This window comes from Chlorocebus sabaeus, chromosome 25 (assembly GCF_047675955.1).
Source record: "Chlorocebus sabaeus isolate Y175 chromosome 25, mChlSab1.0.hap1, whole genome shotgun sequence".
NCBI classification, from domain to species: domain Eukaryota; kingdom Metazoa; phylum Chordata; class Mammalia; order Primates; family Cercopithecidae; genus Chlorocebus; species Chlorocebus sabaeus.
In genome coordinates, this window is record NC_132928.1 from 25,718,739 (window position 1) to 26,004,182 (window position 285,444).

Genomic DNA, 285,444 nt, shown 5'->3' on the forward strand with positions numbered 1-285,444 from the left:
CCTGTCTCTACCAAAAATACAAAAAAGTTAGCTGGGGGTGGTGGTGCATGCCTGTAATCCCAGCTACTGGGGAGTCTGAGGCAGGAAAATAGCTTGAACCTGGGTGGCAGAGGTTGCAGTGAGCAGAGATCACACCACTGCACTCCAGCCTGGGCGACAGAGCAAGACTCCGTCTAAAAAAAAAAAAAAAAAATCAAAAAACAAAACAAAACAAAAAAAGTGTTGATGACTATAGTTAATAAAAATGTGTCATATTCTTGAAAATTGCTGAGAAATTTTAAGTATTCTCACCACAAAAGAAAATTGTGAAGTAATGTGTATCTTAATTAGTTTAATGTAGCTATTGTACAATGTATACATATTTCAAAACAACAGGCTATCATGATAAATATATACAATTTTGATTTGCCAATTAGAAATAAATAAAAATAAATGAAGAAATAGTTTTGGAGGGATGCTTCAGGCTTCTGATTTTTGTGAATTCATTGCTCATCAATACTCATGTCTATCTGCAAGTGACATGTGTTTGCCATGGTAATAACATTTATTTTCCCAGACAACTGCAATTTTATTTTATTTTTCGAGACAGAGTTTTGCTTTTGTTGCCCAGGCTGGAGTGCAATGGCATGATGTCGGCTCATTGCAACCTCTTTCCCAGGTTCAAGCAATTCTCCTGCATCAGCCTCCCGAGTAGCTGGGACTATAGGAGCGCGCTACCACCCCTGGCTAATTTTTGTATTTTTAGTAGGGACAAGGTTTCACCATGTTGGCCAGGCTGGTCTTGAACTCCTGACCTCAGGTGATCCGCCCCAGCCGCCCCCGGCCTCCCAATGCGCTGGGGTTACAGGAGTGAGCCACCGCACCTGGTCAGCTACCAATGTTTTTAAAGTTTCAACTGTGGGTGGATTTTTAATTTTGTTTGTATGAGATTGAAAGTAGTAGCAGTAATTTATACCCACGATTAGTCCTGTAAGATTTTACATCCTAAAGACTTATCTGTATTATATTTATCACTCCATTTTTTATTCATGACAAGTTTTTGGATCTCAAAACACATCCTTGGAAAACTCAGCCTTTTGTTTCTGTCATGGTGACACCTAGGAAAGACTGACAATAGGGTTCAGGGCCTCTGAGAGGTGAGAAATCCAACCAGTCTAAGCAACTAGCTTTAAGGACCAGTGTTACTACAGTTTTTCCTCTACCAAATATCTTCTTTCTTTCCTCAATACCTTCCTTTCCCCCTAGCACCCCTGAGCAAATGCCTCCAAGCCTAGAGTTTGGTAGTCTTAGTAGACCTGAGCCTGGGTGTTGAGAGGAGAGAGCACTGCTGTGTAAGAAGCTCCTAAGTGTGGACTAGGACCTTCTGCCTAAATCAGGGCAGGGTGGAGCTCACCACCCTGAGTCACTCACCTGTCCAGGCTGCGGGGAGTCACATGCAGAGTGCTGGACTCCAAGGTCCTCCCTCTGATTGTCGAAAGGGTTGGAGTGACACCATCCATTGTATCAGGAACCTTTGAGATGCTCTCTGGTTTCAGCTTCTAAGTTTCTCTTAATCATAATCAGTTAGCCAGCATGTCTGCCACTTCTCCCCACCCCCGCAACAAACTGCCTATCTTGTGTCTACCTCTGAAATGTCAGGCCAAGTTGACCCAACATACAAAAGCAACAGGTTTGGTTCTACCTGGACGTGGCTAATGCCCGCTGCAGGAGGTGCAATCTCATCTGGACGTGGTGCTTCCAAGTGAGGTGGCTCAGGGAGAATCTATGGCCTCTGCCTTCTGGTGGAAACGTGAGGGGCACAGAGGGCGAAACTGCCAAGAGGCTCAGGAGAGGCTCCGTGAGAAGCTCATCTTCCTGCAACACCCAAAGCAGAGTGAAAAGAGCAAACCACTTTGCCAGAATGGAAACACAGAGTCAGTCACCGGAAACGACACCACCAATGTGCTAATGAAGCACAGGGCACAGGAAACGCTGCTCAGCTCTTAATCTGCTAGAAGAAAACATATCTTCAACCCACCGTTCCCTGGGTTTGCCAGGTGCTCTGTGGTCTGTGATGAGTGTGATTAAAAATGGGGCAGGGTAGTAGAGAACTTGTGATTCTTCACCCTGGGTTTCTGAGACACTTAGAGTTTTACAAGTCTTCAGTTTTACAATGTTTTCTAAGCAAGTTAAGGAGCACTGGAGGTTGCCTTTTAGAGTCAAATGCAGATCTCCGGGATCCTCTTCTGATTCAGTGGGTGGAGGGTGCAGAGGGGGCAGGCTTTGGATGTCAATGCTTTGCAGGTGAATTTCATGGAGCTTTCAGGTGATTTTGATGGAGCTGGTCTGTTTCATGTTTTGGGAACCTCTGCTCTGGGCACTACCTTAAGAATACAGGTTATGCTGGGTTAGCAGGACCCCTGCTCCCCAAAGGTGACCTTTCACAGCTCCTGGCTGCTGGTGATCTCCTGTTCTCAGGGCTCTTCTGAAGATCAGTCACAGTCTTACTTGTCACACATCTGTCTCAGAAGCTGAACAAGTTCATCCCTAAGAGCTACCCAAAGTGTTCCAAACTTTGAAGATCATTCAAAATTTGTTGCTAACTCCCCTCCCTTCTTGAGCCTACTAATCTCCAGAAAACACTCTCTGCATCTTGGGAGAGTCCAAAGAGAAGGGGCCACTAAGACTGTTGTGAGGATGTGAAGAAGAACTTCTCTGATTGCACTTTCCACGGTGAAATGAATTCCCAGATGAATGGAAGGGCAGACCAGCAGTACCCTCCTAGAACCATACCTCCCTCCCATCTCTTCCCAGTGGACATTGAGGTCCTCAGCTTTCCTGAGGTGACAGCCCCTGGCTTGTCTGCGTCCAGACTCTCACAGAGTCCCCAGGGGCTGCAGACTGGCCGTGGCTGGCTTTCCACAGAGTTTCATCATCCAGGTCCTGGACCCCTTCCCTCCCAGGAGCTTCACCTGGTAGGAAGCAGAAATAACTCAGAGGCAACTGGTGCTGGAGCTGGAACCTGGGTCTCTGCCCACTTCTCCTTTGGATCAGGTCTGAGTAGGAACTAGGACTACTCACAAGATCCATCATGCTGGTGGCAGGGACTGGGGTCCTGGGCCACTGGAACCAATAAGGGACTGTGTGTGAATCAGGACCTTGGAAGGCAGTACAAGGAAAGGGCACATGGAACCAAACCTCAGAACCATGAATGCTACTCAAAAAAAAAAAAAAAAAAAAAAAAAAAATTCTTTTTCTTTTGAAAGAACTTTTCCATTGCATGTGATCATTTCAGGGCCTCACTTATCTTATCTACCCAATCTGCTGCAGTTAGACCAATCTTCCCTCTGATTGTCCGCTTCTCTCCTGCCCCCACATCTGAGGGGAATCACCATCTCAGAGGCAGCTGCACGCGTTACCTGCCCCAGGCTGCAGGTGAGTGCCAGGTTTCCAGGCCCCGGCTGTGCCCCTCATCCTGCTCTCCTTTCCTTCCCCATGGGGCAAAATCCAATAAAACTGACAAACTAAAACAAAAAGTAGGTAGCTGAAATGATTCATCATAATAGTGGGGAAAAAACAAAACACTGGGAAATGGGGTGTTGTTTTTTTTTTTTTTTTCTTTTTTGAGGTGGAGTTTTGCTCTTGTTGCCCAGGCTGGAGTGCAATGGCTTGATCTTGACTCACTGCAACCTCTGCCTCCCTGGTTCAAGCGATTCTCCTGTCTCAGCCTCTAGAGTAGCTGGGATTACAGGCATGCACCACTACACCCAGCTAATTTTGTATTTTTAGTAGAGATGGGGTTTCTCCATGCTGGTCAGGCTGGTCTTGAACTCCTGGCCTCGGGTGATCTGCCTGACTCGGCCTCCCAAAGTGCTGGGATTACAGGCATGAACCACCGCTCCCGGCCAAGCAGTGTATGTTTTAAATCCGATTGCTCTAGTGGTGTTGATGTTGTTGTTTTTTTCTGAGACAGGGTTTCACTCCTGTTGCCCAGGCCGGAGTGCAGGGGCATGCTCTTGCTCACTACAACCTCCACCTCCCAGGCTCAAGCCATTCTCCTGCCTCAGCCTCCCAAGTAGCTGGGACTACAGGCACATGCCACCATACATGGTTAATTTTTGTATTTTTAGTAGAAATGAGGTTTCAACATGTTAGCCAGGCTGGTCCGAACTCCTGGGCTCAAGTGATCTGCCTCCCAAAATTCTGGGATTACAGGTGTGAGCCACTGCACCCAGCCTGCTCTAGTGTTTTAACCACTTTTCATGATTTTCTGGGGTCGGATGTTACGTATGATTGTTACCAGACCCCAACGCTTACCCAAAGTTAGCCTTTGGGTTGCGGGTTTCTGCATTATAGTCCCTTCAGTGGTTGCCAGAAAGGTGTTACAGGAAAGGGGTCCTGATGCAGACCCCAAGAGAGGGTTCTTGGATCTTGCCCAAGGAAGTATTCAGGGTGAGTCCATAGAGTAAAGTGAAAGCAACTTTATTAGGAAAGTAAAGGAATAAAAGAATGTCTACTCCATAGACAGAGCAGCCTCAAGGGCTACGGGTTGCTCATTTTTATGGTTATTTCTTGATGATATGCTAAACAAGGGCTGGATTATTCATGCCTCCCCTTTTTAGACCATATAGGGTAACTTCCTGTTGTAGCCATGGCATTTGTAAACTGTCATGGTGCTGGTGGGAGTGTGGCAGTGAGGATGACCAGAGGTCACTCTCATGGCCATGTTGGTTTTGGTGGGTTTCAGCTGGCTTCTTTACTGCAACCTGTTTTATCAGCAAAGTCTTTATGTCCTATATCTTGTGCCAACCTCCTATCTCATTCTGTGACTTAGAATGCCTTAGCTGTGTGGGAATGCAGCCCAGTATGTCTCAGCCTCATTTTACCCAGCCCCTATTCAAGATGGAGTTGCTCTGGTTCACATGCCTCTGACAGGATTCTAACGTGTTAAGACTGGTTTTTGGCCAGGCACTGTGGCTCACACCTGTAATCCCTGCAAGTTGGGAGGCTGAGGCGGGTGAATCACCTGAGGTCAGGAGTTTGAGACCAGCCTGACCAACATGGAGAAACCCCGTCTCTACTAAAAATACAAAAAATTAGTTGGCCGTGGTGGCACATGACTGTAATCCCAGCTACTCAGGAGGCTGAAGTAGGAGAATTGCTTGAACCTGGGAGGCGGAGGTTGCGGTGAGCTGAGGTCATGCCATTGCACTCCAGCCTGGGCAACAAGAACAAAACTCCGCTCAAAAAAAAAAAAAAAATATATATATATATATATCATATATGATATATATATTTTTGAGGGGAGTTATATATATATATAATATATATATATAATATATATTATATATATATATTTTTTCTTTTTTTTGAGAAGGTGTCTCGCTCTCTCGCCCAAGCTAGAGTGCAGTGGCTTGATCTAGGCTCACTGTAACCTCTGCCTCCCAGGTTCAAGTGATTCTTCGTCTCAGCCTCCCGAGTAGCTGGGACTACGGGCATGCACCAACATATTCGGCTAATTTTTGTATTTTTTTTTGGTAGAGATGGGGTTTTACCATATTGACTAGGCTGGTCTCCAACTCCTGACCTTGTGATACACCTGCCTTGGCCTCCCAAAGTGTTGGGATTACAGGTGTGAGCTACTGCGTCTGGCCTATTTATTTACTTTTTGAGACAGAGTCTTGCTCTTGTCGCCCAGGCCAGAGTGCAATGGCACGATCTTGGCTCACTGCAACCTCCATCTCCCAGGTTCGAGTGATTCTCCTGCCTCAACCTCCCGAGTAGCTGGGATTACAAGCACTTACTACCACGCCTGGCTAAATTTTTTATTTTTAGTAGAGACGGGGTTTTGCCATGTTGGCCATGCTGGTCTCAAACTCCTGACCTTGTGATCCACCTGCCTTGGCCTCCCAGCTTGCTGGGATTATAGGCGTGAGCCACCATGCCTGGCCTAGACTGTTATTTTTGTGTGTGTGTGTGTGTGTGTGTTTTTTTTTTTTTTTTTGCGACGGAGTCTTGCTCTGTCAATCAGGCTGGAGTGCAAAGGTGCGATCTCAGTTCACTGCAACCTCCGCCTCCCAGATTCAAGTGATTCTCCTGCCTCAGCCTCCTGAGTAGCTGGGATTACAGTCAAGTGCCACCACACTCAGCTAATTTTGTATTTTTAGTAGAGATGGAGTTTCACCATGTTTGCCAGACTGGTCTCAAACTCCCAACCTCAGGTGACCCGCCTGCTTCAGCCTCCCAAAGTGCTGGGATTACAGGTGTGAGCCCCAGCCCTAAACTGGTTTTATTTATTTATTTGTTTGAGACAGAGTCTCGTTGTGTCGCCCAGGCTGGAATGCAGTGGCATGATCTAGACTCCCTGCAAACTCCACTTTCTGGATTCCAGCGATTCTCCTTCTTCAGTCTCCTAAGTAGCTGGGATTACAGGCCATGCCACCGTGCCTGGCTAATTTTTGTATTTTTTGTAGAGACAGGGTTTCGCCTTGTTGGCTAGGCTAGTCTTCAACTCCTGAGCTCAAGTGATCCAGCTGCCTAGGCCTCCCAAAGTGCTGGGATTACAGGCATGAGCCACAGTACTTGGCTTAAGATTGGTTTTAAATAGAAATAATTTATGTATCTAAGTCCACAAAGTCCCTTGGTGGGGATAGGGGAACTACATGTTATTTTCATGATGTTGCTAACACCAGAAACTTTGCGGAAGTTCTCTTTGTGAAGGCAGAAAGCACAGGTTAAAAGCATCAACCTGAGTTCAAGTTCTAAATTACTTCCTGGCTGATCTTAGCAGTTCATTTCATCTTTTTGGGTGTTTCCTTGGATGTAAAATGACAATAATACTACTACTTATGTCATGCTGTTGTGAGAATTAATTGGGCCAACAACGAAAAATGCTTGGTGTAGGACTAGGCGTATTTAAGAGCTCATTCAATGGGGCTACTATTATGACACTAGCTCATTTCTTTATTCTTAATGGATCCCTTTGGCCTTTCTCTTTTTTTTTCTTGATGTTTACTTGCCTGCCTTTCAGGTGTTACTTTATGCTTTAAATACATATTGATGGGACATCTCCCACAGCATTGCACTAGGCATTGGATTTATACGTAAAACAGACAGTCCTTACTGCAAAGTGGCCAGTCTGGCATACTGCCGTCTTGCAGCTGCACACTGCATTCCAAGCAGACCCAGTTCATTGTCACTTTTGTATTCTGGGCCTTTACATGAGTTCCTTCTGTTTTATTCCTTTCTTTCCTTTTCTTTTCTTTCCTTTCCTTTCCTTTCCTTTCCTTTCCTTTCCTTTCCTTTCCTTTCCTTTCCTTTCCTTTCCTTTCCTTCCCTTCCCTTCCCTTTCCTTCTCTTCTCTTCTCTTTCTCTTCTCTTTCTCTTTCTCTCTCCCTTTCTCCCTTTCTCCCTTCCTTCCCCCTTCCTTCCTTCCCTCCTTCCTTCCTTCCTTTCTTTTCTTTCCTTTCTTTCCTTTCTTCCCTTCCTTCCCTCCCTTCCCTCCCTTCCCTCCCTTCCCTCCCTTCCCTCCCTTCCCTCCCTTCCCTCCCTTCCCTCCCTTCCTCCCTTCCTCCCTTCCTCCCTTCCTCCCTTTCTTTCTTTCTTTCTTTCTTTCTTTCTTTCTTTCTTTCTTTCTTTCTTTCTTTCTTTCTTTCTTTCTTTCTTTCTTTCTTTCTTTCCTGGGCTCAAGCAATCTACCCACTTTGTTATTGGAAAGGAGTCCTGATCCAGACCCCAAGAGAGGGTTCTTGGATCTCGCACAACAAAGTATTCAGGACAGGCCTGGCGCAGTGGCTCATGCCTATAATCCCAGCCCTTTGGGAGGCTGAGGCAGGCGGATCATTTGAGGTCAGGAGTTCCAGACCACCATGGCCAACATGGTGAAACCCCATCCTACCAAAAATACAAAGCTGGGTATAATGGCGTGTGCCTGTAATTCCCGCTACTTGGGAGGCTGAGGCAGGAGAATCACTTGAACCCAGGAGATGGAGACTGCGGTGAGCCTAGATTGCACCACTGCACTCCAGCCTGGGTAACAAGAGCAAAACTCTGTCTCAAGAAAAAAAAAAAAGGAAAGAAAAAAAGTATTCAGGGAGAGTCCATAGAGTAAAGTGAAAGTAAAGGAATAAAGAACGGCTACTCAATAGACAGAGCAGCCCTGAGGGCTACTGGTTGCCCATTTTTATAGTCATTTCTTGATTATATGCTAAACAAGGGGTGGATTATTCATGCCTCCCCTTTTAGACCATACAGGGTGACTTCCTGACATTGCCATGACATTGGTAAACTGTCATGGCACTGGTGGGAGTATAGCAGTGAAGACAACCAGAGGTCACTCTTGTCACCATCTTGTTTTGGTGGGTTTTGGCCGGCTTCTTTACTGCAGCCTCTTTTATCAGCAAGATCTTTATGACGTGTGTCTGTTGCTGACCTCCTATCTCATCCTGTGACTTAGTGTCTTAACTGACTCGGAATGCAGCCCAATAGTTCTCAGCCTCATTTTACCCAGCTCCTATTCAAGATGGAGTTGCCCTGGTTCAAACGCTTCAGCCTCCCAAAGTGCTGGGGTTACAGGTGTGAGCCACCACGCCCCACTGAGTTCCTTAATTTAATTTAGTTAATTTTTTTTTTTTTTTTTGAGATGGGGTTTCACTCTTGTTGCCCAGGCTGGAGTGCAATGGCATTGTCTCAGCTCACCACAATCTCTGCCTACCAGGTTCAAGTGATTCTCCTGCCTCAGCCTCCCAGGTAGCTGGGATTACAGGCATGTGCCACCACACCTGACTAATTTTTGTATTTTTAGTAGAGACGGGGTTTCTCCATGTTAGTCAGGCTGGTCTCAAACTCCTGGCCACAGGTGTTCCACCCGCCTCGGTCTTCCAAAGTGCTGGGATTATAGGCGTGAGCCACCCCACCTGGCCCGTTAATTTTTTTTTTTTTTTTGAGACAGAGTCTCACTCTGTCACACAGGCTGGAATGCAGTGGCATGATCTAGGTTCAGTGCAACCTCTGCCTCTAGGGTTAAAGCAATTCTCATGCCTGAGCCTACCAAGTAGCTGGGATTGCAGGTGTGTGCCACCATACCCGGCTATATTTTTTGTGTATTTTAGTAGAGACGGGGTTTCGCTATCTTGGCCAGGCTGGTCTCGAACTCCTAAATTAAAGTGATCTGCTCGCCTTGGCCTTCCAAAGTGTTGAGATTACAGGTGTGAGCCACTGTGCTGGGCCTGAGTTCCTTCATTTTAACAGCAGCTTCTTTTTCTCATGTAAAATTCCAGTAAAGTCACACTTTAAAACTTTATACTGGCTGTTTCTCAGTTATGTGGCTGAGGTGTTTTGTTACTTTCTTCTTTGGACTCTTACTGCTTGAATTTTTACAAAGTTTTTTTTTTTTTTTTTTGAGACGGAGTTTCCCTCTTGCTGCCCAAGCTGGAATGCAGTGGCATAATTTCGGCTCACCGCAGCCTCCACCTCCTGGGTTAAAGTGATTCTCTTTCCTCAGTCTCCCGTGTAGCCAAGATTACAGGCATGTGCCACCATGCCCAGCTAATTTTGTCTTTTTAGTAGAGACAGGGTTTCTCCATGTTGGCCAGCCTGGTCTCAAACTCCTGACCTCAGGTGATTCGCCCACCTCCGCCTCCCAAAGTGCTGGGATTACAGGTGTGAGCCACTGCACCCAGCCGAGTGTCATTTTTATAGACAAAAACTATTGCACCTAGACAACATGGTAAGACCCTTGCCCTAAAAAAAATTTTTTTTTCTTTTTTTTTGAGATGGAGTCTTGCTCTGTCCCCCAGGCTGGAGTGCAGTGGCACAACCTCGGATCACTGCAACTTCTGCCTCCTGGGTTCAAGCGATTCTCCTGCCTCAGCCTCCTGAGTAGCTGGGATTACAGGTGCACACCACCACGCCCAGCTAACTTTATTTATTTATTTTTTGTATTTTTAGTAGAGATGGGGTTTCACCATGTTGACCAGGCTGGTCTTGAACTCCTGACCTTGTGATCCACCCGCCTTGGCCTCCCAAAGTGCTGGGATTACAGGCGTGAGCCACCGTGCTTGGCCTAAAAAAATTTTTTTTTTAAATTTAGCCAGGCATGGTGGCAAACACCTATAGTCTCAGCCACTGGGGAGGCTAAGGCAAGAGGTTTGTTCAAATCCAGGAGTTTGAGGCTGTAGTGAGCTATGATTGCACCACTGCACTCCAGCCTGGGTGACAGAGCAAGACTCTGTCTCTGAAACAACAACAAAAATAAACCAAAATTATTATTTAAAAAAAAATGTCCCCAAGTGCCACCAGCTCTGCGAGCCTTTCCCTTCTGAGACCTGGGTTTCCTCTTCTGTGCCCCCACTGCACTATGCATGAATCTTTGTGAAAGCATCTCTCAAGCCGCTGGGGTTATTTGTTGAAATGTTTGTCTCCCCAAGTAGACTTTGAGAACCTGAGGGCAGGGGCTATGTTTTATTTATTGCATCTCTGGCATTTAGCACAGTGCCTGACCACAGGAGTTGACTGGGCCATCTGAAAAGGTCTCTTAGGTGCTTCTTGCTGCTGTGAATTTGGGACATAAGTGTGTGATGGTGTCAGAGGTGTCAGAACCACAGCCACTCCATCTTGAATAGGGGAGGGGTAAAATAAGGCTGAGACCTACTGGGCTACATTTTTAGGAGGTTAAGGCATTCTTAGTCACAGGATGAGATAGGAGGTCGGCACAAGATAGAGGTCACAAAGACCTTGCTGATAAAACAGCATGTAGCTGGGCGCGGCGGTTCACACCTGTAATCCCAGCACTTTGGGAGGCTGAGATGGGCAGATCATGAGGTCAGGAGATTGAGATCATCCTGGCTAACACGGTGAAACCCCGTCTATACTAAAAATACAAAAAAATTAGCTGGGTGTGGTGGCGCGTGCCTGTAGTCCCAGCTACTCAAGAGGCTGAGGCAAGAGAATCGCTTGAACCTGGGAGGCGGAGGTCACAGTGAGCTGAGATCATGCCACTGCACTCCAGGCTGGCAACAGAGTGAGGCTCCGTCTCAAAAAAGAAAACAAACAAATAAACAAAAAAACAACAACAACCAACAACAACAAAAAACACAAACAGCGTGTGATAAAGAAGCCAGCCAAATCCCACCAAAACCAAGGTGGCAATGTCTGGTCATCCTCACTGTTTATTATACACTAATTATAATTCATAACCATGCTAAAAGACTCTCCTACAAGTGCCATGACAGTTTACAAATGCCATGGCAACATCAGACCCTATTTGGTTTAAAAAGGAGAGGAACCCTCAGTACTGGGGATTGGCCACCCCTTTCCCAGAAAACTCATGAATAATCCACACCTTGTTTAGCACATAATCAAGAAATAATCATTAAAAAAATAGCCAACCAGCAGCCCTCGGAGGCTGTTCTGCCTATGGAGTAGCCATTCTTTATTCCTTTACTTTCTTAATAAACTTACTTTCACTTTATGGACTCACCCCAAATTTTTTCTTGTGCGAGATCCAAGAACCCTCTTCTTGGGTCTGGATTGGGACCCCTTTCCAGTAACAATAGGGTGGGCCATGGAGGAAAAAATCAGCAGCTAGTGTTTTTTCCTGCTGTGCGCTCGTTAGCCAAAGAAAAAAGACTGTTCTCTCTATTCTCATAGGAAGGGTAACCTGTGCCCTGTGTTGGGTCTCCTTTGCCCTACCAAAGTGTTAACAGTAAGTAGCTTTTGAGGCCGGGCATGGTGGTCCATGCCTGTAATCCCAGCAATTTGGGAGGTCGAGGTGGGAGGATCACTTTGAGCCTGAGTTCAAGACCAGCCTGGGCAACATAGCAAGACCCTGCTTCAAAAAACAAAAAAAACCCTAGTAGCTTTTGTATTTCTGTGCTTCCTTTTTTTTTTTTTTTTTTGAGACTGAGTTTCGCTCTTGTTGCCCGAGCTGGAGTGCAATGGCATGATCTCAGCTCACTGCAGCCTTCTGCTTACTGGGTTCAAGTGATTCTCCTGCCTCAGCCTCCTGAGTAGCTGGGATTACCGGCATGAGCCACCACGCCTGGCTAATTTTTGCCTTTTTAGTAGAGACGGGGTTTCACCATGTTATCCAGGATGGTGTCCATCTCCTGACCTCGTGATCCGCCTGCCTGGGCCTCCCAAAGTGCTGGGATTACAGGCATGAGCCACCACGCCTGGCATTTCTGTGCTTCCAAATGCCAAAATTGGGCCGGGCGTGGTAGCTCACGCCTGTAATCCCAGCACTGTGGGAAGCCGAGGCAGGTGGATCACAAGGTCAAGAGTTGGCGACTAGCCTGGCCAACATGGTGAAACCCTGTCTCTACCAAAAATACAAAAATTAGCCGGGCGTGGTGGTGCGTGCCTGTAGTCCCAGCTACTTGGGAGGCTGAGGCAGGAGAACTGCTTGAACCTGGGAGGCAGAGGTTGCAGTGAGCTGAGATCACGCCATTGCACTCCAGCCTGGGCAACAGAGCAAGACTCTGTCTTGAAAAAGAAAGAAAAAAAAAAGAACAAATACCAAAATTGTCCTGTATGAAAGACAATCCCAATTAGGCTTTGTTTTTGGTTTGAGGGCTGGGACAACCATGGTACGAAGACACAGGAAGCCTTAATGGTGGCAACCCCCGCCCACCCTTCCTCATGTATTTGCATATATCCTGGAGGCCTCTCCAGTCCAGACAAGTTTGAAACAGAAAACACAGGCAGCAAATGCCTCCTTTTGAAGTTAAAGTTGTGAGAGACTGGGGTTAGGAAAGAAAGATTTAGAAAAGTACAGAAACATGTTTCTGCTCCCTGTCTCCACTCTACCTGAGACCCTTGAGAAGAGTGAGGAGTATGTATTTGCAAGCAGCGTGTGTGAGCAGACTCGGGGAAGTTTCTGTTCCCCTGCTTAGGCCAAACTCTAATGGAAGATGTGGGTTGGTACTGCTAATGGGTAAGAGAACCCTTTTCCTTTTCTTTTTCATTTTTTTTTTTGAGATGGAGTCTCACTTTTTTGCCCAGGCTGGAGTGCAGCGATGCAATCTCAGCTCACTGCAACCTCCACCTCCCAGATTCCAGCGATTCTCCTGCCTCAGCCTCCCAAGGAGATGGGACAGGCACGTACCACCATGTCCGGCTAATTTTTGTACTTTAGGTAGAGACAGGGTTTCACCATGTTGGCCAGGCTGGTCTTGAAGTCCTGACCTCAGGTGATCCGCCTGTTTCAGCCTCCCAAAGTGCTGAGATTACAGACATGAGCCACCGCGCCTGGCCTGAGAACCCTTTTTTTTTGAGATGGAGTTTCGCTATTGTTGCCCAGGGTGGAGTGCAATGGCGCGATCTCGGCTCACCGCAACCTCTGCCTCCTGGGTTCAGGTGATTCTCCTGCCTCAGCCTCCCATATAGCTGGGATTACAGGCCCCTGCCACCAAGCCCGGCTAACTTTTGTATTTTTAGTAGAGATGGGGTTTCACCATCTTGGCCAGGCTGGCCTCGAACTCCCAATCTCAGGTGATCTGCCCTCCTCGGCCTCCCAAAGTGCTGGGATTACAGGTGTGAGCCACTGCACTCAGCCTAGAACCCTTTTCTTAAGTATGGTGCCCTGAGAGCAAAGCAGGCCTCTGCCTCCTTGTTCCTTCTGGGGTTCTCTATTTGGCAGCCTCCCCAGTGTCTCTTGAGACCTACCAGCTGCACAGCCACAAAGCAGAGGTAGCTGTGAGGTGGGTAGGGATGAGCAAATACCTGCAAACAGCCTCACACCATCCCTTAGCCCAGAGGAAGTGAGTGCAAACAGCCCATTGTGAGTGAGCTGGCCTCTCTCTTTCAAGCGCACACACAGAAAGATTCTGACCCAGAGCTATGCAGAAAGGGGGCACTCCTCAGCAGAGGGGGCAGGGTCATTAGTCACATCAGGAATTAGATGAGGGCACAGCGTGTCTCCGTGGAGGTGAGGAGGGTGGAGGGCCTGCCTGGGGACCAGGCAGTGAATGTGACAACAGGAGTGGGGAACCAGAACAGGGAAGGCACAGGTGAAGGCGTTCTTTTTGGTGCCCGTCTTGAGTGAGTAGAACCCGTCTTGAGTGAGTAGAACATTTCACTTACTAACCAGGGTGTTATTTATTTATTTATTTTTTTGAGATGGAGTCTCGCTCTGTTGCCCAGACTTGAGTGCAGTTGCATGATCTCGGCTCACTGCAACTCCACCTCCTGGGTTTAAGTGATTCTCCCACCTCAGCCTCCCGAGTAGCTGGGATTACAGGCACCTGCCACCATTCCCGGCTAATTTTTGTATTTTTAGTAGAGATGGGGTTTCACCATGTTGGCCAGGTGGGTCTCGAACTCCTGACCTCAGGTGATCCACCCACCTTGGCCTCCCAAAGTGCTGGGATTACAGGCATGAGCCACCGCGCCCGGCCTGCTCCCTGGTTCTTATCACCACTTGATATGCTATATATTTACTTGTTTCTTTAAATTTTAAAATTTAGTTTATTTTAATTTTTTAGCAATAGGGTCTCATTCTGTCACTCAGGCTGGAGTGCAGTGATGTGATCATAGCTCACTGCAGCCTCAAACTCCTGGGCTCAAGTGATCTTCCTGCCTCAGCCTCCTGAGTAGCTGGGACAGCAGGTATGCACCACCATGCCTGGCTTACTTGTTTGTTTCTCCTCCACAAGACTACATTCTAAGAGGTAAGAGACTTTATTTTGTTTATCTGCAGTGCCTGGCACCATCAATACTTGTTAAATGAGTGAGTGAGTAGATCAATATCCAAGGGAGAGGAGACAAGATGACAAAAAATGACTAAAGAGAGACCCCTCACTGATCTTGGTGACTGCAGGATAGTTCAGTGCTAGATTTGATTTAGAAAAAAATAAGGAGGCTCGGTGTGGTGGCTCACACCTGTAATCCCAGCACTTTGGGAGGCTGAGGTGGGTAGATCACCTGAGGTCAGGAGTTCAAGACCAGCCTGACCAACATGGTGAAACTCGTCTCTACTAAAAATACAAAAAAAAAAAAAAAAAAAGAAAAAAATTAGCTGGGCTTGGTAGCCCACACCTGTAATCCCAGCTACTCGGGAGGCTGAGACAGGAGAATTGCTTGAACCTGGGAGGTGGAGGTTGCAGTGAGCCAAGATGGCGCCATTGCACTCCAGCCTGGGCGACAAGAGTGAAACACCATCTCAAAAAAAAAAAAGGGGGCCGGGCACTGTGGCTCATGTTTGTAATTCCAGCACATTGGGAGGCCAGGGTGGGTGGACCACCTGAGGTCAGAAGTTCAAGACCAGCCTGACCAACATGGAGAAATTCCATCTCTGCTAAAAGTACAAAAATTAGCTGGGTGTGGTGGTACATGCCTGTAACGCCAGTTACTCAGGAGGCTGAAGCAGGAGAATCATGTGAACCCGGGAGGCAGAGGTTGCAGTGAGCCGAGACTGAGCTATTGCACTCCAGCCTGAGCAACAAGAGCGAACCTCCCCTCCCTAGGGAAAAAAAAAAAAGAAACATAGAAAAAGAAACATATTCGCACTTTAGGGGTGTGGATAAGTTTGTCTTTATTGCAGTTACAAGTGACTGAGCCTGATGTGAAGCCTGCCTGCACATGCCCGGTATGCAGTACGCGTTCAATACACACATACAATAATGCTACATTCCAGGGAGATAAAGCAATGAAAGAGAAATTCCATGCAGACATTCTCCAGCGGTTATTAATGGCAATTAGATGTGAGAGTAAGAATGGAAAGAGTGTCAGAGTTGGAAAGACCCTTAGGTTCCCGAGCAAACGAGGTTCAGGGTCAGCATTACAACACAGGCCTTCTAGTTCCCAAACCAAGTTATTTCCACCACACCTTGGATGAGACATCTCACTTCTCTCTAATTTTATGCCATTCCACTGCGTTAGATCTCTGCATTCCCAAAAAACTGCTCTTTCCATCATAAATTTCAAAGCAGAAGGTTATCATTCCACTGCAGAATCAGCTAGATAATAGTCTCAGTAGGCTAGACTACAGTCATTAAGATTTGCTGAATTTTACTTGTGCATGCATTGATAATTGTAATGGGAGATAATTTGAGACAGGATCCAAGTTAGGCTTGCTTGTTTGTTTAAACACAGTTTGTTACATTACTACCCAACTTTGGACTATTTGTTTTGTTAATTAATATCATAGCATTTCAGAGTTGGCAGGGACCTTAAGGATGAACTAGGTCAGTATTTTTTGTTTTAGTTTTTTTGAAATGGGATCTTGTTCTGTTACCCTGGCTGGAGTGGCATCATCACAGCTCACTGCTGCCTCAACCTTCTGGGTTCAAGTGATCCTCCCACCTCAGCCTTCTGAGTAGCTGCAACTATAGGTGTGCACCACCATGCTTGGCTAATTTTTTTTAATTTATTAATTTTTCTTGAGATGGAGTCTCACTTTGTCGCCCAGGCTGGAGTTCAGTGGCATGATCTCAGCTCACTACAACCTCCACCTTTCAAGTTCAAGCAATTCTCCTGCTCAGCCTCCTGAGTAGCTGGGATTATAGGCATCCACCACCATGCCCAGCTAATTTTTGTATTTTTAGTAGAGACGGGGTTTCGCCATGTTGGCCAGGCTGGTCTTGAACTCCTGACCTCAGGTGATCTGCCCACCTTGGCCTCCCAAAGTGCTGAGATTACAGGCGTGAGCCACAATGCCTGGCCAAAATTTTTAATAGAGATGAGATTTCACTATGTTGCCTAGGCTAGTCTCGAACTTCTGGCCTAAAGCCATGTTCCTGCTTTGACCTCTCAAAGTGCTGGGATGATAGGCCTGAGCCATTGCACCCAGCTGGTCAGTGTTTTAAAGTCATCTTTTAAAAGCTACAGCTGACCTGGAAGCCAATAACTTTTTTTTTTTTTTTTTTTTTTTTTTTTTTTTTTTTTTTTTGAGATGGAGTCTCATTCTGTCTCCCAGGCTGGGGTGCAGTGATGCAATCTCAGCTTACTACAACCTCTGCCTCCTGGGTTCAAGCAGTCCTCCAGCCTCAGCCTTCCAAGTAGCTGGGATTTCAGGCATGTGCTACCACGTCTGGCTAATTTTTTGTATTTTTAGTAGAGACAGGGTTTCTCCATGTTGGCCAGGCTGGTCTCGAACTCCTGACCTCAAGTGATCCACCTGCCTCGGTCTCCCAAAGAGCTGGGATTGTAGGTGTAAGCCACCGTGCTTGGCCCAAAAACATTTTAAAAACGTGCTATTTTTGTTGAACGCCTGTTGACCCTAAATTATCTCTCAGGAGTTCCTTTCTGATCTTCAAAATGTAATTTGGAAATCACTGATGTACTTTGATGATCTTCTTGTACAGATGGGAAACCAAGCCAGTCAAGAAGCAGAGTTGAGGTCAGGGCATGTGTCTCCTGCCTTCCAATCAGCTGCACATCAGAATCTTACTCTTAATTTTGCCATTTTAGCTCCTCCATCAAAGAGTAAGCAGAAAAACATTCAAACCCCATTCCCTTTCCTACTTGGTCAGCAGCAGCAGCTCAATTCAAACGGTTTGATAGAAAGACGTAGGAATTTTTTTTTTTTTTAGAGACAGAGTCTTGCTGTGTCACACAGGCTGGAGTGCGGTGGCACCATCTCAGCTCACTGCAACCTCCATCTCCCGCATTCAAGTGATTCTGCTGCCTCAGCCTCCTGAGTAGCTGGGATTACAGGCGCCCGTCACCAAGACTGGCTAATTTTTTGGATTTTTAGTAGATACGGGGTTTCTCCATGTTGCCTAGGCTGGTTTCGACCTTCTGAGCTCAGGCGATCTGCCTCCAAAATTGCTGTGATTACAGGCATGAGCCACTGCACCCAGCAGGAATTCTTTTCTTTTCTTTTTTTTTTTTTTTTTTGAGACAGGATCTATCTCTGTAACCCAGGCTGGAGTGCAGTTGTGCAATCTCAGCTCGCTGCAACCTCCGCCTCCTGGGTTCAAGTGATCCTGTCACCTCAGCCTTCAGAGAAGTTGGGATTACAGGCATGAGCCATCATGCCCAGCTGATTTTTGTATTTTTAGTAGAGATGAGGTTTCACCATGTTGGCCAGACTGGTTAGATGCAGAAATTCTTTACTCAAACGGTTTTGGATGGTCATGGATGTATTTGTTCTTCCTCTTAAGCATGGTTGAAGGCAATCTCTAGGTACCAGTTCGGCTCTTCCCAGCCGTACTCCCTCTTTCAAATGAGTTGTCATATATACTTGCTTTAAATAGGCCAAGACATGAAGATCTGGAGTTATAAAACACAAATCAGTCTTTCAATGCAGTGTTCCTGGGTCTAGCATAGCAAGAAAGCTTAAATCAATTGTGCTGTGTTTGGAAAAAGAATGTGCTAAAAGGAGATGGTCTATATGTCCTCTGTGATAGGAGACACCAGAGGAACCAAGTGATGCTTAAGCTTGAACACAGGGTCCAGTTCTATTCTAAGGTAGAGACAGGCCAGGCATGGTGGCTCATGCCTGTAATTTCAACATTTGGGAGGCTGAGGTGGGAGGATAGTTTGGGCCAGATGTTTGACACCAGCTTGGGCAACACAGTGAGACACAATGTCTTAAAAAATTACAGGCATGGTGGTACATGCCTGTAGTCTCAGTTACTTGCGAGGCTGAGATGGAAGGATAACTTGAGCCAAGTCTAAGGCTGCAGTGAGCCTTGGTCATGCCACTGCTCTCCAGCCTGGGTGACAGAGCAAGACCCTGTCTCAAAACCAAAAAAAAAAGAGTAGGGACAGATATATACCCTGTGAGTGTAACAGCACTAGCCACTCAGACAGTTCTATTATTTTCCCTTGCTTGGAGTTCATGAGCAGAAGTTAAATTTCTGACTGTAATCTGGCTTTCCAAATATGTAGATCATTTCAATTCTTCTTCTTCTTCTTTCTTTCTTTCTTTTTTTTTTTTTTTTTTGAGATGGAGTCTTGCTCTGTCACCTATGCTGGAAGACTGGAGTGCAGGATCTTGGCTCAACTTCCGCCTCCCAGGTTCAAGGGATTCTCCTGCCTCAGCCTCCCAAGTAGCTAGGACTACAGGTGCACACCACCACACCCAGCTAATTTTCGTATTTTTAGTAGAGACAGGGTTTCACCACGTTGGCCAGGCTGGTCTTGAATTTCTGACCTCAGGTGATCTGCCCACCTCGGCCTCCCAAAGCGCTGGGATTACATGCATGAGCCACTGCCTTTTGAGCTGGCATTCTTGTTTTGACACCAACCTTTTAGAAGGCAGCAGGAGGCCATTCTAAAGAGACTGCTCTCTGTTATGCTCATGTCTTCTGAGGACAGGGAGATGATGCTGGGCCAGGAAAGCATTGTTTGAAAAGAGTTTCAGAAAAGTAAAGACTTGTTTATGATTGGTTCTACATCAGGACACAGGCAAGCCCAGAACCCAGAAGCTGCTACCTTTCAAGCTGAAAGTCTTGTGTCTATGAATCTAACAGGTCAGTACCTCTCATGACTTAGGTTCATGGTGGAGGTAACTGGATGTTAATGATCCTGCATAGAAATGGTAACATGTTTACATGTTTTATTTACAACAGAGCTTCAAAATTATTTGTTGGTGAAGGACATGCCATCCTCATTCTCCTTCCTGCTTTTGGTGACAAGAAGGTCACGCCTTAACAAACCCAGGTCAGGGGTTGGTAACTATCTCACTGGAACCCAAGGAGTCATCTTCTCTGGATTCACCACAGAGTAGGTCAGGGAGTTGCCTGGTCATGTGTATACTTTGGGGGAACCAGGTGGGCTTGGTAGAGAGCTTCAAACTGATGATCACAGGGAGATGATATGGTAGTGGAGAAAGGGGAGACTCACAAACCATTACTAAAGATGGAGGGCAGGCTGGCTGCGGTGGCTCACGCCTGTAATCCCAGCACTTTGCGGGGCTGAGGCGGGCGGATCACTGAGGTCAGGAGCTCGAGACCAGCCTGGCTAACATGGTGAAACCCCGTTTCTTCTAAAAATACAAAAAATTAGCCAGGCATAGTGGCGCATGCCTGTAATCCCAGCTACTCGTGAGGCTGAGGCAGGAGAACCACTTGAACCTGGGAGACAGAGGTTGCAGTGAGCTGAGATTGCACCATTGTACTCCAGCTTGGGCAACAAGAGCAAAACTCCGTCTCAAAAAAAAAAAAAAAAAAAAAAAAAGATGGAGGGCAAAGCTATTATTGTTTTCTAGAACTGGGGTAAGGGAAAAGAAAGGAAGAACAGAGCATGCTCTTTTCCATACAGTGACCTAGGTCCAAGGAGCTGAGCGGGCCTTTACATTCTCTTGAGCCAACGCCTTAGGATATAGTGGTCTCTGCCAGAATGATACATAGGAGGTTCATTCTTCACCATTCCTTACCATATCCTGGGGTTGCGAGATGCGGATCCTTAAGATCCTTTGTTTGGCATGGCAGAGAGGCACAGATCTACGGTCCAACAAAGACCAAGTGGAGGTGAGAGAAGAAATAGAGGGCCAAGCTTTAGAAAGGACTGTATAGAGGTTCATATGTGTTACATCCTTTTCAGCAAGAGTATTTAGGAGGGAAACTACAATGGAAAAAGCAGATATTCTTTTCTCTTCTTTGTTTTTTTGAGACGGAGTCTTGCTGTTGCCAGGCTGGAGTGCAGTGGCGTGATCTTGGCTCACTGCAACCTCCACCTCCCAGGTTCAAGCGCTTCTCCTGCCTCAGCCTCCCGAGTAGCTGGGACTACAGGTGCCTGGCACCACGCTCAGCTAATTTTTCTATTTTTAGTAGAGACAGGGTTTCACCATGTTGGCCACTCAAGGTCTCAATCTCTTGAGTTTGTGATCCACCCACCTCAGCTTCCAAAAATGCTGGATTACAGATGTGAGTCACCACACCCAGCCTATTTTCATTTTTGTTTGTTATTATTTATTCTCCATCCCCTATTTTAAAGAAACTAAGTGGGCAATGTGTTCATGCCTGTGGAGAGCAACCTAGGACAGAAAAGAAAAGTGGGGATAAGATCTCAGATCATGTAAGTAGTTTCCTTTTCTTGAAATGGAGTTTCGCTCTTGTTGCCCAGGCTGGAGTGCAATGATGCTACTTTGGTTCACCGCAACCTCCTCCTCCCAGGTTCAAGTGATTCTCCTGCTTCAGCCTCCTGAGTAGTTGGAATTACAGGCATTCACCACCACGCCCGGCTAATTTTTGTATTTTTTTGTTTGTTTGCTTGTTTTGTTTTTTGAGATGGAGTCTTGCTGTGTCCTCCAGGCTGGAGTGCGGTGGCGCAGTCTCGGCTCACTGCAAGCTCCACCTCCTGGGTTCATGCCATTCTCCTGCCTCAACCTCCCAAGTAGCTGGGACTACAGGCGCCTGCCAGCATGCCCGGCTAATTTTTTGTATTTTTTAGTGGAGACGGGGTTTCACCGTGTTAGCCAGGATGGTCTCGATCTCCTGACCTCGTGATCTGCCCACCTTGGCCTCCCAAAGTGCTGGGATTACAGGCGTGAGCCACCGTGCTTGGCCCAAAAACATTTTAAAAACATGCTATATTTTTTTAGTAGAGACAGGGTTTCTTCATGTTGGTCAGGGTGGTCTCAAACTCCTGACCTCAGGTGATCTGCCTGCCTCAGCCTCCCGAAGTGCTGGGATTATAGGCATGAGCCACCGTGCCCGGACTTTTTTTTTTTTTTTTGAAATGGAGTTTCGCTTTTGTTGCCCAGGCTGAAGCGCAATGGCGCGATCTTAGCTCACCGCAACCTCTGCCTACCAGGTTCAAGTGATTCTCCTGCCTCAGCCTCCGAGTAGCTGGGATTACAGGCATGCACAACCACGTCTGGCTAATTTTTGTATTTTTAGTAGAGATGGGGTTTACCCATGTTGGTCAGGCTGGTCTTGAACTCCCGACCTCAGGTGATCTGCCCGCCTTGGCCTCCCAAACTGTTGGGATTATAGGCATGAGCCACTGCACCCAGCCATAAGTCTTTTTCAACTAGGGCTAGCTCCTCCTTAAGAAGCAGCCTATTAGAATAGCCAGGAGAGTTTGGGATGTTCTTCAATGTGTGTGACAGTTTTCCTAAAGGAATTTGGGGAGTGGACAAGGTTCTTTCTTCCCTACGATGTGTATTTTGTGTGTGTGTATTTTGTGTGTGTGTGTGTTTGGAGATGGTGTCTTGCTATGTTGCCCAGGCTGGACTTGAACTCTTGGGCTCAAGCGATCTTCCCGCCTCAGCCCCTTCACCTCCCCAGTAGGTGGGACAACAGGTGTGCACCACTGTGCCTAGCTCCACCCTGTGATATTTTAAAAGAGGGTTGGGGAACTTCGTTATGCACCTGGATGAGAGCTGCAGGCAGGAGTTGACTCAGATATGAAAGCTCAGAATGTAAATGACCTGCCAGGAAGCTGTTTTGACCTGAAACTGGGCTTAATATGAGTCTCTAGCAAGACTGAATTAATGGAAGACATTTTTTTTAACTATAGGGAAGGGAGGGGGAGGGTGGAAAACCCGGGGGAAAGGCAGCTAATATAAGGGAAACTACTTCTCCTAAAAGACATTTCATATAAAACAAATCAAAAACAAAACCCAAAAAAAAAAAAAAAAAAAAAAGGAAAGAAAAAAAGCAAGGACTGCCAAGACTGCCTCTTATTCTTCCAAAAGCTCCAGCTCCTGAATTGTGGATTCTAACCAAGGTGGGTGGAGCAAAGCTTGTACTACAAGGGAATGAAGCCAATGCAAGGGCCCAGAGGTAAGGGAAGCGTTGTCAGAATCTAGTGGTAAGCTGAATTCTGTGCCTGTTTAAATGGGGTTGTCCTTGTGGTTGTGGCATTTCCCTTCTCAACTTCAACAGACAATCAGCAGCATTACTCAAAAGTGGAGACGCATGGAGGACAGCACAGTTACAAGTGGGCATGAGTTTTTATTCTCAGTGCACAGCAGTATTGGTTTCTGTTCATCAGCAAAAAGCTTTATTGGTTCCAAAAAATTATCCCTTTTAAAACTCCCCTTCTTCTTCTGGTCTCAGTGGAACAACACATTTGAATTTTAGATTTGACAGTTTATAGCATTTTTTTCCCCCTAAGAACCATATAAATACATGCAAAACTTTGTACATAGAGCTTAAATCATATCAAAATGCAAATATAGATTGGGTGCGCTGTTAAGCTGAATTGCAAATTATGGCAACACACACTGGGGTATACATTGCTTTGATATCACCATTTGTTTGTTTATGTCATGCAGACCACAATAGTCAATCTTGTTTTGTTTTTCTTTTTTGTACAAAAATACCAGTGCTTGTTATACTAGTTACTAAAAGAAGAAGAAACTCAAAATTCCTATCTGCGTGCTAATTTGAAAAGAACAACATAGATAGATTTGTTGGCACATATATATGGCATATTCACATATGGCATATACACATATGGGGAGAAAACATGAACCAAAGGCCAATTCAGTTATGGGAGCTCATCTCCTTCCATCTCTCCTAATCAAGAGCAAAGGGAACAGCAGGCCTAACAGCAGGGTTGGGAAGGCAAAAGGACTGGCACTGAACTAAGTGAAAGGGCATCTGGTCTATTCAGAGGAAGAGGTTGGAATGGCTTAACAATAGCAGGCATTTATAAGTGCCCACCCTCACCAATGCAGTGGGGGTGGTCCCTAGATAAGAAAGGTGAGGAAGTCTCTGCATATTGTGATGGTACCACAGGCTGCTTCAATCGTAAGGCAAGGAAGCAGGAAAGAAAGGAAGGGATGCATTTAGAGGCTTTTTTGCACAAGCGAGTGTGCCATGTCCCTCTGGGTTTTCAGCAGTGAGGTAACCATTCAGATTTAACCGTGCCAATTCTCCTCTCTGAAGCTCAAGGGGAAGAAGAAACTCAAACCCTGAAGAACCCACAAGTGTCCAGTGGGATTTCTAGGCGATCTCTCTCTTAACCCCTTTAGGGATAGGGGAGTCATTCCAGAGGACAGATGATACTATGGGAAGGACCTAGCTTTAAGACTGTCATTCAGAGCTAGAACCAGCCATTGTTTTATCATTTAGAATTCTGTCCCCATTTAATATATTGCACAAAATCTTTCTAGGGGAGGGAAGCCATCATAAATAAGATCCTTGCACAAAAACTCACTAATGGAAAACCCCAGGGGGAACCGGAAATGAAAACTATGAAAAATGCAAACCCCAAATCAGAGTATCCTTACAGAGCAGGAGAGATTCGTGTCTTTGGTACCACTCTGCCAGCTATTCTTCAAGAAACACAAATCCAGCGGAGGCCCCTAATCCTCATGACAAGTCAGGAAAGAGTCTGTCTATCCGTCTGCGTGGGGAGGGGGGCGCGGTGGGGAGGATTCCTTTCCTAACAGCTGTGTCCCTTGCTGGGTGTTTTCCTGACTATCCACGGTTTACTACCCGTTTTTCTAGGTTTATTAAGAGAGGAAGCTAGGATGATACGTTCTCCTTCTCCCCATCAGACCCTTTTCAAATCCGAAGCACCATTTTGGGGAAAAGTGTTATTAACTTATGCCATATTTACCCACTGCCAGTTGGATCAGTGAAACTGAATAGAAAAAAACTTATATAAAAAACATATGCACATAGACACTTAAACTTACTTAATTCCATTATCAACAAAATTTATATTAAAAAAGTCTAGAACCCAACAATTTTTTTTCCCTAAGTATAAAGATGGCTGTTTGCAGAAAGAATGTATGGTGTATTGGTTTTAAAACCAATTACAAATATACTAAGTCACCTGTCATGCCAAACAGCTGGTTATGTGCTCCCTTCCACAGTGACGGCACTTTATTTTAAATCCTTTAAACAAAATACATATGGCTGACTCAAAAATATCAGTTTCTGATCTAAAGAAAACTATATATTTTTGCATATATTTCTATATTTTCTCTCCTATTATGGAAACTAGAACACAAGAAAAAAACCATTGACTTTTAAAAAGTAGACACAAGCCCTCAAGAGTAACCTGTCAGGCACCATGAGAGTCTTGCAAACAGGAATGGTAAAATAGCCTTCAAACCTCGTTATTGGCTTGCTATTTAAAATGATCTGAGGTAATACAAGACTTGATAGAATTAAATCTTCTAAAGTAGTTGATGAATATATATGTGAACACCTAACACCTTGGGTGAGCTGTTTTTTTCCCTATGAGTATTTAAGACACAAAGAAGAATTATTGAAGCATGTACATTTTACAAAACCAGAATCAAATTTGCTTTCCTATTTCCTGCGATGATGGATTATGTAGTCATGGGGATATGCAGGGGGTATTGTTTCTCTATGTTTCCTACTGTGGACAGCTCAGGTGAAAGGGGTGAGGGAGGACAGATCCGGAAGAAAAGGCTAGGTGGATCAGGTCATCTTCCTCTCACATGGGAATTTGGCTGTTCATATGTCCCCTCTTCTTGACTCTCATCACGCTAGAAAGAGGCAGGTGGGCTTAATTTATCTAACGAGAGGTGAGAGTCAGGAACATGAACTGGCCCCTGCACAGAAGTCAACACCAGCAGGGATACACATGGAGCTCCTGCAAATGTGGCTCCACCTTGTCCCAGTAAGGAACACTTAAAAAATCTCCTAGCAAAGTCCCCAACTCCTGAGAGGCAGAGGGGAAGGGGATGCTTTGGGCAGTATTCAGGGAAAAAAAGGCACAGGGCTTTACTGGGCAGCAGCTGCAGCATGTGGTTGAAGAGGGGCTGGAGGAAGGGGGAGTGTGCTGGGGGGGTCTTTTGCTCCTTTAAGTCGGCAAAATGTCACAGGGACCTCCCACTTTGGATATATATTTTCAAAATCAGAATATTTGAGAAAGGCTGGGACCTTCTCAGATACTGGGAAAATTGTGACACGTGCAAAAACTAGAATTAGAAACTGGAGAGAATGTTGAAGCTGGTCCCCAGGCACCTAAGCTCAAGGTTTCCGGCCCCTGCAGGAAGGTTTTCTCAGATCATACTAGAATGGCTCTTTGGCCTCTCCCAAGGCTTCTGAACACTCACTCCCCACCTGTCAGGTCCTGCCCTGGAGAGCCTTGGCAGATGGCTTTGAAAGCAGTGGTCACCCCAAAGAGGAGCCCACAAAAGTCTGCTTTGATGGTCTGTCTTGTCCTCGATTTGGCAGCGGCTGGTCCTCAATATCCAAGCCCAGTAAGGAGGCGGGGTCGTACCCAGTTCATTCGTTTGCCACCACTTTAGGAAAAGACAAAGCTCAGGTGTATGGTGAAAACTATATACCACACATATGCAACCTCCATGGGCAAGGCTGATCTCCCTGGCACTTAAGAACCACATATACCTGACAAGATGGCAGTTTAAAAGCAGAAGGTAACCTGGCAACAACTGAGAAATATTCTTACCAGCACTTAATTGCTTCCAAGGGACCCTTTTAACAAAGAAACTGGTTGGATTCTAGAACTAAATCAAGGGTTCTTTTGGGCCAAAAGGGAGAAGGATCAAAGTTTATGCAATTCACCCATATCCTTTCCATTTTCTTAATCATCGTTAAAAAAAAAAAAAAAAAGGAAAGGAAGGGAAGACAAAGACAAAAAAGAACCTTGGAGAGGTTTGACTGGAAGGGCAGAGAGTCAGAGGCCTACAGGCCTTTAGGTGTAAGTTTTCCAAGTGGGAGAATTGAAAAACAATCACACTACTGGCGGATTTTAGACATTCCATCTCTACCTCAACATATTTCACTTGGGGATATTTGTCTCCCTCTGAACCCTCAACTTAGCTTATAAATGGCACAGACTTATAGGACAAAATCCAGAATTCAGGAGATGAACATCGGGGAGAATGTGGGGTGGGGTGATGCCAAGAGGATTGTCATCATTTCTTTCAAAATGACAAGTGACTATCAAGGAGTAAATTCTACCATGACCTGCCTGGGGTTTGACTGGGCCCTGCTGCAAACCCCAAGTCAAACTTAAGTTGAAATCCTTGTAAGTCTGTGCTCTTGCCTCTTCGTGGTCAGGTAGGGGTTCACACACACTGCTGTTTACACAGCAGTTGATATGACGATGAAAAGTCCCATCATCACCTCATAGATGCGACAGGTGAAAATGGAAATAGGGAAAATAGGGATGAGAGTCACAGAAAGAAAATTCAAACCGACGTCTCTAGGCTCTGTAGAGAGCTGTCCGACTGTGGGAGCTGCGCTTGGTTGCAATCCACCGCATTGTTGTTTGTGTTGGCGTATGGAGTGACCTCACCATCCAACAGGAGCACCCCAGTCCCAAACTTAGAAGCCTTGTCAGGATTTTCCTCCTCTTCCTCATCCAGGAGTGGTGTTCGCGGCAACTCCTCGTCTATGGCGAATTCAGGGTGGGTCATGAAGTTGTGGATGGAGTTTTGGTTGTAGGGTTTCTGAATGGTTTCGTGGAGGGAACTATGGAACGCTTTGACCACTTTGATCTATACCAGGGGAAGGAAAAGGAGGATGAGAAAATAGGGAGGTGAGAATTGGCTGGCAGAACAAGGAGATGGTGGTTTTAGGAGAGAAACAAAACCCAAACTATAGAACATGACTGCTCAGCAACCAAAACCAAACACACATCAGAGGAGATCGTGGGGCACTAGAAACATCACACGGCTCAACTTTCAAGCAGTGGGGTGGGCTGGGGTGAGTGATGGCAAACAACTAGGACGTTTTGAAAGCTGCATTTAAAAAAGTAGAAAACCCAAAGCAACGTTAGCATTCCCAAATAATCTACTTTTAAAATGAAACAGAAAACAAGAAGTTTCATTAGTTCTTTTAGATGGAGGGCAAGGGCATGGGAACTAGATGCAAATTGATAGCCAAACTTAAAAAGATGATTCAGACATGTGGATTTCTGTGCTGAGGCCAAACATTTTGTGAATGTGGAATGAAAAAATTATGCATTGAGGTTTAGTTATCTGTTTAAGGACCTCAAAGAGCCAGCATACACCAATCTGCACATAATACACGTTGGGTGACGAGTGACCACGAATACTGTGCAGCCAGGCAGACAAACCAATCTTCATTTGTGTCAGCAGCATGCAGGAACTTAAAACTCTCCAATAATAATTTGCCCTTTCAGCCAGGAAACATGCATATTTTACATCCCACGACCACCACTGTGTCCCCTCCCAGCAAATAACAGAACTTCACTCCTTCAGCCCTTTCCCTAGAAGAAGTGGATAAAATACAGGTGTCAAAAGATGCTTTCCTCCTGCCTATTGAGAAAAGACCTGGCTCTCATGATTCAAATGCACGTTCATGTCTCTGATACACAGCAACTGTGCCCAATCATGCTGCTTTCTCCAGCTGTTTCCAAATTGTGAAGAGGAGCATAGTTTTATGTGGAGAAGGGAATGAAAGGGACCAGTGAGAGAAACCTAATTCAGGAGGCGGTGCTACAAACAAGTGGCCTTTCTGATGGGGTGGATGAAGAGGATGAAGGAAAAGAAACCATGTGCAGTTTGCGCGGTTTTACTGGGCAAAAGGAGATGCATTGCTCAGTGTCATAGTCTCTGTCCTACTGTGCAAAAAGGAAGGGATTTGGTCAGTTCAGAGTCATGAAGAAAAAACTGACAATAATTGATTCCTGTGAACAGCTTTTGCTTGTCCACAGGCACCAGCAATTTTGGCAGCTCTGCTTTTCTGAACTGTAGGTCTCTCTGAGGCGTGGCTTAGAATCAGGGTTGGTAGAATTGGGGTAGAGGGAGAGGGTGGAGCTCCAAGAAGTTAGAGAGAGGGACCAGGGGAAAGGTAAATGGTTATAGGACAGTTTTAGTTGTTGGAAGGTGGCTGATCCTAGTCTTGTCCCAAAAATCTTCACTCAGAAAAGACATGGGAGTAATGTGGGGGAAATTGTGGAGGTTGGGGGGGTAGGAGTGATGAAGGTGGGAGTAAGGTACCTCTTTCATTCCTCTGCTGTTTAAGCAAAAAGTATATCCCAGGAGAATAGGCAAGAATTTGGAGACAGCAGAGGATACAAAGAGTCAGCCAAATAAACTGTTTGGATCACCTGTTTCAGTGCTTCCTACCACCATACAGAACTTTCATAAATGCCACTCAAAGGCGGCTCACTATCAATACTGTTGGTCTGTTTTCTCTGGAGGAGAATGTGTCTCTGCTGGCTAAGGCTTTCTTTATCTTGCCCCACTCTACTACAGCCTGCAGACCCACCCGGGACTGAGGGTGCTCAAAGCTCAGAAGGCAAAGGACTCCTTGCCACTCAATAGCATCAGCTCAATACCTCAGCTAAGAAGAATCAGGGAGCATAGGCACACACTCACCATGCTGAACAGAAAGTGAGGACCACATTTTTATTATCTGATTCCTATTTGACCATCTGATGGGGGAATTTTACCTGTCATGTTGCCTTTGCTCCAGATCTAGGTGAGATTAGATGGAATGGAGGCTCCATCTGGTCTTCAAGAAGTCTCAAGTTTTCATTGATCTACATAAAATCTCAGAGCAAGGCAATTTGGATTAAGTGAGTCCAAACCCAATGCCTTCTCCTTTGGCCCTGGCACAGATACACTGGCCAAGAGATGGGTCCAAAGCCATCCCACCCCATCAAAGCTGTCACTGTCAGGAGTGATGACATAGCTCACATTTTGCATATGCTTTCAAGATCTCAAAATTTCTACTGGCTATCACAGGAGGGCAGGTGCCTTTATCCACCAGTACATCATCTTCAGTATCACTGAGTTTCAACTTCCTGCTTCCATTCAATTGAATACTTTATTGAAAAAATTACATGTGAAGTCCACTATAGAAAATAAATTTGTAACAATTGGGGTTGGAGTGAGGGTCTGGAGCCCTGTTTGTTGGCTTTTCCTCTCACCTGTTGCGGTGACCAATAATACTGTTACAGGTAAACAATGAGGGAGATAAAAGTGAATTGGGGATGGGTAGATAGAAAAAATACGGGAAACGTCTTTTGGGGAGCAAGAAACAGTCATCCAGCTAGACTGTAGGACTTCTGGAATCTAAAGGGAAACCAGCCACCTGTAAGGAAGCTCATGTGAAGAGGGGTCAGAGCTGGGGGTGACCAGCTGGCTTGCTGGGTGGAGAGAAGGGGGAGGGAGGAGAGGGCATGGGACTGTGCCAGGATGCCCCAACTCCAGCACTGGCCTCAGAGAACACCTGCTGATGAACAACCATACACCATATCACCACCAATCCACCCAGGGCTGGCATCTCCCTTTCCTGGAGCATGAGCAGTGTATGGGGACAAGACAGGGCTAGTGAAGTAGGTGCAGGGAAAGCTTTGAGCACTCTCCACACAGCCAGTCAACCCTTCCCTCCCTGGTCATTATTTCTCAAAACCTTGGGGAAATGTCTCTTCTAGGGCCCCGGCCTACAGGTGGAAGTGGCTGGTTGAAGGGCAACTCTTTTCGTGACTCAGGAGACTGGGTATGAGTGCTGAGGGCTACTCTTTGCAGCTCAACAAGTGGGTAGGTGAAGACTCCATTTCCTCAGCCAGAATATTCCATAGTTTTCTGCTCTTGTTTTTTTTTGAGATGGAGTTTTGCTCTTGTTGCCCAAGCCGGAGTGCAATGGCGTGATCTCAGCTCACTGCAACCTCCGCCTCCCGAGTTTTCTCAAGCGATTCTCCTGCCTCAGCCTCCAGAGTAGCTGGGATTACAGGCGCCTGCCACCATGCCCAGCTATATTTTTTGTATTTTTAGTAGAAACGGGGTTTCACCATGTCATGTTGGCCAGGCTGGTCTCGAACTCCTGACCTCAAGTGATCCACCTGCCTCGGCCTCCCAAAGTGCTGGAATTACAGGCGTGAGCCACCACACCGGGCAGTTTTCTGCTCTTATCAGAAACCAGGAGAAAAGAATTAGGGCCTCCCTATGCAGGGAAATCTTAGAGATCTATCTAAAGAAGGTTGGACAAACAGTTGGTTTCATTTGGAGATCTGGAATGGGAAAGAGGGTTTTAAAATGTATGGCTATAACTTCTAGGAGCTCCAACTAAAAAAGGACAGCTGGAGAAAGAGCAGGTGTGGCCTGTCTCTCCTCTGATCTTCTGGTCTTTGAGGGTTTGGAGCACACCCTCTACCAGCTCCTCTACAAGATCCCAGTAGGCTCAGTCTTCTGCTTAGTCTCCTTCCACCATCAAACCATCAGGATATCTGACACTAACTCTTCCTACCAGAAAGGGATGATTAAAACAGAACAGAAGCTAGTTAGAAGGGGATGGCAGAACTAGAAGGAAAAAAGGAATTAAGAGAGGAATATGAAAGAACGGGTGCGAGAGATTCCTGGATATTTGCAGGGCAAGACTTTGTTAGTTCTTTCTTGCCTGTTTTTTTGACCTAAAGAAATTGTATGTATCTCTATCAAGTCCCACCCCCATCAGAACACTTTGGCTAAAGAGACAAAACAAATCTAAGTCTGGTCAACCCGCACAGTCCGTGATCATGTGAACCACAGACAAGGCGACTGTTCTTTCTTCAGCCCCTTCCCAGAGGTGGGAGTGGGTGAGGTTGGGAATGGGGGAGGAAGGAACAGACTGACCACTCAGATATTTGAAACCCACATTATATTTAATACAGATAAACTCCTTCCCACATTATCAGCAAAGAGCTGGCTACCTTCTCTCTCCTCTCTGAGTCCCATTTGGGGAAGGGAAAATGACCAAGAATAGGAGGGCATAAGCATTAGCAAGAATCCAAGAATCTACCAATGGGAACACCAGCTCTTAGGTTGTGAGTTGATAACATTCCAATGGAAAGTTGGGCTGAGAAAGGGGTTCCTGAAACTTTATGTGCAAAAAAAAGTGCCGGCTATTGGTGAAACAATCAAACTAGAGAAAAGGAGAAGCAAAATAAAAGGGACTCCTCTTCAGAAACTCCTAAAAGTTTAGTAAATGAAGAAAAAACGTTATTTTGACTCTTTTATATATTTCTCCTACCTTGATATGAATTAATTGATTTTTTTTCTTGAGACAGAGTCTTGCTCTGTCACCCAGGCTGGAGTGCAGTAGTGCAATCTTGACTCACTGCAACCTCCACCTCCTGGGTTCCAGCGATTCTCCTGCCTCAGTCTCCTGAGTAGCTGGGACTACAGGTGCATGCCGCCATGCCCGGCTAATATTTGTATTTTTTTTAGTAGAGACAGGGTTTCACCGTATTGGCCAGGCTGGTCTTGAACTCCTGACCTCATGTGATCCACCCACTTTGGCCTCCCAGAGTGCTGGGATTACAGGCGTGAACCACCGTGCCTGGCCTTTTTTTTTTGAGATGGGAGTCTCACTCTGTCGCCCAGGTTGGAGTGCAATGGTATGATCTCGGCTCATTGCAACCTCTGCCTCCCAGGTTCAAGTGATTCTCCCGCCTCAGCCTCCCAAGTAGCTGGGATTACAGGCACACACCATATTGCCCGGCTAATTTTTGCATTTTTGTAGAGACAGGGTTTTGCCATGTTGGCCAGGTTGGTCTTGAACTCCTGACCTCAGGTGATCTGCCCACCTCGGCCTCCCAAAGTGCTGGGATTACAGGCAGGAGCCACTGCACCCAGCCAAGATTAACTGATTTTTAAACCGGAGTCCCTGAAAAGTAAAAAAATGGGGATATTCAACCATATACATTTTGAACTGACCTACCTTCTTTTCTTCACCTATAGCTACAATTTTTTTTTTTTTTTTTTTTTTTTTTTTTGAGACAGAGTCTTGCTCTGTTGCCCAGGTTGGAGTGCAGTGGCACAATCTAGGCTCACTGCAACCTCTGCCTCCTGAGTTCAAGTTGATTCTCCTGTCTCAGCCTCCTGAGTAGTTGGGACTACCGGCACCTGCCACCACGCCTGGCTAATTTTTTGTATTTTTAGTAGAGATGGGGTTTCACCATGTTAACCAGGATGGTCTTGATTTCCTGACCTCATGATCCACTTTGGCCTCCCAAAGTGCTGGGATTACAGGCGTGAGCTACCATGCCCGGCCAGCTACAACTTTTATGCTAAAATTGCCAGTTGGCAATACAGTGGTAGCCAAATGGACTATTATTATTGACCAAGTTTAATATTGGCTCAATTATGACAGGTCCACTAGTCAAAACACACCCATGGGCACATTAGCTCCCTTCCTTCCTTTCCTCAAAAGATCCCAAACCTTGACCCCATGTAAAGAAAGTTCCTGGGTTTTCTTTTTTTTTTTTTTTTTTTTTTTTTTTGAGACGGAGTCTAGCTCTGTCGCCCAGGCTGGAGTGCAGTGGCCGGATCTCAGCTCACTGCAAGCTCCGCCTCCCGGGTTTACGCCATTCTCCTGCCTCAGCCTCCCGAGTAGCTGGGACTACAGGCGCCACCACCACGCCCGGCTAGTTTTTTTTTTGTATTTTTTAGTAGAGACGGGGTTTCACCGTGTTAGCCAGGATGGTCTCGATCTCCTGACCTCGTGATCCGCCCGTCTCGGCCTCCCAAAGTGCTGGGATTACAGGCTTGAGCCACCGTGCCCGGCCAAAAGTTCCTGGGTTTTCATTTGGCCTAATCTCACATCTAAGCTTAGGAGGTAGAGTTCAGACTCAAAGGAGCAGGAGGAGAGGAGAGAAACAACATATCCCAGCAAAGCGACAAACAAACAGACAAACAAAAAAGGCAACACAAAACAAAACTTAAGAAAAGGAAGAAATGAGCAATGCAGGGGAACAATCAGAAAACAGAATTATTGTCTTTAAAACAGTTAAGGTTTAATAGCTTTTCTACATTACAAAAATAAAATACAACGGCACACAGGCTGGTTTTAGAGTGGGATTTTTGTCTTTTCTTCCCTTAAATCAAAATATCAAAGGGAAAAACCGAAAGAAAAGATAACCATGGTGGTTAAAGTGGATGCCACGTGCTGTCTTGTGGTCATTTTAGCAAATCATGCATCATAATAGACTATCACTCACTGCCCATAGGAGGAGATGAAACAGCAGGAACAGAAGTGGTGGGGGAAGATTTGACTGGTGCAACTGCTACATAGGATGAACTAGGAACAAGTTTTACATCAAGGTGTTGACCCATGTTCTGTCGCCTTAGGACTCCCTTAAAAGAGGCTCCCGTCTGGAATGTGTTAATTACGTCGATCTGCAAAGAATCAGAGAGTGAGACAGCTTTGCTCCACAGTCGGAGAGGTGAAGAAATAGGAAGGGAGGGTCATGAAAGGTTTGGGAAGTGGGGATGGAAGTAGATGGGAAAAGGGGACAGGAGACAGCTAGAGAGAGCTTCCCTCCCACACAAAGCAATGGTGAGGAGAAGGGGAAAAATGTTAATTGCATATCATACTTCATTTAGGGAACAATTTGCCAGGGAGTCCCAAACGCCCAGCCAGAATCTAGTTTTCTCTTCCCTTTGAATCCATGGTGGGCATTTGAGGTGTAGAGGGGGCCAAGAGTATTTAAAATTTGAAGGGACTTTTCCCCACTCCATCACTCCTAACAGCTAGACAGATGGTTCATTGTTTTTACCTGTACTCTTTTTTTTTTTTTTTTTTTTTTGAGATGGAGTCTCACTCTGTTGCCCAGGCTGGAGTGCAGTGGTGTGCTCTCGGCTCACTGCAACCTCCACCTATAGGCCCATTTTTACCTGTACTCTTAAAAATAAGGTAAACAATTTAAGATTCTGAAGGCAAATTATGTATTACTGAATTTCAAGGCTCAGGAACCTCTTAATCAATTCAATCGACTACCTATTTTTGCAGATTTTCCAGGAAAATAACTCATGCATTTAAAGAAAAAACAGGGGCCGTGTAGTAGCCAATATACAAGTGGCCATGACGGAAAGGCCCCTGGGCCATGAGTTGCTGGGGGCTCACCCTCCTCTGGGTATCTTGTCTGAGTTATCCCTTCCCTGTGCTGAAGTAGGCAGGGTCCCTGAAAATGGAGCTCAAGAACCCAGTGGCCAAGCCCACTATAGAGAATGCTACTAAGTGTATTAATGCATTAGAGATTCTGAAATGTCTGACAGAAATGCTGACAGTAACTCGGCAATTAGACTGAGGGAGGGGGAGGAATAGGTTTTGGTTAGCGGTTGTTGAAATAGCTATAGTTCGAGACTTACACAAGTAGTCTCTGGTTTTCAGTGCGCTGTTCCTCAGAGACAGAGGCAATTACATTTTCTTACTTTCTTTTTTTTTTCAGACAGAGTCTTGCTCTGTCACCCAGGCTGGAGTGCAATGGCACGATCTTGGCTCACTGCAACCTCCGACTGCTGGGTTCAAGCCATTCTCCCGCCTCAGCCTCCTGAGTAGCTGGGACTACAGGTGCGCACCACCATGCCCAGCTAATTTTTTTATTTTTAGTAGAGATGGAGTTTCACCATGCCGGCCAGGCTGGTCTTGAACTCCTGACCTTGTGATCCACCCTCCTTGGCCTCCCAAAGTGCTGGAATTACAGGTGTGAGCCACCACGCCCAGCCATGCCATTCATTTTCTGACAATGGTCCTGATCTAGGGCCTCAATCAACTCTACCATCCTTATCCCTGACCCCTAAGTAACAAGGATGAAATCAAAAGGAATTTCCTTTAGCCTTCATGAAACTTGTAGAATAATCTTAGAAATATCTATCTGCTTAATGCCAAGGGTTAATCTACCAGGAATGTAGGAAAGGTGCTGATTCCATTAACTGGACTTCATTTTCCCAGGAGGGAAGATGAGAAAGCAGGCAGAATGTGAGTGAGATAGTGCTTTTATAAAGCTTCCTGAGAAGCCATGAGCTGTTTAGGGCTAGTTTCTGCATCCAGATTACAGTTTGAGCTGAAACACCACTGCTTCCTCACATTATTCAGGTTTAGTTCCCTGGGACTGAGGAGCTTGAACCTGCAGGAGGAGAGGGTTTACACTTGGGGTTGGGGGGTGGGTGGGTGGCGGTTCCAGCTCCATAGAAGAAGGGACTGTAGAGATACCTTCTTCAGTGCTTGTTGGAGTTACAAGGTCCCAACCCTCACAATTCTAGTCTCTAAGTTTCCTAACACCTCCCATAGCAAAGCACTGTGATGAGAATGACAACAAAGATCAACGTGGAGATGACAGGGGGTTTTGTTAGAACCCAGCTGAGGTTGAAGGGCTGATGTTGGGAGCGGACCTCAGGGATCCAGGTACACGTTAGCATCATTAGCCTCATCAACTTCCGGAGTCAGGTGCATCCTGGGATGGTGTGAATTTGGTCACGGTGGCATCTTGAACATGCCTCACTTTAGGCTTTAATGCCATTGTGGCCCAACTGCCTCATGCCCCAACAATGGGGAAAGGTAGTATACCTAAAGCTATGTGGGCAGTGAAACCAAAAAGACCTTATAGAGAGGTGCATAGTCAAGGAAATAGAAATTGGTAGTGGAGGGCAAGGAAGACCCATAAATCTCAGCCTCCCAGGACAGAAGACTGGAAAGGAGCAAGGAGGCACTGGACTGAGGGAATCATGGCTAGGAGAAAAGAAATCATGTAGTAGAAGAAGCGCTTGATCCTGGAGAAAAGAAAAGCAAAGACAGGTTATTTTGGAAAGAGCAGACCCACAGGAAAGCACTGGGGGCTTTAGAGATGGGAGCCAAAGGTGCCAGGTTCTATGGGTACTTGGACTCAGCAGCCTGGACGGTGGGGTGGGGTAGGGAGTGGGCATGGGGACTCTGGATGCCACGAGGCACTTTGTGCAGGTCCCGCTGGAATTTTTCTTTCTGGGAGGAGGAACTCGAGAGAGGGAAAAGGAACCCTAGTGTTTCCCTACCTAGCCCTTTTCCACTTTTCTTTTTCTTTTCTTTTTTTTTTTTTTTTTAAATTCAGCTCTTTATATAATGTCCCTTGTAAAAATGAAAGAATAAAAACAAACTAAAAAAGAGAGGCAGGGTAAATTTTTTCTTTTTTTTTTTAAAAGGAAAGGAAAGGGAGGAAAAGGAAATAAAATAAGACAATTTATTGCTTCTCCTCAGAATCCTCCTTGGTCTCCTCCTTCACTGAGAGAGCTTCTAGCTTTTCCGCCACTTTTCCGGCATGATTGTTTTTGCCTGATCCTGGCCAAGTCGCCTCCTGGAGTCTGTCTTCTTGAAACTCAATGACCAAAGGAAACCAAGTGGATGCATTCAAGCACCGCCTAGACCATGGTCAGGCTGCTCAGTGACATCTGGTCACTTGCCACCACAGCTGCAGTCCAGTCTCACGGCAGAGGTGACCAAGCCCTCTGAGAGACAAACCGAGGACCACTGTGTAAAGCACCTTCTGGTGAGCTCCAGGCAGTGCCCGGACTCCAATGCCTGCCCAGTTGGATGTGAGGCCAGCAACACGGAGAAGTGCTCAGGGCTCCCCAGGAAGCACCTGTGTCCCCAGGGAGCTGCATCGCCCTGGATAGGTGAGGCAGCCACAGCACCCTGGAATGTTTATCTGGCAGACAGAAAAAGCACCCGCCTGGAAGTATAGTCAGGTGCAGAGTGAGTCTGCAATCCATTTTTCTTTTTCTTTCTTTTTTTTTTTTGAGACAGAGTCTTGCCTTGCTGCCCAGGCTGGTGTGTAATGGCACAATCTTGGCTCACCGCAACCTCAGCCTCCTGGGTTCAAGTGATTCTCCTGCCTCAGCCTCCCGAATAGCTGGGATTACAGGCACCCACCACCACGCCCAGCTGATTTTTGTATTTTTAGTAGAGCCGAGGTTTCACTATGTTGGCCAGGCTGGTCTCGAACTCCTGACCTCATGATCTGCCTGCCTCGGCCTCCCAAAGTGCTGGGATTACAGGCGTGAGCCACCACACCCAGCCTCTTTTCCACTTTTCTATCTGTTGTCTTGCCTATACGAGGTAAGTTCCTACCAGGTGTGTAGTTTAGAATATTCACTTAATCTATCTCTCCTATACACTAAGGAGGTGGGGTTGACTGGGGAACTTTCTTTCTTTTTTTTTTTTGAGACGAGTCTCACTCTGACACCCAGGCTGGAGTGCAATGGCGTGGTCTCAGGTCACTACAACCTCTGCCTCCCGGGTTCAAGTGATTTTCCTGCCTCAGTCTCCCAAGTGGCTGGTACTACAGGCATGTGCCACCACGCCTGGCTTGTATTTTTAGTAGAGACAGGGTTTCACCATGTTGGCCAAACTGGTCTCGAATTCCCGACCTCAGGTGATCCACCTGCCTCAGCCTCCCAAAGTGCTGGATTGCAGGTGTGAGCCACTGCACCTGGCCTTTTGTTTTTTTGAGACAGAGTTTAGCTCTCGTTGGCCAGGCTGGAGTACAATGGCACGATCTTGGTTCACTACAACCTCTGCCTCCCGGGTTCAAGCAATTCTCTTGCCTCAGCCTCCTGAGTAGCTGGGATTACAGGTATGTGCCACTACGCCCAGCTAATTTTGTATTTTTAGTAGAGACGCGGTTTCTCCATGTTGGTCAGGCTGGTTTCGAACTCCTGACCTCAGGTGATCCACTCACCTCGGCCTCCCAAAGTGCTGGGATTATAGGCGTGAGCTACCACGCCCGGCTGACTGGGGAACTTTCTAAAACATTTGCAAGGCCAGTTTTAGACAGTGAAACTTATTAACTTATTTAGAAGATCTCCAGCCAATCAGCAGAGAGAAATACGCCTGTTCTCTGGAGACCAGCCTTGAGATCTTGGAATTTACAGTGTTTTTCAGATGGAAAATCTCAGGATTAAAACAATAAAGCTATGTGGGGTGAGAGCAAGGGAAGACAGAATTATCAATGCCTAGACCAGCCCACTCACCCAGGAGAAAATAGTTACAATTGATGCATGGAAAGTGGAAAAAAAAAAAAGGTTATTGTGGGGCTATAGGCAGGGGATATAAGAGCAGCAGGGGTGGCTTCTATCCCATTTGAGAAATTGCAAGAAGGGAAGAGACTTGAAGAAATTATTGCTTCCTCCTTGTCAGGAAGCAAGTTTGAATCCTGCAAAAGATGCTCAGACATCAACAGACTATTGTCATTTTTACACATGAAACCATCAGATCCCCCACCATGGCCTTACACTTTGAATGGGGGAGATATAACAAGGTGAGTTTCTTTTACAAAGACCCTTCCAGATAGCATCTATTCCTATAATGGCAGTGTGTGGAAGCTAGATTAAGTGAATGCTGGGTATGTTGGCATACTGCTATTGTCTAACTCCTTCCTTCTGAAGGGAGGGAAAAACTGAACTTAAGAGACTTGAGACCTTCAGCATAAGACACCTTATGCTGAAGCTTGCCCATTTGACAGAGGATAGCAGGGTGGGCTTTAGGGTCAACCCAGAGCTAAAGGACTATGCTAATGGCCTCCCATGGTCTAGGCCATTTGACTCCTCTCCTTTTAGAGGACCCCACACAGATCCCTTTGCCCATCTGTCCTGAAGCTGAGGATCTAGGGCTGCCCATCAGTAGTGAGCCTTTGGAAGGGAAGAGATGCTGGCCAACAAGAACTGCTGCCCTCCCAACACCTTCCAATATGGGAAGCTTCTTCTCCCAAGGGAAGGACAGACCACTATCAGAGTACCTGAGTCTGGATACGGTTCAGGCCCCGGAACCAGAGGATCTGGCCTCGGCGCAGCTCCATCTCAGCATGGTCAATCTCATCCAGCCCCTCAGCATCCTTGGTGATCTCCTCTTTGGTGGTGCCATGCCCAGCCTCCTTCAGGAACTTCAGGGATCGGGTAGGTATTGCGGAGATGAACTGAAAACAAGTGCAGTGAAGAGGGAGACATCAGAATCAGTGTGAGAAGAGCTGTCAGTCAACTTACATGAGCCAGGCCCTTGGGCAGGTTACTCTTTGTCCTACCACGCTTCCCACTGGAAGAGCAGTGGACAGAAGTACCAATCCATGCAGGCAAGCATTCTCCAAGTGCCCACCAGTGATCAGGCTCTTAGGAAGGTTTTCTGTATTTATGAACACACACAAAAGAGAGCTTATATTCTAGTAATCAACCAGCCATCTGCCTGGTCATATACTTCATTTTTCTCTTTCTGTCTCATTTCTTCTGTTCCATTTTGCAATCTGTCTTTTAAGGTTAACAGAACTATACTGCATGGTAGGCAGTAGGAAGGGACAGAGACCAGGACCTGGGGGAAAACAGTCTGGGGAGAAGATGGTGATATCGTATATGTATGGGCAAGGGGTTGAGAAGGGTATTGCAAATGAATGACCCCTTTCTTAGTTGCCACATGCAAAGTAGTTTCTGTATTACAAACTCTCGTGAAAGGATACCGAAAGTTTTCTTGGGCTTGAGGTGAGGAAGTGGATGGGATAGTCCATGGAAGAAGGGACACATGAGTATTATCAGAAGACAAGGAGCAGTACATTGGGCTTGAAATTCAAAATAAATTTCCCGGTGAGCTCAGCACCTGTCAGTCATTTCTTTCCAGACAAGATGAGGAGTAGCCAGGGCTCACGTGGGGAAGAGGGACTGTATGGACAATCTGATATGAAGTCAAGTGTTTTGAAATGGGAAGAATTTCCAGAGCTCTGCTTCTGAATGTGGAAAGAGCTGTTGTGATACAGAAGGAAGGCTGCTGTCTGGCATCAAGGCCCCATGGCCACATGTGAGGCAAGAGCCAGAACAGAGTTTCAAACAACAGGTGAAACAACCAAGCTTTACCAAAGCATAAAACTGCTTTAGGAACTCACTGATTTAAAAAATATATATATTCACCAAAAAGAACAGGGTGGAGGGAATTGGGTCAGACATTAATTAGGGAGGGCTGGGTGCAGTGGTTCATGCCTGTAATCCCAGCACTTTGGGAGGCTGAGGCAGGAGGATTCCTTGAGCCCAGGAGTTCGAGATCACCCTGGGCAACACAGTGAGACCCTCATCTCTTTATTTTTTGTTTTTTGAGATAGAGTCTCACTCTTGTCACCCAGGCTGGAGTGGAGTGTCATGATTTCGGCTCATTGCACTCTGCCTCCTGGGTTCAAGCAATTCTGCCTCAGCCTTCCAAGTAGCTGGGATTACAGGCACGTGCCGCCGTACTTGGCTAATTTTTTTTGTACTTTTAGTAGAGACGGGGTTTCACCATATTGGCCAAGCTGGTCTCAAACTCCTGACCTCAGGTGATCTGCTCGCCTTGGCCTCCGAAAGTGTTGGGATTACAGGAGTGAGTCATTGTGCCTGGCCTGAGACCCCCATCTCTCAAAAAAAAAAAAAAAGAAAAGAAAAGAAAAAGAAATTAATCAGGGAGGCATCTAGATGTAAAATAAATAACTAGCAGGTTTAGGGGGGAAGGCCTGAAGCTCCAGAAAGAGCTCTTCGAGGCCAGTTAGGGCAAAGTGTCTATTACCTGGATGGCTGGGCACTAAGGGATTGTTCGCAGAGACCTGGGGTCTGTAAAGAGAGGCATAGCCCAGGCCAGAGTGGAGGATGAGGGAGGTTTGTAAAGTGGTATTAAGGAAGAAGTGCAACTATTAGACTTGATGATACTATTATAATCTTAATAGCTTAAAATTTGAATGAGTATTTATAAGGTATTAGACATTAATCTAAGTCTTTTCTGTATAATAACTGATTCACTAATTAACAATGACCTTGTTTTCCTAAGTTGAAGACACTGAGACGCAGATTGGTTATGTAACTTGCCCAAGATGATTCAGCTTATAAAAAGGAAAGCTGAGGCTGGGCACAATGGCTCAGGCCTGTAATCTCAGCACTTTGGGAGGCCACGGCAGGTGGATCGCCTGAGGTCAAGAGTCTGAGACCCGCCTGGCCAACATAGTGAAACCCTGTTTCTAATAAAATACAAAAAATTAGCTGGGCGTAGTGGCAGGCACCTGCAATCCCAGCTACTTGGGAGGTTGAGGCAGGAGAATGGCGTGGACCCGGGAGGGGGAGGTTGCAGTGAGCCGATATCCCGCCATTGCACTTAAGCATGGGCAATAAGAATGAAACTCTGTCTCAAAAAAAAAAAAAGGAGAACTGGGCTGGGTGCGGTGGTTCACGCCTGTAATCCCAGCACTTTGGGAGGCCAAGGCAGGCAGATCATGAGGTCAGGAGTTTGAGACTAGCCTGGCCAACAAGGTGAAACTCTGTATCTACTGAAAATATAAAAATTAGCCAGGTGCAGTGGTGGGTGCCTGTAGTCCCAGCTACTTGGGAGGCTGAGGCAAGAGAATTGCTTGAACCCAGGAGGCAGAGTTTGCAATGAGCCAAGATCACACCACTGCACTCCAGCCTGGGTGACAGAGCAAGACTCTGTCTCAGGAAAAAAAGAAAAAAGAGAGCTGGATTCAAACCCAGACAGTCATTCCCAGAGTCTAACCACAGGCCACACTGCTACTCTAGAGATCTTGTAAATCTGAATTTATCTCAGGTAACAGTTAAGCATTCCACCCAGATAAAGCCACGGCAAGAAACAGAAGAGGCTGGGAGCCCTGAATTATGTCAGCCTGGCAGCCCACAGCCAGGTTGCTGCCTCATGAGAATAAAGATACATGTCTTGTAAACTCTTCTATTTCTAAGACCCTTATTATATTTATTTTTTTTGTAGCAAAATTCCGTTGAAAAGTTTAGTTTCTGTCTCAGAGAAGCTAAGGGATTTTTCTACCTCCAGGCATGGTTAGAGAAGAATTCTGAAACCTCTGAAGTGATCACTCCACCTTGAGATCCTATGAGATGGCAAGAACTTGAAAACTTGAGTGGGGGTGGGGAGGAAAGAAGAGAAGATGAAGAGGAGGAGCTGGGGGGTCTCCACGGTTGCCTGATCCATCTCCTGTAGAAGAGGAGAGGCCTGCAGGCTGTGAGAATGCACCAGGAGGGCGTGCCGGTACTCACCTGGCCCCACAGAAGTTCTCCAATCCCAATGAAGAGACACCACAACCACTGGGACAGGCTGAGGCTTGTACAACTGAAGGGTTTACCCCCAAATTCCACGATGAAAATCTAGAACAGAGAAAGGGGCAGCCCACCATCAAGGAATTGACTAACAGGCAGCTGGCCCTCCAGCCAAGGCCCCCAAAGCCACATCATCCCACTGCCTCAGGATCCTTGGGTGCAAGTCCTGATTTGCTCGCAGGGGAAGGGAAAAGAAGAAATCTCAAAGGGGAGACAGACAAAAACAGCCTTTACAGAGCACTGTGACGGGGAGACAGACATAGTTACTGTGACTATGATTCACAGACGATCTGGAGGAGTTAGGGGAGCTGGAGGCTTCCTGTGACTAAAAGCCAGTTAGTGACAAGGAGAAGGTACAGTGGTGGAGTGAGGAACTGAGGATGAGGTGGGAGGATTGTCTGAACCTGGGAGACTGAGGCTGCACTCCAGCCTGGGTGACAGAGAGACAGAGAGATCCTGTCTCAAACAAACAAACAAACAAACAAAAAAAAAAAAAAAGAAAAGAAAAAGAAAAAGAAAAAGAAAAAAAGGCCAGGCACAGTAACACTTTGGGAGGCAGGAGGATTGCTTGAGGCTAGGAGTTTGAGACCAGCCTGGGCAACAGAGTGAGATCCCATCTCTATTTTTAAAATTAAATTTAAAAAAAGTAATTGAGGATGGGGACAAATAAAGGGAGGTACCCTGCTGAGGGATGGGACAGGAGCTCTTCTGTTACATAGTCAGCTCATAGTCTCGTATCGGAGGAGTACAAGCTGGGCTGACTATGTAATATATGTGTACAATCCCATTACTTCTCTTTCTCTGAGTTGCACAACACTTTTTATCATAAGCCCTTCAGAACAAAGAGGCAGGGACAGGGAGAGTCTATACTAGATGTGCATACACATTTCATATAGGCTGACAGGAGCCACAGAAAGGGACTAGAAGAGAACGACACTTCTTCTGGTCACTCTGTGAAACTTCTGTGTATTTAGAAAGATCATGAAAGGGGTTTAGAAGTATTATTTTATTTCCAGTCAACATGCTGCCCTGCACTGGAGCTCTTGACACACTGGGCTCCAATTCTAGAGCAATATGCAAAAGAAAGCAAATTGGGAATCCCAAAGTCCCCTAGTTCCCTCATTCCTTTTCTTAGGTATGTAGGGAGCCCTGTCCCAGTCCCCATAATTCCCTCATTCCTTTTCTTAGGTATGTAGGCAACCCTGGCTCCCAGCTTCTGCCCTTTATCATCCCAGATCTCCTGCCCCAACTGCAGACAGAATCTCACCTGACAGATGAATGTGCCCAAGACTACAGAGCAGAAGATGATGTTGCGGTAGATGCCTGAAAAGACGTTCTTCTCTCCATGGATCTTTCGGGAGTTGATTTCATTGAAGAGCTGCATCAGCACGAAGGTGTTAAAAACAATGGTATAGTGCTGGGTGGGTGGTGAATGTAGAGGTGCCTTCCTTCCACTATCAATATCAAAGAATTTCTCACCTAGTGGGGAGAGGAGAAGCACTGGAGGTTAAGTGTGGTCTGAACTAAGAGTCAGAATGTGTTGGTATAGCTATACTGCTTGCTTATGGCTGGTGTCCATTCTAATTGATCAATATCTGAGCTGTACTAGTTATTTACTTTTTTGACACAGGATCTCACTCTGTCGCCCAGGCTGGAGTGCAGTGGCATGATCACGGTTCACTGCAGCCTGGACCTTCCTGCTCAAGTGATTCTTCCACCTGAGCCTCCCAAATAGCTGGGACTACAGGCGTGCACCACCATGCCTGGCTAATTTTTTGTTGTACTAGTTATTACATATTTCAAATGTTAGTTCTGGTCTTGACTTATTTTACCTTCCCTCTCAGTTTGCTGCATTGATACCTGCTCTCATGTAGTGCAGCATGGTAGTAAGACTATGTGCGCTGGAGTCAGGCAATCACAGGTTTGAATTTTAGTGCAACTATGTACTCATTATGGGATCTGAGCTTAATTTTTTGCATCTATAAGAAAGAAATAGGCCGGGTGTGGTGGCGCATGCCTGTAATCCCAGCACTTTGGGAGGCCGAGGTGGGCAGATCACAAGGTCAGGAGATCAAGACCATCCTGGCCAACATGGTGAAACCCTGTCTTTACTAAAAATACAAAAATTAGCCGGGTGTGGTGGCGCATGACTGTAATCCTAGCTACTCGGGAGGCTGAGGCAGGAAAATTGCTTGAACCTGGGAGGCGGAGGTTGCAGTGACCCGAGTTAGCGCCACTGCACTCCAGCCTGGGTAACAGAGCGAGACTCCATCTCCAAAAAAAAAAAAAAAAAAAAAAAGAATAAAGCCTCCCTTGTGAAATTATTATTGAGTACATACAGTACACACGGTACACACGGTACTGTCTGTACTCAAGAGTACTGTATGAGTACATAGAGTAGCATAATGCACCATGTAGCAGAGCACAGGAAGCACTGGGAGGTGAAGCTGCACTTATTCCTGGTCCATGTGCTTGCTCTCACGCTACCTTCTTTCTCTGCCTCCACCTCTACCCAGCACCCCAGCTGCTAGCCCACCCCCAAAGTGGCTCACCCGCAAAGACAAGGATAAAGATGACAAGGAGCTGATAGAATGCATGGCCCAAGATGTTCTTCATCATAGTGCGTGAGATCAGAGGCTTATTTCGGCCATAGGGGCGCCGCTTCAACAGAGATTCCGTAGGGGGCTCTGTGGCCAGGGCCAATGAAGCAAAAGTGTCCATGATTAGATTAACCCACAACATCTGCACAGCTTTCAGTGGGGAATCCTGGTGGGAAGAAGAACCAGTCCTTTTAGCTTTTCTCAGAAACCAGCCCACCTTTGCCCTTTCGATGGCCCAGCTCCCACGACCCACCTAGACTTGGAATCTGGCCACTTCCTAGCTGAGTGACTGTGAGAAACTTACTTAACTTCCTTGAGCCTCAAGTTCCTCACCCGTAAAATGGGGATAATAATACCTACTTCACAAGGTCATTTTTGAAGAATACAGATAGTGCATATACATGCTTATTACAGTGGCAGGCACATAAGTGCCAAGCGAAGGCCTGTAAGTTACCATCATTCCACATAAGCAGATGAAGACAGCGGACTTCGAAGAGCTAACTCCTGTCCCAACGTCACGGGGAAACCCTGTCTTTACTCTTCAGTAAACACACCGTACCCTCCACCCCATATTCCTTAGCCCCTGACTCATCCCTCCCGTCTCAGCCCACCCACACCCCCTTCACCTGAGTGATACAGGCTCCAGTAAAGGCTACAATCACGGCCACCACGTTGACAGTGAGTTGGAACTGCAGGAACTTGGAGATGCTGTCATAGACGTTTCGTCCCCACATCACTGCCTTCACAATGCTGGTGAAGTTGTCATCTGTTAGGATGATGTCTGAAGCCTCCTTTGCTACATCTGTGCCTGCGATGCCCTGAGGTAAGATGGGAGGGAAAATAGTGAGGGAGTGGATGAAGCCCAGGCTCCATTTCCTGACCTCCAGGAAGCTTCAGACTTTGGTGTAAATACTACAGGGCACACTAGCCACACAAAAGAAAACAAAGAGCAAACGTGTCACTGTCACTCTATAGAAAGGATGGCTGGGGCCTGATGTCACCAACCTTACTGTTGAGCCCAGACTGGGAATTACAGTCATCTGTGATATCCCTTGCACCCTCCCCTCCTACTCCCTCAACCTTAGAAACTGATTAAAAGGTAGAGAGCAAATCCTGTCTATTCTACCTCCAAATTCTTACATTTCTGTTGCCACTGCCAGTATCTCATTGAAGCTCATGTCATTCTGACACTGTTGAGAAACTCTGCGTTTGTTCTAGGAGCAGCAGTATGGCAGCACAGTTCCGAAGTTTCATCTTTGTTCAAAATTTTCTTTTTAAATTAAATTAAAAAAAAATTCGAGACAGGGTCTTGCTTTGTCGTCCAGGCTGGAGTGCAGTGGCACTCAGCTCAATGCAAGCTCTGCATCTGGGGCTCCAGTGACCCTCCCACTTTGGTCTCCTGAGTAATGGGACTACAGGCATTTGCTCATCCTGCTTGGTTAATTTTTAAATTTTTTGTAGACATGGGGGTCTCTCTATATCGCCCAGCTTTATAATTACTATTATGAAATAATCTCCAAGTTAATGTTGTTAAGTGGAGAAAGGTAGAAAAAAGAGTTTATGGTATGGTATCACTTATCTAAGGGGGTAGGCCATAAATATATTATATTTATTTATTTATTTATATTTTTTGAGACAGAGTCTTGCTCTGTTGCCCAGGCTGGAGTGCAGTGGTGTGATCTCGGCTCACTGCTACCTCAGACTCCTGGGTTCAAGTGAGTCTCCTCTCCTGCCTCAGCCCAGTGAGTGGCTGGGATTATAGGCATGCACCACCATGCTGGGCTAATTTTGTATTTTTAGTAGAGACAGGGGTTTCATCATGTTGGCCAGGCTGGTCTTGATCTCCTTACCTGAGGTGATCCACCCGCCTTGGCCTCCCAAAGTGCTGGGATTATAGGCATGTGCCACCATGCCGGGCCCGCATTTGATTATATTTTAAAGGAGCAAACCGAAGAATAAACCAAGAATGATAGAAAAAAATTACCTATTGAATTAAGAGGTAAGCAACAAGGCAAAGGCAACGAGGGTAGAAGCCGGATTTCTATGAATATACCTTGTTTTGCACATTTGACTTTAGAATCATGTATTTTATTTCTCTCGCTCTTTTTTTTTTTTTTTTTTTTAAGACAGGGTCTTGCTCTGTTGTCCAGGCTGGAGTGCAGAGGTGTGATCTTGGCTCACTGCAGCCTTGAACTCCTGGGCTCAAGCAATCCTCCCACCTCAGCCTCCCGAGTAGCTGGGACTACAGGTATGTGCCAGCACGCTTGGCTAATTTTTAATTTTTTTTAGAGATGGGAGTCTCACTATATTGCCTGCCTCGAAATCCTGGCTTCCAGTGCTCCTTCCGCCTTGGCCCCCCACAGTGCTGGGATTGATTACAGGTATGAGCCACCACACTGGCCTAAAAAGCAATCTCTAAAATGGAAAGTAACATGATATAAATGATCTGGTCGCCACTTGGTGGCACAAGCGCACACAAAAAAATGTTACAAATGCCTTAAAAACAATAATTTGATGGCACATTCCTGGTAGCATATACCTATGGATAAAAGGAACTATAAGAAAAATATTGAATTATTTTTGGCAGAGTAATTGTATTATTAATACTATTGATATTTTGTAACCACTTGAAATATTTTAGAATAAAACAAAAAATAATCATGTTAATGCCACTAGGAATCAAAATTTTCAGCTTAAGGGATACAAACATAAAATCAGGGAAGTTAAATACAATTAGAAGCTGGGTGTGGTGGCTCATGCCTGTAATCCCAGCATTTTGGGAGGCCAAGGTGGGCAGATCACTTGAGGGCAGGAGTTCGAGACACCCCCTGGCCAAAATGGCGAAACCCCATCTCTACTAAAAAATACAAAAATTAGCAGGGTGTGGTGGTGCATGCCTGTAATCCCAGCGACTCAGGACGCTGAAGCAGGAGAATTGCTTGAACCCGGGAGGCAGAGGTTGCAGTGACCCAAGATCATGCCACTGCACTCCAGCCTGGGCGACAGAGTGAGACTCTGTCTCAAAATAAATAAATAAATATATAAATAAATAAAATAAAATTCGAAAGTTATAAATTAGGAAGTTAGACATCTATAATTCTTTTAAAAATTATTATTTATTATTATTTCTTCTAAAAGTGGAATAAAAAGAAATATATAATTCTAAAGTTAAATGAAAAACAGAAATACGGAGCCTTGGAACATGTGATTTTAAATGAACTTTCCAAGTCATTCCGATGCTCTTGGCCTCAGAAGTGAAAAGCAGAGTACCCAGTGGTGCCAGCCACACAGTGCGCTTCCCATAGGAAACATGAATCTTCTAGAGTTTGCCTAGTCGACAACATCACATGTTTATGGGCAAGTTTATGTTGGTCTGGCTTTCCTGCATATGATCCTTCATGACTTCCCTCCCTCTGATCTACTCTTCATACTCGATGGGTCCCCAATTACATATATAATGATTGACCAGGTAGATAGGAGAGATGGAGTTGGACAAAAAAGCACCCCGTGGGCTATGCCGGTGTAGCAAGCAGCAGGCAACCACAAGCCGGACCTGGCTTTCTGATGGAGAAGGCAGCTTGCAATCAGAGAGACACTGTGCTGAGCTTACCATGGCAAAACCAACATCCGCTTTCTTCAGAGCAGGTCCGTCATTTGTGCCATCACCAGTGACAGCCACGACCTGCCGCTGTTCCCCAACAGTGCTGTCAATGATGCCTGGGAGAAACAGACACACCACAGTGAGGTTTTCTGGTCTCCCTCACCCCTCAGTTCCTACCACCCGCCACTCCTTCTACTTTCCTCTTTCCTTCCCTTTTCCCTTTCCTAGAGGTTCTACAGGAACCACCCAAGGGCAGTAAGTTGTTTCATGGGTAGCACTGAACTACGTTTGTCCTCATCTGGTACCCTAAGGCAGCTATGAATAACACATTGGATGGATTTCAAGGCAGAGACCTAGGGGTCAAACTGCACCATGTCCACCTACCAGCTGGGCAATTTGGGTAAGTTACTTGTCTTCTCAGCCTCAAACTTCCTCATTTGTAAAATGGGAATGCCTGCCCTGCCTAGTTCACAGTACTATTGGTAAATAAGACATGATCATGTTTTTAAGAATCCAACAATTTGCCAGGTGCAGTGGCTCACGCCTGTAATCCCAGCACTTTGGGAGGCTGAGGTGGGCGGATCACCTGAGGTCAGGAGTTCGAGACCAGCCTGGCCAACATGGTGAAACCCTGTCTCTACTAAGAATACAAAAATTAGCCAGGCGTGGTGGCGGGCGCCTGTAGTCCCAGCTACTCAGGAGGCTGAGGCAGGAGAATCACTTGAACTCAGGAGGCGGAGGTTGCAGTGAGCCGAGATTGCACCACTGCACTCCAGCCTGGGTGACAGAGCAAGACTCTGTCTCCAAAAATAAAAACAAAAAATAAAAAAATAAAAACCCAACAACTTTATTGTGTGTCATACTCACCAAGGGCTCGGATGTTTGCTAACTGTATGTTCTCCCCAAATAGCCTGGGAGATCTCCTAGGACCTCCCTATTTGGACAGGAGAGTGACTTTGGCTGGTGGTTCTTATCTGTCTTCACCCTGGCCTGCCTTCAGCTGTTGCAGGCACCTATTTGGAAGCCAACCTCACCTTTCACCAGGGTGTGCTTGTCAGTGGGAGAAGATCGCGCCAGGACCCGAAGCTTAGGCCAGATCTTGTCCAGCTTTTCTTGCTCTACCTGCCAACACCAGACCACACCTGGATCAGTCAAACTCAGAAAAGCTATCCAGGAAAGTCTTACTTCTCCATATACTTGGAGCCACTGGGAGATTGGGTACGCCACAGTCCCACATGATAGTGTTATTCTGGCTTCAGCAGAGATTAAACAGCCAACCAGTCTCCAAGGGTAGGTTCATGGATGATGACCATTCAGGCCCTGCTTTTTTTCTTTTTCCTCCCAAGTCCTTACCTGGGAGCCAATCCCCCATTTCCCAGACCTTTAATGGGAGGTGGGCCAGGGTTGGCTGTTGGCTCGGGTGGGTAAAGTGGTGCTTCTGAGGTCTTAGGTATGATTTCTATGTAGCTCAGGAAGCTTGGATCTGTGCCACTGCCAGACCACATTCTCCTTTAGCCACTGTTAGCCAAAGGGCAGGGACACAGGAGGGGTGGGCTAGGGGGAAGTCAGTAAAAAAAAACTGAAAAAGCAGAAAGACATGAAAAATTAGTGACACTGTCTCAAAAGATAGCTAGTGAGCTCACTAGCTTCATTCACAAGCAACTCCCATTTTTTTGTTTTTGAGACGGAGTTTCGCTCTGTTGCCCAGGCTGGAGTACGGTGGTGTGATCTCGGCTCACTGCACCCTCCGCCTCCCAGGTTCAAGCGATTCTCTTGTCTCAGCCTCCCCAGTAGCTAGGACTACAGGTGCACACCACCATGCCGAGCTAATTTTTGTATTTTTAGTAGAGACAGAGTTTCACCATGTTGGCCAGGATGGTCTTGATCTCTTGACCTTGTGATCCGCCCGCCTCGGCCTCCCAAAGTGCTGGGATTACAGGCATAAGCCACCGTGCCCGGCCAGCAACTCCCAATGTTACCATATGAGCAGCTTTGGTACAAGGAGATGTTTCACTATGAATAGCTTTCACTTTAGAAAACACCCACTTTCCTGCACATGACCCAGATGTCTTATGCTGGAACCCGCCTTTTCCTCGTCAGGGGAGGTCCTGGATCCCCCCACCCAGGACCCACCTCGCCTTTCTCGTTGCGGATGAGCCGGTTGAATTCTTTGCCTTCTAAGCACAGGAAGTCATCCCCAGGTGTCAGAATGCCACATTTGGTGGCAATGGCCCGGGCTGTGTTGATGTTGTCACCTGTCACCATTCTGACAGTAATGCCAGCTTGTTTGCATTTGGCAATAGCATCTGGCACCTTCAGAGAGTGAAGAAAGGGGAAAGGTGCAGATGAGGGTGGTGACCCTGGTAAGCTGTCCCTGTACGTCTGTCCCTTTGTGGCAGACAGGAGAGAGGCACCCTAGAAGCGGTGCCATGTGGCATGGGCTAGGTCTGGTCATGTGGATATTGTTAGGTGCCACCTCACTTCTGTCCTACCTACAGCAGTCACATTTGAATTTGCCCTATTGCACCACGAGTTGAAGGGGAAATTTGCTTTGGGAGCCAGGTGTAAAAACTTGCTCTCCACTTACAATCGAGACTCCTTGGCAGGGCATGGATGGCGTTTTGCGATTTGGCCACTGCTTTCTTTTCTAGCAGAAGCTTCTGCCACTCCCCACCCACCTGGCCCATGCTCCAACCATATCAGCTCTTTGTAATCTCCCACATGCATGACACCCTCTCATGCCTCTGGGCCTTGACAACTAATAGTCCATCTGTCTACGCTTCTTAGAAGCAGAGATTTTCAGTCCCCTAGTGTCTAGAATAGTTATCAGCACACAGCAGTTACTCAAAAAGAATGTGTTGATTGAAAGGAGGGAGCTAAAGACAAAGTTGGTGTCCTGATTAAATCAATCTCCTGACAATACTTAAGTGTCAAATAATGAGCCCAATAAGCCCTTTGCTTCTGAACACTCAGACAGCATTAACCCTAGGAATGCCACATTCTATCAAACTGGTACTCCACAGCAGTCCTGTGAAGCAGGAAGCACAGAAACACCTATCCCTGTAAGTGAGAAGCAGTTAGGTTACCTGCCTGGGGTCCCAACTAGAAAGGGAACTAGTACTCCACTTCCTGAGACTCCTGGGTGGCTTCCCACCCTCTCACCTCTGGGCGCACAGGGTCCTCAATGCCCACCACTGCGATACAGGTCAGTTCAGTGAGGATCTCATTCTCATTGTCCCAAGAGGGCTCTGCGTCATTGAAATCCCGGTAAGCTATGCAGATAGTCCGGAGTCCATCACAGGCCATGGGCTCGATGACAGTGCGTATCATATCATCTCTGTCTTTATTCCTGAATGGCACTGCTTCCCCTTTCCGGTCCAGGATTCGATTACACCTGGGGAGGCACACAGTAAGAACGCGGTGTCTCCCTTCCCACTCAATACGTTTCTACAATCATTGACAGACATTTTGGCCACTCTGTATTATTCCTAAAGACATTGCTCCAAGCGTGGCCAAACATTTCCTTCATCCATCACCCAGCTGAGTCCCTCTTTCCAAGGTGGGTGGGCTGTGGATGGAGTAAGGTCTAGGTAGGTAGACAGTAGGATTCTCCCATGTCATCTATTCTTACCCATATGTGAATGCAATGCGAGTCATTTGTGAATCACCTGCTCTTTTGAACTTCTTGAAGGTAGAGAGACTTTTTCATTCCGAGTATTCAGAATAGTGCTCACTGTGTGGTGGTGGTTTAGGGGGAGGTTTCCTCTACAAGAATGTGCTGATTAAAAGAAGGTGGCTAAAGCCAAGTTGGGGCACTGGTTAATTCAGCCCTACTGGCCCTATACCTAAGTAGGGTCAACTTTTGATGATCTGTGGGTAATCTATTAATAGTCACTTTTTTTTGGTGAGACAGAGTCTCACTCTGTCACCCAGGCTGGAGTGCAGTGGTGCGATCTTGGCTCACTGCACCCTCTGCCTTCTGGGTTCAAGCGATTCTCCTGCCTCAGCCTCCTGAGTAGCTGGGATTACAGTGCGCACCACTATGCCCGGCTAATTTTTGTATTTTTTTTTTTAATAGAGACAGGGTTTCACCATGTTGGTCGGGCTGGTTTCGAACTCCTGACCTCATGATCCGCCTGCCTCGGCCTCCCAAAGTGCTGGGATTACAGGCGTGAGCCACTGCGCCTGGCCGAATAGTCACTTTTAAAGTTACGTAAATTCTCTGTAATCAGAAATGGGAATGGGAAGGAAAGAGAAGGAAAAGAGAACACAGAACAAACATTTCTAGTACTTGTTATGTACAAGGCATTTCACATACATTGAATCATTTAGTTACAGTGAGGCAGTAGTACTTTTAGGAGCTGAGTACTGCTCTCTCTGTTTTCAGATTAGGAAATGGAAACTGAGGATCGTCCAGGTCTGAATCTTGACTGTGCCACTGTTAGCTGTATCACCTTGAGTGAGATACTTAACTTCCTTATATCTCTGTTTTCTCATCTGTAAAACTGGAATCATCACAGTACCCACCTTCCTGAGTTGTGAGGATTAAATACAACAAGCCACCGTAAGCACTTAAATAACATGCATGGCCTGAGTACACGCTTGGATATTAGTTATTATGGCACCACCTGGCTGGAGGGCTCCCTCATCCGCATGGGTTCAGTGTGGGGTGTGCACCCATGCCTTCCTGAGGAGAGGCTCTTGAAGGGAAGCAGAGCTGTCAGGGGTGCTCACTTGCGCAAGATGATCTCAGAGGCGCCCTTGCTGTACATACGGAAGCCACCGCTGGGATTCCTGATGACGGTGCTCATTGACTTGCGCACTGAGTTGAAGGTGTACACCTTGTAGAGCTTCTCCTCGGGCACTTCATTACGCACAGCCTGGTAATCCTGCTTCAGATCTGTGACAAAGCCTAGCAGGGCACACTCGGTCTTGTTTCCCACCTGCCGAGGCAGGCCTCCCTCCTTCTCTGGAGGCTGGGAGAAGAAATATACACAGCGCTAGTGAGTAAGATGCCTTGACAAGGCAGAGAACTTAGGGAGGAATGAACTCATTTACAAAGCCTTCACATTATATACCTGGAGCTCATGGGGGAAATAACATTTGTTTTTTGTTTTTTTTTCTTTTCTTTTTTGGAGATGGAGTCTCACTCTGTTGCCCAGCCTGGAGTACAGTGGCACGATCTCGGCTCACTGCAACCTCCACCTCCCGGGTTCAAGTGATTCTCCTGCCTCAGCCTCCCAAGTAGCTGGGTCTACAGGTACCTGCCACCATGCCCAGCTAATTTTTGTATTTTTAGTAGAGATGGGGTTTCACCATGTTGGTCAGGCTGGTCTCAAACTCCTGACCTCAGGGGATCTGCCCACCTTGACTTCCCAAAGTGTTGGGATTACAGGCGTGAGCCACCGCACCTGGCATCTTTTTTGTTTTTCTTTTTGACATAGCATCTTGCTCTGCTGCCCAGGCTTGACTGCAGTGGTGTGATCTCAGCTCACTGCAGCCTTGACCTCTTAGGCTCAAGTGATCCTCCCACCTCAGCTTCCCGAGTAGCTGGGACTACAGGTGCGCAATCATGCCTGGCTAATTTTGTTTATTTTTGTAGAGATGAGGTCTCACAATATTGCTCAGGCTGGTCTCAAACTCCTGGGCTCAAGCGATCCTCCCACTTTGGCTTCCCAAAGTGCTGGGATTACAGACGTGAGCCACTATGCCCAGCCTATTTTTTTTCAAGGATAGGCAGAGAGTGGTCAGTGGTAACTGTGATCCTTGTGTCATTCAGGGCTTAGGGATTTTGTAGTTTGCTCTAGTGGTAGTGCTGGTGGGTCTTATCCTTGTGTGGGTCTTATTCTAATACTCTGTGCTTGTTTCTAGAAAGTGAGTAATTTACTTCTGATAAGCCCAATTCTACTCTGGGACACGTTCTACTTGCCCTCCTTAGAGACATTGCCTTTACATGCTAATTGGGAGGGTATTTCCTGGCCATAGATTCGTACAGGCCCTTGCCCTGAACCCTCCATTGACTCCCAGGTACTTTTCCATAGTCTCACCCAAACATGTTCACTCCAGAGTGAGAAATGGTGCTCACTCTCACCTGGGATGAGAATTTAGGGATGGCAATTTAGGCAGTGTAAACAATAAGCGGGTTCATTTCAGAGAAAATGGATGTTCCCTTCCAACCAACCACCCATTCTGAGTGTCTAGGCAAAGGAGATGCTTACCAGAATCTTGGAGGTATAAGCGCTGTTGATAGAAATGCCATTGACAATGAGGTCCAGGACTTTGGGCAGGAAGACATCAGGGCTTGGGATTTGACGGTAATGGATGCCCCCAATATAAGCTTGTACCACAGTCATGCGGTTCATAGTCAACGTGCCTGTCTTATCAGAGCAGATGGCGGTGGCATTGCCCATGGTCTCACAAGCATCCAAGTGCCGCACCAGGTTATTGTCTTTCATCATTTTCTACAAAGGAGAAAAGACTTGAGGGGGGACTAACTGGACTCTCCTAAATATAGGTCAAAGCCATTTCCTAGCCAACATCTCTCCATATTTCATCTTCCAGTCCCACACAAAAATCCAAGATACTGGCTGGGTGCGGTGATTCATGCCTGTAATCTCAGCACTTCCGGAGGCTGAGGTGGGCAGATCACCTGAGGTCAGGAGTTCAAGACCAGACTGGCCAACATGGTGAAACCCTATCTCTACAAAAGATACAAAAAGTAGCTGGGCGTGGTGGTGTACACCTGTAATCCCAGCTACTTGGGAGGCTGAGGCACGAGAATCACTTGAACCTGGGAGGCCGAGGTTGCACCATTGCACTCCAGCCTGGGTGACAGAGTGAGACTCTGTCTTAAAAAAAAAAAAAATCCAAGATACCATTTTTGTCATTCTCTGAAGGTTCTACAGGGTCATTTCAACATTGATGCATCTGACAGAGATGGTCCTTCCATTAACACCAGGGACTTCTGCTCTTGTGAGGCACCAGCCAAAGTTTACAGAAGATAGAATGGCTTATCTTTTCACTAAGGGTTACATGGTACCCTTCCCTCCCATCTCTATCCTAAAGGAAGACATAGGATTGTTCCAGTCTCACCTTCACAGAGTAGGCCAGTGAGATGGTGACAGCCAGGGGCAGCCCCTCTGGCACAGCCACCACCAGTACAGTGACGCCGATGATGAAGAACTTGACAAAGTACTGGATGTAGATGGGAGTACACTCAGGGAGCCATGGTCTGCGATTTATCACAAAGTTGTCAATCACGAAGTATAGAATCAGGATGAAAACTGTGAGAGCAGACATGAGCAGACCTGTCCAGAGAAACAAGTCACATGAACCCAGGCCTGAGGGCATTCCTAGGGCCCTAGCCAGACATAGAATGGCATCAGTTGTAGCCTTTGTTGCCAATTGTTAAAACCACCATCTCCAGGAAGACTTACTAAAATCCCCGCCCAGTCTCTGTTGCTTATACATTATAGCATAAGGAACAAACACTGGTTTTGTATTTCAAAGACACAGGTTCTATTCTTAGCACTGCACTAACTTGACTTGTGGCTTTGGACAAGTCATTGACCCTCTCTGGGCCTGTTTCCTAGATCAAATTCCTCATTCATAAATCAGGGGGTTGATCTGTTTCCTGAAACAGCATTCTATGATCCTATTCCACACCCACCCTCTCCCTACGATTCATAATGTCATGACTGTATTTGTCCATTTCCTAGTAGTTTATCAATTTTGACTTCTCCCCTACTAACCTCCGAATGCTGGACAATTCACACCTTGTTTACAGCAATGCCTCTGTGGTGCTAGCATATCACCTGCATGGCTAACTCTTAGAACAGTGCTTCCCAACCTTTCTCTTGTCATGGCACACATAGAAGATGCCAATAACAGTAAATATTTATGTGGGCACCTACTGTGGGCCAGGCAAGCACTTCACAACAACCCTGTGAAATAGGTTACTATTATCACTCCCTTTTTAAAGATGATGAAATGAAAGTACTGAGAGGTCTTTGGTATGGCCCATTGGTAGAGTGACCAAACCATCCTGAGACTACTGAACAGTTTCCAGGGATGTGGGGTTTTGCTAAAATTGAGAAAATCCCAAGCAAACTGGGACGGTTGGTGACCCTACACATTACAGTACATGAAAGAATCTGCTGAAGGTCAAAACCGACTGGCCTAGGGATTCTGATTGCCATGGGTGCTGCCTGAATGCTTTGAGGGCTGATGGAATCAGTATCTGGGGACAACTGTCCCTAACTGTGGCACAATATTTGGGAAAAGCTCTGCTTTAAATCATTGTCTGGTTTTGGTTTTTGCTTTTCCCAAGGGCCAGATGATTCGGGGGCCTCCAAGCAAGGCTAGAGATGATATCAGTGAAAGCAAATTCTTCTGTACTTTACTTGATTAGGGCCAGGACTCAGGTGAAGAAGCAAGCCACTGAGGGTGCAAAATTAAGAAGGAACTCACTCTCCAGGTGGTGGAAGGCATCTGACTTGCCTCACCCTATTCCTGGACTGGCCTAACATATAAAATAAAGCAACAAAGGAGACTAGTGGCCAGCCATCAGGCAGCTTGTACTCTCTAAGAAGAACAAGGCAGGGGCCAGGTGCAGTGGCTCACGCCTGTAATCCCAGCACTTTGGGAGGCTGAGGCCGGCAGATCACTTGAGGCCATGGGATCACTTGAGGCCAGGGGCAGATCACTCGAGGACAGGAGTTCAAGACTAGCCTGCCCAACATGGCGAAACCCTGTCTTTACTAAAAATTAGCCAGGCATGGTGGTGCATGCCTGTAATCCCAGCTACTCGGGAGACTCACTTGAACCCCTGAGGTGGAGGTTGCAGTGAGCCAAGATTGCATCACTGCATTCCAGCTTGGATGACAGAGTGAGGCTTTCTCACAAACAAACAAATAAGCAAAAACAACAATAAAAAAACAAGGTAAGGATTAGGAGAATAGTACAAGGGTTAGGTGGGGTATATTTAATGTTTCAGACCTGTGTGTTTGATTCTGCCCCTGCAATTCATCTCATCCATGTATAGTTTATATGCAAGAGATTTCACAGCAGTTAAAATTAGCTGGGCACTAGAACGGACACAAAGAGGTTAGGCCAACTCAGTCCAGTAGATCTTTCTGTGAAATGTAAGAAGTTCTCTATCTGTGCTGTCCAATATGACAGCCACTGCTAGCACATGTGGCTCGTGACCAACTAACATGTGCCCCAGCAACTGGATTTTTAACTTTATTTGCTTGTAATTAATTTAAATTGCAGCAGTCACGTGTGGTGAGCGGCTGCTATGGGGGGCAGCATGGATCCCACCATCCAGTGTGTGCACATTGAATCAGCGGTGTTGGCATCCTGTGGGGGTTTGTTAGGAATGCAGAATCTCAGGCTCCACACCAGACCCCCTGAACTGAATCTACACCTTAACAAGACCCCCGGGTAAGTTGTACACAGCTGTATAAAGTGCAGAAATGTGCTGATTATGATTGTGGTAAACAGAAAGGTGGAATCACAGAATAAACAGTGGTAAAAGACTATTCTCTGGCAGGGCACGGTGGCTCATGCCTGTAATCCCAGCACTTTGGGAGGCCGAGGTGGGCGGATCACTTGAGGCCAGGAGTTCGAGACCAGCCTGGCCAACATGGTGAAACCCCATCTCTACTAAAAATACAAGAATTAGATGGGCGTGGTGGTGTGTACCTGTAGTCCCCACTACTTGGGTGGCTGAGGCAGGAGAATCGCTTGAACCCAGGAGGTGGAATCTGCAGTGAGTTGAGATGGTGCCACTGCACTCCAGCCTGGGCAACAGAGAAAGACTCCATCACAAAAAAAAAAAAAAACCCAAAAAACAAAAAACAAAAAAACTATTCCTTGAGGGATATGTCCACTGAAGTAGCAGTCTTCTATTTCTTCTTCCCACTCCCCATTCTCCCGCTCCATTGAAAGAAGGTGGTAAGACAGGAAAATGCAGAGGCAAGTGATGGAGAAGCCACTTTCTCATATGCAGAGTGCATTTAGAGAGGGCCTGTCTAACCACAGCCTTCCTTCTTCCTCCAGTCCTTACTTGGTATTTATTGCTTTGTGCTTGGCCAGATCCTACTACTATGCTAGGGAATTGCCTCTAGCAAGCTGCAGCCTTCTCTATCTTTAAGGAATTTACAACTCAAAACAAGAGACAGGTAAGTAGTTATTAAAATCTTCCTTCTTGCTAATGTAAATCTCCCCTACTGTAATATATGCTCTTTACTTCTCATTCATTTGGATTAAGAGATCTCACGGCCATTAACCCTTACACACAGGAAAACATTTATCTCTGAAAAAGCCTAGGGAGAAACCAAACAGTGGCGGAGTTAGGGACACAGCTGCCTAGCCCCAAGTAGCCATTCTGAAGTTTCACCTTCTTTCTGCCAGTCTCAGTTGGTGCAGAAAGAAGGGGATAAAAGTGATGAGGATGCAGGATAACACTGATAACCACAATGAGGCTGTACCCTACTCACCAGCTTTCCCAATCTGAACAGCCAGGCGAGTCAGCTTGCCCTGCAGCACTGACTTCTCCTTTTTAGGCACCTTGACTGCCTTCTTGTCTTTTTCCTCATTGTCGATTCCCTCCTGGCTATTGAGTGGCTGGATTTCCAGGGCCACTCCGTCTTGGGTCTTTGCTAGAGTGTACACACAAATAGGACAGGTGAGCAGGCAAGGTGGTAGCACTGAGTGGCAGGCAGGTGGAAACCAAAAAACCTTCCTGTCTCTTTCCCAGAATATTCCTTGGACCCTGACATCAGTCCCGACCACTCGCAACCCATGCTAAACATGGAACTTGCCTTCAACACTCTATTAGGGCCTTTGGAATAATATTCTAATGACTTCAGATGAAACTGGGGTGCTTTTAGGGTATGGATTTCTTCTTCAGTGGCAGCTTCCTGGCACTACCTGAGTCCCAAGCCAGATTTATTCCAGCAAGGGGATTAATCATGTCACTAAGCGCTATTAAAACAACCATCCTTCCTGGAACTCAGTGCTTAAAACAGTGAATCTTTACTGCAGAAAGGGGCTGAAGGAGAGGGTTGGTAGATGTTTCTAGAGCACAAGATTGCTCTGTTAAATGGTTTATCTCTCTCTCTCTCTCTCGATTGTCAGGGAAGAAACACATACCCCCAGACCCAGGGTATTTTCCAGCTCCTTCTAGCAGTTGAAGGATAGGAAAAGAAAATTCCCTTTCTTCCCTGCCTAACAAAGGTAGAGAGATACAGAGTGGGACCTAGGGTTAAGTCTTTTGGGGAAGAGGGAAGAAGCTGGTGTGAGGGACCTCCTGTAATAAGAGAAAGCAGGGATAAAGAGAGACATATAAATCCATTTTGCTTTTAAAAGAAGAGTTAAAGAACTAAAATTAAAGAATTATTTCTGTTTAGCTCTGGTTTTCTAATGTGATGACTTTATTTCTAAAGACTGCTGTGATGCGGGTTACAAAGTAAAAACAAATCTCTAGGAGTGTCACAAGAGAGCAGTTCTTGCTGGCTCCCAGCACCACTCCATTTTCACCCCTGCAGGGCTCAGCCCCTTGCTTAGGATACCCTTCCTGAGTAGTCCCTGCTGTCAGACTCACAAACAAGAAGACAGAGATGGAATGTGAACACAGCCACCAAAAGAGAAACACACATCAGATCAGGAGGAAGAAAACAGACTGTGGCGAGAACAAAGAAGAGAGGTGGGGAGAGAGGTACAGAGAAAGGGCTCTCTCCAAGCACCCCTGAGAAGACCAGCAGAGAAGGGATCCAGACCAGAAGAGGACACCGATGAGGAAGCTATCAAGAGGAGGGTGCAGGGACTGCCCACCCCACCTCCCTCCGCCATGAGGACCCTGAAGTCTTCCAACCCAGGAACTGATGACTGTTGGTGTTTAAATCAGGCTGAGGGCAATGAAGCAGAGTTCAACTCCCTGGGAAGAGCAGATCAATCCTACACACTCCCCAAGAGAAACCTTGACATGACATTCTGTGAGCCAACAGCAGAGGGTGCTGTTGTCCCATCTTAGATTGGGATCAGGACCTTGAGACCACCCCAAAAATCTCTGCACCTTCCTCAGGATGAGGCATCTGAGCCACAGCAGGAGATAACAGATTTATGGAGAGGAAAAGGGAGAAGGCAGATGGCCTGGAAAGGTCTGGTTTGAGCGTGGGCAGGTAGAGATGGTAAATGAGTGGTTGGAGAGGTTACCTTTGTTGCGATTTTCAGGGACTCCTTGCTTTTTACCTGTTTGAACAAGAAAGAAAGAAGTGGGGTCGAAACCCAAAGTGACTATTAAGAGATCCAATTTGTTGGTCCTGCTCAGAGCCCAGAAGGGCGACAGTTAAGTGGTCGGGTTGCAGGGAAGGGACATAAATGTAAAGGAAGCTCACATCTCTGCTTTCATTCATTCTTGCTAGAGGCTCTCATGAATCCTCGGGATAGCCACCAAAACGCTCACGTAGGTGAGTGCATACTCACACCTGAGGTGCTTTCTCTTGCTCCTGGCCTGAATCACATTGCTTGGAAAACTAGGGTGGGGATTAGGAAGTGAGAGGTTTGAACTATTTCTGCCTGATGGCAAAGACTCTGAAAGGTGTCTCCGTGTTACTTCAATAGCACCAGGCAAGCTTCCTCCTTATTCATCTGCAGGCAGCTGCAGAAATGAATTGTTTAGTTCCTGAGAGAATGTGTTTTGTTTCCTTTTCATAAACTGTCCTCCACTAAACAGCCCAAGATGATTCTCCAGCCATGTGGTAGAAACCTTCTCTCCCCTAAGGGAAGAAGGAATGCTTAGGGAAACGGGTAGACTTGGTTTTAGTATCTTTTCCTCTTTCTCCCTCTTATTCTTTCCTTCAGGAATAACTAAGGGGCAAAGACTGAACTAACTGTTCCTACTCTTCTAGCTGTGTGTCTCTTCCACTGAGAGCCCAGTTTCGGCAGAAATCTATTTTATTCTTCTGGCCAATTTTCTCTTAGTCTTGATGGTTCATTTAACCCCCCATCTTTGAGGAAGAAATTTGGGGGAGGAGGAGTACATGGAAGGCGTTTGGGGCTACGGCACCTAGCCAGTTTATTTAGGGCAGGCTTTATAACTTACCCCTTTACAAGCCACCAATAGACACAAAAATCAAGGCTCAAATTCAACCTGACTTGGGACCCTAGAGCCAGGATCTGGTTTTCATCAGAGCCCCCTGGAGCCAAGGATTTACATCTTTATCTCAGCAAGGAATTTGGATATCTGCTTTCTTCATCGCAGTAGATTCTTCTAACCATGCTTTCTATCCAGATCTGCTCCCTTGCTTCCTTGTTTGTCCATGGGGATGAGAGGAAAGAGAATCTCAGTCCAGATGCCCCTTACCTTTCTTCTTCTTCTCCCCTTCGTCATCCTCATTGACCCCCAAGAGAGTAAGGATGATTCCAGTCTGAGAGTTGACACCAACAGCCGTCACCACTATCCGGCCAGAACCTTCCATGACATGGGTCCCTACATGGGAAAGGAGAAGATGGGAAGGAATGTTTTTTTTTTAATACCTAGACATGATTTGATATGAAACACAAATTTGGAAGAAAAAAATAGTCCTCCCTACCCCATGGATAATGATGTATTTAGCACAGTAGGAAAAGGTCAAGAGCTGGGCACATTTAAAACAGACCAGACAAACTGGGAGTAAGGAGGAAAACGAGTCTGACCGCTTTAGGGTAAGCCCTCCCTCCTGCCCCCACTCCCACCCCTGCAACCAGCAGAGCCCCTTCAAGGGCCTTATTACTCTTGTTTCACGGAAAACTTCATTTAGGCTGCCTGATATCCTTGTATTCCACCTACCAAAATGCTGCTGCCCCAGTTGAATCCCAGGGAAGGAGATGGGACACAGTCAGAAGAGAGAACAGGGTCTGGATCCTATGGCCTGGGTGTTTGCAGGGAGGTAAATGGGAACTTGGGTAGCCAGGGCCTATACCTGAGAGCAACATGGGGTCTTTGTCCAGGGACTTCTTGACATGGTCGGATTCCCCTGTCAGAGAGCTCTCATCAATCTTCAGATCATTCCCTTGGATCAGGATCCCATCTGCAGGCAGCAGATCACCTAGAGCACAAAGGGGAAGAAGGGACAGTGAAGGAGATAGTAAGAGATTGGCTGAGGGTAGGGACCTCCAACTCCTTCAACCCCATCTCACGGCTGCCTCCGTGGGCCCTATCTGGAGGGCAATGGTCGTGAGTACATGGAGGGTCTTTACAAGACTTCAGCTCTGTACAACCTGGGAGAAGGTTGCTTTCCAGGCATTATAAATTCAAACTCTTATTCATCCCCACACCTTTCCATGGCCTGAATATTACACACTTTTAACCCTAAGACACACAGAGTACAAGTCTGACAATCTCGTGGCAGAGCTTCAGCTACTCCTTTCTGAAATTCCTTCCCACAACCTCTTTAAACTCTAACCTAGAAGTGAATACAGTTTTGGATCTTATCTTTTTGGGTTTTCAGCAATTCCCAGCCCCCTCATGCCAAAGGACCTATCCCTTAAATGGGGGTGGTGGTGGGGTAAGCAAAAGAGACACGGAGCTCTCACCGTATTTGACTTGGGCAATATCACCGACCACAATCTCAGCCACAGGGAGCTGGATGAGTTGACCATTTCGGATGATGGAGAACTTTTGCTCCTGTTCAATGCGGTTCTGCAGCCCCCGGAATTGCTTCTCTTTGCTCCAATCATTAAAGGCAGTCACTAACACCACGATGATCACTGAGAAAAGGATGGCTGCCCCCTCAATCCAGCCAGCTTGTGCCTCACTTTCATCTTCTGGGGTACTTGCAACTTGACCACACACTATCCCAGGAAGGGAGAGAAATAGTCACTGAAGGGCTTTTGTTGACAATAAGAAATGGGAGTGGTGCTTCCACAATCCCAAGATAGAAAGTCAGGAAGAGTGAATAATAGCAAACACAACTGTTGGCTGGAAGAGGATATCAGAGGATAGTAGGATTGAGTATTATCTTATCACGAGTGTAACTATTTATGTTAATCCAAAAGAGGTAAATGACTAAATAGTACAAACTATCAAATTTAGGCAAGTCACATGTAAGGTCACACTTATGGTTCCCAACATGGTCAGGCTTTTGCTACTGTTTCCCATAATGTGAGACAATTGGTGGCGGGGGGCACTTTGAGATGCAGGGTTTTGTTGGTTGGATAAGGGTAGAGAATTCCTGGCTGGGGATGTTGGTTCACACCTGTAATCCCAGCACTCTGGGAGGCCAAGGCAGGCAGATCGCTTGACCCCAGAGGTTTGAGATCAACCTGGGCAACATAGTGAGACCTTGTCTCTATGTTATAAAAATTATTAAATAGGCCGGGCAAGTGGGTCACACCTGTAATCCCAGCACTTGAGGAGGCCGAGGCAGGTGGATCACCTGAGGTCAGGAGTTTGATACCAGTCTGGCCAACATGGTAAGGCCCTGTCTCTACTAAAAATACAAAAATTAGCCAGGCGTGATGGCACACACCTGTAATCCCAGCTACTCAGGAGGCTGAGGCATGAGAATCGCTTGAACCCAGGAGTTTGCAGTGAGCCCAGATCAAGCTGCTGTACCCAGCCTGGGTGACAGAGCAAGAATCCATTAAAAAAATAATAAATAAATAAATAAATAAATAAATAAAATGTCTTAAAAGGGTAGAGGATTCCTGACATTCTGAAAAAAGATTTAATGGAAGAAAGAGGGTGGGGGTGGGGTGGGGAGGAACCCTTGGAATAAGGATGAGTTGGAAGAATAGCGTAGTACTACTGCTGGTTTCCTTTGGAAAGCCCACTCTGGATAATGGGGGGAATGTTTTAAGCTATAACCTGTCAGCCACCAATACTAAGTGCTTTTTGGTGGTGGTGGAAAGCACCCAGATAAGAGTCACGCTGACTTGTTTAGGATACTCACGTTCATTTTCTTCACCAGCAGGGCGATAAAAGGACAGGACCAGGGAGATGATGGCTGCAATCTCCAGGATGATGAGTGTGACATCTTGAAGGGCTTCCCACACTAATTCTAAGAAGGTTTTGGGCTTTTTGGGGGGGATCACATTGTGTCCGAACACCTGCCTACGTTTCTCCAGATCTGCAGGGTTCCCAGATAGACCTGAAAAGGAGATAGGAGTGGATGAATGAATGCAAAAAAAAAAAAAAAAGAAAATGATAAAAGGCAGTTTTGAAGTGGCGATGAGTCATGATCATGCCATTACACTTTAGCCTGGGCAACAGAGAGAGACACTGTCTCAAAAATAAATAAAATAAAGAGCCAGGCATGGTGGCTCACGCCTGTAATGCCAGCACTTTGGGAGGCCAAGATGGGTGGATTGCTTACATTTAGGAGTTCAAGACCAGCCTGGGCAACTTTGTGAAACCCTGTCTCCACAATAAAGACAAATATTAGCCAGGCATGGTGTGGTGCACCTGCAGTCACAGCTACTCAGGAGGCCGAGGTGGGAGGACTGTTCTGACCTCGGGAGTTTGAGGCTGCAGTGAGCAGCAGTGATCATGCCACTGCACTCCAGCCTGGGCAACAAAGTGAGACCTTGTCTCTAAAATAAAATAAATAAAAAAGATCCCCTGCTTCCTGATTTGCTCAAGTATGAGATCCAGTTAGAGACAACCATCCTAATCTACTCAGGACTCAGAGAGGGTGGAACTTTCAGGCTAAAAATGGGCAAAATGAAACTGGTCAGCCACGGGACCACTCACTTATCTTAGTGACAAGTATAATCTGGATAAATTCCTAACCAGACATAACATCTTATCTGCTACTGATTGAGTATGCCCCAGGGTCCAGCTCTGAGAATATAAATATTAAAGTGGTTCTTGGGATTCACATAGAACTTTTATGTCATATGAACAGGTAAATGCTGTGGTGATTTAAATGCAGAGTGAGCTGCCATCCATTGGCTCACACACAAAGGCCAGGAAGAACAAGCTCCTTGCTCAAGGTCATGCAGGATGGAGGCAGAGCCCACACACGTGTCCTGATTCTAAGATACAGGAGCTTTAGGGGAGCATCAGAGCAGAGTCTTTGAGACTATAACTTGTGGGCATTCCCTTTAAGCACATGTGCCCCTCCTTTTCTGTCACACACATATACACACCTGTGTGCCTATGTGTGTGCATGCACACACACTCACAGAGGCACAAACACACACCACTGAGAGGTACTACCATTCTACTAAAGACTAAGTAGGTACTAAGGGAAGTACTACTACTCAGATTGAATAAAAAGCGAACAAGAAAGGTGAGGCCACAAAGTTTCAGATACTACACAGTACTTGATCACCAGCATCCTCCCCACCAACATATGTTTGCTTACATACCTCTGTGTACACACACCACATACCACACATACCATACAGACACATACACACCACAAACCACATACACCACTCACATCACACACCATATGCACAATATACAGACACATACACACCAAACACAAACCACATACACAGTACATACCACACAGATATACGACACACACACACACACAGACCACGTACCACATACATACCATACCTACTCTCTAGACACCTTCTCAGAAGGACAAGAGATAGGCAGAATTATTCTCAGTGCTTTCCTTATAGTTGGGTCCTTTCACAGGTCCCCAGGTAGGGCTACTCTTGAAGGGAAGAGGGGAAATCCTACCGTGGCGATGAATGCCAGTTGGTATTCATCAAGTTGTTTACATGCTGAAGCAAAGTATTACTGGTTTTGACACTGGAAGCTGTTGGCTGCTGATTTGAAGGGTTTCCCACAGGCAGGGTGGGGTGGCTTTTGTCTTGAAAAAAGGTTAGCAGCTGAGGAGGGTCAGAATCAGAGGAAGGGAACTTCAACTAAGCTTCACAGAGAGAACAAGACAAAGTGGATGATGGGGGCTGCAGGGACAAAACAGGCAAAGGACTTGGATGCCAGAGGCCTTCCTCACACTTTAGTCAATAGGAAGGGCTATTCTGTTGCTGAGGAAGGAATGCAGATGTGATATAAGGGCAAATGTCTACTCTTCACTGAAAATCTTCACTGAATAGAACCCAAGAGTGGGCCAGGCATGGTGGCTCATGTCTGTAATCCTCAGCACTCTGGGAGGCCTAGATGGGCGTATCACTTGAGATCAGGAGTTTGAAACCAGCCTGGCCAACATGGTGAAACCTTGTCTCTATTAAAAATAAAAAAAAATTAGCCGGGCATGGTGGCGCATGTCTGTAATCCCAGCTACTAGGGAGGCTGAGGCAGGAGAATTGTTTAAATCTGGGAGGCAGAGGTTGCAGTGAGCCGAGATCACGCAACTGCACTCCAGCCTGGGCGAGAGAGAGACTCTGTCTCAAAAAACAAACAAACAACAACAACAACAACAACAAAAAACCAAACAAACCCAGGAGTGTTACCTTAAGTGTCAAGACGAGAGATTTGCGTTAGGACCTGAGGAAGACATCTGAACAGATAAAGATTTTGAAAATGGGAAAATAGGTACCCAAGGGAGTATTATTTGCAGAGCTTGGGATGGCCTCCTTTCCCTATGCTATAAAACAAAAAGCACCAGGAGACATACTCAAGATACTCGTCTGTCTGGGAAGGTACATGTGGGGGGTGGAAGATGAAAGTGAGGGGCAGGGGATGAACTGGCATCCACACCTGTGCAGTCAGGGGTGTGAGGGCCCTCTTTTGAGACCACATTCACTTGCTAGTGTTTAGGAGAGAGACACAGGAGCTGGTTAGGGAAGTGGTGCCTGATGTCTTACCCACGGTCTCCTGATTCCCAGTGCCCAAGCACATCACCCTGGCCTCCAGCGCAGTGGCACAGCTGAGCCCCGCAGAGCTGTGAGGTTTGGCCAAACCTCCAGAAGCAAACTGAGTTGCTCCCCAGAGGCTCCCTGCCCCCACCAGCCTGAGAAGTCAGGTTCCTAGTCCCTAGTTCCTAGGGACAGCCAGGGCCTGGGAAAGGAGTGTTCTGGGTAGGGCATCTTTAGCCCCAGACAGGCAGAGGCAGACTTGCCAGGGGGCAGGGCCTTGCTGGTCCTTTCTCCCCAGGGACCAGAGATGGCAAGGCTGTGCCAAGTTGGACCTGCTGTGCTGGAGAGCCAGGCTTGCTGAAGGGAAGCAGGAGTGCTGTTAATTTGTTAACCTACCTGGGATGCTTCTCAAAGAAGCAGGATTCACAATGTAAAGGGAGGAGATGCCCTTTCCTCCTTACCATGGTTTAGTAGATGATTATGAGGGCAAACCAAGATATCAGATATTAAAGATCATAAGGTGCACCCCAACAGCCTAATGAAACCCTCCCTCCCAAAAGAGGGACATACGAGGGGTGGAGAACACGGCTACCGTCCCTCTCCGCTCTCATGCTAATACCCCGTAATCATCCGTGATGCCCAGCCCCCCATCTCTTATATCATGTAGTCGAGAAATCCTACCAGCTTCAAAATATATCTAGTCCGATCACTTTCCATTTTCACTGTTATCATCCTGGTCTAAACCATCCTCTCTCATCTGGATTATAGCAATCGTCTTCCAACTGGTCTCCTTGCCTCCACCCTCGCTCTCCTGTTCTCAGTCTCTTCTCAATGTATCAGCCAGAATGATCTTTTTTAAGATCTAAGGCAGTACATGCGATTCATCTGCTCAAAACCCTCTGGCTTTTACTTACAGTAAAACTAGGCACCAAGGACTTGATGGGCTTCCAGGCCCCTAATGACTCCCCCAGTCCCCCAGTCCTTATCTCCTACTAGTTTCTCCATGTTCACTGAGATCTGGCCCAGCCAGACTGCCTACTGTTCTCTGAACGCACTAGACATGCGTCTACATCAGGGCCTCTGCACAAGCTGTTCCTTCTGCCCAGATTCCTACTCGCTGGAGAGGGCTCACTTCCTCACCTCCTTCAGGTCTTTGTACAAATGTCTTCTTTTTAGTGAGGCCTACCCTGACCACTGTATTTACCCGGCACTCTTGATCCCCCTCATCCTGCTCACTCATTTCCCTCCACAGGTCTTCTTACCTAGCATATAATAGGATGCATTCATTTATTGTTTGTTCACCTCCTCCACAAGGGCAGGATTTTTGTCATCGTTCCTCAGGCCTACAGCATTGCCCGGCACATCGTACACATGCAAATGTGTAGAATGAACTGAGTGATAACTAAGATTGCTAACATTTAAGCGATTACTATGTGCCAGATGCCTCACCAGGCACAATCATGCCTTCTCATTCAAGCATCACAAACCCCTACATGGTAGCTACTATTAACCCGATTTGATGTAGAAGCAAACTAAGGCCTGGCAGGGGTATAACTACTTGAGCTTAGTAAGTGGCAGAGTCTATGCCACCCCACAGCGGGCCACTGGATGCCAACCTAGACACAGAGGACACTGGGGCATGGAGGCAGCTGCACTCAGCTGAGGCTTCAATCTAGTGTGACTAACTTGTTCCGGTTTGCCCAGGACTTGCCAGGTTTTAGCACTGAAGTTCCTGCCTCCTGGGAACCCCGCTCAGTCCCAGGCAATCAGCGAGGGCTGGCCACCCTACTTCCTTCACCACAGGGCAGGGTTGCATGCTGCTTTCCTCTGTACCTCTAAGCAAGCCAGCGCTGTTCCCATTGTCTACAATTGGGGTGGATTAGTCCTGTCTTCTTCCTTCCTGGCCTCAGGGATGGTAACATCGCCATCAGGTTCATCAGAGTCCAAACCTATGAATTTTGTACTCAATAAAACGTTTCTTATGGCCTTTTTTGGACCCAAGCAAATGAAATGACCTAACTGCCCTCAAAGTCACTTGCTTGCTTCTTTTTTTCACCATTTTCTACTCATCTGTGTGTTCCACCTTAAGTCACCCTGAGCCCGTACAATAGCAACCTTAAGAAGTCAAGTGGCTGTCTCAGTTCCCAGTATGCCCTGCAGCAGGGCGGGGCAGGTCAAGGATCTTAGCTGTAGTAGCCTTGGGAATCCTCTCTGACATGTGGTAAGGCATGGGAAAGCCATGTGGGACTGGGAGATCGGCCAATCCCCAGTTTTGGGCTTTCCATTCCAATTCTTTCTGCCCTAGAGAGCCTTTCAGGCCCTGATCTCAGCAGCTGTAATTTCACACAAATACTTGTCCAGCCCGGGAAAAGGCTCTAAAAGGCCCTGATCTCTGCAGTGGTTTCTCAGACACTCACACAACCTCCTGGAGACGGGAAGGAAAAATTGGCAGGGAGAGAATGCCGGAAACACAGGAAAAGGGTTTCCCCCAGAAATTCCTCAGGAAACTGAGGGGAAATCTTGTCCTCAAGAACATGAAAGAGAAAGCCCCACCTAGAGTGGGAGTACTTCTGGCCCTATGAACCAGACTGAACACATGAGCTAGGAGAGGCAAACAGAATGTTCAGCTGTGAGGTCATCACCCCCACCCCATGCTGGGGAGTTGCACGGCCCCTGCCCAGGCTGGGTGGGAACATGGAATAAACAGCAGTGGAACATTTGTGTCTGCCATGAGTGTGCAGGACCTAGGGCCTGGGAGGAGAAATGCAGCCCAGCCCTCCGTGGCTTAGCTCCAGCAGGGAAGGGCCAACGACATCGGCAGAGGCACCACTTATCAGAACCAGCTCAGCCCCAGAAAGGGTGGGGCTAGGGTAGACATCAGGAGGGACTTCCCAGCTGTCTGAGTTATGATACCTTGCCAAAGGAGGCAGCAGAATCTTCTCCCACACATATAGTACCAGGGAGAATTTTCTCTGGGTTGATTTGAAGGCAGTCCTCTTTTGGTACTTGAGAAGAACAGCAGCAATAAACCTTTCAAGTCTTTCCTTAAAAACCCTGGATTTGGGCTTCGTTTGGCAGCTCATGCCTGTAATCCCAGAACTTTGGGGGGCCCAGGTGGGAGGAGAGCTTGGGCTCAGGAGTTCAAGACCAGCCTGGGCAACACAGAAAGATTCTGTCTCTACAAATAATAAAAAAAAAATAGCTGGACATGATGGCGTGTGCCTGTGGTCCCATCTACTCAGGAGGCTGAGGCAGGAGGATTGCCTGAGTCCAGGAGGTTGAGGCTACAGTAAACCGTGATTTTGCCACTGCATTCCAGCCTGGGCAACAGAGCAAGACCCTGTCTCAAAAAAAGAAAAAAAAAAGTTAAAATTAATTAAAAAAAAAACCAACAACCCTGGATTTGGGGACTGAGGGGGAGGAGTAGCTTAAAATCAAAATAGGGCCATGCAAGATCTAGCCATCTCTGGCTAATAACCAAATGCCACTCTTCCAAGTATACCGCAGTTTCCCTGCTTCAGCATCTCCAGTTTAACACACCCACGGCTTGGAGATTTGCTCCCTATCTGCTAGACTTCTTTAAAGCCATCGATTCAAGGTCACAGCCAGAGGATGATGAACCTGGAGTACAATGCTGCTTTCCTCACTGTGGCCAGCAAAACCCTTCCCAAGGTGGGCCACTTCCTCAGGGCATGCTTCCCTTTATCCCGCCCCCTACTCTTCGCCTTTTTTTGAAAACAGCAGCTGTGGCCCAGGGAAAAAAGGCTCCCTAGATAGCTCTCTGCTTAGCTTTCTGCTCTGCCACTCTGCCATCTTCTGTACTTCATGAATGTGCTTCCGTCCGGTGTCATATTCCCACCTTGGAGCTAAATAGTAAGAATGAAAGCCCCACTTTCGGTAGATGCAGTATCTGCTTCACCCAACGAGGGAATGCTATTTTTCTTCCCACCAACAGCTAATGGTTCAATGCAAGGCAAGGTGAAAAACCAAACCAGACCCCTCAAAAACTTGCAAGTCTTGCTGCTGAATTGTCAAAAGAATGGAGCATAAAAGGCTCCAGGAGAGAAAGCAGGAAGGGGAAGCTTCCTGCTTCCAGGTTGGGGAAGCCTTACCCACTCTCCTCGTGAAGATCTCTCTGACCCCAGCTGGGCAGCATTAAGCCAGTGAACCAAGAAGCCTAGCTCCAGGCAAGGAGGGCTAAGTAGAAAAGAACTGGCAGAGCCTGGGTTGGGCTAGGAAGAGAGAGCCCACAGCCTTCAAGAGGCCTAATTCAGCCCTAGGCATGAAACTCAAACTAGACAGGGAATTCCCAGGATGCAAAGTGGAGTTCCCTGCGGTGGGGGATGGGGAGGGACAGAGGAGGACATTTTGGCTTGAGTCTCTTTCACATCTTGAACTAGTTAGTGATAATCCATCTGCCCAAAGTTTGGTAGGCAGAGTGGACCACAGAATGTTAATCTCTAAGGCCATGCCCAGATCACTGTTATTAGGGTCACTTATTTGCCATCCTTAGCAGAGTTGGGGCAAGAGATGATGGCTGCAGGGCAGAGGGCACAAAGAAGGAGGAAAAATAGCGGTTATGCTTCTAACCTCAAATGGAAGAGCTCCTAAAAATTGATATTCCTGAACAGACTATAAGCTCTAAAGATAGGGAAGAAAATCTCAAAGAAGCCAGTTGCCCATCTTCCTGTCACATCTGTTCCATCCCATCTTCACTCGCCTAGTCCTCCGCATCCCCCTAACACCATCGTGCTTTAGAGCGGCGGTCTCTAAGTCGGGGGCATGCATCCATCTGTTAGAGTGTGAGGAAAATATCAGACCATTTTGTATCACCTCATCCATTTCTATGTTTGCCTATCTTATTATGTAAATAAAAGTGTTAGATGTATTAATAGTAAGGCAGTAGTTTTGTAGGTGAACATTTACTTGGAATATGTACTCAATTTTTTCCAGATTGACAATACTACCAGAAATTTCAATCTGCCACACTGAGAAAGAGCCCAGTCCCAGTATATCTCAGCTTGTGGCAAAATGGACAATTCTTGGTAAAACATGCCACTGCCCTCAGAAGGCAGAGTGACAGGAACACAGTTAAGCCCCAGAGATCTTAAGGTGATAGGAGATGTTCATCTAAATCCTCAAGCTAATAAAACAAAATTGTAATTTGGGCTGGCCGTCTTAAAACACATTTTTTTCCCCTCCTGCCATTTACTCCCCAAGGAATCTCAGCTCCCTAAACCTAGTAACCACCCAGTAATTAAGGAAGGCAAAAATGCTTGCATCTTATGCCAGGAATATTCAGCAGGTGGTAGCAATTGTCACAGAGCGTGGCCATGCTAGAGCTTCCCTGGGTGATCCCTAGATGATACAGGTGTACCATCTCCAGCTTCTAAGCCCCCCTCCCATCCCCTGCAATGCCTTCAGCTTAAGTCCCCATACTGTGTTCCCATAGACCCTGCTCTTCCTCATCAAAGCCCTATGGCCAGATTCCTGAAATTGTCTTCATTCATATGCATCTTCTTTTAGCCTATAAGCTCTGTGGAAGGAGGGACTGCACCTGTCTTGTTCACCCTTGTGTCCCTAGCACCTAGCAGTTATTAAGTATTAGATGAATGTTGTTGAAAAAGAATTGGAGGACCTCAATATCTCACTGTCACACCTTCAACTCTGCAGAGGAGAAAAGAAGTAGAAGGGTACAGAAGGAACATAAAACAAAGTTCCACCAACAATCTTTTAGATCCAAATTCAACCAAAATAGTCTTCAGCCTTTTGAAAGAAGGCCTACAGTTAATAATTTACTGTTTATTCAAGGCTCCCCTTCTCTCTCATTCTGGTCTGAGCCCAGACCTTGCCTCCAAGGAATGGCCTAACTCTTCCTCAGAAAACACCATTCTTCCTCCTAAAAAGGATAGCATAGCTAAGGACCAATGTGCAAAATTCTATAGGGAAAACAGAATACGTATAACCTCTACCTAGGTCAAAGAATCTCTCACCTAGGACCATCCGTTTTTCCTACACACAAAAGGGGATTGAGACTAAGGAAAATACCTCTTCTTTCTTCCCCTTAAGCCACAGGTAATTTTTATCCCAGATTCACCAAAGGCTTCTTATACTCACGAGGCCATGAGATTCCACAGGAAAGCACTCAGAAGGTGAAAGGCTATCTTCCAGCCTATACCAACGAAACTGCTCTGTTCTTTGGGGATTGGAAATGGGATAGTGGGAATGGGATAGGGAAAGAAGAAGAGAAAATAAAAGGGGGGGAAAAAAACTGGAACGGGGAACAAAGCAAGCAAATGAAAAGGATTCCATTGTGCAAAATGCTCACATTGTCCCTCCTGATAAACCCAAGGCAACACAGCTCGCCCAGGAGCTCCAGCCTCACCCCCACATCTTTGCTTTTGTTTATATACAGCCATAAAGACTGAAATCTTTAGTTACCTCGATGTAAACATGTATTCTCCTTTGTGTCTCCCGCCACCCTTTCTTGTTGCCCTAAATTTTCTCCTCTTTTTGGCTCCTGCTGTCAGCCTTATTTCTGGCTGTTGATGAAGGCCATGTAGCTAAACATCTCCAAGCTTTCTTAAGTCTAACCAACTCTTGGCCACGGGGGCAACTCCTCTTACTCTAACTAGCTAATGTATACTCGAGCAACACAAGTATCTAAACATTGGGCTGAGGCAGGGCGCGAGGGCTCATGCCTGTAATCCTAGCACTTTGGGGGGGCCAAGGTGGGCAGATCACTTGAGCCCAGGAGTTCAAGACCACCCTAGGCAACATGGAGAGACCCTGTCTCTACAAAAAATACAAAAATTAGCTGGGTGTGGTGGTGGACACCTGTAGTCCCAGCTAACCAGGAGGCTCAGGTGGGAGGACTGCTTTGGCCTATTAGGTGGAGGTTGCAGTGAGCCTAATTTCACCACTGCACTCCAGCCTCAGTGACAGAGCAAGACCCTGTTTCAAAAAATAAAAATAAAATTGAAAACAACAACAAAAAAAACATTGGGTTGGTGGCGGATCATGCCTGTAATCCCAGCACTTTGGGAGGCTGACACAGAGGTGGCAAAACCCCATCTCTACCAAAAAACACAAAAATTAACCGGGCATGGTGGTGCGCATCTGTGGTCCCAGCTACTTGGGAGGCTGAGGCGGGAGGATCAGTTGAGCCCAGGAGGCGGAGGTTGCAGTGAGCTGAGATTGTGCCACTGCACTCCAGCCTGGGTGACAGAGTGAGAATCCGTCCCAAAATAATAATCTCTTTCTCTCTCCCTCTCTCCAGGCTAAAGGGTTTAAATGACCTGTCTAAGGTCTTACTACCAGGTAGAATGGGATGGAATATTTCATGCCTTCTGACTTACACTCCATTAATGCTCTGCTGCTTCTTATGCTAGAGCAGTCACACAGAGAATCTTAGAAGCACAGATAGTGCTGGGACTACAGGCATGAGCTACTGCGGCCAGCCAAAAGAGATAATGAAGTCCCACCTGCCTTTAGAATTGTGTAAATCTATGATAATAAAACCACGTTAGTGTCAGAAATGTAATAAACCCCAAGTTCCATAAGTCCCCTTAAAAGCTATAGTTTAAAAAAAAATTCTGTCAGTCTATACTAAAGATGCTATCAGTCCATAGAAAATAAAGGAAAAGGGTTACATTCTAGGAATCAATCTCTCTGACCTTCACTTTCACCTTGGTTTCCAACTAGCAGAATTCAAGCACCAGGTAAATTTCTTTATTCTTCTTATTGGTCCACTGGGACCTCCCACAGTGACAAAATTACATTAGGCTGTCAGGCTGTGTGGCCTTCCATGAACAGGCTAGCTTTTTATAGCATCAGTGTATTGGGGATCTTTTTTCTGCCTACCCTAACTAAACAGGTGAGCGTTACCCTTGCCTGGGTAGATACTCCTATGTCTTAGCTGTTCTATATCTCCTTTTCTTTCTTTTTTTTTTCTTACTTTTCTTTTTATCTCTTTATTCCTGTCACACACTAGGAGGTCACTGTTGGTATTGAGGACTAAAAATTACTAATGGAAAGGTTGTTTTCCAATACCCTGTCTCCCCAGTTCCAGAGCAAGCCCTATGGTAACTCCTACATTAATACAAACTGATGAGGCAGAAGAACTGCTTCAGTCTAGGAGTTTGAGACCAGCCTGGGCAACATAGCAAGACCCCCATCTCTTATAAAGAAAAAAAAAAAAGGCCAGATGCGGTGGCTCATGCCTATAATCCCAGCACTTTGGGAGGCTGAGGTGAGTGGATCACCTGAGGTCAGGAGTTCGAGACCAGCCTGGCCAACATGGTGAAACCCCATCTCTACTAAAAATACAAAAAACTAGCCGGGAGTAGTGGCATGCACTTGTAATCCCAGCTACTTGGGAGTCTGAAGCAGGAGAATCGTTTGAACCTGGGAGGCGGAGGTTGCAGTGAGTGAGCCAAGATTGCGCCACTGCACTCCAGCTTGGGCAACAAGAGCAAAACTCCTTCTCAAAAAAAAAAAAAAAAAAAAGGAAAGAAAAGAAAGAAAGAAAAACACCAGGATGCATATTTGTGATCTAAGGAAGCAGTACAAGGCAGTAGACAACTGTGCCAGTGGTAGGAGTCCTAGGCTATAGCATCGCCAGGGGCTGTAATGAGGGAAACACTTGCCATTGGAAGGGGCTGAAACCAGGACTGGGAAAGGATCCAAGAGCATTCGCTATGTCTGTAACATTTGATATTCAATGTTGACAGAAAGTAGAATATATGTTGGCCTTTGGGAATGGAAGCTCTCTGGGAATCAGAAAGTAAACAGTGGCAGCTCTGGGAAGGGATCTGGAAAATTGGAGGAAAGCCGGAATCCTGTTGTCAGGAGCTCTCTAGGTTCCAGCTTCTTTGGACTCCTGAGTGCCTGTTTGTGAGAGAGACAGCTGACCAAAGGGATCAAAAACAGCATAGGAAGGGAAAAAGAAAGATCCTGTTTAAATTCTGACGGGTGTTTGTAAAGTATTGCATGATCTCAGTGAAGATATAATTAAGAACAGACCCTCAGCAGTCAATACGGCTGTAAAAGTGACCAAATAAAGAAATCCAGCTGGCAAGAAGGAGACAGAGCCCAAAGGGCTATGATTAAGGGCTACCATTAGAAGGCAGAGACTGAGCCACATGAAAGCAATTAGATATTGCCACCTTACCCAGGCGTTTTTTTTTTTTTTTTGTGATTAAGAAGTGAGCAAATGAAATGGACGGTGGTTGCAGTTACACATACAGTAACCTCTCCAGATATGACAAAACATTGCACTCCATGTTTTGGCACCCATATTCTGGCAAGTATCTACAGACACATGGACTCTGTTTTAATCTGAGAAAACTTATCTATTGAACACCTAATTATAAGTATGAGCACTGCACATATATTATTTAATCTCAGTAACTCTATGGGCTAGGTGTTATCAACTCTATTTTCAAAGAAGAAACAGATTCAGGGAGGATGAGTAAACTATGGAGGGCTACTTAGCTAGTAAATGGTGGAACTAGTGTTTGAACTCAAAGCCTGTGAGATAGGAAACCAAATTCTAGAAGTAAAGAAAATAGGTAGGGAAGCTTCCTTAGGTTGTAAAGAAAATAAGACATAAACTAGGTATAGATATCTATGTAAAAATTTCTCTCTTTTTTCATCCTAAAGAGTCTAGGCTCCAAGTAACTAACTTATAATACAGCACTGGCAAAGGATAACAGCTTCTTAGAACTGGTGAGAAATATGCTGTGGCCTCTGAGGAAGATTCAGAAATAGGAGACCACATGAGGCTGAAAGCCCCTAATGGAAAAGATCTTTGCTCCATCTCACACTACTCAACCATGAACTGCCAGGCGTACAGGGCCAAATAAGTATCTGCTACAGAGATGCTAAAACCAGGCAAAAGTGAAAAAGCAAGTTTCCTTTTGTTCTTTCTACATTTTGATGAGGCAAAATTTCATCACACCATGGCACACTGGGCAACTGGGCTGGGCCAGGAAAGCCCGAAGCTGGATTTTTCATTATCTTTGAACTTTTTTATATTTTTTAAGAAGAGATTAAGACCGGGCGCAGTGGCTCATACCTGTAATCCCAGCACTTTGGGAAGCTGAGGTGAGCGGATCACCTGAGGTCAGGAGTTTGAGACCAGCCTGCCCAAGATGGTGAAACTCTATCTCTACTAAAAAGACAAAATTAGCCAGGTGTGGTGGCACATGCCTATAATCCCAGCTACTCGGGAGGCTGAGGCAGGATAATTGCTTGAATCCAGGAGGCGGAGGTTGCAGTGAGCCAGGAATGAACCATTGCACTCCAGCCTGCCTGGGCAACAAGAGTGAGACTCCATCTAAAAAAAAAAACCCAAAAAACCAAAAAAAACAAACAAACAACAACAACAAAAAGATTAAGAAGAACTACAGTAAAAGTGTATCCAGCAGAGTTGAAAAAATCACTTATAATTCCCTGACACAAAACAGTGAGTAATCCAAAGATATGATGGGTACAATTATATACCTTGTGATTTAGCATTCCATTTCCTTCTTTTTCCTTTTTATTTAAAATAAATAGAGGCTGGGCGTGGTGGCTTATGCCTGTAAGCCTCCTCATCCCAAAACTTTGGGAGGCCAAGGCAGGCAGATCACCTGAGGTCAGGAGTTTGAGACCAGGCTGACCAACATGGTGAAATCCCATCTCTACTAAAATACAAAAAATTAGCTGGGCATGGTGGTGCACACCTGTAGTCCCAGCTGCCTGGGAGGCTGAGGCATGAGAATTGCTTGAATCTGGGAGGCAGAGGTTGCAGTTAGCTGGGATCATGCCACTGCACTCCAGCCTGGGTGACATAGCAAGACTCTTGTCTCCAAAAAAAAAAAGAGATGGGGTGTCATTGTGTTGCCCAGGCTAGTCTGGAACTCCTGGGCTCCAGTGATCCTCCCACCTCAGCCTGCCAAAATGCTGGGATTACAGATGTGAGCCACCCACCCTGCTTGGCCTATCATCCCATTTCTAACGGTATATAATAGAGAAGTTCTCAACTGGGCAGCTGGACTTACTCACTTTTCTGTACCCTTCCTTCCTCCATTCATTAAACTGTAAGATCAGTATAGGGAAGAATTAAAGTATTTTATAATCAGACATATAGAAGAAGGGACTTGATTATTTACTGACAACAACATTTATATCATAAACATTTTAAAACTAAATGGACACTGATACAGAAAAAGGAGAAAAGAGGCGTCAGGAGCAATGGCTCACTACGCCTGTAATCCCAACACTTTGGGAGGCCAAGGTGGGAGGATCATTTGAGCCCAGGAGTTTGAGATGAGTCTAGGCAAGATACTGAGACCTCATTTCTACAAAAAAATCAAACAAGCTAGCTGGGTGTGGTGGCACACGCCTGTGGTCCCAGCTACCCAGGAGGCTGAGGTAGCAGGATGGCTTCAGCCCAGGAGGTTGAGGCTGCAGTGAGCCATGATCACGCCACTGCACTACAGCCTGGGTAAAAGAGCAAGACCCTGTTTCACACACACACACACACACACACACACACACACACACACACACACAAGAAAGAAAGAAAAGAAAAGAAAAAGAAAGAAACAAAAGAAGAAGAAAGAGAAAGGAAGAAAAGAAAAAGGAGAAAAGAATACTCTTCAGAGAATAGCAGTTTCTAAACATCATCTCTGTGAAAGATACAGCTCTTCGTGGCCTCACCTCCTTTCAGTGCTTCAGAAGCCATACCTTTCCCACCTGACAAAAATATACCAGTTGGGCCTCCAGAAATGTGCCTTCTCTAGAAGCTGGGAAAAGAATATTTTGAAACACTAGCCACCTTCCTCCAACTCCCCACCCCTGATATGGCCTTTACCTTCCACAGGGGAGGTTTTCAGTCTACTGCAGAGATTCTGTACACCTCCATAGTGGACGTTAATCTGGGTCAGAGCATCCCTCGAACGCAGCTCCATGAGCTTCCTCAGTTCCATTACTGTGCAGCCAAAGTCCCCTTCACGGCTCTCGGCCATCGAGTTGGCAGGCAAGACACGGTCTGATGGGTTCGTCATTTTGCCTGTTGTTACCAAGCCCCTCAACCAGAGAAGATGTAGTGTTTCCCTTCAACTGACCAGTGTCTCCTGTCTTCCTGTCTCAACTTCTTCCTACTTCTTGTTTCTCTGGGGGCCCAGTGAGGGAACAGATCGAATGTATCTTGTACAATAAGCTCCCGAGTAGCTGTCCGAAGTCTAGATCCTTTCTTCTGTATGAAATCTGGCAGCGAGAGGAGGAAGAGGATGGGGGAACTGAGTGGAAGGTGGACTCCGTGTCACGTTGATTGGTGTCCCCAGGTGGTGATGATAGTGGTTGTCCAGGGTAGGTAGGTTCCTAGCTTAGACCAACTTGCCCAGATGAAAGTGTAAACAGGATGTGCATGTTACCATGGCAGCAACCTTAGCAACAACCAGCAACTGTAGTGGTAGAGAGGCGTCAGGAGGAGGAAGAGGAGAGCTTCCTGGATACTGATGACAACTGGATCTCTGGAATAAAGGTTCAAAGATAGACAAAAAGAAACCATTAGAGCAGCCATGAGTATCCAGCATCTGCAAGGGCAAGAGGTACCCAGTCTAAGCACAAGGATTTAAGTGACAGTTGAGGTCTGAGCTAAACTGATAGCTGAGGCCTGAGCTTAGGGAGCTGACTCAGGAGAGGCCCGTTCCTCCCTGGGAGGCCCCAGCAGACTGCAAACCCCAATGTAGAGGAGTAATTTCAATATACCCCAGTCTTTACATCTCACCTCTCCCAACCAAGCAACATAAAACCCACAGCTTCAGAAACTTGGAAATAAATGGTTACAACCTCTAATGGCTCTAATGTTTTCCCTGTCTATTTGAGGGACCTGTGACAGGATACTTTAGTCTGACATTATCTATAAAAGATGAGAAGAGGTCAGAAAAAGGAGTTCAGATCTAAGTAATCTGAATGGTTGCCTGTCAGTCAGCCTACCTCTCCCACACCCCACACTCCTCCACTCCCAACACACACATTTACACACAAGGAAGACAACCTGATAGAAGATGTCAAAATCCTCCAAAGCCCCTTAGAGTACTCAGCTTCCAGGTGTATGGAAATTCTGTAGACTGTTGCAGGTGTCAACCTGGCAGGCACCAAGTTTTGGTCTTGAGGCTAAGCTCCACCCTACTCCAAGAGGCTTTTGGGGAGAAGAGGGGAGTAAAATGCTTTGTCAGTTGGTGATACAGGGTGAACTTTTTTTTTTTTTTTTTTTTTTAGTAAGGGGGACAGAAGGACCTCTGAGGAGGAAAGATAGGGAGTTTGAAGCCTGAGCATTAAAGTTTCTCTGGAATGGGAGCGATAAGACACCTCTCAATTCAGATAGAGGATAGGGCCACAGCAAGGTCAGCAGGGAAGACAAGCTAGCCTGTGAGTGAGCACCAGAGTCTCACATCATCTCAATAAGGGCACCAGAGAGAGGCCAGCATTTCTCCCCTCAGAAAGATGCATTACCTCTCATGCATGCTAACTAGGGGGTGTGGTGGAGCTATGTGTAGGTGAGGATCCAGAGGGCTGAAGGTGGGAAGAGAACTTATCCTGAGGCCCCTTCTCAGTTTTAAAGTGGGGCCGCTGTGTGTCATGCCACTGACAGGTGTCACTGCCACACATCAGCCTTTCAAATGTGAAGGGGCTCTTAGCACAGCACCAGAACATGGGACCCCAGCCCCGGTTACACAGTCCCCACTGATGACTTCAGTTACCAGGGGGTGGCAAGGAGCTCTGGCCAACCTCTCTGTAATAAATAGATGCCACCCTTACTTCTAGAAGGTGAACAAAGAAGCACAAGAACTATCAGATAAGGGATTTGATTCTTTTATCAGTGATCTCCTCCAAAGTCACATGTAGCCAAAGTCTTTGCCAATTCCTGACAATCTTCTTCCCAGAAGCTTCCACAGGGATGCAGGTTGATTTATACTCCTCCCTCTCCCAATTTGCCCCTTGCCTCCTCTTCCTCCCATAGATTTTTAGCACTACTCTGACTTACAAAGAGTTAAGAAAGCAGGGTTCTATTTGTTTTAAAATATCATAACCCCTTCTTATCTGGGAAATAAGAAGATCCACAAAGAACCTGAGGCAATCTGTCAAACTCCCTTCATTCAGACTGGTGTAGGAACAGGCAGGACCACAGAGTTTTCACCCCAGTTCAGCTTCTCCAAGCCTGGAAGAAATGGGAAGAGCTCTAGCAGCAAGAAACCCATCTTGACCCTCAAGTAGAACTCCTTCACCTTTCAAGAGGATGTTGGGAACAATGCTTATAGTGTTGAACCAGGAATTAGAGGATTTTACCTTTTCTGTCTTCACCCACTACAATGTTTGCTCCATGAAGATAGGGATGTTACTTAGCCTTTTCAGGACTCGGTTCCTTCCACCTTTAGTTGGGTAGAGAATGGGCCCTGTCTTTTCGCACCACCCTAAGAAAGTGATAAAGGAATAGAATTATAGAAATAGTCCTTGGAAATCTTAGATGAAAGCTGTCCAGTGTGCAGAATAGGACACTTAAGTGATGGGAGAAAGCCTAATCTGATCTTAATGAACTTTTGTTATCAAGCCCTTTAAGTAGAAGAAAAACAAGCTCCATGTGCCCTTCCATCTTTCCTTGCCAGGGAACACTCCACTGCACAAAAAGAATGGAATATTCCAGGGCAGCTTCATTAACAAAAACCATTAGCTAGGTTATAACCATTAGCAGTAACCACCAGCATATAGGTTCTTGAGTCTCCTGAGAATTAGAAAAGACAGTCTGAGTCAGAATTCCTTCCTTTTTTTTTTCTGAGAAAGAGTCTCGCTCTGTCACCCAGGCTGGAATGCAGAGGCACGATCTTGGCTCACTGCAACTTCCGCCTCCCAGGTTCAAGTGATTCTCCTGCCCCAGCTTCCTGAGTAATTGGGATTACAGGCACCCACTACCATGCCCAGCTCATTTTTTGTGCTTTCGTTTGTTTTTGAGATGGAGTCTCGCTCTGTTGCCAGGATGGAGCGCAGTGGCGTGATCTCAGTTCATTGCAACCTCCACCTCCTGGGTTCAAGTGATTCTCCTGCCTCAGCCTCCCAAGTAGCTGGGACTACAGTTGCATGCCACCATGCCCAGCTAATTTTTGTATTTTAGTAGAGATAGCGTTTCACCATGTTGGCCAGGATGGTCTTGATCTCTTGACCTTGTGATCCACCTGCCTCAGCCTCCTAAAGTGCTGGGATTACAGGGGTGAGCCACTGCGCCCAGCCAATTTTTTGTATTTTTAGTAGAGATGGGGATTCACTCTGTTGGCCAGGCGGGTCTGGAATTCCTGACCTCAAGTGATCTTCTTACCTCAGCCTCCCAAAGTGCTAGAATTACAGACATGAGCTACCATACCTGGCAGAATTCCTTCCTTACTTTGAACCTCTTTTCAGAGTACCAAAGAGGAGAGATTCTTCCACTTCCATAGGCAACCGATGGAAAAGGTTATGTAAGATTAGAACACATGGGGCTGAAGAACACATGTGGAAAAGAATGAAAAGGTTTGTTTGCCTCAGGCTGATCTAGAGAAACACACAGTAGGTCAAGCACTAAGCTGCTAGCACAAAGTCCAAAGGGCAGTGCAGAGTTGGAGCCCGAGGTTTAAGGTGGGATCTCTATAATATTAGGAAGAATATCATGATGTCCGCACTTCTGAGTTTTGAGCTCTCTGGAGTATGAGCTCTCTGCAGCTGCTGAGCTTGCCTGGCCCCTAATCTGCCAAAGAATAATCTGAAGGTGCTCACACCATCTCAGCATCAAATGCGCTGCTCAGACACCTGGAAGGTACTACCTCTTGTCAGGTAAGGGTTAGTCATTCGGCTTGGGGCGTTCTGAGTAAGGTATGTGCTCCCTCCTCTTTTCTAGTATTTTGCAAGCCTAAGAGATGATAGGATAGAAGAGCGAACTCTCTCATCTCTTCCTCCTAGGGCAAGAAATTACAATGCTTTATATGATCATTAAGACAACATTTTACTTTTTTCCTCCTAAAGTCCTGGAACATCTGTTCTATAATTTGTAGATGACATGTGAAAGCATTGGTCATATCAATTCTAGCTAGGACAGCTGTGACCCTCGCCTTACAAATGAAGATACAAAGGTCCAGGGAGATAAAAAAGTGGTTTGGTCTTAACAAGTCAGTGGTCTTGACTGCCTGGTGCTCTTTTTGTTACACTTTACTCCTTTTCTTGAGCCTAAACCTCCTCATTTTCTGGCAAACTTCTAAGAGGCCCTCTAAAAGGCAGGCATCTGCCAGGTGCAGTGGCTCCTGCCTGTAATCCCAGCACTTTGGAAGGCTGAGGCGGGAGAATCACTTGAACTCAGGAGTTTGAGACCAGCCTAGGTAACATGGTGAAACCCTGTCTCTACAAAAAATACAAAGAGTAGCTGGGCATGATGGTGCACGCCTGTGGTCTTAGCAAGTTGGGAGGCTGAAGCGGGAGGGTCATTTGAGCCCAGGAGGTGGAAGCTGCAGTGTGCAGTGAGCTGTATTCATATCACTTAATTTCAGCCTGGGCAAACCGAGTGGGACCCTGACTTCCAAAAAAAAAAAAAAAAAAAAGCCTCCAGAAATGAGGAGCTGCCAGAGACAAGAACCTTCTATTCTAAGTCACCAAACTGTAAACACTAATCAGACACACTTTCCTCCAATTTTGTCCAAGGAATCTTTTACTCTTAACTTTCCCAGGGTGCTAAAGAAGAAATATATCCCCAAACTATGAGGAAAAAGAATGACCCCTCGTATAGGTTATAGAGTGGGTATATTTGAAAATATGAAAGGAACTCACCCCGAGTCTCCCCGCTACTAAATGCTCCTATTGAATGTGATATGATGCATAAAAATGGGAGAAAGGAAACAGGAGGGGCCAGGGGCTAGGGCTTCAGGCTGCTGCAGCACTGCAGATAGACATGCCTGGAATAACAAGAGGCTCTGGTCCACTCTGGCCTCTGGGCTACAGGCTGGGTCTGTTCAGAGGAGCAGACACTTCCCTGCCCTGCGCTACTCTGTCCTCCCCAATGGGCTGAAAGCCTCTGCTCAGGAGCAAGCTGGTAGCACTTGGAGACACTCTGGCAGGGGTGCCAGCATCACTGCCAGGCATGACTTGAGGGGTGAGGAAGGGCAGACCTCTGGAGAGGGGAAGCAGCCTGGTCCCACTTTAGAATGCACCCAACTACAATATAAAACCTGCTTCAGGGCCGGGCGCGGTGGCTCATGCCTATAATCTCAGCACTTTGGCAGGCCGAGGCAGTTGGATCAACTGAGATCAGGAGTTTGAGACTAGCCTGGCCAACAAGGCAAAACCCTGTCTCTACTAAAAACAGAAAAAATCAGCTGGGCATGGTGGTGAACGCCTATAATCCCAACTACTGGGATTCCCAACTATTGGGAGGCTGAGACAGGAGAATTGCTTGAACCTGGGAGGCGGAGGTTACAGTGAGCCGAGATTGTGCCACTGCATTCCAGCCTGGGCGACAGCGAGACTCTGCTTCAGAAAACACACACACACACACACACACACACACACACACACACACACACACACACGCTTTAGGAGCCCCTCAGAAAATCCGTAGTCTTTTTTTCTGACTTAGAATCAGTCTCTCTCATTCCAAGTGAGGCTCTACTTCTCCCTATACTCAGGAACAGGGATGTGGGATTGGAGAGGTTGGAAGGGAGGGAAAAAAGATTTGTTGAGCACCTTCCATGTGCTAGGGGCCATCCTAGGGACTTGATATGAAAATGAGAAATTAGATATATACCCCTATGTATTAGGTAGTGCTTGGTATAGTGGCTGGTCCACACACTGTAGCTATTATCAGTCTTACATATACTGTTCCACTGAATTCTCACCAACAACCCTATAAGAAGGACCTCTCATCTTATAGCAGGGAAATATAGATTCAGAGAGCCAGGATTTGTGCCCTAATCTGAATCCAAAGCCACCTTGCCTCAAGTACGAGAACGATGATATAAAAAAATGGAAACCAAGCTATGAATTTACTTCCTAAACCTTGAAAAGAAGGCTCATATAAACCCATCTGTCCCTTGTTCTGACTCCTAAAAGGCTCTGAAATAGGTCAGGGAAATATCTACCTCTTGTGAACTTTCTGGGAAGGCATAGAGATAGACCCAAAGCTTTTTGGGAGCAGATACCCTCTGCTCCCCTTTTTCCTCCCCTCACCCCACCCCCACCCCAAGCCAGAAAGCACTGGGCTCTAGATTGCTGTGAGTCCAAGCATATCCAATTCCCGCCTGGAGAGCCCAGCGGTGGGGATGAGGGCTTCCTCCACTCAGTCATCTCATGCCCTTGGCCTTGCTCCCCATGGTGATCTGGGAGAAGCACAGAGGGAGATCCTGCTCTGCGTTCTCTGTCTTTTTTCCAGCAGGGCTGTTTCCTGTGTACCACCTGGGAGGGTTTAAGCTCTACTCCTCTCTGGCACTCTGACACTTCCAAAAGGACTGTGTCCTATCAAGAAAGCTGGCAAGAACCTGACCATGGTAGGCTGCCTAGCCTAAAACATCCCTGGCTAGCCCTTCTCTCCAGAGGTGTGAGTCTCTGGTAAAGGCTGTTCTGCCCGCCTCCTCATCACAGGCTCCTTATTTCCATGACCCAGATTCTAGTTCATCCTGGCCACTTCCCATCCCTCAGGTCTGACAGCCATCCTCATCACAATCCCGGGTTCTTCCTTCCCTCCCCAAGTCTGCCCTGCCCTAATTGCTCCTTAAATGCCAACTGGTTTGCAGAAGCAGACCAGAGCACATGCCCTCCTTCAGCCTACTGAAGCCCTTTGGAGGCATGGGAACAAGGTCAGAGGCAGCATGTGTTGGCTAAAGTTCAGGTGGTGGGTGGCACCACTTGTCATCATCATCCAACAGCCACATCCAACCCAGGAAGCCAGGTGAGGGCGGGTGCACTAAGCCAGGCCTCTGGCCTCACCATGGGATAGTATACCATGGCCTGGTCAGGGAATCTGATGCTAATTTTTAGCTAGCCCCTAGAACTTAGCCTCCTGGGGGTGGGGTACTCCCATCCTGAAGTTCTGGGTTCTGGTTCATGTCTCCTTTGCTCTTCCCTCTCCCTCCTCTAGCCCTTCCAGGTTGCTGATCTCTGCTTCCAGTCATCTCAGGACAGCCCCCTTTCCCAGAGACCCAAGGAAAGCCCACATGCTTTTAGTCTTTGAGAAAACAGACTTGAGAGGATGTCATTCGCAGGTTCAGTTCTTTCCTTCTGAAGATAGAACACCACTTCCTGGTTAGGAGGTAGTATCCATGGACCTCCCTCACTTACTTTCCCCTCTCCAAGTCTGCTACTCTGACAGCACCTTCTTCAATTCCACCACAAAAACGTAGTGCTAGAGTCAAAGCATCTATCTGGAGAAAAAGTGTCACTCCTAGCCCCTGGGTCTCAGGAATCCAGAATTCATCCCTCCTCCCCAGAACCACCTGGTACTTTTTGGTCAAACTACATCTATGCATGCTGTGGACCCAGTCATCTAGTCCTGGCTACATCTTCCAAAGAAATTCTCGTCCAGGGCCTGGAGGGGGCATGTGCAAGGATGTTCACTGGAGCATTATCTATGGCGATCTGAGATCCAAAAAATAAAAACACTTCTCAGTCTTGGAGTGGCTGTGTTGTCTAGGATATGCTGTGTAGTGACAATGGTGGCAAAACTTACCAGTTCTGGCCAGATGCCTTCAGAAGGCAGGGAGAAGTTAGGATCCATAGATAGCAAAAGCTTTCTCCAAACAGCGATACCAAGAATGGACCCAAGGTTGACAGCCTGATCCTGATCACCTGGTCTGCTAAGATCCAACCCATGTCACAGGCTCTAAGAACCACCAAGATGAAGACAGAAGGCTCCAGGGCATGGGCAGGGAAACAGTGTGGTGGGAGGAAGCAGGAATGTGCCTGGGAGGGTACTGCTGTCCCCCTGACCCCTGTCCACTGGCTCCATCTTGAAATGGCATCAATATTATCAAGAAGAGGCCAGGCACAGTGGCTCATGCCTGTAATCCCAGCACTTTGGGAGGCCGAGGTGGGCAGATCACCTGAGGTCAGGAGTTTGAGACCAGCATAGCCAACATGGCGAAACCCCGTCTCTACTAAAAATACAAAAATTCCATCCTGGCTAACATGGTGAAACCCCATCTCTACTAAAAATACAAAAGATTAGCCAGGTGTGGTGGCACATGCCTGTAGTCCCAGCTACTCAGGAGGCTGAGGCAACAGAGTTGCTTGAATCCGGGAGGTGGAGACTGCAGTGAGCCAAGACCGCACCATTGCACTCCAGCCTGGGAGACAGAGTGAGACCCCATCTCAAAAAAAAAAAAAAAAGGAAAAAAAACCCAGCCAGGTGTGGTGTTACATGCCTGTGATCCCAGCTGCACGGAAGACTGAGGAAGGAGAATCGCTTGAACCTGGGAGGCAGGGGTTGCAGCGAGCTGAGATCGCACCACTGCACTCCAGTCTGGGTAACAGAGTGAAACTCCATCTCAAAAAAAAATTTATCAAGACGAAGAAGGGCAGTCCCTCAGGCCCAGAGCCTTGGAAAAGCCAACCTCTTTCAAATTGTGTGAGTCACACTGGCCTGGGTCACCTCTGTGTCCTCCAATGACTCAGAGGGTGTATGGGGTGGAGGTAGGGGTGTTCACAGCAAGCTAGAGCTCAAAAAAATGTAGAGGATGAAACAGCAGCACTCACCATTTCCTTCAGTTGTTTAAGGAGGACAAGAGCCACCTTCAGGTGGAAGTGACAACGCCATCTGGAAGGTCTGTTGTTTAACAAAAGGGGTACTGGCAGCCTCTCCTGAACCTGTTCACTCAGGATGAGAGTTAGCAAGGATAACTGCTTCTCACTCCTCAGAGCTGCGGCAGGAAGCTTCTAGGCCACAGACAGGATGCAGCCCTCCGGCAGCAGCATTCACGTATTTCGTATATGCATTCCCTTGGACTACATAGACTGTCTGTCTTGGGGCTGCTGTGGCTTTCCATATTCTGGTTTCAAGGGAACAAAGGGGCTTTTTAGCAGCTGGATCGGGATCCTAGGTTATTTTTAGAAATGAATTTCAGCAGAATCATGTTATGCTCATGGAGAGGGGTCATCTCCCTGGGCTACTGGGTCAGGACCTGGTTGTTCCCAGGCTTCAGGTTCTGGTGGAGCCCTCCGGACAAGGGGGAAGAAGCTGCCTGGCCACAGACTGAGGAGGCCACATCTCATCCACCAAAAGGGAGCACCAGGGGCAGCTGCTCTGTCCCCAGGCATTCAGCAGAAGAGGACGCAAAACAACATTCCTGTGGCCCAGACACTAGTCAGCATGTCCCATACTGGTCATCAGGCCTGGCTGCTCCCATTCCCTTTCTCTACTCTGACAGTCTCACCTGTACAGAGTACAGAGAACCTCCCATCCCCACTTTACCTATCCCAGCCTTCTCTGGGCCGGTTTCCTGGAAGTCACAGGCAAATGAGCAAGGGCTCCATGCTGAAAAGACAGTGCTTATTAAAAAAGGGGGCCAGGAATGATCCCTAATAACCTGCCACCCCTCTGCGCCTGTTTTACTCTTCCTTGTTCACACATTGCACAGACAGGATCCATTCAGTCAGCCTCGGGCTTTGGAAAGCGGACTGATCATGCTTTCTTGCACTTGAGTAATGCTTTTGAGCCGTGGTTCTCAAACCCAGAGTGAGCACAAGGATCTCCTGGAGAACTGGGGCAAACCTGTTGGCCCCCTCCCTGCCAACTCCTGAGTTTCTGGTGCAGAAGAACAGAGATGAGACCGGGAAGATGCATTCCTAACAAGTTCCTTAACAGGGTGAGCGGTTGCTTCTGGTCTGGGGACCACACTTAGAAAATGCTGTGAGGTTCCAAAGCATTTCCATGAACCCCTTCAGCTCCAGGCTGACATGGGAAGGCACCGGAAGGTCTTGCCATGTATCTCCTTTGCTCTTCCCTCTCCCTCTGCTAGTCCTTCCGGGTTGCTAATCTCTGCTTCCATTCATCTCCAGACAGCCCCCTTTCCCAGATAGAGCCCCAAAAAAGCCCACTTTTTTTAAGCCTTTGAGAAAACAGACTTGAAAGGATGTCACTCAACAGGCTACAACAGAAGCCAAAGTCTATTTGAAAAGTAAAACAAGCCACCTCGTGAGGTTCAGAGGGACACCCAGGCCCCTTTCAGGTTCCGGTGGAGCAAATGCCCTCCCAGCCCTGTCTTCTATCTCCACAGGAGATGAGCTATGCTGGGGCCCATACACAGGTGAGGGGAAAACGAAGACAAAAGACACCTGCTGCTCACTTTGGCTCCCAAAACATTACTGCCCCAGTCGCCTCTGGAACCCAGGCTGCCTTTCCCCTGCCCATGGTTCCACAAGAAGCGCCAGACCCACCGCCTCCATAACACCTCTCAAGGAGTACCTGCCTGCTGCTCCGAGGCCAGGGCGGTCAGCAGCAGCTGCTGGTTTCCAGGCCAGTTGACAGGCTGTTATAAACAGTCGCTTTAGGTTGCTATGGCAAAGCGAGTGTGCAGCCCAGCGACGGCAAAGCTATTTATGTGCCTGTAATGGCAGAGTGGTCTGTTTTTTATTATTTTACTTTTAAAGTTTTCCTTTCCCAACCCCCTAAATCAGCTTAAAAAAAAACAAAAAAAAAAAAACAAAAAAAAACAGAGCCACCACAACTTTCTCAGGAACAAAAAGAGGATAGCCAGAAAATAGAGCCTATGACTTGAGCCAGGAAGGGGAAGATGGAAGCAAGGAGTATGGGAGAGCTCCTTTCCAAAAGGGAATGTGCGGCCTCCGGCCACAGGCCTCTAATCACTTAGGAACAAAAGCCCTGCCTCTGGCTCAGCTCCTCAAGGAGAAATGCCAAACCCCAGGGTCTTCTCATCTCACTGCACTGAAATTACCGAGAAGAGACAAAGCCACTTGGTCTTCTTGCTCTAACAGCAGCACTCCTCCATTCCCCCAGCCCCCACCAGCTGCTAGTATCAAGGGAGGAAGATGCGGAGGATTCACCAGGGGTGGTGGGAGGAGAGCTTCGAAGCCCCCACCCCTCTGTGAGTGGCAGCGCCCCCCAGGCAAGGAGCCTGCTCACTCTAGCTGGAGGGTTGCAGGGAACCACCTCTAAAGGTGCCTCTGAGGAGACACATGTTTCCTCCACTTCTACAGAGAACTTTCATCCAATCCTTTCTCCTTAGCTTTGGGGTGAAGGGCTACTTCTGCACATAAAGACTCAAGATTTTAGTCAAGGTGGTGAGGACCCTTAGCACCACGGAGTCGGAGTCAGCATGCGAGGTTCAGATGCTGATGGATGAGTAACAATGCGGCTGATTCCTTCCTAGACACGTATGTCTCAGGCACCAGAGACATGGGAAAGGGTTTTGGCCGAGGGGTGTTAAGGAGTGATCAGAGGTCAGTCTGCATCTATTGGATGGAAGCACTATGGCCCTTTGCCTTGACTCCCTCAACCAAAACTAAAATAGCAAGGAAGAAAAGAAATAAGGGCCACAGATGGTTCAAGATGGGCAGGAGAGGCAGGCATGGTGGCTCATGCCTATAACCCCAGCTCTTTGGGAGGCTGAGGAGGGAGGATTGCTTGAACTCAGGAGTTTGAGTTCAGCCTTGGCAACATAGCGAGACCTATTTTTTTAAATCTAAACAAAATAAAGAAAAAAAATGAAGGTCAAGAAAGTGGGAGTGACAAGTCCATGTGGTAATTAATCACAGGCATGCACACACTCACACACAACTGAGCTGAAAGCGTGAACTGACTAATAAATATGCTATAGGTCGTCAATCACTAAACAGCATGTGAGTAAGAGAAAGAGTCACCTTTCAGAAACAGCTAGTTGGAATATAAAGATGCTGCAGGAATTTATCAACCCCTTTTCCCCCACCTTATTCCAGCTTCTTTTGGATGGGTATACACTTATTAGGAGATTAAAAACCTCTTACTGCTGACAGACATATTAACCAGATAAAAATAAAGTTAGGACAGTGTTAAAAAGAACAAATAGAAGAGACTGTTCCATTTCCTCCCATCTCATAAGATAACTGAATGTCTCCCAGATGCCACCATAGCTCAGAAAGGATATAGATGAGAACACTCCCCACGGGGAGGAGAGAGGGCAGGAGAAGGGGGAAGACACTGATGCTCCCATCAGGGGAGCATCCTTCTGGTGCCCCAGGAGAGGTCAAAGTCCTAACTGACAGCCCTGGTTAGCTCATAAGCTCTTGTTGGAGAAATCAGAACTTGGGATAAAAATCAGTCTTGGCAGCACCTTGAGGTCAAAAGAGCAGAGCAGGCACTATTTCTAAACCTGTCAAACCAACTATCATCAGCATCCTAGTTCCTATAGGGTAGGAAGAGAGAAGGGAGAGGTGAGGAAAGGGTCCAGAGATAAAAAAGGTATAGTCCTGGACTGTTGGGTATAGGCTGATGGAAAGGCACTAACCATGAATTAAGGTTCCAGATAAGCTGTGCTTCTCTTCCTAAGCTTAAGAGTATGAACTTGGCTGGGCACGGTGGCTCACACCTGTAATCTCAGCACTGTGGGAGGCCAAGGCGGGTAGATCACCTGAGGTCAGGAGTTAGAGACTAGCCTGGCCAACATGGCAAAACCCCGTCTCTACCAAAAATACAAAAATTAGCCAGGTGTGGTGGCACATGCCTGTATTCCCAGCTACCTGGGAGGCTGAGGCAGGAGAATCACTTGAATCAGGGAGATGGAGGTTGCAGTGAGCTGAGATTGTGCCACTGCACTCCAGCCTGGGTGACAGAGTGAGACTCAATTTCAAAAAAAAAAAAAATTAAAAAATAAGAAAGAGTATGAACTCAAGCAGAGTGGCCATTACTTGGGAAGACATAAAAAGACAAAGAGAGATGCAGACATGTTTCAGTGTCTCAAGGTAGAGTGAGCTTCCAAAACTCATGGACTAGAAAGAACATCTATTCAAAGGGCTCACATCCACAGTGATGGACACAGGGATCATTGTTGAAAGAGACAAAGGGCAGGCAAATAGGTGACTCAGCCCCAGCTGGTCATTGTTGATGGAAGTCTCTCAGGGGAGAGAAAGTGGAGAGTATTGTGTATTTTTCTTACAAGTGAGCAGAAAGGTTGTGTCATCACCTCTTTATCCCAACCTCAGCTCCAGAGCCTGGCCTAACCTGTGCAGTTAATGAATGAGCCACCTCTCTCTGTTCCATCCAGCGTGCTTCCGTTTCCAAGGGAAGGGAAAGCATGAAAGTCCCAGAAAGGGGCCGGGCATGGTGACTCACGCCTGTAAGCCCAGCGCTTTGGGAGGCTGAGGCAGGCAGATCACCTGAGGTCAGGAGTTCGAGACCAGCCTGACCAACATGGAGAAACCCCGTCTGTACAAAATATAAAAAAATTGGCCGGGTGCAGTGGCTCACGCCTGGAATCCCAGCACTCTGGGAGGCAGAGGCAGGCAGATCACGAGGTCAGGAGATCAAGACCACCCTGACTAACACGGTGAAACCCCGTCTCTACTAAAAATACAAAAAATTAGCCGTGTGTGGTGGCTACACCACACACTAGTGGCTCACGCCTGTAGTCCCAGCTACTCGGGAGGCTGAGGCAGGAGAATGGCATGAACCCAGGAGGCGGAGCTTGCCGTGAGCCGAAATTGCACCACTGCACTCCAGCCTGGGCAACAGAGTGAGACTCCGTCTCAAAAAAGAAAAAGAAAAAAAAAATTAGCTGGCGTGGTAGCACGTGCCTGTAATCCCAGATACTCTGGAGGCTGAGGCAGGAGAATCGCTTGAACCCGGGAGGCAGAGGTTGTGGTGAGCTGAGATTGCGCCATTGCCCTCCAGCCTGGGCAACAAGAGCGAGATTCCATCTCAAAAAAGACAAACAAACAAACAACAACAACAGAAAGTCCTGGAAAGGGATCCAGTCTCCACAGACAATCAGCAAGACCCAGGCACCATTCCTTCAGTACTTGCTCCATCTCCCCGCATTCTTTGTACCTTAAAATTGGCAGACTGAGTGAATGGTTGAGGGCACATCTCCCTTGATCTCCAGGATACAGTCAGAGAGGTTCTGGTCCAGATAGAAGGGGGATGAGCCATCACTGAAGGAATCCATCTAATCTCCAGGGAGAGGCAAAGGTGAACACAACCCAGCTGATTCTAAACTCCCATATACACTGCTTTAAATACCACTTCAACCTCCAAGGCAAAGTCTTGGTGGGATGGTGGTGGGAGGTTTGTAGGAAGTAACAGAATAAGATATTTTCTGGATTATTTCACTTCTAAAGCCTTGAGCTACCAAGATCATAAGAAGAATACCTAGCACCAAACTATTTCCACGTCCCCATTTTTCTCTATACCTCATTCCCAAACTTCTAACTTTATTATCCCGTACTTATGTGTATCCCTTCCCCTACCTCCTCCTCCCCAATCTATCTGTCTATTTCAGTCTCTCAGTCTCTCTCATTCTCTTTTTCCACATCTCCAGGGACAGCCTAATTGGATGGAATTTAACTCTCCTTGCCTGGATAATTTCTGAAACCAATCAGTCCTGTCCCGTTCCACAGTGGTTCACATAGTGGAAGGAGCAGGAATGTGCTGAGAAGCAAGTCAGGTACTTGTGGGGCTGTCACAGCCAGCACCAACCCAGGGCCCATCTGTGTCACTGGGGTCACGGATGATGGGTCAAACGCATGTGGGACCAGATTCCATGAGCCAATCTGCATTCTCCCCAATCCATCTGGAGCTTGCTTGTCTAAGTCAAACATTTATGCAGGAACTAACTACACTGGAGGTAGAGATAAACAGCTAACATTGAAGACTCTAGGTAGGGGAGGGGGAGGGATAGGAGAATATTCCCATGGATTAAATATAAAAGTCAGTTATAGTAACTACAGCCTTCTAAAAAATGAAAAAACAAAACAAACCACCAAAGTCAGGATGTAGTATGCTCAGCCAAGCTCCCAATCTAGCATAAATAGAGGAATGGCTTGTTGAAGGAAGTGGCCATGAGACTAGATAGATTGAAAAGGCACCTGGGGCTACAGTCCGACCTCGGCTCCTTTCAGGGTTCCCAAGGAAGCTGACAACTCAAGAACTGAACACAATAAGCTAGTCCTACCCAACTACAAGCTGCAAGATGGCTCCACTGTTCCACCTCCGTTCCACTCTGAGCCTACAGAGCGTGGTGGGGAATAGACATATGGACGCTAAAATCCAACCCCTGGTGACAGGCTGCTTTCTTCTCTCTTTCCCCATCACTACACAAGGATTCACAGAGGAGGAGTAGCATCACGCATCCTAGCCAAGCAGAGTGAAACTTTCGTAGGCATCTCATGCTATTTGCCTAACATTTGCTTCTGCAGAGGATTGCCAGAGCAAGCTTCCCCCCAGTTCCTCCAGTCTAACACGCCCTGGCCAGCTGTTCCAAATTAGCAGATCTTCAACACCAGAGAAGGATCTTTTTTAGTATGGGGGGAGGGGTCGCTTTCCTCCCTTTAGGGTTCCTGTCACTGGGCCCTCTCTCTGTAAGCAGCCAGATCCTCAGAGAAGCTGAGGACACGCCAGCCAGCTCTCTTCCCTCCCTCCTCCAATGGCCAGCCCAAGAAAGAGAGCGCGCCTTCATGCGGGGGAAGTCCCACGGCAGTGAGGCTATGGAAACTTTGCCGTCTAAGGCTGTGGAATTCTTCCACTGGGCTCCTGCAGTTAATCATTGCAGCTCCCTGGATTCCCAACTTTGGGCTTTAAAAGGTAGCACCCGAGCAAGAAGGACAAACATATCGAGGAGAAGAAAGAAAAAAAAAAAAGTTGGTGTAAGCGAAAAGATAACTACCTCCAACGCTTGTCTACTGAGTAACTGAGTAATTGTGAGAAGCGGAAAGAAGAAAAGAGCACAGGAAAAATAAGTATAGACCACACTCCAGAACATCACTCCAGATTCCCAGTGAAAGCTGCCCAGATCCACTCTCTAGAACCTACACAGAACATTGCTCCTTTGCTAATGTACTTGTAGAAGGATTACCTAGGGTTGCTTTGTTTGAAACTTTCTCCTCTCAGCAGATCACCGGCTTCTGTCCCCCTTTGGAAAAAAGTGCTAGAGGCCAGGCACGGTGACTCACGCCTGTAATCCCAGCATTGTGGGAGGCTGAGGTGGGCAGATCGCTTGAATCCAGGAGTTCGAGACCAGCCGGAGCAACATGGTGAAACCCCATTTCTACAAAATATACAAAAATTAGCCAGGCATGCTGGTGCACACCTACAGTCCCAGCTACTCTGAAGGCTGAGGTGGGAGGATCTCCTGAACTCTGGAGGCAGAGGTTGCAGTGAGTGGAGATGGCACCACTGCACTCCAGCCTGGATGACAAAGTGAGACCCTATCTTAAAACAAAACAAAAACAAAAAGGTGCTAGAGAGCTCACAGTTGTGAGTACACAGCTCTCAAATATCAACTTCCAAGATGCTCAAGGTGGCTTCTTAGGCCAGGTTGTCATGGTTTCCAAGACCACAAACAGAAGTTTGGTTCAAAAGAAGGGCAGGAAGGGAACTGCCTTTTTCTCCCTAAGGGAATAGTTTCTAGAGCCAAGATGAAAGGGGGATATGGCAAAAGGAAGAGAAGTTTCCATAACAGGGCAAAGAAAATGGACAGTCTTGAGAGTTCAATTTTTCCTGGTGAGCATAGGGAGAGAGGCCTCATTTGTAGGATTATAAGGCCCTATTCAGAGGGTGAGATAAGCCTAGGAGGTTAATAGGAAGAGGAGTCAGCTTTCAACTATATTAAATGTCCACCCAACCAAACCTAGGAGGCAGGAAGAACAGAGGCCAAAATTAAGCTGCTTTGGGAAGGTGAAGGCCCTCCAAAGACTCTGAATTTTGCCCGCAAGAGGGCAGATGAGATAATTATCCCCAGAATATGATGTGTGGAGGTGCTGTTTCCAGAATTGAGGCCTGCCTTGCTGTCCACCCCCTGCAGGTCCCCTGGTCAGGACTCTTTCAACTCTCATTTCAAAGGAGCCAGAGGAGGAGAACATTGTAAGAAACCAAAATGCTACCATTCCTCCCAGCAGGAGCTGTCAGCTGAGTGCGGCCACCTGGCCCAGGAATTCCCATTCAGACTCATGGGCGGCTCTCTGCGGCTTATGAGAATCCCCTTGGATGCTTCCTCCTGAGCTGGTGCCAGCTTGGAAAGGAGACAGAATTGTTCACCGCTCTGCTATACCCAGAAGCAGCAACTGTGGCACCACTGTAGGTTAATTACCACGTATGCTCCACCACCTTCTCAAAGCAGACAGGGGCCAGGGTGGGCTGACCACAAGCTAGGAGGCAGGTCAGACCTGTCACAATTTTATCACCAGTAACAATACTAGCCAATAAGTTCCTGGTCTTTTCAGGGAGCAGGTCCCCTACTTTTCCCACCAACTACGTCAAACAAGAATCCCATAATCATAGCAACGTAGATGGAAAAGTCTAAACAAATCCCCTCATTTTACATTTAAGCACATACGAGTCAAATATTGTGCTGAGCACTGGATAAAAAGGCTACACAATCTTTTTTTTGTTTGTTTGTTTTTTTTAGATGGAGTCTAGCTCTGTCGCCAGGTTGGAGTGCACTGCTGTGATCTTGGCTCACTGCAACCTCCGCCTGCCAGGTTCAAGTGATTCTCCTGCCTCAGCCTCCTGAGTACCTGGGACTACAGGCATGCACCACTATGCCTGGCTAATTTTTTTATTTTTAGTAGAGACAGGGTTTCACCATATTGGCCAGGCTGGTCTCAAACTCCTGACCTCATGATCCGCCTGCCTCGGCCTCCCAAAGTGTTGGGATTACAGGTGTGAGCCACCGAGCCAGGCCAAGGCTACATAATCTTGATGGGAAAGCAGGACAGGGGAAGAGACACCTGAGGCAAGGAAGTCTGTATTGGGTGTCAAAGGAAGGGCAGAAACATCTCCCATGCCTGCTTGCCTGTGCCTACCCCAAACCTCTAGGTTTTCCCCTGCCGCCAGCTTGTGGTCATCAAGTTGCTGCAGGAGAGAGCTCATCACAGCGTGGGCCTCCCCTTCAGCCTGAGCAGAAGGGGACCTTCTCTTTCCAGAGCTGCTATATACAGTCAGGTAGCATGTGCCCTGAACATGGGCACCAGGTAAGGAGGTGGTTTGGGAGATGAAATCCACCCTAAGTTTTGCCAGATGGGCCTTGCACCTGTGGGCTATATTCACCTTTCTAAAATCTTTAAAAGTAACTTAAGGACTAGCAGGTGCAGTTAACCATCAACCTGGCATTCCCTTGGGTCACCAAATCCTGAAAAATATCTCAGGAAGAAAATCAGAAGTGAATGCAGTTTGACCTGGGGATGCACCAGAGGCAGGGCTGAAGATGCCAAAGCAGGCAGCCCTGTGGGGTCTCTGCACCCGGGCCAGGCTCCTGCCCCTCACAGCTCACAGGATCTCCCATAACAGTCCTTCCCAAGTAGCACCAGTGCCTCTCAGCCAACCCTCCTCCAAATCCATTCTCCCTGAGCCTTCGTTTCCTCATCTAAAAAAATGGGGATCAAAAAGTCATCTACCCCATACCAAAGCTGAAAGGATTATTACTTTTTTCATGTGCAATAGCCCTTGCCCTTGGATGAAGATCAAGTATCTTAAGAAACCATTGAACAGTGAGGCACACTGCCTCTGCCCCTCTGTAAGCCTCCCCGTGCCTCTGGCCACCGTGTTCCTACACTTTCCAGTCCTGGGTCTGGACCCTTGGCTCTGTGTACTAGGAGGGCATTGGTACTCCCCATTCACAGACTTCTCCAGAATCTCTAATTTTTGAAGCTGTATCTGTGGAATCTATCTGTCTGAGGTTCCTTTTTAAGTGGTGTCAGCAAGACTGAGTAAAAAGACAGAAAAAGTTCATGACAGTAAAAGAACTCTGTGTTAAGAACTCACATTTGGGTAATGCTTCACAGTTTTCAAAGCACTCTGACATTTGATCTTTGCGACAATCTTTTCAGCTAGACAGGACTGACAATATCGTTCTTTGACAGATTTTATAACATATGGTCTTAAAGGTGAAGTGACTCATTCAATTAAGGCCATGCAACCACAGGAAGAGCACAGAAGCAGCTAAGGTTTACTCCATACTATAAGGTCCTAAAAGAAAGTGGAGAGAAGAGGCTGGGCATGGTGGCTCATGCCTGTAATCCCAGAGATTCAGGAGGCTGAGGCAAGAGGATCACTTGAGGACAGGAGTTTGAGACCAGCCTGGGCAATACAATGAGACACCATCTCTACAAAAAATAAAAAAGTAGCTGGGAGTGGTAGCATGTGCCTGTAGTCCCCACTACTTAGGAGGCTGAGGAGGGAGGATTGCTTGAGCCCAGGAGTTTGAAGCTGCAGTAAGCTATGATCATACCACTGCACTCTAGCATGGTGACAGAACAAGACCTGGCTTAAAAAGAGAGAGAGAGAGAGAGAGAGAGAGAGAGAGAGAGAGAGAGAGAGAGAGAGAGCGAGCAGCCTGTATAAAATAGTGGGATAATTCTAGGCCCAACCCAGGTCATTGGAACTGGGGATTCGTGTCCTGATGAGCTCAGAGGATTAATACAGGTTCTCCTACTTCCTCTCAGAGGTAACAGTGAGACATGCTGAATGTATGTGTGATGTCTGTGTGTGTCATTCTTCTTGGCCATGGACACCTTGAGGGTACAGTTTGTGGTCTAGATGGAGGCTGTACACTTCCTGGTGTGGTGCTGAGGTACAAAAGGGAGGAGAACAAAAAAGGGTGGAGGGAGATTAGAGAAAGAAAGGAAGAGGGCTTTTTCCCTTAGGGAATTCCCAGTCCGCACAATTCTAAATAGACAGGACACACCCATATTAAGAAGGCCTATGATTATAGTACAGCACATCCAGAAATATTGAAGTGCATTGGGACCAGGAAGGACAAAGACCGACAAGGGGAATAAATGCAAAAAACAAAAGCAAACACAAACCCGAAAAATATAAACGGGAAACAAAATGTTGCTCTAAAGTCCTTAGACCCTTTAAAGGCCTTCAGTATGGAAAGGAGGGAATCTTTAGGGTCAACAATAGGGTCTTTCCCTAGGAAGGCAAGCAAAGGCAAGATCGTGGCCCCAGATAATCACTTCTCTCTAGCTAGCACTTCTGGGTTCAGATGATGTCATGCGCATTAAGTATTTGTCGAGAAAAGAGACCTCTGGAAGGGTAAAACCTCAGGACGGAGTTTATAAACAGCACACTCAACTCCACCTGCCTTCCACCATCTGGGAGAGTGACCCTCCTCAGTTTCCTGCTACAAAGAAAGAGTAGGCTATTCTCTTCATATTACTGCAAATGATGATATACGCAAAAAATGTGATTAAAAAAAGGAGGGCCTCCATGGGCAGATGAATGGACAAACAAGTGTGGCACATTCATACAACGCAATTATTATTCAAGGAAGGACGTTCTGACACATGCTGCCACACGGATGAACCTTGAAAACATTACGTTGAGTGAAATAAGCCAGTTGCACACACACAAATAAACAGGGTATAATTCTACTCATATGAAGTATGTAGGATAGGCAAATTCATAGAGACAGGAAGTAGAGTGGAGGTTCCCAGGGGCTGGATGGAGTGAAGAATGGGCATTATTGTTTAATGGGTACAGAGTTTCAGTTTGGGATGAAGGAGAAGTTCTAGACATGGATGATGGTGATGGGAACCCTACACTGGGAATGTAGTTAGTACCACTGAATGGTCTACTTAAAAATGATTAAGATAAGCTGGGTGCGGTGGCTCATGCCTGTAATCCCAACACTTTGGGAGGCTGAGGCGGGTGGATCACGAGGTCAGGAGTTCAAGACCAGCCTGGCCAATATGGTGAAACCCTGTCTCTACTAAAAATACAAAAATTAGGCTGGGCGTGTTGGCTCACGCCTGTAATCCCAGCACTTTGGGAGGCTGAGGCGGGCAGATCACGAGGTCAGGAGATCGAGACCATCCTGGCTAACACGGTGAAACCTTGTCTCTACTAATAATAGAAAAAGAAATTAGCCGGGCATGGTGGCAGGCGCCTGTAGCCCCAGCTACTCGGGAGGCTGAGGCAGGAGAATGGCATGAACCCGGGAGGCAGAGCTTGCAGTGAGCCGAGATTATGCCACTGCACTCCAGCCTGGGCGACAGAGCGAGACTCCATCTCAAAAAAAAAAAAAAAAAAATTAGCTGGGCATGGTGGAGTGTGACTGTAGTCCTAGCTGCTCGGGAGGCTGAGGCAGGAGAATCCCTTGAACGTGGGAGGTAGAGGTTGCAGTGAGCCAAGATCATGCCACTGCACTTTAGCCTGGGCGACTGAGTGAGACTCTCTCAACAACAACAACAACAAAATGGTTAAGATGGCAAATTTTATGTTCTGTATATTTTATCACAGTAAAAAATACATAAATACATAAATAAATAAATAAATAAATAAATAAAAATAGGAGAAGAAAGAAGAGCAGATGGAAGACTCATGCTGGTATAGACAAGTGAGAAGGGTGGAGAAGGGAAGAGCAGAGCTAAGTTCCAGACGTGGGACCAGCAGCTGCTGTCAGCGGGGCTCAGACCCATTGTGGTAATGGAGGTGCAGGCCAGTGGGGCACAGGTCAGTCACCACAGACATGCCCAGGGCTGGGAGCCCACACAGAGCCTGGCACAACATCAAAGAACTCAAGGGACCTGGCAAAGCTGAGTGACAAAGCAAAGGGGCGGAGAAACAGACTGGGCTTTCTGAATACCATGCAGTGTGTTTGTGTGTGATGGGGGATGACGGTGGGAGTGCACCGAGGGTGGTGGGCATAGGATAGACAAATCACCTTTTCAGAGAGCAGGAGAGAGGCATCTGTGTTCATCCTCTCCTCTTCCAAAGTCACCCTATCATCAGCTCAGGGAACACAGGCACCTGGTTAGAGCAGGTGCAGCTAAGGCTTTCCTGACCCAAGACAGGGAAGTAAGTCTCCAGGCTTTTTGGTCACTCTGTATTAGTATCTCATCTGATCCTCTCAACGACCTTGGGAAATGGGTCATATCACCTTCTACAGAGGAGAAAACTGGCTACATAATTTGTCTAGGCTCACACAGTAAGAAGACAAGCCAGAATCCAAACCCAACTTTGGCAGAAGCCACACTTTTTTCATAATATTGCCTTTGAGTTGCTTTCCAGACATGAGAGCTCTCCTTCTCAGTGATCATTCATCTCTTAAAGTATGGTACAGTGATTAAGAGCATAAGCTCTGTGGAGAGACGGCCCAAATCCCAGATCCACCACCACCATCACTATCCATCTGACCTTGGGAAAGTTTTTTTTTTTTTTTAAGACCAAGTGTCTCGTTTGTTGCCCTGGCTGGAGTGCAGTGGCGTGATCTCAGCTCACTGCAATCTCTGCCTCTTGGGTTCAAGTAATTCTCCTGCCTTGGCCTCCCAAGTAGCTGGAACTAGAGGGCCACCCCACCACGCCTGGCTAATTTTTGTATTTTTAGTAGAGAGAGGGTTTCACCATGTTGCCAGGCTGGTCTCAAATTCCTGACCTCAAGTGATCTGCCCACCTTGGCCTCCCAAAGTGCTGGGATTACAGGCATGAGGCACCGCGCCCAGTCCCCATGCTCTTCTTCTTCTTTATTTTTTTTTTTGAGACAGAGTCCCACTCTTGCTAGGCTGGAGTGCAGTAGTGCAATCTTGGCTCACTGCAACCGCCGTCTCCCAGTTCAAGTGATTCTGCTGCCTCAGCCTCCCAAGTAGCTGGGACTATAGGTGCTCACTACCATGCCCAGCTAATTTTTGTATTTTCAGTAGAGACAGGGTTTCACCATGTTGGCCAGGCTGGTCTTGATCTCTTGACCTCATGCTCTGCCCACCTTGGTCTCACAAAGTGCTGGGATTACAGGTGTGAGCCACCACGCCCAGGCCTCCCCCCACCCCCCACCTCCGTTCTCTTCTTACTGCTCCCTAGGAGCCTATTCATCTGCTGTTACACTGAACTGGGACCTCATTTTTTATCTCCACCACCCCAAGTGATGCATTCTCACCCCAATGGCATGCATTCTCACAAGTTTCCAACCTACTGCCTTTTGTGATAGCTATTTTTATCCCCTTTCAAGAATTGAAGGAACTGAGACCTAAAGCCCTACAGTTAACTTGTGGTGAAACTGGACCATAAACCCAGGTCCAAAAAACCCATGTTCTTGGCTGTTACATGAGTTTTGGCATCAGAGACAAAAAATCTACCACATGGTAAAGGGGAAAGTAGCTTGGGTTGAATTTCAAATACTTGGATTGGAATCCAAGCTCTGTGACCTCGGACAAGTTTCTGGTTTTTTTTTTTTTTTTTTTTTGAGATGGAGTCTTGCTCTGCCACCCAAGCTGGAGTGCAGTGGCATGATCTTGGCTCACTCCACCCTCCGCCTCCCAGGTTCAAGCGATTCTCCTGCCTCAGCCTCCTGAGTAGCTGAGATTACAGGCACCCACCACTACGCCCGGCTAATTTTTTATATTTTTAGTAGAAACAGGGTTTCACCATTTTGGCCAGGCTGGTCTTGAACTCCTGACCTCGTGATCCACCCACCTTGGCCTCCCAAAGTGCTGGGATTACAGGCATGTGCCACCACGCCCTGCTATTTATATATGTTTTTTAGCTATAGGGTCTCACCCTGCCACCCAGGCTGGATGGAGCAATCTTCCCGCTTCAGCCTCCCCAGTAGCTAGAACTACAGGCATGCACCACCATGCCTAGCTAATTTTTATTTTTATTTTTTGAGCCAGGGTCTTGCTCTGTTACTCAGGCTGGAATGCAGTGGCATGATCAGAACTCACTGAAGCCTCGGCCTCTGGGCTCAAGTGATCCTCACACCTCAGCCTCCTTTGTAGACTACAGGGGTGTGCCACCATGCCTGGCTAATTTTTAAATGTTTTTGTAGAGACAAGGTTTTGCTATGTGGTCCAGGCTTGTCTCAAACTCCGGGGCTCAAGTGATCCTCTCACCTCTGCCTCCCAAAGTGCTGGGATTATGGGTGTGAGCCACTGCACCTGTCCAGAAACTATAATTTTAAATGCCTGCTTTGGGCTTGTCATTCTGACATATATTACATGAAATTATAAAGATTAATGATTCAAAGTGATTAATATAAGAGCTATTCAAGAAATGGTAATATTATTTTCTTCTATATCACAACATTTTTTTTTTTAACTGACACATTTCCTGTCATTTTCATTTGTACTTCCTTTTCATTTTTCTTCCCCTCTGCTAGTTTGGAAGTTACATTATACCAAGTTTTTGAGTATTAGCCTAGAAATCTTAACATGTATTAGCCTAGAAATCTTAACATAAAGACTTCTAATAATCAATATCCTTAATTTTTTCTGTAGAAAATATAAGGATCTTAGAACACTTAAACTCCAATTACTATATTCACCTTCCAATTTTTTTTTTTTTTTTCCAGATGCAGGATCGCTCTGTCACCCAGGCTGGAGTGGTGCAGTGGTGCGATCTAGGCTCACTGCAACCTCCGCCTCCTGGGTTCAAGCGATTCTCCTGCCTCAGCCTCCTGAGTAGCTGGGATTACAGGCATGCACCACCACGCCCAGCTAACTTTTATATTTTTAGTAGAGACGGGGTTTCACCGTGTTAGCCAGAATGGTCTCAATCTCCTGACCTCGTGATCCGCCCGCCTTGGCCTCCCAAAGTGCTGGGATTACAGGCGTGAGGTACCGCGCCTGGCCTCTCCTTCCAATTTATATGCTATAGTTACTGAGGATTTTAATTATACCTTCATTTTATTCATATCTATTAGACATTTTTATATTTCTTGTCTTTGACATCAATATTTAGATTTCACTCCATGTTTACCATTTTATTTGCTCATCATCCCTTCTTTGTTTTATTTATTTATTTATTTATTTATTTATTTATTTATTTATTTTTTGAGACAGGGTCTTCCTCTCTTGACCAGGGTGGAGGGCAGTGGTGCCATCATAGCTCACTGCAGACTGAATCTCCTGGGCTCAAGTGATCCTCCCACCTCAGTCTCCCAAGTAGCTGGGACTACAGGCCTGCATCATCATGCCAGGCTTTTATTTATCTATTTATTTTTAAATTTTTATTAGAGATGAGGTCTATTTTGCCCAGGCTGTTCTTGAACTCCTGAGCCCAAAAGATCCTTTCATCTTGGTTTCCCAGAATGCTAGGACTACAAGGCATGAGCCACAGTGCCCAGTCCATCATCCCTTCTTGAATCTTAGACTTTCCTTTTAGTACAGGCATACCTCAGAGACATTGCAGGTTCCAGACCACTGCAATAAGGCAAGTTCCTGGTTATTTATTACTTTTTTGGTTTGTTAATGCATATAAAAGTTATGTCTACACAATACTATAGTCTATTAAGTGTTTTTATGGTTAAAAAACACAATGTGACTACCTTAATTAAAATATATTTTGTGTGAAAAATGCTAATGATCGGCCATGGCTCACGCCTGTAATCCTAGCACTTTGGGAGGTTGAGTGGGGCAGATCACTTGAGGTCAGGAGTTCAAGGCCAGCCTGGCCAACATGGTGAAACCCTGTCTCTACTAAAAATATTTTTTAAGGCCGGGTGCAGTGGCTCACGCTTGTAATCTCAGCATTTTGGGAGGCCAACGCAGGCAGATCACGAGGTCAGGAGATTGAGACCATCCTGGCTAACACAGTGAAACCCCGTCTCTACTAAAAAAATACAAAAAAAAAAAAATTAGCCGGGCGTGGTGGTGGGCACCTGTAGTCCCAGCTACTCAGGAGGCTGGGGCAGGAGGATGGCGTGAACCCGGGAGGTGGAGCTGGTAGTGAGCCGAGATTGCGCCACTGCACTCCAGGCTGGGCGACAGAGCAAGACTCTGTCTCAAAAAAAAAAAAAAAAAAAAAAAAAAAAAAAAAAAAAATTATATATATATATGTGTGTGTGTGTGTATATATATATATATATATTTAAAAAAGGGTGACCCTTTCTTGTCCCGGCCTGCACGGTATGGGTTTATGGGTCTCTGAGACCTTAAAATTGAGAGCGTTTTTGCACTCCAGGGGCTGCTCCTGGCGGCTCTGTGGCCATCACCATGCCACAGAACAAATATATTGAATTACACCGTAAACACTATGGATACCATTTGGAATACCATGAGAAAAAGAGAAAGAAGGAAAGTCGAGAGGCTCATGAATGTTCAAAGAAGGCAAAGAAAATGATTGGTCTGAAGGCTAAGCTTTACCATAAACAGCATCATGCTGAGAAAATACAAATGAAAAAGACTATCAAGATGCATGAAAAGAGAAACACCAAACAAAAGAAGGATGAAAAGACTCCACAGGGAGCAGGACCTGCCTGTCTGCTGGACAGAGAGGGACAATCTCGAGTCGAAGTACTTTTCAATATGATTAAACAGAAACGAAAAGAGAAGGTGGGAAAATGGGAAGTCCCTCTGCCTAAAGTACGTGCCCAGGGAGAAACAGAAGTATTAAAAGTTATTCGAACAGGAAAGAGAAAGAAGGCATGGAAGAGGATGGTTACTGAAGTCTGCTTTGTTGGAGATGGCTTTACAAGAAAACCACCTAAATATGAAAGATTCACCAGGCCAATCTGCGTTTCAAGAAAGCCCATGTAACACATCCTGAACTGAAAGCCACCTTTTGCCTACCAATACTTGGTGTAAAAAAGAATCCCTCATCCCCACTGTACACAGCTTTGGGTGTTATTACCAAAGGTACTGTCATTGAGGTAAATGTGAGCGAATTGGACCTTGTGACACAAGGAGGCAAAGTTATTTGGGGAAAATATGCTCAGGTTAACAACAATCCTAAAAATGATGGATGCATAAATACATTCTTACTGGTTTGACAGCAATTTCATATATAATTATTGAGGACTACACACCAACTGAAAAAACTGCCATTACTGTAATGTTTCTACCAAACAGTCACACATGTCTGCAATCAAGAGATTTACTACATTGTAAACATTCAAACGGTCCAGTTTTATAAATGGTCTTTATTTTGAAATCTGCTTAGACCCCATGTTCATAAAATTGAATGACTGAATTGAATGTTCATAAAATTGAATTGAAAAAAAGCAAATAGGCAAATATCCTACTTCATCAATATCTGCATTTATGAGTGGGTATTCAGCAATTTCCTGAAAAAGCACCAGTGTCCGTTGAAAATGCCTTTCAAAAAGGTTAATACACACTTAATTATGTGCCTAAGAATTTAACTGAAGTATCTTCTACCTCATTCATCATTAATCCTAAAAAAGGTAACATTAACACAGATGTTAAGTTTACAATGTTTATACTAAAAGTATGTGAGGAGACACAAAGTTCAGAACTCTTAGAGAAATCTTTTCACCTGTGAAATCCTTAACTTCTGAATACAGCAAAGGTCCAGTGAATTCACACTCTAAACATTTTTTTCGTCTCATTTACCATGTATAATAATACCTACTTGGCACTATTTTCTACTCGAATCATGAAAATGAAAAAAAATACTGAAGTCTTTGTACTTTGTTAGCATTTTCTGTATTCTAAACAGTGTATTTCTACTTTCTGAATGGTATTAAGAATTAGTTTAAGCAACTCCAGCTAAGTTTTAAAAGGAAAAAGAAGACTGCACTGATTCTCTGAGGAGAAATTTATTTGTAGTTACTTAGATGATGTAAAAAAGTAAGGTTTTTTTACTGGTGAAAGCATTTTTGTGATCTGTGATATGTTGTGGCTTTAAGGATGGCTGTATATTACATTAATCTATTAATCACCAAAAAAAAAAAAAAAAAAAAGCTGGGCGTGGTGGCACATGTAATCCCAGCCACTCGGGAGGCTGAGGTGAGAGAGTTGCTTGAACCCAGGAGGCGAAGGTTGCAGTAAGCCGAGATCGCACCACTGCACTCCAGCCTGAGCAACAGAGTGAGACTCCGTCTCGAAAAACAAAAACAAAAAACCAATGCTAATGAACATCTGAGCTTTCAGGAAGTGATAATCTTTTCGCTGGTGGAGAGTCTTGTTCTAATGTGGATGGCTGCTTACTGATGGGTGGGGTAGCTATGACAATTTCTTTAAATAAGACAATAACAAAGTTTGCTGCATTGACTGACTCTTTAGTGAGACTTCTCTATAGCATGTGATGCTATTTGACAGCATTTTTTCCTTTTCTTTCTTTTCTTATTTTATTATTATTATTATTTGAGATGGAGTCTTACTATGTTGCCCAGGCTGGAGTAAAGTGACACGATCTGAGCTCGCTGCAACCTCCACCTCCCAGGTTCAAGCAATTCTCCTGCCTCAGCTTTCCAAGTAGTTGGGATTACAGGAATGCACCACCACACCTGGTTAATTTTTGTATTTTTAGTAGAGACAGGGTTTCTCCATGTTGGCCAGGCTGGTCTCGAACTCTTGACCTCAGGTGATCCACCTGCCTGGGCCTCCCAAAGTGCTGGGATTACAGGTGTGAGCCACCATGCCCAGCCTCTTTTTTTACATCCTCATGAAGGACTGATATTTGATAGCATTTTACCCACAGTAGAACTTCTTTCAAAATTGGAGTCAATCCTCTCAAACCCTGCAGCTGCTTTATCAACTATGTTTATGTAATATTCTAAATCCTTTGTTGTCACTTCAACAGTATTTACAGCATCTTCACCAGGAGTAGATTTCATCTCAAGAAACCCCTTTCTTTGCGCATTCCTAAAAAGCAACTCCTCATCTGTTCAAGTTTTAACATGAGATGGCAGCAATTCAGTCATATCCTCAGGTTCTACTTCTAATTCTAGTTCTCTTGCTATTTCCACCATATCTGCAGTTACTTCCTCCACTGAAATCCTGAACCCCTCCAAGTCAGCCATGAGGGTTGGAATCAACGTCTTCCAAACTCCTGTTAATGCTGATATTTTGACTTCCTCCATGAATCATGAATATTCTGTTTCTTTCCTTTTTTTTTTTTTTTTTTCCCCAGACAAGGTCTCACTCTGTCACCCAGGCTGGAGTGCAGTGGCACAATCATGGCTCACTGCAGCCACGACCTCTCAGACCCTAACAATCCTCTCACTTCAGCCTCCTGAGTAACTGAGAGCACAAGAGAACACCACCATGCCTGACTAATTTTTTCACTTTTTGTAGAGACAGGGTCTCCTTGTGTTGCCAGGCTGGTCTCAAACTCCTAGGCTCAAGTGATCCTCCTGCCTCAGCCTCCCAAAATGCTACGATTACAGGCATGAGTCACCATTCCCAGCCCTTGAATGTTCTTAATGGCATCTAGAATGGTGGATTCTTTTCAGAGGTTTTCAATTCATTTTGCCCAGATCCATCAGAGGAATCATTGTCTATGGCAGCTATAGCTTTACAAAATATATTTCTTAAATGATAAGACTTGAAAGTCAAATGTGTTCCTTATTCCATGAGCTGCAGAACAGATTTTATGTTAGCAAGCATGAAAACAACATTCATCTCCTTATATATCTCCATCAGAGCTCTTGGGTGACCAGGTGCATTGTCAACGAGCAGTAGTATTTTGAAATACTAGTAGTAGGTTTCAAGAGTGGGCTTAAAATATTCAGTAAACTGGCCAGGCACAGTGGCTCACGCCTGTAATCCTAACACTTTGGAAGGCTGAGGTGGGTGGCTCACATGAGATCAGGAGTTTGAGACCAGCCTGACCAATATGATGTAACCCTGTCTTTATTAAAAACACAAAAATTAGCCTGGCATGGTGGCGGGCGCCTGTAATCTCAGCTACTTGGGAAGCTGAGACAGGAGAATTGCTTGAACCTGGGAGACAGAGGTAGCAGTGAGCAGTGAGCAGTGAGACCACACAATTGCACTCCAGCCTGGGCAACAAGATTGAAACTCCGTCTCAAAAAAAATATATATATATATGTATGTATACAGTAAACCATGCTGTAAATAGATGAGCTGTCATCCAAGCTTTGTTGTTTCTCTGATAGACCACAGGCAGAATAGATTTAGCATAATTATTAAAGGCCTTAGAGGTCTGGTGCAGTGGCTCACATCTGTAATCCCAACACTTTGTGAGGCCGAGGAGGGCGGATCACTTGAGGTCAGGAGTTTGAAACCAGCCTGGCCAATATGGTAAAACCCGTCTCTACTAAAAATATAAAAGTTGGCCGGGCGCGGCGGCTCAAGCCTGTAATCCCAGCACTTTGGGAGGCCGAGACGGGCGGATCACGAGGTCAGGAGATCGAGACCATCCTGGCTAACCCGGTGAAACCCCGTCTCTACTAAAAACACAAAAAACTAGCCGGGCGAGGTGGCGGGCGCCTGTAGTCCCCGCTACTCGGGAGGCTGAGGCAGGAGAATGGTGTGAACCCGGGAGGCGGAGCTTGCAGTGAGCTGAGATCCGGCCACTGCACTCCAGCCCGGGCGACAGAGTAAGACTCCATCTCAAAAAAAAAAATATAAAAGTTAGCAGGGCGTGGTGGCGGGTGACTGTAATCCTAGCTACTCAGGAGCCTAAGGCAGAAGAATCATTTGAACCTGGAGGGGTGGAAAATAAATAAAGACCCTAGGATTTTCAGAATGGTAAACATTAAACAAATAAAGACCCTAGGATTTTCAGAATGGTAAACATCGACTTTAACTTGAAGTCACCAGCTGCACTGGCCCCTAATGAGAAAGTCAGCTTGTTCTTTGAAACTTTAAAGCCAGGCATTGACTTCTCCTCTCTAGCTATGAAAGTCCTAGATCTTTTTCCAAGAGAAGGCTGTTTTATCTACATTAAAATCTGTTGTTTAGCATAGCCACTGTCACCAATTATCTTAGCCGGATCTTCCGACTAACTTGTTGTGGTTTCTATTTCAGCACTTGCTGCTTCACCTTTATGTTGTGGAGACAGCTTCTCTCGTTAAACCTGAAGAACCAAGCTCTGCTAGCTTCTAACTTTTCTTCTGCAGCTTCCTCCCCTCTGTCAACCTTCACAGCATTGACGAGATTTAGGATCTTGCCTTGGATTAGGCTTCAACTTAAGAGAATGTTGTGGCTGGTTTGATCTTCTAAGCAGACCACTTGAACTTTCTTCCTGTAAGCAAATAAAGCTGTTTTGCTTTCTTATTACTTGCGTGTTAACTGGAGTAGCACTTTTAATTTCCTTCAAGAACATTTTCCTTTATTTACAACTTGGCTAACTGACACAAGAGGCCTAGCTTTGGGCCTATCTCAGCTTTCAACATGACTTCCTCAGTAGGCCTAATCATTTCTAGCTTTTGATTTATAGTGAGAGACCTGTGACTCTTTCTTTCACATGAACACTTAGAGGCCATTGTAGGGTTATTAACTGGCCTACTTTCAATATTGTTGTGTCTTAGGGAATAGGGAGTCTGCAGGAGAAAGAGAGAGGTGAAGAACAGCTGGTCAGTGAGGCAGTCAGAACATACACATTTGTTGATTAAGTTTGCTGCCTTATATGGGCACCATTTGTAGCACCCCAAAACAATTATATTAGTAACACCAAAAAAATCACTGATCACAAACCATCACAACACATATAATAATAATGAAAAACTTTGAAACATCATGAGAATTACCAAGATGTGACACAGAGACATGAAATGAGCATACGCTGATGGAAAAATGGTGTTAATAGACTTGCTCAACACAGGGTTGCCACAAACCTTCAATTTGTTTAATAATTTTAAAAAAAGGCAGTGTCTGAAGTGCAATAAAATAAGGTATGCCTATAATTTTTCTTCTTTTGAATTATTTCTTTTAGAAGTTGCTTTAGTAGGCCTGGCACAGTGGCTCATGCCTGTAATCCCAGCACTTTGGGAGGCCGAGGTGGGAGGATCACTTGAGGTCAGGAGTTCAAGACTAGCCTGGGTAGCATGGTGAAACCCCGTCTCTACTAAACATACAAAAAAATATTAGCTGGGTGTGAAGGCGCATGACTGTAATTTCAACTACTTGGGAGGCTGAGGCAGGAGAATCGTTTGAACCTGGGAAATGGAGGCTGCAGTGAGCTGAGATTGTGCCACTGTACTCCAGCTTGGGGGACAGAGCAAGACTCTGTGTCCAAAAAAAAAAAAAAAAAGAAGAAGAAGTTGCTTTAGTGAAGGAGTCTGTTGGTAGAAACCTCTGTTGTTATCTGTCTGTAAAGGGTTTTGTTTTGCCCACTTTTTTGTTTTGAGACAGAGTCTCGCTCCATCGCTCAGGCTGGAGTGCAGTGGCATGATCTCTGCAACTTCTGCCTCCCAGGTTCAAGCGATTCTCCTGCCTCAGCCTCCTGAGTAGCTGGAACTATAGGCGTCCTGTCACCACGTTCGGCTAATTTTTTTTATTTTTAGTAGAGACGGGGTTTCACCATGTTGGCCAAGCTGGTCTCGAACTCCTGACCTCAGGTGATCCCCCTGCCTCGGCATTTCAAAGTGCTGGGATTACAGGCATGAGCCACCGTGCCTAGCCATGTGTTCATATATTTAGATATAGGCTCACTCTGTCACCCAGGCTGGAGTGCAGTGGTTTAATCGAAGCTCACTGCAGCCTCGAACTCCTGGACTCAAGTGATTTTCTTGCCTCAGCCTCCTAAGTAGCTGGGACTGCAGGCGCGTGCTGCTGTGCCCAGCTAGTATATTTTTTAGATAAAGTATATAAAGCAAGTACAAATAATATGTTTCTTTAGGCATACATATGTTTATCAAGAGAATGGTGAATACAACATTGCAGCACAAGGCAGTGGTTGGGATAGGTGATGAGGTGGGGGGATAGGATAGGAAGGGCTCATAGGTGGATGCAAATAAATGGTAGTGATCTCATTTTTGGGTGGTGGGTTCAAGTGCGTTCATTACGTTAAGAAAAATCATTAATAGCATACATAAATAAGTAGAAAAAGAGAGGCATGCATAAACCAGTCAAGAAAGTGTCACGAACTGTAGATCTTTCATCCAATTTTGTGCACCTGAGAAATAAACAAGAGATAGAACTAGAAATGAAAGGCAGAGACAGAGAGAGAGAAGAAGAAAAAAAAAGCTTCCTATTTTTACCAGAAACCTTTTTTAACTTGTATGATCAAAGATAGCCATGGAACCACCTCAAGGTATCAAGACTCTTTTAAATAAGAACTTTTGTTGACAATTTCATGGTCTAAAATAGCCATTTAACAACACAGTCAAGGCCAGGCACAGTGGCTCATGCCTGTAATGTCAGCACTTTGGGAGGCTAAGGCAGGAGGATCACTGGAGCCCAGGAATTAAGAGAGTAACCTGGGCGACACAGTGAGACCACATCTCTACAAAAACACAACACAAAACAAAACAAAAAAAACCATAGTCAATATACTGCATCTGATTTTATTAGCCTAATAAAAAAATATCAATCAACTTAAAAATTCTGGCTTTTTGGTGGTGGTAGAGGGAGGAGGGGGATGACAGTGGGAGTACAGTGAAGGGCAGAGGTGCTGATCTGCATTTACCGCTCTAGGGACAGGAGGCCTGGGAGCTGCCCCGTGCAGGACCTCCGTGGCCCGCACGTGGAGCCTCGCACCAGCCAGTCCCGGAGGTGCGGCAGCCTTGCCGCCGTCGCTCACGCAGCCAGCCCTGCTCCCCGCCCGCCCTCGCCCCGGGCCGGCCGAGTTCGGACCTGCAGCTCCCCCGCCCTCTGCGCGGTGCGACTCAGCCGCAGGCGCCAGGCTCAGCTGGCTCCCAGCGCGGCCCGGGGAGCAGCTGGGGAAACAAACGCCTTAGCCCTGGAGGCCTGGCTCAGCGCAGAAGCGCCAAATAAGGTGGGCCGACTCCACCCGGGCAGCAGCGATTGCTCAGAGGGGGCCGATGACTCACTCGACCCAGCCAGCCAAGCACCTCTCTCCCTCCCCGGGGACCCTCGTCCTGTCCCCCACCACACCACACCACACCCTGGGGAACACACCTGGGGAACCCTCCCAGTTCTCACCCCGCCCCTCACCTGGCCTCCCTGAACCAAACCCTGTGGCTTCAGTGGCTCAGCCGACTTCTCAGCACAGCTTCCCCGGGAGCTCCCGTCCTTGAGCTGCCAAAACCCAGGGGAACAGGGCCTTGCTCCAAGCTTTACGGGGCAAGCATGCTTGATAAATGTCTATTGATCAATGCATGCATTATGTCAGAGGACAAGGGCAAAAACTGGGCTGGTTCTGGGATGTGTGCGTGAAAGCCACTCTGTTTACATCACCGTGGAAGGGAAGGCTGGGGTAAATCTGAGATGCTTCAACGCATATTCCAGCGTCTACAAGTGAGTGTTCTCATTAGTGCGCAGCAGCTCTGGAAGAAGGGGAGGTAACTTGGAGCACACCCCACTTAGCATATGGGGACCCTGGGCCCCAGAGTGGAGAGTGTGACTTGCCTGGCTGGGTATGAGTGGGGACTGTGGAATTTCCGTGACCTCAATTTTTCTGGGCTGTAAAGTACAGCACTTGTTTTTTTGTTTTGTGTTTGTTCTTTAGTCAGGGTCTCTGTTTCCCAGGCTGGAGTGCGGTGGCATGATCAAGGCTCACTGCAGCCTCAATCTTCCTGGGCTCAGTAATCCTCCCACCTCAGCCTCCTGAGTAGCTGGGACTACAGGTATGCACAGCCATGCCCGGCTAATTCTGTTTTGTTTTGTTTTGGTTTCGTTTTGGTAGAGATGGGGTTTCCCCATGTTACTCCTGGGCTCAAGCTATCCTCAGTCTCCCAAAGAACTGGGATTATAGGTGTGAACCACCATGCCCACCCTAAAGTGCAGCACTTTGAACTTTTCAAAGCACTTCCATTTAGATTCCATCCTCTCTCCTTAGATTAACAGAACTATCGTTTGTGGATACAAACAAATGATGAACAAGACAAGTGAGGCTCAGAGGTTAAGTGACTTGCTCGGAGGTTAAGAGGTTAAGGTCACACTGTTAGCTACTGGCTTGGTCAAGAGTGGAAATAAATTAAGGAATTCTTTTTAATGCCCCAAGATTCCAAGTTTTTTCGCCCACTTTGAACACATCATTCACGTTTGCTGGAATTCTCCCACTCTACAGCATGGAGAGAAGCCACCCTACTCAAGAAAGAGGACTCAAATTTTATAGGAGCTGGAGAAATGAATGGTCTCCCTAACCTCAGGGGAGTAAGGAAGGACTTTCCCATGCAACAATCTCCAAAAACACGAATCTGTATATTTGCAGGTACTCCATGGTATACAAAGTACTTTCACATCCATTATCTCAAGTGATTCTTGTCACTTACCTTACCCTGTAAGGTATTCAAGAGGATATTATCTGATATTTTAAGGAGAGTGAAAAGGCTGCAGCAGTTAAGTGGCATGTTCAACAATAATACCCCGTTTCCTTCCCATGTGTTGCATTACATTGGTTCCCCTGAGGTTCTGAGATAACCAATGTAATGATGAAAAACTCTCTATATTCATAATGGAAACCCAAAGCATCTCCCTCCATTTTTCTCATCTCTGTCCTTAAGATGCCCAGGTAGGAGGAAGGTGGAGGGGTGAAACCTTGGTATGGGTCAGGGGACAAACTGTGAGCACAGAGTAGCCCAAGGCTTCCCCAGAGTCATATGGCAAAAGGTGCTACCAGCTCATGGGTGAACCCAAGACTCCATGTCCTGGCCCTGGATCCTGCACTGAACAGGTGCCTTGGACCAGCCTGTATCTGTCATGGAGGCCACCAGGAGTCTTTATCACTCTTGAATTTGTAGCAGTCAGTTGTACAACCTCCAAGAGGCTGGCACCTCAGGCTGTCACTCCAAAGCTGCCTAACTGCCAAGGGGTGTCGAGTGGCCCACCATAAGCACAGAGACTTTCCCATCTCGTGTCCCATCACAGACACTAGACATTATCTTTGTCCCCAGCCCCACGGTTGCTAATTATCTTTTGGCTGGTGACAGCCTCCAGATCTTCCTTTCTCTCTGCCCCTTCTTGCTCTATTCTTGGATTTTTTTTTTTAAATGCTTCTTTTCTTTAAAAATATAGCTGCAGATAAAATATACTTAGCTTCTCTTTCACACATATACATTTAAGAGAATGAAGGCAGGAAATCTTTATGGTTCTCTCCAATCACAGGCCAGCATGAGAACCCAAACCACCAGGAGGAGCCAGCCTCTCCGCCATGAATGAGTAATCCCACTCACACGTTTATAGGGGGCTTTATTTAGGGTGTTCCACATCTTATTCCAGAAGCCTGGCCTTTAGCTGAGCCTGCGTAAAAGCCACTTTACATTTTGACTCCCACTTCAAACACAAATTGGCCTGCCCATCTTCTCACACCTTCATGTGCGATCCAGACACATAAAGGAAGGTACTTCCCAAAGGCGACCCAAGAGTTCCAAGCCTTCTCCCCTCTCTGATTTCTCATCCCAGGATCAGACCCTGTGCACCACCCAGGCTGGCTCCAGGTGATCATCTTCCAAAGCAAAGGCTATGGCCATCAGCACTTTTTTTTCCCCTAATCATTTACTCTTATTTTAAATTTTTGGGGACAGAGTCTTCCTCTGTTGCCTAGGCTGGAGCGCAGAGGCACGATCTTGGCTCTCTGCAGCCTCAACCTCCTGGACTCAAGCAAGCCTCTCACCTCAGCCTCCCGAGTAGCTGAGACCACAGACATGCACTACTACGCTCAGCTAATTTTCATACGTTTTGTAGAGATGGGGTCTGACTAGGTTGCCCAGGCTGGTCTTGAACTCTTGGGATCAATTCTCCCGCTTTGCCTCCCAAAGTGTTGGGATTATAGACGTGAGCCACTGTGTCCAGCTATTTGTTTTTCTTTTGTTTGTTTTCTGTTTTTTTAGAGAGAAGCTCTTGCTCTGTCGCCCAGGCTGGAGTGCAGTGGTGCAATCAGAGCTCGCTGCAGCCTCAAAGCCCTGGACTCAAGGGATCCTCCTGCCTCAGTCTCCTGAGTAGCTGGGACTACAGGTGTGTGTCGCCACACCTGCTTAATTGTTTTATTTGTTATATTTTTAAGTGATGGAGTCTCACTAAGTTGCCCAGGCTGGTCTTAAAACCCTGGCCTCAAGCCTCAGTCTCCCAAAGTGCTGGGATTACAGGCATGAGCCACCGTGCCCAGCCCTTCAGCTTCTTTATTTTCCTTCTAAAACCACAGACACTTTGCCTCTGGATGCCTGCTGTCATTGGATTCCACTGGACTATGTTTGGGGCTGACTTGTGACCAGTTCTTTATGATGTGGGAAAATGCTCATGATCTAGTATTGGGTAGGAAAAAAAATTAAATCAAAATCTTATTATGCAACGTGTTCCTAATTTCGTTTAAAAAATGTATATACTCACCCGCGTATATAAAAGACTAAAAGAGACTACACCAAAATGTTAGCAGTTATGTCTGGACTTGTGAAAGTTTTAGTTTTCTCTTCATGCTTTTCTGAATATTCCACACTTTCTAGGATGATCCTGTGTAGAGGCAGTGCATAGCTCAGAATCTTTTTTTATTTTTATTTTTTTTGAGATGGAGTCTTGCTCTCTTGCCAGGCTGAAGTGCAGTGGCACAATCTCGGCTCACTGCAACCTCCCCCTCCCAGGTTCAAGTGATTCTCCTGCCTCAGCCTCCCGAGTAGCTGGGATTACAGGCACCTGCCACCATGCCCAGCTAATTTTTGTATTTTTAGTAGAGATGGAGTTTCATCACGTTAACCAGGCTGGTCTTGAACACCTGACCTCAGGTGATCCACCTGCCTTGGCCTCCTAAGGTGCTGGGATTACAGGCGGGAGCCACCGCACCTGGTTGAGTCTTTTTTTACTTTTATTTTTAAAAATTTTTTAGAGATGGGGTCTCGTTATATCACCCAAGATGGATTCAAACTCCTGGACTCAAGCAATTCTTCCGCCTCGGCCTCCCAAAGTGCTGGACTACAGGCACGTGCCACCACACCCTTGGACTCTGAAGTTTGGGAGCCATGATCTGAATTCCACATCCACCACTTGGTAGTTGTGGGAACTTGGATAAAAGTATTTTATCTCTCTGAGCCTTAGTTTCTTTATTTGAAAGGGAAGATAAGAATGACTCCTTCCTTATTAGGATTGTCATGAGGAGGGAATGAGGTCATGCAGTTTTAGCATGTGTTTTGGTGCCTGAAATACAGTAAGTGCTCAGTATGTGTGAGATCCTTTTTACATATTACTTTTATACTCAGGAAAAAAAGTAAATGTTCTTAAAAAATAACCACTTGGCTAAAAAATTGCCATTTGGATTAAAGTACACCGAGAAAACAACAAAAGCCCTTCTGGAGATGTGGTGTCTCTAAAAGTGACTGAAACAAGAATGATCATAGAATAAGGTAGGGTTTAACTATGTCAACGTTCCTATGAAAAGGGAATATATGGCTGGGTGCAGTGGCTCACGCCTGTAATCCCAGCAATTTGGGAGGCTGAGGCAGATGGATCACAAGGTCAGGAGTTCAAGACCATCCTCACTAAGATGGTGAAACCCTGTTGCTACTAAAAATACAAAAATTAGCCAGGCACAGTGGCAGGTGCTTGTAATTCCAGCTACTTGGGAGGCTGAGGCAGAAGAATTGCTTGAACTCAGGAGGCGGAGTTGCAGTGAGCTGAGATCGCACCACTGCGCTCCAGCCTGGGTGATAGAGTGAGACTCCATCTCCAGAAAAAAAAAAAAAAAGAAAGAAAGAAAGGGGAATATAAGGTGGGAAGGTGTTGAATGAGGAGTGATGACTGTGATGAATGCAAAGTTGATGAAAGAAAATATAGATGCTTTTTAAATGAAAAAAACAAACAAACAAAAACTCACAAAACTAGCTAGATTAGATCACAGAATAATGGACTGAGCTATAAAGCAACAAGCAGAAGAAAAGCATGTAACCCAGAAAGTAGGGAGAGTCTGTGGGTTGGGTAAGCAGGAATGCTCTGTCTAGCTAGGGCGTTAGAGAGGCAGTGTTGCCTAGGGCCCAGGCAGGATGACAGGGGCTGAGTCAGAAACAGCCCTGGGTTAAACTGGGGCAGAAGTTAGATCGCATTTAGACAAGGGACTTTGGGGATTGGAACTATGGAGTCGGCCAGCCTGCGGAGCTCTGAAACACAACCGTTTATAGCACTAGGTGCAGGAGACAAGCTGAGTAAGTTAGGAGAAGGTGCACTTCACTAATCTGAATACAGCTGGGAGCCTGGATCTTCTGACATTGTTCTTAAGCAGTGTGGCCTTCCAACAGCCTGACCTGTTTTGTGCCAGTGACACTAGAGGACGTTGGACACCAGAAAGAAGTAAAAAGAGAATCACCACCATTGCTAGGATTCCAAATGGTGTCCAGACCTCCTCTCCACCTTGGCATAGTGGCCACATAGAGTCATAGAGAGTGGGGCTACAGGGAGTCTCACAAGCTCCCAGCTTGAGTTTGAAGAGGGAGAGTGAAAGGTGGAACTTCCTTAGACAAGGGCTCAATAATTCTAGGAGACCAGTTCCTAAGCCAAGTCTCCTGGGGAACTGACCATGGTTTCTTTTCACATTCTAGTCACCAACTTCCTAGGAAGATGTCCCCAGTCTCTGTCACCGAAGCCCAGCTGAGCAAGACAGCAGTGAGATCTTACTTTTAAATGTTGGTACCCAACTATAATTAATCTGTAGCATTGTTTGGGTAGGAGGAAGCAGAGAATGTTAGAGTTGAAACATCCTAGAAGTACATTTAGCCCAAACTATTCATTTTACATCTCAACAAATTGAAGCCCAGAAAGGTTCAGTGATATTTCAAAAGTGATAGAACAACTTAAGTGGCTCAAATTCCAGGTCTCCCAATTTCCAGTCTGAAACTCACTTCTCTAGACCACCCTGCCTGTCATTAAGAAACCTTTGCAATTATTCAGGCATGAGATGATGAGGTTTTGAGCAGGGAAGGCGGCCCTGGGAAGGAAGAAGGTAAAGTTCACCGTGGTCTATTTGTTTAGAGACAATTTTCTATTTCTTTATACCCATCCATCCATCCATCCAACCATTCTTTTTTTTTTTTTTTTTTTTTTTTTTTAAGATGGAGTCTTGCTCTGATGCCCAGGCTGGATTGCCATGGCATGATCTTGGCTTACTGCAACCTCTGCCTCCAGGGTTCAAGCAATTCTCTTGCCTCAGCTTCCTGAGTAGCTGAGACTATAGGCACATGCCACAACATCTGGCTGATTTTTGTACTTTTAGTAGAGATGGGTTTTCATCATGTTGGCCAAGCTGGTCTCGAACCCTTGACGTTAGGTGATCCACCCTCCTCGGCCTCCCAAAGTGCTGAGATTATAGGCGTGAGCCACCATGCCCAGCCCATCCATCCATTCTTTATTGATCCTCATTCTATGAGCCAAGGACTGTGCTAAACACTGAGTATATAGGAATGACTAAAGCATCACTCTCCTTTTAAGTAGCTTGCAGGCTGGTGAGTGGGCTCAGTGAAAACGCTGCAGCCAAAACCAACAAGTCGCTGCATCTCAGAAACCACGCTGCTATAAGCCTGTTCATACGAACTCTCAGCTAATATTCACACCCTTGTCTGTAAGTCACTGCCTCTGAAACCATCTCCCAACATTGGATGCTATCCCTGAGAAACTGGGAGGGGACCAGAGAATTCTCCCTGTTCCAAGAGAGCCTGGAGCACTTAACTGATCTATAGGAAGCAGGAGCAAGAACTGCACTTAATGCCAAGCACCTTCCAGCCAGGAAAGGCAAGTTCTGGTTCACGCATTATCTTGGCCAAGCTGTCACTTCTTGCCAGCTAAAGTCTCTGTGTGGGTGTGTGCTGGGAAAAGCAGGGAGATTCCAGTCTGAGACTCTCTTGCCTGTTTATCCAGGGGCAGCTCAATTCCAGTGCAGCTGACAGTTGATCTGGGTGACCAAATAGTGATAGCACCCTTGGGCTACAGCTTCTACAAAAACAAGTAGTGTTGTCACCCAGTCTGACTCCCTCCATCAACAAGAGATTTCCCAGCATTGACTTCCACAGCATCTACTCCTAGGGGAGGAATGCAGGGCAAGAGTAAACAAGGTGAGGTGGTTGCAGCTGTCTACCCTCCACTCTGTCTTATTTCACCAGGACTCTTCTTGCTCAAATATCAAGCAAAGCCGTAGAGCTGGCACCAAGAGGGTAACCTGTCTCATGGAAATGATGGGGCCCCTGGTCAGCCCCTTGATGGAGAGTTGCAGGAGGCTGGGGCCTCTGGGCCTTTTGTTACTGGGAGACAATGGGCTATGACCCTTTTATAAATATACTGAGTCCAAAGGTTAGCAGGGAGCAGGTGGGCAGGCTGGTGCCACGCTCCATGGAAAAGGAAGGGAGAAATGGAGGGACAAAAGAGGAAAAATTAAAATTCAATGACTACCCTGGCTCATAGTAGTGAGCCAGGCACTCAGAACATGTATCACTCTGCATTTGTGTATGTTCACATTTTCCAGAGGAAATTGAGTGTGAGAGCCTAAATAATTTGTCCATGGTCACATAGCTGGCCAGCCAGACTTGAACCCAGTTCCATCACACTCCCTCAAATCTGCACTTTTATATAACACCACCTGCTGGGATTGGAAGGCCAATTGGGTGAGTTAGGACACAGAGCATTGTTATACAGAAAGGAACAGGAATGGATTCAGGATTTGGTAAGCTCTGACCCCTAGGGCGGAAAACCCAGTGGAAATTTGCATTCTTTTCTCTATCAATATAGGACCTCAGCATCCTGTTTCCTAGTCCCAGTAAATGGATTTTCCAGTGTTAAGGAAATCTCTTTTCAACTGCTCCTCTTACAGGGCTAAATGGCTTAGGTCAGATATACAAACAGAAAACAGATAAATCCAGGGTCATACTTTCTTTCAGACTTTTTATATTGCTCCTAATGTCCCCCATCAGATTAGACTGTGAGGCCAGGTGCAGTGATTCATGCCTGTAATCCCAGCACTTTGGGAGGCAGAGGCAGGTGGATTGCTTGAGCCCAGAAATTTGAGACCAGCTTGAGCAACATAGCAAGACCCATTTCTTAAAAAAAATTTTTTTTAATTAGCTGGGTATGGTGATGCACACCTGTAGTCCCAGCTACTCAGGAGGTTGAGTTGGGAGGATCCCTTGAGCCCAGGAGTTGGAGGCTACGGTGAGCCATGATGATACCACTACACTCCAGCCTGGGCGACAAAGTGAAATCCTGTCTCTAAAACAAAAACAAAAACAAACAAAACATAGTAGGCTGTGGGGGTTAGGGACCAGAAGCATACCCAGAGGGTTACCCCGCTGGTCTCAGTGGCCCACTGTCTGAGTCCTTTTTCCCTCTGATATTGGGAAGCCTAGGAGTACAAAAGTTACCAAAGCAAAATCCACTCGATGATTTTTTTTTATTGAGTACTTACTATGTGCCAAATACTGTTGTAGGCACTTGGGATATATCAATGAGCAAGATGAATATCCTTGCTCTCATGGAGCTTATCTTCCAGGAGAGTAAATAACCTTTTTCTGTGTATTAGAAAGGCCATGAGCTTTGGTGTCAGGCCTGGGTCAGATATCAGCCCCAACCCTAATGAGCCAGATGATCTCTGGGCAAGCTATTTAACTCACTGAGTGTTAGCTTTCTTATCTGTAAAATGGGAACCATAGCATGTTATAGGTGTGTTGTAAGGATTACAGATAATGCATGTTAATTGCCTGGCACAGAGCAGGGTTCAAAAATGGTTAATACTATTTTTCCAGTCCCAGCTGAATCCACAGATTCTGGGACAACTCGCATGCCCTGTTATTTAAGGGCTTCAACCAGAGCATTATCTTTAAGATACCCTAGAGAGAGTCTGGTGTGCTGAACAACGTAGTTGGGTTTGAATCAACCTAAGGTCAGTGAATTTTCCCTCTAGAAATGTCTGCTCCCACCCCTAGACCTAATGGAAAAGATAGACCTCATTAGTCTTCCTCCCCTGCCACAAGCCACAGATCACTGGAGTGCAGTGGACATCAGATGTAAGCTGGAATCAGCATCTGTTGGCGTTTGGACTGAGAGACGGAGTTAATTTACTTTGGAGAGCTAAGCAGGAAGGCCACATGGGCTGAGAGATAGAACCTACTGCCTGGTTCACCCGCAACGGGTCCCGTGCTTGTGGGGGAAACAGCAGGAGCCCATCTGTGAAGAAGAGAGTGCTACAGCTCCAGGATGTAGGTGTGGCCCACAGAGGGGCTACACTTCCCACACCTAAGTTCTGTGCTATTTCCCTGTAATGTTCTAATAAAGCTCCCTTTTACTTTTGCTTTTTTGAGTAGGCTTCTGTTCTCACAACCAGATGATCTCCAAGACAAAGCCTGTACCTGTCTCAGAAGGTGGTTGTTGTGACATAATTTGGAAGCATCTGGCATTTAGTCGACATTCAATAAATGCTGTTGAAACTCCCCATGTTCTTGACAACCAGTCAGTCACTCAGCCATGGAAAGAGGAAATCTATAAATGGGCTAAACTAAGGGTGCATCTTAGCCTTATGGTTTATGAACATCTTTATCAATGTGGAAAATGAAGACAATGCTAGTATCGACCTCACCGTTCGCTGAGAATATTAAATGAGATGATTCAAGTTTAATACCTATCACATAAATAATAAATGTTAGCTCAGATTATTACTTCTACCATTGTCATAGTTATTTAAGATATGACAAGAGCTGGGCACAGTGGCTCACACCTCTAATCCCAGCACTCTGGGAGGCCAAGGTGGGCAGATTGCTTGAGACCAGGAGTTTGAGACCAGCCTGGGCAACACAGCGAAACCCCATTTCTACTAAAAATACAAAATATATATATATATATAAGCTGGGCATGGTGGCACGCACCTGTAGTCCCAGTTACAAGGGAGGCTGAAGTGGGAGAATCACCTGACCCCAGGAAGTCGAGGTTGCAGTGAGCCATGACTGCATCGCTGTACTCCAGTCTGGGCGACGCGAGTGAGACCCTGTCTCAAAAGAAGATGCAACAAGCGTTGTTTTAGGTCTTGATCTAGGCAAGGAGGGAGGATGCAGTGAGAGCAGAAGTGGGAGCACACAGAGAACAGGAGGATGTTCTGGGGAGTGGGGTCAAGGGGTTGGGCAGTCAAGAGAAGGAACTGAGATGGAGAAGGGGAATAGGAAGAGGGGGGTCACTGGAATAATAAGCTTTACGGATATCTAGCACTTCAATGTTTATGGGATGCTTTTACCTACAATATCTTATTTGTCTGTCATAACACTCTATGGGGTACATAACGAAAGGTGATATTATACAAACTTTAAAGAAAGCAAAACTCAGGCTAGGTGCAGATGTGTACAGCATGTACCAACTGAAGCTAAATCCACCCCTTTATCCTTTATACCACATTGTCTCTGAAAATAGGGATTAAGAGGCTGAAATGAGAGGTAAAGACTGGAGAAGAAACTGGAGGGCTTCTCTGGAGAGGTATTGTTTTATTTCTCAGTACCATTTGGATTCCTTTGGGCATCCCAGCAACAGACTATCTCTACCCCATCAGAGGCAGAGGCTCCAGATATAAGCAGGAGATGGTAAAGTCAGGGAACACCAGGAGGCCAATGAAGTGGCTGAATAAACCAGGCTGGACCCACACCCAGCTTCATCACCGTGCCCCGGTCCAGGAGAAGGCTTTCTTTAGCAAAGGACAAGCGCAAGCCCTTTACCATTCAGGCCATGGTCTCACTGCTAACACCAGGGGCTGCCCTGCAATTATATCTAAAGCCCCTCCCAGCTCAGTTGTGTGTCAGGTCTAGATCTTACCTCCCTGAAGTCAAGGGTTAAATGTGCTCTCCAGGGAAACAAATGCAAATTATCTGGAGCACTACCAACAAGCAGAGCTTGCTGTGAGTTCCCAGGATCGGGACAATCATCCCTGAGCTTAAGGTCAGTGCTGCTTAGCCCTTCCTTCGCCTCCTGGATACCACTTCTTCCCAAACCCTTAACATAGTGCTTGGCATATGGTCTGTGCTCACTTCATGTTTGTTGGATAAATAAATGGGTAAGTGAAAAAGCAAATGAATGACAGACTGGCTCTGGCAATCAAATCAGCCTGGGCTGTCACATTATGGTGACCCCGCCCTCTTGACTCTTAGACCCCAAATCAGAGATCAGTGGCCAACCTGACTTAAACAGCTGCTAAGGATGGATGGAGTTAATACTGCTTCCCCTCTGCACTTCCTCTGACCTTTTGGAGGAGCCACACCCTGAGGAAAGGGTAGGGCCAAGAATACCCTGGCAGGAGGAGGTCTCTACCCACCTCTTTCCAGGACTTCTGGCTCCCCTCTCAATTACCCTGCCTCTCTCAGCTCAAGGCCCAGTGTGCAAGGAGGAGCTGTGGAAGGGACTGTTAGGAGCTGCACGGTGATGTGGGCAGTGCCAAATTCTTCTTTGCATTTTCTGTAGTGCTAACGACCTTAATTGTTAATAATAACAGCAACAATAACAATCATGCCACCAGCACCTTTATGGTTTCTAGAATCTGTCTTCCAAATTGCTCCTAGCACATGACCTCATACCATCCTTGGAGGGACAGGGATAGTTCTCCCTGCCATGTGGGTAGAGACGTTGGGTACCAGGGAAGTTTGGTGTTGATCTGGTCACACAGTGTTGCAGTGATGGGGTCGAGGGTCCAGTCTTGGAGTGGGGAGAACTGGGCTGTACCCCCAGCTCTGCCTCAAACTAACCCAGCGTCTTTGGGCAAGTCTCGAGGTTCCGGTTCTCCGTCCATCTCAAATGCTCTGTCTCAATAAAATGAGACTGGTGACCAGCCCAAAGCCTAGTGACCGCCCTCCCCTGTACAAGGTCAGAAAGCCCCTGAAATGGATGCTTGCTGTGCCTATCCTTGCATCCTAACAGATGTCATATGAGTGCTCCCCACAAAGAAGGCTGTAACATGGACGGCAGGGAGGAAACATCAAAAAATCATCCTAATGGTCCATGAGTGCCAGGAGAGCGACAGGCGGCAGGCCGCTGCTGCCAGATGCCATCCTGCCCACGGTACCGGCACTGGCTCAGACAAAGGCTGGAGGCCTTCCAGCGAGTGGGATCAGACAGCCTCCCTTACCTGCCAGACCGATTCTCCAGGATGCTCCGAGTGTCCTCAGTCGGATGCAGCAGCATGCCCCTTCCTCCCCATCTCCCCTCCCCTCCTCCATCAAATCTATCCTTTCTCTTTCAAATCCTGTTTGGCAGTCACCTCCTCCATGAATAATTTCCAGTTGAGCCCTGCCAAATTCTAGTCTCCCTATTCCTAACAACACCCCTTCAGGCCCCAGCCATCCTATTAGCAGCTACCAGCCATCACTAGGTCATGTGTCCCTGTGCCAGATGAGATTTTAAGTGTGTGTTTCCACTCTTGTAGCCCCCTAGACAGAGGACAAATAGGGCCAGTATTTCCTATCTCCTCCTTTCTTAAATTTTCCTCCATCTTCAGCTCCCAAGATAGGAAGCAGGGCATTCAGGACACAAGAATAGCGGACTATAGATGGATGATACATTCCTCTCTACCTTGGGCAGTTTCCCCGGCCAGTTGCCAGGAAGGCTAATGCTAGAATCTCAGCCAGAGTCCAAACAAGGGCTCTGCCAACATGTCTACCTCTAGGGCCGAAAGTCTGGATTGGCAAGGAGGGTAAGCTGGCCTAGCAGCTGGCGACTTTGCCCGAATTTCTAATCCAACCCACAGCTCACATGAAAACCTAATCTCTCCAGCTCACAACACTGACTACAATCCCACTGACATTATTCCAATGTCGAATAATATTGTAGGTGAGCTACACGAATTGCCTTTGTAGGTCAAAAGCGGTTGTATATTGGCATTTTCATATGGTTCAATCTAATAACTTTTGAGGGATTATGTGCCCTAGGAAACTTTGTGAAAGTTTGAATTTCTCTACCTCTAGCTAATATGCCTTAGTTTCTGGCCTAGGACATAGCAGAATTACGGCCTTGGAAGGTACTTCCTAATCGAAGTTCTGGGCAGGTGGAGGTGGGAAATCTTAGAACCTGTTCTACTCCCAAACCTCAGTGGTGGCAGTCCAAAGACATATGCTTTTTGGCCTCTTTTCCCCTGCTTATCCTGGGCAGAAGGGTGGGATTTGCAAGTTGTTACATTGTGCTAGATTCTATCTGTGATAAAAGAGTTTGGTTTGGGCATTGAGAGTTTTCCTTTGTCTTCTATAGAAGAGGAGGGTCTTGGATTAGGAATGTCTGTATGTCCAAACTTGGTTTCATGTAACAGTGTAGTTGATGAAGACTCAGAGATATCCCCTGCTTCAATCAAGGTTACACAGCAGACAAGAGTCCAGATTACCACTTTTCTGACTCCCAGTCCCGTGCTCTTCTGGCAAGCCTGGCAGCCCACTAGAACAAACTCCTCCCTGTCTGCCCCCTTCCAACTTCCTGGCTCCCGCTCTTTCAGGCTCCCTCACCAACACAGAAGGGGAATTGACTAAAAGATTAATAGCCCTCGCCTACATGAGCCTACGTAAAAAGAGCCCTGAGTCATGTAGGGCCTAGCCCCAGGGTTTCCAGGAGAAGAGAGGGAGAGAAAAAGAGAGAGAAGGCATCCTGGAAACTCAATCTCTCTCCAGAGTGAGGACCAGGATGGGGAGGTGGGGGTGGGTAGCACAATGATTTGGGTCAATGACAGGACAGTCAGGTGTGCTGTCCTTGCCAAGGGATTGCCTGGAACCTTGCTTAGCTCAGGCGTGAAGGCTCTGGGCAGGCACTGCTTGCTGGTTTCTTTCAGAATCACCTAATTAGAGAATTCTAAGGGATGCTAAAGGTTGGTCAGCAACAATCTCTGGGCTGTTTGGTCAATTTCTTCTCTTACAGCCTGGGACCCGCCCTCCTCAAAAGTTAGGCGGGTGACTCTGGAAGCCCTCAGTCCCCAGGTTCCCTCAGCTGGCCGCATGGCATGGTGGGAGGATGCCTGTCATCCTGCCTCCCTTTGTGGCCCAACCATCAGGGCACAGTTGCTCCTGTCTGGACAGAAGAGGCTGTGGGTGGGGAGCAGTGAGGGTGGGAAGGAAGGCTTCCTAAGGGACCTTACTTTCTCAGGAGATCCCTCTGTGTGTTCCATGGGGACTCTCAGTACTCAAGAGCTTAGAAAAGACACTCCTATTGGTCAAGAGTTTTGTAGATAAGGTGAGAAGAAACCAGGAATCTAGGAGTGCCTCTGGCATGGACTTCTCTCTCTGGCTAAGTGTTTGGAAAAATTTCAAACCTGAAAGGTTGAAAAAAATAGCACAACGAACAACTGCAGACCCTTTACTTAGTTTCATCTTTTTTTTTTTTTTTTTTTTGAGACAGGGTCTCACTCTGTCAACCAGGCTGGAGTACAGTGTCATGATCACAGCTCACTGCAATCTTGACCTGTTGGGTTCAAGTTATCCTCCTGCCTCAGCCTGCTGAGTAGCTAGGACTACAGACAGGCACAGCCACCATGCCCAGCTAATTTTTTTATTTTGTAGAGGTGGAGTCTTGCTATGTCATTCATCTCTACAAAACAACAACAACAATAACAAAATTAGCAGCCATGGTGTCATGCACCTGCTCCAGCTACTTGGGAGGCTGAGGTGGGAGGATTGCTTGAACCTAGGAGTTTTAGGCTGCAGTGAGCTATGACTGCACCACTGCACTTCAGCCTGGGTGACAGAACAAGGCCCTGTTTCAAAAATAAATGGGGGCTAAGTGTGGTAGCTCATACCTGTAATCCCAGCACTTTGGGAGGCTGAGGAAGGTGGATCACCTGAGGTCAGGAGTTTCAGACCAGCCTGACCAACATGGAGAAACCCCATCTCCACTAAAAATACAAAATTAGCTGGGTGTAGTGTTGCATGCCTGTAATCCCAGCTACTCAGGAGGCTGAGGCAGGAGAATCGTTTGAACCCAGGAGGTGGAGGTTGCGGTAAGCTGAGATTGTGCCATTGCACTCCAGCCTGGGCAACAAGAGCAAAACTCCATCTCAAAATAATAATAATAATAATAAAATTAAATAAATAAATGAGGCCGGGTGCAGTGGCTCATTCCTGTAATCCCCACACTTTGGGAAGCTGAAGCAGGTGGATTGCTTGAGCCCAGGAGTTCGAGACCAATCTGGACAACATGGTGAAACCCCGTCTCTACAAAAAATATGAAAATTAGCAAGGCATGATGGCATGCGCCTGTAGTCCTAGCCACTTGGGAGGCTGAGGTGGGAGGATAGCTCGAGCCCAGGAGATCAAGGCTGCTGTGAGTTGTAATAGTGTCCCTGCACTCCAGCTGGATGACAAAGCAAGACCCGGTCTCAAAAACAAACAAACAAAGAGATACATTTCTGTTGCTTATGAAGCCACCCAGTCTATGATGTTGTTTCAGCAGCCCAAACTAAGCTATGCTAAGACCAATCTTTCACCCCATTGGGTGAAAGATTTAGTATCCATTAAACGCTAGACTAAATCAGCTATTAGAGTAGAGGCTGCAAACTGGTCAATTTAAAGTTCCAACCTGGCACAGTGGCTCACTCATTATTCTGGTGCTTTGGGAGGCTGAGGCAAGAGCATCGCCTGAGCCTAGGAGTTCAAGCTATGGGCCACTGCACTCCAACATGGCTGACAGAGTGAGACCCTATCTCTAAAAATAGGTAAATAAATAAAGATAATGTTGGCTAAAAGATGCAAAGTTTCAATTAGACAGAAGGAATGTTTCTGAGATTTACTGCACAACATGGTGACTATAGTTAATGTAACGCATGTTTCAGAATTGCTAAGATTTTAAATGTTTACACTACAAAAACAATGATAAATGTGTGAGGTGATGGATATGTTGATAGTTTGACTGAATCATTAATTAAATTAAAAAAAAATTTTTTTTTTTAAGACGGAGTTTCACTCTTCTTGCCTAGGCTGGACTGCAATAGCGTGTTCTTGGCTCACTGCAACCTTCGCCTCCTGGGTTCAAGCGATTATCCTGCTTCAGCCTCCTGAGTAGCTGGGATTACAGGCATGCACCACCACGCCCGGCTAATTTTCTATTTTTAGTAGAGACAGGGTTTCTCCATGTTGGTCAGGCTAGTCTAAAACTCCCAACCTCAGATGATCTACCCACTTCGGCCTCCCATAAAATTAAATTAAATTTAAAGAAAAATGTTGTCATTACTACTAGATTTTATTAGTTGGAATTTACTTATTTATTTATTTGATACAGAGTCTTGCTCTGTCTCCCAGGCTGGAAGTGCAGTGGCGTGATCTTGGCTCATTGCAAACTCCTGAGTTCAATCAATTTCTGGCTAATTTTTATATTTTTAGTAGAGACAGGGTTTCACCACGTTAGCCAGGTTGGTCTCAAACTCCTGACCTCAAGTAATCCACCTGCCTGGGCCTCCCAAAGTGTTGGGATTGCAGGCGTGCCCAACTGGCACCACCGTGCCCAACTGGCATTTACTTTTTAATTTTTTGAGACTGAGTCTTGCTTTATCACGCATTCTTGAGTGCAGTGTCATGATCAGAGCTCATGGGAGCCTCAAACTCCTGGGCTCCAGCGATCCTCCCACCTTGGCCTCCGAATGTGGTAGGATTACAGAGTGAGGCCTTGTGTCTAGCCTCGTTGGCATTTCTGTTAAGAGTTTTCCCTCCCTGCTCCTCCCCGTCCAGGTCAACTGTCAAAATAAACTCAAGGAACTTTTAATCTTCAATGTGTTACAATCTATTACCATTATCCTTTCGAATGCTCAATGCGTTTCACATCTGGCTGGCGGGAGACCCTTTAAGCCAGCTCCTGTGCCAACATGTCATGACATGAGCACGCTCTAGTTTCCGGCACAACATAGTTCACTTATACTTTCCTGGTCTCAGACTTGGAATTAGTCATTTCTTCAGGGAGCACTGTTCCTTACAACCTCCCCCGTGGGAAGTTGTACTTAGAAATAAAAATCCAGGTACTAGGTGTGTTCCTGTCCACAGTCCTTTCAGTGGACAGACCCACAAGATATACAAAAAACCCCACAAGATTCTTTTTCCCCTTCCCTGGTTCCATACTTATAGCTCTCTTTTTCCATAGTGAGACCCTGATTTCCAGAAATATCACCATAGTTACTCATTTCATCTATCATACAGTAAACAAAACATAGTTTCCAATTTATGACACAAATACTACAACCAATAACATGTCTACAAAGTAAAGGTCAATATTTCTTTGTAGTTTTTTTTTTCTTACTTAAAATATGAATTCCACAAAGAATATAGAATCAGAGTTTTAAGCTTAAAAAGTACTTGAATTAGGCCAGGCATGGTGGCTCAAGCCTGTAATCCCAGCACGTCAGGAGGCCAAGGCGGGTGGATCATGAGGTCAGGAGATCGAGACCATCCTGGCTAACACAGTGAAACCCCATCTCTGCTAAAAATACAAAAAATTAGCCAGGCGTGGTGGCGGGTGCCTGTAGTCCCAGCTAGTTGGAAAGCTGAGGCAGGAGAATGGCGTGAACCCGGCAGGCGGAGCTTGCAATGAGCCGAGATCCCGCCACCCCACTCCAGCCTGGGCGACAGGCTCCATCTCAAAAAAAAAGAAAAAAAAAAAACAAAATTCTTACTTCTCCCGCTTTCTTATCCCAAAGGTGGCATACTATATACTGTACTACGTCTTGGTTTTTTCACTTAATAATATATCCTAACAATCATGTCATGTAAGTTCACAGGGCTCCTAGTCATTCTTTTTTTTTTCTTTTTGGCTGCCTAGTATTCTATTGTATGGATGTACCATTGTTTGTTCAACCATTTTCTTAAGAATGGGCATTTGGATAGTTTCCAATGATTTCCTATTGTAAATATGCCTTTAAAAAACACCTTGTGGCTGGTCTTGGTGGCTCACGCCTATAATCCTAGCACTTTGGGAAGCTGACGCAGGTGGACTACCTGAGCTCAGGAGTTTGAGACCAGCCTGGGCAACACGGTGAAATCCCATCTCTACTAAAATACAAAAAATTGGCTGGCGTGGTGGCGTGCACTTGTAATCCCAACTACTCACGAGGCTGAGACAGAATTGCTTGAACCGGGAAGGTGGAGCTTGAAGTGAGCCAAGATCGCGCCACTGCACTCCAGTCTGGGCGACAGAGCGAGACTCTGTCTCAAAAAAAAAAAAAAAAAAAAAATATCACCTTGTACGTATCTTTCCATATTTGTGAATGAGCATCTTCTGGATAAATTCCTAGAAGTAGGGTTGCCGGGTAAATGTGTATGTAGCTTTGTTAGATACCGCTAACTTCCTCTCCATTGAGGGTGTACTACTGGTTTGTACTCCTGGCATTGATTATGCAACCTAGGTAGACCTTGCTATGAGGTGTTCTAAGCTAAGACTTTCCTTGAACCTAGCTGAGAGTCCTTGACCTTCCTACCAATAAACACACTGCTCCAAACTCCCTGTACCACACCCCAAGTGAAGTGGCAGAAAGGCAAGAGGAAGGGGGTCTTATTAATCCCATCCCAGTTCATCTTCCCTGAGTTGTCCCAGGGGTTTGTGCATGAAACTTGGGAAACTAGAGCAGAGGTGAGTGATGAGGCTGAGGATCTCAGGCAGACAGGAACTGGGGTGAGGAAAGGTAGAAATGGGGGCTCTGCCCCTTGGCCCCTATGTTCTCAATCCTTTTCTTTCCTTTGGCCTCTCCTCTATCCCTTCACACATAGACTGCCTCTCAACAGCCTCTTCTCTGACCTGGGGCCCTTGGCTCTGGTTCTCACTAGATCCTGCCTGGTTTCCCTCCTCAACCCAAGTTGGTGTAGGCTGAACACAGGGGACTGGCTTAAGGTAGAGGCAGAAATAGAAAGTCCCTGTCATTTCTGTTTTAACATGTGTGGAGGAAATAAGTCAGTGGAACAAGAATGGCTCACACAAGGGAAAGAGGAAAGAGGACACAAAGAGAGATACTGGCAGAGGAAGCCAAGGGCAAAACATTCCACACAAGCATTTTGGACTCCAGCCTCAGGGCCTGCTCTAATCCTATGACCTGTAGAAAAGGGGAAATGAGTGGAGAAAGGTTGTCATCCCAGTCTGACAAGGCAGAGGCCTTGCTTTTCTCATCGCTCTTTCCTTCTCAGCCCTACCCACCAAATACCGACTGGGATGACAGGAATCAATGCTTATCTAAGAAGCAGGGAGCTGGACTGGGTAGGGAGCCTTGTTTGAGAGGCACACTTTGGAGGAAGAATTCAGATTGCCTGAAGAATCCTTCCAGAGAAGGATAGTTAAGACTCTGGGTGGGGTGTTCCCCTTCAAGGTCAGATTGCTAATCTAACCTTGGAGTTTGGAGCTAATCTAACCTAAATCAAACATTTTTTTAGGGGTTTGGCTAACGGGGCTTGTCTTGGTCATTCTGGGGACTAAGAATGAACAAGATCCTTTCCTCTCTTCAAGGTTTAGTGGGTCTGCAATGCTCTGTCCTAGTGGGCAGGGCTGATCCATGTCTTTGGGTGCTGGGTCCAAGGCCAGGAGCATTGGAAAAAAAAAAAAAAAGAGAGAGAGAGAGAAAAGTGCCCATCGGGGTTTCGGAGTTTTGGAGAGAAGCTAAATTCTTGAATAAGAGGCAGTTTGCAGTGGAAGGCTTGACCTGCTGACAGGTGGCAGGGAGCAGCCCAGCCCCTGTTCCTCTCAGGACCTCGGGTCAGTGGGAGTGGGGAAGAGTAAAGCCTCCAGATATCCTGGCCCAGGACGTCCAGCCCCTACACACCACCTTACCTCTTCCAGCACCCACACCTTCGGCAAATTCTAACCGCTGTCCTTCTGCCCCTAACTGGGTCCTCTCATTTTGATTTTCTTCTGACAAAGACCACAGCAATGTGACAAATCTGCCTAGCCACGCCCTGTCACCTCTACCATGGAGAGCAGGCTTTTCATTGTGCAGAAGGGAAACTGGAGGCCAGACGGCGGGTTAGGAACTCGCTGGCATCAGGCTGATTCCAAGGCCCCCCAAACTGCCCGTACTTCTCTCAATGCGCGTTGACCCAGCGCTCTAACGTCCCAGGCTCTGTGCTGGGCGCTGGGAGTCCCATGGGTAAGACGGGCTGTGCTCCTTTGACTTGACCTTCAATCCAGAGACTTGGTGGTAAATGGAAGGGAGAAGGGTCTGAGGCTCGGCACGACCTGGAAGGCAGGAAGCCTCCGTTGGCAGCTCAGTTCGCATTCTCCACGGAGTTCTCAGACTACGGCAGAGCCCGGGAGGGTGGAGCCCAGCAGCGGAGAGGCTGGCGGGGCGGGGTCGCAGAGGCCGCGGAAAGCAGAGGGGCCGCGGGGTTGCGCAGTTGATCCCGCCCCGAGCCCCGGGGGAAGGGCTGAGACTGCGGGAGCCGATTCCCCGCTTTGGCAGCGACCCCAGGCTCAAAGCCGCGGGAGCAGGCAACCCGGTGCGCGCTAAATAACGACCTCACGGAGAAGCAGTCCCTGAGCCCGTCAACATCGACCCCTAATCAGATTACTGAAAATAGGAAGGCCGGCTGCAGGAATAGTGACACTCTGGGCCCCCACGATGGGAGGCCGCGGCGGAAGCGGCGTGATTTTCGGGGTTGCACCTCAGCAAGATGGTGGCAGGGAGGATGGGGCTCCCGAGGAGGAGCAAAGAAATGGATCCCCTCCCTCCAGAACACGGGCATTGATTCTGTCTTGGGGCCCCTGCCCACTGGGGAAGGCCTCATTCCCTTATCGACCAGAATACAGGTAGGGAAGAGTCTAGCCAATGGGGTGCAGTCAGATGAATTAACACCTCAAAATGAAAATCGGTTCCTGTTGCTTCCTCAGCCCCGAGATGAGCTCTCCTCTAAGTGTTTTGCTTCCTTCTCCCCCAGTTTCTCAGCTGTAGCCTTTACCACTCCTCCAAGCCCTGGGGCTGAAGGCAGGTGTTTCCTCTCCCCCAGCCTGATTCCCACAGATCTGTCTGCTTCAGGGTTTAGGGCCCACCTTCCAGAACACGGCTTACCAAGCTGCCACCATCCTTCCTGCCCCTCCCAGAGTCTGCTCCCCAAGCCACCACCCTCAGCCAAGGAGGGTAACTCAGCTCATGGGCTAGGAGGCCTCTTTCCGTCCCCTTCTTCCTAAACGCTCCTGGCCCAGCCCCTCCTCACCCCCAGGCTCCTTTCCTGGGCCTGGCCCAGCCTGGAATAAGCTTGGTCTCCTTCCTCCAGGTAGAGGGCCCAGAGTGAAGGGGGCACAGGAGGGCCTCCAATGAGAAGCCCTGGAGAAAGGGCAGCTTGGGGAGGGGCTTAAGGAGCAGGGCGAGGGTCTCTAGACTCCCTGCCAGACTCCTCACCCAGAGGAGGGAGCACTACAGAATGGGATTTTGTTTCCCTTCCCTCCCCAACTCCTTTCCCCTCTCCACAGGGGCCTCAGTTGAATGCCGGCCTATTGCTTCATCTGACATTCCCCCTGCCCGGCCAGCAGGCGCCGGCATCATGTCTGCAAGTTATTGTAAGTCCGGCAGGAATGCCCAGGAGGGAGGTGCCTCTGGCCAGCAGAGTGCCCACTCCCCTCCCAAGATGTGGCTGGCCACTCCTGCACCCTCCACACCCAGTTGGAGAAGAGCGGCGGGTACCCTCAGGGAGGTGGAGGAGTGTATGAGGCCAGACTTGACTCGAGGAAGGATGCCAGCAGCCCCCTCTACCAAGAGCGAACCAAGTATGTAAGAGAAAGAGAGAAGGGAGAGCAGGAAGGACAATCCCATTCTTAATTCCTAGCTCTTCAGCAAACCAAGGAAGTGACCCAAGATGCTCAGGGACCCTTCCACAGATGCCTGTGGCCCACCCTGTCTGCCAAACACTCACCAGCCCCACAGTCTCCAGCCTTGAAATCGGAAACTTTTCAATTCACCCTTCTCCTTCCTCCCCTTTGGGACCAGAGATGTGTGGGGCGGTGCCCTCGGAGACACTCATACAGTTGGTTCTGGACGCTCACACACTCTCAAACAACAGCGGTACGAGGGAACTCCCAGCTTTTTCCACAGCTAATTATAGATGTGAAAGTCTGAGGATGTTTTGCAAGCAACACAGAGAAACTGCTGAGGTTTCTCTGCAAAGCTAAAGAAATTTAATTTGTGCACTCTCCTTCCCCCACTCCTCCCAACTTCTCCCAGCCCACCTCTACCCCATGGCCCCAAAGTGCCCCTCTCCTAGTTCCCGCTGCAGCCCCCCTTTCCTGCCGAAGATTTCTTTAGTTCCTTTTTTTTTTTCCATCTCTCTTTTGGGCTTTTGAGAAAGGAACAGACACGGAAAATATTTTTGCAACAGTTTTCCATCCTGCGTCTCATTCCCAAGCCAAGGGGGAAGGGGAGGGCAGGAATGGAATGGGTTGAGGGAGGGGAGATAAATGTTTTTTCCAAGAGTTCAATTTTGGTGTCAAAAAGAGAGTCCCTCCATTCCCCTACCCTATAGCCCAGGAATGACAAGAACTAGGAAAAGAGAGATAAATCACTTATTCGACTATACAGTTTCTCAGAAAACAGTATTTGACAAATCTGTGCACACACACATATTTTTAAAAACCCTCCAAACCCAGTCGCATGAAATGTGCTAGAAAGAGGAAAATCGGGGAGTTTTAGAAGCCACTGAGAGAAAAGAAAGAAACAAAGTTTGCAAATCACAAGTCAATTCCTTCTCTGCAAGCCTACCTCTCTTTCTAGCAAAGATCCAGGTTTCTCCAAGCGGGACTCTCCCTCCGGGTTTCCATGGATGGGGGTAGGGTGGGCTGACCACCCACCAGCCTCCCCAGTGTGGCAACCAAGCTGGAGACGCTGGCTTTGCTCTCTTGCCTTTCCGGCTAAGGCCGGGGAGTGGGCTGGGTCTCCTCCCCCTGCCCTTCCAATGGGAAGGACCTCTCAGGTTCCTGAAAGAAAAAGGGTGCAGGAGAGCTGGATGGGTGTCTCTGACCTTGCTCTCTTCAGAGGGATGGTTCCCCAGGAAGTTCGTGCCCCCCTCCCAGCCCCCAGCGTTGGACAATCTCAACAGCAGAGCTTTCTTAAGAAAATGCTTGTCATGGCAACAGCTCTAGCTAACTCGGGCCAGACTCCTGCTCACCAGCTCTCCCCAAGCAGTGCGGGAAGAGAGAGGGGAGGAGCAGGAGCTGGAACAGAGGTGGGACTTGGCATGAGGCCAAACCATTACTCTACTGTTAAGGTGGCCCGATTCCTGCGGTTGCTTCCTGGTTCGTCTTAAGGGGGAATGGGGAAAGAAAGGGAAGGAATCCTCTCCCCTGTCGGCTTTCTTCCCCACCCTTGCTTTCACTTGTTGAATAGAAAGCTGAGTGGGGTGGAGGAGGGGTGAGGGTGGAGGTGGGGAGTGGATGTGGGTGGCGGTATTCAACGGTTGCTGGGCGGAGGGGAAAAAAAAGGAAGCTTCGGCAGGCGGTTGGCTTCCTGCAGCTCCTACGGGCCTCTCAACCCCTTACTCACTTAGATCCAGGACCCAGAAACCCAAGGTGTCTGTGGACACTTGTATGTCCCCTCCCACCTTCCTGCTCCTGTCTGAATAGGGGGTTCCTTGGAGAAGGAGAATAAATTGTTTTGTAAACACACACACACACACACACACACACACACACACACCTCCTCCCCGACACCTTATATACAGGTCACATTTTGTTCCCTCTTGCCCCTGTACCCACCAGAGGTATACTGACAGTGCATGAAAATAGCTGCCTACTTTTGAGTCCTGCTATGCGTAGGCTATGACACCAAAAGCTTTGTCTATACGATATCATTTCTAGTCCTCATTGCAATTTTGAAAGGTACTTGTTATTAGCCTCATTTCCTAGCTGAGGAAATTGAAGATTGAGTGTCTGGCCCAAGGTTATACATCTGGTTCATGACAGAGCCAACAATTCAAGGCCAAGTCAGACGGACTCCAAAGCCCAAGTACTTTCCTGTACTTGTATCATACTCCGGCACACATTTCTGTTTTAATTTGGACACACTCAGACATCCCTGCACACTTATACACAGCCTGTAAACTGTTAATCACACCCCCATACCCACACACCCACTAGCATTGTGCAACAGTGCCACCCATAGATTTTGCATAGAACTTTATGGCTTTCAAGCACAAACATGCACCATCAGCTGGTTCACACAACAACATATCTTCATTGACTGACAGATTCCCACACCTACCTCAGCAAACACACTCATGTTTATATGCTTGTGGAAGGCATATGCTTGTGGAAGGTTTATATGCTTGTGGAAGGCGCGTTGACATATATCTCACAGGTTATAGCTATGAGCTATGCTGTGAAGAGGGTGATTGGCCACTACTTCCCAACCTTTTAAACAGAGGGTTGGGAAAAGGCCTCTTTGATCCTATCATTCTAACCCAACACCTCACACCACCCCTGTCCTTCTTTGCTGTCATCCCTGCCCCCAAGAAGCAGAGCCACACGCACATGGAGAAACAGAGTTGTGAATTAGACCCAGGGGTTCAGTTTCCCCTGTGTCCAATTAGCACCCTTCCCAACGTTTTCTCATTTGGGTCCTCTTTTTCCTCTTCATTTTCTTACCCTGCTATTTCTTTTTTCTTTTTTTTTGAGATGGAGTCTTGCTCTGTGGCCCAGGCTGGAGTGCAGTGGCGTGATCTTTTTACTGGTTGGGCTGGGCTCAGAACTCAGAGTTCCTCAATGTGAGGCTGGAGATTGCCTGCTATCATCTGAAAACACAATCCAAAATAACCCTGGCTAGGGTCAGTGGCTCATCCGTGTAATTCCAGTACTTTGGGAGGCTGAGGTGGGAGGATCACTTGAGGCCAGATTTCAAGACCAGCCTGGGCAACATAGCAAGACCCACCCCATCTCTACAAAAAAAGTAAGAGAAAAAAAATAAGCCCCTGCCTGTGCTTGTGCCTCTCCCTGCCAGCAGCTGAAGAAAGTTGCAGGAGTAGGGGGAGATTTTAGGGCCACCCTCCATGGAAACTGTGGGTTGTTTAGTCCTTTTTGCCTAGTGATTGACCCTCCCACCCTCAAGGCACTTACAGGATTCCAAAGGTGACCTTTGTTCTCATTTCAGCCTCTTGCAACTCCACTGGTCACTCTCACCTTCCCAGGGCATTTCAAGAACAGAGTTGGTACCTTGTTAGATTCCTTCCTTCCTCCCTCCCTTTTCCCTCCCTCTTCCTTTCCCTCCTCTTCCCTCCCCTTCCCTCCCCTTCCCTCCCCTTCCCTCCCCTTCCCTCCCCTACCCTCCCCTTCCCTCCCCTTCCCTCCCCTTCCCTCCCCTTCCTTTCACCGTTTCTTTCTCCTTCCTTCCTTCCTTCCTTCCTTCCTTCCTTCCTTCCTTCCTTCCTTCCTTCCTTTCTTCATTCCTTCCTTCCATCTCCCTTCCCTCCTTCCCTTCCCTTTCTTTCTTTCTGTCTGTCCCTCCCTCCCTCTCTCTGTCTCTTTTTCTTTTCTTTCTCTCTTTTTTCCTTCCTTCCTTCCTCTCTTCCTTTCTCTCCCCTTCCCTCCTTCCTTCCCTCCCTCCCTCCCTCCTTCCTTCCTCTCTTCCTTTCTCGACCCCTTCCCTCCCTCCCTCCCCCCTCCTTCTTTCCTCCCTCCCTCCCTCCCTTCTTTCCTTCCTTCCTTGCTTGCTTCCTTCCTTCCTTCCTTCCTTCCTTCCTTCCTTCCTTCCTTCCTTCTTTCTTTCTTTATTTTTTTCATTATAGGTCTCCCTGTGTTGCTCAAGTTGGTCTTAAACTCCTGACCTCAAGTGATCCTCTCACCTCAGCCTTCCTGGAAACTGGGACTACGGACACACCCCACAATGCACAGTGCCTTTGTTAGATTTGGGTAGACCCTAGCAAAATGTCAGCTTCAGGAGCCCAAATCAGTTGTTGGGGAAGACATGAGAAAGAAAGGAAAAGAAATAAATCAGCCGAACAGAGCTGCAGATTTAACGGCTTGTCAGGCTCCCTGCTGGATGGCACCAACATGACATTTTAGCACCAATGAGTGTCAGTTGCATCTTTATCATAAGTAAGCCAGTCTCTGAAATGACTCTTTAAACGTATTAAAGTATATTTTAAGCTCGTCTGCAGTGGCTGTGTGTGGAGGCATTGCCTAACTGTTCAGTAAACTTGTCTTGGGGAAATAACAATTTAGGCCAGATGTATGGTCCCATTAAAGAAGAAGTCTGCTTTGGCTGCCTGTTTTGTGGGGACTGGGAAATGATACCCTTTCATAGCTGGTTATTATTGGAAAGGTAAGATCTTCCCCTCAAGCTCCCTGGATTCCAGCGAGACAGGCTCTGCCTGGGAGGTGCTGTCAAAAGCAGCTCTGATGGCTATCCCACCTCTGGCTGGCGAGGATTCAGGGCAGGCCAGGATGATGACTTTCAGGGTGGCTGCAGATCCTCCCTTGACCGACTGTGGGGTTGTGGGATGAGAAAAAAGGAATCCCCTTCCCACTCCATTCCCACCCCAGCTCTGCTGCAGACAGGAGGGAGGTATGTTGTCCCCAGAGGACAATGTGACCCCAGAGGAGCCGAGCGGACCGTAGCCTGATCTCTGTCACTGAGCTGACCACTAAGGCCTGTGTTTTCTGGAAAGTTAGAAGCCTCAGTGCTTCGCTTCTTGCAGCGGCAGGTTTGAGGTCTAGAACGGGTAAAAATAAATCTATCCATAAAAATAACCACTAGATGTGGGAAAATGGAGTTGGCCCCGCTGGGGCAAGAAGGAGGACATCAGAAGTTCATAGTCTGCATGTTCTGCTCAGCTCTGAGCAGTCCTGTTTCCCTCTTCTCACAGCCGTACTCTTGACTTTACAGGTTCCTGTTCTTTAGGTCTAGCCTGGCTCTCCTCAGCCTCCTGTCCTCCCCATAGCAGGTCAGTCTCTACAGGGCTTACATCACTGTGGACGCTGTCCCTACCCCATCTCTCACTTGAGGAAAATGCAGTCAGCACTGTCTCTCGTTTAGCTGTTTAACAGAATGTGTTCCTCTGCCTCTCGATGACTCCACCTTGAGTTTTCCAAATCTTCCTCACCATTTCCTGCACCTCCCCCAAATGCAGACTTCATGACTCCCTGTTGTGAATATCTACCGTTTTGCCTTGGCTAGAACAGCAGCCGTTTTTCCCATGCCCGAACCCAGTTCTTTGGGATGTCCTTTTTTCTCACTGTTAAGATGGAAGCTGGGCCAGGCATGGTGGCTCATGCCTGTAATCCCAGCACTTTGGGAGGCTGAGGCGGTCGGATCACTTGAGGTCAGGAGTTCAAGACCAGCCTGGGCAACATGGTAAAACCCTGTCTCTACTAAAAATACAAAAATTAGTCAGCACGGTGGTGTGCGCCTGTAGTCCCAGCTACTTGGGAGGCTGAGGCAGGAGAATCGCTTGAAACCAGGTGATGAAGTTTACAGTGAGCTGAGATTGGGTCACTGTACTCCAGCCTGGGTGACAGAGTGAGACTCTGTCTCAATAAATAAATAAATAAATAAAAATACAAAAAAAAAAAAAAATCACTGGGCATGCCTGTAATCCCAGGTACACAGGAGACTGAAGCCTGAGAATCACTTGAACCCCAGAGGCTGAAGTTGCAGTAAGCTGAGATTGTGCCACTATACTCCAGCCTGGGTGACAGAAAACAAAACAAGACAAAACAAAATCTCAAAAAACAAAACAAAACAAAAAACAATGATTGAAACTGACATTTTAGTAGCGGTCCTAACTCCACCTGACCCAAGCTGAGCCAATTACATCCTTTCCTGAGAGTTTTGCACTTACGATCAAACAGAAAACAAGGCTTGGTTCCTGCTGCGAATACTGTGAAGAGGGAGACTCTGGAAGTATCAGGGGTCAAGTTCCCTGCCCCCTGGAAGAAGCCTGCAATAAATGAGAATACAGCTCGCACGCACGCAAGACAGGCAGAGGAGAAAGCTAAGGAGTGAGTGCCAGCAGCACTGGAGTTCGTTGTACCTCATATCCCACTGTACCCTGCCTTTCCTGCAAACGAGTTACATGACTCATTATGCATGCCTACGCTAGATGAAACTAGGTTTTTTGGTCACTTGTACTAAGTAATGTAGAAATGTAGTGTAGAAAGTAATGTACGAAGTCTTTGAGCTAGTACCTACCATTTAGATTCAGTCATTTCTGTGCATTTTATTCATTCAGTAAGTATCTCTGAATACCTACTATTCAATTTAGCATACATTTATTGAATGTCTACTGTTTCAACATCTACTGGGCCCAGATGAGGTATACAGAGGTAATAAGCTTATAGTTTAGTAGAAGGAAAAGATATTTTCACAGCATAAGTAGCTACAATCAAAGATGCTATAATCTTTTAAATGTATTTACTGAATACTTACTATGTGCTAGGTAGTACATATTAAAAGATGAAATATAAAATGCTAGGAAACGCTAGGGGGTGATTGCCTCAGATGGGAATATTAGAAGGCTCTAGGAAGGAGATAATATTTGCAAGTACCTGAAAAATCTTGGAAAGCAAGCTTTAAACTGTTTTGGATGGGGGTGGGGTTAGGGTGGGACATGAGCAAAGGTCTGGAGGTAGAAAGAATAGAGAACGAGGTGGGTGGATTGCCTGAGGCCAGGAGTTCGAGCCTGGCCTGGGCAACATGGCAAAACCTCATCGCTAGTGAAAATACAAAAAATTAGCTGGGTGTGGTGGCACACACCTGTAATCCCAGCTACTCGGGAGGCTGAGGCACGAGAATAGTTTGAATCCAGGAGGCGGAGGTTGCGATGAGCCAAGATCGCGCCACAGCACTCCTGTCTGGGTGACAGAGCAAGACTCTGTCTCAAAAAAAAAAAGAAAGAACAAAAGAATAGAGAAGAAAGACGGGGGAGGTGGTTTAGTTTAGTCAATGGAGGGCCCTGAGTGGCCTCACTGGGTCTATGTTTAGCAAGCTGGCTGTGGCAGTAGTGTGTAGGGTAGACTGCAAGCCTAGAGATGATGGGAAGGATAATCCAGGCACAATGCATTACTAGGCAATGTTATGGAACATAGTGATATGTAACACAGTCCCTGCCTTCCGGAAGCATCTAATCTGGTTGTGGAGAGATATAAAGTGAATAACAACAGAATAAAGTATATCTGAACTTTGTTCCAGATGAAAAACCCAGTGAAAGTTTAGCAAAGGAAAGCTGAAGATGGGCTGGAAGCTTTGCAGAAGGCTTCTTAGAGTTGGTGAGACTCCAGTTGGACTTTTTGATTATTTCTAATGTTTTTCTTTCTACCTCCTTGCAGAGCAGGCCTGGTAATGGCTGCAGAGTAGACAGATGCATTTATCAGAGTAACTTCTGTCCCCATGTCCTTTGTCTATCCTTATTATACAAAACCCAGGGCAAGGGTTCTAGTAGGGAAGAAACTGGATCCAGGAAGACCCACTGAGCTCCAGCTAAGGGACTGGGGGCGTGAATGCTAGGCAGAGATACCAAGGCAGAAGTCCTTGGACTCGGCTTAGGTCAAGATGGCAGGAGATCAGAGAAGGCTGCTAGATGGAGACACAGATAGCCAGGGTTTACCCTCCAAGACATTCTCATGTACAATGAAAACAACTAATTCTCTGGCCGGGCGTGGTGGCTCATGCCTGTAATCCCAACACTTGAGAAGATGAAAGCGGGCAGATCACTTGAGATCGGGAGTTCGAGACCAGCCTGGCCAACATAGCAAAACCCCACCTCTACTAAAAAAAAAAAAAAATAGCTGGGCATGGTTGCATACGCCTATAATTCCAGCTACTCAGGGGGCTGAGTTCAAGCCTCCTTTTCAAGCGGGAATTGCTTGAACCCAGGAGGCGGAAGTTGCAGTGAGCGGAGGTCACGCCACTGCACACTCCAGCATATGTGACAGACCGAGACTCAATCTCAAAAACAAGACCAAAAACAAAACACAACAACTAATTCTCAAGTTCAGATTGAGCATTGCTTCAGTAATCAGGGAGGGTCTGCTCAGGGAAGATAATAGTGACTGAGAGGGTCCAAGAAAGGTAAAAATGGATATTTCTTGCTGTATTTATACGAGAGATAAGCAAATAGCAGCAGCTGTTTCAGCAGTAATAGCAGCAGCAACCGCAGCAGCAGGCTGGGCTATTTCTCCACTGCAAGAACCTTGATGAGTCCTCCATGGGAGGGCTGGCTTCCATCTCACCCCCTTGCTGAGTGTGGGTGGTCTTCTACACTTGACAAGCAACGATTTCGTTTTTCCCACTTCCTGGGATTCCTGTGAGAGGACTGGATGGAACAGCCTTTACAGAGATCATTAGAAAGGGTGTCTGAATCTGCAAGGGTGGGATGCAGAATTAAATCAAAGGACACTTTCTCTGAGGGCTTGAGGAGCTGGTCTCAGAGGACCACCTAGTTACTATCACCACAGAGATCTTTGTGGCTCAACTTTTGTTTGTTGGGTTTTTGTTCTTTGTGTATTGCTGGTTTCATGCTCTGATTCTATGAGGTTTACTGGGGATGCCAAGCGTTCCATGTTACTCTGCGATCTCAGGCGGCCGCTGTGTTAGAGGTGGGTTAAACTGGGCAGAGACAGCCTGTGTTCGTGGGAAAAACCTGTGTGTTGGGCTGTGTGCTCCTGGAGGGAGGGGATTGTCTCTTCTCCATCTTTGCATCCCCAGTGACTACAGCATCAAAGGCATCTGCGCATACTGTTAAATGAAGAAGTGCAGAATTTGACATGAGAAAACCTGAAACAGAAGGTGAGGGGCAGAAGCATCTTTCTGATCCAGGACTTTCGATAATATGCAGAATTTGTTTGATTTACTTGGGTGCATATTTTGCTGTTCTAATTTCATTCTGGTTCAATTGCTTTGGAAGCTGCAGTTGTTTGATTTTAATTTCACTTTGAACTCATTAACTAAGCTGCTATTATTTTTTTAATGCAAGTTTGGTTCATGATTTGTTTTTCTAATCAAATATTTGTCTCTCATTTATTTCAGGGTATAACAAATTAGTGCCATTTAAAAATAGTTTTTGGTTAATGGTTGGGTTCAATAGAGCTGAGGAAGTGAGTGTGGAGTGAAGGGAACAAGCGATGATTTTTAAATTGAATTTTGAAGCCTAATTAGAGAATCAGCAATGCCGTAAGTACTCGTTAAGTTTCCAATGAAGATCAAAGGAAGTCCAACTGGAAGGATCCTTGCTGACCCCATGCTAGATAGAGTTTACAACCTGTCCCACTCCAGACCCCCCTGTTCCAGAGCCTTTAACAGTTCTGTGTTTGCTCAGTACATTGCAGTTTACAAACCCACTGAGCTCCAGCTGAGGGACTACATCAAATATTTAATTTGATCCTTGCAAGAGTCCTATATGGTAGGAAGAATTGGGCATGAGTTATTATTCCCATCTTACAGTTGGGGAAACCGAGGCTCAGAAAGGCTGACTATATTGTTTGGTATCACAGTTCATGGTAGAAATATAACAGAAATCCTTTAACTGCTGGTCCAAGGCTCTTTCCCTTGCCTTGGTGTGAAAGGCTTTCTTACCCTCTACATTCCAGGCCAATTCTGCAGGCTTCAGGATCCACAGATTTGGGGAGAACTGGGGAGAGAAGCCCTGGCCGGGAGGGGATGCTGGGAAAGGAGGGGTGGCAGTGGAACCTGTCTCCATGCCAGGAACTGAATCCCAGCTCTTCTGCTTCTCAAGATGACACTGGAGCCTGGATTTCTGAAACTCACCTTCTCATCTTGGGGAGACCACAGGAGGCAGGCCCTCCTAGAAACCTAGTGTACAATTTACTTTGTGGGAGGTGCTCAGCTCTCTTTTCAGTCTCTCCTTGACTTAAGCAGCTCCTGACCCCCATCTTCATGATCCCTTCCAGGCATACAGCTAGTGAAGCCATGGCTTCCCAGCCTGGCCCTGGCAAATGCTCAGGTTGTGCGCTTACCTTTCAGTCCTTCATCCAACACTTTGTGAGCCTACTGTGTGCTAAACAAAGAAGCAAGCCACTTTACCTGCATTATTGCCTTTTACTTTTGGAATCCTAAGAAGTAGGTGTTGTCCGGGCGCAGTGGCTCACACCTGTAATCCCAGCACTTTGGGAGGCTGAGGCGGGTGGATCACCTAAGGTAAGGAGTTCAAGACCAACCTGGCCAACATGATGACACTCTTGTCTCAAATAAAAATACAAAAATTCGCAGGTGTGGTGGCAGATACCTGTAATCCCAGCTACTCGGGAAGCTGAAGCAGGAGAATCACTTGAACCTGGGAGGTGGAGGTTGTAGTGAGCTGAGATGATGCCATTACACTCCAGCCTGGGCAACAGAGTGAGACTCCATCTCAAAAAAAAAAAAAAAAAAAAAAAAGAGAGAGAGAGAGAGAGAAAGCAGCATCCAGGCCCATCCCTGAATGTCCGGGGCAACAGAGAAGAGAGAAGTTTTAAATGTCTGTCCAGGCTGTGTGTCCATCTCACTGTAGCAGCCTCCAGAAGGCAAGAGCTGAGAATGGTGCAAATGTCTTGTGCTCACTGCAGAGGCTCTTGGTCCATGGAGGAGGAAGGCGGGAAAAGGAAAACTACTCTTTATATTTAACCTGGGAAGTGTGCAGAGTAGAGGTGGAGACCAGGCTACTGGGGGCAGAAAGCTGGACTGGGTGAATTTTTGTTTTGTTTGAGATGGAGTTTTGCTCTTTTCGCCCAGGCTGGAGTACAATGACGCGCAATCTTGGCTCACTGCAACCTCTGCCTCCCACGTTTAAGCAATTCTCCTGCCTCAGCCTCCTGAGTAGCTGAGATTACAGGCATGTGCTACCATGCCCAGCTAATTTTTGTATTTTTAGTAGAGATGGGGTTTCACCATGCTGGCCAGGATGGTCTCATACCCCTGATCTCAGGCGATCCATCCGCCTTGGCCTTCCAAAGTGCTGGGATTACAGGCATGAGGCCCCAGGCCCAGCCAACTGGGTGAATGTTTTTAAAGAAACTGCTCACTACCCAACAACTGTCTGCCTCACTCTGTTCCCAACTCCTTTGGGTCTTCCCAGACCTCTGGAGAAGAAGATACCCTGGACTTTTGGGAAATCTCTCCACCCATACCCCTGCCTCCCAGCTGAACTGCAGATGGCTCAAAAGATAGTGAATGCTCAGAGAAGGAGACTTTGCAGCCTCTCCGGGTTACACAGCCCTGCTTTTAGCTACTAGATGCAAGCAAGTTCTTCAGGAGGTCTGTTCTTAGTCCTTAGTGCACACTCTCATGGGGCACCCACCAGAAACAAAAAGGGAGCAGCAACTGAGATATGAGGCATTTTAAGACTTTTGCTGAGTCTTCCCCAGCATCCCCCTCCCAACTGGCTTGGAGTTCTACCTTAGAGGCCCTTTCGTCTACTGGAACTGAAAGTGAGGATGACAGAGAGAGGTGCTCGCCAGAGGCAAGGAGGAGTAGGGGAGGCATTGCTCCAGTCTGGCTTCATCTGCCTTCTTAGCTTCTTCTGGGACTTGGTGTCAGGGATAGGGAGAAAGTTTGTAGGCAGGAAAAGCTAATCCTGTTGTGTACCATGGAGGAGTATGGGTTATCTGTTAGGAGCCACAGACAGCATTTTATTTTTGTTTTTATTTTTAAAATTAATTAATTAATTAAGTTAGAGACAAGATCTCACCCTGTCACCCAGGCCGGAGTACAGTTGTTCAATATTGGCTCTCTGCAGCCTCAGCCTCCTGAGCTCAAGCAATTCTCCCACCTCAGCCTCCCAGGTAGCTGGGACTACAGGTGCATGCCACCATGCCAAGCTAATTTATTTTTATTTATTTTTATTTTTTTGTAGAGACAAGGATTCACACCATGTTGCCCAGGCTGGTCATGAACCCCTGGGCTCAAGCGATCTGCCCACCTTCCATGAGGCCACTGTGCCCGGCCTTATTTATGGTTTGCTGAGTGGCCCTCGCAAAGTGTTCAACCTCTGTAGGCCCCTGTGGGTTTCCCACATCTGTGACACTGGTGTACAGGTAGGGGACACAATGGGCTGTCTTTCCTATGTAGGATGAAACCTGAAACATCGCTAATTAATTTGAGGGAAAGGCCCAGGGCAGCACCTTGAACCAAGATCCTTGGGATAAGTTAGAAACACAGAGGCAGATTCTGGAACTATGGGCTCCAATGACAAATGGCATCTTCAGAGGTCATCTGGTTCTTCCCCTCCACATTCTAGGCAGGCATGCCCTTGCCGCTACCCAAACAGTAGCTGATTCTGAATCGAGAGAGATTTCTGGAGAAGATAGTCCCATAGCCTAGCCTTATGTGAACACACTTTTTCCAAGTCAGCTACCGGCCTCCATTGCTGCACTTCCTGTTGACCATGGAAGTTGCAGCACCCTGATGGTCCATCCTGACCAGACCACCTATTTTGGGACCATAGGATACCACTCACCACAAGAGGTCATAGTGCCCAAGCTGTAATCACAAGTATGGAGCTATAATTTCTGCTTGATAGTTACCCCAGTGCAGTCAATGTGCTATCATCTCCCTGTGATAATCAGCCCGACAATAACCAACCTATTATGCTTCTTGCATAATAAAGGTTGAGGAACAGCAGTCACAAAATAACTGTGGCTCAGATCCATCTGCTCAGCAGTTTCTTAAGACTCAGCTCTATGCCACCTCCTCTGAGAAGTCTCCCGGGTCTCCTCTCCCACACCCAGGTTAGGTGTCCTTCAGGGCTTCTGTAGCACTGCTTGGTTTCAGACCTTGTTCTTCACTCTGAAGCCCATATGTTCTCTTCCGAAGACTCTGCTCCTGGGGTCCATGGCTCTGGGACCTCTGACTTTCCTCCATCCTTACCCATTGCTCCCATTTGTCTTTTCTGTTTGTTTATTTATTTATTATTTATTATTATTTTTTGAGACAGAGTTTCGCTCTGTTACCCAGGCTGGAGTGCAGCAGAGCAATCTTGGCTCACTGCAACCTCTGCCTCCCGGGTTCAAGCAATTCTCCTACCTCAACTTCCCGAGTACCTGGGATTACAGGCAAGTGCCACCATACCCATGTAATTTTTGCACTTTTAGTAGAGACGGGGTTTCACCATGTTGGCCAGGCTGGTCTCGAACTCCTGTCCTTAGGTGATCCACCCACCTTGGCCTCCCACACTGCTGGGATTACAGGCGTGAGCCACAGCACCCAGCCCACTTGTCCTTTCTTGTCTTTAACATTTAGTCAGCTGTTTCAAGTTCACAAGGTAGTTTATTATGGAGTCTGGCCTCTTGGATAAGCTCAACCCCAGTGAGCTGAGAGGTGTACAGACACTGGCATCCAGTCCTGTCAGCACAGGCTCCCTGGCGCACCAGCTTCCAGAGCCACATTTCTCGTTCCCTCTCCCGAGTTTCCATTCCTTCCATCTCATTCCATGGCCAGGGACATTTCTTTCACTTTCTACCGTCACACCAGAAGCAAAACCTTCTCTGTCCAGCACCAGTTATCTCAGCTGTCATCACAACAAGCTCAATTCCAGGTCGTCAGATCTCCTGAATTGTAAAACTAGAATCTCCCAAGTAGTTTCTACCTCTTTGAGACACCTGAGACAGATTTTTTTTTTTTTTTGCTAAACGTTCTTTATTTTTCTTTATTTTATTTTTTACACAGTTTTCTTGACTACCTTATGGGTAGTTAAATCAAATGCACAGAATTTATGCCAGGCTCTGTTTTAAGACTGAGACAAAGGTGGATACGACTGAGGGTTTGTCAGAAGTTCCTCATATTACCCATCGATTTAAATACTTTGCCGACTCCTGACACATACTTTAGTGGTTGCCTGGATGCCACTGATTCAAGATGGGATCCTTAGTGATCATGTGTAGTCTTGGCTGCACTCTAATTTTTCGGAAAAGTCACTGCACTTTCAAGAACATACAGTTTGGGAGCACTTCACTCCTAGCTCCAGGAATGGGCATGTAACCAGAATCAATGAGACTCAGTTCTGGGACTTTGGTTGAAATTGTTACCAGTACAATTGAAAATAGTTGGGTAGGCCAGGAACGGTGGCTCACACCTGTGATCCTAGCACTTTGGAAGGCTGAGGCGGGCAGACTACTTGAGGTCAGGAGTTCGAGACAGCCTGGCCAACATGGTAAAACTCCATCTCTACTAAAAAAATACAAAAATTAGCTGGATGTGGTGGTGCGTACCTGTAATTCCAGTTACTTGGGAGGCTGAGGCCAGAGAATCACTTGAACCTGGGAGGCAGAGGTTGCATTGAGCTGAGATTGCGCCACTGCACTCCAGCCTGGGTGACAGAGCAAGACTCTGTCTCAGAAAAAAAAAAAGAATATATTTGGGTACACACCTGGAGTTTCTGGGAACCATCTTGCCAATGCCTGTCTGAGAATGGGGCCAATGTACAGGAAAGCTCAGCTATGAGTTGGAGCGAAATTAGTCCTGACCACATCCTGTGAGCTCTGTGTGCAGCTGGGCCTGATATATACACAAATTTTGCTCAAGTCAATCACAACTGGATTTCTTTTAATTGCAATGGAAAAAATCCTCACTAATATGAAATTCAGGGCCCATATTAATTAAAAAGAAAAAAAAAGTTGCCTCTTCCCACTAACCCTAGGGAACAGGAGTGAATTTCTCTTTCTTTGCATATCTCCTGTTATATATTGGCCTCTTTTTGTACTTCCTTTCCTCTTCAAGGCTGTTGCTGGGATATGGTATATCCTGATTTCATCAGGATAAGCATGCTAGAGTGTGCAGATGGTGGTGGAAGGGCAGGCCTCCAGACATTGCTGTCCTGGTAGTGCAGGGCAGCTGAGGCCATGGAGGGCTCCAGAAGCAAGGAGCCTTAGGACCCCTAAGTTTGAGGTGGTCTAGCCTGCAGTTCATCCCAGGAACAGCTCTAAGGGTGTCGGGTTACTAAGATTGGGTAAAGGAGTAGCCGTTGATCAATGGCTTGGTCTCAAGGACAATTATACATCTTTTTTTCTGAGACAGCATTTCACTCTTGTCACCCAAGTTGGAGTACAATGGTGTGATCTCGGCTCAGTGCAACCTCTGCCTCCCAGGTTCAAGTGATTCTCCTGCCTCAGCCTCCCGAGTAGCTGGGACTACAGGTGTGCGCCACCATGCTCGGCTAATTTTTGTATTTTTAGTAGAGACAGGGTTTTACCATGTTGGTCAGGTTGGTCTCAAACTCCTGGCCTCAAGTGATCTGCCCGCCTCAGCCTCCCAAAGTGCTGGGATTACAGGCATGAGCCACCGCATCCAGTCTGTTATATATCCTTCTGAGAAGTCGTCTGTGATAGTTAATACTGAGTGTCAACTTGATTGGATTGAAGGATACAAAGTATTGATCCTGGGTGCATCTGTGAAGGTATTGCCAAAGGAGATTAACATTTGGGTCAGGGGACTGGGAGAGGCAGACCCACCCTTAATCTGGGTGGGTCTGATCGGCTGCCAGCATGGCTAGAATATAAAAAGCAGGCAGAAAAATGTGAAAAAGAGACTGGCCTAGCCTCCCAGCCTACATATTTCTCCTGTACTGGATGCTTCCTGCCCTTGAACATCAGACTCCAAGTTCTTCAGTTTTGGGACTCAGACTGGCTCTCCTTGCTCCTCAGCTTGCAGACAGCCTGTTGTGGGGGCTTGTGATCATGTGAGTTAATACTTAATAAACTCCCCTTTATATATATCTATCCTATTAGTTCTGTCCCTCTAGAGAACCCTGACTAATACTTTGTCCAACTCTGCACTTTCTGATTCTTGAGCCTGAAGTAAGTATCCTTTTTGTCCCCAAACTCTCAGATACCTGGGGGCCTTACTCCTATCTTTTTCTCTCCAAGGACCCCCACCATTAAAAGAAGCAGCTGGGGGTGATTTTACCCACAAAAGCAAAGGGATCTGGAATTCAGTCGGTATTGATATTAAATCTAAAGATCACATTTAGCCAGGTGCGGTGGCTCATGCCTGTAGGTCCAGGACTTTGGGAGGCCAAGGCGGGAGGACTGCTTGAGGCCAGGAGTTTAAGACCAGCCTGGGCAACATAGCGAGACCCCATCTCTACAAAAAATAAAAATTAGCCAGGCATGGTGGCCCATGCCTGCAGTCCCACCTACTTAGGAGGCTGAAGCAGGAGGATCAGAGATTGAGGCTGCAGTGAGCCATGACTGCACCACTGCACCCCAGCCAGGGTGACAAAGCCAGACTCTGTCTCAAAATAAATAAATAAATAAGATAAAGATCACACTTTTAAATTCAATTAAATGTAATTAATTTATTTTTACAAGGTTTCACTCTGTCACCAGGGCTGGAGTGCAGTGGCATGATCATAGCTCACTGCAGCCTTGAGCTCCTGGGCTCAAGCAATCCTCTCACCTCAGCCTCTCTAGTAGCTAGAACTACAGATGAGCACTGCCATGCCTAGACACTTTTTTATTTATTTATTTTTTATTACAGAGATGGGGTCTTGCTATGTTGCCCAGGCTGGTCTTGAATTCCTCACCTCAAGTGGTCTTCTGGCCTTGGCCTCCCAAAGCCCAAACCACTGGGATTACAGGCGATCACGCCCAGCTAAATGTCACACTTGAGATAGGTCACATCATTAGGGCATTTCTCTATCAACTAGATATTGCTCAAATGCATTAGACTGGCAGAGCTGTCTTCTTATGGTACACTGCAGACAGATCTGTCAGCCACTCCTTCTGCTTGTTCCTTTCCTCTGTCTTCCTAGTTCGTGCATCTCTTTTGGCTCCTGGCCAGGTTGTTTTTGAATTACCATTGAGAGAAGCAGTACTCGTATGAATTATCTCCATGGCATTCTTTCCCTCTGGCCTCCTTTTCTTCATCTGGAGATTCTGAACCTTGATAAGAAGGGCATCCTAACTAGCAAACACCTGAAAGATGGAAAGCATATCCCAGTCCAGGAAGAGTGCAGCAGCCCTGCCTGACAGGCTCCTTTGTCTCCTGAGAGTCTCCTTACCAATCAGACAGGGGACCAGTGCCTTTCAGTTCTTAACTTGGCTGTGTGCATCCAAGGCTGAATCCTACCTTGGCTGGGACCTTTCTGGATTCAAATTGTTCCTTCATTGACCACCACCCCCTTGTGGAACCCAGACAATTGGCTGCCCCATGGGCTGCCCGCACTATGCCCTACTAGGCTGATGAGATACCCAGCACCACCTAATTTCACATTAGCACAGAGACACTTGTGTTCCCTTGGACACTGTTCCTAGCTTGCCTGAGGTTTGCCCCAGCCCCAGCCTCTGTAGCTATGTCTGCATTGATGTCTCAGTCTGGGTCTGCCTGGTTATTTTCCTTCCTAAAGGCCCCAGCCACCTTGAACTAAATCAGTATCATGGAAAGCAGAAAGGTAACGGAAGAAAAGTCCTCTGGGCCCTTCTGCAGGACTTGTGCCTTAATTCTGGCTGTGGTGGTGGGAGGCTCCCTCATGCTTGCTCATCTCATGCCTGGTTGGCCAGTGGCACAGAATAGTATGGGTGGCTTGGACTCTGAGAGCCATCTATATCCTGGACCCTAAGCCCCAATCCCATTAGGCTAATGCGCTAACTAAGCTAAGTCAATTCATTTATTCGGAACACAAATAGCTTTACCATCAAGTGTGTGACTGGCTTTGTACCAGCTGCAGGAAAGTTACGAAAAGGCTGTGGTATAGTTGCATGTAAACACTTACACCCATGAAGAATGAACCAGTGACATAATAAAGCAAGGCATGGGCCAGGCGCGGTGGTTCAGGCCTGTAATCCCAGCACTCTGGGAGGCCGAGGCGGGTGGATCACCTGAGATCAGGAGTTCAAGACCAGCCTGACCAACATGGGGAAACCCCGTCTCTGCTAAAAATACAAAATTAGCTGGGTGTGGTGGCGGGTCCCTGTAATACCAGCTACTCGAGAGGCTGAGGCAGGAGAATCGCTTGAACCCGGGAGGTGGAGGTGGCAGTGAACCGAGATCACACCATTGCACTCTGTCCTGGGCAACAAGAGGGAAATTCCATCTCAATAATAATAATAATAATAATAATAAATAAGTCAAGGCATGAATGACATGAATGTCCCAGAATGGTCTGTGATGTGTTGTTGAGTGGATCAGAAGAGAAATGCTGTGTGTTCAGAGTGATGAGATGAGTGGACACTGGGATTGTCAGAGAAAGTCCATCAGGAGTTGATGTGGATCTTGAAGGTTTCAGGATCTAGACTGGGCAGGCCTGGCCTCCCAGGGAATGACTGGAACCAAGGCAGGGAGGCCTGAGCTTCAGAGGAATCATCCCTCAAAGAATATCAAAACTGAAGCCAAGGATTTCTGTCGGAGGTCAGTGGAAGATGAGAGGGTGACTCTTCTTTTAACAACTTTGGGGAAAATCAAGAACTTGGCCATCAAAATAGTGAATACCATTTGTTGCTGAAGTGCTTTATACAGATAAAGGACTCAATAAATCCTTAAAACAACCCCATGAAATAAGCACTATTATTACTACCCCCCCCACCCCCGCCTTTTTTTTTTTTTTTTTTTTTTTTTTTTGAGACAGATTCTCGCTCTGTCGCCCAGGCTAGAGTGCAGTGGCGCGATCTTGACTCACTGCAACCTCTGCCTCCCGAATTCAAGCAATTCTTCTGCTTCAGCTGCTTGAATAGCTGGGACTACAGGCACATGCCACCATGCCCATCTAATTTTTGTAGTTTTAGTTGAGATGGGGTTTTGCCATGCAGGCTGGTCTCGAACTCCTGACCTCATGTAATCCACCTGCCTTGGCCTCCTAAAGTGCTGGGATTATAGACGTGAGCCACTGTGCCTGACTCTTCCCCATTGTTAAAGATAAGGAAACTGAGGGCCGGGCATGGTGGCTCACACCTGTCATCTCAGCACTTTGGGAGGCCCAGGTGGATGGATCACTTGAGGTCAGGAGTTCGAGACCAGCCTGGCCAACATCGTAAAATCCCATCTCTACTGAAAATACAAAAATTAGCCGGTGTGGTGGCATGTGCCTGTAATCTCAGCTAATTGGGAGGCTGAGGCAGGAGAATCAATTGAACCCAGGAGATAGAGGTTGCAGTGAGCCAGGATTGCACCATTGCCCTCAGCCTGGGCAACAGAGAAGACTCCATCTCATTTCTTTTGAAATAAAAAAAATAAAAAATAAAGATAAGGAAGCTGAGACCCAGAGAGCTGAAGACCTCAGAGATATGTCAGGATTTGAATCTGTATGCTGTCAAAATACTTGCTTTTCTCATCCTGCCATGCTTCCCACCCCAACCCACCCGGCCCCTCTTTCCTGTGGGTCCTGGTGACTCATCCTCTTTCTTGGCAGACATTGTGGTTTTCAGACATTGTGGTTTTTGATAACTCAGTAAATGAAGTCATCCTGTTGTTGTTGCTGTCTCTGCTCCTTGGGCCACAATCCCGCCCCGGTGTCCTTGTGCTGCCTCAAGGCTCCTGGTTGCTGGAGCAGGAACTCTTTAGCTACTGTTGCTTTTTTTTGTTTGTTTGTTTTATAGTGTCTTTGAAAGAACATGATTTCCCCAGGGGGTGAGCCAAGGCTATTTAAGTGATATGCTCAATGCTATCTAACAACCTCTTTCTTGTTTTTTTGTTTTTTGTTTTTTTTTTGAGATGGAGTTTCACTCTTGTTGTCCAGGCTGGAGTGCAATGGCGCGATCTCAGCTCACTGCAACCTTCGCCTCCCGGGTTCAAGCGATTCTCCTGCCTCAGCCTCCCAAGTAGCTGGGATTACAGGTGCCTGGCACCATGCCCAGCTAAGTTATCTAACAATGTGTTTCTTTTTTTTTTGAGACGGAGTCTCACTCTGTCGCCAGGCTGGAGTGAAGTGGTGCACTCTCAGCTCACTGCAACCTCCAACTCCCTGGTTCAAGCGATTCTGCTGCTTCAGCTTCCCGAGTAGCTGGAATTACAGGCACATGCCACCACATCAGGCTAATTTTTGTATTTTTAGTAGAGACGGGGTTTCTCCATGTTGGTCAGGCTGGTCTTGATCTCCTGACCTTGTGATCCGCCCACCTCAGCCTTCCAAAGTGTTGGGATTACAGACATGAGCCACCGTGCCTGGCCCACAATGTCTTTCTTATAGATCAAGAACCAGTGTTCTTATCTCAGGGTGTGTTTTCTGCTTTCCCAGGCCTCCCCACACTCACAGTACAGGGGGCAGCCTTCATCTTCCCTTTTTGCTTGAAGCCTCAAGCCTGATATTTCAGCAGCCTGATGCTCAATCCCAAAGGCCTTTACCTTTTTCTCAGTGCCCTCCTGGCCCTTGTAAATGTGATGTATCGGTTGTCAGCATCAGGATCCCAGAATTCCCAGGGTGGATGTCCAATTAGGCTCACACCCTGCCCCTTGCTGGTGGAGACCATGGAGGGAAGTAATACCAAGGAAAAGAGGAGAGGAAAAGGAAAGAGCTAACGTATACTGAGTAATTTCTACAAGCTAGGCACAGTGCCTTACATAAACAGTCCTGAGTCACTTAACAAACAGAGCTGTAGTCTGAGAAATGCGTTGTTAGGTGATTTCATTGTTTTGCAAACGTCATAGGTATACCCATACAAACCTAGATGGTGTAGCCTACTACACACCTAAGCTGGATGGCATAGCCTATTGCTCCTAGGTTATAAACCTGTACAGCATGTTATTGTACTATAGGCAGTTACAACATACTGGTGTCTAAACATAGACAAAGTACCATGAAAACATGGTATCATAATTTATTTTTTATTTACTTATTTTTTGAGACAAAGTCTTACTGTTGTCACCCAGGCTGGAGTGCAATGGCGTGATCTAGGCTCACTGCAACCTTCATCTTCCAGGTTCAAGCAATTATCCTGCCTCAGCCCCCTGAGTAGCTGGGATTACAGGTGCCTGCCCCCACGCCCAGCTAATTTTTGTATTTTGAGTAGAGACGGGGTTTCGCCATGCTGACCAGGCTGGTCTCTAACTCCTGACTGGTATTATAGTTTTATGGGACCACCATTGTATATGCAGTGTGTTGGTGACCAAAACGTCATTATGTATACGCAACTGTATCTTAAGGTTTAATCACAGTAACATGATAGCAGTACTATTGGCCTCATTGTGCAGTTGAGAAAATGGATGCTCAGAGAGGTGGAAGTAACCTGCCCATCAAGGGCAGCACCAGGATTGGCACCAGGTCAGCTTGATTTCAAAATGTTGTTTTGTCTTCTAGACAACAAAGCATCATTGAAGGTGTCCAACAGGAAACTGAGAGGCCAAAGCAGCATTTTGGGAAGATTAATACGACAGCAGTGGGTGGAAGGAATGGGAGAGAAGCAAGGCTGAAGCTGTGGGGACCCACTAGTAGGTTGGTTACGCAACATCAGCCTGAGACTCCTCCGGGAGGACAGCAGAATCAGAAAGGAAAGGAGGGGCAGCTGTGAGAGACAATGAGAAGCAGAGATTAGCAGCCCTTGGCAGCTGAGTAGTCCCAGACATGACAAGGAAACCCTCCTTTTTCTGATTATTTAGGGTCCTGCCATATATTGGTGGCCTATACAGGGGATAAGGCCTAACTGTCACTTCTACTTGAGTTATGCAGGAGCAGAGAAGGCAGGGAACACGTGTGGTGAGAGGGTGCCTTGCTCGGCTCCTTGACAGGGCTAGGGTAGGTAGTCTGCCGTCCCGTGGCAAGGCCTGGGTTACCCAGCCCAGGATATGGCATCTTGTGTGTTCAATAAATGGTAATTGGTGGTGGTGAGCTCAGAAGCATCTCTAAAATAGAGAGTGAGCCATCACTGTTTACAAGCAACTCCTCTCCCCAGCTGGTGGAAGCACATGGATCTAATGACTCCTTTCCTGGCGAGGAAACCGAGGCTCAGAGGTTTCATGGCTTTCCCACGGTCTCCTGGAGAGCCAGAGGGCAGAGTTGGGGTTCCAATGCATCATTCCCAGCTCTGACCTAGAGTCCTGTTGCCTTCCCCAGCTTGTCTCTCTTTGGTGTCAGAGAAACAGGGGGAATTAATGATAAACCTTCACATGAGTAAGGCCATTTACAGTTTACAAAACTGCTTCCCATCCATTATCTCATTTGATCCTCAAACAACTAGGTATTATTATACTAATTTTGCAGATGAAGAAACTGGCTATGGTCATTCAACTGTGAGTGAGAGACCTAGAATTCAAAATGAAGTTTTCTGACTCCAGGTCTAAGCTCTTTCCAGGAGGCCATGAGAATAAGGGAGTAAATGAAAAATAGAACAGCAAAGGGGAGAAGAAATTCTGAGGGGAGATCAGTGAACGCAGCATAGATGGTGCTGGAGGGCTTCAAGTTAAACACAATAAAAGCTTCTGGGTGGGAAAGATTGTTCATCACAGGTACCATCAGCTAGGGGAAGCTGGTTTATCTGTTTGGGGAATTAGCTTGGTTTTTGGTAGAGGCTGATTGGTTGAAGAGATAATTTCTAGAAAAAATATTTCCTGCCTTCCTACCCTTGGATATTTCCTTCCTTCTTACCTTGGATCTTGTGAAGAAAACAAAGCAGGACAGAGAGGAAAACACTAATGTTAGCATTTGCCTTATAGATGTCCAATAAACTATATTGATTGAATGGATGAATGGATGGCTGGATGGATGGACGAATGGATGGCTGGATGGATGGACGAATGGATGGCTGGGTGGGTGGATGAATGGATGGATGGGTGGGTGGATGAATGGATGGCTGGATGGACGGACGAATGGATGGCTGGTTGGGTGGATGAATGGATGGATGCGTGGGTGGATGGATGGATGGATGGATGGGTGGATGGAGGGATGGGTAGATATTCAAGTGGGTGTGTGGATGGGCCATGGATGGATGGGAGAGATTTAGGGAAATTGCACATCTCCTTGGGCAACCTCATGGTCCTGTTTACAACTCCTGAAGTTACTCTACCTCTGTTTCTCCCACCCTTTAATCCACATTATCTGATGTTATAAATGATGTTCTCATCCCAGGAGGAAGAATTAGTGTAGCATTCAGAGAGAAGTCAGGAAGTAACTTCCTTTGTCCCAGGAAGGTGAATGGGATGGACTATCTCTGTCCTCCAGTTCACTTGAAGTTTCTGAAACCCTGCTCTAACCTATTAGTCAAGATTTCTGGAGCCTGGGGACCCTCCAGCTGCTCCTCCTGGAGGGGAACAGCCATCTTGTCATGGGGTGGTAGATATGGCATTTGTGGTTGGGCTCTAGAAAGACTAAGAAGGACCCAAGGGATCAAGAACTATGCTGGCCCGAGGTCCCTTTAGTCTGCAAGTTCTTTGCCCACTTGTCAGGGAAACATTGCAATGTGGTTTTCCCAAGCTAGTATGGGGTGGGGGTTAGATAAGGCCAAAGGGTTAGAGATGATCCATACAGGGTGCACATTTGTCCCCTACTTATGGTCAATCCCTACTTGTTACCAGTAGAACCGGTAACTCTGGCCCTAAGGCTGCATGGCAGTCTTATACTGGAGAATTCATGGGACAGGGTGTCCCAGTCCTGGGTTCTGGTTCTAGCTCTGTCACTGAGTATGTCCAGTGTATAACACAGCATCTGCATGTAGTAGATGCTCACTGTATATCCAATGAGAAGGCCAGGCACAGTGACTGGCTCATGCCTGTAATCCCAGCACTGTGGGAGGCTTAGGCGGGCAGATCACCTGAGGTCAGGAGTTCAAGACCAGCCTGGCCAACATGGTGAAACCCCATGTCTACTAAAAATACAAAAATTAGCCAGGCATGGTGGTGGGCACCTGTAATCCCAGCTACTTGGGAGACTGAGGCAGGAGAATCGCTTGAACCTGGGAGGCAGAGATTGCAGTAAGCCAAGATTGCACCACTGCACTCCAGCCTGGCAACAGAGTGAGACTCTGTCTCCAAAAAAAAAAAAAAATATATATATATATATATATATATATATATATACACACATATATTTTTTGAGAGAGTATATATAACACAGATCATACGTAGACTATATATCTTCAGTGAGATATATTGACTATATATATATAGATAATATATAGACTATATATATCTCTCTCTCTCTCTTCAATGAGCGAGTGAATGAATGAATGAAATAATTAACTGTGACCTTGGGCAGATTACTTTCCTCTTCTGGACCTTGGTCTCCACATCTGTAAAATGGGGATAATAATGCCGGCCCTGTCTCCCACTCACAGCCATCCTGAGCTCTTGCGAGTAAATGAACAGGTAGATGTGAATGGTGTTTACGTACCATGAAGTTCTGGACCCACTCCAGGGACTACATGGTGGTTGGCATTTGAGCCACCTCCCCCACTGCTGCCCCAAGGCCCTGCACATGCTAGCCAGGTCTGCTGCTCATCTCACGCATGCCACAGCCCACACCTCTCCACATCCCTGCTATCCTGTCCCATGGAACTTGGTTGTCCCACATTCCCCACCTTCAGGGATCCTGCTCTGTTAACATGAAAGTGATACTATTTACCCTTTATTAACACCTATGTGTTGAACATTTAGGTCATTATGTGCTCTAATGGTCCTCTGAGGGACTCACAGTAGTGAAGTGACCTGCCCAAGGATACACAACACTTAAGCAGTAGAGCCAGGATTCCAGCCAGGTCTCTGATCCTGCTGCTGAGTCTCCTGGCCTTGTAGCTGTGAACTCTTGGTCTACCCAGGGCGGGCAGTTTCATTCAGTGTGGTGAAGAAAGTACAACAGTCAGAGGTGCAAGACCTGCATTCAAGCTTAAGCTTGACCGTTATTAAGCTGGGTGTCAGCCAAGCGTGGTGGCTTATGCATGTAGTCCAGGCTCTACAGGCCAAGGCTGGTGGATCGCCTGAGCCCAGGAGTTCATGAGACCAGCCTGGGCAACATGCCAAAACCCCATCTCTACAAAAAGTACAAAAACTAGCCAGCATGGTGGCACATGCCTGTAGTCCCAGCTACTTGGGAGGTTGAGGTGGGAGGATCGCTTGAGTCCAGGAGGTCTAGGCTGAAGTGAGCAGAGATAGCATCACTACACTCCAGCCTGGAAAACAGAGCTAGATCCTGTCTCAAAAACATAAAAATAAAAATGAACTGGGTATCCTCAGCAAGTTCCATCAGTGTACTAAGTTGTGGGGATCAAACGAAATGGTGTGTTCAAACCACTTAGCAGTGTGTCCCTCAAATACTGGAAATGATTTTTATAGGAGGTCTGCTACAGGCATTGGTGTAACAGGAAGAAATGGCTCTAACAGTGGGGATTACAGAGACCACAGCAGGCTGGTGAATGCTTTGGGGAAAGAAGTCTTTCAAAGTTGCTTAGGCCACATGATGAATCCTGAGAGCAACCGTTTGCTCCCGCTCCGGTTAAGAAGGCTCTGTCCTCAGGCTCTGGGAGTTCCTAACCAATAGCAGAGTCCTAACTCGCTGTGCCCCACAAGTTCCCGGTTACCTAGGTCCCAGATTCACCTAAGATTTAACCCATAGTTCCTTTTTCTTTGGAAGAGCTTGCCCATGTCAGGGGAGAACTCTCCAATGTACCTGGAGGTCCCTTTTCTACGCTCAGTCCAGGGCCGGTGAGGCAAGGAAAGAAAATAGCTCAGTTGTAAACTCATCCCAGCTGAGCCTCTTATGGAAATGCTGACAGACCCTTCAAGACTAGACACCAGCTCCAGCAGTGGCGCCTTTCTAAAGCCCCGGCTGGGAGCTAAATATAGTGGCAGGAGCTGTGGACGTGGGGGATGGATGGGGAGGGGAGGGAGGAAGCCTGGAGAATGGGAGAGGGGAAGAGAGGAGGGAAAAAGGAAGAGAAATAAAGGAGAGGGCAGGAAAAAAATTGAAGAAATGGGGAGAAAACAAAAAGAGGCTCAGCAAAGAGTTTTAGGGAGAGGGAGATGAAGAAGGCGGCGAGATGGAGAGCAAGCAGACATGGCTGGGCATGGGAGCGCGGCTTAGGGTTCTAGTTCGGGTTCCGTGTGGTGCAGAGAGCTAGCTGGTGGGGCAGCCTAGAGTTTCAGCAGAAGTAGTCCCAGGCTAGGCCCCTGTCTGGCCGGCCTGCAGAAAGCCCTCGGTAATTGTTTATCTGTTGCAGCACTATTGGAACCAAGAGACAGCCCAATTCTCCAGACTCCAGACTGCGGTCTGCCTCCCCACATCTTCATTTGGGTGCAGGCCTGCCTCTGGCTGTCCCCAAGACAGTCCATAATGCTGTTTAGGGTCCTTCCAGTAGGGTTAGGGCCTCTGGTGGGGGTGAGGTGGATCTTTGTGTAATAGGGGCAGGGTTGTGGGGGTGGGGTGACTTGCCTTTCAGTGAGGGTGGGAGTGTGGTACTGCACAGTGAGAGTGCAGCCTCAGACGTGCTTGAAAGAAACCTGCTTTCTCAGGTTGAGGGGGCAATGGGCAGGTTAGAGCACTGAAGTGGAACTAGATCAGGAGGTGAGACCCAGCTGAACTGAACCAGACTCCTAGTGTCAGAGGTATATGAACCAGACTGACTCCATTTTGACTAGGGGGGTAAAATAAGGCTGAGACCTACTGGGCTACATTCCCAGAGGGTTAGGCATTCTAAGTCACAGAATGAGATAGCACAAGATTACAGGTCACAAAGACCTTGCTGATAAAACAGAGAGCAGTAAATAAGCTGGCTAAAACCCACCAAAACCAAGATGATGAGGAGAGTGACCTCTGTTTGTCCTCACTGCTACACTCCCACCAGTCCCATGACAGTTTACAAACGGAACAGTCATAAAAATGGGCAACCAGCCGCCCTCGGGGCTGCTCAGCCTATAAAGTAGCCATTCTTTATTCCTTTACTTTTTTTTGGTTTTGATTTTAGAGTGAAAGCAAGTTTATTAAGAAAGCAAAGGAATGACTAGTCCATAGGCAGAGCAGGCCCTTTATTTTCTTAATAAATTCGCTTTCACTTTACTCTGTGGATATGCCTTGGATTCTTTCTTGTGTGAGATCTAAGAACCCTCTCTTGGGGTCTGGATCCAGAGCTGGTTGGACTGGCAGCTGGTTGGACTGGTGGGGTGTGGGGGAGCCCTGGAAAGAGGGGAGGGGGTAGTGAAGCCCCAGCATCAGGGAGGAGAAGCAGGAACTGGGGAACTGTCCTAGAGAGATTTGGGAAATTCACTACATTTTGGTTAAAAATCTAAAACTATGCCACCATCATATGCAACTGTTTGCTTTCACAGCGACTACTTTTTTGTTGTTGTTTTTTGAGACCGAGTCTCACTCTGTTGCCCAGGCTGGAGTACAGTGGCATGATCTTGGCTCACTGCAACCTCCGGGGTTCAAGCTATTCTCCTGCCTCAGCCTCCAAAGTAGCTGGGATTACAGGTGCCCGCCACCATGCCTGGCTAATTTTTGTATTTTTAGTGGAGACAGGGTTTTGCCATGTTGGCCAGGCTGGTCTCGAACTCCTGGCCTCAAGAGATCTGCCTGCCTTGGCCTCCCAAAGTGCTGGGATTACAGGCTTGAGCCACTGCACCTAACCCACAGCAATTACTTTTGAGGCATAGCTCTGGCCCCTTTGAGATGTGGGGCAAGGCTTTGAACAGGCCCCCTAATTGTGTGGGGTGGGAGGGTCTAGAGGAAGGAGAAAGGGCTGGGTGTGCTTTGCTGTGTAAGTCAGCAGTACTTAGTAGCTTCTTAGTAAACATTTGTGGATAGTGATGTAGGGCAGGTGTGTTGAGAGCCTGGATAACAAGAAACTGAACTCTTGTCTTCCTCATCCCATTCCCCCTTTCTCCTAGGCTCTGGGAGGGAGAAGTGGATGAAGAAAGAGAGAAAAAGGAAGACCCCAGTGAGAGAACAGGAGGAGATAAATGAGTCTTGTCACCCTTCTCCCAGGCTCCACAAGAGCAGAACAGCTCCTGTCCCCTACAGGAAGATCAGCCATTATTTATGAGCTTGTCTGGAGGGGACTCTGCTGGAATATCTAGCTTTGCTCCCTCTCCCCTCCACTGGGGAGGGGGGTTTGGGAGGAGCTGGTGGTGTCTGAAGGCTTGTGCCTTCTTAAAGGCACAGAGGCCCCTGTGGGAGCCTGGGTTGCCCAGCCCACCCTGAAGCCTGGGAAGCTTCCCAAGTAAAGGAAAGAGAGGAAACTCAGACCTACTGCAGAGCGAACTCCATGATGGGGAAGGATCCTGAGACACCGGCTTGAAGGAAGGAAGGAGCTTGGGGTTTCTGTGTACCTGAAGTCCTCAGAGACTGTGTCAGAGCTGCAGAACCCCTCCTGGTGCTGGCCCCACTCAGCCAGCAGGTGACATACCAAGAAGTAAAGACTGGGAATATGGGGAATGAGTGAAGGCCTGAGAGAGAGGAGAATGGAAATAAAAAATATCTGTATCCCAGGTTTGGGTTCCTATGGCTAGTCCAGCCTCATTTATGGTTGGAGAGGCAATAGCTGAGGGTCCAAGACCCAAAACAAGGAGCACAGGCAGAAAAGGGAGAGAAAGAGGGGCTGAGAGAGGTTTAGAAGGGAGCAGCAGTTAGAAGAGTTGGATGGGAAAGGAAGGGAGGAGCTAGAACAAAGCGATGGCGAAACAGTGGACATTAAAGACAGAGGAAGGGGTTCCAGGGATAAAAAGCAAGGCCAAGCAAAGCTAGAGGTGAGGTTGGAGAGCAAGAGGGACAGGATAATGGCAGAGACAGGAAGTGGGGGCTGCAGAGTTCCTACAAGGCAGGAAAAGAGAGATGAAGGAAGGGAGCAGTGGGCCAAGAAAATCTCACAGGCTGGTGAGAGGAGGAGAACGGAGAAGGAGCTCAGGCCTGGAGTCTGGCAGGGGAGGGAAGAGTGGAGGTGAGAGGGCCAGGGAGGGAGGGCAGTCACGCCAGCAAAGGAGAGACTGCTGCTTTTTTTCTTCTTTTTCGTTTCAACTGCTATCAATAATACATTCCCGAGGAGCCGCCTTTGACAGCAATTAAAAAAGCATTTATGCTCCCAAAGAGAAATTGAAATGATTTCCTCCCACTTCTCTACACTCTCTGGGCAACGGTCCCTAGCGATGATCTCCCTGCTGGTGTGCAGTCCAAACTGGGGACACACGAAGGAGGGGGTTGGAGAGGGGCCAGGGAAGATTCTCCACCCCCCTCCCCAGAGGGAGAATATCTGAATGTTTTATCCCAGCTCTGTGTGTGGGGGTGGCTGTGGGGAGATGGGCGGATGCAGAAGCTGGGGATTTTAAATATGGCACGAAAACACTTTACTGATGATCCCACCTCAGTGCAGATGAAAGGGAGGCTGGCCGCCTCTTCAGCCTGCTGGCTGGAGGTGACCCTTGTGTCTTTGCTAAAGCACCAAGAATCTGGGAGGCTGAGCTGTGAGGGACACTTTCCAGAGCTGCTTTCAATTCAGCAGACCTTTACCAAGCAACTGCTATGTGCCAGGACCTGCGATAGGTGGTGAGGGTGTTCCCGAAACGAGTGAGACAGGCTGTCTGTCTTCCAGAAGCTTATTATCTGGTGGGTAAGGGATGCATGCACAAAGAACTAGGTTGCCAGGCAGATGGCATAAGGAGCCATTAGGAGTGCAATAAAGCAATAGAGGAGGGGGAAGGAGGGAGAGAGGGACAGGCCAATGGGAGACCTCCTTCCCGGGACTGGGGAACAAGGAAAATGATCATTGCTGCATTGTTTAGTACCCCTCTAAGCCAGGCTTCATGCTGGGCACTTCATATATATATTACTCCTTTGACTTGAACCTTGGCAGCTACTTTCCAAGAAGGCAAGTACTTTCACAGACTAGGAACCAAGGCGTAGAGAGGCTACCTTGCTTGAGATTGCACAGCTGGGAAGTGACAGACAGGATAAAAGGCACCAGTCTACTCTTCCCCCATTCGATTCTGCCTCACTTAGGGAGTGTTTAATTCCAGAGCCTCTTTACTCAGCAATTTCATGTCTAGAAATTTATCCTACAGATGGCCTTGCACATGTGCAAAATGACATTATACACAAAGTTTCCCACTGTCACATTCTTTTTAATAGCAAAAGATTAGAAACAACCTACAACATCCATCATAGAAGCCTGGTTAAATGGATTTGTCGACAATGGAATACTCTGTAGTCATCAAGAGAAATGAAAGACACTTTATGTCTGGATATGGGATAATCCCCAGAACATATTGTTTAGTACAAATTTCAAGCATAGAGTGATGTGTATAATATCTTGTCATCTGTGTAGAAAGAGTGGGGAAAGGAATATTTATACAGAATTACTTGTTTTGCATAATATATATATGGAAGATATATATTTCAGGAGATAGTAACATCAGTTGCTTCTTTTTTTTTTTTTTTTTTTTTTTTGAGATGGAGTTTCGCTCTTGTTGCCCAGGCTGGAGTGCAATGGCACGATCTCAGCTCACTGTAACCTCTGCCTCCTGGCTTCAAGCGATTCTCTTGCCTCAGCCTCCCGAGTAGCTGGAATTACAGGCATGCACCACCATGCCTGGCTGATTTTTTTATTTTTTTTATTTTTTTTATTTTCAGTAGAGACAGGGTTTCACCATGTCGGCCAGGCTAATCTCGAACTCCTGACTTCAAGTGATCCTGCTGCCTTGGCCTTGCAAAGTGCTAGGATTACAGATATGAGCCAAGACTTTTAATAAGACAATCTTTGGTAACTTATGAACTATTCAAATATATGGCTTATTAAAAATAAAGAATAACAATTAAAAATGGGCCGGTGTAGTGGTTCACGTCTGTAATCTCAGCACTTTGGGAGGCCAAGATGGGAGCATCACTTGAGGCCAGAAGTTCGAGACCAGCCTGGGCAACATAATGAGACCCCAATCTCTACAAAAAATTTTAAAAAGTAGCCAGATATGGTGGTGTGTGCCTGTAGTCCCAGCTACTTGGGAGAATCACTTGAGCCTGGGAGTTTGAGGCTGCAGTGAGGTACTGCACTCCTCCCTGGACGACACAGCAAAACCCTGTTTCTATTGAAAAAGAAAGAAAAAAAAATGTACTAGCCTGGACAACATGGCAAAACTCTGTCTCTACCAAAAATACAAACAATTAGCCAGGCATGGTGGCTTGCATCTGTGGTCCTAGCCACTCAGGAGGCTGAAGTGGGAGGATCACTTGAGCCTGGGAGGCAGTGGCTGCAGTGAGCTGAGATCGTGCCACTGCACTCCAGCCTGCATGACAGAGTAAGACCCCATCTAAAACAAAAACAAAACCAAACAAAATGTAAATGTCCTGGCCTAGGCAAGATGCAGTTTGTTTTGTTTTTAATTTAATTTAATTCACAAGAAGGAATGCAGTCCTAGTGAGTAGGAAGGCTTACAGGGAGCAGCATAGTGGAGCGGTTGTCAAGATTAGCTTTAGAAAGACCTGGGTTTGGGGTTGGGTGCAGTGGCTCATGCCTGTAATCCCAGATCTTTGGGAGGCCAAGGCGGGTGGATCACCTGAGGTCAGGAGTTCGAGACCAGCCATGACCAACATGGAGAAACCCCATCTCTACTAAAAATACAAAATTAGCTCACCATCGTGGTACGTGCCTGTAATCCCAGCTACTCAGGAGGCTGAGGCAGGAGAATCAATTGAATTCAGGAGGTAGAGGTTGCAGTGAGCCTAGATCGCACCACTGTACTCCAGCCTGGGCAGCAAGAGCAAAACTCTGTCTCAAAACACACACACACACACACACACACACACAAAAGAAAGACCTGGATTTGGATCTATATACTACCACTCACTAGCTACAAGTCTTTAGACAAGTTACTTAACCTTGTTGTGTCCCATTGGTTCTTTTTCTTTTTTTATTTTTGAGACGGAACCTCACCTTATTGCCCATGGCATAATTTCGGCTCACTGCAGCCTCTGCCTCTCGGGTTCAAGCATTCTCCTGCCTCAGCCTCCTGAGTAGCTGGAATTACAGGCACATGCTAATTTTTGTATTTTTAGTAGAGACAGGGTTTTACCATGTTGGCCAGGCTGGTCTCGAACTCCTGACCTCAGGTGATCCATCCGCCTTGGCCTCCTGAAGTGCTCGGATTACAGGCATGAGCCATCATGCCCGGCCCCCGTTGACTCATCTGTATACAGGGATACACTTTCCTCATGGCTCTTTTAGTGAGGAAGTTATATGATGATGTAGGTGTGTGCTTAGCAGAGGGGCTCTGTGCTAAGTCCTCAGAATGTGGCAGCTGTAACCACCTGGTCCCTGGAAAAACCCAAGGGAAAGAGAGCCTGGGTGCTGCTCACGTCTGACTAAGCGTAAGGAGGCCTCGCTGATTCTTGAAGGCCTCAGGGCCTCCCAGAGTGTATCTGTGCTGCTTGACCATCTATGACGTTGTCCTAGTTAATGGTAGGTGGAAGAAAGTGTGGAGTTTACCAGGCAAAGACCACTGGCTCACTAGTGGCAACCCTCTTGCCTGACAGTGTTGGCCTCTATCAGGAACTACTATGCCTCACCTGGTGGCAAGAAACCCCAAGGGCAGCCGCAGCCCTGCACAGACCTAAAGACCATCTCAGTCTTCTCCTTTCTTGCATTCTGCTTTGAATCATCTTCAAAGACCTTTGTATCCAGCCCAAAGGCGGAGATACCTTTCCTGTGATGGTTTGTGAGAGCTATATCAGAAGGTGAGAGGGACTGAGCCATGTGGGGGCAGCGTGGTAGACTAGAGTCAGAAGACCTGTGTCCAAACTGGGAGCTCCAGATCCGTTACTCCATCTGTAAGCTTCCGTTTCCTCACCTGGATAATAGACATCCACTTGTGAAGATCAAATAGCTGGTAAAACTGTGAGTGTGGAAGCAGGAAACCTGCAGAAATCTTGCTTTTGTCATTCTGGGTGGTTTTGATACCAACATTGTGGAGACTGATAAATGAGTACAGAAGCCCTCAAGCCAGTCTCCTGAAACCCAAACAAGATCAACCAGGGGCTTCATAGCAGCGTGGTGCCAGCATGATGGGTGCTCCTGCTGCCTGGGGGAGCCTAGGAGTGGGCAGGTGAGCAGTGTGTGGGAAAGGGAGGTTGAGTGGTCAGCTGCAGTGATTTTTCTGGGAGTTTTCTCCACTCACTCAGCAATCAGGAATGGGTATCCCTTTACTGGCTCCAAGAAAAGATAAGACATGAGCAGCCCCATTCTTGAGAAGCCTTCAGAGGTCATTTGGTCATTCAGCAAACACTTACGGAGCCACTTGTGAAAAAGGCTGCGAGAGATGCCCAAGATGGATCAGCCACGGTCCCTGCTCTCCAGAAGCATGTAGAGGAAGGAAAGCTACTTCACCGCACACAGGCTGAATTTTCACAAGAGGAAATGACCATTGTGCCAGTTGATCACGTGAGAATGGAGGGAATGTAGGGGGATGAGTAGTGAGAGCCAGCGAGGCTTAACCAAGAGAGGCTTCCTGAGGAGGATGGAGCCTGGACCTGGCAAGAGGCCACTCTGAGAAGAGGAGGGGTGACCCATGTAGAAGGCTGGAGAGCAGGGTCTCCAGGAGCATGATGTATAACCATCTGGAGGGGGGGGGGGGGGGCTGCTGGTGGGTGGAGACCTGGAATGCAAATAGACTGCTCTCCAAAATCCCTACCAGTCAGACAGCTGTGGTGCTGCCTTGCACCCTGGGGGTGAATAAGTTGCTTCTTATTCTCCTCCCAGCCCCCAGCTTCCTTCCCCACCACCGCCCCACACCCCCTCACCCCCCACTCCCCCCAACCTCCCCACCCCCCACCCCCAGCCTTACTTAGGGATTTCGCCTGGTCGATCACTAGAGTCAACAGGCAGGAGCTGTGAACCTCAGGCAGGGGTGGGAGGAGCTGCCAGAATGAGACAAGGGGCCCATCGGACCTGCCCAGACGTGAGGGCTGGAGTCTCAGGGTCTGGCCAGCTCCCGGCTCCTGTAAGCCTCAGCCCAGCCAGAGACTCCAGGCATCTGGAGCAGCACGGCTCCTCGCTTGCTTTGTGCCTGAGTTGAAACCCGCCCAAGCTGGAGATGGCAACTCTCTACCTCTGTCTGCTGGGCCTCCCTGTGGAAGCTAGGCCTGGTGGCTTCACATAAATATTGATTGTCTACTCAACCATCCAGGCAGGGAGAGAGAGGCCAGGCAGGACAGGGAGCCCAATCAGGCAGCGCTGGATGAATGGAGTCCTGATGTGAAGGAGCTGGGGGGATGCCAGAGGCTTACAGAGGAGAGGCAGGAATCCTAGGGCAGAGAATCCCCCAAGAGGGATAAATGCCAAGTTCAGAATAGCGGTCACCTGGGGAGGAAGAGGAGCATAAGCAGGGCCTTCGGGGGTGGCAGCAGTGGTTTATTTACTCTAAGCAGGGCTTCACACTCATTAATGCTGTTCTTTGTATCTGTATGTCTGAATCGTTTATAATACATTTGTACCTAGTGTCCTGTAGAGGTCCTGTCTTCCTTGCCCCAGCCTCTAGGCAAGACTTCAGCAATCTACTGGACAAGGTGCTGCTCTAGTCTAACTCTGAACTTTTAAAGAGAGATTCCCAAGATGCCAACACAACCCAGGCCCCATCCTGATTCCAGCCCTTCCTCCAGCTTGGTCAGGGAGAAGGCATTCTTTCCCTCGTTCAGCTAACAAGTCCTGACTGTGTCAGGAGGGAGCCCGTGGGCTTTGGGGTCTGGGCAGCAGCCCTGATGTCCTGCTCAGTGTTCTGTGCTCTGGTCGGATAGTTCCTCTTCCTTCCATCCTCCTCACAGATCCCACTGTCTGAGCCATCAGTCAGGGAAGAGATGTGTGTTGCCTTTTGGAGCAATTAGGCCTTTGGGAGAGAAGCAGGCTCCAGAGAACATTTCCACTATCCTCTTTTCCTTGCTCATTCCCCTCTTCCCAAAACAAACGCCCTTATGAAGGACCTGGGACTTAGACCAGACTAAGAATTTCCATAAGAAAATATCTCTCTCTCTTTCCCCACACCACCACCCCCGTCCCCTCCACCCCCTAATTCCTCTCTCTGCTTTTGAACTCCTGGCCTCAAGCGATCCTCCTTGTCCTGCTTCGGCCTCCCAAAGCACTAGGATTATAGGTGTGAGCCACTGCGCCCAGCCTCCTTTATTTTTCTTGTCAGTTTTTATCTTTCTCCCCTTTCTGTTTGTCTTCCTTTGTTATTACTCTTTTTCCCAAGCCCACTTTCTTTCTATCATCTTCCTCTCCCTTCTTCCCTCTGTTCCTCTGGCTCTGGCTCCTGCCTTTCAGGGCCTCCCCTGCACTCTCACCTGGCTGGCTTTGTCCCACACTCTCCCTGGCATAGGAGACTCTTCTAGGGAATTCAAGGAAATGAGCAGGAAGCATCTTCTGCCTTTGAAACCACATGAAGGGTTGTTCTTTACTCAAGCCATGCTAATCATTAGACAGTCATTTCTGGGAAGGGCTCTTAGCTCTAGAACCCAAATGGCTCCAACCCTATGTAATTGTTCCTATTTCTCAAGGCCCCTGGTCTCCATCAGGGTCCTCTGCAAACCAATAGGCTTGAAACTTTAACAATTATGTCATCTGAGTGGACTCCTTTCGTTGAGTCCACCCCGAGGACAGAATTCTACCAGACCCTGAAGGGAGGGGATGCTGTTTGGAGGATGAAGAAGCCTTTATCTAGTAGGGGAGATGGTACACTCATGAGTCAGACCTCACACAGCTCAGACAACAAGCAATAAACAGAAAGCAGTTTTCTTACCAAGTGCCGAGAAGCCAGATCATTTAGAACAAAACAGATTTAATTAGAGAAGACTTCTTGGAGGGAGTGAATATGGGGCAGGGACTGAAAAGAGAGGTGCTGGTTAGCCAGGCATGGTGGCATGCACCTCTAGTCCCAGCTACATGGGAGGCTGAGGTGGGAGGATTTCTTGAGTCCAGGAGGTTGAGGCTGCAGTAAGCTGTGATCTCACCACTGCACTCCAGCCTGGGCAACAGAGCAAGACCCTGTCTCTCTCTCTCTTTTTTTTTTTTTTTCTTTTTTTGAGGCAGTCTTGCTCTGTCACTCAGGCTGGAGTATAGTGGTGCCATCTCGGCTCACTGCAACCTCCGCCTCCTGGGTTCAAGCTATTCTCCTGCCTCAGCCTCCTGAGTAGCTGGGATTACGGCATGTGCCACCATGCCCAGCTACTATACATATATTTTTTTTTTTTTAATTTTTTTTTTTTTTAGTAGAGACGGGGTTTCACCATCTTGGCCAGGCTGGTCTCGAACTCCTGACCTCAGGTGATCCACCCGCCTCGGCTTCCTGAAGTGCTGGGATTACAGGTGCGAGCCACTGTGCCCAGCCCTTCCTGTCTCTTAAAAAGAGAAGCGTTGGGGGGCTGGTGCTGGGGGAGTACTGAGATGGAGAACAGTGGTCTGGTTCCTCTTGAAGTGGGGCTAGTGTGAAGGTACCGGGGTTGTGTTGTGTTCAGGGACCAAGGACCTAGTTTGACGTGCTGGAGCCAAGAGCCACCAGAATGAAGCGAGATTGTCCGGGGAGGGACAGGGGAAGATTTGTCTCCCCAGAGCAGCTCGGCCAAATCCAAGGATGTCAAACTGTCAGTCATTGGGATGACTTGTGCTGTGAGGGCTTGGGCTGCCACATGTCACACCGGCTCTTCCCATTTCCTGGGAAAAATGCAAATGGTGTTAGTTACTCCCCAAGCTCCGGGCCCAGGCTAGATTGCTTTCTGGGAGAACCCCACCCTGCGGGAGGGAGAGCAAGGTTGGAAGGTATTGTGTGGTTTCATGACTTTTTATTATATATGTTGGTAAGGTAGGGAGGCAAAGTATATCAGGATCTCAAAGTGTGTCTCTGCTTTTATGAGTGTGTATCTTCATATCTGAAAAAAGATGTGCTTTTGTGAATCTGCATGAATGAATGTGTTGTGTACACAAGTCCCTAAGCCACACCCCTCCTGTTTTTATTAACAGCTTCTTTCTGTGGTTCTCAGACTTTCTCTTTCACAGCCTGAGGCCCCATCAGCCCTCCTGCTGAGCAGGGGCTGGGATGTGAGCTGAGCCCAAATGCATCTTTCTCCTCAGTAATGCCACACATTGGCTCCAGAGAGCTCCAGGCCCAGAGTGGATCAGGAGAAAGTCCTTTCTCCTCTCTGACTAGGCTGGGGACAGCTGGGCCTGCCGGAGAGGATGGAAAAAATGATGGGCAGTTATTTAGGGATTAATTCACTGATGCTCATGCAGCATACATTTTTAAAAAGCTTGCTTTGTGCTGGGTGCTGTGGATAGAGTGATGACATAGCAGGGAACTCCTTACATCCAATGTTGCCTTGGCTTTCACCTGCAATTTTCTTTTTCCAGAGAAACTCAGTGGCGAAGGCTGGAATTGCCAGGTTTCCCCCTTCCCCACTTCCCTGCTGTCCTTGTCTTCTCATCTTTCCCTCCCTCCTATTGCAGCAACCTGGGCTGGGGCAGACAGAACAGGATGGACCTTCAGGTCTCTTTAAGCACTTTGGAATGGGAATGAAGGGGTCATATCCTATAGCAAGCTGGCAAACCAACACCTAGCATCCCAGGTCACTGGCTGTGTCTGCTTCTCTGTCTCTCTCAGAAATGACTTATCTGCTCTGGATGAGAAGATGGCCTGGGCCAAAGTTCTGGCTCATTGCCTTCCTGGTGGTCCTTGGTTCTCTGCAGACAGCAGCTTCAGAAAGCAGCAATTGGGCTGGGCGCGGTGGCTCACGGCTATAATCCCAGCACTTTGGGAGGCTGAGGTGGGCAGATCACCTAAGGTCAGGAGTTCAAGACCAGCCTGGCCAAAAAGGTGAAACCCCATCTCTGCTAAATACAAAAAAATAGCTGAACGTGGTGGCAGGCACCTGTGATCCGAGCTACTCAGGACGCTAAGGCAGGAGAATCTTTTGAACTTGGGAGGCGGAGGTTGCAGTGAGCTGAGATGGCACCATTGCACTCCAGCCAGGGGGACAGAGCAAGACTCCACCAAAAAAAAAAAAAAAAGGAAGAAGAAAGGAAGAAAGGAAGAAAGAAAGGAAGGAAGGAAGAAAGGAAGGAAAGAAGGAAGAAAGGAAGGAAGGAAGGAAGGAAGAAAGAAAGAGAAAGAAAGGAAGAAAGAAAGAGAAGAAAGAGGGAGGGAGAAAGAAAGAAAGAAAGAGAAAGAAAGAGAGAAAGAAAGAAAACACATTGAAGCTGTCACTGTGAGTTTTACATCTGCTCCTTTGGGGGAGTAGAACTGTGGCCCAGGGGATCACTATCGGTGGGTTCTTAGCTGTTAAACGAGACAGGGTGGGGAATTGATGGCCCAGGAGCAGTGCTGGTGAGGGGAGCAGGACTGGGTACTTATTTCTGTGACTGTTCTCTGCATTTTGTCCTCTGTCACAATTCTGTACATTCTCCATGAAAGAGGAAGTGTTACCACGTTTTTATTTGCCATTTCTGGGTCTTCGTGCTATTATTGTTTCGTTTTGTGAATGTATCCTTCTCCATACCTGTTCACCCTTTCAGACTGGAACTTTCCTGAGAGAAGGCGTGGTGTCTCCCAAACATAAAGCCTGCTGAGGACCATGTATCCTGCCCTCTCTTCAGGGGTTGTACATGCTTTTGGTTGATTAGGAAACTTGTTTCCTGCCAGAAGTCCCTGGGCCACTAGGAAGGTTAGGAGTGAGCATAGAGCAAAATCATCAGATGGCTTCTTCCTCCAGAAACTCCAAAGAAACTGGCTGGATGTGGTGGCTCATGCCTATAATCCCAGCACTTTGGGAGACCAACGCGGGTGATCACTTGAGGCCAGGCGTTCGAGACCAGCCATGGTCAACATGGTAAAACCCCATCTCTACTAAAAATAAAAAAAAATTAACAAGGCATGGTGGTGTGCGCCTGTAATCCCAGCTACTTAGGAGACCGAGGCAGGAGAATTGCTTGAACTCAGGAGATGGAGGTTGCAGTGAACCAAGATCACACCACTGCACTCCAACCCGGGCAACAAGAGCAAAACTCCATCTCAAAAAAAAGAAAAAAAAAAAAAAAAAGGCTGGAGGTGGTGGCTTATGCCTGTAATCTCAGCACTTTGGGAGGCCAAGGTGGGCAGATCACCTGAGGTCAGGAGTTCGAGACCAGTTTGACCAACATGGAGAAACCCTATCTCTACTAAGAATACAAAATTAGCTGGGCGTGGTGGTGCATGCCTGTAATCCCAGCTACTCAAGAGGCTGAGGCAGGAGAATCGCTTGAACCCCGGAGGCAGAGGTTGTGGTGAGCCAAGGTCATGCCATTGCATTCCAGCCTGGGCAACAGAAACTCCAAAGAAACCTCCAAAACCCTTGATTAGCAAAATCTATATGTCCCCCTAAGGTGTCTGGGAAACCAGAAGACAAAAATCACCATTTTTCTCTATCGGAGTAGAGAGTCTCTGAGAAGTCAAGCATCTTAGCCAGACACACAAATCTGGAAGTAGCAAAGTGAGGATTCAAATGCACAGCCTTTTTTCTCCAGTCCTCAGCTTGACCCCCACTCCAATTTGGTGGGCACTTAGCAAGCTGGAAAAATAGCCCAATGCATCAATAAGAGATACTGAAACAGCTCCGCAAACCCTCACTGGCATCTTTATGAAGTCAGTTTGCTCACTCCTGCTAATGAATAATTCAGGTTAGCTGTACAGTGAGACAGATCAGACAAGGGGGCTCTACAGGTGCAGAAGACAGCCGCCGCTCTAACCGAAAGCAGTTTCCAAATGCTGTCACAGGAGATGAGGAAACTGCATGAAAGGAGAAGTGGGGAGCGATGCTGCATGGCAGGCAGGGATGCTAGGGAAAGGTCTGCAGGGGTGAGGACAGGCTACAGTGGGGCCTAAGGATGGGCAGATCATCTCCTGTTGATACTGAGTCAGATAATGAAGCAAGGCAGCCAGCGAGAGTAGCCACTCATAGGGTCCAATGCATCACAGGTGGGAAGGCCTGGCGGGGAAAGAGGGATAGGGACCCTCCAAAGCAGAAATGAAAGACCTGGCTGAGTAGGACCAGAAGGGCGGGTAGGGGAGGGGATGGAGGGGTATTCGATCACACAGCCTTCAGCTCCTAAGAGTGACAGCCCTAAGGTTTCCTAGGAGTTGGGGACCGGAAACGGGAGGAGTAAGTGGGTGCTGAAGAGGATGGAAGAGTGGAGGGGAAGGGACAGAGACAGGCAGGAGACTCCTAAAAGCCTGGAACGTGCAGCAGGGAGGGTGGGGGAGGCTCTGCACCTAGGTCTTGCAGCCACTGAGTCCCCTGGGTGAGCCTGTCCTTGGCAGGGGGTTCTGCTCCTCACTTCTTATTGTGTGTTCAACTTCACTCCTGACCCAGGTGGGGACTGGGATGGTGGGTGGTTCCTAAGAATGAAAGAAGATGCATTTCCTGATGACTTCAAAATGTTATCCCCTCTCTCCCACCCTTTCAAGGAAGCAAGCCTCCTTCTGCATCTCCTGGACACCCTCTTTCCCATTCTCCCCCGACTTCAACAACCATTGCTTTTGCTTTGTCTTACTTTCCCTGGGGTTGGGGGCAACTGTTGCCTGCACAGAAAAGAACTTGGTAAGTGCTCACAATTCCCCTGGGAGGCTGGTGTGTTTTGTGAGCTGGAGCTATTGTTATATCACATTAGAATTTAAGCTTGCTGTTTTTGGTTATCTTTAAAATCAATGGCAATACACAAAGGCTCCACTCAAATCAATGCCTGTATCTGTAGGTGCTAAGAATCCACAGGGGAGAGATCCATTAGCAGTAAAGAAAGGGCAGATAAGGGGTAGGGAGGAAGACAGTAAGAGCCAGGGCCTGGGATCAGATGCCAGGACTCAGGGCAGGCACAGGGAGAGGTCCTCAGCATCTGGTCTGACATCTGCCAAGTGGGGCCCTTGGAACCACAACCTGAGGAAAGCGAGAATTAGGGAGGCTAGGTGTGGCCAACTTATTCCTCCCTAGCTCAGCCATGTTCCTTGCGGAAGAGACACTCCTGTCCATCCAATGAAGTGGGATGATCTGAATTAAAAGCCAAATTGGGGCTGGGGACAGTGGCTCACGTCTGTAATCCCAGCACTTTGGGAGGCAGAGGCAGGAGTTCAAGACCAGCCTGGCCAACATGGTGAAACCTATCTCTACTAAAAATACAAAAATTAGCTAGGTGTGGTGGTACACACCTGTAGCCCCAGCTACTTGGGAAGCTGAGGCAGGAGAATTGTTTGAACCCAGGAGGTGGAGGTTGCAGTGAGCCGAGATTGTGCCACTGCCCTCCAGCCTGGGCGACAGAGTGAGACTCTGTCTCAAAAAAAAAAAAAAAAAGTTAAATTGGGGGCCAGAGAATTTCAATGGATATTGCCCCCCTTCCGCAACAGAGGGTGAGATACGTAGCTATGTAGCTTTCTGATCTGAAGCCAGAAGGGTAGAGCAAAGCTCCTACAATTTGAATTTTTATGAATCTTATTACTATCAGCAATGTTATAAATGATTAATAAGGCATTTGAATTGGAGGTATTGTCCAGTGGAGACAAGGAAGGAGGGAAGGAGGAAGATTAATATTTATTGAGTACCAACATATATCAGGCATTCCGCTTGGACTTCCACACACATTATCTAGTGGAGTTGAACCTAAATGAGCTGCAGCCTGGGTTTAACACCTTGCCTCCCACAGCTTCCTCCTGTTTGCTTTTCCTCTCTCTGGGCCTTTGGAACTCAGGTCAGTATTCTCTAGGAATTTTTGTCCCCAGGGGCCGTCTTGGAGCCGCAGGATCAAGGGAACAGGTTTTCAGGATTTTCTGTCCCAAGCCACCAAGTCAGAAAAGAGCAGATAGAGTCAGCTGGAGACGTGTGGAACAGGCTTGGAGAAGGCAGTAGGGGAACTTGACACTTTGCATCATCTTTTCCAGTCAGCACAGTGACCCTCTCTCTTGACAGAGCCTCTGAGTAGGTGCTGGGCTGCAGTCACAGCCTGTGCCATTTTCCTCTCCCCTGGACACTGCTTGGCACGCTGAGATCCTGAGCCCTGGTCCTGGCTTAGCCACTGCTCGCTCACTTTTCTCCAAAAGTTGAGGAGCTGTTTCTCAGGCCTCAGCCAATTCCAAGCTTCCATGATGAGCTGTAGAGTGTAAGCTCCATCAGAGCAGAGACTTTGCCTGTTTTGGACACAGCCGTGCCTGTAACAGTGCCTGACACATAGTAGGCAGTTGAAAAATATTTATTGAATGAGCCTCCTTATCCTCTCTTCCTTCATGACACATCCTTTCCTAGGAAACCCACATTACTCTGCTCTTGGACTTGTTCCTGGCAGTAGTGTGGGGAGCCAGATGGAGAAGTGAGGGTTTTGGCTTTTCTCTTCCTTCCTTCCTTCCTTCCTTTCTTCCTTCCCTCCTTCCTCCCTCCCTCCCTCCCTCTCTCCTTCCCTCCCTTTCTGTCTCTCCTTCCTTCCTCTCTCTCCTTCCTTCCTCTCTCTCCTCCCTCCCTCCCTCCCTCCCTCCCTCCCTCCCTCCCTCCCTCCCTCCCTTCCTTCCTTCCTTCCTTCCTTCCTTCCTTCCTTCCTTCCTTCCTTCCTTCCTACCTTCCTTCCTTCCCACCTTCCTCTCTCTCTCTCTTTTTTTTTTTAAAGAGATGAAATCACTTCATTGCCCAGGCTGGAGTGGAATGCAAATGGTGCGATCCATAGTTTTGAATTCCTGGGTTTCAGCCACTTGAAGTAGCAGGGGACTATAGGCATACACCACCACACCCAGCTGTTTGTTTGTTTGTTTTTGGTGGAGACAGGGTCTATGTTGGACAAACTCCTGGGCTCAAACGATCCTCCTGCCTCGGCCTCCCAAATGTTGGGATTACAGGTGTGAACCGTGACACCTGGCCCACCTTGGCTTTTCTTGCACATTGTTCTTAGGGTCCTGGCTTCCCGGCAGGCTCAGCTACCTGCTGCAGCAATGCCAGCCTATCCCTTTCTCTGGCGCAGCAGAGGAGGGTTGAGGAGAGGGTTGTTTCCAGCAGACTCCACACGTGGTCATCAGAGGGTGGGCATCTCAGAATGTGAGGTCACAGGAAATAGGGAGCCTGCGGGGAGGGAGTTATCACACTGCATGAGGTAAAGAGGCAGGGCAGTGAGAGAGAAAGGGACCGAGGAAAGGCTGCCATCTTCAATAAGGGTTTAAGTTATCACAAACAAATATTTCCACTCAATCCCACAAAATCTTCAGAGGTGGTAAACCCCTACTCCTAGAGGCTTAGTCCCCCACTGGGGAGTGGCTAGAGTCCCCTCATCCTCCTGTCCCAGGTCATGAACTGTGGAGCTCATTGGTCATCTGGGAGTCCAAGATCCTGGGCAGGAAGAATCCTCCAGGGGCCATGTAGCCGCCCCCACCACAGGCACTCTGGGAGCCTCCTGACCAGCAGGCTGGCTAGGAAGGAAGGTCAGCCTCCCAGAGTCAGCCTTCCTACTTCCCTGCAAAGGCCCCTGCCATGCCCCTTTCCAGCCAGGGCAGGACTTGAGCAAGCTTAGAAGTTCATTGCACCGTGGAGGAGTGAGCACACTCCTAAACTTCCAGTGGGCATGGGCTCTTCATTAAGCAGAGGGAAAGCCTGGAATCTGGGCCATAGGCCTTGGCACAGAACAGCCCTTGGGCCCCAGTGCCAGCAGCATGGGCAGAGGCCAGACACGGAGCCAGAAGCTCTCCCTTTTGCTGACAGCAGGCTGGACTCTCCCCAGCAGATCCATAGGATCGGCCCTCCCGTAGATGGGAAGAAAATATGGCTGCCATCCTACATGGCCTCCTGGAATTGTTGCCTTAGAAAAAAAAATGCATGTAAATTTTATTGTCTCTTTATGCCACCAATTGTATACCAAAATTCAGGGAACTAATTCTGTGCCCCACAATTTTCCTGTTCCCTCTCTCCCCTAGGGTTGGTCACCCAGGTAATCCAGCTCAGAGGAGCTCAAATGGGGAAGCTCTCTCTAGGGGCATGAGAGGGCTGGATGCTCCCATCACTTTAGCTCTGTCTGGTCTCCAGAGAAGCCCCTCAAGGGGCTGCAAGTTGGGAGCTGCTGTCTGCCTGTTTGGGATATTTGCCTGGGTTCCGAAAGGGCAGTCATGTCATTTTCATTAGTGTTGACCCATTGCTGCCTATTACCCTGCTCCTTCTGGGGGTTCCTCTGTTTCCTCTTTCATGCACTTCCCTTCTCAGTAATTAACAAGCCCTGGAAGAGCGTCCCTCCAACAGACGGCCAAAAGGCAGAGCAGGCAGCCGTGACAGTGGCAGTGCCAGCAAAAGGACAGGAGATTAAAACAAAATGATTCATCTTGGGAATGAGTGCAAATCGCTTTCCATTTACAGGAATTGGGGCCGCGTTCCAAACAGCCTTTGTGGGCTCGTTGGGGAGACAGGAGTCTGGTCCATTGACCATTAAGTAATGAGCTCCTCTTGAGTGCTCCCTGCTGACTCTACAGAGGGGGATCTGGCGGGCGATGTGGGCAGGAGAGCGAGGGAATGGGCAGGGAGACCTGGGGCTGCTCGGCTTAGTTAGGACACAGGGAAAATGGAGCAGGGCCCTTGCAGGTGGGGACCCTGGTGATTATGGAGATCCAGAGTGCTCCTGGGCACCTTGTTATTGGAGACCAACAGAAAGGAGTCAGGCTGCCCACCTAACTCTTTGCTCTGCTACCAGGGATTCCAGAGTCCACAAGGTTATCTAAAGAGTGTTTGTAGAGTGTGCCAGTCACAGTCTGGGAAGTCAGAGAAGAATAAGGCAAGGATCTTGTCCTCAAGAGACTTCTAGTCCAGGGTGGGTGGTGGGCAGGTCAACCAAGGGGAGCCAAGGGTAAGAGCTCGGCAACAGGCCGGGTGCAGTGACTCACATCTGTATTCCTAGCACGTTCGAAGACCAAGGCAGGAGGATTGCTTGAGCTTGGGAGCTCAAGGCAAGCCTGGACAAAATAGTGAGAATCTATCTACAAAAAATAATAAGAGAATTAGCTGGATGTGGTGGTGGTGTGTGCCTGTAGTCTGAGCTACTTGGGAGGCTGAGGTGGGAGGATTGCTTGAGTCTGGGAGGTTGATGCTGCAGTGAGCCATGATCACACCACTGCCCTCCAGCCTGGATGACAGAGCGAGACCCTGTCTCAAAACAAAAAAACTAGCTGGGCATGGTGGTACGTGCCTGTAGTCCCAGCAACTCAGGAGGCTGAGGCACGAGAATTGCTTGAACCTAGGAGGAGGAGGTTGCAGTGACCCAAGATCATGTCACTGCACTCCAGCCTGAGCAACAGAGCAAGATTCCATCTCAAAAACAAAACAAAACAAAACAAAACCCAAACAAAGCAAAATTCTATGATAGAAACAGATGGAGGCCATAAGAGTGGGGATAGTGAGAGTTCAGTCCTACCTGGCAGGGGTGGAGCACTTGAATGACTCTTGAGCTGGGTCCTAAAGATGACTAAGTATTCTCCAAGTGGGTTGGTGGTGGGGCAACTGAGTGGAGTGGGAAATTAATCCAGCTAGAGAGATGAGCCTGAGGAAAGAACAATGAAAGGACCTGTGCTGGAATTTGAATAGCCTGCCCTGGCTGTGTCAGGGAGAGGAAGGCAAGTGGACACGGACCAAGGCTCAGGGGTCATAGGAATGCCTTACTAAAGAGCTTGGACTGGGCCTAGAGGCTATGGGAGCCACTGAAAAGGTTAAAGCAGGGGTGTGGTGAGATCAGGCTGCATTTTTAAGCAACTTCCAGCAGTCCTGGGGCTTTTCAATCATATCTCATCCAGGCAAGCACACTATAGTCCAAAAAAGAATCTAAGACAGGTATCACAGACTGTTAGTATTTGTTTTAAAAGAGTAGTACCAGGCCAGGTGTGGTGGTTCGTGCTTGTAATCCCAGAACTTTGGAAGGCTGAGGCAGATGGATCACGAGGTCAGGAGTTCAAGACCAGCCTGGCCAAGATGGTGAAACCCTGTCTCTATACAAATACAAAATACAAAAAAAAAAAAAAAAAAGGAAAAAAGAAAAGCTGAGCCAGGCATGGTGGCTCATGCCTGTAATCCCAGCACTTTGGCAGGCTAAGGTGGGTGGGTCATCTGAGGTCAGGAGTTCAAGACCAGCCTGACCAACATGGTAAAACCTCATCTCTACTAAAAATAGAAAATTAGCTGGGCATGGCGGCGCACCCCTGTAATCCCAACTACTCAAGAGGTCGAGGCAGGAGAATTGCTTGAAGCTGGGAGGCAGAGGTTGCAGTGAGTCGAGATTGCGCCATTGCATTCCAGCCTGGGCAATAAGAGCAAAACTCCATCTCAAAAAAAAAAAAATAAGTAGCTACATAGGTGTCTGTTATTTTATTTTCTGTACTTTTACAAGGGTTTTAAATTTCAGAATTAATAATGAATAAGTATCCATATGATAGAATACTGTGCAGTGTTGAAGAATGAAGGTGAAAACACGTATTCTGTCATGACAAAATGCCTGATATGTTTTAAATAGCAAAATAGAATATATAGTGTGATTGTATTTTTGTAAGAACAACAAATAAATAAAGTGAATCTGGCAGGAAATGTACCAAACTATTAATAATGACAAAGTTACTGTTGCAGGGTGGGATTAGGATACTGAGGAGGGAAGGAGGAATTTTCATTTTCTATTCTGTGCCTTTTAGAATTGTATGTCTTAAAAATGATCTTGCATTATTTATTATTTTAAAACAAAAACCCACTTTTGGGGGGATAACTCTTTTTCCTTTCTTTCTTTTTTTCTTTTTCTTTTCTTTCTTTCTTTCTTTTTTTTTTTTTTTTTTTTTTTTTTTTGAGATGGAGCCTTGCTCTGTCACCCAGGCTGGAGTGCAGTGGCGTGATCTTGGCTCACTGCACCCTCCACCACCTACCAGGTTCAAGTGATTCTCCTGCCTCAGCCTCCTGAGTAGCTGGGACTGCAGGTATGCACCACCACACTCGGCTAATTTTTGGATTTTTAGTAGAGATGGGGTTTCACCATGTTGTTCAGGCTGGTCTCGAACTCCTGACCTCAAGTGATCACCCTCCTCGGCCTCCGAAAGTGCTGGGATTATAGGCATGTGCCACCTGGCCCTGGGGGGTAACTATTTTGATGCAATTTCAAACCCAAAGACAAGTTGCAAGAGGCCGGGCATATTTAATTAGCCAGTTGTGGTGGCATGTGCCTGTATGTAGTCTTAGCTACTTGGGAGGCTGAGGTAGAAAGATTGCTTGAGCCCAGGAGTTGGAGGCTGCAGTGAGCTATGATCGCACCACTGCACTCCAGCGTGAACAGCAGAGTGAGACCTTGCCTCCAAAAAACAAAAAATAATAAAGGAACGCCTATAAACTATTTAGACCTCACCACTTGTTAATATCTTGCCCCACACAACATACATTTTTAAAAAGATCATCCATTACTTCCACTTTGCAAACCCCATTGGCCACTTGGGGTTTATCTTTCTAGGCCTCTCTGCTGCTTCTGACCCTGCTATCCTCTCCTTCCTTCCGGAAACCTCCCGTTTCTTGTCTTCTGTGGCCCTGAGTCTTCTCTGGTTTTCCTCCTACTTCTCTGACTTCCCTCTAGCATTGTCTTTTGTAGAGGCCTCTTTTTCAGCACCCTTTAAACACAGGAGTTTCTCAGAGTTCTAACCTGAGCCCATTGCTTGGCTTTGTGTGTTTTCTTTCTGGGAGAGCTTGTTCACTTCCATCTATTGAAGCTATGATCCGTTTCCTGATGAAGCCCAAATCCGTGTCTTCAGCTGCCGCCTCTCCCTTCAGTTTCCTATGCTAATATTCAAATGCCTGTTAGACACATGCTCTCAAGTAGTCCACAAACATTCAATACTCAGCTTGTCTCAAACATGTCATCATTACCCCTCCCTCTTGCTAAGTGTTCTCTTTCTGTGTCCTCCGTCTCAGATAATGGCACCACATCTTTCACTTTGACAATGGCAATCAACTCCTAATTGGTCTCCCTGGCTACAGTCTTCCTCCACATAAATTCACTCTCACACTGTAGTCAATGTGACATCCCTAAAATGCAAATTTTACCACATCAGGCGCTGAGAAAACCTGTCAATGAGTCTCCGTTACCTACGGGTTGAAGTCAAGCCTGTCAGCCTGGCGCACGTAGCTGCACCTGATTCCACCTGGCTTCTCCAGCTCTTGTCATGTCCCCGTCACCTCTGCACCCCATTCCACATTGGCCCATGCGTCCATGTGTTTGCTCATGCTGCCTCCTTAGCGGGAGCCCCTCCCACCTCTCTCCCCTTGGCTGACCCATCCATCGACACTGAGCTCCACGGGCATCTCCTCCAGCTAGAAGTGTCCCTCTATTGTGTTCCCATTACACTCTTCTTCTTCTCTTACTTCTACCTAACAACTTTTTAAAATAATGCTTTTGTGCCATGAAAGGTGGCCAGGGCATGCTTTTATTTTTATTTATTTATTGAGACAAGGTTTTGCTTTGTTGTCAAGGCTGGAGTGCAATGGCGCAATCATGGCTCACTGTAGCCTCGGCACTTCCAGGCTCAAGTGGGCCTTCTGAGTAGCTGAGATCACAGGTGTGCACCACCATGCCTGGCTAATATTTTTATTTTTGTTGAGATGGGAGTCTCACTACATTGCCTAGGCTGGTCTTGAACTCCTAGCCTCAAACTATCTTCCCTTCTCAGCTTCCCAAGGTGCTGGGATTACAGGCACGAATGAGGTTCAGCTCTCTGCTGAACAAATTTTTATAGTCTCAGTCTTTGTGTGTGTCTCTCTCACTGCTCTGTAAATCCCGGAAGGAATGGGATTTGCATGTGTTTATGTATACCATCTTATACCTTTGTACCTTAATGCCTTAGTGCAGTGCCTAGCATGTAGCAGACATGTAATAAATGTTTGATGAACTGAGGTAAGCTTTCACTATTTATTCACCCCTTTCTGCCTCCTTTCCCTGGCAGCAGCAAGCTCAATCCCATGCCCTGTTTCCCCATCAGTAGTAACATTCCAGGCCTCAGTTCCTTGGCTGTAGCCCCCTGTCCAACAGGTTTGGCTCCTATGTGCTGTTTCTCCCAGCGCTTCTCTCCCTCATCTTCTCTTCTGCTTCTTCCCTTCTATTTTGATCAGCTCTTGCTACCCTCCTGTATCTTTCCAGATGCTTCTCTCCCACTCTTCTCCCCTGTGGGGGCCACTCAGGGCAGTTCCAGCCCACTTCTGGCCCAGGTGTCTGCATTAGGACTTTACGTAATTATCTTCACAATGGGGCCTCATGACTGAAAACCATTTTCATCTCAACCCACACAATTCCAGATTTACAGCAACCAAGGCCTCAGGGTTAGAGCTGAATGCATACCCCACCAGGTCCCTCTCTAGAGTATCTTTTGGAAGAAGTACCTTACAGCTCTTTAAGAAAGAGGGTCACTTGATAACAGCTTTTCTGTCTAGTACTTTTAAACGTAAGTACTTAGCTTCGTTCCTTAGTTCTCTGCACCCCAACTCTGTAGTGAGGATCTCATTCATCACACTCCACCAGGCACGTAGGATGCTCTAAGCTGATCTTCTTCCATGTGAGGACCTTCAGGGATGAACATATTCATTCTGTCATTCACTCACACATTTACTGAGCTCCCACTAACACTGCCCATGGGGATGGGGACAGAGGATACAGACAAGGGGTCACAGATGAGTATGTCCCCCTCTAAGACCCAAAGGAACTCACGGTCTGGTGAGGAAGACAAATCTGAAAACCATTTTGCTAAGATAAGAAGGCCTTGGTGGAGATAAATATCAGGTACTATGAAAACGTAGAGGGGTCACTGGAGCATGCCTAGGTAGGAGGAAGGTTTTTGGTTGATTTTTTGTTTGTTTGTTTTTTGTTTTTTTAGAGGGAATTTTTCTGTTGTTGTCCAGGCTGGAGTGCAATGGCATGAACTCAACTCACTGCAACCTTTGCCTCCCGGGTCCAAGTGATCCTCCTGCCTCAGCCTCCCAAATAGCTGGGATTACAGGTGCACACCACCACGCCTGGCTAATTTTGTGTTTTTAGTAGAGATGGGGTTTCACCATCTTGTTCAGGCTAGTCTTGAACTCCTGACCTCAGGTGATCTGCCTGCCTTGGCCTCCCAAAGTGGTGGATTACAGGCGTGAGCCACTGCGCCCAGCCTGGAGGGAAGTTTTACAGGATTTAATTCGAGGAGTGAATAGGAATTGATGAGGCAGACAGAGACAATGGGGTGGACACTTGTCATGTTTTTGAATGTCCAGTACTGAGCAACTTTCCTATTTTGGAGGGAATTCCTCATTATAGGAGTCTTAGTTGGGGAAGGATTCTACCTTTGACCACATGCTAAAGAGGGCAGGGTTTGTGTCTCCCTGCTCCCCTCACCCCCCACAAATGTGGTGTGGGCAGAGTGAGGGTGGGGTGAGGATGGGCCCTGGAAGCTGAGCTCAGCCAATCTGATGTTCCCATTGGGATCTTCGGGACCTGGGCAGGAGCAGTCATTCATAGCAGTGGTGGCCATTCTGGACTCCTTCAGGAACAGTATCTAGTGTGGGGGTTGGTGTGGGTGGTGAGGGGCAGAACCAGCTGCAGTGCCCCAACAAGGTGCTCCCTGTCTCGTGACCTTGGAATGTTCTCTGCCACCAGCATCCCTTGGTTCCCGACTGTGAGGTCAGGTGCTGCCCATCAACCCTTGAGCTAACATAATTTAACTTTCCAGACTATTCTTTTTTTTTTTTTTTTTTTTTTTTTGAGACCAGGTCTCTCACTCAGTCACCCAGGCTGGAGTGCAATGGCGCGATCGCCACTTCCTGCACCCTCCGCCTCCTGGGTTCAAGCGATTCTCCTGCCTCAGCCTCCTGAGTAGCTGGGATTACAGGCACCTGCCACCACGCCTGGCTAATTTTTGTATTTTTAGTAGAGATGGGGTTTCACCACGTTGGCCAGGCTGGTCTTGAATTCCTGACCTCAGGTGATCCACCTGCTTCGGCCTCCCAAAGTGCTGGGATTACAGGCGTGAGCCACTGAGCCCAGTCCAGACTATTCCTTGCCTGCTAGTTAGTGAGAGGTGGTTTCTGTTGTTCACAATGGAGTTCCTTGTCTGATCTAGGCTGGAACAGTTGAGGAAGCTGGGCAGTGCAGAATATAGAGTTTGGGGGAAGGTAGGGAGGGTGATGTGACTGGAGCACTGGAAAACATTAAAAAGACTGGGGGGCCAGGCTCAGTGGCTCATACTTGTAATCCCCGCACTTTGGGAGGCAAGACAGATCACCTGAGGTCAGGAGTTCAAGACTAGCCTGGTCAACATGGTGAAACCCCGTCTCTACTAAAAATACAAAAAATTAGCTGGGCATGCTGGTGGGCACCTGTAATCCCAGTTACTTGGGAGGCTGAGGCAGAAGAATCGCTTGGACCCGGGAGGCAGATGTTGCAGTGAGCTGAGATCACGCCAGCGTACTCCAGCCTGGGCAACAAGAGCGAAACTCTGTCTCAGAGAAAAAAAAAAAAAGACTGGGAAGATGGGCAGAGAGGTACATGATAAAGGGCCCTGTCAACCAGGCTAAGAAATTTGCCTTTTTCCCATTAGGAGAAAGGAGCAACCACTGAAGAGTTTAAGTAGGGAGGGTCTCAGTGAGACTAGTACCTTAGGAAGATTATAGGGGACTGATGATGATCTTCCTGTGGGAAGATCAGTGCAATGGGTGCGAGCAGGGCCGCTACTGACCCTGGGTGAGATTTTTAAAAAGGCGCCTCTAACTAACGCAGGAGCAGAAAACCAAGTACTGCATGTTCTCACTTATAAGTGAGAGCTAAATGAGAGAACGCATGGGCACGTCGAGGGGAACAATACACACTGGGGCCTACTGGAGAGTGGGGTGGTGGGAGGGAGAGGATCAGGAAAAATAACTGATGGTGACCCTCCTCCAGGCAGCCTCCGTCCTACAGGAGGCGCTGGTTGGCTGGATTTCAGCCCCAGTTCACCCCTTCCGTGGGCCACCGTTGTGCAGAGCACAGGTGGTACCACAGTTCCCAGGGGTCTGGATTCCAGGGCCCAGCACTCTCCCTGATCCTAAGGAGCTTACATTATTGCCTCTACTTTGCCTTTTTCTCTTGATGACAATCCCTTTCTCCCCTGGCCAGAGAGACCGCCTCTCTCAGTCCCTCATCTTGGAGAAAATAAGGCCACTTTCTTAGCTGGTTCTCAAAACATGATCCTTTCTTTATGTCAGGCAGAAACTGGCTTTCTGGACAGGGCCTCACCCCAAGATGGTTGTGCTAGCCTCTTTAATTCTCATGCCCAGAAATCCTCCTGTGGTTTTTTTGTTTTTGTTTGTTTGTTTGTTTGAGGCAGGGTCTTGCTCTGTCACCCAGGCTGGAGTGCAGTGGCACAATTACAGCTCATTGCAGCCTCAATCTCTTGGGTTCAAGTGATCCTCCCACCTCAGCCTCCCAAGTAGCTAGGACTACAGGCACGCATCACCACACCTAGCTACGTTTAAAAATTTTTTTTGTAGAGACAGGGTTTCACTATGTTGCCCAGGTTGGTCTCCAACTCCTGGGCTCAAGCAATCCTCCCACCTCAGCCACCCAAAGTGCTGAGATTACAGGTGTGCACCACTATGCCTGGCCCCGCTGGGTTTTCCTTAGGCATCTACTTTTGAACCCACTTAAGTCTTCCAGGAAAAACAATGACTAGGCTCCTGGCTGATAAGTGGGAAGGTCAGCTGCATAAGTGAACGCCTGTGTACAGAGGAAGGGGTGACCCCTCTGCCCTCAGCCCCTAGGTCATCATGTGCTAAGTGGGCCTGTGGCACAAAAGACTCTAAACCACGGATTCTGGAATTTTCCTGCCAACAGAACCTCAGGGATTATTTGGCCTAAGCTCCCACTCAAAGTAGGAGTCTTCTTTATAGGAGTCTCCTGTAAAGATGGACATTCAGCACCTGCTTGAATACCTCCAGTGATGGAGGACTCACTACTTGATGTAGCAGCTTGTGTTTCAGTGGCATTGAGCAGTGTATTTAGGTGACCTTTGCAAGGTCACACGCCACTCTGTGACTGCTGCCTGGAACCACGGGGTTATTCCTCTATATCCCTTTCTCTGCTTGCTGCCTCCTCCTGCTCCCAGGACTCACCTCCTAGGGTAGCCTGACTGGCACACTGTCTCTGGAGCCACCACGCCTGAAGTGGCAGGGTGCTGTTGGAGTGGGTGAACTGCCTGGGGCGCCAAACTTCGCCTGCCCTGCAAGGCTCAGAGGAGAGGGGGATGGAAGTGTGTGGGTGTGTAGCTCTGTGGGGTGGGCAGGGTGGATTTTTTTCCCTATATGTTTTCCATTTTTCTCTCCTCGCGGTGGTTGGGCTGGCTGATTGGAGGTGCGAGTGTGTGGGGGTGGTGTGTGCTTGTGTGTGCACGCGTGTGCGCGTGTGCATGCACAGCTGTGTGGGAGGGCATCCGTGCCGGAGGCTTCACGCTGGAGTGGCCTCTCCTTGCCGACCAACTCTGACAGAGCTCCCACTGATTTGGCCTTAGAAAGTTTCCTGGTTTTGATAGGAACAAAACAGAAGATGCAGATAGGCTGTGCGGTTTCCTTGGCAACTTGAAAACATGGGTTGGGGAGGGAATGGTGGGAACCAGAGAGAAGGGAGTGATTGGGCTCCACCACTCAGCTCTGTCCCCCCCTTTTTTCCCCTCAAAATAGCTCAGGATAAAATATTGAACCATTCTCAGCATTCCCGTCCCTGGCCCACAGGAATGGGTAGGAAACTCAGCAGCAAGGAAGGAGCAGAGGTGCCCCTTGGATAAGGGAAGCAAGAGACCTGCCTTCTAGAGGATTCTGACGCCTCTTGTTCTCTTTCTTACCAAGGTGACTTGTCTCCTCTACCTTCCACTCCGTTATTTTGTTATCCTGGCAGCATTAAGGACTCCCCTTCTCCAAACTAACCCAAGGAAAAGCAGAACCCCACGCTCCCAGGTTCTCTACCTTAGAGGGACATGACTGGTAGGGAAGCAAGGAGTGGATGTCTTTCCTTCCCCGCCACCCACGAAACCTTGGGACAGCTCCACTCCTAGAAAGCAGGAGACTGAACTAAGTCGGAGGTGGATTACGGAGACTGTTCATTAAGGAATGAAGACCTTGGGTCAGGCGTGGTGGCTCACGCCTGTAATCCCAGTACTTTGGGAAGCTGAGGTGGGCAGATCATGACATCAGGGGTTTGAGACCAGCCTGGCCAACTTAGTGAAATTCCATCTCTACTAAAAATACAAATAATAACCGGGTATGGTGGTGTGCGCCTGTAATCCCAGCTATTAGGGAGGCTGAGGCAGGAGAATCGCATGAACCCGGTAGGCAGAGGCTGCAGTGAGCCAATATCGCACCACTGCACTCCAGCCTGGGCAACAGTGTGAGACTCTGTCTCAAAAAAAAAAAAAAAAAAAAAAAAAAAAAAAAAAAAAAAGAAAAGAAATAAAGACGTTTATTACTAATTAGTGAAACTGTTTCCCCTACTGCAAGTTTACCTCCCAAGTGAACGTGCTCAGACCACCTGCCTAGAGGCAGCACCCCAGAGCTCCAGTAAGACCCACGCCCAGCAATTCTTTTTTCCTTTTGAAAAAGGGTCTCACGTTGTCACCCAGGCTGGACTGCAGTGGCACGATCTCGGCTCATTGCAGCCTCGACCTCCCCAATTCAAGCAATCCTCCTGCCTCAGTCCCCTAAGTGGCTGGGACCACAGGTATGTGCTACCACATTAGCCTGGCTATTTTTTTTTTTTTTTGTAGAGGCAGAGTTTCACCATGTTGCCCAAGCTGGTCTTGAACTCCTGAGCTCAAGCGATCCATCCACCTCAACCATCCAAAGTGCTGGGATTGCAGGCATGAACACCACGTGCCTGGTCTTATGCCCGTCAATTATCTCTTTTTTTTTTTTCTTGAGACAGGTTCATGCTCCCTCACTCAGGCTGGAGTGCAGTGGTGAGATCTCGGCTCACTGCAGCCTAGACTTCTGAGGCTCAAGTAATCTCCCCACCTCAGCCTCTCTGGTGGCTGGGACCACAGGCACGCACCATCATGCCCAGCTAATTTATGCAATTTTTCTTTCTTTTTTCAGTAGAGACAGGGTTTTACCATGTTGGCCAGGCTGGTCTCAAACTCCTGGACTCAAGCGATCCGCGCACCTTGGCCTCCCAAAGTGCGGGTACTACAGGCGTGAGCCACTGTGCCCAGCCCTATGCCCAGCAATTCTTGACAGCCACCGGCCCTTTTCTAAAGCACAGGCCTCTGGATCTAATTAGCCCCATCTGCTGTCCCTGGTCCCTCTTATCTTGGGCACTAGAATTCTTTTACCTGAGAATATGGAGGTTCTGAAGATATTTTTGCATACATTTTTAAAACCAAACGACCTTAATGCTATCCCAGTTCTGCAATTGAACTTTGGTGGCGGCCATACAGCCTGCCCTTGGCACAACTCAGACACCAGGGAAGGGGACTTTAGGGGGCTCTTGGAGCAGCCATCCTCTGTTTGGGTGTTGAATGTATTTAGGGAGCACAAGGCAGGCAGGAGAAGAGAGCTGAGAGGCTGTGGGGCCCCTGTGTTCACAGTCTCCTGGATGAGTCAGTGGAGGAAGGGGTGCTGGGCTGGGACTGAAGAGGCCAGAGTTCTAGTCTCACTCAGGCTCTGACCAGCTGTGGGTGGGAGGAAGACAGCCACACTTTGGTGGCCACATTCCTGCAGCAAGCTCGGGACATACAGTCTGACAGACACTTGGGGGTGTGGGGAGGGACCATGAAGCAGAAGATTTGCAGTGAAACAGATGGTTACCAGGATCATGGCCGCGTAGCTTCCTGAGTGTGGCCCTTCCCGTCCCCCCATGCCTGTGTGCTCCATACCTCCCAGGATGAGTTTGTCAAGCTTGACTTGGCTTTCCACCCACAGGAAATCAAAGATTCTAGAGTATGGTCACTCTGCCTCCTCCCCATCAGCTGTCCTGATGCATGGTGACTCAGGGGAGAGAGAGTCCATTTATCTCGACTTCTGCTCAATCTCTCAAAGCTCTTCTCCAACATGGTCATCGTCCCACCTCCGCCTCCCCTGGAGTTCTCTCCACCCTCAGTTGCCTCAGCAGCAATACATGGAGGATAGGCCCTCCGTTAGACTCCACATCCCCACACCCAGCCCATACCCAGGAAGAGAGGACAGTGCCCACCTGCTCCTCTGGCTCTGAGCTCCCCTGGCAGATGACAGAGCTGGGAGTCCACCCATTCTTCTCCAGGAAGGAGAAGAATGAGTCTCAAGGGCTGTTCCCCGCTGCCCTGCAGGCCCCAGCTCTGGGGAGAAGTCAGGCAGCTTTGAGAATGAAATAAATACAAGATGCCCCAATAAATGGCTAAGAACTGATTATGAGGGGGGCAAAGTGTCCAACCAAAGGGAAGAGAGTATAGGGAAGGGAGAATGACTCAGGAGACCCTGGCTTGTTCCTAAGTGGTAGTGCATCATGTAGGTGGCCTTTAGAAAGGCCCTGGCATTTGACCCTTTGTCTACTCTGGAATGTTCTTCCCAAACATCACATAGGCACATCCACCCCCTTTTAAGGAGGGGCTCTTTCCCAGATGCCTTGATTGTGGGAAATGAGGACAATGGGTGCCTTCTCTATTGGAATGTCTACTCGGCCAAAAGGAAAATAAAAAAACAAATAAGTAAAAGAGTGCCTTCTCTATATGGGTGCCATTACTGGGGGTTTCCCTGATGTCCCTGTCTTGAGGGCTGGGATCTTGGTTTCCACTGGTTTGACCTCTTCGAGTCTTGCACCTAACCATTCTCTGCTTCCCCCAGGCTAGAGAGGCCATTGGGTGTTTTCTGTGACTGGTAGTCCTGGTTGAGAAATGAGGCCGGGGAGGAGTCCATAGAGGATGGTCCCTGTCTGGGCTTCTTCTGTTTGACTGAGCCTCTGAGGAGGCAGCCTGGGGAAGGTACCAGGGAAACTGAGACCAGAAGATGTGAGCTGAGCAGATGCGGTGTCACAAAGGGGAGGCGGGCAGTCCCCGGGCTTGGCCTGACTGAAGTCTCCACTGAGTGGGAGCAGAGGGCACTTCAAGTGGGGTTTCTTGTTTTTGTTTCTGTTTTGAGATGGAGTCTCGCTCTGTCACCCAGGCTGGAGTGCAATGGCGTGGTCTCAGCTCACTGCAACCTCCACCTCCCAGGTTCAAGCGATTCTCCTGCCTCAGCCTTCTGAGTAGCTGGGATTACAGGCATCCACTGCTACACATGGCTAATTTTTGTATCTTTAGTAGAGACAGCATGTTGACCAGGCTGGTCTCGAACTCCTGACCTCAGGTGATCTGCCTGCCTCAGCGTCCCAAAGTGCTGGGATTACAGGTGTGAGCCACTGCACCCGGCCTCAAGTGGGGTTTGTGTGTGCCTGAAGTGGGCATGTGGGAGGAGAAACTGGGCGGGGAGGTGGCATGTGATAGACTCTCTGACTTCTGAAGATGCTCTCCTGGGCAGTGCTGGAGACAGCAACACTTGGGCCACTGAACTAGGGGATATGGTCAGGGTTCTCTGCAACCAAGAAGAGTGGGTCTCTTTGTAGCCCCTTTGCCCAACTCCCTTGTATTAGTTTCTTAAGGTTGGTGTAATAATTTACCAGAAACATGGGGCTTAAAATAACAGAAATGTGGCCGGGCGCGGTGGCTCACGCCTGTAATCCCAGCACTTTGGGAGGCCAAGGCAGGCAGATCACAAGGTTAGGAGATCGAGACCATCCTGGCTCACATGGTGAAACCCTGTCTCTACTGAAAATACAAAAAATTAGCTGGACGTGGTGGCACGTTCCTGTAGTCCCAGCTACTCAGGAGGCTGAGGCAGGAGAATCACTTGAACCTGGGAGGCGGAAGTTGCAGTGAGCCAAGATAGCGCCACTGTACTCCAGCCTGGGAGACAGAGCAAGACTCTGTCTCAAAAAAATAAAAATAAAATAATAACAGAAATGTATTCTCTCACAGTTCAGGAGAGCAGAAGTCAGAAATCAAAGTGCTGGCAGGGTTGGCTCCTTCTGGAAGTTCCAAGGCAGAGTCAGTTCCATGCTGCTCTCTGAGCTTCTGGCTGCCATCTGCCATCTGCGGCATTCCTTGGATTCCAGATGCATCACTCCAATTCCAGCCTCTGTCTTCACATGGCTTTCTCCTCCACGTGTCTTCTCTTCTTCTTATAAGAACACCAGTGGTTCAGCTGGGTGTGGTGGCTCACACCTGTAATCCCAGCACTTTGGGAGGCCGAAGTGGGTGGACCACTTGAGGTCAGGAGTTGGAGACCAGCCTGGCCCATATGGCAAAACCCCCTCTCTACTAAAAATACAAAAATTAACTGGGCGTGGTGGTGCACACCTGTGATCCCAGCTACTTGGAAGGCTGAGGCAGGAGAATCGCTTGAACCGGGGAGGCAGAGATTGCAGTGAGCCAAGATTGCTCCACTGTACTTTAGCCTGGGCAAAAGAGCAAGACTCTATTTCAAAAACAAACAAACAAACAAACAGACAAGCAAACAAACCACCAGTTGTTGGATTTCATGCCCACCCTAAATCCGGAATGATTTATTCTTTTTTTTTTTTTTCCTGAGACCAAATCTTGCTCTGTCGCCCAGGCTGGAGTGCAGTGGCATGATCTCCGCTCACTGTAACCTCTGCTTCCTGGGTTCCAGTGATTCTCCTGCCTCAGCCTCCTGGGTAGCTGGGATTACAGGCACCTGCCACCACGCCCGGCTAATTTTTGTGTTTTTCATAGAGATGGGGTTTCGCCATATTGTACAGTCTGGTCTCAAACTCCTGACCTCAGGTGATCCACCCACCTTGGCCTCCTAAAGTGCTGGGATTACAGACGTGAGTCACCGCACCCGGCCAGGATGATTTATTCTTGAGAGACTTACTTATACCTGCAGCAACCTTATTTCCAAATGAAGTCACAGCCTGAGGTGCCAGTTGGATATAAATTTGGGGGAGACACTATTCAATCCACAACAGCCCTTAATTCCACACTTGTGCCAGAGCTGTGGAGGGGTGAGGAGACCCCCAAAGTTTGATCAGCAGTCCCAAGGGCAGGATGCTCAGAGGACACACAGGGCCTGAAGTTCTAACCCAGCTCCCCTGCCTCCATGTTACCGTGAGCTTCCTAGAAAGCTGCAAAGCAAAAACGATTGAACACCATTCCCCAGGGATTGTCAGGGATGGTCCCCTCCACTCAAAAGAAGGCCAGGTGTCTGGAGTGTTTCCTTGTAAAATAAGTTGCACCTTGGACTGCTTCTTCTTAGCTGGACGAGTGTCTTTCTTAAGCCTACTTTAATCCATCTTGCAGCAGCTCAGCTGTATCTTCTCTTGGTTTGTCCGTGAGGTTGATATAGAACAGCCTCTTCCTGATCTACCATTCCTCTAATGCTCAGCTAACGTTTGTCATGTCTTTCCCCATTTCAGTCTTTGCCTGGAGAGGGTATGTCAGAGGCATTGGGAACGTCAGGGATGAAACAACCCACCTAAATGCAGAGAGTTTGAATTTTCTTTACGAGCCTTCTCAGCTAATTTTTAGTTTGCACACCTCCCTTTGCCCCTCCTGCCCCAGGGCTGGTGACAAGCTGAGCTGACTCTCTTCTCTCACCTCACATCTCTGAGCCACCCTCATCTACCACCAACTCTGCACAATTACTCTTTAGTAAGAGAGCAAACCTGGAAGACGAGCTCCAGTTAGCACGGCCATCAGTCACTATAACGTGCTGAAATCAGCAATCATTACGGTGATAAATTGCTTTAGAATTCCCATCACAAATAGTGCTGCAGAGGGGAGACGGAGGTTTAGACAGGAGCCCCCACTGGGCTCATCTCTTTTGGCATTTTAAGGAGAAAAGAGGCCAGCTTTGCAGTGCTAGATTTTCTTCTTTAGAACATGAGGATGGCAAGCAGTTGAACAGGAAGGGGACACTGTAATTTGAGGGCCAAGCAGCTCTCACCCCAGTCTCAATCTACAGGACCTCCAAGGTTATAGAGCTTGGGAGTCTGGTGCTAAGAACAGGTCCTGCTCAGGCAGATCCCAAGGGTGAGTGGAAATAGAGGAGACTGGGGCGGGCCCTGGGGAACAGAAAGAGAAGGGTGCAGGGCCCAGACACGCTATAGATCAGTATCTAAGCTGCAGTGAGGATCCAGACTACTGGGTGTCCCCTCCAGAGCCATGAATTTTACCTCAAGACAAACAACTAAATAAAAACAGCTATTATTTTGTGCCAGGCTCTGCACTATGGTTTTTTTGTTTTGTTTTGTTTTGTTTGAGACAGAATTTCGCTCTGTCATCTAGACTGCAGTTCAGTGGTGCAATCTCAGCTCACTGCAACACCTGCCTCCCGGGTTCAAGCCATTCTCCTGCCTCAGCCTCCCGAGTAGCTGGGATTACAGGCGCTTACCACCATGCCCAGCAAATTTTTGTATTTTTAGTAGAAATGGGGTTTTACCATGTTGGCCGGACTGGTCTCAAACTCCTGACCTCAGGTGATTCCCCTGCCTTGGCCTCCCAAACTGTTGGGATTACAGGCGTGAGCCACCACGCCCACTGCACTATGATTTTTATACATTACCTAATTTAATCCTTACCACACCACTGGCAAAGAAAATTATACATATATGAATATATATATTTTTATATATTTTACATTTTCTTATGAAATTATTACACTTTATCTTTTTTTTTTTTTTGTCTTTTCTTATTTCTTCTCTTTTATGAGACAGGCACTTGCTCTGTCATCCAGGCTGGAGTGCACTGGTACCATCACAGCTCACTGCAGCCTTAACCTCCTGGGCTCAAATGATCCTCCCACCTCAGCTTCCAGAGTAGCTGGGATCACAGGTGCCACTATGCCCAGCTAATTTTTAAATTTTTTATAGAGATGGTGGTCTCACTATGTTGCCCAGGCTGGTCTCAAACTCCTGGGTTCAAGTGATCCTCCCACCTTGGCCTCTCAAAGTGTTGGGATTACAGGTGTGAGCCACCTCACTGTGCCATTATTTATATTTTACTGATTGAGGAAATGAAGCTCAGAGAGGTTACATAATTTGCTCAAGATCACACAGCAAGTTGCTGGAGCCTAGTTTTGAATTCAGATTTGTCCCACTTCAAAGTTAGTAAATATTTGCAAGCACCTTGCAATACAGCTTCCTTTTCTCTTCAGTTCAGGGCGGAGCTGAGGCGCTTGTGAGGTGAAAGGGGGAACCCTACCAGTGGGGTGCAGGAACCACTGAATTGGGGCAGCGGGTAAGTTTACTGATGAGGAAGCGGGGGCTCCCAGTGACTGGTACTGTACACCCGTGTGGTGGGGAAAACGAGTCTGGCTCAGTCACTGGAGTTCGAAACTGACAGACTTTGGAAACATGGGCTTGGCAGGGAAAGATCAGGTGGTAGTTGACTGGGTCAGGATCTGTCTTATTCATGGAGGTTCCTGCCTCAACCCTCTCCCCAAAGTGAAGGTCCCTTTACTTCTCATAAATAACTTTATTTCTGCCCCTTAGATGTGCAGAGCTAATCATATTCATTAAGTCATTGGTCTGCATGAGGCGTGTGTTTTATTCTGTTATCTTCCCTCTCATTCTCTGCCCCCACTCCTGTTAACCATTCACCATAGATATTCACTTCAGTGCATTAGTATGTATGCTTCCAGTCTGCCTTCCATATGCCTAAAGAGATATGTGCATATTCCTGAAAAAAGACTCCTAATATTATTTCGTGGATGTGTGTGTGTGTTCTTAATTTACATAATTGATTTTGTGCTATAAATCTTATTCTATTTCTGGCCAGGCCCAGTGGTTCTTGCCTGTAATCCCAGCACTCTGGGAGGCCGAGGCAGGCAGATCACCTGAGGCCAGGAGTTTGAAACCAGTCTAGCCAACATGGCAAAACCCTGTCTCTACTAAAAATAAACAAATTAGCCGGACATGGTGGTGAACATCTGTAATCCCAGCTACTCAAGAGACTGAGGCGGAAGAATCACTCGAACCCATGAGGTGGAGGATGCAGTGAACCGAGGTTTCTCCATTGCACGCTAGCCTGAGTGACAGAGTGAGACTCCGTCTCAAAAAAAAAAAAAAAAAAAAAAAAAAAAAAAAAAAAAAGAGAGAGAGAGAGAGATAAAGAAAAAGAAAAGCTTTTATTCTGTTTATTTGCTCACTCAGTGGTAGTTGAGACCTGTGCGTGTTGCCATGTGGACTTTTTATAGCATAGTATTCCATCATATACACACACTACATGTACTATCCATTCCTAAGTTGCTTCCAACTCCCAGGCACTACAAACAGTGCTACAGTGAGCATCTCACACATGTCTCCTTATTGGCCTGTGAGAATATTTCTCTGGGATGGGGATACCAGGACATAGAGGGTTTGGATACATCCTAGTCTTCTCAACCCCTTCTGGCAATTAATCCCTGTAACCCACAGTGTTTAGCATTGTGTTCTGCCCTTTAATTGCTAGCGATAGCTTCAGTTGTACATATCTTCTCTCTCCTGCTACATCCTAAGTGTAAAATGAGACCCTGTTTCCCTTTGTTTTGCATTTTTTGCAGGTTCTCATCTACATCTTATCCAGGGTTGGTGCTACATAAAACATTGTTTTAATAGACTGAACTAACATCTCCTTTCCCGCAGGAATCCATATTTCCTTAGAGCAAGATTAGCCGTGTTTCATTCATCTCAACTGAGTTCAGAATCTGGCACTCTAAACTATTCAAAATATTACTAGAGGACTTCCTAAGATATGATTCATGACCTTTTCAAACATGGAAAAATAGTACCATTAAGTACAAAATGGGGGCTGGGCACAGTGGCTCACGCCTGTAATCCCAGCACTTTGGGAGGCCAAGTCGGGCAGATCACCTGAGGTCAAGAGTTCGAGACCAGCCTGACCAACATAGTGGAACCCTGTCTCTACTAAAAATATAAAAATTTGCTGGACATGGTGGCAGGCACCTGTAATCCCAGCTACTCAGGAGGGTGAGACAGGAGAACTGCTAGAACCCGGGAGGTGGAGGTTGGAGTGAACCGAGATTGCACCTCTGCACTCCAGCCTGGGGGACAGGGAGATACTCTGTCTCAAAAAAAAAAAAAAAAAGAACGAAATGGATTAGAAGTTAGGGGATCTAAGTGCCATATAATGAGTTTTATAACCTTAGACAAAGTAAACGTCTCCTCTGAGCCTCAGTTCCCTTATATGTACAATGGGAGGGTTTAGTGGCTTCTTGCTCCTAGCTGGATTCTGGAAGATGATGAGGGAGTGTTACAGGTCCATCTCCATTTGAGAAGTCTGCTGGGTCGGCCTGGTCTTCCAGGATGAGAAGGGGGCTGAGGGGAAGATGGGGCCTAGCACATTGCTTGGGAGGCAACATCCTTCCCCCTCTGGTTTTCTCCTTTATTCCTCGAATCATCCCATGCAGTTTGGCTTGATCCATTTCCAGAATATTCATCACTGATGACATGGGGCCCCACCCAGGGGTTAGGACTTTCTTGGGAAGATCCAGATATTAGTCAAGAGAAAAAGAGTAGAGAGCAGCTTACAGAAGATAAAAGGCCTGCAGTAGTAACTGGGGCAACAACTGGAATCCAAGGGATTCAGGAGCAATCAGACTCAGGAATAGAAGAAATAGGGCAAGTCTGGAGCACACTGTCACCTTAGAAACGTGAGCACCAGGACTGACCCAGTGGACCCTGCCGGTGCCCACTGGGGATACCTGTTCAAGGAGGGGTTAAGGTGGTAGGGGAGGAGAATGACAGGGACTCAGATTACCCTAAGAAAATCAAATGGGGTCAGGTGTGGTGGCTCCCAGCACCTGTAATCCCAGCACTTTGGGAGGCCAACACTGGAGGACTGCTTGAGCCCAGGAGTTCAAGACCAGTCTAGGTAACATAGGGAGACTCCATCTCTATAAAAAAAATTAAAAATTAGCTAGGTATGGTGGTGTACACCTGTGGTCTCACCTATTAGGGAGGCTAAGGCTGGAGGATCACTTGAGTCTGGGAGATTGAGGCTGCAGTGAGCTTAAGTCATGCTACTGCACTCCAGCCTGGGCAACACAGTGAGACCCTGTCGAATGAGAGAGAGAGAGAGAGAGAGAGAGAGGGAAATTATATGGTTTGGCTGTGTCCCTACCCAAATCTCATCTTGAATTGTAATCCCCATAATCCCCACATGTCTAGGGAGGGACCTGATGGGAGGTGTTTGGATCATGGGGATGGTTTCCCCCATGCAGTTCTCCTGATATTGAGTGAGTTCTCATGAGATCTGATGGTTTTATAAAGGGTTCTTCCCACTTTGCTCCTCGCACTACTCTGTCCTGCAGCCATGTAATAAGTTCCAACCTTGCTTCCCCTTTACCTTCCACCATGATTGTAAGTTTCCTGAGGCCTCCCCAGCCATGTGGAACTGTGAATCCATTAAACCTCTTTCCTTTATAAATGACCAAGTCTCAGGTATTTCTTTATAGCAGTGTGAGAACAGACCAATACAAGAAAGAAAGAAAAAAAGAAAATCAAAAGAGAAAAGAAGCTTAACCTACATTTAAACTTACTTTGGGATTCCAAGGGCAAGTGCAGGACTGGATGGGTTCCTAATCAGGATGCAAGAAAATCACCACTGGGAGGAATTTGGGAAGTAAAGCCTAGCCCAGCAGAAAGGTCAGTTGCTTTGGGAAATGCAGAAGGGTAAGGGAAAGAGAACACCAATGCTGGGGTCTGTGCTAACCTATCTGGGCTCAGCACTGAGCAATGCTGGGAGCCCAAAGGTGAGGGGCTAGTCAAGACTATAGGTGATCTGGGTTGAAGATAGATCTGCCAGCCCCCTCAAAGATCAGGCCTGGAACTGGCCTAGCATTACTTCTTCTTCTTCTTCTTCTTTTTTTTTTTTTTTGTTAAAGACAGGTTCTTGGGCTGGGCATGGTGGCTCCTGCCTGTAATCCCAGCTCTTTGGGAGGCCAAGGTGGGCAGATCACCTGAGGTCAGGAGTTTGAGACAAGCCTAACCAACATGGAGAAACCTCATCTTTACTAAAAATACAAAATTAAATTAGCCAGATGTGGTGGTGCATACCTGTATTCTCAGCTACTTGGGAGGCTGAGACAGGAGAATCGCTTGAACCCGGAAGGCAGAGGTTGTGGTGAGCCAACATCACCCCATTGCACTCCAGCCCGGGCAACAAGAGTGAAACTCCATCTCAAACAACAACAACAACAAAAAGAGAGGGTCTTACTCTATTGCCCAGGCTGGAGTGCAGTGGCAACTCACAGCCTCAATCACAGCACAGTACAGCCTCAAATTCCTAGGTTCAAGCAATCCTGTAGCTGGGCCTACAGGTGTGTGCCACTGTACTCTGCAATTGCTGTCATATTCTGTTGACCAAAGCAGTCACAGGCCAGCCCAGAGTCAAGGGGAGTGGTAATAGATCCTATTTCTTGATGGGGTGAATGTCAGAGTTATTGGTCATCTTTATCCTCCTGCATGTGCTACTATAAAATTCTCCCTCTCAGTCCTTTCTCTCCCCTGCTTCCCTATTGCCCCTATCACCTGCAGCCTCTGTCTTCCTCTTATTGCTTTAAGCACAAACCCCTTGTCTGGTCTCTGCCTTTGAGCTCTCAGTCCCCAGCACAGTTATCCCGTTCCAGTGCCCACACTTTTTCCCTGCCCCTCCACAGGCCCGTTGGACTCTCCTCTGTCATTGGCTTTGCCTTAGATAATGCTTTCCCTTCCCCTCCCCGCATAACTTTCCCTCCAACAGAACCAGCACTTTCCAAGGGCAGCTCTTCCCATGAAGAAGCCTCAGCTTTCTCCCTGCTGCCCACCATGACTTCTGGACTATGCACAAAACAGGACACAATGGAAATGAAATTGTTGTATTTAGTCTCTCAATCCAAGTGGAGACTGGGGCTAGAGATACAATTAATCAGTCAATGAACAGTTATAAACTGGAATATCCAGTCTGGTGGGGAGCTGAGCACATAACAGATCACCAGTATAGGGTGTGTGGCCAGCAGGTATAAACAGAGTGCTATACCTGGATTTATATATAAACTGGACAGAGAGATCCTTGAGGGGAGGGCCCAAGCCTTGTTTATTTGTGTTCTCAGAGCCCAGCACAATGCTGAACAAATGTTAAATGAGTGTAAAAATGAATGAATGATTGCTCACCTATCACAGATAAAAAAATTACTTCTAGAAAGTTAACTTCTCTTGAATTAGATTAATTGGAATTCACATGAGTCTCTGGAAGAGGCTGGGCATGGTGGCTCATGCCTGTAATCCTAGCACTTTTGGAGGCTAAGGCAGGAGGATTGTTTGAGCTCAGGAGTTTGAGACTAGCCTGGGCAACATAGGAAAACATCATCTCCACAAAAAATTTTTTAAAACATAGCTGGGTGTGGTGGCATACACCTGTAGTCCCAGCTACTTAGGAGGCTGAGGCAGGAGGATTGCTTGAGCCCAGGAGGTCAAGGCTGCAGTGAGCTGAGATCACACCACTGCATTCTAGCCTGGGAAGCAGAGCAAGACTCAGCCTCAAAAAAATAAAAAAGTAAAAATAAATAAATAAATAAATAAATAAATAAATAAATAAATAAATTAAAGAAGTCTCTGGAGGGCATTGGGGATTAAGAATTAAGATTCTTCTTTAAAAATCTTTACCATTTGGCCATCTGCTTTTCCTGGCTTCTCCTCACCCTGAATGATGATGCTCATAAATCCAGAACTAACTTTCTTTCTTTCTCTCTCTCTTTCTTTCTTTCTTTCTTTCTTTCTTTCTTTCTTTCTTTCTTTCTTTCTTTCTTTCTTTCTTTCTTTCCTTCCTTTCTCCTTCCTTCCTTCCTTCCTTCCTTCCTTCCTTCCTTCCTTCCTTCCTTCCTTCCTTCCTTCTTCTTTCTTTCTTTCTTTCTTTCTTTCTTTCTTTCTTTCTTTCTTTCTTTCTTTCTTTCTTTCTTTCTTTCTTTCTTTCTTTCTTTCTTTCTTTTTCTGTCTTTCTCTCTCTTTCTCCCTTCCCTCCCCTCCCCTCCCCTCCCCTCCCCTCTAGACTGAGTTTCGCTCTTGTTGCCCAGGCTAAAGTCTGATGGTGCAGTCTGGGCTCACTGCAACCTCCGCTTCCCAGGTTCAAGTGATTCTCATGCCTTAGCCTCCCAAGTAGCTGGGACTACAGGTGCCACGCCTGGCTAATTTTTTGTATTTTTAGTAGAGATGGGGTTTCACCAAGTTGGCCAGGCTGGTCTCGATTTCCTCAGGCGATCCACCCACCTCAGCCTCCCCAAGTGCTGGTATTACAGGCATGAGCCACCGTGTCGGGCCCAGAACTTTCTAAATGACCTCAGCATCTGACTCACAGCCTATTCCACATCATGCATCCCCTGCCTTCTGTCTTGATAATTCAATATCTATGTGTGGCTGTTTCTTTTCTAGTCCCCTGAGTTAAAAGTCCTTGACCTCCGCCTCCTTTCTGTTCGTGTGCTGCTGCCAGCTCTGCCTTCCAACCTTATTGCTCAGGATTCCTTTCTCTACCCTATGCTATCAAACTAGGAGCTCCTCTTCCCCTACGCTATCGTACTGGCTGAACGGACACCATCTCCAGGAGCCAAACTCCTTCATCAAACTCATTACTGATTCACCCAACCGTGTGTGATCTTTTCTTTCCTGAAAATTGCAGGGGATCTTAACAGTCTTTCTCTCATGGAGTTTGTCATAGTCTGCCTTCTGGATAAATTTGTCCTTGTCTCATCTTTCCTACTTTGATAGAAGTTTTCATGAAGAGGAGACTCTGCCGTACTCACTTTTTGTCACACTCTGTCATAATGGCAACTAGCACAGAACAGTGGACATATGTTATTTTGTCTTCACAGCATCCCATATTTTAAAGAACCCTCCTTCTTCTACTTCTATATGACCCAGGGTGGGCTGTGAGTCATGGTGTCCCACCTCTACCTCCACAGAGCAGCACAGAAGATGCAGCCCCTGGCCTCAGAGATGGCTGCAGGGATGGACACACAACCTCCATATACGGAGAAAGAGCTCTTTTCCTGAGACCAGAGGCTGAAAGGATTATGTAAGGTGGGGTTGCTTGGGGCCATCTCTCTGGGCCACATGGAAGAAGGCACCTAACAGGAGAGAATGAGATTCACCTCCAAAGAGGCAGAGATGGAAAGAACAATGGCTGATATAGTGGGGTGCTGATTTTGTATCAGACCGTGCTCCAAGCACACTGGATGATCTAATTTACTCCTCACAAGAATCCTAAGAGGTAACCATATTATTATATCCATTTTACAGACAAGGAAACAGGGGCACTGAAAAGTTAAGCAGCTCATCTGAAATCATCCAGCTAGTCAGGTGGTGGAGTCCAGATTGGAACATAGGCTATGGGACTCCGAAACGGTCATGCTATGCTATGCATGCTATGCTGCCTTATGTATGAGCCAAGATGAACATAAATGGGAGTGAGATGGATTTACACATTTATGAGCAAGTGCAAGAGAGAACTGACAGCATCTTTTGAGCTCCTGGATCTAGCTGTGCCTGGAGCCAGCTGACTCATGTGCTTTTTAGTTAAATAAGCCAAGGCATTCCTTGATTTGCTTAAAATAGTGTATTTGTCACTTGCAACCTCCTGGCTTCACTGTGGAACAATGTGACTTAGTGATAAGGCATTACTTCTGGGTTTGCCTCCTGGCACTACCCCTTACTTACCATCCAAACATGGACAAATGATTTGACCTCTCAAGCCCCTGGGGGGTAATGACCTGTCAGGGATGAGGGGATGGTGACTAGAGAAGAGATTACATGTAAATGCACTTAACACTCTGGGAACACAATTTAAGTACTCAATCATGGTTAGATTCTCCTTTCCCTATGTGGAGTAGCTGTTCAATAAGCATTTGTTGAATTGAATTAAATCCTCCAGAGGCTGCAGGATGTTGCCTGAGCTTGCAAGCAGTTGGAGCTACGGAGTCTCCAATCAGGGGAGCATCTCAGCCGAGGGGTTGCCCAACAGCTCTATCTGGCCATTGGAAGGAAAAAAAAAATATTTTACTCTTCTCCTGTCTCCTGGACAGCTTCATCCTCTCTGACTTCCAGATCTCTCCAACAGAGAAAACAATGTCTGTCTGCTGGATTCCTTCATGCCCCGCTTTCCTCCTCCTTACAATTGCCCTCTAGAGTCACCTACCAACCAGTCCTATTGATTCACTTTCTAATTTTTCTTAGTCCTGCTCTCTCCTCCACCCGCCTCCCTGTGGTACCATTGCTCAGACTTTCATCACCTTTTGGATATTTGCAGCAGCTTCCTCTCTGACCTCCCTCCAGCCTTCCAGCCCATGGTGCAGCCCAAAACACCCTCGTTAAAGGTGACCGAATCACTCTTCACCTGAAAGCTGCCTTGGCCTGCAGGACAGTGAGCCAGCCCTTGGCAGACACACAAAACCCTCCTTGACTCCACCGGCCCCTGCCCGAATTTCCAGGACAGTCTCCTGCTTTGCTTTTCCATGCCTCCGTGCCGTCACCACCCTGCCAGTTCTTACTCATCCGCTAAGACTGTGCTCCATTTGCTTCTTTTTTTCTCCTGGAAACACTCATGGAATTCCCACCCCCACTCTCCAGGCCAAGCTGGAGAGTGATAACCTCCTCTGTACATAATTCTGTCTTACTATTTTATACTGATAGGATCATTTTATGCACCTGTTTTGAGGACTCTGAGGCCAAGGGTGAGGTCATACTCATGTCTGTAACCCTTGCACCCCATACAGTGCCTGGCATCCATAGGCCCTCACCTGCAGGCATCATGAAAGCTCCATGTGGGACTAGAAAGGGGAAAGGAGAAACTACATTTCTTGCAGACTAAGCTCATGATGCTCTTGTATTCCTGTGCCCTGCCTGATTTCCTTCATCCCTAGACTGGGGCCAATGTTTCTCTTAATGGCAAACACAATAGCCTTAGGGTTTAGTTGTTGGGGAGATAGGGGGCAGTTTCTCACCTTGTAAAGTGGGGAGGGATCCTACTTCCCCACTTTACGAGGTGAGAAATTCCACTAGTGGAGGAAATGGAAAAGAGAATTTTTTCCGGGGTCCTGAGTGATTATAGGTTATTCATGTAATTCTCCATACAGTTTTACATGCATCATACATGAACAGGTAACCTTTGGCTGCCTTAGAATAGCCCCATCTCAGTTTTCAAAAGGATACGATTATTTTATTACATATAAATATAGGCAAAGAGTCTTTGCTGCTGCATAACTTAGGCAAATACATGCAAATCTCTTGCAGACTGGGGACCCGATCCCTTCACTGAGTTTCTAATTCTCAGGCCTCTGTTGCCCCTCCTCTCTCGTGCTGCTGCTCTTGAACAACAGGATCTGGTTGATCCGCTGTGCTAGTGACTCTGGTCAGCCTACTGCTCAGGGCTGCTGTGGGGGTCCGATGAGGGACAGGGCAGTGAGAGGGCTGTGCACATGGATGTGCAACCCTGTGGCATGCGGGAGGTGGGGCCTGGAGGGTGGTGAGCAGGATCATCGTGGGAGGCCACACCAGACAGGCCTCCAGCTGCTCTGCTGGGAGTGCCGGGGTTTCATTCCTCTCTCATTCTCATTTTTTCCCTTCTCAAATCTGTTTCCCATTAAAATGAAATGTGTTCTCCTCTCGGCTTTCTGCCTGGCTCCCTGAGCTGCGCCTGGCCCAGCTCTGAGAACCGGGCTGCGTTTGCTCCTTTTTAAGGCACCCACTAATTCAAACCAAGCAAGTGGGAGGCGGACTGGCCCGTGGGGCCAACCCCCATCCGCCTACCCTGGCCTTTCTCCACGAATGGAAAATTTGGCCTCAGCCTGCCCCTGTGACTAGAAAAAGCGGGGTCAGCTCATCAAAGCAGAACAGGGTTGTTAGCTAGCATTCCTCTTTCAGAGAAGGTTATATTAAGAAGGCGTGGCTCAGGGAGGGGGTTATTGGCCCTGGCTGGCCCCAGTCAGAAAGTTGTGGGGAGTTTGCTAGAGCAGGCAGATGCCTGCCAGGGTCAGGGAGAGCTTTCTGAGAGGGTGGTGAGAGACTGGGGAGGTGGGAGAGGGGTAGCTGTGAAAGGAAAATGTGTGGAGGTGACATGTCTGTAGGTTAGGCCAGGCCAGAAGAGAAGGTGAGAGGGAAGTGAGTGTTCCAGTCAGCCTTGCTGTCTTGGGGAAGATCCTGGGGTCCAGCCCACTGCCCCCTCCTCTCCGTCTCTCCTGCTCCCTGGGCTGAGGGAACGGAAGGAGCTGTGCCACCGTGAGGAGGAGGACCTCTATATGTGAGGGACCTGCTGGGGCTGGCTGCTGGGGAGTCCAGCTTTCTCTCAGTGGCTGAAGGGGACTATTTCTTTCCCAAGGGGCAGCTGCCATGCCACCACAGGAAAACCTGGCTTGCCGTTTTGGATACTTGGATTTTCCCACAGTGTGAGGGGGCTGGGAGTGTGGCCCAGGAAGGTGCACCTGAGGTGGGAGAAGAAAGAAGGAGACTGGTTGGGAGTCAGCTGAATTGGGGGCCGCAGAGGCTGGGGTGGGAGGGACGGAAGGATGTGTCAAAGCCCAGCCTCCCAAAGCTGAGCAAGAAGAGCATGACGGGAGGGTGTTTCCTGCCTCCTCGCCCACTCCAGTGCAAGGTCCTGTCTCCATCCAAATGCTGCAAGCACCACCTTTGGAGATCTGAGCATTTTCAGGAATGAACTCTGGGAAGTAAGTCCTGGCTTTGCATGCAGGGGAAATGCAGAAACAACAATGTAACAGGGCATGGTTACAGCTCCTAAACACACACCTGTTCCTTCTTCCTTTATAGTGAATCTCAAAGCTCAGCAAGGCATCTGGCTCCTTGACTCAAGACTACACTTCCCACCTTCCTGTGAGGTGAGCTGTGGCCTTGTGATGGAGTTTCAGCTGATGGGATATGAGTGGAAGGGACGAGTGCCACTTCTGGGTAGTTCCTTAAAGTCCGAGGCATATGCTCCACCTTCCCTGTACCCCTCTGACTGACTGGACAGTGGATGTGATGGCAGGAGCTGGAGCAGTCATCTTACTTATTTTGTTTTTTTAATTAATTTATTTATTTATTGAGATGGAGTCTCGCTCTGTCACCCAGGCTGCAGTGCAATGGTATGATCTCAGCTCACTGCAACCTCCACCTCTCAGTTCAAGTGATTCTCCTGCCTCAGCCTCCTGAGAAGTTGGGACTACAGGCATGCACCACCATGCCCAGCTAATTTTTGTATTTTTAGTAGGAATGGGGTTTTGCCACGTTGGCCAGGCTGGTCTCCAACTCCTGACCTCAGGTGATCCACCCGCCTCGGCCTCCCAAAGTGCTGGGATTACAGGCATGAGCCACAGTGCCCAGCTTTATTTATTTATTTATTTAATTTCTCTTTTTGAGACAGGGTCTCTCCCTGTCACCCAGACTGGAGTGCAGTGATGTGATCACGGCTCACTGCAGCCTCAAACTCCTGGGCTCAAGCGATTCTCCAGCCTCAGCCTCCCTAGTACAGGGACTGCTACCCAATAAGTCAGTAAGCAGGATGGTTGTCCTGATTCTAAATATCCTAGACCCAGGCCCGTCTCCTCTCCCTTTATCCTCAATTCAGGCAAGGTCAGGTGGTTGGGGGCCAAGTCCAGGTACCTGCCCTCGAGCCTCTTATTGTCTCTGTCACACACCAGGTGATGGATGATGTACACACAAAAGACCCACACCTATGAGCCTACTCAGATGAAGACATAACCCCACCTACCCCAGTTCTGCAGGGAAGTAAAGCAATACAATAATTCATGTGGAGTAGGAGTGGTGGCCACTTCCTGCTGGCTGTGGTGGCCAGTTGTTTGCAGCAGTTTATGCACTGGCTGTCTCCTCATCCAGTCAGAAATCTTCCTTCCCATTCAGGAATGCCTATTGCAATGCAAGGAAGTCAGAATGACATTATTAAGGATGTAGCCTTGAATTGTTTCTAATTTATTTATTTATTTTGAGACAGAGTCTCACTCTGATGCCCGGGCTGGAATGCAATGGCGTGATCTCGACTCACTGCAAACTCTGCCTCCTGGGCTCAAGCAATCCTCCCACCTCAGCCTCCCAAGTAGCTGGGACTACAGCCATGTGCCACCACACCCAGCTAATTTTTGTATTTTTTGTAAAGACAGGGTCTCACCATGTTGATCAGGCTGGTCTCAAACTCCTGAGCTTAAGCAATCCACCAGCCTTGGCCTCCTGAAGTGCTGGGATTACAGGTGTGAGCCACCGTGCCCAGCTCTAATTTATTTATTTTATTTATTTATTTTTTGAGACAGAGTCTCGCTTTGTCACCCAGGCTGGAGTGCAGTGGCGTGATCTCGGCTCACTGCAAGCTCCGCCCCCTGCGTTCACACCGTTTTCCTGCCTCAGCCTCCCATGTATCTGGGACTTCAGGTGCCCACCACCATGCCCGGCTAATTTTCTTTGTATTTTTAGTAGAGATGGGGTTTCACCGCGTAAGCCAGGATGGTCTCGATCTCCTGACCTCGTGATCCGCCCGTCTCGGCCTCCCAAAGAGCTGGGATTACAGGCATGAGCCACCGCGCCCGGCCTCTAATTTATTTTTAAAAGGTGAATTGCTTCAGAAGTGTTTTGAGCATTCTTAGCACCAGCAAATCTCTTTCTCCATTTTCACACCTGACTGGGGTAGGCCTGGTTGTCATGCCATCTCTGTGGAGAGTCACCCCCCGGGGGACTGCTTAGTGATCAGTGAAGCCTTCAGTTGGCCAGCTTTCCCTTCTATGGTCTACAGCACCACAGGCAGGGACAGGAGAGCACCAGTTCTTTAATGTGAACAGAACTCTCTCAACATCATCAGAAGGAACGTCTGCTGGTTTGGCCTCCCCAAGCATCCTTTCTGCCTTTTTCTGCTCGCAGCATCTTGCTTTCCCTTCTGGGAGTGCCTACTGCCTGTTGCATCTGACTGATGTCTGCTCTCTCCAGTACTTAGGCATGTGACCCCGTCAGACCAGAGTGTCTCTCCTGAGAACCCAGGGTTGTGGCCCCAGCAACAAGATAGATAACAGTTAGGTCTGAGTGCTCTTGACCCACGAATTCTTACTACTTTGAGTTTTGAGCAGGATTTACATAACAAATACATTAGAGCAAGCTCAAAGTTAGCCCTAAAATACTGTCATTTTCTCTTGATTTTAATATACTTTCTTGAAGAGGTGAGAGAAGGCTCGCACTATCCCTAATAGGTAGGAAGTTGTATGTCACCTGCATGATAGCTGTGGCCTGGGGTCCTGACCTTCCCAAGCATGGCTGTCCAAATCTTCTAGTTTAGGAATCTAAACTGGAAAATGTCGTCACTGCGCAGCACTCCCTTCAAACCATCCAGAGACCAGATATTTCCTTTTTCCTTAAAATACCACAGGAATAGGGTTACTAGATTTAATAAATGAAAATACAGGATACTCAGCTACATTTGAATTTTAGATAAACATGAATGAATACTTTTTTTAGTATAATTTTGTCCCATGCAATATTTGGGCATCCTGTATTGTGTCTGGCAACCCTACTCAGGGAAGAAAATGATGTTTCGTTCTTGGGGTTGACTTAAAAACACTCACCCTCTTTTACCCAATTCTGCTGTCCCTTCTCCCCCACAAGCAAATGGCTTCTGTAATAGTAGACATATTATTTACCAGATGGGTGGACCAAGGGTAGGCACCTGACACAAGATGGACCAACCAGTGCAGCTTCCTAAGAATTTTCCAAACAGTAAGTATGAAAGAATTAAGTGCTTTCAGGTGTTGGAGTTTGAGACATTAAGCTCAGGGACTGGTGGCAGCCTTGATTTCCAATACATGGACAGGACTGGCCTCTATTGAGAGAGAATGAGGTAGACTCACAGGCAGAAACAGAGAGTGCTGACAGTGTTCAATTATTAAACTCCAGTTGTTCTTGAGGGGCTCCTTGCCTTTGCCATGTTTCTTTTTCCTTTTTTTTTTTTTTTTTGAGACAGAGTCTCACTCTGTCTCCCAGGCTGGAGTGCAGTGGTGCGATCTCAGCTCGCTGCAACCTCCGCCTCCCTGGTTCAAGCAATTCTCCTGCCTCAGCCTCCCGAGTAGCTGGAATTACAGGCACATACCACCATGCCCAGCTAATTTTTGTATTTTAGCAGAAATGGGGTTTCACCATGTTGGTCAAGCTGGTCTTGAACTCCTGACCTCAGGTGATCCGCCCTCTTCAGCCTCCCGAAGTGTTGGGATTACAGGCGTCAGCCACCACACCTAGCCTGCCTTGTTTTCATAAACTAAAAATAAAATCCTAAGCCCCCCAACCAATTAAACGGACCCCCTCTTTGCCCAGGTGACCCCAGAGAAACCTGAAAACCTGAGTTCTTGGCCAGGAGGGGAGGGAAGTCAGACACACCTCATTACATCCTCTCCCTTTTGGAGTTTAAGCACAGCTGACCAGCATTAATGTTAAAACAGAACTCATAAGACTAAGACTAACAAAATGGACTCTTCGTGACAATAGATACTGAATTATAAACAGGACCTAAGGCCATGCCTGACAAGGAGTAATTTACACACTCCTACAGGTCGCTACAACCCAGTGTATTGGTTAATAGAATTCCTTATCTAAAACATCCCTTTCTGCTGACTCCAGATTTTTAAACAGAGCTTTACTCCTTTAGCCAATGACAAATTAAAGAATTTCTAAGTCCACCTATAACCTGTAAGCTCCCCCACTTCAAGATCTCCTGCCTTTGCAGGCTGAACCAATGTATACCTTCCATGTATTAATTTATGACTTTGCTTGCAAGTCCTATCTCCCTAAAATGTATAAAACCAAACTGCAGGCCTGGCATGGTGGCTCACACCTGTAATCCCAGCACTTTGGGAGGCCAAGGTGAGCAGATCACCAGGTCAAGGGATTGAGACCATCCTGGCCAACATGGTGAAAACCCATCTCTACTAAAAATACAAAAAAAAAATTAGCTGGGTATGGTGGCAGGTGCCTGTAATCCCAGCTACTTGGGAGGCTGAGGCAGGAGAATCACTTGAACTCAGGAAGCGGAGTGAGCTGAGATTGCTCCACTGTACTGTATTCCAGCCCGGTGACAGAGCGAGACTCCGTCTCAAACAAAACAAAACAAAACAAAACAAAACAAAAACCTGTAGTCCCCAACTGCTTCCTGCATACTATCTCAGGACCTCCTGAGACTGTGTTCCCGGGCCATATTCATTCATATTGGCTCAGAATAAACCTCTTTAAAATATTTAGAGCCTGGTTTTTGGATTAACATTTTGATTATTTATGCTTTTTTAGTTTACATGAACTATTAAGTTCTTTTTGCCCAAGGGTTGAAACAAAATACAAGTTGCAACACTTTATCATATTGCAGTCAGCTGTTAAGTTTCTGTTCCCAAGATGTGAGGAGGAGCAGTGTCTTACTCATCTTGGTCTCCTCGGCATCTAACCCAGCAACTGGCATAGAGTAGGAGCTCAATCATGTTTTCAATAAATTAATAAATGAGTGCCTGGGCATGGAGATGAGCAATGTAGTGCACATTTGACTGATTTGATTTCTTCTTTTTTAAATAATGAATTTATTTCTTTTTAATTATCTTTGTAGAGACAAGGTCTTGCTACGTTGCTGAGGCTGGTCTTGAACTCCTGGCCTCAAGTGATCCTCCCACCTTGGCCTCCTAAAGTCCTGGGATTACAGGCATGAGCCACCATCCTCAGCCATGATTTGATTTCTTGACAGAAACTCACCAAACATCAGGAATCTTTTCCACTAGCTCACTGGAAAATCCTGAGACTTAGAGAATCTCTCACCCCACAGCTGGCCAGAATGGGAGGCAAGGTTGTGGTTGGGTTACATGCTTTTGCCCAGGTAGGAAAGTAATGAGGCCTTTATGATAAGGATCATGGTTGCCAAAACAACCATGGTTGCTTCCAAAGTAGCCTCCTTGCATTATGCAGTTTTTTTTTTTTTTTAAGTTTATTTTTAATTATTTCTTAGAGACAGGATCTCACTCTATGGCTCAGACTGGAGTGCAGTGGCATGACTATACCTCACTGCCTCCTTGAACGCCTGGGCTCAAGTGATCCTCCTGCCTCAGCCTCCCAAGTACCTGGGACCACAGGCACACACCACCATGCCTAGCTCGTTTTCAAGTTTTTTGTAGAGACAGGGTTCTGCTGTATTACCTTGAACTCCCAGGCTCAAGGGATTCCTCTGCTTCAGCTTTCCAAAGCGCTGGAATTACAAGTGTGAACCATTGCGCCTGGCCTCTGCAATTGTTTTGATTTCCTTTCTAAACAGATGAGAATGAAATATGAGCAAATCCAGTTGGGTCCTTCTAAAGAGGCTCTGGGGAGATGACACTGGCTGTCTTTGTCTATGCCCAGGACAGCTCCCAGAGAACTGTGGGGAAGCATAAGAAAGGGTCCCTACCGGGTATGCCCAAGGTGGTGCTGTCAAGAACAGTGGAACTTGGCTGGGTGCAATGGCTCACGCCTGTAATCCCAGCACTTTGGGAGACTGAGATGGGTGGATCTCCTGAGGTCAGGAGTTCAAGACCAGCCTGGCCAATATGGTGAATCCCCATCTCTACTAAAAATAAAAATACAAAAATTGACTGGGCATGGTGGCGGGTACCTTTAATCCTAGCTACTTGGGAAGCTGAGGTAGAAGAATCACTTGAACCCGGAAGGCAGAGGCTGCAGTGAGCCGAGATCACGCCACTGTACTCCAGCCTGGGCAACAAGAGTAAAACTCTGTCTCAAAAAAAAAAAAGAAAAAAAACCTCAAGGCCTGAGCCTTGAGTTCCAACATGTCCTGCCTGGCCTTTGTCTCGTCATGCCCATTACCCTGATTCAGTATTCTCAAAAGCCGGGAACATAGTTGCCTTCTAGTCTCAGGTTATACCAGAGGGGGGCACCTGGATGCACAGCACTCCCCCCACCACCCCACCCCGTAGACTTTCAGGAAAGAGGAGTCAGCTCTCAGTGGGACTGCCAACCTGTCTGGAAGCAGAGAGGACAGCAAGCTCTGCAGCATCCCTAGAGAGTCTCCCAAACTGCAGGGAGACAGCTCTCTCTCTTTGCCAGTGGAAGAATGAACTTCTATCGCCCTCTGCACTCAAGGAACTCCATCACCTCTAAATTATTTGTGTCAACCACTGGAGTCCAAGGAGAATTTCAGAGCTGGGAGAATTTGTTTGTATTTTCACCATTTATAATGCTGTTTTTGTCAGACCAATTTGCTAACACAAAAGGATGGCCTAACGTTCAATTATGGAGAGAGGAAACACAACAAGCAAACTAAAGCCTTTGCAACATCACAGTGAATATTATCTTTGGCAAAATGTAAAAAAAGTGTGGGGGAGAAAAGGCTGCTAGGAAGGTGCTGTTACTAAGGGGTTTGTCAGCTGATCCCCAAGGCCCCTTTTGGCTCTGAAGTTCTGGAGAATTAGATTCTTTCCTACATTTGTTCTGCTTTCTTTGTCCTTTTATCGCATATTTTATTTCACCAGGTTTGTTTCTTCTATGCTCATCACATTTGCATGCTGATTTTTCTAGCAATGTTGAGGAAAGTCTCTCTCTGAATGGAAATTTTGATAGCACAATGGGTGGACCGGACAGTTGTGATTTGCAGAAATGTTTCCTCACAGCTGTCTTACCTGCAGGAATATTCTTGTTGGGACATCCTAAGGAGTGTGCCTTCTTGTCTTTTGTTCCTTGAATAATAACCTGATCATTTACTGACCTGTTGACCTAAAAATAAATTCCATATCACTTCTCTCTCATTAACGATGTGTCAACTGTTATGGTAAGAGATCCAAATATATTATGATATAAATTATTATTTATATTTAAAATTCCTGTTTTTTAAACCAAGTCTCACTCTGTTGCCCAGGCTGGAGTGCAGTGGCACCACCTCAGCTCACTGCAGTCTCCGCCTCCCGGGTTCAAGTGATTTTCATGCCTCAGCCTCCTGAGATTAGAGGTACCCACCACCACGCCCAGCTAATTTTTTGTATTTTTAGTAGAGATGGGGTTTTACCATGTTGGCCAGGCTGGTCTCAAACACCTGACCTCAAGTGATCTGCCCACCTTGGCCTCGAAAAATACTGGGATTACAGGCATTAGCCACCACACCCAGCCCCATTTAAGACTCTTTACAATCCTGTTGGGAGATATTATTCTCATGTGACAAATGAAGAAAGTGAGTCCTGATGAGATTAAGAAACTTGATGCTGTCACATAGCTGGTAAGTGGCTGAGCCAGGGGTGGGATCAAAACTTTCCTGACTCCAGAATCTTTCTTTTTTTTTTCTCTTTTCTTCTCTCTCTCTCTCTTTCTTTCTTTCTTTTTTCTTTTTTTTAGAGACAGGGTGTTGATCTGTGGCCCAGGCTGGAGAGCAGAGGCTGCTCATGGCAGCCTCAACTTTCTGGGCTCAAGCAATCCTCCCACCTCATCCTCAACCTGTAGCTGAAACCACAAGCATGAGTTACCACAGCCAACTCAGAATCTTAATGAGTTTGTGTAACTGTCTCCTTTCCCTGCCCGCTTTCCCTAAATTGTTAATATCATCCTCTTTCTCTTCCCTCAAGGCATTTCCCAGTCTATATTTTCCAGTGTAGGGAATCTTCATTTGGGTTTGCAGAAGAGCTTCAGGGAATGAGTGAGCCCCACAAAATTGTATGCACCTGCTATATGTAGCTATTTGTATACATGCTTCTGAACGAGGTACCACCACTTTCATCACATTCTCAAATGGTTATTGGACTCTGAGTGTTGGTGTGAGGTGGCTCGTTCCAAGGATCTCAAGCTTCAAGTTTTAGGACAGAGGTTACCAAATGTGAGTGTGCATTAGTCTTACCCAGGAAGCTTGTTAAAATGCAAATGTTCTATCTCACCCCCATTGACTTATTGACTTATTTGGTAGATCTGGGGCCAGACCAGGAATCTGCATTTTAATAAGCACCTCGGTTGAATGTGACACTGTAGATCATGCCTCCTTAGGAGAATAGTTTATTCTCCTTGACAAGTTACTCAATAGTCCTCATTCAGTCTCCTGGTGACCCTGGATTCTTGAGTTACCCCACCACTTAACTGTAGTGATTTCCTTGAAATAGATCCAGGCATTTTCCACTTCTCCTATGACAGATTCTTAACCTTATTAGTACTGACTGTCAGGGTTGTGCTCCATGGAAAGAGAAAATTGACCAGGCACAGTGGCTCATGCCTGTAATCCAATTGCTTTGAGAGGGCGAATCGGGAGGATCAATTGAGCCTGGGAGTTCGAGACCAGCTTGGGTAACATAGGGAGACCCCCAACTCTACCTAATGCTAATACCCACAACAATAATAATAAATAAGGAAGAGAAAATTCAAAATATTAGGACAAATCAAGAGGAATTGCAACAAATTCTCCCTAATGGAAGAATTTGCTGGATACTCCAGAACTGATGCCATCAAGACATACTACCTACTCAATATTAATTCTCACTCTGCCCTCAGGAGAGGGATTTTCTTTTTCTTTGTTTTCAAAGACAAGGTCTCACCATGTTGCTGGTCTGGCCTTGAATTCCTGGGCTCAAGTGATCCTCAAGCCTCAGCCTCCCAAGTAGCTGGGATTACAGGTGCGTGCCTCCATGCCTGGCCTGACAGAAGGTTTCTAAGATGATTGTCCTTGTCCCCTTCCTACTATACATTGACACAATTAGGATAGCTGGAGTTTTAAAAACCAGATGCCTCTCTTGGGCTTTCATGGAGGACTCCCTCAGGAAGGCCAGTGGCTCTCTACTCAGAGGCTTCCTAAAGTGGCCTTCACCTGGATGAGTCCACTCAGGACCAGGAAGGGACCTCAGCCTTGCAGGTTCTTCAACCTTCATGGCGGATATGTGGGTCATTTTTTCTGCAATGACCAGGTTAGCCTACCCCCCTTTGTCAATAGGAAGCTGATGGGATATGAAACTCTGTGACACTTGTCATTGTATTTTAGGTCAGACATGACTAGAGTGGCCACCTGACTCATCCTAGGTCAATTAAATTTTCTCTTGGATTTTAAAATAAAGAGGCTCAGAGACCCTAAACTGTATGGAGCTGGAAAATTAAGTGAATTAAGGTCTGAGACAGATATATCTGATTTTATAAGCAAATGGAACAGAAAAAGTCTATTGGGGAGTAGCATTGGGAGAGAGACAGAGAAAGTTGCCAGTTTCCGTTTTTTTCTGTGCTCAGTTGTTTTCTGTTCTTGGTTATGAAACGCCTCTGTAAGTCTTTCAATAAATCCCTCTTTTTTTTGCTAAAGTAAGCTCAAATGAAATTTTTTTTTTTTTTTTTTTGAGAGGGAGTTTTGCTCTGTCACCCAGGCTGCAGTGCAGTGGTGCAATCTTGACTCACTGCATCCTCCACCTCAGCCTCCCAAGCAGCTGGAATTATAGGTGCCTGCCACCATGTCCAGCTAATTTTTGTATTTTTAGTTGAGATGGGGTTTCACCATGTTGGCCAGGCTGGTCTGGAACTCCTGACCTCAAATGATCCATCTGCCTTAGCCTCCCAAAGTGCTGGGATTACAGGTGTGAGCCACCATGCCTGGCCCAAATGATTCTTTACTATAGCACTTCCCAAACTTTTCCACTGCAGATAGAAAATGCTACTTGCATGTAACAAATTTTACTATGGTATAAGCACACTTGCACCATTCATGGTACCACATTTGGGGAGTTTCACTTTACTATGACATAAAATAGGATAAGGAAGAAGGTTTGTAACCAGTAGACTGCCAGAGAAAATACGAAGTAGGCTGTGGAGTTGAAATACAATATGGGTTCATGCTGAGGTGGAATGTGGGTGTAAAGATTCCCTCCTTCCAGGACAGGTAACCAGTGGCTTTTAGTACAAGACGTCTCAGCCTCTTGGAACCTAGCCACAGTCTGGTTCACTGAGGTCAAAGCTTTGGGGAATGGTAGCTGCAAAACTCTAGACTGACTGTGCTGGTTCTTTCTTACAGCCTTGTGTCCTAGAGTAGAGCAAAAAAGGGACAGACTCCAGTCTAGGTTGCCCAGTTGAAAGCATTTAGGGCAATTATATAGTTAATCCCTTTGTGGGACACCCTTTTTGCTCTGCCAGTATCAACTCTCAGAGCTGCGAGAGACCACATTGAGAAATTATGAATTCATCTTGCCAGACAGCAACAGTTGAATTCTCTGCCATGCCCTTCCTTTGGCTCAGGTTAATGCCTTAATTAGAAAAGAGAGAGATTCTTGGCCGGGCATGGTGGCTCGTGCCTGTAATCCCAGCACTTTGGGAGGCAGAAGCGGGGGAATGACTTGAGCCCAGGAATTCAAGACCAGCCTGGGCAACATGGTGAGACCCTGTCTGTACCAAAAAACAAAAACAAACAAACAAAAAAACTTAGCCAGGCATAGTGGCACCCTCCTGTGGTTCCAGCTACTCAGGCTGCTGATGAGGTGGGAGGATTGGATTGCTTGAGCCCAGAAGGTCAAGGCTGCAGTGAGCCATGTTTGTGCCTCTGCACTCCAGCCTGGGTGACAGAGCAAGACCTTGCCTCAAAAAGAGAGACAGAGAGAGAGAGAGAGAGAGAGACCCTGATAACTAAAAATGAGCATAACTGAGAAATGGGGAACCTGGGCCCTGGGCCCCTCCAGAGCACTCCCCACTGCATGCCCTATAAAAAATATCAGATGTATTACATGAGAAAACACATTCTTTGATTCAGACAGGAATGTAGGGAGGTCTGGGTGTCAGACTTGAGAACAAACATGACAAAGGAGACCCAGTCCATTTTTTTCCCCTGAAGTAGAATAAATAAGAAAAAAAAAGGAGAGTTGGGTGTAGCCCAAGTTGCTGCTAAGCAGAAGAGACCTTGCAGAAGTGGTCACTGCAGACCAATTAAGGAGCTGTTTCTAAATAACTGGCAAGTTATTTATTGCTTATAACCAATAGAATTCCTTAAAATAAAATTGACAAACAGCCCACCAGGTCTCTACGGAAAAAAGATGCCCCCGTCCTTCATTCAAATGAACATGTCAAGGAGTCTTACCTCTGCAACAGCTGCCAGGCACCGCACAAAAGTGCACTGCCATGTTCTGGAAGCAGAGCATCAGTTTATTCACATACAATGTGAAATACCATGCTAAACTTTAAAGTTTGTTGAAGAAAATACCCAAGAATAGCCAAGAAGGTCAGGCATGGTGGCTCACGCCTGCAATCCCAGCACTTTGAGAGGCCAAGGCAGGCAGATCACCTGAGGTCAGGAATTCAAGACCAGCCTGGCCAACATGGTGAAACCCTGTCTTTACCGAAAATACAAAAATTAGCCAGGCCTGGTGGCACATGCCTGTAATCCCAGCTACTCAAGAGGCTGAGGCAGGAGAATTGCTTGAACCCGGGGAGATCGAGACCATTCTGACCAACATAGTGAAACCCCATTTCTACTAAAAATATAAAAATTGGCTAGGCATGGTGGCACTTGCCTGTAGTCCCAGCTACTCGGGAGGCTGAGGCAGGGGAATCGCTTGAACCTGGGAGGCAGAGGTTGCAGTGAGCAAAGATCGTGCCACTGCACTCCAGCCTGGCAATAGAGCAAGATTTTGTCTCAAAAAAAAAAAAGAAAAAGAAAGAAAGAAAGAAATTATTATGGTGGCATTTTAAATTATTGGGTATGAGGTATTGGAATTATTAGATTTTAATTTGAAAATAAAATGAACTTAGATTTACACCTCACATCATATCAAAAAATAAAATTCCAGATGAATTAAAGATCTAAACATAAGGAAAAAAATTAAAAAGTAATATAAAAAATAATATTATAACAGGCAAAGTTTTTTAAAAAGTGAGCCATGAATACCAGAAACCATAAAAGAAAAGATTATCAGATTTGAGAGTATAGAAATGTTACACTTCTTTTTGAGGAAATATATTATAAACAAAATCAAAAGGCAAGTAGCAGACTGAAATAAAATACTTGGAACATATAGTCAATCACTATTAATTTCAACAAACAAACAAGAAAAACAGTGAAATAGTGTAGCCAGGCACAGTGGCTCACACCTGTAATTCCAGCACTTGGGGAGGCCAAGGCAGGCAGATCGCTTGAGCTCAGGAGGTTGAGCTCAAGCCTGGGCAACATGGTGAAACCCAATCTCTATGAAAAATACACAAAATTAGCCATGCCTGGTGGCTGACGTGCACCTGTAGTCCCAGCTACTCAGGAGGCTGAGGGAGAAGGATTGCTTGATTCCAGCAGGTTGAGGGTGCAGTGAGCAGAGATCCCACCACTGCACTCCAGCCTGGGTGACAAAGTGAGATCCTCTCTCTCTCTCAAAAAACAAACAAACAAAAAAAAACAGGAACAAAAAACCAGTCTAATAATTTTATTTTTTTTGTGATGCAGTTTGCTCTTGTCGCCCAGGCTGGAGTTCAATGGCGTGATCTTGGCTCAATGCAACCTCCTTCTTCCAGGTTCAAGTGATTCTCCTGCCTCAAACTTCCAAGTAGCTGGGATTACAGGCGCCTACCACCACCTCCAGCTAATTTTTGTATTTTTAGTAGAAATGGGGTTGCACTGTGTTGGCCAGGCTGGTCTCAAACTCCTGATCTCAGGTAATCCACCCACCTTGGCCTCCCAAAGTCCTGGGATTACAGGCGTAAGCCACTGCACCTGGCCCAGTCTGATCATTTTAAAATGTAATTTATAACAGAATACAAACAACTTAGAAATAGAGCATACCAGCAAAATAAAATAAGACCAACTTACTACTTTCTACCCATCACATTGGCTAAAGTTAAAACACAAAATAAAGTATCATCAAGGCTTTTGGGAAACAGTTATGCATGTACATCTTTTTTTTATACCATCCTGTCTCCAGATACACATATATCCTTGATAGGAGTGGAAATCTAAATTTGTACCAAGTTTTTGGAAGGCAGTGTGTAGTCTGTATTCCATTTTCATTCAATTTCCAGGAATTTATTCTATAGAAAAACTTACACATGTACAGTCATGAGTAATGTATGGGTACAAGGATGTCTTTAGCAGCTTACGAGAACAACAAAAACAACAACAACAAAATAAAACTAGATCATTTCCTATTTCTGTTTCTTTCTTTGAACAAGGTACAATTGATTAAGTTGACATTCAACAAATTATAATTCTTCTTGCGGAAATTACATCCAATTTACTTTGATTGGAGTCTAAGGCATTTCCAAACTCTTCAGTCACACTTTCCAGAAAATGTCTCAGTTTATTCCCGCATTCACTTTGTATGAGTTTTACTGTTTTAATTCTCAGAGGACAATCTGATTTTCTAGGACTCATGTATTAGCAATTAGAAAACTGGTAAAATGCCATGTGGATTCAATGTTACCAACTTTCCTGTCCCACTTTAGAGACTAAAGGGCTGTTGCTCTTATGGACTCATGGCCAAATTGTTGAGGTAGAGGGATTCTAAATGCAAGGTATGGATGTTGGGGATGCAGAGGAGAAGGGAACCAAAAGAGGAGTTACTAGTAAGTGCTCGTCATCATAAAAAGCAGCAGATCACACCGTGGGCTATTTTACTCCCTAGGAGACGTTTGGTCATACCTGAGGAAGTTTTGGATTGTCACGACTAAGAGGCTGTTATTGGCATCTAGTTGGTAGAGGCCAGGGAGGCTGCTAAGTATCCTGCAATGCACAGGACATCCCCCCACAACAAAGAATGATCCAACCCAGGATAACAATAGTACTAAGATTGACGACTGATGTAAGGGGATACAAAGCACCTTATATGGATTATTTTATTAATAGTTGCAATGACTCTATGAGGTAGGAACAATAGAAAATCTCCTAATAGACTTTCACTAATTCAACTCACTAATCAAATTAACGGATGCTCTCTGCTTGTTCCATAAAACATATGCAGTGATGTTTACAGTCACAAAATGTTCAAGGCCGGCCACTCTCTGGAATGCCTGTGCACTTCTGCTTCATCACTAGAGCTGTACTTACCAAGTTGATTTTAGTAATAGACTTTTTAGTTTTTTATTATTGTAATTATGTATTTTAGTCACATATTACATAAATCAGAGTTTCCCAATCTTTTTTTTTTTTTTTTTTTTTTTTTTTGAGGCAGAGTTTTGCTCTGTTGCCCAGACTGGAGTGCAGTGGCATGATCTTGGCTCACTGCAACCTCCACCTCCTGGGTTCAAGCGATTCTCCTACCTCAGCCTCCCAAGTCGCTGGGATTACAGGCATGCACCATCACACCAGGCTAAGTTTTCTATTTTAGTAGAGATGACTTTTCACTATGTTGGCCAGGCTGGTCTGGAACTCCTGACCTCAGGTGATCCACCCACTTCTGCCTCCCAAAGTGCTAGGATAATAGGCATGAGCCACCACGTCTGGCCCCAAGAATTTTCCAATCTTGGCATTGACATAAATGAATGAAATGAGTGCAGAGATAAAGGGAGTTGTTTCTGTGATAGCATAGTCTCATGTGGCAGACACTATGTCCTCACAAATCTGTCTCCTCTAATTGCTGGGCACAGAGTTGGACTACATTTCCCAGAACCCTTTGCATTAGAAGGGACTATGTCTCTACTTTTCTTACCAAGGGACTGTGGGCAGAAGTGGTATGCTTCCACTTCTTATCTTCCAGGCTGAGGTAGTCAGTTAAGAGCGAGTGTGCCTCCATCATCCTTCCCTTCTTTCTTTCCCCTTCTTCTCAGTTGATGCATTCAAAAGCAGTAACCTTGGAAGCCACACATGAAAGATTGCAGAGCCAAAAATGAAGGGCCTACACATCCCTGAATCATGCTTGGAGGAGAGTCACTCATCAATTAGGAGCACCTGCTTTGGCCTCTATGTGAATAAGAAGCTTATATTGTTCTCGAATTGCTACACATTTCTGGGTTTGATTGTTAGAGTAAATAGTATTTTCTTAAAAAAAATACAACTGGGTTGAAAGTTTTGGAAATACTTGTAAAAGTGAGTCCCTCAAAATTCACAATTAAATTAGGTGTGGAGGCTGGGCACAGTGGCTCATGCCTGTAATCACAGCAGTTTGGGAGGCTGAGGCAGGGGGATCACCTGAGGTCACCTGCCTCAGGTGGCCAACATGGTGAAACCCTGTCTCTACCAAAAATACAAAAGAAAATTAACAGGGTGCGGTGGTGGCTGCCTGTAATCCCAGCTGTTCGGGAGGCTGAGACAGAAGAATCTCTTGAACCTGGGAGGTGGAGGTTGCAGTGAGCCGAGACCACGCCGCTGCATTCCAGCCTGGGCGACACAGCAAGACTCCGTCTCAAAAAAAAAAAAAAAAAAAAAAAAAAGAGAAACAAACAAACAAAAAAAATTAGGTGTGGGAGAGACAATGGTAAAATGTTAGGAATGAACTCATAAGTATCTAACAGAATTTTATATTTTTATTTATTTTTAAGAGTCTTTAAGCTCTGGCTTCATTTTGAGGAAATCATTGACTACGCATTGCTGGCATGGCTCATGGAAGGAAATCATCTTGGATTCTAATCAGCAAAACCAAAGGCCCAGACTTACATCAAAAGATTGACCTATATTCACGCGCATTTAGCTATTTTAAGTGGAAACTCAATGTTTAAAGTAAATATGTATCATTTTTTATGATGTCTGGCTTTAACTAATTTTTAAAAATAATCTTCTCACCACTAGTCTCAATCCCATTGAATGAGAGAACTTCTAGAGTTCTGCCAGTTTACAAAAGAGGAATCTGGGGTTCCAGAAGGTATGATGACTTTCCCAAATCATGTGACTAGCAGGTGGCCCAGCCAGAATTTACTCTAGTCTCCCACTCCTCCACTGTTACTTGTGGTGTCTTTTCTTTCTCTTGGGAGCTCCGGAATACTGAGCCAAAGGCCATGATATCTGTATCTGATGGAGAAGCCAGTTCTGGCTTCCAGAACCCATTGTTACAAAAAATGGGTAGCAAATGCTCCCATGGAAGTTGCCCATTTGGCAAATGCTTTAGTTTTTAGGGGTACTTAACTGCATGAAAAATAGAGCCAAGAAGCACAGACCCTGGCTCTGTGTCAGTCCTGCTCAGAGATCCCAATGCAGGCTCCACCTCAATGCCACTGGTGTCTCCATCTCTGCAGTGCTATAGCCACCAGTCCTCGGGAAATGCTCCCGATCTCAGGCTCCCTCTCACTGTCCCAGAACTTTCTTTATGGTTCACAAACACATTAAGCACATTATCTTGTTTAAGTCTCTCAACCACCCTGTAAGTTAGGCAGGGCAGATTTAACCTCATCTTACAGAACGTTGAAGCTGAGAGGGATTTCATTATTTTCTGAGGTCCCATGGCTGCTATGTGGCAGGGTTAGAAAGGAAATATCAACACAGGTTTTGTATTTCCCAGTTCCATATTCCTTCTGCCACATCACGTGAACTTCTGCTACCACATCAGATCTTGTCACTCTACAACCCTGTGTGCTTTCAGCAGAGGCAGCTTGGTGCCCTGGTTAGAGAAGGTCTTGGGCCGTGGCCAGAACTGGTTTGAGCCAGGGCTCTGACTCTTATCAGCCTGAGCTGCGGTTTCTTCATCTTTTACGTGGATGTGAATAAACAGATCAACTCATTCATGAATGGTGAAGACTGTACATATTTTGTGAGAAAGTCATGATTGCAGTGCCTGGCTCATAGTAAATGTTCCATCACTACTCACCCCCCACCCATCTGCTCTCTACAGTTTGTGTTGTACCTGTACCCACCTGAGTGCTGATGTCTGTGCCTGCACCTGTACCTTGCATTCTACCCCTACCACTGACTAAATGCTGGGCCTCTTCTGCCTGGATGGAAGCTTCCCAAGATCAGGGACCATGATTCCTTCATGAAAAAATGCTGTGAGATGGCTTCTCTCCTTGACCAGGAGCCAGGAGATCTGGATTCCAGTCTTGTGTTACTTTCTTCCTCCGAGCCTCAATTTCCCATTTGTAAAGTGAGGGAGTTTGGCTAGGTGCTCTTTTGAATGATGATGATCCATGGTTTCCAGATCTCTCACGTCAGACTAGAAGCTCCCTGGAAGCTAGAGGAACAGTGGCTGCCTCACCCCCTGGATATTTCCACCCCAGAAAGGGCTCTGCATATTCACAAGCCTTTAAGTGCACAGCATTGTGTGCCAAGCGTGGTGCTACCATCTTGGGAGAGAGACAAGGAACAGAAAACAGTTCTTGCCCCCAGGAGTCCTGCCTGCCAGACTTATTGAGGAGCGAACACAAACACAAATTAAAAAGCTGAAGATCCTAGCTCAAGCCCTGGGCATCTCTCCACTGGAGAAATACAAACAACCTCCTAACAGACCTTCTTGCTTCTCATATCCCTCCTTGTCAGTTCATTATCTCAGCTATACAAAAGTCTAAGACTGATCAGCTCACCTGTCTCAAAGCCTTTCATGGCCCCCTCTGTCTTTCCAGTGACAATCTGAACTCATTAGCATGATACGAAACCCTTTGCTATCAGGCCTCTGCCTGTCCGGCAGGGTTCCAATCATGATCACTTTTCACTGGCAACCTGGACTCTGGACATTTGGCACCACCTCCCCTCATCCTATCCCTCACCTCTACCCCAGTAAGCTCGGTCAACCTTTGCAACCACCATGACTCACTTGATTAGCTTAGGTACAATCTGATGACATCTCTTTTTTTTTTTTTTTTTTTTTTTTGGAGACAGGGTCTCGCTCTGTCGCCCAGGCTGGAGTGCAGTGGCGCGATCTCGGCTCACTGCAAGCTCCACCTCCCGGGTTTACGCCATTCTCCTGCCTCAGCCTCCCGAGTAGCTGGAACTACAGGCACCCGCCACCTCGGCCGGCTAGGTTTTTGTATTTTTTAGTAGAGACGGGGTTTCACCGTGTTAGCCAGGTTGGTCTCGATCTCCTGACCTCGTGATCCGCCCATCTCGGCCTCCCAAAGTGCTGGGATTACAGGCTTGAGCCACCGCGCCCGGCCGATGACATCTCTTTTACTTCTCTCATTTCAACATTTCAACATTTGGGCCTGAGGTGCCCTTATCAGCAGGAATTTCAGAATCTTTCTGGTAAGGCCTCTCATCTCCCATTACTCTCTGGTACACAATTGCCCAATAACTTGGGGGTTTACGTAATCCAAAGAGATTAGTGTGTGAAGAAAGGGAAAATATAGGAAAGAACAGAACCCTGCCGAATAAAGTGAGGCAGGTTTCCTGGAGAAAGATATTTTCATCAGGATTTAGAAACATATGAGAACTTGGGCAGGTAGTTTGTGTTGACAATGGGGATGGGTGGAACCCTGAATATAGGAGTAATACTCAAGAAGTAAAAAGAAGCAGCATCCCTGGGTCAGAATACAGTGACTTCAAGTTGATAAATTCCAGTCTGGTAAGACTCTCAGGAAATGGGTGAACTCATTCAACGCTGATAATGTTTCAGATTGGTATAGTCCTAGAGAGCCATAAACACAGTCTTGCCTTTGACAAGTAATCTTGCTCGTGAAAATTTATGTTAAGGAAATAATTCAGTTGAACACCAAAAACTCTGAACAACAATATTCATAGGCATTCTTTAAACTAGGGAAAATTTGGAGGCAATCTAAAATTCAATAGTAGGAGTTGATTAAATGTAACATCAAGTGGCCATGGAATGAAGTGTTGGGAAGACATTAAAAATGATACTGTCTGGGCACAGTGGCTCACACCTGTAATCCCAGCACTTTGGGAGACCAAGACAGGTGGAGCCTGAGGTCAGGAGATCGAGACCATCCTGGCTAACACGGTGAAACCCCATCTTTACTAAAAATACAAAAAAAATAAAAATAAAAAATAATAAGCTGGGCATGTTGGCAGGCGCCTGTAGTCCCAGCTACTTAGGAGGCTGAGGCAGGAGAATGGTGTGAACCCAGGAGGCAGAGCTTGCAGTGAGCTGAGATCACACCACTGTACTCCAGCCTGGGTGACAGAGCGAGACTCTGTCTCAAAAAAAAAAAAAAAAAAAAGGATACTTAAAGCCGGGCGCGGTGGCTAGGAGTTTGAGACCAGCCTGGTCAACATGGTGAGACCCATCTCTACTAAAAATACAAAATTAGGCAGACGTGGTGGTGTGTGCCTGTAATCCCAGCTACTTGGGATGCTGAGGCAGGAGAATCGCTTGAACCCGGAAGGCAGAGGCTGAAGTGAGCTGAGACTGTGCCACTACACTCCAAGCTGGACAACAGAATGAGACTCTGTCTCAAAAAAAAATTTGAAAATGATACTTAAGATTTGCATTATTCAAAAACAATTCAGCAAATATTGATGGAGATGTTGACGGGGTTAGTTTCTTCTGAGGCCCCCGTCCTTGGCTTGTAGATGACTGTCTCTTTCCTGTGTCTTCATGTGACCTCCCCTCTGTGTCTGTTTCCTGGTCTCCTTTTCTTCTAAGGACACCAGTCATATCAGATTGGACCTGCCCTAATGACTTCATTTTAACTTAATCTCCTCTTTGAAGGCCCTATCTCCAAATAGAGTCACATTCTGAGGTACTGTGGGTTAGGATTTCAACATATGAATTTGAAGGAACATAGCTCAGCCTCTAACAAGATTTTCTGTCTGGGACTGTGCTGTGGACTTGTGGGACTAAGACATAAAGGACCCAACCACTGGTTGCCAACATCCGCAGACAAGGAAAATGCTGTCTTTGATGGAAGGATGGACCTCTGACGGGGAAAAGCAGTGGTCTGCAGCAGCATTTGCAGGGGACAATTAGGGCAAATGTGGGAAGCAGGACACAGATCCCATTTGGTGGATGTGGAGTGGGACTTGGATGGTGTACACATAGCACTCAAGGGCTGTAATCAGGAAGTGCCTTTATTTTGTCTCTCACTTTCCTTTAAAATTTATTTATCTTGGAAAATTTCCCCTCTGCTCCTGTATTTAAAAAATCATACAGTCTTCTGACTTTCTTTCTTTTTCCTTTTTCTTTTTTTTTGAGACATAATCTGTCTCTGTCACCCAGGCTGGAATGCAATGGCAGCGATTCTCCTGCCTCAGCCTCCCAAGTAGCTGGAATTACCGGCATGCACCACCATGCCTGGCTAATTTTTGTGTTTTTAGTAGAGATGGGTTTTGTCATGTTGGCTAGGCTGGTCTCAAACTCCTGACTTCAGGTTATCCACCTGCCTTGGCCTCCCAAAGTGCTGGGATTACAGGCATGAGCCACCGCGCCCAGCCAATCTTCTGACTTTCTATTCACTGTTAGGTAAGTCTTTCAGGTCATGTTAAGTTGTCAAACTCTGGTCCAATTTAGAAATGAAAATGTCAAGCCCCAGGTAATAGTCAAAGTTTCCAACTTACGCTATAGCTTTTTGTCTGGGTGGGGCTGCCAAGGTGGGCTGTCTGGGCAGGGTCTGGGGAATGGGCTTCTTCTCTCTTTACATTAACTTCTTCTCTCATTCTCCCTGTCTCTGCCTCAGTTTCCGGTCCCTATGAGATTGGGCTTGAAGCAGGGAAAAAAGATAGACTGTTTTTGTACACGTATTATCTCTGTGGCTAGAACAAGATTCTCCGGCTCTTGGCTTGGGAGTGGGAACACTCCCTGGGCTGCGGGGGATAGAACAGTTTTGAACAGGCTTGTCAGTGGTGGACCAGTTGGCCAAGAGCCGAGAGACAAGGGAGTCATCACCCAAGACCTCCCCCGGCTGCCAAGGAGGTGATACAGCCTGGCCTGTGGTTTCTCAAATGGCCATCTTAACTTCAACCTGCTCCTAATCATGAATCGTCTCATGACTGCAGCTAGTTCTCACAAGGACCTTTCAAGGAAAGAAGTAAGCCAACTCCAACAGAAACTGCAATGAAAATTGATTGCGATTCTGGGTCCACATTTAATTTTACATTCTCCACGGAAGCTGTCGGAGACATCAGAAGTGGTAATCCTCAGGAAAGAGAAAGAAGGTCAGCCCTTGTCTGACGTCTCATAGTGGTTAGGCATTGGGGCCTGGATCTGCAGAACTTTGACCTGAAAGATGCTGAATTACTCACTTGAATGAGGCTTTGTGGGGTAAAGAACAGGCTTTGGTGCCACAGACTTTAATTCTGATTCCATCTCTATATTAATTTGCTCTGTGTTTTTGAACAAACCACCTAGCCTCTCTGGGCCTTAGTTTTATTTTATCTAGCAGATAATAAGTTTTCACTCATGAGGTTGTCATAAGGATTGCAACACATAAAATATACAAAAACATCTACCCAGTACCTAGTGCGTGAAAGTCTTAAATTAATTTTATATCCTTCCCCTATTAATGCTGAAATACAGTCTATTTCTTGGTCTGAATTAAGACCACAGTCATATCAGATGTGACTGGGTTAATTCACCAGCAATCCAGACCATGTTTAGATTTCTAGGTCCTGAGGGTAACCCAAGTAACACTATGGGGAAGGATGCAGTTCGGGTTGTTCAGGCAGAGATGCTGCTCAAAGAATTTCTATTTCTCTTCTGGAACCTCCAGCTGCTCCTAGTGCCCTGGGCCCACTCAGCCCTGGATACCAGAAGGCTAACCCTCTAAATAAATGAAGTCCTGGTAGCCAATGGCTGTGTCCTTGGAGTTTTAGTCCTGGTGACCTTACCAGGGAAGGTACATTGCCCATCTTCCTCCATCTGCTACCAGCCCGGTGGTCAGTTTCCCATTGGACTTATCGCTATTTCTCATGCTGGACCCAAATAAGTTGGGATGGATGCATTCTCTACTCTTCCTGTTTCCATGAGAAATGACTCATCTGGAGTAACATTCCTGGTTTCTCACCCCAACCCTCTCTCACTCCACTGGAGAGGTAAGGGAGGGACTTACCTGATTAGTGATCTTAAAGATGGAGCTGGGCCGGGTGCAGTGGCTCATGCCCGTAATCCCAGCACTTTAGGATGCCAAGGGGGGCGGATCACCTGAGGTCAGGAGTTTGAGACCATCCTGGCTAACACAGTGAAACCCCATCTGTACTAAAAATACAAAAATTAGTCGTGTGTGGTGGCGCACTCCTGTAATCCCAGTTACTTGGGAGTCTAAGGCTGGAGAATCACTTGAACCCAAGAGGCAGAGGTTGCAGTGACCAGAAGTCATCCCACTGCACTCCAGCCTGTGCAACATAGTGAGACTCTGTCTCAAAAAAAAAAAAAAAAAAAAAAGAAGAAGAAGGAGCTGCATGTATGTGGTGAGCCCCTCTGAAACTCCATCTTGCAATCTATTAGGTTGTTGCAAAAGTAATTGCAGTTTTTGACGTTAGAAGTAATGGCAGGGCCAGGTGCGGTGGCTCACGCCTGTAATCCCAGCACTTTGGGAGGCTGAGGTGGGCAGATCACTTGAGGTCAGGAGTTCAAGACCAGCCTGGCCAACATGGTGAAATCCCATCTCCACTAAAAATACAAAAAAAAAAAAAAAAAATAGTCAGGCATGGTGGTAGATGCCTGTAGTCCCAGCTACTTGGAAGGCTGAGGCAAAAGAATTGTTTGAACTCGGGAGGCGGAGGTTGCAGTGAACTGAGACTGAGCCACTGCACTCCAGCCTGGGTGACAGAACGAGACTCTGTCTCTAAAAAAAAAAAAAAAACGCTGGGTGCGGTGGCTCACGCCTGTAATCCCAGCACTTTGGTAGGCTGAGGCGGGCAGATCACGAGGTCAGGAGATCGAGACCATCCTGGCCAACACGGTGAAACCCTGTCTCTACTAAAAATACAAAAAAAAAAAAAAAAAAATTAGCCAGGCATGGTGGCAGACGCCTGTAGTCCCAGCTACTCGGGAGGCTGAGGCAGGAGAATGGCATGAACCCAGGAGGCGGAGCTTGCAGTAAGCCAAGATCGTGCCCCTGCACTCCAGCCTGGGCAACAGAGCAAGACTCTGTCTCCAAAAAAAAAAAAAAAAAAGTAATGGCAAAAACTGCAATTATTTTTACATCAACCTAATATACGCTGAACAGTGCATGTTCTGGTTCTTTGGAACAGGCTTGCTGTTTGGTGGTGGAAGTGGGTCAAAGTATAATTTTCAAAGAAGTTAAAAATGTAACTTCCATACAAATATAGAATGGACATGTGTCAAAGATCCATTTAACTCATTAACAAGGGAACAAGCAGTATATTAAAGATGGCTCTTAAGAGCATTTGATGAACAGAGATTTATATAGTTAGTTGGGAAAGGAATGCAGAAATAAGTTTATTAAAGTAGATGCAAAATCAGTTAATATCCTACAGTGCAACAAAACTGTAGCCTTTGCAATTATTCTTCTACCAAACGGCAAAAATTTGCATCTTTACTAGACAAAAATACACAAATTAACATGTAATGTTAATGAGTGTTAATGAATCCAGGCCCTAATATATAGTCAATATGAAGGCAAGCAAAGACTTGTTTCTCATAGTGAATGAAATAAATTTTGCTGGGCCTGTTAGACACATCACAGTATAACATCGAGAGGACAAACAGTCATCTTTTTGCATTACTTCCAGCTTTTGATAATTTCAAGTGATGCTCAGCAAAGGATAAATTCAGTAGTGGGGGAGGAAATATCAGTAAGCACATGTAAACATTCTGTTGAAATAGTTTTTTTGGGGGGGCAAGCAGGGCAGGGATGATGGCTTACACCTGTAATCTCAGCACTTTGGGAGCCCAAGGCAGAAGGAGAGCTTGAGCCCAAGAGCTGGAGACTGGCCTGACAATATAGAGAGACCCCGTCGCTGCAAAAATAAAAAAAATTAACTGAGAGTTGTGGTGCACGCTTGTAAGTCCTAGCTACTTGGGAGGCTGAGATGGGTGGATTTCTTGTGCCCAGGAGTTCAAGGCTGTAGTGAGCTTTGATTGTGCCACCGCACTCTAGGCTGGGTGACGGAGTGGGACCTTGTGTTTAAAAAAAAAAAGAACAGGCTGGGTGTGGTGGCTCATGCCTGTAATGCCCACACTTTGGGAGGCTGAGGCGGTGGATTATGAGGTCAGGTGTTTGAGACCAGTCTGGCCAATATGATGAAACCCTGTCTCTACTAAAAATACAAAAATTAGCCGGGCATGGTGGTGCACGCCTGTAGTCCCAGCTACTCAGGAGGCTGAGGCAGAAGAATCGCTTGAACCTGGAAGGTAGAGGTTGCAGTGAGCTGAGATCGCACCACTGCACTCCAGCCTGGGCGACAGAGTGAGACTCTCTCAAAACAAAACAAAACAAAACAAACAAACAAACAAAAAACAATAAAAATAAATAAGTACACTAGTTTGGGGTTTTTAATTTTTCTATCTCCGTCTTTGTAATTCCTTGGTCTAACTCTCCTTTTGCTTCTTTTCCCACCTTGGGTAGAGAATAGAAGAGTGTTATCTGTTGAGCCTCCCCAGCCGCAGTGGGCATCGTCTTCCCTAGCAGGGCTGCCTGTGAACAGTCGTGTGTCCCCGTCTCCCTGGGCGAGCTCTGGGCGGGTGGTGGCCCAGATTTTGTTGCCTCCTCCTTCTGCCAGTCTAGAAGGCAACATCAATTCCACTTTCAGGCTATGAAAGCACACAAGGAAACAGACTTAGTCATTTTCTGCTATAAATTTGCAGAGATGCCAGTTTAGTAAACAAAATAAATATCTCTTCTCAGCGTATTTGCCTGTTATGAATATGTATGAGCTCTTAGAACTTTGGGAAGAGGCAGATTTCTGGGGACAGCTTCTGGATTTAGAGCCCGCAGGTGGAGAATGGCAAAGGGCTTGCATGCTCTGTTTCTCAGCACCCCCACCCCTCACCTCCAAACTGGGCTCTGAAGAGGGTGAGGAGGAAATCAGATTGGATGAATAGCCATACTTACAGAATCAGTCACTAACACTTACTGAATGCCTATTATGTGACAGCCACAGAGATAGGAGCTGATGCTACAAAAATGACCAAGATGTATAGTCTTGGGCCGTCACCAGGGCATGGTCTCCTAGATGAGAAACTTACAAACAAGCAAATTACAATGTGATACACCCTTACGCCCATGTGTAATAATATAACGTGTACATGTGTACATGATACAATGATACACACAATGTGGTATCACAAATATAATGTGATAAATACAGTAACGGAAGCCTGTGTGTGGTATGGGGGTTTGTTTAAAACACAGATTGGGGTAGGGAAAAATACAAACCGCAAGCAGACACAGCTAGGGTCAAATTTCAGCTCTACCACGTAGTTGAATGCTTTAGATCACTTATTTATAAAACGGGGTCATTCCTTCCTTACTATTCTTGAGAGTATTTGCAATAATGTATTTAGAGCACTAAATATAGTAACCAGCACCTAGTTGGCACTCAATAAATTATAGCTATTAATGAGAGGCATTGATGGTTTCTTTTTTCCTTAGGTACAATAAATAGCTCGCGATAGAATTGCCGTTTGTAGTGTCCAGGGCACTTTCAGTCCATTATCTCAACACTGGGAAGGAGGTATTTTTGGCTTCTTTTCACAGATTAGGAATTCTTGGTTTAGAGTGGTGAGGAGCCCTGGCCAAGGCCACAGGCTAGTGCAGAAACGCTGAGAAACAATCATTTTTGGGTGGGACAGAGAGCTAGTGAACCCGTGTCAGATAGAAGGGCAGGAACTCTTCTGCCTTACCTGCATTTTTAGGCCCAAGTGCTGAGAAGCAGGACCAGCAGCAGGAAAGGAATCAGTGTGGCCTTTGCTAACACAGGCATGTCCGAAAGATGGTGGAAGTCACGGAGCCCACTTGGGTGAATAAAATCAGATGATGAAAGCAAACGAGGACCCCTATCTTTTCTTAGAAAAGAACTTTATACAAGAGAGGCCAAGACTAGGTATATGTCACAAATTTTGGAAGCTTTGTCATTTCCCCTTGCTTGATAATTTTATCTTCCATCCATTTCCCTGAGTAGTGAGCAGTGAACTCCTGATGAGGGAAACCACCTATCTACATGTTTTGGGGGCAGTAAGAAAGCAGGAAATGGAAAGACAGCCTCCTACTGCATGGGGACAGCAGGGAAACAGGAACTGGGGACAGCATCCACTGCATGGGGACAGCAGGGAAACAGGAACTGGGGACAGCATCCACTGCATGGGAACAGCAGGGAAACAGGAATGAGGGGGACAGTATCCACTGCATGGGAACAGCAGGGAAACAGGAATGAGGGGGACAGTATCCACTGCATGGGGACAGCAGGGAAACAGGAACTGGGGACAGCATCCACTGCATGGGAACAGCAGGGAAACAGGAATGAGGGGGACAGTATCCACTGCATGGGAACAGCAGGGAAACAGGAATGAGGGGGACAGTATCCACTGCATGGGGACAGCAGGGAAACAGGAACCGGGGGTACAGCATCCACTGCATGGGGGCAGCAGGGAAACAGGAACTGGGGACAGTATCCACTGCATGGGGGCAGCAGTGCCTTGTAATGTCCAAGGCATTTTCAGTCCATTATGTCAACACTGGGAAGGAGGTATTTTTGGCCTCTTTTCACAGATTAGGAATGCTGAGCTTAGGGAGGTGAGGAGCCTTGGCCAAGGCCACAAGCTGGTGCAGAAATGCTAGTGAGAGAAACAGAAACCGGGCAGGGGGACAGCATCCTACTGCATGGCGACAGCAGGGAAACAGGAACTGGGGGAACAGCAACCTACTGCATGAGACAGCAGGGAAAAAGGAACCAGGGGGACGGCGTCCTACTGCATGGGGGCAGCAGGGAAACAGGAACTGGGGACAGTATCCACTGCATGGGGGCAGCAGGGAAACAGGAACTTGGGACAGCATCCACTGCATGGGGGCAGCAGGGAAATGGGAACTGGGGAGACAGCATCCTACTGCACAGAAAGAGGAGAACCCCAAGGGATGTGTGGGTGGTGGCAGCTTTTCAGAGAACAAGCAGGAAAACTGAGTTTCTGGCACATTCCAGAGGCTGGAAAGGAGACATGAGAAGAACAGAGGAACCAGTGGGGCCAAAAAGAAGTCTTGGGGTTTCACGGTAGAATAGCCAACTGAACATCCCCCACATAGAGACAGACTGAAAAGCCAGGCTTTCAGATTCCAGACTCTTGTCTCCACTGCATATATTTCCATACAAATTCACCTACACAAACTCTGTGTGCTGGAGGGACTCAGAGGCAGATCTCTGAGAGGGTTCAGAGATGTTGAGAAGGATTGGATAGTTGGATATTGGCTGCATCTGCTGCTGGGCAGAGAAAGGAAGAAACCGCAGGAAGATCGCCTGGAGCTTGCCCAGCTCCGAGCACTGGGCTCACGGTGGCGTATCCAGAAGCCCTTTCAAGCTGCAAGAAAGAGTAGCCATGTGGGAATGACCTGGGTCCTGGTCCCAACCCTGCCATTGACCACTCTATGCTGCTCATTTACACAACTTCCCAGGCCTCAGTGTCTTCATCTGTAAAATGGGGGCATAAAGTCCAACCATAACCATTTTATAGTATTCTGAACAAGAACCAACTAATGTAATAGATGTAGAAGAACACTGGAAATTGTATGAGCTCTGAAGTGCTAGGAGAGAATTTTGCGGTTGTTTATTTTAATTATTATTATTTTTAAAATCACGGTCTCACCCACTAGGCCATTTATTGCTGACTTGGAGCTCTCTGATCCTGGTGCTCTGGGCTTATTTCCCCATGTAGACTGCATGCTGACAGAGAAGGCTGAGGTGCTCAAATCATACTTCTCCATATTTCTCTCATTACTGTCCGACCCTATACACCCCTCTCCCCAGCAGGGCATCTCGGACACAGAATTTGATGAGTGACTGATTGATACCTTGGCCGTGTGTTCCTGGGGATATCCAATTTTTCCTCCAGCATATAGTCACTGCCTTCCCATCTGTTTGGGTACTGGGGTGGGGATGGGGTGGGGGGTGAGCAGCCAGTTTCTCTGCCATCCAGTGTTGAAACAGAATGTCACGTGCTTAATTTGCAACAACATGGATTTAGGCTAGACTTTTTTTTTTTTTTTTAAACAGGGTCTCCCTTGTCACCCAGGCTGGAGTGCTGTGGCATGATCTCAGCTCATGGCAGCCACGACGTTCTGGGTTCAAGAAATCCTCCTGCTTCAGTCCCCCAAATAGCTGGGACTACAGGCACACACCGCCATGCCTGGCTAATTTTTGTATTTTTTGTAGGGCTTTCGTCACATTATCCAGGCTGGTCTCCAGCTCCTGGGCTCAAGTTATCCACCCACCTTGGCCTCCCAACTAGAAGGGGAAAAGGAAAGAACCGTGAACTTTTGAAGTTTCTTGGTTACGTTTTTTTGGTCTTTTGTTTTCCAAAGTATTTTAGAGTAAATTACAGGTATGATTTTTCATCCCTAGATACTTCAGTTTGTATCTTTGAAAAATTAGGGTTTTTTTTTTTTTAGGCTAGGTAATTAAAGTTACGGCATTTTTGATGTGTGTGTATGTGTGTGTTGTGTATGTGTGTGTAGTGTATGCGGTATGGAGTGTATGTGAATTACATAAGAGGGTATGTGTGTGTGGGAGTGTGTGTGCTGTGCATGTGCTGTGTAAGCTAATTTGAGTGTATGTGGTGTGTGAGCTAATGTGAGTGTGTGTGTGAGCTTACATGAGTGCGTGTGCTGTGCGAGCTAATGTGGGTGCGTGTGCTGTGCGAGCTAATGTGGGTGCGTGTAGTGTGTGAGGTAATGTGGGTGCGTGTGCTGTGTGAGCTAATGTGACTAGGTGTGGTATATGAGTGTAGGAGTGGTGTGTGAGAGTGTGTGTGGTGTGTGAGCTAATGTGGGTGTGTGTGGTGTGTGAGCTAATGTGGGTGTGTGTGGTGTGTGAGCTAATGTGAGTGTGTGTGGTGTGTAAGCTAATATATGTCTAGGTGGGTATGTGAGTGGAGAAGTGGTGTGTGAGTGTGTGGGGTGAGTGTGTGTGGTGTGTGAGCTTGCGTGAGTGTGTTTAGGTGTGGTATGTGAGTAGAGGAGCGGTGCGTGTGTGTGTGTGTGTGTGAGAGAGAGAGAGAGAGAGTGCGTGCGTGTTTGTGTCAAGTGCAGACAGCTCTTTGGGGAGGATTTGGCTGCTGCTCTTCTTAGAGGCAGGGGAGTGGGCCAAGGAAGGCCTTGTTCATCCCTCCGGGCTCAGCCAAGCCCTCAGGGAGGGGAGGTGCCCCGCGCTGGGGAAGGGAGCAGCTGGGGAAAGTTGACTCAAGACAAAGTTCCTGGCTTCTCTTCCCCGGCGCTGCCTTTCCCTCAGGCCCTTACTCCCCCTGGCCAGGGACTCCATAATCTCTCACTGGGAAACCGGGACAGAATTGAGTGCTGAGTGTGGTACCCAAACTGCAAATTAATTAAGTCTGAATTAAATATTTATTTCCTCCCTTTTCTTTCAGGGAAGTTTCTTGAGAGGAATTGGCTTGCTGGTTTTGTTTTTTGGTTTTTTAATTTTTCATCCTGATCCTTAAACACTACTGCTGAAAGACTAATCGTGTCGTGCAAGGTATAGCCTAGTCCTCTGTTACCCGCCTCCCTCCCTGACTCTGGTAGCTTTCCTCTCCAAAGATGAAATGTCAGCCATTGGGAGAAGTGGCTCATAAGAACATGACTGTCTGCCATCAGCCCACAAGGCCGTGGCTGGGCAAAGGGCAGTCCCAACCCTGGATACCCTTTGGCTTAGACATTTAGCTCCAGGTGAGAGGTCAAGACTCCATCCCGGGCCAAGTAAGCCATGCCAACTAAAGCCTCCCATCTTTAGCATCTCCTGCAAGCTTGCCAGGACCGGGGTAAGGTATTTAGGATGTCCTGGGCCATAAAAAGATAGTAGTGATTTCCTCACTGCCCCCACATCCCCATATAACATAGCGTTAATCAGGAGATCAATTAGAGTAAGGAACACCTAGAGTTCTGTTTCTTCCCACGATGATGACTAGGATATCAAGCAGTAAGTCACTGATAGGTTTTGGTTTGTTTGTTTGCTTGTTTTAGAGACAGGGTCTCACTTTGTCACCCAGGCTGGAGTACAAGTGATACGACCTTGGCTCACTGCAGCCTCCACCTCCTTGGTTCAAGTGATCCTCCTACCTCAGCCTCCCAAAGTGCTGGAATTACAGGTGTGAGCCACTGCACCTGGCCTGTGTGGGCCCATTTCTGAGGGAAGCTAGAATTTCACACCCTAGGCCTGGTGGTCTATGGTCTAGAGGGCTTCCCCAGCCTCCCTGGAGAACTGTCAGTGGCAGGTTCTAGGCAACATTTGAACCCCTCACCCCCATCCCCATGGCCCATTCTCTTTCCTCCTGTGTGCCAGCAGCTTCCTGGGCCTCCTGCGCTTTCAGCCAGCAACTGGCTATGACAGCAGAAACAGAAAACAGCCAGGTCTCTATTCCCAGAAGACCAGTCTGTAGAGGAGGCTGTTCCGGGATGAGCTTGTTAGCAGAGAAATGTAATTACTGCCCTCCACCAGGCTTAAGGTTCTTTGCCTCCATAGAGTCTCCCTCCTGAGCACCCCAGGTTCTTTATGAGAAGGCCTGTTGCTCTCAAGGTGAAGGTGTGGAGAATGGAAAATCTCAGGCTGGCTCAAGAGATTACAGAGTTATCCCCAGGAGAAGATCCCAGGCTCCAGCCTCGGTGCATCCTCCCTCTCTGCCTTATTCCAGTTTTGCTGGAAATTCCTCAGTTTCCGTCTCTGGAATGGGTCAAATTTGGGCTTGAATGGCAGACAGCATTCATTCACAAACATCCATTGAGGCCTATTGTGCGCCAGGAGAGCTAAGGTAAAGGAATACTGGGATAAAAACACAGCCAATGATCTGAAAGTTATCTCCCTGTGGAGACAGACACATACGCAATGACACTATAGTGGGAGAAGCGCTGCAATAGGTCTACCCACTAAAGCATGTAAGAGGGACACCTACGGCGTGCCCATGGTGGGGCAGGGGTGCAGGGGGCAGGGCTGATTCTGAGCTGATCCTTATGAATGGGTTAGCCAAGTCCAAAAAAGGGTGGGGGATAGGGGAGGGTGTCCCCAGAAGAGGAAACAGCCTGGAGCAAACAGAGGGAGGCTTTTAGGAACCCCCGTGTTGTCTGCAATGGGGTGTCGGGTGCTGTGAGAGATGAGAGGGCGTTCATATAGGCCTTGGCATCAAATTGCAGAGGCAGGCTGCCCAAGTGTGCTTTGGGTTCTGTCATGCTGAGAAGTCTATACAATGGGAACAAATAGGGCCAGCTTCATGGGGATTTGGGGACATAATGAGCAAATGAGATGATCTATATGAAGTACTTAGCATAGTGTCTAGCTTGGGGTAAGCAGTCTATATATTGCTGTTAGCAGTTCATATCATTACTGATGAGTTGTATGAACTTGCAAAAGTTACTTTATAGCTCCATCCTCAGTTTTCTCATCTGTAAAATGGTGTTTTTGTTTGTTTCTTACAGTCTATTCAGTTGTGAACAGATCAAGGGACTGCCTTACTGACTTTAACTTCCCATCTCCTAAGGCAGTGCCCAGTATACAAAGATCAGTCTCTTTTCCTTCCCTTTCATTTCATTCTTCCAGCCCACTTAGGGCCTAACTGCTCAAAAAAGTGGCTATTTGTTCTCCTTTCAGTTCTGGGTACATTTTGCTCTATACTCAACTTCCAAAAATAGATCTGACTCCAAGTTCTGCACTCTTTCCACTAAACTCCGGTTGCCACAACAAATTTTTACTCTAACAATGATGTATAGATTTTTGCCTAAAAAATTAGCAATGCATTTTTTACAATCCAGTGGTAGTAAGTTTACAGAGAAACAGGCAAGTTTATACATTGCTAAGATAATGTTTTAGATGCAATATATAAACCATTAAAATCCTTTAGGAGAGCTAATGAATAATATGCATCAAAAACCTAAAAATGTTCAGGTTATTTTTTTCTCAGTAATTCTTGATTCTGACAATCCCAAGGGAATAATCCTAACTATACAAAGAAACTTGTTGCACAAATATATTTGTTGCCACATTACTGATAATAAGGAAAAATCAGAAATGATCTGTGTAATCAATCCTAAGAGAACAGTTAACTAAATCCTGATAGAGCCACCTCCTCAGATTTATGAGGTACCTAGAGTAGAGTCAAATTCACAGAGGCAGGAGGTAGAATGATTGTTGCTTGGGCCTAGGGCAGAAGAGCGCAGGAAGTAGTTTTTGTTTGTTTGTTTGTTTGTTTTTTGAGACGGAGTCTCTGTCACCCAGGCTGGAGTGCAGTGGCACGATCTCAGCTCACTGCAACCTCCGCCTCCTGGGTTCAAGCAATTCTTCTGCCTCAGCCTCTTGAGTCGCTGGGACCACAGGTGCATGCCATCATACCTGGCTAATTTTTTTGTATTTTTAGTAGAGACAGGGTTTCACTGTGTTAGCCAGGATAGTCTCGATCTCCTGACCTCGTGATCTGCCCGCCTCGGCCTCCCAAAGTGCTGGGATTACAGGTGTGAGCCACCGCGCCCGGCCTTGCTTGGCCATTTCTATTGAATCCCTCAATATCATCCTCATAAAACTCCTCTGGAGACAGACAAACTCCTCCTCTGAAAGGTGGTGGCTGAGCAGACCAGCTCACTTGTTTTTAGGCTTTTTAGAGCAGATCAGACACATGGGATGGCTAGGCAAGGATGTCACCAGACAAGGCACTCTGGAGGGCCTCGGGGTTGGTGTCAGGTTCCCACAGCCATGAGGAGGGCCTAGTCCGTATTCAAAACTTAGACAACATGGAGAAGAAGGAACAGCAGGTGCTCCGCCACAGACCCAGGACTCTTCCACGCTTGCCAATGCTTGTTAGAAACGCATTTTGAAACATTCTCAGACTCTGCGATGGGGGGTTACATACAAAGGGGAACAGGATAGTGCTAAATGTCATAATGGGCAGGGACTGGGAGTGAGGGCATGAGGAGGACCTTGGGGCAGCTTAGTGCACCAGCAGTCAATACTGTTTATTGAGTGTCTACTACGTGCCAGCCGTGGAGGTAAAGAAGCTGCGTAGAAAGGGATTAAGTGCACAAATGGTAAAGTTGGGCCACCTGGTTCAAGTTCTGGATCTACCACTTAAGGTTTCATTACATTGGGTACATTATTTAACCAACTCTGCGACTCAGTTTCCTCATCTGCAAAGTGAGGATAACATCTACCTTGTTGGCTATTAGGAGGATTCAATGCGTTTATAGCAGCAAAATGCTTTAAGCAGTGCCTGGCACACGGTAAGCATGATGTACATTTCTATTAAATGAGATTCAATAAATTATCAGCCCCATGCTGCTCAGGAAGTGAGACACTCTCAAAACCTGAACACCAAACCCCAGACTCAGGCTCAGCAGTTGTCCTCTTGTCTCCACGCACGGAGTTCCTCACGCCTCTCTCTTTCCCTATCCACCTTCCTAATATCCCCTTTGTCTCCTCCCATCCAGGCAGGGAGCTTTTATTCAGGTGGGTGTAAGGAGTGGACGTGGGGGCTGTGGAGCTCCAGGGGCTGGGGGCAGGGTGAAGCCAGACTGGCTGCTCTGGCTGGCGGCCGTGCCTCCTGCCAGGCTCCAGGAGGGCATGCCAAGAGCAGACGGATGCAGATTGGGCTGGAGGCAGATTAATATAATCACTGTATTACCAGCCCCACTCACTCCCCCACTCTTTCCCCTAATGGTGATTATTATACTTATTAGAGGCTCAGCTGCCAATGGTTATTGATTCTCCCTGCTGTAGCATTTTAATCACGGCTGGAAGCTATTGTTGGAAACACCATCCTCCAGGGCCCCAGGACAGGTGCAGAGTGGGGCATCGGGACCTTTTCAGCCAGGCAGGCGAGGTCCCCAGGGTTCCAGAGTCATAGAGAGCACTCAACCCACAAACAGCCTCCCTCTGTCTGGTGGCAGGGAAGCAGGGATGGAGAGGGGAATGGCACCACCCTGGGCTTCCCTCCACGGAGGCTGGCTAGCCGTTTTTTTCCAGCTGGGGCATGGCTGGGGCTGGCTCTGCTGGGTACGCCACCAATTCTCCTCCTCGCACCAGGAGGATTCTCTTTCCTGCCCCCTCCACCATCACCCAGCGTCCTCCCCACTTCCCTGTGCCTGCTGGTGCTGAGGGGCAAACTGAATCTGTTCGGGTGTCTGTGGAACAGGTAAGGAGTGGTGATGGGGGGTGGGAAGCACCTAGCTGGGCTGTGGCCACGACATACTGGTCATTTATCTGGGGCTGGGGTGAGGGTGAGAGAATTCATGCTTGTTGAACCCACGCTAGGTTTCAGGCGTGTGTCAGGAGCTTCGCCCACGTTATCTCCTTTATCACATCAGACTTTCCAATGCCGCATTTTCCAGCACACTTGACAGAGGAAACAGAAACTCAGAGAATCAGAGTGGCATGCTCAAGGTCACTCAGCTAGGATGGGGCAGAGCTGGGTTTGGAGCCAGGTGATACACACTTATAGGTGAGAAAAACCCCACTGCAGATCATTGGTGGCAGAATCTTCCAGATTGATACAGATATCAGTCCTGCACGGCCCAACTCTGTTCTCTGGAGGCTCTGAGCACCCCGGGTAAGTGTAGAGTCTTCCCACATGTAATCACCAGAGAACTAAGCCTGCCCCGTGTGAGAGCCACTTGCCTGGGCTCTGGAGTCAGTGATGGCTCTGGACTGGGGGCACGTCCTGTGACCCCAGCTGTGACTCCTGGTGTGCCCACTAGGTACCCTCCTGCATGAGCGTGCTGAGGGTAAGACTACCCTGACTGGCAGAAGTCTTTGTCTGTCGCCGCCTTGGAGTTACCGGGAGCGGGGCGGAGGGGGGGGTGCAGTTTCTGAGGCTGACTGGGGCGTGGCACCCTGCCACTGCCCAGAATGCGATTATGTCTTGAGATCATACAAGTTCATGGCACATAAAGTCCTGACAGCAAATGCAGAGGGGAAGAGGGCCAATAAAAGCCAAGTGAAAATGCAATAAAACAAAAATATTAAATATTTCATACACCCACAAATGGTTGTGTAATGTGAGCATTTTTCAGTTCTACTGAAAATATGATGTGGATTAGGTGTTAACAGTTAAAAATGATTGCAGGCCTTTGTGGTGGACACTGAGTTCTGGGTCCAGATGAGGGCCCACCTGTCTGCTCCAAAGGGTCCAGGACAGGCGATGTCCCAGACACATTGTTGCTGAATGTCTGTACCGAAACATCTCTTAGAAATCCTGGAGCTGGTGCTCTTTTGACACCTGGGCCCTTCTACTTTCCAAGAGGAGACAGGATCGAGGAGGCAGACATGAGTGCCTCCTGGGCAGCCTGCACACCAGAGCGCCCCAGGAAAAGGGCTTTCTTTCTTCCTCAGGGTGCGCCAAGAACTCCTCTGCTCTCTTCTGTCTCCCTGGCTTCCTTCCTCTTGTTTCTATCTCATCTGAGTCGCCTTAGGGACGAACGCAATGGTGGACAATGATGTCATCTCTGAGATCACTTTGGCAGACTGGCTCCTGGGCCTCTGATAGAGTTTCCCACTTCCCGTGTCGCTCCTGTGGGGCATAGCTGGCCAGCCACAGTCTTGGTCCAGTCTTCCCTGCTGTGTCTCATCCCGAAGGCTGAGTCTCTTCGGCGTTAGAGTCAGCCCTTTAAAAAACAAAGCAAAACTGTTTTGTACTTTTTTCTCTGTCCCTTCCCCACGATGCACCAGCTCCTCTGGGATCTTTCAGAGGACAGCAGATGCACCCTGGGCCCAGCGCCTCACCCAAAGGGCCTCTGGTGTTGAATGGCCCCCAGCCCAGGCGTTTCTGACCCCACTCCCCACCCTGTGTGCTGCTCCCAGCCTCTGCAGTTCAGACCCAGCCACCCTTGGCCTGACCAGCTCAGCCATTTCATCCTTTGTCTACTGACCGGCATCATTCCCATGGCTGCACCCCCAGATGCAGACACCCAACCCTGCTCACGGTGAGGACGCATTCCTTTCCAGGAGGAAGCACCTTGGGGAGGTAGGGCTGGCAGCCCCCTGATGAAGGTTCTGTGCATCATGTGGCAAAGAATAGCACTGTCCCGAGCCTTAGAGGTTTTTCTTAACTGTAAAACGCAGATGGGACCTGATTGAACGTGTGGATCAAATGAGACTGTGGGTGTATAGCGCTTAATCCCATGTCTGGCACACAGTGGGGGTCCTATAGGCCCTACTCCCTGTCTCCCTTTCCTCTTTCTGGCTAAGTTGTGTCCCAGCATATGGTTGGGGCCGGGAACGTGATAGACCTATGAGGCGTTCAGCACCAGGGAGACCTGGTGTTGGCTGGGGCTGCAGTATTGCTGCTGGGTCACCTTGGCCTCACCTGTGTCACCTGCTTTCCACTCCCAAGGAGTGACGTATCTGGAGCCACACAACTCCAGTGACTCCTGATCAGCTCTGACACTTGGTGAATGAATCACAGCAAGTGATACACAGAGATGAAAGGAGCCAGCATTGTGATCTTGGTTATGATAATGAGCTGGATGAGCTTCTCCCAGGGAAACTTGGAGATGCAGGAGAGAGGCAGGCTGCTTCTGTCCCTGCCCTGACAAATGGGATGCTAATATAAAAGGTCTTTGTTAACTCCCCCGCTGCCCCAAACACACACACCTGCTGCTCCTGGGCGGTTCTGATGGCACTAAAGGGAGAGTGGAGGTATCTTGGGAAGGTAAGCTTTGGCGGGGGGCAGGATGTGGGAGAGAAGGTGCAGCAGCTCCAGAGGGGAGGAGCTGAGATACATGCTCCAGGAACTGTCCGGGTTTTCTCACAGACCCGGAGCAGCCCCATACCTCAGTCACCAGGACTGCTGGCTGCTCTCAAAAGGGGATCAAAGCAGGGGAGCTTCAGGCAGGCCATACTTATCTTACAGCAGGACGATAGCTTCTGTTTGTGGAGCTCTAAGTATCAAATAGTGATAAGCACTATGTGTGTGCACAGTATTAAGTTCAATCCTCATGACAGCCCTGAGCAGGGTAGTATTCCCAATTTGCAGATGAAGTAAGTAAAACGGGAGAACAATAACTTACCTAGTGGCAGAACTAAGATTCAAACCCAGGTCCATCTGCATGCCCTAACCAGACCAGCCCTTGTTTAGGGAGGAAGTGCAGTCTAAAGCATCTTATCCCCTTGCTTTCTCATCTTGGTCAGGGGAGCAGGTGCGAGGTGTGTATTAGTGGAAGTCCAGCAGAAGAGATGGCGAATGTAACCGGACTGGGCTAGGGGAGCTGGTGAGGGAGTGCAGAGCACCCTGAAGGCAACAGAGCAGAGTCATTTGGGACCTGCAGAGCGCAAGGCGGGAGGAGGGGCTGCCCCACAGGAGCCTGGCCTTCACGGGGGAGCACCACGGTCACCCCAGGCCCAGCAGGGTGTGTGAGTGAGTGGAGAGCAATCCACAGCCTTTCATCCTCACAGTCTGGTCTCCATAACTGACCCAACCAAAGGTCTGGTTGGTGCAGCCTTAGAAGTCAATCTTCCAGGTATGGGGCACAGAGCAGGGTGGGGCAGGGTGGTGAGTGGAAAATGGGGTACAGGGAGCCTCTGGAGCTTTCTTTTTGTTATTATTTTGTGTGGGCTTTGAGACAGTGTCTTGTTGTGTTGCCCAGGCTGGAGTGCAGCAGCATGATCATAGCTCTCTATGGCCTCGACCTCCTGGCCTCAAGTGATCCTCCTACTTCAGCCTCCCGAGTAGCTGGGCCGACAGCCATGCCTGGCTGATTTTTTATTTTTATTTTTTGTAAAGATGAGGTCTCACTATGTTGCCCAGGTTGGCCTCAAACTCCTGGGCTCAAGCCATCCTCCAGCCTTGGCCTCCCAAAGTGCTGGGATTACAGGTGTGAGCCACCATGCCTGGCCTCTCTGTAGCTTTCTGAGGGACATACAGGGCAGCAGTGACACTCTGTGCCCCCGAGAGGGGGTGGGCTGGGAGGCAGAACGTGCTATTCTGCCTGCGCCCAGGGCAACTTCATCCTTCTGGCTTTTCTGACCACCGCCAGCCACGCTGGGTGCGAGAGCCCCAGGGGAGGGCCCCATTCTTTCCCTCGGGTACCCAGAGGATTTCCCACACTTGCATAGGACCTGGGGGTCAGGAGCGGGAGGAGTCAGGAAGAAGCTGCCTCTGAGAGGAGTGGGAGAGAGCCAGTAGCAGAGCTGCCTCTCAGCTTCTCACTTTCAGAAACGCACTCCCTGCCACAGCCTTTTATTCTTCCTACAAATTTGTACTGCACCCTTACTGTGGGCAAGTCCAGTTCCTGCCAAGTGCAAGCTTGTGCTTAGGCAGCTGTCAGTCTGGGCACGCCCTCCAAGGCTGCCTGGCCCGATGGCAGGCTCTCTAAGCAAATGAGGAGGGGCAGTGTCAGTTCACTGCCCCGGAGGCACATTCCAGCCCACCCCAGCCCAAGGTTCCCTCCCTGTCCCCCTGTGTCTGTCACTGTTAGCATTATTGCCTACAGTTATTGCCCCCCAAGTATAACCTCCCCAGGACCCATACCTAGGAGGGAGGGAACTACAGGCAATGGAGGCCTCTGCTCAGAGATGCTCTGCCCCACACTCACCTCCAGAAAGAGAGGCAGTTCAATTACCCAACCAAGAATGCAGGCATTTTCTGTCTGCTGGGCAGGTGAGACCAATCATACCAGCTGCCCCCAGGCCCACTCCCCCCTCCCCTGGCTCAGCATCTTAGCGCATTTGTTGCTTAGCAAGGGAGGGTGGTTCCCATGACTTTCTGTTTCTTTGTTCCCCACTCACCTAGCAGCTGATGGGGAGTGGGAGGATAGTGGTCGCCTGTCAGCTTCCCTGCTGTCTTATGTGCACATGGCAGGGGTGCTGTATAGCCTGGAGGCCTGGACAAATGGAATTCAAGGGCTGGGGAAAGAGTGGGCTGAGGCCTCACCCGTCACACCTACAGGCTGCCAAGCCTGCCAGGCAGCTTAATTTGCAGGGTTCAGCTCCCCGAAAGAACGGCTGCTGTTCTATTCTACCTTGGTCCTTGGGATGGAATCCTGATTGGATTGAATCCTAGGATATGTCATTTTCCCTCTGCTAGCTGCTGGTCCCAGCATCTCCCATACCTGATGGCGTGAGGTTGGACGGGAGCCGGTATTTATGCCAGGAGAGTCTGGGGCTTGGCCTGTTTCTGGGGTACTGGGGCACTGGGGCAGGGAATAGGTCTTGGCTGCTAGGTGAGGTACTCCTCATTGCACTCAGGAGCTTTCCAAGTCCATAGCCCTAAAGAGAGAAGAGAGAAGATCCCACGGACCCTTGATCTTTCACCTTTCGCTCTCTGCTGTCCCCAACCTGTCATCTGTGCCACAGAACTGAGGACCTAGTTAGAGAGACAGATAAGTGAGATAGATGGCTGAGAGAGGGACCCAGCTGCCCCGCCCCCAGCCAGCCCCTGAGAACCTCCTTTTAAAATTGCTTTGCATCATATTTCTCTCTCTGCTCAGCCCCACTGGCCCCAGCAGCTCTGGCCTCCTCATCCATCATGCTGGCTGCAGGGCACCAGAGTATGTCTCACAGAGGAACCTTTCTGCCCTGGGCCTCCAAGGGGAAGGGCTCAGCTGTCAGAGAAGAGGGCCGTTTCCAAAGGGGTCAGAGCGCCAGACCCTCCACGATTGATGGGCTATGAATTATGGATGTCGCATCCACCAGTCCCAAAGCTCCAGAGCCAGAGAGGGTATCCCTGCCTTCCTTCCTTGTTGGCCTCTTCTCTCTGGCATCCCTTTAGCGTGCGCTCATTTCATATTAGGTGCGTTCCTGTGTCAATGTTACTTGTTGGTTGCTTTGTTTAATGGACGGGGATTGTGTGCACACACTCCCTGATCAACTGGGACCCCTGAGCATGAGGGCTGTTCGTCTTCCATGGCTAGTGCCTGGCTACAGGGCTGCGCCACCAGCCACACTTAGGTGCTTAGTGTCATGCAGTCACCTAGCCTTAAGAAGAATGAAAGGTTGTTCCAGGAGTCTGTGAAGGCAGCAGTGAGTCCAGACGGTGCACAAAGTGGCCACTGGGGCCAATTTCCTCCCCGCAGCAAACAGTGTTTCACTGTGCTCTGAGCGAGGGCTGCCCCAACTCTTTCCAACTTTACCCCCACCCCTTCCTTCCCTTGGGGTCACTGGCCTTTCCTTCTGCTGCTCCACCCCTCTGGTTTCTCTTCTGCCTGTATCCCCGGGCCTGTCCCTGGCAGGTGCTCTCCCAAGCAGTGTTCCCTCTGCCCGGCCCCACCTCCACCTTTCTCCCCTGCCACATGCCCACGTGCTCGGATAACCCCCTCATGCCCTCCCCTGGATTCAGCTGTCCCCTCTGCTGAAGAGTTCCACCTCTGTGGAATGATTTGAGGCTCTTACCGTGAATGGCTCCTTGGACACCTCTGAACCCTTCTCCCGTCCAACTCTGCTACCTCTGTTCTCACACAGTACTCACATCTTTCTCTAATCTACATGCATCAGCCTCCTCACCAATTCCTCAGACTCCAGGTTTGTCCCCATCAATCACAGCCACCTTTCACAGAACTTCCCAAATCTGCACCTGAACCTTCTGACCAACCACCCCTCCATGAAACCCCAGCAGGAACTCCTTTCATGCTCTGTCCCCTGAAGCCACCTCTCCTGCCCTCCCCCCCCACCTCTGCTCATGCCACATGTGCCAACTGCTGCCTGCACAGTGCTCCCTTTGCTGAGGGCCCCGAGTGCCTTCCTTCCCCACCCTATGCCCAGGGGCTTCCACCAGTTCTAGGTGTCCTGGTCCAGCGTCCCTGCCTTCAGGAGCCTGCTCTGGTCTCTGCCTCCTCATGAACAGGCTGCTCCACACTGGTGCTGCCATTGGCCATGTACATGCCTCTGTCTCCACTTACTGCTTTATTTATTTTATATTATTTTATGTTATTTTATTTTTTTGAGACAGAGTCTCACTCTGTTGCCCAGGCTGGAGTGCAGTGGTGTGTTCTCGGCTCACTGCAACCTCTGCCTCCCAGGTGCAAGCGATTCTTCCACCTCAGCCTTCTGAGTAGCTGGGATTACAGGTGCTTGACACCACGCCCAGCTAATTTCTGTGTTTTTAGTAGAGGAGATGGGGTTTCACCATGTTGGCCAGGCTGGTCTCAAACTCCTGACCTTAGGCAATCCACCTGTCTTGGCCTCCCAACGTGCTGGGATTACAGGCGTGAGCCACCGCTCCAGGCCACTGCTTTGTATTTTAATGTTCTATTCCTGTACCTGTGCAACTTGCTCCCACCTCCCCGCGTTGCTGTGTGCCTCACATCTCCAGCACCTGGAGTCCCTGGCATGTGAGAAAGGCCTCTGTATCCTGAACGAGGGAAATATATTGAATGAAGGAATGACTAGGAGTGAGCAGGTCCGGTGGGCAAAGGCTCACAGGTAGGGGTTGAAAGCGTGGGCGAATGGAGAGGCAGGTCAGAGGAGCAGCATTTGAGGTAAATGAGAAAATAGTGCCAGATTTAGCCGCAGGAGGAGAAAGGCTTTGAATATAGAAAACACCCCTTCCCTCGCTGCTCCTGTCAGCACCTTCTCAAAGCGAGGAAAATAAATCTGTTTTCCTTATGACAAAGCCTGATTTGATGATAAACCCTCTCAGCTTCCCGGGAGGTGGCAGTGACTCTGATAGGTGGGGAGGAGGCAGGAGTAGGTAAAGGAAGTGGGGGCTGGGGGAGAGAAAAAAAGAGAGACAGAGGCGGGGGAGGAGAGGGAGAGAAAGCGCTTGTTCTGTGCGCTGATTACTAATGCGGTGGAAAAGCTGGGCAGGTTCTGGAGGGAGGCCTTTATCCTGCATGAGAAAGCAGGCGGTGTGTTTCAGAAGCTATCCATAGGCTCCTGCCGCTGAGCTAGAGGGAAAGAGAGGGCGGGGCAGGGTCTTGGGCTTGGCTCTGCCCTGAGCCACAGCAGGAGGAGGGACAGCGCTGCCGAGCTCTTGGTTCTCAGGGCCACGGTCACTGGGGCCTCTCCAGAACAGCAAGGGGCTCTTCTCTTTCCAGGGGGCTGCTTCATCTGCCGAGGTCACAGCCTCCTTCCTTGGGGAGGTGTTTACAGGGTCACTTGGCTTCTTTCCCTACCTTTCTGGAGACTGGGGGGGAACCGAGCCCCATTCCTGGCACCTAAAGATGGAACCTTAGGGAGGCTTCTGGGAGTCCCCGTCCCCGAGGGAGGGATGGTGTCTTTGGGGTGGCTGGGTCTTAGCAGTGTGTGGATGCTGGGGAGCCAGGAGGCATACCCCTGTAACTTCCCTCCCTTACCATGAAGAGAAGCAGAGCCGTCTGCCACAGGGTTAGGCAAACCGTCCCTCATCCCTTGGGGGGACCCTTCTCTGAGTAGCCTTCCTGTTAAGAAAACAAAAGAACATGTGAGATCACAGAGCTGCAGACTGCACCTTGGAGATCACTGAACCTTCTCTTCTCTTGGCCAGAGGAGGGAATAGAGCAAAGCAGATATGCCTGAGGCCACGCAGCTGGTTAGCGTCCAAGCGGGAGCAGTCGCCTCTTCTACCCAAATTCCAGTCTCCACAGTGCACCCCAAACAGGGGCCTCTGCTTCTCCTGTAACCCAAATCAAATAAGGCCTTCCTGTTTCTACTGTGAGGCACACTTCAAGCTGGAGACACACCCTAAAGAACCCAATATCTAACTCTAAAAGCTTTAAGACACAGTGAAGCACACCTACCTGAGTCTTCTGGAGACAGTGGCCGGATTACACCCAAGCTTCCTTCAGATGTTCTCCGTCCCCTTTCCTCAAAGCCCCACACCTTCTGGAAGCTGCTCACATTCTCCCTCCCTCTGCAGGCTCCAGCCCACGAGGGGTTCCTGCCCTTTCCCCACCACCCCGCTTCTAGGTCTCTCTTCTTTCTCCACTTCTGTTCCCCATTTCCACTCATTACCCTACGCAGGCCTGGTAGCCAAGCAACAGATCCTTCCTCTTTAAAAGGTTAAACTTGCTCTGGTCACTGTCACCCTCCAGTCTGTGAATCATGCTGCCTTTCCCTCCTGCCTCGTGTTTTCAGCATGACTAACAGGGAGAGAAGGCGGCGAGCGGTGTGTGTTTCTCAGAGAAGGATCCCGTGCACTCACAAGAGAATCCTCGGAGGCTTTCCTACCCAGGGCCCTGCTGCCTCTGACCGCACCCCAAGCCCGCTCTGCTGCCCACATGGGCCTCCTCTCTCCTTTGTGCTTTTCGCCTTCTGTTCCCATTGCCTGGAAAACATTCCCCGCTGCCTTCTCATCAGGGAGGTCTCAGGTCAACCATCACCACCCCCAGGAGGCCTTCCTTGGCTGCCCTACCTCATGTCACTGGCCTCCACTACCAGTCACTGCCACGTTCACTTCCTTTTGTTGCCATTTAGCAACTGTCCCTGTCTGAATTGTATCATTTATCTGCTATTATTTGTTTATTCTGTCTCCCTGAGACCAGGGACCTTGTCTGTCTTTATTACTATGCTGACCCTGGTGCTTAGCACTTAATAAAGAATCATTAAAAAAAATGAACGAAGGACACTAAAGGTGGGTAAGATTGAGGCAGGGCCTGGATCTGAGTAAATCTCTTTGTCGATGGGCCTTACACACTCAAGGGCTCCTTCTCTACCCTGCTCAGGAAACTGAGACTCAGGATTCATGGGAGACAGGGGACCTCCTTGGTTAAGAGTTAGGACATCCCCTTCAGCCCCTGGGATGCTGTGTTCCAGGTGGGGTGTGTGCTATTGCTTCTGGGGTGTTCATGTCCCCACCTTGTCTGCTTCTGCTTCTTTGCAGGCTGTCATAGAAGTTACTTGGACAACACCACCCACCCCTGGGGAGTGGGGTGATGGGAACTTGCTTAGTGATGACAGCAAACAAACAAACACTTTCCCTTTCCCGCTTCTCTCCCGGTATTCCAGGCAGGAGGTAAGTGGGCAGTTCCTGGACATCATGGAAGGAATGAGGCAGTAAGTTTCGTGCTGTACCCACTTACCCCTCAAACTGTAATGCTCTGGAATGGAGAGGAGCAGCAGAGAGGCAGGGGTGTGCCAGGCCACCTCTCTAGGAGTTCATGTTCCCATTAGAAAAAAAAAACTGGAACAAGAAGGCCGAGAGAGAGGCTCGATCAAGAGCTCAAACCTGGCCTAGAACACACTTGGGCTTGTTGTGACTCTGTTTACCAATAAGCAGGAAGGAGCCTATTGTACTCAGGGTTACAGAAGCGGAAAGAAATCCCATGAATAGGAGCACAGGAGCCAAGAAGTTGGGTTCAGAGACAATAGATAGGAAGGGAGGGGGTGTGGGAAGGGAGATCCAGACTGGTGAAGCTGAGAGGAGAAAGCCAGGTGTGCAGGGGCCACCACTTAGGAACATCAGGAGAGGAGGGGTAGAAAAGGAGCCATTTACATGGTCAGATTTCTGTAGCAGGTCTGCCTCCCCACCGCGCCGTGGAGCGAGCTGGCCTAGCACAAGGTTTATTGGGTATGTTCTATGAGCAAGGAAGTGTGAGGCAAGACATGATTCAGCAGGTGTGTCGGACACGCAGCTCCAAGGCCAGAGGGCCAGCAGGCTTTGCACTCAGGCCAAATTTGAATATCTAGTCTGCCTCTTACTCCTCACTGTGTGACCTTGGACCAAAACTTAACTTCTCTGCCTTCCTTTTTTTTTTTTTTTTTTTTTTTGAGACGGAGTCTCACTCTGTCGCCCAAGCTGGAGTGCAGTGGCGTGATCTCGGCTCACTGCAAGCTCCGCCTTCAGGGTTCAAGCAATTCTCCTGCCTCAGCCTCCTGAGTAGCTGGATTTACAGGCGACTGCCACTACACCTGCCTAATTTTTGTATTTTTAGTAGAGACAGGGTTTCACCATGTTGGCCAGACTGGTCTCGAACTCCTGACCTCAGGAGATCTGACTGCCTCAGCTTCCCAAAGTCTGCCTTCTGTAAAATTGGGGAAGCACCCACCTCATCAGGCTACGATGGAGATGAAACGTAATGATGCATGTAATGCGCAGGGCTAACGTGATGTCCTACAGATGGTGGCAGGTGCTTTCTGCAGCCCGCACCTCTGGCCCTGGCGTAAACCAGAGAACATCACCATCAGCACTAGGTAAAGCCCTGCCTGGATACAGGTGCATGGACCAAAGGACCCTGAGGACTCTTTGATCCTTTGAAATATTGACTTTCTGACAGCTTCCTGTCGTTCTCTATTTCCTATCATCTCTGCAGGGATAATGCACTGATCTGCTGACTTTAAGAAGGATCCTGTTTTCGGACTGACTTCTTCAAAGGGGTAGCGTCTGCGTTGGCAAGGTGATTACAGCCCAAGCTCACAGCTGATTTGGAAAACTTCAGTCCCAAAAGACGACTTTTTTTCCCCCTCCTCTGCAGGATGCTTTGGCTTGAAACATCTGGGTAACTGCTTAACACCTTCCTACTTTGCAGAACATTCCCAGCATGGGGGCTGTTTGCATCTTTCTGGGCTAGTGTGTTTCAAGATTATTTAGAGCCAAGGACCTCATGCACTGTGGGAGGTCCCGCTCTTCTCTGCCCACCCCATTTCTCATGCTCCCACTCCCACCCCCAACACTCCCCCAAGGGCAGAAGCTCATCTTCCACTGTATGTCCACAGGGTTAAAACCTGCCTTCTTGCCTGTCTCCCAGAGTATGGCTCCTTCAGGGATGTCTTTTCTTTTTCTTCTTCTTTTTTTTTTTGGGACACAGTCTTGCTCTGTTGCCAAGGCCGGAGTGCAATGGCATGATTTTGGCTCACTGCAACCTCCACCTTCCAGGTTCAAGCAATTCTCCTGCCTCAGGCACCCGAGTAGCTGGGATTACAGGCGCATGCCACCACACCCGGCTAATTTTTGTATTTTTAGTAGAGACCACGTTTCACCATGTTGGTCAGGCTGGTCTCCATCTCCTGACCTTGTGATCTGCCTGCTCAGCCTCCCAAAGTGCTGGGATTACAGATGTGAGCCACCGTGCCCAGCTTCCTTCAGGGATTTCTTAGATCTCCAAGCGAGGTGCTACAGCTCTCACAGGTGCTGGGCTCCAGGAGTCTGTCCTGGGAGGCAGGGGGCCTCTCTTTGGGAGAAGCACCTCTCCTAAGACTGCCCAGTGATCCTTGGGGGGCACTGATTATGGACAATGTGTAATTCAAAGGTCGTTACCTTTGGTTTCAGGATGGGCCAGAAAGGACTTGAAAAGCTTGGATTATTCTCTCTTCTGCGTGGACCAGAGAATGATCAGGAAGGCCTGCAGCTAAGCCAGCTTTAAAGCCACGGTATAGTTGATTTGGGCTCAGAAAGCTCAACTTGTGAGACTAGACTGATTGTGTGTATTTCCTGTACTTCCTTCGTTTTCTCCTTTACCATTTAATCCCTCTTTGTCAATGTTAGTCTGTGCTGTTGGGAACAGTAGAAGAGGGTTGTGTCTTTGTTCTTAGACTAGAAATGTAATAAGATAGGGATAGGCACCACACCCCTTGGGCTTGGATATGCTTTGAGCAACAGATTTGGAGTGAGGGAACTCCACAGGGCCAGGACAGAGTGAAGTGCTGGTGTGATCAGGATGTGGGGTAGTCAAACTCAGGTCTTCAGACTCTCACTCCAGTGCTCACTCCCTTGCATCACAGTTCCTTTACAGGTGCCATAACAAGAAACACTTCCACTCCCTCCTGTGTCTGAACTGCGTGTTAGACACAGGAGAAAAGAATTCTGGAGTCAGCACACTGGCGCACATCTGTAATCCTAGCTACTCAGGAGGCTGAGGCAGGTGGACGTTTGAGCCCAAGAGTTCAAGACCAGCCTAGGCAACCTAGTGAGACCCCGTCTTTTAAAAAGAGAGAGAGGGAGAAAAGAACTCCTGGAGGCAGGGCTGGGACTGGTAGTGCCAAGAGGAAACAAAAAGCTATTTGCTCTGGTGCCTGGGCACAGAAGGAGAACAGAAAAAAAGGAGGCAGAAGGAGTGCAGAGAGGAGGAAGGGGAGAGCAGGTGTTCTGTGTGGGCTCGTTTGAAAGGAAGTACACAAGTACATCCAGGCCATGCATTTGGACGTGTCTGGAAGGGCTGGACAGGCCAGGTTGAAGACAAGAAGGCCTCAGTATGGGGAATTTTATTACAATGAGGCAGGAAGGAGTTGGTCCTTGGGCTTCTTTGTCACCCGCAGGGAGAAGGGAGACATAAGAGCTGTGGGGAAAGAAGCAGGCATCCTCCCTCTACATGGAGACTTTTGTCCACGCTGCCAGCGGCCACAGGAGGGAGGCGTGCGAAATGGCGGCTGCTGGAGAATGTGATGCCCGCTGGTCCAAGAGATGACCTTGAGAGAGAGGAGAGACAAAATTGAGCTGATGTCTCCTGTGGGGGAGAGGGGAGGGGCAGGTGAGGTGGGAGGAGAAAGCTGAGAGGGAGCTAGACAGGGAGGGGGCGGGGCGAGCTGAGGCCACCTCCCCGTCTGGTCTGTCTGCCTCTGTCCTGGCCAGAAGGAAGGAGGACACAGACACGGGCATGTGGGGGTGCGGCAGAGATGGGGGGCCATGTGTCCTTGAGCCCCAAGGTTCTCCCGGGCTGAGACCTTCATTACCTCATGTGCTTCCTAAGGACACAGGCCTTGATCCTGCTGGGAGCAGGCCCTGGACTCAAGTTCCATAGGCAGCCCCCATTTTTCTAGCCTGGGTGATGCACTTCTGAGTCCTTGCTTTTCAAAGCATTTCGGAGGTCATGGTGGGGGGCACCCATCCTCTGCTCCAGGAGCTGGAGATGGGACTTCCCATTTCTCTGACAAGAATTCCCAAGAAGTGCTGGCTGTCACTGCAGCTCCACCCCCTTGCCCATCTTTCTTTTCTGTTATAGATTGTTTATGTTAAGTCATCTTTCTCTGGAACAAAGTACTTAGCCTCTCATTTTCTATCAGTAAAAGGAGGGATAATAATTCTTTCCTCACAGAGTTGTTAGGACTATCAAATTAGGTCCCATATGTAAAGAGCTTGCTGAAGTGCAAACTGACAGCAGAAATGTAAAAGATTACTATTCCCAGGGAAGAGAAAAAAGGGAAAAGGAAGCAGGAAGGGAGCCCAGGCAAGGTCAGGGTGGGGAAACGGCCTTGGCTCCTAAAACAGACTTAGTTCCAGCCCCTCCAGCAGCCCCTCCCACCCTCCCTTCTCCACGAGCCTGCTCTGGCCCTGGGCCTTGCTGGTAACCTTCAGGAAAACAGGACCCTGGAACTGAGAATAAGGCAGTCACGGGGCGGGGGGGGGCGGGGGGAGGTCATTGCAAACTCATCCTTTCTCTCGCGGAGAGGAGGGGCCCTGGCCTCTTCCCCACGACTTTCTCCCACTGAGACTCATAAGACGGGTTAAGGCAGGACCCTCCTGAAGGCCACAGGGTGCCCCAAAGGAGGGAGGCACTCCCCTTCACACAGAGCTGGCAGAATAGTCACCAGAGTGCCTCCCAGAGCAAGTGCTCCTGCCAAGGTCAAATATGAGTGCTGCTGGGCCACGAAGGACCTGGATGAGTGAGGTTAGGAAAGTTTGGTGTTGGAGGAGGTGGATTTGATGCAAACCTAGACTGCCGGCTGGCATGAGGCCCTCAAGCTGCCTGCCATGCCTGGCTGGACCCCATAGCCCCTCCTCTCTCTCCCTTCCTTTGTACTCTCTCAGGTCTGGCTTGCATCTACCCTGTGTCATTCTCTCCATCTTTACCATCTGCAGGATAGGAGGGCCTCACTCTGGCTAAAGAGGTGCTCTCTGCCTTCCCTACCAGTTGCCCAACCCTAACCCCTTTAGGTCCCCGAGAAACAGGAGCCCTAGCTGTTCACATCAAGATCAAGAAGCAACAGCTGTGGGATTTCTCTCTCTCTGTCTCTCCCCACCTCTCTCTTCCTCCCTCCCTCCCTGGTGCAGAGGGACAGATGCTCTGTTTAGAATTTCTTCAGGGAGACAGCCAACAAGGACATTCTTTCTCTTCCTTGGGCTTCCCTAGCCAAAAATGGGGGATTAGCCAAGAGACAGCTGCAGAGGCAATGGCCCTTGGGGAACCCCTCCCGGAGTAGCAACAATGGCCTCGGGAAAGAAACTGTCTGGAGCCGGCCTCCTTTAATTGGAACTTGAAAGTGGTGTCTGCACTGGAGTGTGGCAGAGAGCAGGACTTCAGACTCTGGCTGGATGGACCCAGGATTGAATCCTAGCTCTGCCACTCTCTCGCTGTTTAGGTTTGGGCCACTCCCCTTTCAGAAGCCTGTTTCTTCATGTGCAGTCGAGATGAGCATCCCTATTCACTAGGGTTGTTGCTGGAATTAAATGAGTTGATGTACAGAAAAGCTTCTATTATAGGTCTGGCAAACTCCAGGAGTCCAGGGATTGTTAGATCCCCTGTCCCACAATAGAGCAGGAGCCAGGTGCCTTTCTGTACTCAGCAAAGAGTAACTGAGAGGCATGTAGGAATGATGTGGCTTCCAGTACCCAAAAGCCCCAGTTCTAGAAAACCTTTTTTTTTTTTGGAGTTTTAAAAAAATTGGATTCCTCGGTCAGGAGTGGTGGCTCATGCCTGTAATTCCAGCACTTTGAGAGGCCGAGCCAGGCAGATCACCTGAGGTCAGGAGTTCGAGACCAGCCTGACCAACATGGAGAAACCCTGTCTCTACTTAAAATACAAAATTAGCCAGGCGTGGTGGTGCATGCCTGTAATCCCAGCTACTCAGGAGGCTGAGGCAGGAGAATTGCTTGAACCCAGGAGGAGGAGGTTGCGGTGAGGCGAGATCACGTCATTGCACTCCAGCCTGGGCAACAAGAGTGAAATCTCAAAAAAAAAAAAAAAAAAAAAAAAAAAAAAAAAAAAAAAAAGAAAAGAAAGAAAGAAAAAAAGAAAATTGGATTCCTAAATCCAGGGTCTCTTACATTTGGAGAACTTTAGGCTTTCAGCTGTTGCATGCCTAGGCCTTGCCATAATCCAATAAAGCAGGATATGGAATGGGATATTGGATATGGAAGGGGATAGGATTGGTGGATGAAACAGAGAAAGGGAGAGAGAGAAACAGAAAACACTCACACAAACACACACACACACAGAGAGATTTCGCTGTAACATACTCTTGGAAGACAGAAAGAGGAGACAAAGGAGAGGAAGGACCAGTGACAGCTCTGCTGCTCTGAAAGGCAAGGGGCCCTCGGCTCACTGCCTTCCCCGTCCTCCCCTGGGGCTAGGTGTGCTGGAATCCTAGATTCCCTAGGAGTGAAGGCAGGTACCACGATGGCATGAAGGCACCTCCCACCACCTTCAAGACTTCCCATTGCCAGTCTGTAGCCTGTGTGTTGAGTCTTGGTGCAACCCGGAGTCACCCGTGTGAGCTGGGGTCAGTGACTGGTCTCTAGTTCTCCATGTCTCCATCTAAAGAATGTGAATAATAATTTCTGACTTGGCTGCTTACAGGACCGCCGTGAGGATCCAAGTGCACAGTGAGGTGCCAGAGAGAGGTGGGGGAGGCAGATATGTGAATTCCTTTCCATGTAGCCCACAAGAAACACCTGCCCCTCCTGACTCGGGGACCACCAGGGACCTTGAATAGTTGCCTTGGCAACTCATTGCCTGGCTAACTCCCACTCCTTTGGGTTTCAGCTTAAACGTCAGTTCTGCAAGATCTTCTGGACCCCTAAGCTGGGTCTTCCTCTTGTAAGCATTTGTAGCATTCTGTACATACCCTTTATAGCACTTTTACGAGTTGAATAGCATGGTTATTAGTGTGCTTGTTTCACACCTGTCTTTTGCACTACATTCTAAGCTCTGTGAGGAAAAGGAATATGTTTCTGTTGTGCACCATCTTATTACCACGTAGCAGTGGGTGCTCCATAAGATCCTCCTGCATGAGTAGGTGAATTCCCTGCCTTATCCCTCTCTCATGCCTTGACATGAGGCGTGAGGCCAAGCACCCATCCATCACATTCCCCTTGCCCAAAACCTCCTTATAAGGGTGAGGAGAAGGGTAGCATCTCCTCTCCCTTCTAACTCAAGGAACAAATCATTGGCTACATGATAGTTGCCCTTCTTCCCATCCTCCCAGCATAGCAGCCCCTGCCCAGGATCCAAAAGGCAGAAGGTGAGTAATTGCTATTTTTATGTATCTATCTTTGCACAAGGCTGCCCTCTGGTGGTCGAACATGCAGGAGCAAATGGGAAGGACGGAAACCCCAGTGGCCAGGAACGAGCTGGCTGAGCCCTCCATGCTCAGAGACTGGCCGGTGAGCCAGGGAGTAGGTAAGTGCTACAAGAAGCGCATCTGGGTGAAGATTCATCTCAGTTCTCCATCCTTATGAATGGCTCCCTCCAAATCTAACAGGAGGCCCTGGCCTCAGAAGAGCAGGAAATGAAGGAATGCCCTATAGAAACCCTATCTACCCCAGTAGGATGGCATGCGGGTAGAGGGAGCTGGTTTAAGTAGCTATTCTTTCTCCTCAGTGGTATGCAGGCAAACATTTTATAGTCAGCTCTCAGAAAAGGAAATCCCAATTGGTAGCGTTTACCAAGTTCTGTAGTGTAAATACCCCTACCATGGCCAATTTTAAACCACCAATGTGATGTCACTGAATGGGGAGCTGGAAGAGATCCGAGGAGCACACCATTACCTAGAGGTTCCCCCATACAGACACCACGGACAGAAATAACTTCAAGGGCATGGTTACTAGTGAAATATAGTGAACTAATTGAAAAATGATGATTTTTGAATAATTATTACGTTTGTTTTCAATATAATATATTTAATTGTGAGTTTATATAATTTAATTTTTCACAATGGCTGTGTTTAACAACTGACTTGCAATATTCTGGAAAATTTAATAATCAGTTCCGGCAAGTAGTAAGAGCTGGCTCCAGCATATCACTGCTTCTCCTCTTCCCCCCTTCTTCCTTCTCTTCCTCCTCCCCCTCTTCCTCTCCCACGGCTTTCTTGGCATTCTGTGTGGGTACGAGAGATGGGGAATATGGAAAAGAGCTCCACTGCAGACATTGCTATTTTCTGAGCCAGGAGCCATAAGTGTCAAGGAAAGAAGATGAAGAAATGCAAATTTGGCTGCTGAAAGACATTTCAGTACATGAGTGTGTGTGTGCATGCATGCGTGTACGTGTGTGTGATTTTTGCAAGGGATTGAGAGGTCAATTAATGCCTGGGCTAAAGATCACTGTTGAAAGATATTGGGCTTTATGGCTGGAGGCTCATGCCTGCATGGTCCTTGGAGGCCTCTTACCTGGGAGGAGTGGAAGGGCTCTGAGCTAGATGAAGCGGCCGATGGGGAGCCGAGGCAGGCAGAAGTAGGCGCTGGGGAAGAGGCTGAGGTTGATGGGGTTGCCGTCCAGGCGGATGTCTTCCAGCTGCCTGCGGGTGTATTTGTGCTCCTCGGGATCACAGAAGACGTCTCTCTGCATGGTCTCTATCAGGTTATTCTGGGAAGAACACACACCAGCTGAGCCCCACCAAGACGGTCTGCCCCTTAAGCAGCACCAAAGGCTCACATCTGCTGTCCCTACCAGCTCTGCCTGCTCTGGTGCAACTGGAGAAACTGAAGCATCTAGGGCCAAAGCCACACAACAAGGGTGAGAAGAGGAGCCCCAGGGGGGATGGATGGAGAGAGAGGGCACAGAAGAAGAGGAAGAGAAAGGCAGAGAGGAAGGAGGGAAGGACTGAAGGGAAGGAAAGAGACAGAGGGTAGGAAAAAGAGAGAAGGAAAAGCAGTTGGGTAAGATGAAATAAAGTGGTGGAGAGAGAGAAAGTGTTTTAAACAGAAAAAAATGGAGAAAATCAAACTGGGGTCATGGAAAACTATTTAGACAAGACCTCCCAATTCTTGTCTCCAATAAACCCTCCAATCAAGGATACCCCACATCTGCCTAAGCCTCATGCCTCTCACTGCCATGACCTGCTCATGGTATCTAACTTCCATCCTCCATGCTGTTTATCACCCTTGCTCTGGGTGAGGCTCCTTACCTGCAGGTGTACAGAGCGCAGGCTCAGGGGCAAAGGCCCTGGGATGGAATCCAGCAGGTTGTCTGACAGGTAAAGGAACTGTAGCTTCTCCATTGCCTGGGAGAAAACAGAGTGTAGAAGGCTGGTGGGTCCAACATGTTGGACCCTGGCAGTGAGGATGGCTATGAGGCCAGAGACATTTGTTCACTCGGGGCTCACTTAGCATCAGTCATGCGCCAGGCTCTGTGCTGGGTGCCACAGGGGTTGCCCTGGTCTTTAAGGAGCTTACAGACACTAACTCCAACTGGATGCAGGAGGAAAGCTGCTACCATTGAGGTGCCAGCCACTGAAGTAGGAAAGAACTAATCAGCTGGTAATGACACTGGGTGGTGCAGGGGAGGGGCAGGGACAGGGTAGAAGGGAGGACCAGGGGACATTTCAGCTCTGCCTCAACTTCTCTGCTATCAGAAGGGACTTTCCCCAATGACAAGTCTCCAAATGCTAACCCTGGGGCCATGGACAATTATCTAGACAAGACCTCCCAATCAGTGTCTCCAATAAAACCTCCAATAAAGGAGACCCCACAGCTGCGTAAGTCTCATACCTTTCACTGGCATGACCTGTTCCCTGGTATCTAACTTCCATCCTCCATGCTCTGTTTATCGTCCTTGCTCTGGATGAGGAGCAGGTACAGAGCAGACACTCGGGAGACAGCCAGACTATTAGAATGACAACCGCAGGCACAGAGAGGCACACAGCGTGTGCATGGGACTGCGCTCTCGGAATCAGACAGTGTTAATCAGAGAAGGGTTTGGGAAGAGACAAGCCTTCAGCAGGGCTCAGGGAGCAAAGAAAAATGATAGCTACCATTTATGGAGCATCTGCTATGCATATCTAACCCTCCTGTTCTCTTTGTAAATGCTATCTTATTTAACCCTCCAGCAGCTGTGTCAAGCAGGTATTATTACCCTCATTTTGCAGATGAGAAAACAAGGTCAGAGAGGTTGGGTGACTCTTACACAAACCTAGGTCTCTGTGGCTCCCAAGCCCAGGCCTTATCCTGGGCTGAGAAAACAGCTCTGAGTCAAGGCAAAGCGGCACCCCCTGATATGGAGACAGCTGGGATGTTGCTGAGGCTGAGCAGTGGGGAACTTCAGGGATCATGCAATCCTGTTCTCAGAGACCGAAAGACTGAGGCCCGAGGTCACGTGGCAGACTTCTGATCCCCAGTCTAGTGCTCTTCCACCACAACAGTGGTAGTGACACTGTGTTCTGTAAAACTCCCTCAAAGACCACTGTAGACAGGAAAAGGCTGAGAGGGTGGAAGGCACTGGGGAGGGCGGGGCGAGAGAGCAAGCAGGTGTGCCTCTGTGCCCTCATCCTATTTCAAAAATACAAGTCTAATTTGGTTTATTTGATGCTTCTAAATAGGAATTCGATTGCATAAAAGATTCTACTACTTGAGAGACAGACAGACAGAGAGAGAGAGCACACGGGCGAACATACCTGGGGCTCTTCCTAGCCCTATTGAAAGGGCCGCCCCAGGGGGCATATTTGTGTCATATAACTTAGCCCTTCCCATCAAAACTGGCCAACCAATGACCAATCAAATAGTCTTTCTTGGACAGGTGCAGTGGCTCACACCTGCAATCCCTGCACTTCGGGAGGCCAAGGTGGGCAGATCACCTGAGGTCAGGAGTTTGAGACCAGCCTGGCCAACATGGTGAAACCCCATCTCTACTAAAAATACAAAAACTAGCTGGGCATGGTGGTGCCTCCTGTAATCCCAGCTACTCAGGAGGCTGAGGCTGGAGAATTGCTTGAACATGGGAGACAGAGGTTGCAGTGAGCCGAGATCATGCCACTGCACTCCAGCCTGGGCGACAGAGCGAGATCTGTCTCAAAACAACAACAAAAAAGTCTCTCTTGAGCATTTGATCATAGAAAGACAATGATTAATCAGTCACTTAGTGGCGGGTTTTGGAAATAAAAGGATATGTAGAGTCAGGGCCAGAATCAGCACTTTTCCAAGTTAAACTCATGTGTAAGTTTTCAGGGAGCAGAACCTGCGAGTGTGCAGAGGACGCTGGTGAGCAGACAGGTGAATTGAGCAGATGCACAGAAAGAAGCCAAGACAAGAGGCCTTGTGCCCCAAAGAGAGAGAGAGAGAGTTGTCCACCTTGACTTCTGAACCCCCATTCCCAGTACAGGTTGAGATCCCAAATCCAAATATCCAAAATCCAAAATGCTCCAAAACCCAAAACTTTTTGAATGTCAACTAGATGCTCAAAGGAAATGCTTATTGGAGCATTTTGGATTCTGGATTTCAGGTTAGGGATACTCAGCCAGTAACAGGCCCATTAGGCCTAATAGTGCTGTTTCCATTTATGGAGGTTCTTGGGATCTCCTTTTCTTGGGTCAGAATCAGTTTCTTGCAACTGAAAGAATCAATAAATAGCAAATTTAAAAGGATGAAAACAGTGGGTGGTGGTGGTGGAAGTGTGTAGTGCGAGTGCAGGTGGGTGGTGGAGGTGGGTGGTGAAGGTGGGTGGTGGTGGTGGTGTGGGTGGAGGTGGGTGGTGGAGGTGGTAGGGGTGAAGGTGGGTGGTAGAGGTGGGTGGTGGTGGGGATGGAGGTGGGTGGTGGGGGTGGGGGAGGAGGTGGAGGTGGGTGGGGGGGATGGAGGTGGGTGGGGGGGATGGAGGTGGGTGGTGGTGGTGGAGGTGGGTGGTGGGGATGGAGGTGGGTGGTGGTGGTGGAGGTGGGTGGTGGGGATGGAGGTGGGTGGTGATGGTGGAGGTGGGTGGTGGGGATGGAGGTGGGTGGTGGTGGATGTGGGTGGTGGGGATGGAGGTGGGTGGTGGAGGTGGGTGGTGGGGATGGAGGTGGGTGGTGGTGGTGGAGGTGGGTGGTGGGGATGGAGGTGGGTGGTGGAGGTGGGTGGTGGAGGTGGTAGGGGTGAAGGTGGGTGGTAGAGGTGGGTGGTGGTGGGGATGGAGGTGGGTGGTGGGGGTGGGGGAGGAGGTGGAGGTGGGTGGGGGGGATGGAGGTGGGTGGTGGGGATGGAGGTGGGTGGTGGTGGTGGAGGTGGGTGGTGGGGATGGAGGTGGGTGGTGGTGGTGGGGATGGAGGTGGGTGGTGATGGTGGAGGTGGGTGGTGGGGATGGAGGTGGGTGGTGGTGGATGTGGGTGGTGGGGATGGAGGTGGGTGGTGGTGGTGGAGGTGGGTGGTGGGGATGGAGGTGGGTGGTGGTGGTGGAGGTGGGTGGTGGGGATGGAGGTGGGTGGTGGTGGTGGAGGTGGGTGGTGGTGGTGGAGGTGGGTGGTGGAGGTGGAGGTGGGTGGTGGGGATGGAGGTGGGTGGTGGTGGTGGAGGTGGGTGGTGGTGGTGGAGGTGGGTGGAGGTGGGTGGTGGTGGTGGAGGTGGGTGGTGGTGGTGGAGGTGGGTGGAGGTGGGTGGTGGTGGTGGAGGTGGGTGGTGGTGGTGGAGGTGGATGGAGGTGGGTGGTGGTGGTGGAGGTGGGTGGAGGTGGGTGGTGGTGGTGGAGGTGGGTGGTGGGGATGGAGGTGGGTGGTGGAGGTGGGTGGTGGAGGTGGAGGTGGGTGGAGGTGGGTGGTGGTGGTGGAGGTGGGTGGTGGTTGTGGAGGTGGGTGGAGGTGGGTGGTGGTGGTGGAGGTGGGTGGTGGTTGTGGAGGTGGGTGGAGGTGGGTGGTGGTGGTGGAGGTGGGAGGTAGAGGTGGAGGTGGGTGGTGGGGATGGAGGTGGGTGGTGGTGGAGGTGGAGGTGGGTGGTGGTGGTGGAGGTGGGAGGTAGAGGTGGAGGTGGGTGGTGGAGGTGGAGGTGGGTGGTGGAGGTGGAGGTGGGTGGTGGAGGTGGTGGTGGGTGGTGGGGATGGAGGTGGGTGGTGGTGGAGGTGGAGGTGGGTGGTGGTGGTGGAGGTGGGAGGTAGAGGTGGAGGTGGGTGGTGGAGGTGGAGGTGGGTGGTGGTGATGGAGGTGGGTGGTAGAGGTGGAGGTGGGTGGTGGTGGGTATTGGTGGGTGGTGGAGATGGAGGTGGGTGGTGGAGGTGGAGGTGGGTGGTGGTGGTGGTGGTGGGTGGTGGGGATGGAGGTGGGTGGAGGTGGGTGGTGGTGGGTGGTGGTGGGTGGTAGAGGTGGAGGTGGGTGTTGGTGGGTGGAGGTGGGTGGCGGTGGGTGAAGGTGGGTGGTGGAGGTGATAGATAGTGGACCTAAGGCCTCAACTCACCCTGAAGGCCACAGGCTGTATTCCCGAGCTCCGGAGCCGATTTTGGCGGACGTCCAGGATCTCAATGCCATTGGGCAGCACGGGCAGAGCTTCCAGCAGGTTCTCTGGGAGGATGAGGTCCTGGAGGGCATGTAGCAGGCGGAAGGCATCATTATCGATGGAGGAAATGAGGTTGCTGGAGAGGTCAATCCTCTTCAACTTTGCTGAGAGAGGTTGGGGGAGAACAAAGAGATGAACCAGAACACACTGTCTTTCCTTGCCCAGAATGGAGGTGTCTCCACACCTTGCTCCATCCCTCTCAAGATGAGGGGATTGTAACCAGCTCTCCACCTGCACTAGCCCAAACCAGAGAAAATAACATAAACCAGGACTCCTTGGAAAAGCCCTCAGATACCTCAGTGCCCCTCCCTGGAATCCTGTCCTGTGCGGTGGCCGCCCACCTTGGATCCTTTAGAAGAAGTCTCTTGAGAGTGAGAATGAACAGGCCCAGGAATCCCTGGATCCACCTCACCTCCACTTGTGAGTCTACACAGAAGGGTGCTTAGGCCCAGAAAGGCTCTGGATAATTAGTGGTAGAATCGGGATCAGAGCCCAGGTCTCCTGTCTCAAGCAGGGCATAGGGCATAATGAAGCAAAAAGCACACAAACAACCTTGTAAACAGCATCAGTGCCATGGAGAGTAGATTTAAGACAGTCCTGCCCAGAGGCCAGATGATCACACAGCTGTCATTGCTGGGACATCCTGAAGATGTTGGCAGATCATACCTTCCCCTCCCAACTTCCCAGACGTTTTTGGAGAGCAAATAAAAATAGGTCCCTTCCACCATCTAAACACTTAAAGGAAGGGACTTCTAGAGACTTCGGACTATTTCCCTTTGACAGCTGGATGGACTGAGAGCCAACAGGAAAGAGTTAACCCAGTGTTGGTGACTGTTCTAGTGGCAGGGTGGCTTCCTATGCCTGCCCCCACTCATCTTTTCCCAGGGCATTACATACTCAGCCCTTCGAAGTCTTCGGCCCTGATACGGCTGATGCGGTTGAAGCGGGCATACAGGTAGGCAGTCCTCCGGGGAAGAGGAGGAATGTCCTCTAGGTCAATGTCATCGCAATACACAGAGGAACCAAGACACACGCAGACCAGGCAGGTGGGCAGACCTGGTCCAGGTGAAAGACAAAACAAAGGGAGATCTCTTCAGCCTCTGGGGCCAATGGCCCTTGCCCCAGGGAGTATCTGAACCATGGCCATCTATGCCTTTTTGAGAGCCTATGGGTTGCTGCCCAGAACTGACAGGCACCATGTACTCAGTGCTGTTGGCTGCTCCCAGCCTGTCACTCTGTCCTCGACCCCAGAGAGGCAGGTCCATCCTCAGTTACTACCCAGTCTAAGCCCATTTATACTTTCAGCAGACCCTGGTTCTGTGTACATTTTCCTGGGCCTATGTGGGTATTTCTAGGACATCCCTTGGTCTCTTTTCCATAGGATTCCTCTCTGGTCCCAAAAAGTGAAGCCAGAATTAAGTGGGATGGCCAGTGGTTGCTGGCTCTGCCATCTGCCTTGGGGAAGAGAAATTAGATATGTTCTGTGTGGCTCCAAGAAGCACAATAGAACCAAGGTGGAGAGCACAATGCCCACTCAACATCCACTTCCCCTTCTTATGGCATCAGCATGCCAATTTTTCTTTGGGAAGTAGCCCTCTCTTGTTCTGTCCATAACCCTGTCTTTGTACCCAGGTGTCATGAGGTTAGGCCAGGTCACCCACCCCAAATAGTTGGGGAGACTTTATTGGATCATACAACTGAATAGCACAGGTGGTTTCTGTCACCTGCTGTCACAAGGCACAGAAATTACTGAGAGACCAGTTTAGCCCAACTCAAGGAAGAACTCTGGTGGCAGTGACACAGCCCCAAGATTAAGGAGCTCTTCTCTGCCAGCAGTGACCAGGAGGAGTGGGTGGAGCAGAGGGGCCCCAGCATCTTTCTTATCCTGAGGCTGTGAATGGGTTCAGCTGAGACCCTTTATGGCCTCTTTAAGCCTGAGACTGTAGCTCTGAGAGGTCATGGATTCCTGACTGAATGGTTTTCCTACCGATGCCCCAATACTCCCGGTTCACCCAAGGCAAACATCCCAAGAAGCGAACAGGGAAGCTCGGGGCAAGCAGGTCCAGAATGAACTTCAGCCTTCCTCTGCCCACTTCTGACTGCCAGCAGAGTGCCAAGGCCTCACTGCCAGGAATGCCAACTCCAGCCTCCAGGAGGGCATCGGGAAAGGAAAGAGAGCTGCTGAAGAGGGACTTTGGAGCTGAAAAGCAGTGTGACTGCTTCATTTGCTCCCACGCCAAGTGGCAGCCACAAAGTTAGTTATTCTTCTCTACAGGTTTTTAATTGTCTCTGATCTAATTACCACTCAACCTGCTTCCCCTGTCATGCTATTAATTAAGGCAGGGTGGCTTTGCTAGGGCATAAGGGAGTTCTTGCATTCTTTGCTTCTTACTCAACTTGTACATTCAGGCAAAAGTATTAGGGACAGCCAGTGTCTGTCTTTGATTTCTTTTTTCCTGTTCTTACTGTGGCCATTTCCCCTCCTCTCTCTGCTAGTAAGGGTAGCCCTGACCCTCCACATCCCCACACTGACCATGTTCCACTTTGGTACCCCTGGTGCTGGGTCATAGCTGCTTGGCCTATGACCTAGGGATATTGTGACCATGTGACTGTGCACTTACCATGGTTGGGCTGGGAACTCAGTAGCGGCCCCGCTGTAGTAGGTCTAGTCATCGTGGGGTTTGATGAGGGTGTCCTTGGAGCTGTAGTGCTCTTGGCGGGACTGATCCTGGTTGTGGGAGCGAAGCTAGTCACCTTAACCTGGAGATGTAGCACAGAGTACACAGTAACCCAGCTTTTGCCTGAAAGGGACTTAACTTTGGACCCTGAAAACCTCAGTGATGGATTTCAAATGGGCAAAAAGTCACTGTGGAGAAGGAGGGGGAAGGGATAGCAGAAAGACTGTGTGAAAAGGGGACCTGAGAGAGCATCAGGTCCGGCATGTCCATCCTACGGATGAAGAAACTGAGACCCTGAGAGGAGAGGGATGAGGATCATAGAGCCAGCAGGTGGTCAAGGCAGAGATGGAACCTGCTCTCCCAATTTCCCAGGCTGGCGCTCTTCCCCTGCTCCACACCGACCAGGCTCATGCAGCAATCGAGTGGGGGCTTCTGGGCTTGCACCCCAGGCTGCTGCAGTGAAGGCCAAGAGGGCCTAGGAAAGAACTTCAGACTGGAGGACAGTTTCAGAAAAGAGACGGGGGATGTGGCACTTTTATTTCCTAGAGAATATGATGAGGACATTCGAACTCCTCCCCCAGTGAGACATGGCTTTGGGTTCTACTTGACGGCAGGGGGAGGGATGTATGACTTCTGAAGAAGGAGGAGTCCCAGGTTTGTGTCCTCTTTCTTAGTATCATCTAAGTGACAAATCCTTATGGAGGGATAAGAATTTCCACCTCATAGAGAAAGAGGTGGAGGCTTGAGACACCCATACTATGGGGCAGGTGGGAGGTCCTGGGCCTCTGACTCCCAGTGTCATGCAGGGAATGCAGTCGGTCTCCTGTGTCCCTCACCTCGGGGAGCTGGTCCCCATAGTCTGTGAGCTCCTCATAGTTGCTCAGGTCAATGACTTCACCATAGTTGTCTGGGTTCAGGACGTCGTTCCCCAGAGGCAGAACTTCAAAGGAATCGCCTTCCCTAGGCATCTGCTCCTCTCTCCTCTTCCTCTCCTTCCTTGGGAGAGAAGCTGTCCCTGACTCCTGCAGCACCAAGGCCAGCAGACTCAGGAAAGCCAGGAGCCTCATGGGGAGTTGGATGGGAATGAGAATCCCTTCAGCGGCAGGTCCTGGCAAGTGGGCAGGAGGAAGGGCAGCGATCTGAGGGGCAGGCTCTCCAGAGGGTTGTGGGAACGGCTGGAAGATTTACCCCACTTCCCACTCCCACACTTGCAGACTCAGTGCCCTCATCACATGCACAAACTCCCTACCAGCTGGGACTATGTCTTGGGGGGTATCTCCTAGCAGTCCCTGCCCACCACTGCCCCACTTTAATGTTTTTACACTCTCACCCAAACACTGATATTCACTCACAGAGGCATGTGCAGACACATCTCAACACAGACACATTCACAAGAATCCCCTTGTCTACAAACCAGGCCCACACTGGTGCATGCACACAGATGTCCTCTCTTAACCCCATGCTCAGAACATGACTGCTAGTCACTAAGCTCGATTCAGAGAATGCCAACATCAAAGAATCTTATGGGATCTTTTTGTTTGTTTGTTTTTTTGAGGTGGAGTTTCGTTCTTGTTGCCCAGGCTGGAGTGCAGTGACTCTATCTTGGCTCACTGCAACCTCCGCCTTCCAGGTTCAAGTGAATCTCCTGCCTCAGCCTCCCGAGTAGCTGAGATCACAGGCACCCACCACGCCCGGCTAATTTTTGAATTTTTAGTAAAGAACGGGTTTCACCATGTTGGTCAGGCTGGTCTCAGGTGATCCACCCGCCCTAGCCTCCCAAAGTGCTGGGATTACAGGTGTAAGCCACCATGCCCAGTTGAATCTTATGGGTTTTTATAAAGATCATCTCTTCTTACATTTGCTCAACAAACATTTATGGGTGTCTATTGAGTTCCAGGCACAGGACTTGCCTCTGTGGGTACAGAATGAATAAGGCACAGCCCTTCCTAGGAGCATCTAGTCTCTTTTTTTTTTTTTTTTTTTTTTTTTGAGACGGAGTCTCGCTCTGTCGCCCGGGCTGCAGTGGCTGGATCTCAGCTCACTGCAAGCTCCGCCTCCCGGGTTTACGCCATTCTCCTGCCTCAGCCTCCCGAGTAGCTGGGACTACAGGCGCCCACCACCTCGCCCGGCTATTTTTTTGTATTTTTTTTAGTAGAGACGGGGTTTCACCGTGTTAGCCAGGATGGACTCGATCTCCTGACCTCGTGATCCGCCCGTCTCGGCCTCCCAAAGTGCTGGGATTACAGGCTTGAGCCACCGCGCCCGGCGCATCTAGTCTCTTTAGGAGACACGGACTTACATTACATTACATTCTTTTTTACATTGTATGTTGGACTTACAATGCAACCTACAATGTAAAAAAGAATGTTAGTTTATGAAATATACTTGTAAATACAGTTTTTTAGAAACAGATTATTATAGGTACAAGAGTTCTGGCTGGGTGCGGTGACTCATGCTGTAATCCCAGCATTTTGGAAGGCTGAGGTGGGTGGATCACCTGAGGTCGGGAGTTCGAGACCAGTCTGGCCAACATTGTGAAACCCCATCTCTACTACAAATACAAAAATGAGCCGGGTGTGCTGGTGGGCACCTGTAATCCCAGGGACTAGGGAGTCTGAGGCAGAAGAATTGCTTGAACTCGGGAGGCAGAGGTTGCAGTGAGCCAAGATGGTGCCACTGCACTCCAGCCTGGGCAACAGAGCAAGACTCCAGCTTAAAAAAAGAAAAAAAAAAAAAAGAGATCTTTGTGTGTGATTGCGTGAATGTGTATGTATCTGGAAAGTTCCTTAGACACCTGTGTGCATTTGTGTGTGTGCACGGACGCCTGCGTATGTGTGTGATATGCATGTGAGTACACATGTTCATGTAATTTGTGTATGTATACACGGGTCAGGAAATGCATGTGGTGTGGTGTTGTATCCAGGCATAAGTGTATACCACAGTCATCCCCAGTGTAGGCTTAACACAGCCCTCCCCAAAGCTAGCTGCACAAGCTTCTAGTAGGCTCTCCCCCTTTCTTTCTTTAAAATCTTAATTTTTAATTTTTAATTTTAATTTTATTTTCTATTTTTAAGACAGGTGTCACTCTGTTGCCTAGGCTGGAGTGTTACAGCATGATCACAGCTCACTGCAGCCCTAACGTCCTGGGCTCAGCAGTCCTCCTGCCTCAGCCTCCCGAGTAGCTGGGACTACAGGCATGTGTTACCATGCCCAGTTAACCTCCCCGCCTTTCTTAATTTCAGCTGGGCAAGGGGGCAAGCCCCCAGCAGTAGCAAGAGGTATTTCTTCACCTTACCTCCCATACCTCACCCCAAACGAATTACATAATCTTAAAAAAAATTTCTAAGACAGTTTAGTGCCCACTCAGAAGTCTTGTCCGACTTCTTTGGCCAGAGGCCTAAACTCTCTTCATTTTCCCTGCCCAATCCCCTGCCCCAGCCAAACACTTTGCCCTCATTTGCATACCGATGGGCCAGAGGCCTCAAACCTTGAACCTTACCCCTTCAATGCTTCTGGATCCTGGATGGAGAGCCCTGTAGCTTCCAGAAAGGTGGGGACTCTGGTGGAGGCAGTCTGAACTGGGGCTTGGGTTAGACAGTGGTGCCCAGGGGAGGGCAAGGAGTTGGCCAGGCCTGTGACCAATCAGACTTCTCATTCCTTCTGATGTCCAGCTGTTTCCCCTCCTCTTTCCTCAGGGGGTCCCCTGCCCCATTCCTGTGCTTGACGAAAAGGAATTCTCCCCCTGCCTTCCGCTTCGCCCCCCACCTCCAGCTCCTGCTCTGTCTCTCCTCTTACTCTGTCAGCTCCTTCTTTCTTTTCCTTGCCCACCCTCCTGATAAGGCCACATCTTTGAGGAACAGGCAGTGCCATCCCCCACAAGGAAGGGTCCCCATCCCTCATATTCTGAGCCCTCAGAGAAGGCTGGAGTGGGGGGATGTGGAGAGAGAGAGCTTGTCTTTCCAGCTTCTTTCTCCAGCCAGAGAGTGATGAGGCTTCACTTCACAGCGAGAATCCAAAGATAAAACGAGGTGGAACTGAGGTACTTCACCCCCACCTAGAGTGCCAGCACAGAGACCATAATTGAACAAAATCACCAGAGGCAGGAGCTGCAGGCCTGGGTGGTTCAAAGAGAAGGTGCATGGGGGATGTGATAGGATTTGAATGCCAACCTCAAGTTCACAGATGATGATCATGAGGATACGGGAAATTCTCTAAATCTGCTAGGAAGAAACCAAATGGAAATTGGGAGATGGGCCCTAGAAAGGATCATAAACACCAGAAGACATTGTGTAGGGTCCTCGGGGGCCTGGGAAGTATCCTCTCCCCAACCCTCAGAGAGGTACAGTTGTCCCTCAGTAACCATGGGGGATTGGTTCTGCACATCCCGTGGATACCAAATCCACAAATGCTGAGGTCTTTTATATAAAACGGTGAATCTGCATATAACCTATGCACATCCTCCTGTGTACTTTAAATCATCTCTAGATTACCTATAGCACCAAACACAAGGCTTACACCTCACTCCATTCACATGGATTCCACACAGTACTGGCACACAGTAAATTCAAGTTTTCCTTTTCGGAACGTTGTGAATTTTTTTCTGAATATTTTCAATCTGCAGTTGGTTGAATCCATGGATGTGGAACCCACAGATACAGAGGGCCCATGGCATTTATCTGGAAGCACTCCCCTTTCCTTGGTGCCTCTAGCAGGCTGCCAAGCAAGTCCTTGCTGAAGGCAGATGTGGGGTGGCTAAAGAGTCTTCTTCCAGCTTCTGCCAGCCTGTGCCCCGGGGTCCACCCAGGTTTCTCAGTGACTCTCCTTGTTCCCTACTCCTTTCCACCAACCAGATATTGAATTCCAGCTGTGAGCCCCCGTAAAGATCTAGTCCAAATCCTTGTGGTATAGATGAGGAAAGTGAGGCCCAAAGAGGTGACATGACTTGCCCTAGGTCACATTGAGCCAGGGCCAATGCCTAGATTTTTTGACTGTGGGGTTAGAGAGTTTTCTTTAGTTCACATGACCCTCCCTATTTCCACCTTCTTCCCCAGGAATCCTGAGTCCATATGTTTCCAGGCCCTCAGAGCAGATGGCTTGGCAGAACTCATCTCTGCCCTGGCACACCAGGTGAAGAGGCAGATCTAATAGCCTGGCCCATGAGGGCAGCATTTGGCTTGCTGTGTTCCTGGGCACCAGCTGGTGTGAGAGGGGGCTTCCCTCGGCCCAAGAGCCTGGTCACTAGAGAAGAGTATGTTCCTGTACCCCTGGCAGCCCCCCACCTGGGGGGAGACACCATCAGAGGCTCTGCTGGGTGGAGGGAAAGATAGTCCTGGATCCTGGAGGGCACCCAGGAGGCAGATGGCACATTTGGCGGGCTGTATGCCTCCCTCTTCTCTCCACAGCCTGGGCTTTGCAGCCAGAGGCCCTCCGCCCCCACAGCCAGCCTAGGCGATTTCCCTCCTCCCACCCTACACATTTATTCCTGGGAGAAATGCAAATGCGAGTGTTCATTCACTCTCCCTGCCACCTGGTCCCACCCTCCCTCCCTGCTTTCCCAGTGACACACACGGTCCTGCCATTCCTGCTTGGTTGCCGCACCCCCACTATCGTTCCTTCCCAATACATACACACCTGCTCCCCCCACTCGCGGCAGGAGCCACATCCAGACACAGGCTCGCATCCTAGACCCTCTCCCAACTTCTCCTCTTGCTTTCCCAAGTTTGCAGGTCACACGCTCTTGTTCTCATGAATATAAGGGGCTGTCCATGGATGTATACATGCGACCTGGGGGGAGAAACGGCTAACCCTGCAGACTGTTGTTCCAGGCAGCCCAGCTCCCTGAGAGCCTGGCAAAGGAAGCAGGAGGTGGGGGAGGCGTCCTAATCCCAATCTCTCATTAGGAGAGGCACACGGCGTATTGATGAATCGGAGGTGGCAGGTGGTATGGACAGAAGTCTGGCCAGCCAACCCTGTTGTTGCCCTTTTCATGGACAGGGAGAGAGAGGCAGGGAAGTTCAGGAACCCTCCTGTGTTTTGGAGGACGGGAGTATATCCCCTGCTGAGGGCTTGTAGCTACATAACGCCATGACCGGAACATGACCCTCTCTTCTTTTTCAGACACACAAGCCCCACAGGGTGGACTCCACACCTTCCTACCTTTGTACTCATGCTGTTTCCCATCCAGGTGGCATCTTTTTTTCTTTTGTCCCCCTGGCAAAACCTGATTTATCCCTTAAGAGCCAGCTCACATGGTAGGAGCCTTTCTGGTTTTCCTCAGGTAGAGGGAAAAGCCCTCTCCTCGATGCTGTTCATACACAGCATTATTACAAACACTTAGGACAGAGGTATCCATTCACGGATTTCTTTCTCTTTACCAAGGTAGAGTTCCTCAGGGGTGTGCCGCTGTGTATATTACCCATCCTTGAATGCTTCGCGGGGCACCTGGCATGTGACCGATGTCCACTGAACATCCGTGAAGTGAACGGAAGTAGATGTTTAGTAGCCAGGCAGGAGCAGCGAGGGCGTCACCTGGCAGTTCTCTTCTAAAGAAGATGGTGTCGGCTGGGAGGGTCAGGAACCCCACTTTTGCACCAATCTTCCCTTGGAAGAGAGGACACCCTGTTCTAACCCTTCTGTGGACTTCCGCATGGCATGTAGACCATTCCAGATGACTTGGCTCTATGTTCTCTCCCCTCGAGACAGCTCTTTTACTGTTTTGTATGCACACCACATCTCCCCAGTTAGTCTGTAAGCTTCACTTGGGCAGGAAAGACGACCGTTTTGTGTCTTTCTGTGTCTGCCTCGGTACAGAGCTCCTGGGAGACCCTCAACAATTTAGTACGTGTGGGTTGAAAGGACCTGAGGCTTTGGGTTTCGAATGCAGTTGTTAGATTTCTGGTCTGACTTTAGGAATATATATATAGATATTTGGTCTGTGTGTGGGCAGTCTTGTGGAATTGAGGATTAATTTTTCATGAGGGTTGTGAGTTTGGGAGAAATTCTTCAAGAAAAGGCTTTGGGGCTCGGCACAGTGGCTCACACCTGTAATCCCAGCACTTTGGGGAGGCCAAGGTGGGAGGATCACTTGAGGCCAGGAGTTCCAGACCAGCCTGGGCAACATAATGAGACCCTGCCTCTATTAAAAAATATGAAGAAAAGAAGAAAGAAAAGGCTTTAGGATAGCTTTCATAGGAATTTCTTAAGAATATAATCTTTTCTCCACTCATCTTGTTAGAGCAAGTAACAGGCTTTGGGGCTTGGCATGGTGGCTCAACGGTAGCGGGTGGGTGACAAGATGACTTTATCTATATTTTTATTTATTTATTTTGAGATGAAGTCTCATTTTGTCTCCTAGGCTGGAGTGCGGTGGTGTAATCTCGGCTTACTGCAACTTCTGCCTCCCGGGTTCAAGCAATTCTCCTGCCTCAGCCTCCCAAGTAGCTGGGACTACAGGCATGCGCCACCACACCCGGCCAATTTTTGTATTTTCAGAAGAGAAGGGGTTTCACCATGTTGGCCAGCCTGATCTTGAACTCCTGGCCTCAGGCGATCTGCCCGCTTTGGCCTCCCAAAGCGCTGGGGTTACAGGCATGAACCACCGTGCCCAGCCGGTGGTTTAAAGATGACTTTAAAGTGTTATTCTTGATCTTTTCACACCGTCGAGTTCAAGCAGGGTGTTTTTCATATTACTTTATTTCCTCTACTGTGAAGCGTGTTGAAATGTGGAAGTTATTTCACAAAGTTAACACGGTCTTCAAGAGAGAAGAGATATACGTGCAGAGTACACATGTACACCTACATACACACCTGTATATGTCGATGACAACAGCATGGAGGGAATGAACTTGTGCATGGAGAAGGGGGCTTTTTTAAACTCAAAAGAAACCAGCCCATTGTGTGTGTGTTTGGGGAGGGGAGCCTGTAAAGTCAATTTACCTTGAATCCGCTTTGGCTTAGAGCTGCAGAGAGCGATGGAGAGCAGACATCTTCTAGATTGGGCAGTGGGATGATGGTGATTGCTTTACTGCTAAATGAGTCTGGGTTTGCAGGATCAAGGGAATGACCTCTCCCCTGAGGGCCTCATCAAAGGGGCTGAGGTTGCAAGCTGTGAATAAGATGCAGAAGGGGCTCTTATCCAGGCCGAAGCACCAGGTTGCTTTCGGCCATAACGCACCATAATGCATCGACTTTAAGCAGGAGCCTTGGAGAAACCAGCTGCAGCTAGAAAAGAATGCGGCGATTGTAGTGGAGCATGGGGGAAGGAGGCTATGATGAAATGGGCCGTATTTTCCATAATTAGCAAAAGAGAAAGGTGAGAAGGAGCATAATGGGAATTTCTTGCAGTCAGGGACCCAGTTTAATCCAATTTCTTAAAAACCTCTGGAACATTTTTCATCCTAACTTGGGGGTGGGCACTGTGTCTTACTCATTTCTAGAATATCCATCCCCTGTGCCTCCCACCAACATACACACGTAGGGGGCGGAGAAGGGGCAGCATCCCTTGGAGGAAGTTAGGGGGGAAGGTGAAGTCGAGGCAGCCCTGTCTGGACCGGGTTCCACTTGGAGACCCGCCAAGCCGTTCACCTGGGCCAGGCATGGAGGGTGGGGAAGCCTCTAGAGGAGGGACAGTCCATACAGAAAATAAGTTACTCAAGGGAAGGGGCAAATATTTAGGACTTGTCCTGCATTCGAGTACGATTTAAGGTGTGGAGCCCCAGACTCGGAACATGAGTGCCGGAGGGACCTCAGAGGAGCATCTTTTTTTTTCTTTCTTTCTTTCTTTTTTGAGACGGAGTCTCACTCTGTCACCCAAGCTGGAGTGCAGTGGCACAATCCCGGCTCACTGCAACCTCCGCCTCCCGGGCTCAAGCGATTCTCCCACCTCAGCCTCCTAGTAGCTGGGATTACAGGCACCCGCCACTACACCTGGCTAATTTTTTTTTTGTATTTTAGTAGAGACGGGCGGGGGGTGGGGGGTGTTCACCATGTTGCCCAGGGTGGTTTCGAACTCCTGAGCTCAGGCAATAATCCGCCCGCTTCGGCCTCCCAAAGTGCTGGGATTACAGGCGTGAGCCACCGCGCCGGGCCAGGAGAATCTTATCCACCTCCCTCACTCACGACGGGAATGAGCCCAGCGTGGGGACGTTAGTGCCCGTTAGACCTTAGAGGAGAGCGACACCATGCATACGGCTCATGGTTATTCCATGTTGGGACCCCACGGGCCGCCTCCACTGAGGAAAATCACTCCAGGAAGAGGGCCAGGCGTTAAGACTGGGGCCAGCTGTTACCCCCACCAGCCACTAGGTGGCACCCACGCGTCTGTCTCCGGGGAGGAGGCGCATTTTCAAACGTAGAGGGGCTTCTGGGAGATGTCCAGGTGCTCCGCCCCTTCCTCCCTGTTCCTCAGGAGCCGCCTCCCGGGGGTGGAAAAGCCTGGGCCGCGCACACTGATGGAGAACAGATGGCGGGGGCGGGGCTGCTGCCTCTTCCCTCCCCCGCCCCCACACAAACACTGTGAACGCTGCTCCCTAAACCCGAGGTTGGGCAAGGGGGCCGGAGGACCCATCGACGCCACGCGGGCCCATCCGGGCTTGAACCCCTCCCCTCTCCCATGGCTGCTTCCTAGTTCCTTGGGCCATTCTTCTCCTTGGCTGTTCCCCCTGAGGCCCAGCCAGGAGAGCGTGTGCTATGTTCACTCTGGAACAGGAGGGGCCCCCCTGCGCATCCCTGTGACCTGCTGGCCAGATGCAGGCCCCTGCGGCAGCCCTGACCCTGCACCCCACCTCCGTCATTCCCTCGCTCCTCCTTTCCGGAGACCCGGGCCAGCAGGGCCAGGACGATATCTGGTGCCAGGGAACCGCGCCGCGGAGCAGCAGCTTTGCCAGAAGGGATCCTTGGCCCAGGAGAACTGGGTTTCTTGGCCTCTTTGAGCCAGAGCTGCCCAAGATGGAGGAGTCCCCAGGGGGACTTTCTGAACCTTACCTCCCGGCTGCTTGCTGGGCCAGGACCAAGATCAGATGTCAGTCCATGGCCCAGATGTACCCAGGAGTGGCGGGTAGGGGAGGAGAGAGAAGGGGACACCAAGTCTTTAGACACATCTGTGTTTCTGGAACAAAGGGAAACCACAGAAGGCCAGGAGTTTGGGTGTGCACTGGGTGTCTTTCAACTGGGTGGGACCAAACCGAGCCCTTGGAAGTCTCGCTCCTGAGGCTGCAGAAGAATAGATGGTTTTTCCCTGCCTCGAGGGTGGGATAAGGGAGGCAAAGCTGGGAGCAAGAAAGGGAGAGAGAGAAAATGAATGGCGGGCACAGGCGCCTGGGCCCCAGCCTTCAAGTGCGGTCAGAGCAGATCCCTTGGCGGAGTAGGGCCTAGATGACTACGGACTGCAGGAGGCGGAAGCACATCATGAGGTCCAGCGGGATGGGCGGCTTCAGGTAGTTCCCATCCAGCCGCAGGTAGCGCAGGTGTGGAACGTTCTCCAGGTCCGAGGAGAAGTCATGGAACGCCACTAGGTTGTTGGGGCAAATCTGGGTTCCGTTGATTTCTACGGAAAAAGAAGACGAGAAATCAGCAGGGAGTGGAGGCTGGCGGCCAAGATGAGGAAGCGGAAGGGGGAGGACACCCGAGAGCAAGGACTGTAGACTTCTCTCTGAAACTGGCTAGCTTTGGGAATGTGTGATCATAGATGAGCTGCCTTGACCTCCAGACTCAGTTTACTCATTTGTAAATTGAATTAAGTTGGAATTGATCAACAACTGTTATTACAAGTTCACTCTAGAGAATTGGAAGTAAATTTTGAACTGGGCCTTCAAGAATAGGTAGGATTACAACAGGTGGAGACCTGGGGGATGGTGTTCTGATAGAGGAATCTTTGAATGAAGTTATAGAGGCCAAAATTCTGCTTGTGGGTGAATCTGGGAATAGTAATAGTGCAATGTGGTGTACTAAGGAGAGTAAGCTGGGAAGGTAGTTAGGCTTTCAAACAGTCTTTCACTAAGAGGCTTTTGGTCTCTCGTCTGAGGAACGGCAGTGAACGGGACTCTCTTTATGAGAACAATGTTATTAATAGGATACTTAAACCATGGTATCCTGGAGTGTTAAATCTGGAAGGGTCCTTAGGGATCCCTATGTTCAGGTTTATGCTGTACAAAGATGAATCTGGCTACAGTGTGGAGAAGCTATGGAGTAAGGTGAGATCTGAAGCCAGCAGATGGATGTGAAAATTACTCTGCAGGTTTTCCTTTGAATTGGATGTGAGACATGAGGATGGGCAAAAGATGGTAACTGAAATAGGGATGACAGGAAGAGGAAAGAGGGTCTGGGGAGAGCTCTGGAGCCCCAGGGACATGATGAGCCTACTGATTCTGAAGGGTCTGTGGCCTGAGATTCCATTTCCTCCATCACATCTTGTTAGATGCCGGTGGCACCAGGCATGCCAGCATTTAAAGGAACTGTTTTATTCTCCCTAAGCTTTGCCTCACTTATTTATGGAGGAGGAGGAGGAGGAAGAGTAGGCATCATTTTCATTGTAATTGTCTTCCTCTTCCTTTTCCTGCTCTTTCTCCCTCACCATTGGAGTAGCAGAAGGGCCCTGACACAGGGGTTTTCTCTTATGAGCTTGGGGCTGGCTGTTGCCTAGCCACACTGATGCTGAGTTCTTCAGTCTGTGAAATGGTAAGAGTGGTGCCTTCCCTGTAATCAGGGGAGAGAATGTTGGCAAAGGCATTTTGCAAGCTGTTTTGAGGACAGTACCAGTGGCAGCATTACGGTCATTGTGAAGAACGTAATTGTCACACTGACCTAGGCCCCCACTTAGCCCATTCTGTCTGTGAAAGACACAGGAGACAGGCTGGATGGGGTGGGCCCATGTGGGTGAGGTGTGAGTTCTCTCACTTCAACCTTAGAAGGCTGGGATATCTTCTAGCAGCCTGTTCTTCCATAATCTGGTAAAGACCTATCAGCCATTTATTAATCAAGGTATCCTTTCTGTCTGTATTTTGGCCTCATAGCTTCCTGGGGGTAATGTGTTTTATTTTAGTGTACTGTCTCCAGGGTAAAATTAGACAGTCTTCCCCTTTTCCCTTTTTTTTTTTTTTTGTAAGATTAAAAAAAATCCTCCCCTACTTCTTGAAATTATCTCAAATGAGCAAACAGATCTATTCGCGCATTGTTGGTGTCGGTAGAGACACCAACAATCTCCCTCTCATTCTTTGGCTTGGAACCTAAGGATCCCCAAATATCATTCTAAGGGTCCTTCTCTTCTCCCTGAATCCCTCTCTTTCCTTCTGCTGCTGCATCCCTTGTGTGAATGTAGGCTGATTTTGTTCAAGGACCAGAAAATATTATTTCACTTCTAAAACTTTCTGCTGGTGCTCTGCTCAGAGTTGAAATTTTTGATTGAAGCAAAACTGCAACTTCCAACCTCCTCTCCTGGCTGCAACTGATACTCCAAGTTCAGGACCCTGTAAATATCAGTCAGGCAAACTCTCCCTTAAGTCCACCTAAACATTGCACCCTTCCGGATAGATTCAGAAAGCACCAGCATACAGACCTTCTTTTCCTGACTGCCTCATTTTTACCAGTTGCGTACCCTGAATAAAAACCCAGGCTCAGGTTTGGGAAGAAGCATCCTCCCACAGGGGCAGGTTTCTGCAGAGGGCCGGCCCAGGACATTTCAGGATAGGTATTTAAATGTCTCTGTTCTGTCTTTAGTATAATGTCCAGGAGTATATTCCATGTCTACACTACCTATAGATCCAGTTGCCAAGGAACTGGGGCTGAGGAAGAATGGAGGAAGAAAACCTATGACCCTCTAGGTATGGTATTCTGGGCACTTTCTCCGTATTAAACTATTACATCTTCATATCACCTTCGTGATAGAAGGTATTATTACCATTCTCACTTTACAGATGAGGAAACTTCCCAGAGAGGTCAAATATCTTTTCAAGGTCGCCCAGATAGCAAGTGGCAAGGCCATAAATTGAAGTCCAGTGCCAAAGTGGATGCTTTTTATACCACCCCACCCTGAGACTCCCTAGAGAGGGTAGAGGCGCTACACAAGCCAACATCCTTGCCTTCGGCCCTGCCCTGGCCCACCCCACTCACTCTCGATGCTGTTGTTGTTGAGGTACAGGTGTTCCAGCCTGTTGTTGATGGCGGGCACACTGCTGATCCTGTTGTGTGACAGGTGGAGCACGAGCAGGTTGGAGATGTTAAAGGAGTTCTTGGGGAGTCCCCTGTCTGTCAGCTTGTTGTAGTTAAGCCGAATGAAGGCAAGATTGGGAAAGCTCTTGAAATATCCGTTAGGGATGGTCTCAATCTTGTTGCTGTCCAGGTAGAGCTGGTGAATGGCGGTAGGGACCCTGGGCGGCATCTTTCTCAGGATATTGTGGGCCAGGTTGAGCTGCATGAGGTTCTTGAGGCCCTGAAAAGTGTCGGGCTTGAAGACGCCGTCGCTCAGCCTGTTGTGCTGGAGATCCAGGAGCAGCAGGTTCTCCAGCTTGCTGAAGACGCCAGGCGGGATTCTGGAGATGTGGTTCTGGCTCAGCCTCAACTGCTCCAGGTTCCGGGGCAGGGCCGAGGGGACCTCTTCCAACTGGTTCTTCTCCATGTAGAGGAACACCAGGCCAGGCAATTTCTCCAGCACCCTCTGGTCTATCTTGCGGATTCGGTTGTTGTCCAGGTTAATCCATCGCAGGCCTGTGGCATTCTGGAAGGACTCCAGCGGGAGCTCAGTGATGAAGTTGTTTTGGAGATAGAGGTAATGGATGCGGGGCGGGATGACAGGGACCTTTCGCAGGTTGCGGCTATCACAGTAGAGGGCAGATGGGAAATCAGGGGGGCAGTAGCATTCGCGGGGACAGTCAGGGAAGACAGATGGAGGGCCTGGAGGGAGGGGAGGAGGCAGGTCTGTTGGCTCTGCTGGTTCATGAGGCTGAGGAAAGCTGGGTGTGGGCCTGGGCCTGGGTCTGGGTCTGCGCCCGGGCCCAGTCCCGGGTCTTGGTCGTCTTGTTGACTGGCCTTGGGCCACCGAGGCCAAGATGAGAAGTGGGAGGAGCCAGCAGAGGGGTGACCTCATGATCTAGGTGATGCACCTGCAGGGAGAAGACACAGGAGGTCATTAGCCTTGGGCCCTCAGTAACTAGATGTCATGTTTTTGAAGCCAGAATTGGGCAGAACTAGAGCTCCAGGGAAGATGGGCAGAGCTCGGGGAGCTGTAGAAGCATCTCCTTGTTTGCCTGTACCCAGCAGGTGAGGGAGTAACAAGGGTTTGAGGCTCTGGATTCCTTGGCCATTGGCTTAGCCACTTGACGTGTTGAGCCTGCTTTGAAGAGGGCAGGGGGCATGCTGGTAGAAAGCACACTGGGGGCCGGGCGTGGTGGCTCACGCCTGTAATTCCAGCACTTTGGGAGGCCGAGGTGGGCAGATCACGAGTTCGGGAGATCGAGACCATCCTGGCTAACACGGTGAAACCCCATCTCTACTAAAAATACAAAAAATTAGCTGGGCGTGGTGGAGGGCTCCTGTAGTCCCAGCTACTCGGGAGGCTGAGGCAGGAGAATGGCGTGAACACGGGAGGAGGAGCTTGCAATGAGCTGAGATCATGCCGCTGCACTCCAGCCTGGGTGACAGAGTGAGATTCTGTCTCAAAAAAAAAGAAAGCACATTGGGGCTGGGGCTGGGGCTGGAGCAGTGGTATACACACCTGTAATCCCAGCACTTTGGGAGAGAGACCAAGGCAGGTGGATCACTTGAGGTCAGGAGTTCAAGATCAGCCTGACCAACATGGAGAAACCCCGTCTCTACTAAATACAAAAAATTAGCAGGGTGTGGTGATGGACACCTGTAATCCCAGCTACTTGGGAGGCTGAGGCAGGAGAATCTCTTGAACCCGGGAGGAGGTTGCAGTGAGCCGAGATTGCACCAATGCACTCCAGCCTGGGCAACAAGAGCAAAACTCTGTCAAAAAAAAAAAAAAAAAAAAAAAAAAGAAAGAAAGAAAGTACACTGGACTTGGAGTCAGGAGTCCTGGGGCTTGTCGGAGAAGATCCTTAACCACTCTGGCCCTCAGTCCTCCCATTCACAGGCTGAGAAAATCATCAGTGTCTTCATGAGAGAGATGTTAGGATGTATGAACCATAGTCCATAGTTAGGACTATGAACTATAGTCCTGGTTAAATACAGAAAAGTCCTTAAAGATCCCATAACATAGTGGTTTTCCAACTCTGCCTTCATTTCTGTGGAGCACCCCTGTGGGGAGGAGACTAAGGAGATGGGCCTGGGGTACCCTCAACCCACCCCTGTGTCAACCTCAGCAGCTCTCTTTTTAAAAAAACCTATTATATATAATGAGGTTTACCCAAAGCATTCATTTGGTGTGGGGGAGAGGGGAACATGTTTCTTTGCTAAAAATGGCTTGAAATCCACCAATCAACTCAGCCTGTTGTGCTGGAGATCCAGGAGCAGCAGGTTCTCCAGCTTGCTGAAGACACCAGGTGGGATTCTGGAGATGTGGTTCTGGCTCAGCCTCAACTACTCCATCCACCAATCAACTCCAGACCCCACCGTTTACAAAACTGAGGACTAGAGGGAAGAAGTGGCTTGCCAAGGCCAGGATGCTATTTAACAGCAGACCCAAGAACCTAGGCCTTGGACAAGAACCAAGGCCTCCTCCCTTCCAGAGGAGAGCTAGTGGGATCTTGGGAAGGGAGGGAAGTGCTGCCGACACCTTTGCATCCACCCTGGCTCACAGATGCTCTGGGCCTCCTCACCCCTCTCCCCACTCCCTGCACTTGGCTCAGAGAACACTCGTCTTTGCCATTGGGAAATATGCCAAGAATGTCTCCCCAGATGTGGAGGCTCCCAGGAAAGTAAACAGAGAAGGGATTGAAAGATGTGGAGAAAACACTTTCCTTTCTTTTGATTAGATATTGCTTCTCCCATATCCTTTGGAGTTGGTGGTATTGAGGTGGGATATCAAGAAGAACCTCCCACTAGCCACAGTGACATTGAAATATGGAGCTGAAGGATGTTTTGGTGTTGCCCTCCTTCCCATTGGCCCCGATGACCCTCCAGATAAGGCCATGTGGTTTGAGTTGAACTGAAACTGGGGAAATAACAACAGACTCATGGCTGCAGACAGAAATAGGCAGCTCCCACGGGCATCCCCCTGGCCTAGGCTAGGAAGGGTCCCTGGAGGGGATGCCCTATACCTTCCCCTCTCCAAGGCTATCATTCCTATGACACCCCTAGCCAGGATCCCCAGTCTCACATTGCTTCAACTGGCCCTCCTTGCCTCTTCCTCAGAATTGGGGTGCCCCTTCCACTGCTTCGAGGTCTGGACACACGGGGGATGCAAGCTTCTCTGAGATAGGGTGGGCTGGAGTATGTCTCCAGCTTGCGTCTGGACCCTGTGATCACCGTGCTGATTCAGACACTCTGCCTCTCCTGCCTTCCCTCTGAACCCATGTCAGCTTAGACTCTTTTCTTGCTTGACCCAGTGCCTGGCTCCTTGCTGGCTTTGATCAAAGGAAGACAACAGAAGCCACTCACAGCTGCTAAATTCTAGGACAGATGCTCAGAAGCTGAATGTGACAAGAAACCGGAAAGAGAAGAGCTTAGCCATGGATGGGTGGAGGGTGTCTCACTGCAGGTTATGCGCATGGACACACACACACACACCCTTGACCCCCCGGTCTGCACACTCTCACACACACACCTGTCCAGGTCCCATCACATAAGCAAACTCACTCATGTGCGTATGTGAGCCCTTATGCAGTACACTGAGTATCGGAAGGAAAAAAGGAAGGCAGGAGGGAAGGAGGGCAAAGACTGTCCTTCAGCCTCTGTTGCTTCTCCACCTCCCTCTAAGGTGGTCTCTTCCAAGGCAGGCCTCTCCATGGGGGTCTGGAAGGCCATTTTCCCTGGCCTCCTATCACAAAGGATCTTGCAGTTAAGTTTTTGGCTTAATCTGTTAAGGATGTAACATTCTCAGAGATACATTGCAAGGATTAAAAAGAGAAGGCATTAATTGCAAAACTTTAAGCTTGAGTCTTGTTGGCTGAACCCCACTTCACTTGTAATTGGTGAACTATGAATTAACATTGTGTAAGTTCTGTTATTTTCTGGAAAACAGAACAGTCATCTTGCATATAAATTAAGCGGGTGGTTAAAGCATTAGTATTCTAAAACAAACATTTCTAAAAGCCTCAATTTTTGTGACCCTGATTTAAAAAAATTATTTTCTAATCTCCCAGAAGCCTAGAAATGAGCAAGAAATCTTTCATACTATGAGAAACCCTGTCCCAAGGAGGCTCCCAGCACTGGCGGGGGTTTTCCTTTATCCCTTCATTGCCTTTGTCACTGAAAGCATATGCCAGGGACTGGGCACAAATTTGCCCAGGGCTTCCAGCAAAAGCAGTGAGGCATCGTGGCTGTGACCTGTGCTGGGGTAGGGGGGGCGGGGGGGTTTCCTTGGCTCAGTGCCAGGGCAGCCCTGGTTTTCATCGTCAGGGGTGAGAGGAACAGGCAGGTCACTCATAGCTCCACCCAGCAGGCTAACCACGCATGCCTTCTCATCCACAGTAAACACAGGCCTTCCTCATCCCCGTGTGCAGCACCAGACCCTTTGGGCACTTATCTTTTCACTAGTCCACTGAACTGTTTACATTCCAACCCTCTGGGCCTACCCAAGCCACTCCCAGAGCCAATAGGAGGTTCCCCAGGAAACGCTCCCAGGAGCAAGTTTTGTGGGGAAGCTGAACCTGCTCTCCTCCCCTTCCCTCAGCCCCAGGGCTGAATCAGAACCATTCCAACTGCAGGGATGCTTCTCTCTTAAGGAAATAGCGTTCATTTCTAAGGCTTTTCTCATGGGGTGATGTGTCTTCCTACTGGAGCTTTGCCATGAGGCAGGATGAGAAGTTGTGACAGCTGACAGCACAGCCATTCTCTCTGGCAGGGCTCCGTGATGTCCTAGGTCTCTAAAACCAGAATCCATGTGACAGACTGAGGGTACCTGGACTCCATGGGTAGTCATAGTCCCTCCTACAAAGCCTCAGAGCCTCACTCTATGCTCCTGCCTTCTAGAAAATTCTGTCCAATCATAAGATTCCTTAGGATGGGTCCATGTGTGTTTTTAAATTTTTCTTATGCTTTCGCAAGTGCACCTCTCCACCCACAGCTTTCTACTGGGCTCTACTCATTGCTCAATCAGTGAAGGTTTGTTGACCACCTACAACAGCCAACTGCATGCAGTTCTGCTCTCCACCATCGGTTCTGGAAAAGCTGCTGCTTAATGGAAGAGAAAAGCTATGCTTTGCCCAACCCAACACTCACTTTCCACGTT

The 285,444-nt window shown here is 47.8% G+C and overlaps 4 protein-coding genes, 2 long non-coding RNA genes, 1 other non-coding gene and 1 pseudogene across 17 annotated transcripts in view; 3 read left to right on the plus strand and 5 right to left on the minus strand.

The window, feature by feature from the left end:
* The window catches only part of LAX1 (lymphocyte transmembrane adaptor 1), a 14,500-nt gene extending 12,556 nt beyond the window's left edge, over positions 1-1,944 (minus strand). The window contains exons 1-2 of one of the 2 annotated variants that reach the window (XM_073011620.1): positions 1,682-1,944; positions 1,411-1,548 (exon numbers count right to left, since the gene is read on the minus strand). In XM_073011620.1, the coding sequence (XP_072867721.1) occupies positions 1,411-1,499 (89 nt within the window). In that variant the 5' untranslated portion in view covers positions 1,500-1,548; positions 1,682-1,944. Of the gene's footprint in view, positions 1-1,410 lie in introns of both variants that reach the window. The other variant, XM_007988864.3, reaches the window with a different exon arrangement.
* Positions 1,945-22,806: 20,862 nt separating this feature from the next.
* On the minus strand, positions 22,807-136,751 carry ATP2B4 (ATPase plasma membrane Ca2+ transporting 4). 8 transcript variants are annotated; one of them, XM_007988870.3, is made up of 24 exons: positions 136,200-136,746; positions 81,959-82,083; positions 81,741-81,830; positions 80,667-80,810; positions 79,479-80,139; positions 64,789-64,986; positions 63,431-63,688; positions 62,818-62,943; positions 62,220-62,345; positions 61,070-61,105; positions 59,353-59,514; positions 55,943-56,157; positions 55,069-55,311; positions 53,585-53,826; positions 52,013-52,244; positions 50,984-51,163; positions 49,885-49,972; positions 48,860-48,966; positions 45,876-46,067; positions 45,202-45,415; positions 43,917-44,128; positions 42,590-42,697; positions 39,325-39,501; positions 22,807-27,325 (listed from the first exon to the last, which is right to left on the minus strand). In XM_007988870.3, exons 5-24 carry the CDS (start codon positions 79,669-79,671, stop codon positions 27,017-27,019), a joined length of 3,618 nt encoding a protein of 1,205 aa, XP_007987061.2. In that variant the 5' UTR covers positions 79,672-80,139; positions 80,667-80,810; positions 81,741-81,830; positions 81,959-82,083; positions 136,200-136,746; the 3' UTR covers positions 22,807-27,016. The 8 variants fall into 8 exon arrangements, with proteins under 8 accessions (XP_007987061.2, XP_007987062.2, XP_007987066.2 ...); XM_007988871.3 differs by lacking the exon at positions 81,741-81,830; XM_007988875.3 differs by lacking the exons at positions 80,667-80,810; positions 81,741-81,830; positions 81,959-82,083 and adding an exon at positions 33,778-33,955 and having other exon boundaries at positions 136,200-136,751.
* LOC119619866 (small nucleolar RNA SNORA77) lies at positions 37,169-37,293 on the minus strand. Its single transcript, XR_005236309.1, has one exon. It is a non-coding gene; the product is annotated as a small nucleolar RNA SNORA77 (small nucleolar RNA).
* LOC103230272 (ribosome biogenesis protein NSA2 homolog pseudogene) lies at positions 105,646-106,390 on the plus strand (annotated as a pseudogene).
* Positions 136,752-206,196: 69,445 nt separating the features above from the next.
* On the plus strand, positions 206,197-222,919 carry LOC119619764 (uncharacterized). Its single transcript, XR_005236239.2, has 3 exons — positions 206,197-206,991; positions 207,092-207,159; positions 222,722-222,919. It is a non-coding gene; the product is annotated as an uncharacterized lncRNA (long non-coding RNA).
* Positions 222,920-251,852: 28,933 nt separating this feature from the next.
* LOC103230276 (uncharacterized) lies at positions 251,853-260,022 on the plus strand. Of its 2 annotated transcripts, none has more exons than XR_496473.3 (5): positions 251,853-252,236; positions 252,356-252,541; positions 253,312-253,412; positions 258,259-258,376; positions 259,553-260,022. It is a non-coding gene; the product is annotated as an uncharacterized lncRNA (long non-coding RNA). The 2 variants fall into 2 exon arrangements; XR_496476.3 differs by having other exon boundaries at positions 252,356-252,439.
* Positions 258,372-268,899, minus strand: OPTC (opticin). The gene is made up of 6 exons (XM_007988880.3): positions 267,938-268,899; positions 267,045-267,183; positions 265,321-265,479; positions 264,325-264,527; positions 260,100-260,195; positions 258,372-259,558 (listed from the first exon to the last, which is right to left on the minus strand). The coding sequence occupies exons 1-6, from the start codon at positions 268,166-268,168 to the stop codon at positions 259,388-259,390; spliced, it is 999 nt and encodes a 332-aa protein (XP_007987071.2). The 5' UTR covers positions 268,169-268,899; the 3' UTR covers positions 258,372-259,387.
* Positions 268,900-277,185: 8,286 nt separating this feature from the next.
* The window catches only part of PRELP (proline and arginine rich end leucine rich repeat protein), a 12,730-nt gene continuing 4,471 nt past the window's right edge, over positions 277,186-285,444 (minus strand). For both annotated transcript variants that reach the window (XM_007988882.3, XM_007988881.3), the window contains exons 2-3: positions 280,206-281,194; positions 277,186-277,644 (exon numbers count right to left, since the gene is read on the minus strand). In XM_007988882.3, the coding sequence (XP_007987073.1) occupies positions 277,469-277,644; positions 280,206-281,178 (1,149 nt within the window). In that variant the 5' untranslated portion in view covers positions 281,179-281,194 and the 3' untranslated portion in view covers positions 277,186-277,468. The remainder of the gene's footprint in view (positions 277,645-280,205; positions 281,195-285,444) is intronic.

Bases quoted from the DNA above. Each gene is read 5' to 3' on its own strand.
- OPTC (XM_007988880.3), bottom strand. From the start codon at position 268,168: ATGAGGCTCCTGGCTTTCCTGAGTCTGCTGGCCTTGGTGCTGCAGGAG. The intron at 265,480-267,044 runs GTAAGTGCACAG...CACCTGGACCAG, and splicing joins GAGTTCCCAGCCCAACCATG to GTCTGCCCACCTGCCTGGTC. The intron at 259,559-260,099 runs GTAAGGAGCCTC...TGTTCTTCCCAG, and splicing joins TGCGCTCTGTACACCTGCAG to AATAACCTGATAGAGACCAT.
- ATP2B4 (XM_007988876.3), bottom strand. From the start codon at position 79,671: ATGACGAACCCATCAGACCGTGTCTTGCCTGCCAACTCGATGGCCGAG. The intron at 42,698-43,916 runs GTGAGATTCTGT...TCTCTGTTCTAG, and splicing joins TGGGCACATTCATCTGTCAG to ATTTTCATCGTGGAATTTGG. The intron at 27,326-33,847 runs GTAGCAGTTGCA...CCCCTGGTATAG, and splicing joins TTGTTCCTAGTTCATCCTAT to ATCAAAGTGGTCAAAGCGTT.